Source organism: Coturnix japonica, chromosome Z (assembly GCF_054131305.1).
Source record: "Coturnix japonica strain WE chromosome Z, WE-NBRP24, whole genome shotgun sequence".
NCBI lineage: Eukaryota > Metazoa > Chordata > Aves > Galliformes > Phasianidae > Coturnix > Coturnix japonica.
In genome coordinates, this window is record NC_140702.1 from 61,221,215 (window position 1) to 61,497,442 (window position 276,228).

Genomic DNA, 276,228 nt, shown 5'->3' on the forward strand with positions numbered 1-276,228 from the left:
AAAGGATTTGCCACATTCTCTCTTGGTGAAAAAGACTGATCACTTGTTTGTCTGTATGGGCATGAATGTACCCAGCACATGAAGAGAACTATTTACTCTCCTCTGCTCAGCAGAGTGTTTTGGGTTTCACTGTGTGTGGGAGATAGTGGAATACTTAAGGGAATATGATCATTTGGAGGAGAACAAATAAGGAGTGGTTGAAGGAATGGGTTACCTTAGACTGAAGAAGAAAGAAAGGGGAGACTTCTATCTTTAACTACCTAATATGAGAAAATAGAGAAGATGAAGGATATGGAAACTCCCATCAGAGATGCAAAGATGAGAGGCCCACAGAGAGTTCTAATTCAATATAAGAAAAAAAAATAAATAAATAAAAATCACACTGAGAAGATAGTCAAATGTTGGATCTGTGAGGCAATTATATCCCCGACCTCAGAGATGTTCAGACTTGGGTTGAAGGAGACCGTGAACAGTGTTATCTAACTCTGATGTTGGGTCTAACTTGAAGTTGGGCCTGCTTCTGTGGGGGAAAAACAGGTGATGATTTCCAAAGGGCCTTTCAGCATGCATTATTCAACCATTCTACAATTAAAAAAGCCTTACTCTGACTGCCTGCCATTGTGATGAGTAACCCTACTCAGACTGTACTTCTTCATCATTGTAGAAGAGACTGTTTTCATCTTGAAGTGGGCTCTGAGCCATGAAGAAACCAGACAAACCATCATTTCCCAGGTACTCATCAAACTGATGCGAAATCAACCTACCAGCTTTCTAAATGTATCAAGTCTCTGGATTCTAGCCAGAGTTCTGGTTTTACTTCTTGCTGTCCCTAGCCAAGTTCTCAAGCTGCAAAGCTTCAGCTGTCACCCTATCAAGAAAGTAGGGATCTAATGGCCTATTTTCAGGGTCTAGGAAAAGTCCAGTTAGTTTTGCAGATATTTTTGCCGTTTTCCTTCAGGAAGCACACTAATTATTAGCAAAGAGATTCATGAAGAATGAGAATTAACAGAATTTCTACACTTTTTAAATAAAAAGATGAAAAGGTAAGGTTTAGGAAAACTGAAACGTACGTGAAAATAAACAGAAAATCCTTTCTGATACAGGTGATTTTCTGTTACACTGTCTTAAATCCGGTTTGTCTTTTGCACCTTCAGTATGTTCCTAAAAGCAGAAATGAAGCCAAAGCTCTCCAAAAGGCTGTTGATCAGTACAGCTTTTTTCCCCCAGTCTTATGTCCTTGTCCGTTTTACTCATTTATGTCAGTTCTATTCTATGTGGAATCATAGAAGGTTGGAAAAGACCTCCAAGTCTCTAGTGCAACCATCAGCCCACCCCCACCGTGCATACTAAACCATGTCCCGATTGTCACATCTCCACATTTCTTGATGACTTCCAGGGATGGTGACACCACCACCTCCCTTGGCAGCTGTTTTGATGTATTTATTTTATACCAATTTCTTTATTTATCCTAGTTTATAACTTAGATGTTAATACTGCAATCCTAACTCTCATTATCCAATTTTCTGTAATACATATTTAGTAAAATATGGAATGTGAGATTTGGAATATGAGAATATGGGAAACATCAGTACAGCAACTTGGGGAGTTACTGATTCTTTATTTTATGCATTACTGATGCAGCTTGGCCTTCAAATGGCTTTTTGAAATAAATCATCCAAATATCAGAGATTCCATCTGTTTAGTCCTCTATTCCTTATTCATTCAAAACATGTGGTTAATTTATTCTTGCTACCAAATTTCAGATGGAGAAGTTGACAATCATTCCCTTGTTTATAAGGCAAAGCAAGTAGACCCAATGCATTTGTATTACTGTCACTTTTGAAAGAGTTGTCTGGGGTTTTTTTTAGTGCATTTTGCACTGCGTCTGCTCTCATAGATAGATGTAAGACTAGGCAGGTGTCTGTTCTCGGTATCCACATATAACATTTCAGTTTGCAAAGCAATTACATGATGTGGCTGTCACAATAAAAGGGCCTGGACTTGGGGGTGGAGGGAGAGTGGAACTTCTGCCCTGCATTCCTGTATGTCATTCAGCATCCTGCAATTACACTGCATGATTTTTGGTGCTGGCTTACCCACAAGAGTGGAAGCTTCGGTCAGTGATGTTTTTAAAACAGATACTGTTTTTATTACTGTGAAGCTCATTTTCATGGAAACAAAAGAAGCATGAGATAACTTGCAAAAGCTCAAGTAATCTGTGTATTTGAGTCTCCCGTCCATGTCAGCCCCTTGGCTAAAGCAACAAATATTAATTTGAGAGGTAAGTAGAACCTTTATATGCTTTCTTTTATCTGTGTCCTGCAGTGTGCATTTTAGTACCTTGCTGCTAGGAGTTTATCTGCCAGGAGAAGAATGTGTCCTGTTCCTGTCTTCTTGAGGTATTAAATTCACTCTCTGTTTCTCCTTTTGCCATACAAAGAGATGATATATTTTGACATCCAAGGATTCATTATTTTCTCCAACAATTCGTTACATACTTTAGTATCTAATTATTTGACATGGGTGGTCCTGTGTAAAATATTTTAGTTGAACTGAGTCAGTAAAAAAGACAAGCAGCTGGTTGACACCATCCAATCTAGTTGACACATTCAGGTCGACATTAGAAAAGAGCCACGTAACTCTGCACTTATTTCAAATTAGAAAGTACAGAACCCTTTATATGTTTAGTGGAGACTCAAATGATATTCAAAAATGCAAGCATTTTGAACTCCAAAGAAAATTTGATTGCATTCTTTCTAATTTAAGATTCATTCTTAATGTAGCAAACACCTGAGGATTTTGAATGTGAAAGTGTCCATTTGTATACTGTAACAATTATTTAAGCTTTGGAAAAGTAACCATGTTTAGGAGGGATGTTCATTCTGCACTGCTTATTTATAAAAATATGCCCACAAAGAAGGAAGTAGTGATTCTATAAGCAAAGTCTGGACCTGTTCTTAAGTCTAAGGCCTTAAATTCAGCCTGAAATAATTTGTTCAGTTTTCCTAAAGTTGATACTTGGGGACTTGAATAAAACATGTATGTTTAATCCCTTTTATAATCTCTGAACAGTAGAACCCAGAATTTAAACCCTTGATGTCTGGATGAACTTGAAGATCCAGAGGCTGTTCCTGTTGGCCTCTGGAAGTTTGTCTCATGTCACAGTGGTTTAAAAGTAGTAACACTATTAGGGATTTCCAAAGCTCTTGCATGTTTTCTTTAGGAAATTATAAATGATCTTGAAGTTACACTAAGAGTCCTTTTCTACCTGTCCCACCCTATTGCAGATGTATTAAAGAGTCCTGATTGAAGGGATGACAATGACAGAACCACTGATACAGGATGTGTGATAGAGTCATGCACACCAGGACATGTATTCTGCATGTGTAGTCATGCTTGAAATCCCAGGGCCTGGGAAACCTGGGTGAGAAATAAGAAAAGCAGTATAAATAATGAAAACTTTATATATATATATATATATGATGTCATGCAATATGTGGTAATCCAAAATCTGTCCATGGGTTGTGGTTAGCCTAGGAAGACCAAGCTGTTTCCAGAATGTAGCTGGCAAAAGATAATTCTTTTCCATTTGGCAGCCCACTTGCAGGCATTTCTCCAGATGGACCCTGAGGCTATCTCATAGCACTAACCATAGCTCTCTCAAATGAGGGAGAGGTGGGTGGAGCCTTTGACCAGCATTCTTATCTTGTGAAGGAATCCTGAGACACTTCTTTCAAAAGCCTGCCCTTTTGATATCACTATTGCAGACCCAACCTTAGATCTAGCTCTAAAACTTCATGTGATTCTTAACCTCAGAATGAAGTTGTAGTTGAGATAGCAAAGATGCCAAAGAATAATTCTTTTTGGACCTTACCCCATCTGCTAGAACCATTCCACCCAACAAACATGCACAGCTACATTTTTAACTCGCTCCTAACCCTAAGATTTACTTCTGTCCAAGCTTGAAGGTTAACCTTAACTCTAGCCATGGGCTAAGCCACAGCTCAAGACCCCAGCTTGTCAGCCAAGCATCGTGAGGAGATAAGCATTCAGCTGCCCTTGGTAGTCCCCACCTCAGCTGGACCCCAGACATTGTCTGTCTCCTCATCCTAGATCTACCTGGGGCATCTGCCACAGCTGGACTTGTAGGGTCTTCAGGATGAGGCTCAGTCCCTTGCTAGGCTGGTATCAGAGTCTGTTGAAAGTACCAAGCAGGTACCATCTCTAGGGTCCATTCTGGAGTTCCAGTTCAGGGAATACAGAGATAGGTCTGGAAACAAGTCTACAACACAGGGCCTAAAGACAGCTCAGGGAAGGACTGAAGGCCCAGTGCTGAGCTGAAATGGGGATCTTGGCCCGAAGGTTAGAGGCTGAGAGTTCCCAGATGAGGATGCTCAACATCAATAAAGCCTCTTAACAGACTTGGAGCTGTGACAGCTGTATCCCTAATCCTGACTCTAACCATGAAATGAGCCTGGAGAATCCTTTGTACAGTACAGTACAGTGCAGTACAGTACATTACAGTCCAACCCAGCCCTTGCCTTGGCAGCCCATTCCAGCCCCACCCTAACTGCACCCCTAGGTTTTGTATATCTCAGCTATAAATAAGCTGAGCTTAGTAATAGGAAAGCGGTGTTTTTCTTAAGAGAAGGGAAAAAAACAACCACCAGATCTTTAAGTTTCAGATTAGGTTATTACCTGGGAAAATTCTGGCTAAATATTTAGTGTAGAAAATGACCTGAGGACCAAAGCTGCATTGGGAAGTCTGACTCCATTGTTCTCAGATTTGTTCTGGAGCTGTACAACATGCGCATGAGCTCATTTATAGAGACCAGAACTGCTACAGTGAATAGTAAGAACATCTTGGCACAAAGCAAGTGAAGTGAGTCAGTCATCCAACTGTGCATGTACTCAGTGATGGCCCTTGTGATAATTACATACCATGGTTAGCTGAGGCAAAGAGGATGATGCACTAAGTTCTTGTTGCGTTAGTGTTCCCTCCTGAGAGTGTTATTTTTCTGGGGTGGAGTGGAAAGAGATTGGAAAGGCTGGCGATATATCTGCTGCCAAGTTTCTAAAAAGTGACTATCAGTTGCCATCATCAAAGCAGCTACCGGATGTTGCTCCCCTAATTCTAGCTGAATTCAAAAGCAACACAGGCAGCTATATTTTTCCTGCCGGACTATAGTTAGAAAAAGTATGGTTAGAATAACTAGATTTGGATCTAAAGAATGCTGTGCTTATTTGGACAAGTCTTCAAAAGCCACAACAAGGTACTACACCAAAGCCACAGTTCTGTGCTGCCAGATTCTGTCATTGAAGATAGTGATAAAAATAAAGAACCCAGTTGAGCAGTTTTGGGCTTAAAACCTATAGTAATGAATAGAAAACTTTAATCAGGACATCTGTGGCCTACCCAAATTATTTCATGGGATCTAAACTTCTGCTTGGAACATCACTTGGTGGGATCACCCTTGATAGCTGACAGGCAGTGCTGGACACTTTGTTCATTGTGTGCATTCTGACAGAACTCTCATGAACTAGGAGTTACCATTTTAATTCACTTGTTCAGGGATATCTGGGACTTCATATTAGCCTTACATTTATCCTGCTTCGCTAGCAAAAACAGTTTAATGGGTCTCTGAAAGATGTAAAAATGAGCATTGAGAGCATTAAGTTACAGCTGTTTTCAGCTCTAGCAGGTCTACATTTCAAGCTTAGCTTGATATACAGAAAATACCTTTTTTATTTTATTTTTTTTCTATGGATTTCATTTACAGTGATTCTGTGAATCCAAACTGTTCCTTGAAATTGCTCACCAGTGTGGGTTTATCCATGAAAACACAGTTTCTGGAGGAGTAGTGGTAATGGGAGCCTTCTTAAAAGGTTTTGAGAATAGTGACTGCCATCCCGAGAAACACAAGCACTGTTGCCATGTAGGTGGCCTTTGTTTATGTACTGAATTTTCACTCTAGTTCTTGTCCCCTTGGCTTTGCTTTTAACAATTCCAATCTACAAGTCATGTTTAACTGATAAAGTACTGTCTTAAGTAGTCCCAAGGTGGTTATTAGTCACACACTTCCACCCCAGCAGTGATGTGTTGTAGAAACCAAGTATTTCACCTGCCTTTTGGTTCTGTTTTGGCCTTTACAATGAACAGAGCATGATCATGAAATATTAAACAAATGGACAAGTTTCTACAACACAGAGCAACAAAGACTGAATGTGGTGCTAAGAAGGAAGTCTATGATTAACCTACAAATATTATTGAGATATTTATACTATTCAGTGCATTTTGCATTTTATGTTTAGCTTGAAGCTCAAAATATGGATCAATCTGATCCAAAATGCAAACCCAAACAAGCTTTGCTTTTCCTTTTTCTAAGCTTGGTGTACTTCTAAGTTTCACACTCTGGATCTCTCTTTCCATATGCAGTGATGAAATTACCTGGGGCATCAGCATCTGTTTCTTTAGAAGCAGTCCTGGTGATAAGACCTTGCTACACTAATTTTGTTAATGTTGTCATTCCTGCTGAAATGTATTTCTAAGCATCAGTAGCTGATAGCAGAAGCTGACTACACAAAAGCAGCCACTAGCCAAACTTTTGCTTAATGAGATTTAATAACATTTGTTTGATGGCATGTCCAAATAAAGTAGTGGTCTTTTTTTTTTTTTTTTTGTATATAAGTGCTGCTTTTATCCATAGTTTATTTTCAGTGTGCATTGGATAAATCTACTGCTGATGTGCGTTACAATAAAATAACGTGTTTTACAAACACTTAGATTTCATCCTCTACATTAGCCAGGCCATAAGTGACTACAGCACACTGATAATCATCAAAACCCTAGGCATAGCAGAGATCTAGCATTGTTAACTGCATAGCTCTTAGCCCAAAGCTGCACCAGCCTAAAAATATTTGGTCCTTACATATGACTTAGTTGTCCATAAGTTAAAAAAAAAAAAAAAAAAAAAAAGAAGAAGAAGAAGAAAAAGAAAGAAAAAGAGAGGAGAGGATATTGTGAGAAATAAAGACTAGGGCTGTTCCTGAGTGCCTTTTGGAAAATGTTGGTTCAGGATGTCGATCCTTCAACCTGACTACTGTCACAGCTCCAGCGTGCGTTAGGAATCAGCTCAGTACAGTTACAGAGCTGAATTAAAGACGCCAGTTTATACTGTAAACTGGAATCATGTTCACAATCCAGAAAAACTCTTTGTGCCTTGTTCCCTGGTAAATGTCTCCTTGCTCTGGAATGATGGGCTTATTTTGAACATTCATCTGCAAATGCAACGTGCCAATGACTGCCATGCCACGTCCATGCTGGAAGAAGAGAAACTTACTTTCTCAGTTAACAGCCTGAAATTAATTATATGAATATGTATTAAAAACGTTCTACTCTTGTTTTAGTTTTAGGAGTGGGTTTTTTTTTGTGCTTATGTTTAAATAAGTTTTTGCTAGCTACAGCTCCAGAGGAAGATATCAAACAGATTTATTCATACTTTAGTTTCAAAACAATTCTGCTGGCATTTGAAACAATCATTAATAAAATTCACAGTCTTGAAAATATTGCAGTCTCAATTTCCTCTTTGAAAATATTTTAATCTCCATTTCCTTTTCTTACAAAGCCTACAAAGAAAAAAATATGTTTTAGACACAATTTTCTTCCAGAAGACCTATAATAAAGACTGTATAGACATAGTGTCTAGTAAATCAGTTAGATTTCTATAGTTTTTAAGTGGGCCTGTATTTAACTGTATGTTGCTACTTAGAAATCAAGTTTCAAAAACCCATAACAGCAGCTACTGTTCTTTCCCATAGGGTCTGAACAAGGAAATCCAATGTTTTCTGGTCAGCAGTAAGAATTCTGCTTTGTAATTTGACACTCTTAATTCCTCTTCTCTCAAAGGCAGTAAAACAAAACAAAACAAAAAAATTAATGGCAGAACAGATTTTCAAATAACTCAGCATTTGCAAATAATTCATGCACCTTTCATGATCTGCTGGCATATACAAACTGAAAGCTTCAAAACTTGGCATTTTTCTTGTCAGCTCCTGCTCTTGTCATACTATTTAGTTACGCATGTTTCACTAAGAATTCATGGTTCTATGATTTGAACCCTGTTGTTCCAAACTTCAGAACAATAATAGGAATCAAAGTAGAGCCAAGATCTTCATGTTAGGAGGCTGATATACAGCACTGCTGTGGCCAGATGAGCTACTCTGGCTTATACCATTAAGTCTCATGCAGATGTTGTTAAGATCTTTGTCCCTTTTCTCTATTTTTAATTTCTGGTCTCTTGCAAGCACATGGTGGCATACTTCTGCATATTTATGTAGCAGTAACGATTGGATCTTTTCATGCTCAGAGTAACTGAACACGAGTCAGCCTATAATTTCTTTCTGACAGGCTCATAATTTCTCAGTCAGTGATATGACAGTTAAAGCCAGAAAGAAAGAAAAAGACAAAAAAAAACTGACAGTTTTTTTTGTGGGCACATTATATCTGTCCTAACATACTTCTGTCCCAGCTCATCCCATAGCCACTGACTGCACTGGTTGTTGAACATGGTTTTAATTTACTGTACAGAGCAAACACATTCCCTTGCAGGTTTCCGAGCCACTGCCATTTCTGCTTATTTATCTTCTTGTGATGTTGTGAGTGATGGATTTATTTTTCATAAAGGCGGTTACAAAGTCTGTGGTCTCTGGACTAAGGAAGTTATCCAGTTCATTTGGCTGTGTAGTCTTATGCAGGATTTGTTCAGATTCATCTTGGTGAAAATACATCCCCTGATTTCATCAGAAAACATCACTGCTAACTGAAAAAAAAATCAGAGTATTTGAGTGAAAGACAAGTTTAATATGAGCTGCAGACTCAGTTGGAACTGAGTAAATTTCTGTAAGACCTGTTTGTGGTAGGAGCAAATGTAGTGAGGGGAGCGGTGTTAGGAAATCTTTGGTGGTTGTTCTTTGTGCTTTCAACACATATGCTTCCCATTACCTGTGCATGCTGCATTTGTGCATCCTTAGTCACTTTTGTGGCTAACCTGTTAGAGATGATTTTGAAGAGATATAGACTTTGAAATGCTTCTTCAAACTATTATCTGAGAGATCCACTGTTGAAGCTAGTTCAGTTTTCTTGGGAAATCAAAGCAAGGTTTTGATGAAACCTTTTACATTTAGCTGGAGCACACCCCTATTGTTGATGCTTCTGGTATACACATTTAGCTCAGATTTATACCATAACATCAGGTATAACTATTAATATAAATCAGCAAAATAAAAGCTTGCACATTTCTGTATGTTTACTATGAAGAGGCTACAACTATGAATTCCAGTACAGTAGTTTATGCTTATCAGAAATTATGTGGGTATTTTTCATTGTCATTCTTAACAGTGAATGTTTTACAGCTGAAAAGTATTCACCACCTACAGAGCAGAGTGAGATTTAGTGGAGACTGTATTTACTACAGCCTGTCCTTAAGAGATCCACCTCCTTAGATTTTCAGCGCTATCTTCTGACCTCAACAGCTGGAAGGCAGGGAAACTGGCAGTACTGTGGGAAAGTGTAGCCTCAGTCTCTGCATCTGTAATTATGAGTCTGAAACCCACAGTTAATGTTCTTTATATTTTTTAAATTTCTTTCTTGTAGGGAAGGCACATGAAGCTGATGTACTTCAGGGGGTAATTCTTTACTCAGAGGGCAGACTGAGCTGGTGGCTGGTAGCCCTGCCAGCAGCAGGGGATAGGAAGTAGATGAGCTTTAAGGTCCATTCCAACCTAAGCCATTCTTTGATTCTATCGATAGCTATCAAGTATTTGATGAAGTAAAAATTCATTTATAAATATTAAATTCTTACTGAGAAATTGTTAAGAATATAGCACTAGTTGAACTGCAGATCATCAAACGAAATCAGGTGAACAGAACGCTCTTAGCTATTGTAACTACTTCTTTTTCCCACAGTGTTGTTTTATTTTTTTAAACTTCAAAGTCTCCAAATGCCTCCTGATTGGGGCACTGATATTTTAACAATGCCTTTGTTGTGTGCTGCAGTCAGACAAGTGCTAATCCCCTCGAGGAATCTGGCAGGGCTGTGGGAATCTTCCAGCCATAATTGCACCCCTATCTCAAATGTGATGATACTGTCAGTTTCAGCTGAGTTGACGGAATGTGCTATTGGTGTTGAGGGTGGATTATATCAACTTTCTCTATTGACTTATTTGTCATTTGTGCATTCTTTACCATCTCTGGTGGTGGGTTTTTGTTCTTGTTTTTTGGGGGGGCTTTTTTTAGTTACTGTTCTGGAATATGTTAGAGATGTAAAGCATGCTGCATTTAAACAAAGAAGGAATGTAAGCTGAAAAACTAAAAGGAAGTGCCAGCAGGAAATCCTAATTATACAGTTAAAATTGCTAGAGGAAAAGAAAAAAAAAAAAAAAAAAAGATGGTAAATTAGATAAATTAGAATCAGTGAAACTGAATTTGAATGGATGTACTAATAGGGAAACAGAGACAACTTTCATTTGATTAGGGTGAACATTTAAGATAAAAATAAAGCAATGTAAAGATGTCTAGTGTGGTACCACTTACTGTACAGCCATGTGACCCCAGGTCTTTGATTTACTAACAGAACTGCTTACAACTGTTCTAGCTGAACACTTCAACATTTGCTAGATTTTATTTTAGAGTTTCTAAGAGCAGAATAATTCCATTGAAAAGCCTTAATTTTTTTTTTTTTTTGGGGGGGGGGGAGGGGGGAGGTAGGGGGAAGGAGGGTAGGATGTAAGGAGTGGGCAAATTACTGCTGATATATTCACTTGTAAATGAAAAAAAAATCAATATTTATTCAGTTTTTGGATCTCTGCCTTAACCCATGATTGCCATTGGTTTGAACCAATTTTAGGGTAATCTTAACAAGGTTTCCCCAAGAACAGAGAAATATTCTTATCTAGAATTCCATATCTATGCATGTGCTTATATAACAAACGTGTAAGGTAGCTGCCATTCAAAAAACCTAGTAGATCTATAAGTTGCAAAATATTTATTCACTGGATTTGTACCCTGAATGAGCAGATTATAAAGAAGCAAATTGTGCTGATTTTTTTGTGATTTTTTTTTTTTTTCCTAAAGGGAGAGCTTTATTTATTTTAGTTGGAAGAAAACTAATGAAGGTCACATCCCTTATGGACTTTCAGTTAATTCCAAAGGTGAGAAAAATAGAATCCCTGTTTGATTTACTGCATATGGTATATCTGGGCTCACTGGAGTCCTCTTGGCCTACAATCAGTTCTGGAAAGATCATTATTTGCCTCTGAGCCAGATGTCTCAATTGAAATCAGATAGTCAAATCCACAAAAATCTAACTTGTTATAAACGGCATCTATTCCAAAAATACTCATCCAGAAGACTGGCATATACACAGTAAGCAAAGAGCATAAATAAAAGCTTGTGCTGTACCAAAGAAGTAGTGTAGAGTTTTGTTAATTTTGCCAGTGTTGCATCATTGCAAAACCATGTGCACTCTGCCATGAGAGACTGGTTTTCTTTGTTTGCTATTCCAAAGCCAGAGGCTGCATATTAATGGTGGCTTTAATCCTAACTTTTTTTCTGTGTAGAGCAAGATCTGAAACTGCTCTATGGAAGTATTTCTTAATTGACCTTGTGCTATCATCTCTTTTCTTCGTGGAGTGCTCAGAATGGCCATTCTTACTGAGTGCGTCACTGCTATGCTGTGAATTCCCCACCAAGATTAATGCTCCCCTCTATGAGAACAAAGAGCTCTATTTTTTTCCCTATTCACTCTATCATTCTTCTTTAGGAATTTCTCCCAGTGTCACCTCAATGATCTGCAGCCAAACGCGACTCCCAGGAAACATCACAAACTGAATTAGTTTTGAAGTTAAGGTATGACTTTTGCTTACCTGTCATTCAGTGACTTTGCAAACTGACAGTAGTTTGCATGCTAGAAAGTGAAGTGCTAGCCACTTCCATATATACAATCATCCCTGCATGCCTTTTCCTGTTGTGATTACTTTTCTCTCTCCAGAGTTTTCTCGTTTATTCTGATTTTGCACAGAAACCAAGTAATAAATAGGAAAATAGAACTGAAATTTGCAGTTTTGTTAAAACTAGCTTACATAATAAAATTGTGTATCTTAAAGATTTCAGTGGGATAGTTAACAGATTTATTACATTGCAGTGACCTACCCTATAGTGTTTTGTGAACTCCAGCTGATGTACTGTTTAAGTACTGAATGTGGCTATGATGCCAAGCCATAAAGAGCAGGTAATAGCTAAATAAAACCATTATATGATGAAACTGCTCTTTCTGTTAATTTGGCTAATGTGGTATTGCATATCAGAATTTTCTTCACTTACCACAGCTCTTCAGGGGTGTTTCAGTGCTGAAGGAAAAACATGCTCTAATGGTTTTACAGCCCATTTTTGGTCAATATATGCCTTTTTCTCTGTAATTAATTTCTTCCTTTCCATTTCCTCTTGAGTCTACTAGCTCTGTCATTATAATGTTTAGCAAAATTTACTTTTAATTAGTTGTAGTATTTAAATTTTCACTTCTTATTTCTTCTTTCTGTATTCTTGATAATTGCAGTGTCCTTGCGAGATCAGTGCCATCTGCAGCTAAATGCAAATAGTGGGTTTTTGTTTTCTTTGATTCCATCTTATCTATTCAAACAATGGAAGCGTGAATTCCTGACATTAATCAGCATAGTGTATCATTAATGTTATCTCCAGCTAAGAGTTTTCATTTGTGCTTTTACGTGGATCATCCATCACTTCTTGAAAAGTTAATTTAATTCCTAAAGAGATGAAAAACATAACACTGCAACTTAAACTTTTCTGATTGCACACAAAACAATTAAAGATGAAGTGTGACAAGGCAGAACACCCTTCACAGCATGTGTGAGGATCTTTGAGAAGTAGAGGGCTGCTTTAGTGCTTGTAAGGGTGAGAACCCAGAAATCATTAACTGAATGTCTTTAATGAGGCTACGTACTGCTGAAATGTGTCCAGCAGTCAGAACTGACTGTAATATTGCAATGTGATTATTTGATTATGTCACAGAAATTTCCACTGACTCATCAGAAAACTTTATTGCCACTGCACATACACAAATTCATACCAATGGCCTACAAGAGAAACTTAAGCCATGGTGCAGTACTACTTACTATCCAGATCGTTTCAAGAAATCTTTTTCTAAGACAGTGGTCAACACAAAGACACAAAAGTTATGATTTTATAACATAGTAATGAGAATTCTGAGCAAAAGTTCCCAATAGATTTCCCATGCTAACATACACAGATATGCACCTGGAAGATAAGTTAATATATAAGGTGAACAAAATTGTTATGAAAATGCCAGTTGTCTTGTTAAAGGAAAGACAAACGTAGTGAGAAATATGTATGTTAGCACAGGGCTTGATCTCTCAAAAAGCTTAGCAGCCAGTAGTCCAGAATCCTCAGTGTCTAGACCAGAAAAGGCTAGTCTAGCTATTTATGTCTCAGTTATTTATACTGGGGCTGATTTTCACATTCTATAAATTTTATGTAGAGATACTATATCAAACAATGTGATGGATTCAGCTTTCAGTGAATAACTGGAGAAAGGCAATTCTCTGTACAGGGAAATGTCATAAATCCTAATTATCAGGTTACTTCATCAGGACTTTATTAGTCATTAAAATTGTTTTGCAAGTTTGTTATAGCCAGCATTCTGCTCAGCACAACACTTCACTGCTAAAGCACAGTAACCTCAATTAGGTGGGATTTAAAAATGAAAGACTAATGAACATTTTGTGGCTTACTAACAAATACAGGCTGCTACTAAGTGGAAACAGTTACAGTGTTCCATAATAGAAATGGAATGTTTTAATGGAAAGGAACAATACTGTCAAAGAAACTTCATGTAGCACTATGCTCTATACGAAACTCAATTAAAGCTTTAATGTGTGATGTTAAAATATGGAGTTTTTGCATTAACTTTGCTTTACAGTATTATCCAAAGGGGGATTCTATCACTTTGTTATTAATTTCAAGTACCAAATGATTATAAATGTACTGAACAACATTCTTTTTTTTGCTAGATGTCTTTGAGCTTCGTGGTTAAATGTTTTCTTCAAAATAATATATATTTGGTAAGTTTGTCTGATATTTTTTAAGCAAATAGTTCTTCACTTTCTCAATTTTATTTAGTATGTGCACTGTTAAAGTCAGAATGGCCATATCCAAAGGGCTAATAGCCTGTAGTTCGCACAGTTTCATTGAGATTTCTACATCCTCGTGACTGTTACTAGTGACTGATGGAAGAAATGCCTGCTGACCTGAGTCAGTGCTGGAGTCAATAGACAGACCATAGCAAAAATAGGAGGCAAGTCTAAAAGGCATTCTTCTTATTAGTTTACAGATTGTTTCTTCTAGCAAGTTTAGTTTCTCGCAAGTCATATAGACTTGATCCTCTATGTTGAAATATCATCCCAAAATGACGATGAGCTGAGATATACTGTCGTTTGCCCCAGGCATGCATAAGACAGACTATTACTCGAGTGAGGCAATGGACATGAACGTGATCTAGCCCTATACACTAAGAGGGCTGAGTTAATGATATTGCTGTCCTTTCCCACAAGAGAGCTGCCCTAACCTGGAACAGTATAACTTTCAATTAATACCTGATGTTTGTTGCAGGTACTTAAGAACCAAAACTGTCTCAATGTTATTTTCTTTTAATTATACATTCAATACTAATTGCTTTCTGGAAAAATGAAGTACATTCTCTTAATTTCAGTGAATATAGTCTGGATGGTATATCCTCAAAGAAATAATTTTTTAAATCTTGAGCGTTTTCTAACAAAGTCTGAGCATGTGGAAAAACACTTTTTTTTTTTTTTTTTTTTTTTTTCCTTCTCAGGAAACTCAAATTTAAACACAGAACAGCCCTTTCTGCATATTTTTTTTCTGTTTATTTTCAGAGTTCTGGCTTAACCAAAACAAAAAAAAGTCTTGGCAAAAGCCCTAGAATGTGTGCTTAGTAATTTAAATTTAGTGTCAATAAGATTCAAAACATAAAGAAAATTTTTCTAGGGGAAAAATAAAAAAATTCAAGACAGAGTAAATAAGGAGCTAACAAAGCCTGCTATCTAGTTTAATTTAGGAGAGAGATACAATCATTTTGTATTATTAATATTCAGATGATACAAGGGTTTCAGTACAGTTTTGTCTAGAGCAGGAAAAGGAAATAGAGTAAAACTAGAGCCATATGAGACAAGCAAGGGAAAAGATTACAGAAACATAGTAAGGTACAGTGTAACAGAGAGCTGACAAGTAAAGAAGCTGAGGATGAAATACAAATTCAGACTTCTAGGCCAGAAAACATCATTATCACAGAATCACTGAATGGGCTCGGTTGGAAGGGACCTCAAGGATCATGAATCCAAACCCCTCTGCCACAGGCAGGGCCACCAACCTCCACATTTAATACCAGACCAGTCTGCCCAGGGCCCCATCCAACTTGGCCTTGAACACCTCCAGGGATGGGGCATCCACTCCAATTCTTATGCAGTTTCTTGAAATGGTAAATTACTTTGGAAAACTTGACAGTGTTATAATCTTTGAGATTTTCCTATTTCTAGTGATGTCAGCAGTGCTAAATGAAAAATATTAAATAATTTTGAGATATGTAATTACAAATAGCACTGGTCTATATCCTTTCATAATTTGTAACTCAGCCTGCAGAACTGTAGGATATTTTGGACAAAGTCCTAGAAAATGCCTCATTTGTGATAAATAATCTAGTCGTTGAAGAACATATCGAAGGTGCTTTTTTCAACTGGACATATGAGTTGATTGGGTAATTTCAAATATTATATGCATAGAATCTTACTCAAGATTATTAAATCTATTTGACTTGGTAGATTTTCTCCTAGTGTTCCTTAGGACATGAAAAGAGATTTCAAGACATTAGAAGAAAAACAGATTAGCATAGCTGGTTATTAATGTGGGAATTCCAATAGATGAATGTCATATTTTAAACTCAGCCTTTTTAATTATTTATGCCTACTGGATGCTGATGTTTGTTCAGTAGAAAGAATACTGATAATTTAAATTCCCATGAATTACTGCCTTAACGTGCTCTTAAAAATATTCTTTGACCTAGAGCCCCAAATTATGGCTAAGGAGATAAAGCAGCTGTTACTGCTGTTGTGTCAGGCAGCACTTATTTGGCTAGAGGGTTTCGCTCATACTTCTTGCAATAATGTGTTTCAAAAATACAGATTAGACATCGTGATAAATCTGAATCCCTTCAGTGAATGTCTGCAATCAATTACAGCCCCCTTAAGAAACAGAGGTGGATTCTTGCTTGTAAAAAACTGTCTGAGTCCCAAATTAGTTCAACAGTTACTGTTCCCAAAACTCTGTGCTTGGTTCAGAGTTGGAATGTGAGACCAGAATACCCAGCCAGGGCCAATGATACCTCCTGTCACCTACCAAAGGCCTTCATTTCTTCTGATATTTCCTTCTTTTTGGCTCTCAGTCTTCAAAACACTCAATTTTAACTGACCTTGTTCTTCAATTTGTTTTAATTTTAATCAGTGCATGGCTCTGCATGTCTGGAAGAATATCCTAAACTGCCTCTCAGAGAATCTCTAAGCAGCTCTGTCCTTGCTTTCCTTTTACTTGTTCCTGGAATCAAAATAATGTCCATGCAATTAAATAAACTTTCTTAATGTGAAGATGTACAGAGTTGACCCAGCCTTCTTTCTCTGTAGAAACAGAAATCTCACATAATCTCTCAGGATATTTTTAGGGTAAGCCATTGACTCAAGATCAGTACAACTGAAGACAGCTCCAGGCTTTCCTTCAAAGTCTTCCTCTCATTTTCTGTCTCACTGCACACAACATGGATGTGTGCATTGAGTGGTTTTCTGCCACTCAGCATGGATCTTTTCCTCAGTCCTCAAATGCAGATAGGCTAAATATTGCATGCTGATTCTCTTTAATATCACCGAGATAATTTTCTATCTGTCCATGGCTAAAATACTTTAATTTATATGTTGTATCTGAACTATAAATTCCAAGTCTCTGTCACTTGATAGATGGATTCCATATGATACTGCTGCTACCCACTCAGGATGCTGCACCCTTTTTTTATTAACTTCAACATAAGATGCTAATTTTGAATGTCCTTTCCAGCTTAACCACAGGCTTTTCTCATATCAACCAAAATGTCCATTGCATTACAAACAATCTGTGATGATACAGTCAGCCCCTCTGCAGTTTTTTTTGTTTTGTTTTGTTTTTTTGAACAACACTTTCGCCAAAAAAAATGCTGATCAGTAGTTGTTATTTAGTTCTCAGTGTCCTTCTGTTTGTCTGTATCTAGGCACTGGCTTTTATGTCTGATTTGCTTAGAATGTAATAAAGATGTTTCTGGCCAGGAGGCCATCATTTCACTCTGTAATACAGTGTGAGTCTGATCCTGACCAAGTTTCCTGCAAGTTATGGTAAAACAAGCTTTAACAGATGGGTTTCCCAGACTCTTCAAGTGACTCTTTTTTTTTTTTTTTTTTTTTTGGCCCTACTGTCACTAGTCACTGAGCAGAGTGATGAGATTATTTTCTGTAATGCCACATGCTAGTTGACACTAGAAGAATGATGTTAAAACTAAGTGCTTCCAGGAAACAAGATTTTTGGAGCTGTAAACAAGAATAAGTATTACATGAGAAAGATAACAAGTAAATGTTTTACGTCTTACTTTTCTTCAGGGGGCGAAGTATAAACAAACCACAGCAGAGTAACATCCATGCCCTCACTGCTCCTTCTGACTTCTCAGTTCTTATGGAGTTGGGTCATTTCTCCTGTGTACCTCCCACCATCTTCTTTATTTTTGTGTCTCTTCAACTTCGTGTCTCTTCAGCTTTTGTCCCTTTGGCAATTGCCATTCACATGAGGGCTCTCAGGACTAGTTCAGTCCATAACAATGTTCTTCCAAGCAGCATTCATTATGTTCCACTGACAGAATTATTTGCTGTATGTATCTATACTCAGACCACTTATTTCAGCAGAATGTTCCAATTTATTCCACTCTCCTGTGGATATAAGCAATAAGGTTTTTGAACTCCAGTTACCAGAAGCTGGAAGCGTGCAAACCAACAAACACCACAGACACACAAAAGAAGAAGACCTACGAAAGAAACAGTTAAGTAAATAAAACCAGGGTACATTTGTAACATGCATACACCTGAAGCTTATAAAGTTAGGAATAATTTGCTATGTAGCATGACTACTTCTAATTGCTGTATGCAGCCAAGATATTCCCTTTGTTCATTTTTAACTTTCTGTAGGCACCATATAGACATTTTTGTATCTTCTCCAGTATTTTTAATAGTTTCCAGTGTCTGTTCACAGAGCTTCATTCTGAGCCAAAGAGAGTTCGTCTGCTTTCCAACCTATGTGCTATTTCCTGGCTGTTTGGATGTAGCAGCCTCTTTGGTCGTACTTTCTGCTATCCTGTTTTGTCTGCCCCGTCTATATTCTATTCTTACAACCTTCAGAAAAGGTTTTTTGGGCCACATCCAAAGCTGTATTTGTTCAGGTGAACTTCAGGAAATTTCAGAGAGAAATAATCCTTCATTCTAATAGTCTGTGGATAACTTAAATAGATCAGTCAGAATGATGTCAGGTATTGCTATCTGGGGTTGTCAGTAAACCAGTGTTTAGGGAGGAAAACTGTCTAAACAAATGCATGCCTGTGAAGTTAATACTTGGGAAGATCTATGAGTGAGAGGAAAAAGCATTATATCATCTTTTCCATCCAATATATTACTTAATCCAGAGTGTGCTTGTTTGACATCTCGGTTTCCTGTTTGTATAATGCATATGTGCAAAGTTCTGTAGATGAATAATTTGTTTGTGCTGTTGCCTTTCAGATAATCAAAATAGAAATGTTTAGATCTGCACATCAAAGACAACATTGTTGACAGTTAGCCTTAAAACCCTGGTGTTTCAGTAGGAGGAATTAACAAGTTCCTCACACTACTTCCAATAAATAATCCCTTCAAATTGAAACAGCATGATGCCCTGAGCCCCAGACCTCAGCAGGATGCACAAACATGATAGAATGGCCTCACAGTGATGTTGGAGTGCTGCTCCCTGCCTCCCCAGGAAACCTACCTGTGTGTAGCAACTTCTCTGAACACCAGAGTTGTTCAGCTCCACAGCTGAACACCCTGCTCACTACAAAAGGTTCTCCATCAAGGACTGTGTGGTAAATCTAAGAGTAGATCTCAGTTCTGATGACCAGATGCTGCATTTAGCATTTATGCTTTTAGCCTCCATCACTCCAGCTGCAGAGCTGTGAAGTTTCAGGTCTGGTGGCCCTTTGTAGGCTGCTCTGGCAGGCACTGACAGGGAAGCTGTCTCCGTTCAGCCTAGACAGGACAGTGTGCCAGCACTTGGACTCCTGTGAGACCTGGTCAGTGGAGTCTCTCCTCCCTCTACTCTTCAAACACTTGATTCTATTCTAAAGGCAATAGAGAAGGAGAAAGGGGCTGCTGCTGCCAGCACTGGGCTCACTGCCACAACAACCATCACAACAGCCCTCCTTATTCCATCTGTACATGGCAGGGAAACCCAGAGAACTTCATAAATGAATATAACAAGGACTGGATGATGATTTCCTTACTATATAAGTAATCTATATTAAATTAATAGGCACTTTATCTTTTTAGGATCAGCAATGAAAAAGAGACCTGATCTTTGCTACAAGAACATTTGCACTGCTGCTTTTATACTCCCAGTTCATGTCACGGGTGGGTTCTCATGGCCCCAGCATGTCTTTTTGGAAAGCCATGGGGCATGTATATTTTTGAGGGAGCGCTCCAGCTTGAAAGTTGTAGAGGCATCCCTTCAGGAGAGCAGCTCAAAGTGCACTCAGACCCTGGAATGCAAAATGTCTTGAAGGTTTTGCAAATTAATGCATCTATTACATTCATTTTGCATTATCAAGATCCATTGCAACTGCTCTGTTTGCTTGAAGTCTCTGGGGTAAAAATATTCTTTAAACAGATGTTTATTTTTGGACGGGCCTATTGAGTTGTCTCCTATTGTATGTTAAAGCAGCTACTGGAGGTCATGGAGAGTTCAGCTTTACAAAGACTCCCTTATTTTGTTAAAAGTGAATCTTCAGAGCCTTTAGTAGGAACGGCAAAAAATATACATTCATTAAAAGCATGAGTTAGAGCGTTGCAGTTGATGACTCATCCATAAAGAAAGGGTAAAAGTAGTCTAAGGCTACAAGTTCAGAAGATAAACATGAGAAAGCACAAAAGCATGCTCTATCTTCTTACCTGCAAATGTTTTAATGTTTCCTCTACGTGAGCATACTTCTTGTTTACCTATGCTTGTTTCTTCCTCCTAACTCTACACACTTGTGAAAATATTCACTAGGTTTTGCTGTTCTGAGGAGCAGGGGCCCAGCAGACAGACCTGGTCAGGGCTCTTTACCTCCCACAGAAGCCCTGGGAGCCCTGGCTGCTGGCAGGGCCATGCATAGGTCGGCATGCTGCAGGAAGGAGGAATTCAGCTCCTGCAAACGCAGTGCTCCTGGAAGGGATCTGACAGCTGCAGAGAGAAAGCTTGCTTTTCTTACAGTCATGAGCAGCAGCAAATCAAGTTTTACCTTGCTGCAGCAGCTCATTTATGTCCCTGAGATACCCAGAGTGATTTATTTTTTTCACCCATTTAGTGGCTGGCTTTCCTATTACAAATGTCTGCTCCATTCTCGCAAGTGAGGCTTTCTTTTGGGAGAAGCCAGATGAAGTTGGACACCTGTGACACGCTTGCAGCTATCAGTGTATGCATACGGGCACAAGGGCAGGAGCAGCATGGGCTTATGGGGTGCATGTTCCAGCCTGAGAAGATTCTCTCTGCAGATGTTCATGGATCACTGCTTCCAGACACAAGTGCACTCAGAACCAGGCATCTGGCAACGCTTTACAAAGTACAACAGTTCTGAAAAGCCGGTACCACTGTGTGCTTCCTTGGAACTGGTAGAATATGAATGGGATTTCACGGGGAGACTGATGGGAAATAATTAGTTCTGAGGGGGAAAAGATTCCAGGGTAAACAAACAAACAAACAAATGAAGGTAGATGCCTTGCAGACAATTCGAGGTGCTTTCTTGCAGTGGAAGCTGTATAATAATTAACTTCTTTTTTTTTTTTTTTTTTTTCCCAGACAGTCCAGACAAGGAGGAATGTGTGGAAGCAGGAGTTCACCATTCCCACTTTGTAATGCGTCCTCTAAGACAAGGTCGAGTAGGGCCGTTTTGAGAGTAATGGCTGTTCCTGTTAGAGCAGCTATTGTACTGTATGGCTATTGTACAGTACAGCTGTCGTAACCTACAGCTACTGCAGAACTACTGCACTATATAGCTGTTGCAACATACAGCTGTTGTGACCTACAGCTATTTTAACATTTGTTCTTACGAAGAGCAGCGGGCTGTTGATGGGGGCCCGGGGCTGCCGCTCTCGCAGTGGAGGCGAACGTTCGACGGTCTCACTCCCTCAGGACTTCGGCTTCCGCAGCCGTCCAAGGTCGGCTCCCAGCGGCGCTCCCCTTTGGCGGCCGCTCAGGGACAGACACGAGGGGCCCCGCGGACCCTTGCGCACCCCGGGCCGCCCGCAGCGCCGCCCCGCGTCGAGTCCCATCCATCAGCCCAGGGCGGGGAGGCGGCTGTCGTGGGCAGGGCGGAGGCGCCGCGTCCCTCCCCTCGCCGCACTCCCTCCCTCCGGCTGGGGGCGGCCGGGTCGGGTCTCGCCGGGTTCCCATTCCTCCTCCCTCGGTGCATGGTGGCGGCGGGAGCGGCGCAGGGTGAGCCCGGCGGGGCGCGGGCCGGAGGCGGCGCAGGGAGCGGAGCGGCAGCGCACAGGAGGAGCCGGGGAGCGGGCACTGCTTGCAGGAGGTGAGGCGGAGGCGCCGAAGTTATGCGAGAGAGGAAGGGAAGGAGCAGGAGGGAGAGCGGAGCGCTGGGAGCGCTCCATTCATTGCCCGAGCGGCGGCTGGGCGGCAGCCATGGGACGGGACGGGACGGGACGGGACGTCGGGCGGGAGCCAGCCGGTGCCCGCATCGCTCCGAGAAGCGGGGAGGCCGGAGGGCGCCTGCTCGCCCCATCCCCTCCATTCCCGCGGGGGGGCAGCGGAAGCTCTTCATAGAGTCATAGAATCCTTCCTTGGGACTCGGGGAGCCTCGGCCGGGGCGGGAGGGCTTTGAGGTCGCGGGGCCCCCTGGCTGCTTGCCGGGCGGGATGCGGAAAGGGGGAGCGGCAGCCAGAGGGAGCGCGCTGCTACCCGGCACTGGTAACCACCCGCACGAGGTCCCGGCCGATGGCAGCCCCAGCCCCGCCGCGGGGAAAGGTGAGGTTCGTCTTGGCCGCTTAGCGCTCCTCTGAACGTCCTCTTGCTTCCCCGCACCTTTCTACCCTCTGCCGTTGAGGGATTTCGTTTCCTAGGAGCCTTTTGGAAGGGGGCTCGCTCGCCGGTAGAGGTCTGTTGAGTTGATTCCATCATGTGGAAGGCGTGAGCGCAATGGTGTGGTTCCAGTGCCGTCAGCCAAGCGGTGTGCCAAGTGCACGACCGCTGGTACCGGTACCGGGGGGCCGGGTGCTGCGCCGGTCCTGGTGAGAGATGGGCTGTGAGAAGTAACAAAAGAAGAGAAAGCTCAGGCTGACCTCATCTGGAAGGAAACGTTATATGTGTTAATTAAAAAGTACGGCATTGTTAGGAAAACATCCCTAGGCACAACTGCAGATTCCTTAATGAAAATGTCAGCTCTGTCCCAGTCCTGCTCTGGATTCTGGCCATGTGAGTGCACACCTGCAGAGAACCCTCGGGTGCTGTTGTTTTTTTTTTTGGTCATTGAAACCTCATGGGGGTCTGAATATCTGCTGTGCACAAAGCATGGTTTGTTAGAAAGCATTGGTGGCACTAAAGTCAGTATTCTTCTGAATAAAACTTGCTACAGAAGTGTAATCCTAGTTAATCTATGGCATCTTATTGAGTATTTTCCCTTCCTCTCCTCTTATTAATGCAGGGTACAACACAGACCATCCATCCCTGGTGTGCAGGTTTCATCTCAGACACAATTTCATGGCACTGTAACTCCATTTCCATTGTGTATGATGGCAGCAAACACCATCCACTCGGTTCATTGCTTTCTTCTCGAGTTCTCTCTGTCTGGCTGATGGTGTGGTTTTAATAAGTGGTTAGGAAATTGCCCACTTTATCTTTTTGGCCTTAATCATCTGTTTTTATTAAGCATTCTGGGAAGTTCCGGGGTGATGATGTACCTGCGTGTTAGGCAAGTAACAGTATTGGGTCATTTGTTTGTAAGAATTTAATTTTTCGAAGTTGCATGCAATAGAAAGTACAGAAATTCCTTTTCTTCCTACTTAATTGGAGGTCTTGCCTGTGCATCACCTTGCTCGCTTGTTCCCGATTGTGCTGTGTTGTGTCTGGGTTAGGTTTGCTGTGACTGCTGGTGCTGCAGTCTGCAGCTGTGCACAGTGCTCTTGGTGGTGTATGCTTTGGCCAGCAGGGACTATGGGTGCTGTACTGCAGGCAGCCAGGCTGGGAGAGCCTGGTTGGGCTACATGGGGTCTGGTAGCTGCCCCAGAGTAGGGGCTTGGTTTTGTTTTATGTACTGTGGCAACACAGACACTTAAAATAAATCTTGGGGATGAATGATTATTCTGAGTGATGTGAAGGGTATAACTGCTGTTCTCCAAGTTTTGTATTTCTAGAAGCTCCTCCTGCATTAGACACAAGCCGTACAATTAGGATGGCTTCTCACAGAAATGAAGTGGTGGTCACAACTGGGGACACAGCTGCTCGGTCCGTCCCTAAATGCAGCAGGCTCCTAGTTGTCCATAGGAGAAACAAGAAGTCTGTGAAATTCCCTTTCTCATTGCCTTCAGGCCAGCTCATTCCAGAGCAGGAGGAAGAGGAAGAAAGCCCTTCGTGTAGGATCAGCCCTACCAGAGGGCTTTGTGCTAGCACATACTGTTCTTCTGGGCTGCCTGTCCTCTCCACCCAGCCTGTGGGCAGGGAGCAAGGCCCAGCTACTGAGCTGCCAGCTGGCAATGCAAGGAGCTCTTCTGTGTCCCTGTCCTTCCCAGCCTCCCTTAACCTACCTAGAGCAGTTCCCAATTTTTCCTTCTGTTGAGGGTCAGTGAAGGTATATATAACGCATGTGGGAGAGGGGGCAGAGGTGGTGAGTGACTGGAAGGCATTGCCTGTTCTCAGAGCCCTTTTGCTGGTGTGAAGATACTTGCTGATGTGATGATAGCTGTCAAGTCTGGTAAGTGTTGATTGGCCTTTTTCCACTTTCTGGTTTTCCAGTTTTCACAAGAATTGATAGGATAGTCCCAGGTCGCAGTGCCTAAGGTCTTCTCTGCAAATGTGGAGCTAAAATGGTGTCTTATTCTGCAATTAGCATGTTAACTACAGATGAACTGGATTTAAACTAAAAGTAGGGCTTTGGTTAAGCAAAGAAAAAAAAATCATGTTGTTATTACTTGCCTTCTTACCTTGCTGGAGTGGTGTGGTCACACACTCTGAAAGCTGTGTAAAGAGCAGTTCTAGTATATTATTTTGAAACAGTCTTCTAATTAAAGCAAATAATTCTGGTCATTTTCATGTTATGCTGTAGAATGTAATTAATGTATTTTAGAAAATATTCTACTGCTGATTTGAGATCTTTTTCTCAATTACCTTTTTTGTGTTTAGAATCTAGGAGGTCAGACAGATCACAGATACGCATTTTAACACCAGCTAATCAGAGAATAATCAGTTTTCTTAGATGTATTTTTCTAGAAGAGAGTCTTGTGGAAATTAATTCCAAAGAAAACAAATCCACAGTGAAGAAGTAATTAAGATAAGAATTTGCTGCAAAAGTCAAGTAAATGACCCGAATATAACCGATCTGTATGAGCAAATCAGGAATATATCTGAAATTCTCAACTTGGGGAATAGGGCAATTACCTTTTCTGTGACCAAGCACAATAAGTCACAGTGGAAGATATCTGGAGACAGCTCTGTGGTTGACACAATCACTAGAGTCCAGTAAATGTAAAACATAATAACTAGATTGGTCTGTTGCAATGGATTTGTTTCTATAGTTTTCCTTGTCTCCTGGTCCACGTAATCATACTGACTTTTACATTTTGGGGCTCTGTGGCCCAAAAATGCATTAGAGTTTATTAATTGGTGTTCATTCTGAGAACATTTGACATTGCATACTTTGAATGTGCTCTCTTGTGTCATTTATGACAGCCCACTATTAACAATAGCAGTGCTGTTACTTTGTTCCAACAGTAAGTTTTGTAGGTATAATCATTTAATGGGCTTTAATAATACAGTTGATACTTACTTTAAAACATGTCTGTGTGTTATTGGCCCTTTCATCCTGCAGTACTTTTTTTTTTTACCTTGAGTAGGTTCTTCTGTTACAGTGCTTTAGGATTGTTTTTCTTAGTTTGCTGCTGATAGAAATTATCAGCATCTTAATTTTCACAGTTATAACTTGAATGCCATCAGGACTGAAATGTTGCAGTGGTTTGCTAAAAGACAAACAGATTTTCAAGGAGCTCTGTTAAAGTGGTGTGACTTCTCAAGTTAGCTGGGGTTTGGGTTGCTGCGGTGTTGGTTCAGCTTCTAGTCACGGTCCCTTGAAAATGCTTGGAAAGAATCACCTGTGATGCTGGAGTATAAATTCAAGTGCTGTATTTGACCTGCTGAGGCTGCAGATAGAGGGTGCCTGTTGGTGCCATCTGTGTTTACAGATGTTATAACTGTATTCAGTGGGAGATTATCTGTAGGCCAAATAAGTTTACATAGGTCAGTGAATTGCGTTGTGTACCTCAGGGTCATTGTAAACAGTGTTGGTTCTTTTCTTCAGAGTTTGCACCGAACCTTCTTTCTCAAAAACCGGCCACCTCTCTAAAGTTGGTGTTGGTGCTGATGCACCAGTTTTACATGCTGCCAAATGCATTTGAGAGAAGTTTTATTTTAATGGCTGTGTGCTCTTGTTATAGCACGTCCATATTCCTTTGGTGTGTCCTGCACGCATAAGTTGTGTGTTAATATTAAAATTCAGTCATATTTGAGGATTTGTTTCTGTGCTTTTAAAAAATCATTTTAACCTACAAGTTCAGCATTGAGTGGTGGGCCATGTTATGCATGGTAATTACGAGGTAGTTCTATACCTCAGAGAAAGTTTCAAGCAATGTTGTTTCCTGCCTGCTTTCTTTATTTGTGCAATGATTTTTCTCATGCCATTGCTATTCTGGTGTGGTTTATCTGTCAAGAGTTAACTAAGTTCTCATTTTTCTCTCTGTTTTAGGTTTTCTTTAAGCTACTCATAGACATAGTACGTGACAGCCAGAGTGCAAGATTTTCTGCAGACTGCCCAGCTGATTGCTCTGTTGAGATGCCATATAATTGAGGAGAGGTAGCCAGTTTGCAGAAATGTGCATGAGGTTTGTGTTGTGCGTGTCTGTTTATTCAGACATTAGTTGTGATCATGGCTGCATAAAATCAGTGTAATTTCCTTTAACCAATCTTTATGCCAAAGTGACCCAGACCACATTCCATGACAGCCCTGACAGCTTGAATTAGAGTTTGCTTTTCATTGCAGCCAGACTTGAAGAACAGAAATATCCAGCCTGTCTTGAGTTTGCTTAGTGCAGGAATGGCGCATGTTAACATGAAAGAGTGAAAGTTGAGACTAAAATAGCCCCTTAAGAGTATTCTGATTCACTGATGTTTGACCAGCCTGCGTTGGCAAAATTTATGTAGTTTTTCTGTTGTGTGTTGTACAGGCTGCATAATAAATAGACAATTTCAGGTTGTTGCACACTCTAAACTGGGCAGAGCATGCATCTGCTTTCAGTCTGTGTTTGAGGAGACAGTTAGAGAGTAAGAGTCCTCACTTTTGGTGTAATCATGCAGCTCTTGGACTTCCTATCTAAGGGCTTCTTGGATATGGTCAGGGAGAGAACTAGATGATATTTTGTGTATAAATAGGCTACTTCAAACCTGTTTTCCACAGCATGAGAGAAGAGATTGACCCACTCTGTGCTGCCATGGTGTGGTCTCATATTGAGCACTGGGTGCATTTTGGGGTACCACAGTGTAAGGACATAAACCCATTAGACAAGGTTTGCAGGAGAGCTGTGAAGACAGAGTTTAGAGAGTAAAATGTATGAGAAGCAGCTGAGGCCCCTGTGTGTGCTCAGCCCAGAGCAGAGGAGCTGAGGGGAGGCCTGATGGTGGCTGCAGCTCCTTTGAGCTCTGCTCTGTGTGACAGCAACAGGGCCCGAGGGAACGGCATTGAGCTGTGACAGGGGAGGGACAGATGGGGGCTGGGGACAGGGTCTGCACCAGAGGGTGGTGGGCATGTAACAGGCTGCACAGGGCAATGGGCGCAGCCTTCAGCTGCCGGAATTCAGGGAGCATTTTGATGACACTCTCAGACATATGGTTTGAATTTTAGATAGTCTTGAGCAGAGCCAGGGCTTGGACTTAGTCCTTGTGGGTCCCTTCCAGCTTGGGATGTACTGTGATTATATGAAATGATCCTAAAAAAACAGGACGGGAAGAGACCTTATGAATTCATCCAGTCCATTCATCTGCCTCCAGTTAGGATCGTCTAGATCTCTTCTGAGAGTTGTTACCCCAGCAGGCTCCCTTAGATCAACTTGCTATGAGGAATCTTCTTTACATGTTATCACAAATTCATACATTTCTTATTGTAATTTGACATTACTGATTCTGTAATGCATTGTACTGGACTGAAAAAACAGTTGTTTTTTCTTCTTAAAGTGTGTTTTATTAGGTTTACTTCTTACCTACTCTAGCCCACTGTTTTTTTCAAGCTCAGTTATTTCACCTCAGGAGTGCTTTTTTTTTATACTTCAGTTATTCTTGTTACTTTTCTTGAGTTATCTTTCACCGTCTCAGATCTATTTTGAAGCTTTATGTTCAAATTAGGACTGTGTTAGCCTTGAGGATTTATTAATGTTGTTGAATAAAGTGGAGAAGTATCCTCTCCATGCTTGTTAATCCAATGCTTGTCTTGCAGCTCGGTAACTTTTCCATGTTCAGGCAGATCCTTGTCCAAGCATGAGGGTTATGAGATGGCCTTCTCGCTCTTTGCTTTACTTCTTATTGTTTCTGCCTGCCTGTAGCATTTTGTACATGTTCTTTCTGAAGTTGATAATAGTTTCTCAAGTCATTGCTCCGGTTTGTCATTTTGAATTCTCAGCTCTTCAAGTAGTTTTCCTAGTAGTGCAAGTGTTTTAGCCATATGTATTGAAGAGTCTGAGGAATGAAAAATTCACTGGACTTCATCTGATCCTGATCTGATCATTGGGAAAAATAATTTGTGCAGATGTTAATGCTTGGAGAGAGCCTCCTTGCTCTTCAAGTCTTTCAGCTAGCCCACAGGTCATGGAGATAGTATTTTTCATAAGAAATTAGTGCCCTACATCCTTAGTTGTTTTCATAATACGAATACTAGGCCATTGCAGAATCAGTACTCATTGAAAAATGCATTTTCAGGAGTATCGGCCTTAGTTCTGAAAGTACAGTTGTGTCTGAAAGAGGAATGGAGAAATGATGAACTCTGGCAAAACTAAATAACCGTAAGCAGGCTGGTTAATGAAGAGTCTAAGGAATAAGTTGGGGAGTGGGAGTTTCTCCAGAAAGTCTGTAGGGCCAACAAGTTATCAGGGAATAAGGTGAGGCCATAATAGAAAGGTTAAGTTGGTGTTTTGCTTTTCTTCTTGCAGCAGGAGAAATGAGTAGAGGTTTTTGCAGTGGAATTCCTTGTCATGGAAGACTTGTTAGAAGGTCAGTTTGGAACTGTTGTTGGGAGGTGCAGAAGAACTGATTCAGGAATGATGTAACTGTTAAATGTGCTGTGATGTTTTATTTGAAACACTTTAGTAATGAAAAGCCTCAGTGAATGGTGAATGTGTGGCTTCACAGGGAATCTGGGGGAGGTTCAAGGGACCTCAGGAACAGTGGTCTGCAGCATGTGAGTGTACCAAGGAATAGATTTAGTGGAAACCTGAGATAATGGGGTAGAGAGAACATGAGTTTTTCGAGGGGCAGTAGTGACTTATAGACCTGGAATCATATAGATAATGGAGATAGGGGTGATTTTTATGTTTCTAAGAGTTCACATAAGCTCTTAAGGAAAACAGTCTGGTATGGTGGGCAAAAGCAAAGCTTCTTTGCATGGGCAAGAAAGCCAAAAACCAAGGGTGGACATAAATGGCTTCTTAATACGTGAGAGGAAGGCTACCAGTAGAAATGCAAATGGATTTGTTTGACTTCCAGTGCTGTTCATGATTCAGAAGCAATAATAATTTGTAGTATTTACATGTGCTGCTGTGTTATTCCAGGTAACAAGCACCTGCAAAACTTTTTCAAGACCAAGAAGCTAGGCAATAAAACATTATATGCAACTGAGTGTTGAAAAAGAGCTGATGAAAATGTTGGGACAAGAAGACCAGACATACTATGGTTGGAAAGTGATGGGCTCTGAGCTGACTTATCTCTTAGATATGAGATCTTGGACAATAAATGGTTCCATGACTATGTCACAGTTAAAAAATCAAGTGGAATGTTAGGAATCTAGGTTGTTGCGATTCTTTCTTAAAGGAGTGAGACACAATTCTGCCATCTGTATCCTGAGGGTACTTATATCTTCAGTGCTTACCTGCATTTATGCACCATCATCTCAGAAAGGTTCCATTAGAACTGGAAAACACCCAGGTAAGTCTTACAAGGACAGTGCAAATGTATAGCGTTTTCCATTCAAAGAACAGTTAAGTTGATGAGGAAAATAGACAGCTGAGGATGCAGCGATACTTTTATAAAATCAAACCTGGGATGCCAAGAGTGACAGGGGTTGTTGTCTCTCCCAGTATGAGAATTAATGAAACTAGAAGGTGTTGGATTCAGAATAGGAAAAAAAAAAAAAAAAAAGAAGAATATTGTTTCACTCACACATCATTAAATTGTGTAATTCTACAGGATGTGGTGTGGTGGATAGCAAAAATTTATAGCAGTTCAAAGGGAGACTGGACAAAATGAAAAGAAGAAAAGGTCTGTAGGGGATTATTAAATGCATAAGCATGACCTCTGACTTTGAAAGACGCTGAACTGCAAATTGTTGGAGACTGGAGAGTATTTGGGGAAAGTATGACTAAATGCTTACACTATTCTTATCCTCTTCCCCAGACATCTGCTTTTGGCTGCTCTTGGAGACAGGGGTACTGGGCAGAAGATTTGACCTGACATGATTTTAGATTTGTCTTTTTAACTTGCATAAACTCAATACGCAATTTTCTCTGAGCAAGCAACTCAGGGTAGCATCTACAAATCTTGTATTCTTTATACCGAAAGCCTCCTATTCATTTTCTTTATAATTTAAGACAGAAGTGCATTTTTTAACAAAACACAGACATTACCACGAACTCCTGTCTTTCTTCTGCCAGTTGGTGTTAACTACAAATTATGTTTCATTTCAGCCTTACTAAAATGCCAGATGAGATAATACATGTTGTCCTGTTTGGGGAATCTAAGTGGCTATGTCTGTAATGCTAGCTTGGTTTTTCTGATTTATTTTCTCCAACAGTTGTGTGAAATTTTATTTTGTCTGGGAGTTCTGTATTTCTTAGCCCTTCTCTTTTATACTACTTATTAACTGCTGATATAAACACATAATATGTGAGATTGCCTTTGGAGTTAGAGAAAAGTTAGAAAGTTCTTGTATCTCTGAATGAGACAGAGAGGTAGAGGAAGAAGGATATTGGGCTTTTCTCCAGCCGCTGATTTACTGGATTAATCTGGAGTGTGGGTTCAGTGGTACATCTTTAAGGCACTCACTGTCAGATCAAGTATGCATAGTCATATGGTGCAAAGATCTACCATAAACATACCCTTTCAGCCTGAATTTTACCAAGTTTATGCTGTTTTTTTTTCCATTCCGTGCACTCTGTGTTAGCAGTGGCTAAATTCCCCATTATCTCATGCTATTGCAGTAGGGGCCTAGCTACAGAGGCAAGGGTCATACAGTAGGTAGTAGCATCCTACTGCCTTCATTGCATTTGTAGTCTGCTTCCACATCTCCCACTGGAGTATGTTTATCAAGTGCTCCATTTACTTCACAATCTGTAATGAGCTGAACTGAAGTATGTGGCTTTGGAGGTGGGGAAGGCAGGAGTGTGCAGAGGTCTGAGAAGCACTGTTTGGGTTTGTGTAGGTGAAGCTATTGAAGTTTGTTGTAAATAGCCGTGAGTGCTGTTTTGTTATGTTGGGGTGTTTGTATACAGTAGTTCCTTTGATCTTTGCATGTTGAGTGAATGCTAATTCAGGACTATTTTATGACTACCTTAGGAATAAACTGTTGAAAATCCCAGAAGTCTTCTGATCTTCAAATGTCATCTTCTGGTACCTCTAAATATTTGAACTGATGATGTATTTGCACACAGCAAATACAGTTCTGCTCTCTGAAGGTTTATTAAAGCCGTGCCAGACACAGTTAGTCATAGTCAACAGTATCACAGCTGTGTGTTTTTGAATTGATAAAGGAAGATAAATCTTCTGTTTAGACTAGAGAGTGGACCAGCTTTTGTGTTCCACTCAAACACCTCTCCTACATGGACAGGTGAAGGCTTAGCCATGGCATTAACCAATTGTGCTCATGATTAATATGTTAGATAACGTGAAGCTACTGTTTATATATGCCTGATAGCCTACCTTGAAGCTGAAGTGCTCTTCAGTAAAACGAAGTTCTTTGTCGGAGAACTGGGGAGTATACCTGAGGGGCTCATGTGCTAGAACTGATTGTGAAAACACTCTGAAGGAAATCTTCTTGATGTTTTTTGTTGTTTTGTTTGTTTTTCATTTAATCTTTTGCTATTGAGTTATGCTGAGGAAGAAAGGAGGGAAAAGAAGAAAAGGAGCCAGAGGAGGCTCCAAAAGGAGCCTGGTTCCATTCATTTGACTTCTGTCCTTTAGGTATTTGTGAGTATTTGAGAAGATCCTCTTTGTTTTCTTCAAGATAAATGCTTCCAAGTCCCTTAACCTTTTCTCAGGAGAGAGATGCTGCAGGTCTGTAATCATCTTTGTCTCTGCTGGGCTCTCTACAGTAGATCCTTATCTTTCTTGAAATGGGAGGCCCAGAACTGGATGTAGTACTTCAGATGTGGCCTTATCTGGGCAGAACAGTGGGGGAAGGAGAACTTCTCCAACTTCCTGGCCATACTTTTCTTAAAAAAGGATACCCTTGGCCTTGGCCACAAGGGCACAATGTTGGCTCATGGCCACACTGCCATCTGCCAGGACATGCAGGTCCTTCTCTGCAGATCTCCTTTCCAGCAGGTCAGCCTCTGAGCTGTATTGATGCATGCATCCTCACCACATGTAAGACTTTACTCTTGCTCTTGTTGGACCTCATCATGATCCTCTCCACCCAAATCTCCAGCCTGTCCAGGTCTCACTGAATGATGGCTAAGCCACTCTTTCCAGCTTTGCATCATCAGCAAATTTACTAAGGGTGTCCTTAGTATCTATCTTTTCATCCAGATCATTGATGAAGATGTTGAGCAAGATCAGACTCAGTATCAAGCCCCCGGGGAACACTGCTAGCTATAGGCCTCCAGCTAGAGGATCGTCAGTTGCCAGTTCTTAATCTAATCTGCTGTCCACTCATCTATCCAACGCCTAAGCTTATCTACAAGGACATCATCGAATACAGTGTTAAAAGACTTGCAGAAGTCAAGGCATGCAATGTCCACTGCTCTTCCATCATCTATCCAGCTTGTTAAGGGCGATAGTGCAGTTCAGCCATGTTTGCAAACACATGGCATGCTCCACGGTATCTCTGCATTCTTCAGACAGTATGACTCATTTTAGGCAGATGTTGGTCTGATAATGAAGAATGGGCAATTATAGTCCCATTGTGTAACATGGTTAACCAGTTTGCAGTCTAGGGGGAAAAAATTATCTAATGCTTACTTTTCGTGGCATGGCTTAGAGCAATAGGTGCCTCTCCCCAGTCAAATTCTTAAAAAATATGAAGCTTATTTCCCGTCTCTTTTTTAAAAAGCAGTGTTTTGTTTTATAATGTTTATATCTCATGGTTTCCTGTGGAGCCTCAGAAGCTTGAAATTCCATTTTCTATCTCCCTATTCAGAGAAGGAGGTATGATTGTGTTTTTCTTGTGGGTTTTGTTTGGTTTTTAATGAATAGTAATTGATAAGAGTAGCTAAAATTACTACTTTAAGCAGTAAGAAATACTCACAGTCATTGTCTAGAACAGTGTTGCTCACTGGGCAATGTCCTCATGAAGAGAGGAAGAGATAGGAGAATTGAGGGAGGGTGAGAAGTTGAACACAAGGGCTCAACACTGAATCTGAAATCTGCCTGTGAAAAGCAAATGTGTGTCTCCTTATCTGTGTTTATATCATTGCCACATAGTAAGTATTCTGCTGCTCTTGTTGTAAACTACTGTCCTGTTTAAAATTTTAATGTCCTCCTACTGGTGGACGTTCATATGTATTCTGCTGTTTGCAGCTGGTGACTTTATGAGGTTTCTCAGCTGCATAGTAGTATTCTGGCTTGCTGCTGCACCACAAAACTTGGATGACAATCTGCAAACTCATGGAGGGAGTGCTTGATCCCATATAAGTGACAATCATTTGATACTGGATGAATTGTACATAACAGTAGCTCTGTATTTAGCTAGTTTCAATTATTATTATTCTTTTTATCATTACATGCACGTCCTGTTACTCCATTAAGGGTTGAGGAATGTTGTCCTAGTCTTCATTTGTGAAGAATGAAAGGAATGTAAACTGCACTTCAGTATTGTCCTTAGTATGTAGAGGCAGACCCACATTTTAAGCCTTTATTTTTGCTAATTATTATCTTTTTTTGTATCTGTGACCAAGATGAAGATTTCAAGGGGGAAATTGCTATAAATGGGTATAGCCAGCCTAAACCTGGCTGTGCAACAGAAGCTTGATGTTTGTTTTTTCTCTGTGAAGTTTGTATGCTCTTACAGTGGAGTAGGTGATTCAGCCGTTGGTCCCTCCCCCAGCAACTTGGCTGTGCTGAGAGCCAAGGTTTTGTATGGCTTCTATTTCATCTGCTTTGCTTTGAAGATGGTAGTGCATCGTTACTTATAAGGGCTGCATTATTGCAGTAGTGTTCCTTACCTGTCAGACAGTTAGAGGGAAAGCAATCACTGAGTGGAAATCTTCATCTCCTTCTCTGACTTAACACAACCATGAAGTACTAGATTGTCTCTTCCCTTTTGAATAGATGTTTAGTTGTTTCTAGTCTGGTCCAGGAGACCTCACCCTTCCTGGATGTGGCCCACACTGCAGCTGTATCTGTTCTTTATTGTATCAATTCAGAAACAGAAGATAAACAGTTTTCCCTAATGATTATATGCTTTTTTTTTTTTATTTTTTATTTTTTTTTATTTTTATTTGTTTGTTTTTATATGGCTAAATGGGTTTCTGCCTCTAGAGGGAAATTGTTTTGGCTCCCTTTCACTTACTTGTCTGTATACTGATGAGCTTGCTTAGCTCAGCTGCTAGTTTCACCACCCATCCATTTGCTTATGCTAGAACATGGTAGAAAGCTATTTTAATATGGAGGCTGTTCAGTTTTTAGACACATGTGCTGTCTGAAATATATAAAAGCAAGTGGCAAAGTGTTTGAATTTTTATGCTATTTAATATTAGAAAAAATCTGGTTACTTGTTATCTAGCTATCTTCGGGATAGTATTTCTAGTCCAGCGTACAGAGTTAAAACCCTAATTTTGTTTGATTAGGTGTGTAACAGAGTGTTATTTAGCCACAATTGAGATGATTTTATTTATTTATTTATTTATTCTAAAATTTAGAGTTGACTTTTGGGCAGAGTCAACTATATATTATAAAACATATATTTTTTTCAGGACAGAAATCTGTTAAGAAAATGCTAGCAGATACAGACTTTGTAGTTTCATCCCTTGCTTAGCATCCAGTTTCCCAAATTTAAAATAACAGCAGGATGGATGGGATGTATCTTGGAAAATGTTATTTAGCAGCTGTGTAGTGTACATTGAAAAAGAGGTGTGACTGAGAACCCTAAAAACTGATAGTAAGAAAGAGTGAGAATGCTAAGGAATGTTGAGAGTACTTGAGATCTGAGTTTTACGTGGTGAAAAAAATCAGTTCTAATTATTATATGTGAAAATAACCTATGGACTAGGAAAGAGGGAAAAGAAAACACATCTCTTCCCAGTTTTGTAATTTACCTCTCTTTTCTGGAATACATTTATGTTTCTTTGAATCACAGGCTCTTTGAGGTTCCTATTATAAAAAGGTGATTGTAAAATCAAAGACATTAAGAGAAAGGTATCAAACTGATCAAAGGTTGGTAGGATTACTTTTGAGTGAAGCAGAACTTCTTTTAATGGCTTCGTTAAGTGGTGAAATGAGAAAACAAGGTGATATTTGGTTGAAATGAAGAAGATGTAGGCTACGTGTCAGCGTTACTCTGTGTACTGAAATCATTTTCTCTGAAACTGCTTCCTGTCAAATAACAGATTACATTAGTCAGATATGTTAAAATTAAATGGGGTACTCTGTTCATTGTCTTGCATTGACCTAGACTGACCGAGCTGTCAGTTCGGTGTCTCTTTTCTAAGAGAACAGTTTCGGCTTTTGCTTTGTTTTTAAGTGAACTTGAGCTGTGATAGCAGTTAATGCAGGCAGGGCACTTCACCTTGCTTGCAGGTTCAAAACCAGGAAAAGTGCTCTTAATCTCTGCCAGTATGGAGATGGGCACTTGCACTCCTTCAGGGAAATTTCCAGAGACGTCTTTTGCACTCACTGAGACACAGCCAGTAAGATAGGAGACTTTAGTTCATGCAGTCAGTTGCACCAAGTGCCCTGAACCTTCTCCTGGTGATAAGTACCTGCACAAGATGCACACAGGTGGGTGACCCTCTGACAAGTGTCTGAGCTGCAAGAACAAATTAAAAAGTTTTATAATATTAGAGAGAGATTGTTTAATAATCATGTTCCAGCAGAAGACAACTCTGAGTAGGAGGCACCTGGTCCCTGTTGACTCACAAAAGCAGGGCTCGGCTTCAGTCCACACCCTTCTGCTTCACTACCAAAAACAGATAGGAAGCTCTCACAGCTATAGTCACTCATAATACCTATGACCAGGATCTGTAAGAACAAACCATACTGGCAGCCTGAAGTGGATGTCATAAAAAGAAACGCCATATGCTTGTAGTGGGTGACTGTAAAAAGGCACTGAGACATCCCTCTGCCAGTCTGATGGGGCGACTTGAGAGGTTTTTAGCCTTCTGAGAACCAAGAACATTGCCAAGAAAGTGCCACAGCTTGTTGGGAATATAGACTACTATCCACTGTTGCTCTTTTATGCGGGCATGAGTGATGCTGGAAGCTGGAACATGGGCAGAATCTAAGAAGATGTGGGAGTTCACGGGCTAGCTTGCAAGAAGGAGTGCTTACAGAGCAGTGTTATGTGGAACAACTCATTTTAAGATCATTACATGCTATGGAGTTTGTGTTAACAAAAGCTTGGGATCTTCCTGAAGTTGTCTCAGAAGCTGACCAGCACTGAAGAGAGGTAATCTTCCATTCCTTTCTGTAGCTGCTTACTAACTGCATGGGAAAATATCAGCATCAAATTGTAGCGAAAATGATGACAATTTTAATAATTCTAGAGATGTCTGTGGACAACCTTTAGCTATGGAATATTTCAATTTTAAGTTTACGTGAGCTTTTGGTCTGAATGGAGAGAAAAATACTTCTCTTGAAAGCACTGAATTTGAGAACCCATTTGGCAATGTTATTGTTGCTGTACAGGTGGAGATCTGGCTTAAGGTTATATGGGTATTATGCACACTAAGAGGAAATAAATTGAATATGTCTGTTCATCAAGACAGTTATACAAGTACTTATGATCATAAAAATGAGAGTAAGTCACTTTTGCATGTACAGAAATCCTAAATGTAAATTGGACAGTTAGTTAAAGAACCAAATCAGCATTGCTGGTATAGTAACTGTTTGAGCTCTTTTTCAGCATGAACCATGCCATGCCTATTTCCAATTGCCTTAGAACTTAGAAGTTTGGTTTTTTCCTCCCTACGTTAATCTTTTGTATTTGGAGTTGGATAATAATCAGCGTTCTCAGAACTTGATCTTGTCATGTTTCACCTCACAGGTGGCTTAAATCTTTGGACACTGACTGTTGGTAATTTATCATTGCATTGTGTATGTAAGTGGTACTCTGTACAGGATACACGGTTGCGCTCCAACTGTTGGAGGAAAAAAAGGAACCAGAACTATACATTTTAGATCACTACCTATACAAAAGGAAACCAGCTGCAAATCTTGTTTAAACTAAGTGTGCCCCATGGGTGTGATTGTCTTGATCCCTGGGTTAAGGACTGTGAAATTGAGTTTACTGTGTCGGGAACAAAGCAAACTGCAGCTTTACAGTCGGTGCATTACTTGATAGAAATGGTATAACTGCAAATGAGAGTGAAAAAAACAGTGAGGTTTTTATTAGTAAGTGTTGTGAAGAATTTGGAAGAGACAGTGTAGCTCTTTTCTCAGGTTTATAAGAAAACAGATTTCAGTCCAGTAACATCATCCATTAAACAGCATCCTTTAAAATGCTCAGGGACAAAGGATTGCATGCAGAAAATTTGGAAAAGCTGAAAAGCAAGTTCCCTGCTGTGTTTATGCTACTTGCATCCCTGTCCTGACCCCTCTATACCCCCTGTTTCTGCTTTACTTCTGGAGTGATTTCAGAGATGAGAAGATGACATCAGTGTTATGTCTTTGTTTTATTAGATTACTTGGGATGACTTAATGTTGTACAACACAGATTGGGACTGGGTCTGTGTTTGTTTTGTTTTCTTTTTACATGGGCTGCTGGGGAGGAGAGGTTGAGAATACAGTTGGATGCATAGTTTCTGTTTACTGTGCTGCAGCCACAATGAGATTCTTGTTGCTGATGTTGGTGAGTGAGGAAGCAACGGAAATGGTCACTTGTCATTCCCCCTTTGCCAGTAACTTCAACCTGACTATTTGCTTAGGCTGTTGTAGCATCACTATTAAGTTCTCAGAACAGGGTGCTACCTGAAAAGCACGCTCTGCCTCATCCAGGGAAAGGTGCTGGGTGAGCTGCGTGGAAGTGCCGGGAAAGTCAGCCTTGAGGCATGATGTTGTGATGGCCATGATGGGACTAAATTAATAAATGCTGAGAGGAGTGTGCTGAACTAATACCAACTAGTATGCAACTGTGGAAAGTTTGTCTGTTTGAATTAACTTGGTAATATTTTTACACAAACTGACAAGTTCAAGTGATAGATAAGGATGTAATAAATGTAGGTCAAGTATTTAACCTTCCAACACCCATTTTTGTTCACAGAGTAGAACAGAGAAAAGTCAAAGAATAAGCTTTGACCTGGCTAAATGACTGATGTTTAATGTAACTGTAAATATGGAGTTGCCGGTGTTTGGCTGGGTTTCCAGATAAGCTTATGGGCTCTTCACTGTCCTTATTGGTGATGTGAACCAATGTATTACCTTACCCCTGTTAAGCATTGAAGAGTCATGGGACTGAAGCTGATGAGGCCTGAAGGGACCTCAGCAGCCTGGCTTCCTGGGCAAGGGAGCCATCCGGACGTTTATGAATTAATTCTATCTGAGCTGCAGCATAGAAAGAGCTTTCCACGTGAATTTAAAAATCACTGATGACAGGGAAAATAATTATGTGCTGTGACAAATAACAGAAAGAGGCAGTGATGTGGGTGAGTTGGCATGCTGATTCTAAAGCCAAAGTTACAGAGATGGGAAATAAGAGAACAGGTGAGGTAGTGGTGCAGGCTGCCCAGAGATTCTGTGGGTGCCCCATCCCCATAGGGTTTCAAGGCCAGGTTTAATGGGGCTCTGGGCAGCTTAATGTGGTGGGTGGCAATCCTGCCCATGGCAGGGGATTGGAACTGTTGGGGTCTTGAGGTCCCCTCTCATCCAAGCCATTCTGTGATCCTATGAAATGAGGCACCTCCGAATGGAGGATCACAGGGTAAGTAAGCTGAACATGAACAATATGTCCAGAAGACTGTTGTGATCCCAAGAGGTGTATAGGCACCCTTCTGGCTCCAGAAGGTAGAAATCTGTTTCAAGTGCTCATCAGAAGATCACATTAGGTATCTCTGTAGCTGTGTTTGTTTCACAGGGTCTACTGGACAAAATGCAGGCTACTGAAAAGCAGATTTTTGGGCTGCTGTCATGTCAGCTGGGGCAACCTGTCTGTGTCTGTGTATTCTTTCTGTGCTGGTGAGGTTCTGGGTAGCCCATTTTGTAATGCAGTCACCTACATGTGGGTGCCTGTTGCCACGTTTAACGTGTGCTGGACCACCAGTGCTCATCCTGGAAGCAACCTGTGGGCTGATGGAGCTTCTTCCCCTCACAAGCCTGAACATGGTTTGGAGACTTCACTTGTATGAAACAGCACATTCCAGAAGACCTCTGTTTAATGGAGAACATCTGTAAATCCAAATAATTTCTCTAGTTTTATTACTTTTTGATAATAAACTGTGGCAGCTGGGGACTGCTTTATTTATCCCTGCCATGTCTTATTTCCAATTTCAAATACCAACATGTGCATTCGATCAAAAATAAAACCCCACAGAACAGTGTTCTTCCCAGGTGAAATACATCATTTCTTCAGTCCAGAAGGCAAGATACCTTTCAAGAACTTTTGTCATTGTCATTTTGTTGTGTGTGTCCACTGCAGGCCCTGGTTTTGGCATGCTTTCATTTCCAGACTGCTCTGTTTGGTATTTAAGTCTTTTCAGCCCGATTACTGTTGGTTCACCAGAAGAATGTGTGTAGGTAGATGCATATGTCTATATGTGTGTATATATATCTACATATTTATATGAAAATATGAATATGTAAACATTTATATAAATATAATATAAATATATTAAATAAAGTATAATACAGTCAAAATACGTAATTGATTATAATTTTGTTGCCTTGTGACAGATGGCAGCTGAGGGGTAGTCTGACAAAATGGTGTCTGGCATGGAAGTGCATATGAAGCAAAGATGTGTCATTGAATTCCTCCATGTGCAAAAAATGACACTCACTGGCATACACTGACATTTGCTGAATGTTGATGGAGACCAAACATTGGATGTGAGCACAATGAGGCTGATTGGTGCATTTCAGCAGTGGTGACAGTGAGGGTGGTCACCTTCACTGGTGCAGATTTTCACCAATGCAGCCTGCGGGCTTTTGTTAATTCCTAGCAAAAATGCATAGCTAATGGGTGAGACTTGTATTGAAAGTGAACATTTTGTAGCTGAGTATGTGCTTTACCAAGTAGTGTTATTGTGCTCTTTCTATCTGTTGTAGTTTCCATGGAAATTAATAGGAGGCATTACTTTTGGAGCAACCTATGTGATGTTTGTTTTGTTTTTTGTTTGTTTTGTTTTTTGTTTTTGTTTTTTTTTTAAAGTTACAGTTCTGTTCTTTGCTTGAGATCCCATTAGGTATAGAAAAATAGAAACAAATAATATTTCTGCTGTAGCGCCTTGAAGAAAACCCTGTTATTCTGTGAAATAAAACCTTCATATTGATTTAGACCTAGAGACACATCTGGATGCTTAGCTTGAAAAACATAATGCAATACTTTATTAGCTGGTGTAACTGATTTCAGATGTTGAAAGACAATGAGAGTACGTACCTAAGCAATGTAGAGCTATCATTATGTTGCAGAAACAATAGATTGGAAACATAGTCGGACTGCAAAATAAATGCCAAACAAGGTCTGGTTTTAGTTCATGCTAAGATTTCAGTCTGAGTATGTAAAGACTTCTACCTAAAAAGAAAAGTAATGATTAATCAGCTGTTCCTGGCAATTAAATGATCTGCCTTCAGGATGATAATTAAAATGAGTTGTGTGTGGAAAAGGAGACTGAATCTTTCTCTCTCTCGGCTCATTTTTCTTTCACAAATTTGTTTTCAGAGTAGCTTGTTTTAAACTTCTGCCAGAAATTGGTGTAACAATGTAATAAGTCAAGAAAATGCTGGGTACAGTTTCAAGGAAAACCCATGTATGTATCTCATGTATTGCTGAAAAATTAGGCGCTGGTTTCATGTTACCTGGGCCTAGTGCCTGCAATTGTTTGTAGTCAGCATAAAAAATTAGAGATGTCAGTGGGAATGTTGTGGTTTGCAGTTAGCCCACAGAAGAAATTGTGTCTGTTCCCTCCCGCTGCAGTGGAGGCACCTGTCTCAGAAGAATGGCCATTGCTATTCATGTAAGATAAGGGTGTGGAGGTGTGGTCTGCCCTGCAGTACGTCAGCTGCTATGGTTGAAGAGATGGTGCTGTCAGGTACCTTTGGCAGCTAGCTGGGGAGCTTGTGTGGTAAATGCATGACCTGTATTTGTCCTGCAGTCAGATGGGGAACCCACATCCAGTAGGTGCCTCTGAAATATATGAGGATACAAAATTATTGGGAAACGGGGAGTAGAGGCTGAATCCTGAGGCTGAGGCAATCCTGAGGTTGCAGATACCCCATCCCTGCAGGCATTCAAGGCCAGGCTGGATGTGGCTCTGAGCAGCCTGGTCTGGTGGTTGCTGACCATGCGTAGAGCAGGGGGTGTTGAAACTAGGTGATCACTGTGGCCCTTTTCAACCCAGGCCATTCTATGATTCACTCTGTGAAGTGAATCATAAGCAATGAATGAATATAAGCAATTTAATGTTAACTTGAGGTACATAATTGCCATCTGTGGCTGAAAATTTCACTTACAGTATCACCAGAGAAGGGGGGGAGAATTTGTTAATATGTTCTGGAAGTGTGTGATATGATGTATCTTTTGTTTCTCACTGTAATATATTTCTGAGTATTTAAGGCTTGGTTTTTCTAAGGAGCTGAAAACCACTGGCTTCATTAGAAGTAGTGTACAGAGGGCAGACAGTGGAAGATGTACTGCTCACTATCCCTGACTGGCTTTTAACATAGATCAAAGGGAAGTAATCTTGATTTTCTTAAACATAGTAGGATTAGAGCTAAAATTTGTCTACTCTGTAGAATGTCTTATGCTTTTAGTGTTTGCTTAAGAGTGTTTACTTGGGATAAGCTAATATATGTTAGTTGTTTTATTTTTTCAAATGGATTTTCATAAATGGGTTTTTAAAAGTCAGCTTTGTTCTGTAAAATTCATAATTCTCTCCTAAAGAAATATGAGAAGACTGTGATCTTAGCTGTTTGAGATGGGAAGATTTATTCAGCAATTGAGTTAAACTGTTTCACTGGGTACATTTTTCAGGGCTTTTATTGTTGTTGTTCTGCAAGTTGTGAAGGCTTTAATTGAGAAAATTGGCTTAAGTTAGTTTCTTGGACCATAATGTCATAAATAGCATTCAGACCACCAGGTTCTTAGTTGATAATTAAGTAGGCTTAAGAAACTTTTATCATATGTAAATATTTACATTTGTTGGTGTCTACTGTGTGTTTTTCCACATCAAAGAAAATGGACTGTGGATAGCCTTAAATATATATATGTGTATATATACATATGTATGTATATATATAACTGGCTTATTCTCTCTTCGAACTGAAAATGTTAATGTTTAAAGTTGTGGAACCAAAGGATCTACATTTCTTTAAGTAATTATTCAGACTGATTAAATATTTTGCCAGTTAAGAAGTGAAATATCTGACCCTCTAGAGTGTGTATTAGGGATTGCTAGAGCTTGATTGTTTAAAGCTTACATTTGCTGTAGCAGGCTAATGTTTACTGTCTGAGTTCACAGAGTCATAGAGTGGCTTGGGTTGGAAGGGACCTCAAAGGCCATTCAGTTACAACTCTGTGCCATGGTCAGGGCTGACGTCCACTGTTTCAGGCTGCACAGGGTCCTATCCAGTATGGCCTTGAACACTTCTAGGGATGGGGCATCAGCAACTTCCCTGGGCACCCTGGGTCAGGGCCTCATGACCTTGTGAGCAAAAGATTTGCCCCTAACATCTAGCCTACATCCCCACTCTTTTAGTTTAAAACTATTCCTCCTTCTCCTATCACTATCTACCAGTGTAAAATGCTCATCTACCTCCTGTTTGTAACTCTCTTTAGAGAGGTCTGTGATAATGTCTCCCTTCAGCCTTCTCTTCTGCAGACTGGACACTCCCAACTCCTTCAGCCATTCATTGTAGGAGAGGTGCTCCAGCTCTCTGATCATCTTGATGGCCTCCCGTGTGACTGGTGAGGCATGATCTGCTCTTGGTGAAGCCAGGCTGTCACAGATGACCTTTTCATCTCTTACATGCCTTAACATAGCTTCTAGGGGGATCCGTTCCATGATATTCCCAGGCACAAGTATGGAGTTCGCATATTGTGGATGTTTAAAAATCTGGACCATCTTGGAAGCTGTTTGCATTTATCCTACATTAAATGAGAACTGAGCTTCACTGTATGTAGTGTGCAGGTAGTGTAGTCATGTGAGGCACAATTACAAGTATAAATCCAATCAGATCATTTCTCAGACACCTGCAATATGAGATTGATGTGATGAAGGATAGCCAGACAGACAATGTTAAGATTTATGTGGCATCTGATGAGGAAAACAAATACTTTTTTTTTTTTTTTTTTTTTTTTTTTTTTTTTTTTCTGTGAGAAAAGGGCTGTTAATTTCCATTCAAAAAAAAGAAAAAGTGAAACATTGCTAGGAAGGTAGGTCTTGCTGTGGTTGAGTAAGGGCAAAGCAGTGGGGCTACTGAAGGCACATAGGATGGCCTTTTCTTGAGTGTTTTCCCCCTTTTCTATGCACAATCATCTTGAAGAAACTAAACTGAAGAACTTCTTGTGGTGCTGTGAACTAAAGCATACCTCAGGATCCAACAGGATTCAACGTGGGCACATTTTGGGAAACATATTTTTGAAGTGATAAAGAGTACCAGTCAGCTGCTTGTTGGTGCTGCTAGACCGAATGATGTGATCCTTCTTTTACTGTGTTGTTATATGCCTGCTTTTCTTTGCAGTATGACCTAATCACAGAATCACAGAGTGACCCGGGTTGGAAGGGACCTCAAGGATCATGTAGTTCCAACCCCCCTGCCTAGCAGGGCAATACATTGTTTCATTGTTACTGCTCCTAAAGTTGCTGGAATCTTTGTTGCAGGTGAAACAATGACACAAAAATTATTTGTGTTACCAAGTTATGGTACATTTCTGATAACAAGGTGCTTTGCTTGAGTATTTGGTAATTTGTTATAAAGGGTTGTTCAGTTATCTCTTTTGGTTGCTGTTAGTAAAATCCCCACCCTCAAAGAAAGCGGGCTTGCCAGTTCTTTTGCTTGCAAAGAAGAATGCAAATGAAACCTTATCTAAAGAAAAGTTTCCCAATTCTAGATTGGGATCGGAGGTTCCTTCAGTGTCATGGTTTAACTTGTGATCACACTAGTAGGATAAAGGTCTGTTTTCCAGAATGGGCATCTGTTGATGTTTCTTATCAGGTGAGAATTTAGCTTAAGACAGAATCCCTTCCACTTCTGAAGGCTGTGAATTAATTTTACTGTAACATCATTTTGACACTATCCTTTAAGGATTCAGATAGTATGAGGCAAGTAATATTGAGGGGATCATTTTACCGTTTTTCTGCTGATGTTCAGGACACTGGAAAATTGGATCAGTTTTGTTTTCCTTATTTATTTATTTAAATATAATAATTATAATAATATTGTCTCTCCTGATTTAGAACTTACAGAAGTACTTTATCACTTGTGGCATATTTCACGTGATCTAATTTGAGTTCAGATGTGAACAAGTGGATTAGTTACCCGGTAGATAGGTTTTAGACTATTTAAATTATTTTAATTAAGCTTTTAATTCTAAAGTGCTATTCTAATTATGTGTGGTATTCTAGGAGATCCTGTGTGCTTGCACAGAGAAAATGAAGATTGCAGCTTTGCAGTAGGTTTTGTTTGGTTATATTAAGTATTCCAAAACAGATCAGATGATAAATTACTAGCTGTTATTACTGTAATCTTACAATTTATTTTCTCAATTGAAAGAAGTGGCAGCCACTAGTTACAGTATTATGTGGAAACGCTGTGTTTTCCAACAAAGCTGTGAAACATGTCTCTGAAATGGGATCATTTTATGCATACGTGTAGTATATTCATTTCCCGGTTACCACCCAGCATACTATGAATGTGTCTGTGGCATAGTTAGGACATGTGATGCTAGGATATCCTTATTGCTGCAATTAGCATTTGTTTTATTTTAATGAGGTGCTGTGCTACAAACAAATCTATCTGTGTTACACAATAAGGAGTGCATGTTTGTTTGTTTGTTTTTATGTTTAACTGTTGTATTCTTCAGTTGATTAAAACAAGTAATCTCATAACATTTTTAGGTAAGTCTTTCCTAAATCTGATAGAGTTTGCTTCTTTTCGGCTGTGATTGAAGAAAGCATTAGCATGAACCATTTCCAAGAACACGTATCTGTTCACTATTGCAGTCTTAATAGGAAGCAGGAATATCAGTAGTCATCAGACAAAAATTAAATCAAGGCATGTGCTTGACTCCTGTCAAATGTTACAAAAACTATGGAGGCAAATTAAAAGTCCTGTAGATGAATCTACCTTTTCCAATAGTACTTGAACTGAACAGATCTGAGAGCTGCCTGGTGCCCTGATCCCCAACACCCACATGCTGCTCACAGGAAGAAGGTACAGCCTCTTCTCCCTGACTCTTAAGTAAAAAAGTATCCAGGCTTTTAAGTGTAGTGTGTTACTAAAAAAGTCTTTTAAGTGCTGACATTAGGGAGGGGAAGAGCTTATACTGAGTGGCCAGGTGCAGGGGAGGAGAAAGTGAGTTTAAGTATCTGCAGAGAGGAGGAGACCTCTTGTTTCATTTGGGATGGCAAGGAGCCTCAAAACTTGTTCTGCTGCTCCTGAAACTGCAGCATTGTGGCTGTGTTGCAAACCAGCCCTCTTCTACCAGATGCTTTCCTTTTGGGTGCAAAAGGGGCTGCTCATCACTCTGATCAAAGGAGGTCAGTGGACATGGGAGACTGTAAGATGTATGAGAGGCTTTAGGAACAGATCTCAGTCTTGGCTGCCTCTTAACAGCCACGACATAACTGAAATCATGAAACCATCCTTGTTCCGCTTCAGATCAAAGCACTGCAATCTGCTCCCCATCTTACTTCTTCTTCCAGATAATTGGGGACAAGCACAGCAGGACAGTGTCTGTCTGACACTTCCAAATAAATTCTTAATGCAGAGATTCCTCTTCAAAGCATTCCCCCTTTGCCGTTCCCAGCAGTTATGCTTTGCAGATGGAAGGAAGCCATTTTGTTTTCACAACTTCTGCCATTACCGTTTGATTCTCCCCTGGGCATCAATTTTTCCAGGATTACTGTAGCAGTAATATTAGTTTTGGAAAGAGGAAAATGCACTGGTCTGTTCTTGGAAATCTTAAGTAGTGCTTTGTTCAAGAAGGAGCGCAACAGTGCTGTGGCTGCTGTTTGCAGTATCATGAGGAGTAACTTGGTGTGGCAATGCCTGTGTGAAGGTGAGCCTTTCCAGGTACAAGGCTGCATCCTAGAAAAACACTAGACACTGTTATCTGCTCACAGGGATGGGTGGTAGCACAGAAGCAAAGCACAGCTCATTCTGAAGCCCACCAGAGTATTTGGTGCCTTGCAGAAATCTGCTCAGTTACTGAGCTTCTGATTCAGTGACTGCAGGTCTCTCTTTTCTCTGCCCACAACTGTGGCTGCTGGTGAGAAGCACATCTGTAGGAAGGGGTCTTTCTGGTTGACTTTGAAGGTCCCCTCCATTAGCCTGCTGGAATAGAGGTGTTCACTGAGGAGCTATGCTGTGCCTTCTTGTGTGCACAGCAGGTGTGAGCTGGTAAGTGTGCTGCTACTTGTGATGAAAACTGTGGCTCTTCTGTTTGAGCCATCTCCTTATTCAAGGTGAACTGGAGCTTGCAGCCTTTTTGCCACCTGGCCATGCTCACTTTGGGGGATGGCAAACCAGCGGGCAGAGCAGCTGGGTACGTGGTGTGCTGTGAGGGCTGCTGGTGTGTTTGTGGTCCATTGCCTTGCATATAGGAACCACAAATGATGTGTGCAAGGGGCTGCAGTGGGAACTTTAGTTTGTTGGTTTTTTTCCTTGATGTGTTTAAAAAAGTTTGTCTTACTTTTTAGAAGTTTTACTATCTTTTCACTGGTCTTCTGTAGTGCAATAGAAAGTAGACCTGCAAGGACATCCTGAATACTGTCTGCACCTCTTAGGCTGGGGAACTCTTTTCCCTTGTTTTCCATTATTTTTTTGTAACAAAGCACTGAAGCTTTGCCAAAGCACATTGGCAGATGGAGTTGACTGGTGGACAGCAGGCTTCCATTTTGGTTCATGTGGATTTAAAATCAGTGTTTAGATGATGTGGCGTGCTAGTGAACTAGTCTCCAGAAGAACGTCAGCAAGTGGTATAATGGCTTATGTAAAGTCCAGCAGGTAAATACCACATTAGACATATGAAACTAATGACTTCTTATGAGAATGCTGGGCAAGATTATGTTGATCTGCTGATGATATTAACACATGCAAGAAAAGTATTCTTTTCAAGGATCCCAGCATTAAACATTTCCTCTAGGCAGAGATTTTACTTCAGTCCTGCAGTCTTCTTTTTCCAGTGCTATTAAACTATCTCACTGTGTCTAGAGATCTAGTACATCTCTGCTGGGAGATTTTATTTGAATTTGAGAACTTTCATAGGAAAAATAAATGTTTGTAAATCATAAAACCATTCTTTATAGCTGTTTTACCCATTTGCTCTCCTGTATTAATTCAAAAATTCTTCATTTTAATATCAATGATATGTCCATAGGAACCTTCTGTCCAGAGTGATTGTACAACCTGACTGATAACTAGAACCTTTTTCAAAAGCTTGTTCAGCATTGTGCACTTACCTTTTTCAGTGTTGGTTGCCAGCATATTGCAAATATGGTCAGTATATCTACTTTGTGGAGAAGCATAGGAGAGTCAGAAAAGTGGAGAACAGACAGAAGAGGAGGATGTTGCCATGTGCTGTGTGTCTGCGCCTGAAGACTGATCTTCTACTTATCTTCCTAAAGGTGTGGGTGCCATTCCGTCTATGGACATTTATGTAAGGAAAAAAGAGAAACTTTTTACCCTAAACTTCATTTTCTTAAAGGGTATGTTTTCATAGACTCTGTGTAATTACTTGTCTAAACAGCAAAAACTGGCTTCTTTGAATTTGTTACTAGGTAGAACATAATCTGTCTTGCAGAAAGAGGGATAAATTAAAGTATGCTTAATATAGTCTACATTTTAGTAAATCACCTTTCAGTGGATGATCTAGTGTACCTGTAATGTATTATGGAGAGCCATAAAGTACAAGGAAAGTGACCAACCATATCAACAGGCTCAGAGACAAGCAGACATTCTGTTTTAATTTTCTTTTGTGACAAGCTTAGCTTTTGTTTGGTGGGTTATCTTGAGGAACTGGATTTGCTGTTACCTTTTGACTTTCCCAGCTGTATTCTGACTCCTTCACTGTCTGTGCTGCCTGTGGCTTCAGGCAATTCCAGTCTTCAGCACAGATGAGAAAGCAAACAACTCCTGACATCGAAAAACAGATTAAAACAAAGCCCCTCTCAAAGAGTTTCAGCTTCATTTTCCCCTGCTTGGCTTTGCTCTGTCTTGGATTAGGGATAATCTTTATTCAAGTTCTACATTTTGTCCCTGGCCAGCAGACTTTAAAAGAATAACAGCGAATGCATAATTAATTGTGCTGGCTAGTTAGGTGGGGTTGAACTACATCTTAGGGATGACAAAAGAGAATGAGTTTGCTTTATATTTTCAAAAAGGGGGGTGATTTTGGTAAGCAGAACTTTATATCTGGTGCCTGGAAATTTGAGAGCTATGTATGTATTTTTGAAACAAATTCAGCAGTTACACAAAGCTTGCTTTCTATCAGTAACATACGTATAATTATTTTCTGGCTTACTCTTTCCTGCTCCTTCCCCCAGCTTCCTTATTTTTTCTGTGTTTGTGGACCCTCGCCATTCTTTGTTCTGGTGGACCTTGAAAAGAGGAAGTGCAGATGATACCAGTTTTGAACAAAAGCAGACATGATTATTACCTGTGAAATGGTAACGTGCCAGCCTCCAGACTGTAGAATTATCTTGTGTGTGAAGTTCTTTAGTTTTGTGTTTACTTAATTCAAAATCCAAATGTTGACTTCTGAACTCATTTCAAGGCATTCGTTTTCACAGTGTCTCCCCAGGTACTAAGCAGTCAAGCTTGTTCTAGAGGTGTATTCTCAATGAGACAAACTTTACAGTAGGCTCACAACATGGTCACTGTCCTGTTGTTCAAAAGGAGTTTATTTCTGAGATGTGTGTGAACTGTGAATGAAATTTGCTGTAATCAAAACTCAAAGAGACTGACTGTCAATAGAAAAAGTAAATGGTTTTCCCTGAAACAGAGTTTTTGCAGGTGTCCTGGTGAGATTATTGGAACTTTTTTTATCCATACTGAATTACAGCTAATGCTTGGCAATTTAATGTGTAAATTGTTTACAGATAATTAATTTTCTATGCTGAGCTTTATTTTATTTATTTATTTATTCAACTTGGACATTTACAGATATGCCGTCTAATAAATCATTTCTAAAAAGTGGAAGTTGAATTTTGGGCAGTGCAAAAGCAATGTGGTATGACATCTCTTAAGGAGATTTATGGAGAAGCTCGGTGCATACTGCCAAGCATAGCTCTAAAAATTTTTTCAGCCAATACATGCAGTTCTTTGTCCATCTTTGTAGACAGTCTACTTTTAAACAGCAGAAACAATTCAGATTGAAGAGTGGTGTACTTTGTGCGTTTGTGCTCTGAAATCTGATTTTCCTAAAGCTCTGTAAAGATTGCAAGCAGTAAACTGACTGTTTTGGTTGCTATGAACAAATGAGGAATTTGAAAACGCAGGAACAAGAGGATAAATTGATCCTGGTGTTACACAGGAACATCTGTCTGGAGTTTCAAAGGCAGCTAGCTATCAGCTAAGGCAGATTTTCTGTCTGGCTGTGTGAGGACTGTGTGAGCTGTTGTGTCTATATCCAAGCTGCTATTGTTCTCCTGCTGTGAAATGACAGATGGATGTGTGTATTCTGAGAGATTTGTGACTTCTGGCTGACTTGTGCTTTCAGAATTCATGCATAATAGAGCTTGCTGTAGTTCTTCAAGAGGGAAGAAAAACACAAATAGGGTAAAAAAAAAATCAACAAAAAAAGTGAATGAAACATATGGTGCCAGTCTGTATGGGAAATGATCAAAAGTGCTTTTTTTTTTTTTTTTTTTCTTTTTGAAGATGTGTAGGTTATTTTTCTGAAGGGGAGCTATTGGATTTTGGTTTGTTTTTGTAAGGATGTAACATATCCACTGCATATGTATGTATATAGTTTCCTTTTCATTTAGGTAAAAACAAGTTACAGTGCTATTCTGAAGTATTCTGATAGCCAAATGGTACTGAAAATATGGATCCTAAATAAAAATAATGGTAAAAGAGACTGTCTTTATGAACAGGTTGAAAAGGGAAAGTGTGTATTTCAGAAATACACATTGTATTTCTACTGATAAATGTTTTAATGATATGAGTTTGCTTTACCTCATATGTAGCATATATATATTAATTGGATTAATGGATGCACTGCATGTGTATGAAAACACTGTCTGGCAAAGTCTTACTAAAACATACATCTGTCTGTCAGCCCAGATGAGTGTGTTTTTTATCTTGAACTAAATGATCTTAGCATTAAATAAAAGGAAGGGCAATAACAAGGGGAAAATCTAGAGAAAAAGTACTTCTGGATTTGCTGGGGTTGTTGCTACAAAGCAAAACTGGATGTTCATTCTTAGACAGTTTGCAGTTGTTTAGTTAAAACACTGGAATTTTTTTGCTTCTTAATGTTTCCTCTGTAAGTCTGTGAATTGCTAAAGCAATCTGTTGGTTAGGTATGCACCACTGTAATAGTTTAAACTGAAAGCTGTAAACCATCCTTCCAGAATGAAGGATCTGTTTAAACAAAGTGTTTATTTAAGCCCTGTACAAACAAATACCTAATGAAGTATTGTAGAAAAGAAAAGCATGGAGTGGGCTGTGGGTCCATGTGCTGTCTTTCCAGGATGTGTTGTTGTCATGTGAATGGTAGATGTGTTTTATTAATTGATTGGAAAGCCAGCTTCTTAGTTGTATATTTGACTTCTCTTTCCTCGTGATGTGTTTTAAACCGGTGTGTTACAGCTTGTCTCTGTGGTACTGTTAGTGATGTACAGGATAGCTGGGAGAGTAATGTGAGGCAGTGGAAGCTCCCAAATAGGGGATCAGCCTGAATCAGCAACTTGATCCCCCTGTTGCTCTTCAGTTAGTAAGAGGATGTCAAATCTAATTCATTCATCCACTGCATTCTGTGGAAAATCGTTTTTCTCCTGATACAATTCAAAACAGTGCATCTGAGTGCTAATATAGGTATTATGATCTTGGTCCTTTTCAATGAAGCTTTATCTGAATCCCAGTGAAAGGATTCCTGCCTACCTGCATTTGTTGGCCGTAGTTTCACAGTCTTTGTCATTTGTGTTTCTGAGATGTTCTGGAAAAGGTGTGGTTAATTTCAGCCATTTCCCTCTTGAACAGTAAGGTATGGTTAAAGAATCACAGAATTGTAGGGGTTGGAAGGGACCTCTAGAAATCATCGAGTCCAACCCCCCTGCCAAAGCAGGCTCCCTACACCACATCACACTGCTATCTGAAACAAAGAACAATAAAAAGACGTTTCAGGTTCTGAACTTAAATAACAAAATGTGGACATTTGTCAGATGTAGGGGTGAGAAATGTATTGATACAATCCTTTTTCATCTATGTGTATCATTGTGGTTCTCCCTAATATGCAGAACTTGACTGTGTTCTCAACCACTGGGTTTTGGCTAAGTCTCTCAACTGCTCCAGCATTCTAGTGTCTGATGAAGATACAATCACTGTATTGACAGCATCCAGATTTGGGGCCTTGTACTTGCTTGGGTCCAATGGGTGCACTGAGCATGACAAGCTGGGATTGTGCAGTAGCCATGTACAACTGCAGGTTTCAAGAACATAAAACTTGAAGTGTAAATATTTTACTGATGGTTGAGTAGTGGTGAAGGGAACAACTGTACTGTTCTGTGTTTTGAGCTGCAGGTTTTTTTGAAGCTTTTGTTAATCTTATAGCGCTGTTGGAGAATTGAAACAGAATGCATAAATTCCGGAAACCGTACGTGTTACGTGAACAGAGAAAATACTTTCTGACTTTTTGACTGTCTTGGTTTTCCTCCTCATTAAGAACTTCCTTCTCTTTAATTTTTCATCTCCTGTTTTGGAGTGGGGGGAGGAGATAAAGAGGCACCTTTTGAAGTTTTCTTATGTGCCTTGAGGACTAGTGTAAAAAAAGTTAGTGTAAAAAATATTTAAATCAGTGCACTTTTGGTAGGATAGTTACTGGCAACGCTGGCAGCCTGCTTTATCTGATTAGATCGTAATGAATTGGAGTAGTCATCTCTTTTTCATGTGCTAAATCCAGTGTTCAGCCTACATTCTAGCTAACCTGTCATTTCCATTTGCTACAAGGTAGTTGTGAAGGAAAAAAAAGGCAAAAAGCAAACAAACAAAGAAAAAACCTAAAACAAAACCAAACACCTTTTTGTTATTCCTACTGCTTTCTCTGTTTCCTGGCCGGCTGTCAGAATGTCTTTTATGTCTCCTGACCCTGACATAGTAAGCTGCCTCACAGTCTCTTGGAGAATTTTCTAACTACAGGCCTTTTTAGACACGTTTTGGGAGAACTTGGCAGGAAAGAGTCATTCTGACTGAAACTGAGAGTTAACAGGGGATTTCCATTAGTACAATAGCCTCCTGCTGTAGCAATAAGAAGTGCCTCAGACCGGAATGATGGAGACACTGGCTTCCTGCATTTTCCTAGCAGAATAGCTGAAGATGATACCCAAGTGGGCCCCTCACTCCCCAGAACTGGCCAAAGAGGTTTACTGAGTTGTTCAGAAGTGCATTGTTAAACATCTGTTTAAACAGTCTGTTTTATTGCCCTTCAACGTGCATCTGAAGGTAAGCAGTAAGGCTAGCAGCTTAGGATATTTTTGTTCTCATAATGTTATTTTATTTTTTAAAATGGATTTGACCCATCAGTTCCCTTCAGAGGTATTTTTCTACTTAGATGACTAATAATAACCTTTTAAGTGAAGTCCAGTTCATCATTCTTCTCCTTTATTGTTCTTTCCAGATATCTCAGTATACTATTAAAGGCTCTGATTAACTTATCTTGTTGTTTTTCCGCAGACTTTTAGCTTTCTAAGCTCATATAGAACCTAAGAGTTACTAAGTCAAATTCAACATTATCCCTCTTGCCACAGATCCTTTAGTCTGATTCTTCAAAAAGTCTTTGGGAGGGCAGAAGACTCTATGGAGGACTGGAGGAGAGCAAAAGAGCAAATGCAGAACTGGACTCCTTGCTTCTTTCTTTCTAATTTTTTCTTAAGTAATTGGGAAGATGAAGGGACTTGTAAACCAGTCAGTAAAACCTTAAGAGGAAGAAAGTTGTAAGCTGCTCCGTGAAACCTTAATCCCTGCATGATTTTTAAATGGTTGCTTTTTAAGCACCTCTGGGATAATAAAGTTGGTAAACTGCCAGTATAGATTTATCAAGAACAAATAGTGTCAGACAATTTTAATTTCCTTTCTTGGCAGTGTTGCTAGTCTCGTAGATTAAAAGATTAGTAGATGGATGAGATATCTTGACTTCATATCTTCTTTCGTGCAGTGACTACATGTGCTGTTCTTGATGCTATCTCACACATCATTCTTAGAAAATGGCTAAGGAGCATTACATAGAATCATTACAGACTGAACACACAGGTGGTTGAGAAGAGGTTTCCAAGTGTTGTTAAAGGATCAGCAACATCTAAGAGGGAACTTCAGAAAGGTGCAATGTATTTTCTCTTTGGAGCTCTGCATTTTTATTAGTGACTTAGCTAGTAAAGTACAGAGAATGTATTTGTGAACAACAGCAAGCTGTAATGCTTCATTAGCATGGTGAAAATTAATATGAATTCAGAATGATGGCAACAAATGATTTTCAAGCCGTGGTCTACAAATGCAGTGAATCCACCAATTGCTTATAGGGAGAAAAGAAGGGTAACTAACAAAAACAAGATCATTTTCAGTGCTCAAATTTACTTTGCAGGATTTTGTACATTCACTGGAAAATGTAAAGGTGTTCCCATGTGTAATGTGTTGACTGAAAAGCCATTACTTCAGCAATTTGGAGAGAGATCATCCAAAGGCTATCCAAGTCCAAGTTCATGGTGAGCACAAGTTGGTATGTTTTAAACAGATTTTGAGAGGAGAATGAAATGCTGAAGTATTATAGCCAAAAAACCCCCCGAGGTTTATGATTGAAAAGCAGCTTGAGATGCATGAACAGGGAATGCCACATGTAGAAAATGCAGAAGCTGTTATTTTCTTCTTCACTCTGATGAGGTCTCAGACACATTACAGTACACAGTTTAGGGAGGGGTTACTGACTTTTCTCTTTTTTTCTCCTTTGTTTAATTTTAAAGGACAAAAACATACTGAACTGTGTCTTAGGAAAGCAGCTGTAATAATGTATTTTGAAAATATGACCTGCAAGAAAATTATGGAAGAATAAATTTTAATCTCATATGAAGCAAAATCAAGGGGTATGTGAGAAACATCTCATGGAAAGCTTGGTAGAGGGTACTACCTTTATTCTATTCTCCCCTATGGGAGGTAGTATGACTGGGTGAATAGTAGTAAAATAAGAAGTGTTTTAGTTATGCAGGTTTTGGTGGCAGTTGGCTGATATACTCTGTGGTTATGATGTAGTTTATCCCCTCCATGTTTTCAACAACTTGTGTATGCAGTTAGTCATTGAATAGATGACTTAAAAATGTTGTGGAATAGACTTTGAAATTAGAGATTTCTAGAAAAAGGTGAGATGCACAGAATTTTCATGGGGGATCTAGCTATGTTTGCATTATCTCACAGTTTGGAGTTGGATGACATGGTTTTTCGAAGTCTTTTCTAGCTCCTGCTAGTTCTCCTTTTATAGGAGCAATTTAATTCAAGGGGAAAACAAACAAAAAATCTATCCACACAGGAATTAGTATTTCTGTAGAAAATGTTACGTCAGAGAGCCATGAGGTTGTTTGTTCCTTCAGTGGACTTGCTTGTGATGAGGACCAAAAGTTTTATTCATTATTAGAGTAGAGCTACCTCTGTCTAAAGAAGACAGAGACATCCTTGGCCATTTGGGCCAATGTGTAAGGTCTGATTTTCCTCATCTCTTAATAACTAAAGTAGTTCTGTCAATTTTTTTGTGCTTTTGATTTTGGTTTTTGTTTGCTATAAGAAGCCTGTTCTCATATGTCACCTAGCTGACAATCAGTAATCTGAGTTTCTGCAGACATCTAAGTTGCTCTAGATTTCCAGGTGAAAACCCAATGGCTGTTGTACAGTAGTAAATAGAACATAGGCAGCAAATTCTGCCCCAAATAAACATATCTTTAGTTTCATGTCAAAAGCACCATTATGTGATTAAATCTTGGTTTCAAATCTTTTCATGTAGAAAAGATACCAGGGTTGATATTAGAGTTGTGAAAAATTTGCCAAATGCAAGAAGAATCGCATCACTTAAACAAATGAACAAATCAATAAAACCACATGCATGCACAGAGACAAATCGTCATGATTCCCAAACAAAAAGAACAATCCACCCCGCAGAAGTTTACATTAACTGAAAGAAAAGTAATATTTCCAACTCAGCTCTTGTCTTAAATCTTGAAGTAGGTGACTTTTCCTACTCTGCACTGGGTACAATCAATACACTTCACTGGGCTAGTCCTCAGATGTGATCCACCTGCCCAGGCTTGATTTCCACTGAATTGGAAAAGCACAACGATTTTTAACCACTTCACAGAAGGCAGCCTCAGATTTTAAATGTGATTGTACCTAATTTGTTTTGCTGTTTGAGAGCTGGCTGTGGATCATGGCTTGTTTCCCAGCAGTGAATAAAATCATAGATATGGGATAGGTAGAATAATTTCTTTCATTTGTAAATTTTGTTTCTCGTGATAATGACACACAAATCTGTCCAAATCTGTTGTCTTAGAGTAAATCATGTTGTTTATAAAAATTGTGATTAATGCTGCTTGTGAATGGGGAGAGTCTGAACATTTTGTGCCTATTGGTTTGTCTGCCTCTGTCTAGTATTTGGCACCTCTTGCAGTACTACATGGCAGCAGAAGAATAGCTGTGTTCTGGTCAGGCCAAGTGTCCATTTTGCTCAATGCTCTTCCCAAAGGCAGCCAATAAAGATGCTTGGGGAGAAAAATGTAAGAAATGCATGAAGTATATATAGTGATTCTTTCCCATGGTTGAGTCCCTTAATTAGTGGTTTAGGGGCCTCCTTAGCTGAAGGTTGCACCCAATCATTTATGAGTTAAATAAGCAGTAGAGAATCTGCCATTCAGGCTTTTAGTTTTGGGGAATTGTTTTTTTTTAGTCCACTTACACTTTGTGTCTATGGTTTTGCTGCAGTGATTCCCTAACTTAGATACTACATATAGTGAAGAAAAAGCATTCCCTTGTTTCAGATGTAACACTTCATTGACTGTCCTGTTGTTTTTTGCTGTGAGAAATGTTTCCTGTTGATTTTTCTGTACGTTAGTCATTCTGCCAGCCTCCGTGCTCTTTTTCTTAGTGATTTTTGTTTGTTTTTCCTTTTTTGCTTAAGACTTTAAGTCTGTTTGGTCTTGAAAGGTTCAGCAGGACTCCAGTTTAAGTGCTGATCTCACAACACTGTGCAAGTTCTGCCACCCACTGTAGACAAGACAGAGTAAATGGGGGCAATTTGCCATATAGGAGTGGAAAAGCACAATGTGTTGTCTGGGTTTGTTTTCAGTGTGTGGTAGTGCTGTGCAGTCTGGGGAATTAAGTGAGCAGTGAGGAGAACGAAGAGCACAGCAGCTCTGCTGAACATATCATAGAATCACAGAATGGCCTGGGTTGAAAAGGACCACAATGATCATCCAGTTTCAACCCCCCTGCAATGTGCAGGGTTGCCAACCACCAGACCAGGCTGCCCAGAGCCACATCCAGCCTGGCCTTGAATGCCTTCAAGGATGGGGCATCCACAACCTCCTTGGGCAACCTGTTCCAGTGTGTCACCACCCTCTTTGTGAATAACTTCCTCCTTATATCTAACCTAACCCTCCCCTAACTCAGTTTAAAACCACTCCCCCTTGTCCTGTCACTTTCCACCCTTGTAAACAGTCATTCCCCCTCCTCTTTATATGCTCCTTTCAAATATCGGAAGACCATGGTGAGGTCTCTCAGCACCTTTTCTGAGCTAAAGAAGCCCAGTTCCCTCAGTGTTTCCTTGTAGGAGAGGTGCTCCAGCCCTCTGATCATCTTAGTGACCCTCCTCTGGACCTGCTCCAAGAGCTCCTCATCCTTCCTGTGCTGGGGGCCCCAGCCTTGGATGCAGTACTTCAGATGGGACCTCACAAGAGCTGAGTAGAGGGGGACAATCACCTCCCTCTCCCTGCTGGCCACCCCTTTTTTAATGCAGTCCAGAACACAGTTGGCCCTCCAGGCTGCAACTGTGGGATTTGGATGGATGTAGAGGTTCAACAGTGATGCTAAGTGGGATAAGGTCTGTATGGCCCACCAAGTGAAAACATCCCAGTCCTGTTAAGTTGCTCATTTCTATATTAGGAGGAAACAGCATTATCTAGTGATTGCAGGGAATAACGAGTGTGTTTCACATGAGTGGAAAAAGGATTCCACAACATGCTGTCATAAGTCTTGATAAACTGCAAAGCGCAAGTGTGACAAGAATAAGCATCATTAGTAGCAGAGCTCATGGAGTTACGTTAATTAGTTTTCCACAGTTGAAGAACTCTTTGCCATATAAGGATTTATTTCAAATGCAAGTTTTCCATTAGCAGCCAAGCGCACTATAAATTTCAATTAGAATTTGGGCTTCACTCCTCCGGGAGTTGACAAAATGTGACTCTTTTTGTTTGATTTCCTTACGTATTCTATCAGGAACCTTGGAAATGATAAAGTCTGCGTGGATGATTGGCTTATCCTTTCTATCTGCTGTCTTGTATGAAGAATGCTACATATGTGCAATTTACATCTCTATACCAGAAGCTGCAAATTTGCACTAGACCATGCTGTTCTCTTCTAGATATTATTTGGAGCTGCATGCCATGCCAAATTTTAAAAGGGGATGGGCAAAACCCCGTGAGGAGTAGAATAAAGACTAAGTCCGCAGGTGAAAGGAAGGGTCAGTGTGAAACACTGAGCTTGGAATTCAGGGGAAATATTTGATGGGTGTTTCCTCTACATGTTACAGAAGCTGAAAACGGGTCACAAGTTTTGGCAAGTAGACTAATGCTTCCTAACCCAGTGGTAATAAATGATGACTTAAAACAGGGCTTTCGAAGAGTGCAAGTGATTAAACTTGTAGTATTAACTAATAACTTGCCATGTTTAAGTTAGACTCTTACATTCCCTTTGTGCTTTTCTGCTTTAAATTGTAAAATGTCCCTTTTCCTTACAATCTGAGAATTCTGACTGGCAAGGTTTATAAGCCCAGTAGATCAAATTTAGATTAGTATTAAAACTGTAATTAAATATTTTTAGTGCTTGAAAATTGAATTGTTCTACAGCAGTCAGTAACAGCTTAAAGTGACACTGCTGACACCATCAGGAGCAATTGAATTAAGCCAGTGCTTAGCACTTTTAACAGTTTTACTTTGAATGTGTAGTAGCTTCGTTGCTAGCGTGACTTATTTCTTTTGTAGCTGTATGAGTTCTTATTATAATTTTATATTTTCTTTGCTGTCATAAAATATCAGTCAAAGAACAGTGGCTTAAGTCTGGGAGTTTCTTGTTTCTAGGCACTGTTCCAAAGTACACAGCTGAAGTGCTTTATAGGTCTTGTTTAGAGCAGGGCTTTTAATGCACAGATCACCACTGCCTGCTTTTGATACAGTTTTACAAAAGCTTAGTTCTAGATCTTTGTTTCCAGCTCAAGCGGAGGTGGGTATAGTTGTTAAAGATGTGTCACCTTCCTGCACCTTGTAGTTGAATGAGGAAAAGGCGACTTCTCAGTTTCTCCTGTGCATGTGATACTTTTGGAGGTCTGGCAGTGAGGGAAGAGGACTGGAGAGTTAATTGCATTAGAAGACTCAGGAGGCTATGGTGCTTCAAGGAATGTGAAGCGCAGAGCTTCAGCCGGGCTATCTGTGTGCCCAAGACTGAAGTTTATGGTGCATGGTAGATGCCTGTAGGCAGAGAGTGAGCAGCCAGCTTTTCATTAATTTGTAACAGAGAGACTGGTGGGAACGTAATTCCATGTGGTGGAGAGCCCGTAGTGAATTCCTTAAGCATAAGAAAGCTAAAAATAATTCTCTAGAAAATGTAGGCTTTATCTGGACTCTTTGTTTTCTGAGTGTCCACTTGAATAGAGGACCCTGCTGAAAGTAAGAAGAGCCAGGAGTGCCTTCTCTCTTTTCATTGTAATCTTGAAACAGTTAAGCTGTTGAATGTATTTTAGAAAAGATGTTAAATTGGCAATGTTTATACATGCAATACGTCTGAAGTGATTTGGGGAATTTGTCTGTGTGCAATTTATAGATGCTCTAAGAACACTCATACTGTTTGTAAGCACTCCGTACTCCTGGAAATGCATTCCCACATGAGGATACTGTGAGGGGGCTGGGGTGGCTGATCCAACCCATCTGTCACAACAGGGGGGCTGATGGATCCTGCAGCTCCCGAAGGCAAAGCTGAGGAAGAAGATAATAAAAGCCAGTTTTCCTCGGCTGCTCTGTGAAAGGGAAAAGTCTCAAGAAATTTTAATTTCCACAGGAGAGGGGACAAAGATAAGAGACCTTAGCACATTCCTTTGAAAACAAGGGAGATATTTGGAGTGCTGAGATATCTCTTGTTCCCTCTATGACAGATAAATTATTGCTTTTCATGGCCAAGCACTCCAATCATGTGCTTTTCTGTCCTTGCATGTGCCTTCTGTCCTTGTCCCACCTCTTCTGTCTGCAAGTGCCAGGGCTGTTAAGTCACTGATGTGGTCCCCGAGAAGTCATGGCACCATGCTGCAGGGAATGCAGCCTTCTGCGCAGTATGGAATAGGATTCAGCCGTGGCACTGAGCTCTCAGTGCTCAGGAAGAATAGCGCTGAGATCTCATCGCTACTCTGGAGACTTTTTTTTGTGACCTTAAACAGGAGATTTCAAATAGCCTCAGTGGCGGACTGGGATTGGTTTCAATGGATGTGGTATTGCTTGTGCATCTATGAGTTGGGGAAGGAAGAAAATGAAAATAGTTGGTGTTACTTTAAACAGCACAACCCATAAACCCCTGTCACTCATTTGGATGAGTGAATTCGGTGAGTTTGGTTTTGTTGGGTGTTTTGTTTTTTGTTTTTTTTGGTAATACTCAGAAATAAGAAAGGTGCATTTATCAAATGGAAATCCTGTTAGCATTGTGTTGAACCAGGAAAATATAGAGCTGCCCTTTTGACTGAATACAGGAATGTATTTGTTTTGTAAAATGGGTTAGGATAGTTGAACTTAAAAGCTGTTTGGGTCATTGTAAACATATTACTTACCCAAAACACTTAAGCAAAGGAAGCGTGCCCTTCATGCTTTCTGTTATGAATTAGTGTTTTGCTTGAAGTGCTAGTAATTTACACAACCTATAAATCAGTAATGTAAATTCTGAGAGACAAAGTATATTATTTTTCATTCCTCTTCTTCTAAGGATTGTACAATCTCTTTGCTGTGCATAGCTGCATTAGGAAAGAGAGTTGTATTCAGCAATATTCTTAAGTGCTAGGAGGAATTTCATGTTTTCTTGCATTGGGACAACGGCTTAAATATCCATTGCATCATTATCTGTGTTAATGCTGACTTTAAAGTCGAATTTGATCATTCCATAAATGTGAAATTGAAAGTTGCTGTGGAATTTTATTGTTTGCTTTGTTCTGCTTCTGCTGTGTAGAAATATTGGAAGTGAATTCTGGACACGTTGTTCGCCTCAGAGCTTTCTTGCACAGGTCCCAAAAGTCTTCTGTTTTTCTGCTGACATCATAAATCATAATTATATTTTTTCTGTTGTGTTTTATAACAAAGGCTTTTGCTTTAGTATATAAGTGAAAGTGTTGTTTGCTTCATAGAAACATTAACAAAACTGGGAATTGGAGTAATTTATGAGTAATTATAACATGTATCTCTAGTTGTCTTTTTGCTTACTACTTTAGTTTTTCTGTTAATTTGATTAAATATTAATGCACAGCACTTCCACTTCAGATCACCTGTGTTACAAATGGAAAAAATATCCATCCCAAGTTAATGTTTAAAAGAAGCTTGGAACGAGGTTGTTCTTCCACGCAGGCAGAAAGATAACAGATGTCTCATTAGCAGCCTAACAAGTTTCCCTGAGATTGCGGCTGAGAAGCATTTTGGCTTCAGTCTTTGTCCTGTCTGTGCTGGATTGAGTGTGAAGACCCAAAGTGGCATTCAGCATGAATGTGTTCTTTGGTTACAGAGGATGCACTTGAAGCACTGCAGTTCATTTTTTCACTTCATCAGTTTTTGTCTTAGCAGTCAGTTGTAGGAATACGCAGATCTTTAAACAAAACTTACAAGTGTTCTCCATGGACAAGACTTTGCTCTTCAAACTTTGAGAACCTGACAGGTGAAGTCTTTGAATCCTGTGATCAAAAAAGTCAGACACACAGTAGTAGGGTTCTTGAATGTTAATGATTTAAATTTTCAGCAGTAGATAGTTAATAAGATTAACTAAGGTAAGTTAAAGCTTTAAAAGAACTAAAAGCAATTCATGACTAAGCATCGTGCAGAAGTATGATAAAAATTAAAGCTATAAAGGCTGATTTTAATGAAGAAGATGCCTTTTCTATTCAGCTTCCTTGTTCAACAGCAGCAGCTACCTCTCACTTTCATTCTTGCTAGCTGGAAGCTGTTACGTTAGGCATGAAGCTTTTGAGAGCCAAGCTTGGTATTGATGTGTGCTGCCATCCTAAGCTATCTGTCTTGAGGTTGGCAGGAGGTACTTGGAAACTGAATGGATAATTTTAGTGAGCTTTTATCCTTACAGATAAGCCTGGAAAAAAATACTGTCTTGATTCCCCCTTTAAAAAAATAAATAAAAAATTAATAAAATAACAAAAGGGGGGAAAAAAAAGAAAAGAAAAAAAGAATTAGAGCTTGTCAGGAGTTAAATGTGAGACCTCAAAACCCAACTGTAGGGTGGGAATGTTCAGAATCGCAGATCTGTGTGTTCTCTACCCAGAAGCAGGTTTTCCTTTGTGTGTGGATGTCAAGAGCCAGATGTTTATTTCCTGAGGGTCTGGACTCAACTGCTGCTGGGGGAGTTCAGGATTCTAGCCCGAAGAAGGGAATCTATGCTGCAGAAACCACACACAGCTTCTGCCCTACTGGAGAAGTCAGTGCCCAGATGAGGAGTGTGCATTTCTAAGTCCATCCGTCTTCCAGAGGCTCTTCCAGCTATCATTGTCCTGGCCAAGACCACACAGAAAGTGTTTTTCATTGGTCATTTACAAGACTGTTTTTGCAGATAGGATTTATCTGTCTGTGCAGCAGTGTCGTTATGTCTGTTTAGTCAGTAATGGTTGCCTTTGTTTAGGTGAGAAAAGCAGCCATGTCCATATCTACAGCCATGAGCAGGTACCTCTAGGAAGAGGGAAATGGTGCTGCTTTATAATTTGTATTTCATCTGGATATGTTTGAAAAATGAGGGGAAAAATATGAAGAAAACATTAATTCTGAGTATAGATTCTGAATTTATTTGTATCACATCTTAGTATAGCACAGTAGTTAAAAGCTACCCACATTGTTATAGGATGCAGTAAGGGTGAGCTGCAGAAGTTCAGGTGAGTATTGTGTTGGTCCTGTCTGTGGCAGGGGGTTTGTGAAGTCTCTGCAGCGCAACTAACTGTGTCTTAGAAACTCATCTTTTCACGTTGCCTGACTCTATCTGAGGTAAGGATGTGTTCTTTCAATGGCATCTTACCTCTCAGTCTGTACGGATGGTTTGTCACCACCCAGCTTATGTGAGGAGCGTGGAGGAGCTCAGTAGTTCCTGCAGCAAGCTTGTGGCAGTGGCATGTGTCTCCTGAGGGCTATTTCTGCCAGGTGGTCTGTTGTAGCCATGTGTTCATTGGGTATGCAGTGTTAATAAATGCAAAATAAAAATTGAAGTTCGTAGTTCTACTACAGGGTAACTAAACTGAACATGCACTGGAAAAAAAAGGTGAAGTTGTAACACCTTCTTGAAATGTGGAAGTGTTTCAAATGGCACTGTTTTGTTCGTATTGGAAATTCCAAAGTGGTAGCTAATTTGGTAAAAGCAAACTCTTTAGATTGTAGGAGTAATAATAAGTTGTTGTAGATACAGAGGCTTTTTGAAGTATTTTTGAACTTGAGAACACACTTCATTCATTGAAGTAGGGTAACTTGTAATCTGATACAAGAGGTTAATTCACAGCATCCCTGAATGGCAGTCTAGAAGGAACCTCTGGAGGTCACATGTTCCAAAGCCTTACTTGAGCAGGGACGCTAGAGCAAGCTGCCCATTTCACATTCACACCTGAGAGCAATGGAACCAGTGCTTGGAATGACAGAAATTAAGAGTATCTAATACTGATTACCACAGTTCTTTTTTGGACATTTAGATTTTGAGTTAATCATTAGGAATGGTTCCTTAATATACTTAATGAGTACATTATCCCTGTCAGTGCTCTTAGCATGAGAGGTATTTTTAGCAACTCAGAAGACAGTTACTTGAAGCATAGTGACTGTGCTGTTAAAAACGTCTTGTGGAGGACAGGAGTGTTGGACTGAGATGATCTTCAGAGTCCCTTCCAACCCCTACAATTCTGTGACTTTTACATAGAAACTGGAATGCCACATTTTTCTGACACAAACATGCCAATGTGATAGGATAGGATTTCCTGTTGTCTGAAGTATCTATCTCAACTTTCAGTTAGAAAAAGGGGGGATCTGTTCAGTGTTCCACGTGGGCACTCATCTGAGCTGAAATTTCTTTTTCCATGTTGTCTTGGGTGTTGATGCAGAGCAAGATTTGGTTCCAAGCTGCTTTCTTTGCTTAAAGTAAAAAATCAGTCTCTTCATGCTTCTTAGTTCTCATTTTATTTTACTTCCACCTTTAATTTTCTAGTGTTGCTTTCTGTTCTTCCCTACTTTTTCTTTTTTCATAGGAGGCATTAAGTAGGTGCTCTGATCTTTTTAAGAAGACATGAAGACACTCAGTTGGGGTTTCCTTTCTGTTTCATTATGTTAAAATCAGTTTGCTGGTTGCATGTTACCGTGTTCTTCCTCCCTCCCCCACTGCTGGAAATGAGTAGATTCATCTAGCTCCAAATTGCTGCACGGAAACCCTTTGCTTTAAGTCAAAAAAGTTAGTGCAAGTCTGTGAATCATTTTATGAAAATACTGCATGGAGTTTCAGGTTTCAAGTCCCTGCTGATGCATTAAATTCTTCATGGTATTGGCAGGGGAGAAGCAGGGAACCTTTCTTTAGCTGGATAAATAGGAGAAGTGTCAACTCCAGATGCCTTGAGAGACTCCAGACGGGCTTTTAGTACAATTACAGGGAGATGAAGTGGATGGGACCCATGGGACTGCTGCGTGTATTGAATTTTGTTTAGCCTTTTGGTCACCCCTGCAGGAATAGTCAGTCCTATATGAGTCTCTGAAATTTATAAGTTTGAAATTTGGGGTACAAGTATGTGGGTGTACTGTTTTTTTGAATATGTATGTGTAAGTGCATATGAATGCTGTATTTTTTAGGAAATGCTACTGGCAGAAGATGCGCAAAGTGAAAGAATTGCTTCACTGCATATAATGCATGGAAAGAAAGCTGGGAAAACTTTGGTGCTGTTCCAGTAGTATTGAAGGTGTGGGAGCAAACTTTGTTCACACTATCTTTCTCTGCAGCCTTAATTCAAATGAAATAATATGACTCAGTCACTATTATCTACACTGTATATGGTAGATTTGGGCTTGATACATAAATGGCTCTTAATGGGTACAATGATCATACCTGCCTAGCCTGTTAACTTTTGATGTATAAATAAGGGCATACTTAGTGTTTTAATCCTTGGTAAAACAATACTGCTTATCCTTTCAGTTCTTCACTGACTTTAATACAGATTTGATATTTCCTCCAAAGCACAGTGCTGTTTTATCACATGCTCTGCATCCTTATGGCATTCTTCAAGATTCATAATGAAATCGAGAATACATAATGATCATCTACAGCATGTTCTTTGTATATCTTTAGATTTATGGAATGGGTTATCCTACACATTTTAAGTTAAAGTTCCATTTAATTAATGTCAGATAACAATTTTGCTTAGCAGAATTAAAAACAAAAAACAACTAAGTAGTTTATTTTGCTGTAGAAAACAGACTTTCTGCCTGTTCTGAAGAGCATCTTTTTCACGTCATAAGCATTCTGCTAGTTGAAATGTTCTTTTCTTCTGTACCTTTTTTACTTTCCTACTTCAAGAAGCCCACCTGGTTCTCATTCATGGCTTTGATCTGTTTCATGAGAGGTGATGCAGTGTTTCAGAAATGGCCACCTGTGGGAATTTTGAGTGTTGACTTTGTTTCCACTATTGCCAGTATCATCAAAGAAAAAAGGAAAAAGAAAAAAATACATATATATGTAAAATGAAAATAAATACTTTCTTAATCTTACAAATACATTGGGAATTTTGGCAGTGTTTTTTTGTTTGTTTGTTTGTTTTTCAGATTTTGTGGTTTGTTTGGTTTCTATTGCCTAATGAGCACAGAGAAAAGTTTGGAAACACTTCTCATGGTATGAGCTAATCATGCATCTCTGACATCTGCTGTTTTAAAAGATCACCAGGTACCAGGGAGTTCACAATAAAATTGCAGGAGTTGGAAGATGATGTATTTGTTTCTTTAACTGATTCATCAGTTTGCTGTGTCTAATCTGAAATTTTAGCCATTCTTTGACATGGCCTTATAGATGACAAGCTATTACATCAAGCTCAACCCTCACTGTGTATTTCTTCCTGAATCACTGTAGTTAACATCACTTCTGTACTCGTTATAGGTACAGTTCAAGGTCCAAGATAATGTTGTAAGGCCTTAATTAAGCAGAAGTAAGCGAAAGGTTTATTTATCTCAGTATAGATATGACGTTAGCCAGTAGCCTAGGGAACAGATGTATACACTGATACATCATCTCCACTGCTCTGCTCCTTTAGGATGTACTGATTCAGAGGATTTCTGTTCAATAGCTTTTAGTGGACCTTTGTGTCATTTACTTGTCCAGTTATTAAGCAAGTTAGAAAGTTGGCAGCTGACTGCATCTTACATGGAAGAAGTACTTTCTTGAACCTTACATTCCCCAGTACCCTTTGATGCTGTCTGCACTTCCATTAGCAGATACAGTGAAGAGTTCTTATCTACTTTTCTGCGCTTATCAGTCTTCTATGAAGATCTAAAGAAATTATATCCTTCACTTAAGCATGTGATCTTTTCACAAGATGCTGGCTCTCATACTGTATTAGCCTGGAATGTTCTGTCTTACAGCTGCCGAACTCCTTGAAGAAACCATGTATCTTCTGTCTTGGGGCTTTTGTCACTTTTGCAGGATTTATTTTATTTTAAAGTAACCTTGCACATCACTTAACGGGTAAGTTTAGTGGGATATGAAACAAAGACTATTAAGAACAAAAGTTCTGTGATTTTTTTTCTTTTTTTTTTCTCTTTTTTTTTTTTTTTTTTGAGTTATAGGGAATTGAGAATGTCTTCTCAAGCATATTAATGATTTCCATCTGAGAACTTTTTTTTTTTTTTTTTTTAAATCTTAGAAAAGACACAAAAATATTCAGCAAAAAAAGCTTCTTAGATTCTGGTGTTTTCCCCTTACGCTTTGGATACTATTACACATGCATGTGATTATCCTCTCTGCAAACAATTGTCAGAAAAATTCATCTGTTTTCCAAGTCCCACAGAAGAACAGATGTGGAATTAAGTTTCAAACAATGTACTCCTAATCACTTACATGTGGACACAAAATGAACTGGAGCTCAGTGGGAACTGAATTGGTGCTTTGTTAGTTGAGCATGGAGTGGACAATTTGCGTTTTTTCTCGGGGTTCTTTTTCTGAACAGTCCTTTGAAAAGAGTGCTAATAAATGAACAAGTATCTACTTTAGATATTTAATTCTTTCTAAAGAGCCAAAACCTCTGGGGACCACCTGAGTTGATCTGGAGTATATAACGCATGTGAATATGAAAGAGATATTGTGTATATATGTATATCTTCCTTTACTTGAAAAATCTTTTGATGCAGCAAAGGATATTGGGAAGTAAAGTAGCTGCATATCATCTGTGAGCTTTCAAAAGCAATGATTTAAAGCAGCTAGTTCTGCCTGTTAAGTGGTTTTGAATCAATATTCAATTGCTGGAATACCATAAGAAAGCAATTATGGAAGAAAATGTATTCATGTTGTGTTTTGAAACTCGGCCTGCACTGGAAAAATCACTTAAAATGATAGATAGCCCATACAAAGAGTTCAGAAAGCTAGTAACTGGGGAGAGAAGGTTAGTGTTTAGGGACTCAGAACTGCAGTTTCAAACTTCACAGAATTATGGATTTGAATCAGTGTACTGGCCAACCAACAAGACCTAAGAAACTCCATCATTCTTGTTCTTGGGGTGAATTTGCTCATTAATTCATGGTTGATATGAAAGATCTTAGATGATAGACCGGAATAGTGGCTAGAAGGTTCAATTTCTACTGCCATACCACCTTCCTCTAACATCATGGACCAACATGAGTGTGTTTATATATGTATATGTATGTATGTGTATATGTATGTTTGTGTATGTCTGATATGACTCATGCATACATATCTTGAAGAAAACGCTGCCTACTACAACTTAGAGATAGGAACATTCAGTTGATGCAGAATTTAAACTATTCTTAACTTTATACATGAAAGATTTATTTTTTTTTCAGGCTTGGAAATAACTTACCATCATGAAACTACAAATAAAAAGGGAAAAAAAAAAAAAAACCATAACAAATTTATTGCTTCTTGGATTTTGACAAGCTTAACTGAACAGACAAGAAATATTTCAGGGTTTGATACTGGTTTCTTGAAAGCTATTAAACTCCTTTGGGAATTTTAAAGTTAGCCTGGTAGTATCATGTTGAAGGGTTAAAAGAGCTGTGAACTCAGTTGTTGATCTTCTTGGCCCCCAAAACTGGAGTGGGCCATGAGGAGATTAGCGGTGATATATTTTTCTGCCTTCCCTGGAGTAGAAATGAGAACCCACTGTCTTAAAGCCTTGTTGACCGAACCTTAACTTGTCATCTTGCACATTCATTGTTACGTTTATTCTGTTAAGAAAGAAATGGCCAATGTAAATTAAAATGTTAACTGCTAACAAAATAGCAGACTGTAATGTTTCGAGACACTGAGGGAAGTAATTTTCAGAAATGTTTGTTAATGTTCAAGGAAAATGTTGTGTCTGAAATTGACTGCTAGAGAGATCCTTAAAAAAAAAAAACAAAACAAAAAACCACAGCCTTTGTATGTATTTCATAAGGCTGCTTTGTGTGAGCTTTGTGAAGGGACCAGTTTCTTCTTTTTTGTTTTTGGAGTGGTCTGCTTGACATTAGTTTTTTTTCATTTTCATATTTTTTTTTTCATAGATATTACTTTGTTTATATACTTAACAGAAGAAAAAAGAGCTAATAACATTCAAAATAAGCATCTTTATACCACCATTCTTTGGTTTCAGCCTTGGTCTAGAATGACATAAATGACTAAGTATTTCATAACTGTGAATTTTGTCAATGACTTTTAATAAACACAGTTGTCAGCTGCCTTTGAGTATTAAAATCATGAGGCAGACTTCCATAATCTTACGGGTCTGGTAAAGCTTAAATTAGAAATTGCATACTTGACATAGAATACTTTGAGAGCATTTTAAATGGACTTACAATGGATGTCTTGCTTTTAACAGTGGGTTTTGTTATGTTTTTAAGATATTAAGTACATAAATAATTGATACTAACATATTGTAATATATTTATATAATATATATTATAATTTTTATAATATATATATTAAAATATAAATAAAAATATTATAATAAAAAATACAGATCTTTGTATGAGAAGAGTCTTATGAGTCTGTTCCCTTGGTGTTGTAGGCAATCAGGCTGTATGTAATTCCTTTCATCATGTCATCAGCCTGTGATATAAAACTTTAGGCTTCCTGCCTCCACTTTTGTTCGTAAGGCTGTTGCAGAATCTGGGCTTATCATGTAATTTCCTAACATGCAACATTCATTTCTTCTTACTACTTAGTCACTCACTGTAGGAAATAATTATGTTTTGGTTTTAGCAACTTTTTTTTTTTAATTTTCTGGAGGCTGAATAACGTCTAAAATCAGCTCTCCTTCCCACTTATCAATACAGCTTTTCTTGTCTGTTCCTAATCTGGTGTGGGCTTTTCCCCTGTCCTTCACTTACCAATTGTAAGAGTCCTTTTGGTGTTCAAGGTAAAATCTTGTAAGAATCTTCAGCAACTTAATAATACTGACTACTGGGCTGGTGATAATTTAAAAAACCATATTCTTGTAGCCTTTAGAATATTCTAAGATTATAGGGATGGGCTTCACACTTGTATCTTGAAGTAGCAGACTAAACGCTTTTATGTTACGTTACGTTACGAATTTAAGGAATAATTACAGCTTAGTAAATGAGAGCTCTAACATCCTTTAAAGAGGATATTACCAGCTTCAGGAAAGCAAACCCCGTTGGTTTTATTTCTTCTGTTACCGAAAGATACTGATTTTCTGGAAAGAAGATCTAGAGTAGTGTTTAAGCTAATTGGGTCCAGAGAAAGCTGAAAATGACAAAAACTAAAAAGACAAAGGCTCTTTGTGGTGAACAAAACCATAGTTCATGTATTTGTATTTGATCACTTTCCACTGTACCTGAGGCTGACTATTATTACCAACAGCAAACTGAGTATTATTTTTAATACTAACCAAGAAGTGGTTGCTCACTAACATTTCTTCAAATGAGCATCAAAGAAATATCTCATCATGGGCTTCTAACTTTCTGTTAGAAAAGCAGATTAGATGAAGATGGCTTAGAACTTCTAGGCATCTGCAGAAATGGCAGGGTGTTCTCCAGAGTTAGAATACTGGGCAGATAAAAATTTAGTAAATATTTTGGTTTTCGTAACACGATCTTACTCAAGAAAGGCACACAGTCTTGCTCAAAATCTCTTCTTTGTTTATTCATTTTATATTGTGTCAGAGATACAAGCGGGAGAACAGTTGAAAATAAAGATGATGGTGTTCTATGCAGCATGGTATTAACTTTAAGGTCTGAGTGCATAGTAGATCTATTAGTTGGGTAACATTCAGTCAAACTAGTTTCAGTGAAAGAAACTATGCTTTGAGGTCAAGCCAAATGATCTAAGTTCTAGGCTTTATTACTTAGCAAAATTATTAAATTAGTCATTGAAGAATTTCGTGATTAAAAAGTGCTTTTCACAGGTGGAAGGCTTACTGAGGACTGTCATACCTGTGGTTGCTTTTATTTTATACACTGTTTTTTTATGTCTATATACTATCAAAACTGTGAAGATGCAAAAAATTAGGAAAGCGTGGAGACAAGTCCAGTATATAAAATACTGTCATCCTAGAACCATAAAGAAGATAAAGCATGTGTTTTTCAGAAATCTTGAAATCTTGTTCTGGTCTTAGTAAGCCAGTCTGTGGTTATGTTTGGTTGCCATAAATTATAAAGCAGTAAAATGTTAAAACTTTTCTACTTTTTTGAGGGGAGGGGGTGAGAGTGGAGAGCGGGGAAGATAACGCTTAAGGAGGCTTCTAATTTCAGTTGAAGCCACAGAACAGGTTCGTAATTGAATTTCGTCAGAGGAGTACTCAGTGGTGTAGGGAATTTATAAAGCCATTTGGAAACTTCACTGATTATTTTCATTGAGTTGTAATAGCCACAACTTGCATCACCAGGACAGTACTCTGAATATAACTTTGGCATGCAAAAGAGGTGTTGGATTGAAAACAAGACCCACAGCCTTTGATTTAAAGACTGTATATGCACTTGTGAGATAATGTCTTTCTGTTTAGACAAATAGTTGTGGGATAGCCATGCTGCATTCTACGTCGGTCTCAGGCTGTCTACCAATTAAATGAAATGGTGCTTACATTTCAACAAAACTTTGCAGTTGCTATCTGCAGGCCTTTATAAGAAGATAGCTGAGCGGTCTTGATTGGAGTTATTCTGTTCCACTTCTGCCAGCAGACTATTTTATTTGTAAACTTAGCATTTTGCACGCCACAGTGTGTGGTAATCTGGGGCAATAATTTGGATGCTAATAATACTCCTCAGAAGTTGTTATTTATTAAGCCAGTTGACATTTAGGAAGAAGAATAGCCTAAGCCTGCCAAGTTTTTTTAGTTCATTGCTGAAGAACTTGCTACTGCTAAGAGTATTTAATTAGCGAACAAATGCCTGGGCCCCTGAGGGGCCTGCTGGGCCTCAGCATTCCTGCTCAGCCTCCCCTAGGCCCTTTCACACCTTTGCCTGTGGGGCCACAAAACCATTTCAGCCAGCTGGAGCAGACAGCCTGTGCTGGAGCTGTGTTGCAGGTCTGCTTGTTCATAACCCATCTGTTACTGGTTGGCCTGGTGCCTGCTTGTGCCTGGTAATTGCTGATCTGTCTGTGGGATCTATTTCAAAGATTATATCATTCTGGACGCCCTGCAACAGTTCAGTGTCTGTCCTTTACTGAGGACTCCACATGTGGAGACAGTACTCCAGGTACTGGTCTCGCCAGTGCAGAATAGCACTTCTTTGACCTGCTGGTCACGCATCTTTTGATGCAGTCCAGGATCTAGTTGGCTCTCTGGGTGGTGAGGGCACGTTGCTGGGTCATGTCCAGCTTGCCATCCGTGAGTGCCGCTAAGTCTTGTTTGGCAGGGCTCTTTCATCCCCCAGCTTTTATTGATAGTGAGGGTTGCCACAATCCAGGTGTGAGCCATTGCACTTGGGTTTGTTGAACCTCAGGAGGTTCATCTGGGCCCACTGCTCAGGTCTGTCTAGGTCTCTGAATGGCAGTCTCATCCCTTTGGCATATTGACTACTGCACAGCTAGATGTCACCTGCAAACTTGCTGAGAGTGCACTTGATCCCACTCTTTATGTAATCAATGAAGGTATTAAAGCATCTGTCCCAGTACTGACTCATGAGGGATACCACTTGCTCCTGACTTCCATCTGGGTAATAAGCCATTGACCAGTATGATCTTGCAACAACTTTCTTGTCCACTGAGCAGTCCACTCATCAAATCCATATATTTCCAATTTAGAGAGAAAAATGTTGTAGGGCCTGTGTTAGAGACCTCATTGCGATCCAGATAGGTGACGTTAATGGCTCTTCCCTTGTCTGTTGTTGCAGTTATGCCAGCAAAGAAAGCCACATAATGCGACAGGTGAGATTTGCCCTTTATTAAGCCATGCTGGTTGACCTGTGTCACCTCTTCTTCTTCTGTGTGCCTTATCATATCTTCCAGGAGGATCTGTTCCGTGATCTTCCCTGCCACCAAGATTAGGCTGACAGGTCAGTAGTTGCCTGGATCATCCCTGCAACCCTTCTTAAAAGTGGGTATGGCATTACCTTTTTTTTTCCCAGTCACCAGGGAATTCACCTGGCTGCCTAGACTTTTCAGGTATCATTGAGCGTGGCTTGGCGACTATGCTGGCCTATTCCCTCAGGACTCTGGCATGTATCAAGTGGTCAGAAACGTGTTATTTACTTAGAGTAGGAGAAATATTCTTGACTTCATACACCTGGTGATGAAGATCTCTTGTGCCCTAAGGAAACCTTTCTTAAAGATCAGCTTCCTCCGTTCCCTTGCCCTTGTGGACAGTTTCCCAGAGAGTTTTGTCAGCTCACTCCCTGAGGAAGTACAAATGGACTTTCCTAAAATTTGATGTCCTGACTTTCCTTTTTTCTGTTTCCTGTCCCTCAGGAGCATGAAATCCAACACTGCATATTCACTACAACCTAGGCAGCTTCCAACCCTGCTGTCACCAGTTAGTTCACTTGCATTGTTGAGCAACAGGGCCAGCATTGCATCCCCCCTGCTGGAGCTCTCTATTACCTATTACACTTTCAGTTTGCCTATGGCCATTCTTCAGGGACAGTTCTTCACACTCTTTTCCTTCCCTGATGTAGATGGCATAATTTCCTCCCCTCCTGTCTCATCTGTCCCTTCTAAACTGCAAGTAGCCATTGATAGCCAAGGTCAAGTTATGGGAATCATCTCACCAGGTTTCAGAGTTCTTAACTATGTAATGCTTTTCTAGTAGTGGTGGCTTCCAACTTTTCCTGCTTATTTTCCAAGCTGCTTGTGTTGGTAGATAGGCACTTCAGCTGGGAGCCAGTCTTGTCACCATCTTGGAGGATAACTCTTTAATTCCTTTGATTACTTCCCTTGAATTTCCCTGTTTCTTTTTCCTATTGCCTCAGTGGTCCCTGGCTCATTGTTGTAAGATTTCAAGTGTGCTGCAGTGACACCAGAACATCTCAGGACAGCAGATTGAAACCCCCCCCCAGTAGTATGTCCTTCTGGCATAGCTAGGCTGTCTCACACCTTTCCATGGGTAGGCTTGATATTATTGCTCCCTTCAAACCTAGTTTAAAACCCTCCCAGTGAACTTTGCTAGCTTTTCCCCAGGGACTCTCTTCCACCTTTTAGAGAGGTGAAATCTACCTAATGCATTTAAGTCTGGCGCTGTGTAGGTTATTCCATCATCAGAATACCCTAAGATTTTCTGGTGGTACCAGACATGAAGTGCCTATAAATTGGATCCTTCTGTCTTTTTTCAGTGTCCTTACACCCCACAAGAAGTAGAGAATACAAGATCACCTGTGTTGTTGATTTCTTCAGCAGCTGTTCCAGAGCTCTGTGTGTTCCTTCTTTGTCACTGCTGATGTGTAAGAGCAGCAATGGATCATGAGCTTTTGGTTGTACTAGACTAGGCAGTTTCCTTCATGTGAACCCCAGGGAGGAAGCAGTCTGCACTAAGAAAAGAAGCCCTGACTGCAATGTGGTAATACTGCTTTCTGTGTCACTTCTTGTCTAGCCAGTCACAGTGATGGCTGAGCCAGAGCCATCTAGAACAGCTTTCTTCTTCAGAAATTTTTGGTGACTGGGAATAGGCTCTTGTTAGAGAGGTTGCTGCGAAACTGCTCACTGTGTTTGGCTGTTTTTGTAAGGGAAGGCATTTGGTCACTCTTGAGCTCTCAGAAGTGATGGGTTTTATGGAGAAAGAACAATAGGAATCATATTGTAAAAGTGGACTTGCTAAGTATTTTTACACAGCCTTGAAAGTAAACTATTTATATCCTTTTATCCTTGCAGCTAACATTTGAGCTCCTGCTGATTGTGGTGTGTGTGAAATCAGACTCTTACCTGATGTTTCATATTACTTATTTCAAATAGTTTTAGGCTCAGGTATAATAAACAGAGAAAGACAACTCACTTTAGCGATCAACTTTGCTAAAAACGAATCTACGTATTTTTTATTCCAATTGGTAAGGAACAACTTGTTAAAGAAATGTGGTAATTCGATTCGCTGATCTCTCAGGTGCTTATTGTATTAGGTAATGGGCTAAGAGGGATCTTTCATTCATGGTGCGGGTCTGTTAACACTGCTGTATTCATTCAGTTCCGTTTTGTGGGAATTGATAGGTTTATAAAAAATGTACTATTTGGTTTAGAAATTCTAATGATGTGTAAAACTAGACTGTACCACTTTCTTGGTTGAGGTGGTATGGTGGGAAAACAGGAATTAAGAGCATGGATCAGCAGCGTATTAGGAGTACATCTGGGTTTTATTAGGTGTAAACTTCAGGACAGGTGCATTTGGGTGAAATGTTTCTCATAGTTCACATCAATTGAGGGTGGTTTTTTTGCCTCACTGAAGTAGCCTACAAGTTTTATTGCTTTCCATAGTATGCTGCTTCGAATTTGCTTTGAATTATGTGTCTGCTGATATGTGATGTGATCTCCTAGATTGAACAAATTAGGTATATTATGCTGGAGAAATGGAAAATAAAAATCTTGTTTTTGTGTGGGGAAAATGAGCATGTGAACCTTAAGTTGTTAGTTTCCTTCGTTGTTTATTACTACAATTAGGTTAGAGACCTTTTTTTTTTTAACCTCCTACTAGTGTATTGCTAAATAAAATGCCTTCTCCTTGTTTTGCTGCTTCTGAAGCTAGCCTTAATGACGCCTATTAAATACCGTTGTTGTTGGTTTTTGTTTTTGTTTTTTTTTATTATTTTTTATCTTAAACTGTTGTGCATTGATAGCAAAAGACAAAGAACCCATTGAATGAATTATTTCTATTTATAGCGACATAATTGGTCATACAAACTTTCTTCAAGAAAGTAAATATTTCTTTGATTGGAATACTTGTTATTGTATAATACGTGGAAGTATTGCACAGTAGTATATCTGAAGAAAAAGCCACTTGAAAAGGATGTTTTAAGATACAGCGGATATATCTGTATTATTTTTTCCATTTTTGCTGGGGAGCCTGAGCATACCCTGTTCCTGTTGTGTGAAAAGTCAGGGTATGTGACAAAGGGATGTTATCAAGATAGCTGTGTTCTCTTAACTGTGTCCAACTTATTTGCTTCTCAGTTTACAACTGACTGCAGATGAAAAGCTTTAAGTCAGTGGCTCTGCAAAGTACACAGTAGACAGCTCCTCCATGAATTGCATGGAAGCATTTCTTCTTTGAGATGGAAGGGAAAAGCTGGAATAATCACATCTATCTAGTTCTGTGTTGTTTGTTGTTTTGGTTTTGTTTTGTTTTTCCAATATGCCAGGAATTCTGACATGATTTTAAGCCTTGGTTGACTTTCCAGTGTTCCCAGGGTGCTTTACTCTGCTTTCAGCAGTGAGTTTTAATAAGAGTTCTGTATGGTTTTTCCCTTGTAAAACCACCTTTTAAAGTGCCAATTACGTCTCTAATGAGTTTGCTGATCTTCCAGCTCATTTTATTCTTGTAGATAAGAAGAGATCTTCATTTAGCCTCTTGATATATACTTCTAAAAATGCAGAATTTGTTATTGCTATGGAAAATCCCCTGGTTCAGCACCATTATATCAAGTTTACCATACCTTTGTCACCTTATCTTATTGCCTTTTTCATTTTTTTGATACCAAGTGTTCAAAACTGGATGTGGTATTTCAGACATGTATTTCAGGAGGGTTGGGTAAGGGGGAACTGTAGCTTATTAACAAGAGCTTAGCCCATGGATATGCCTCAGGATATACACAGCCTTCTGTGCTGCTATTCAGGGCTGAGTCTGAGATCATGTTTAGCCCAGCTCCATTTTAGCAGAGCCATTCCACTGGTCTGTACAAGGAATGAGTCCACCCTTGTTAGAGGTCTGAGTTCCATGAGATACTTAGAGAGTGGTGGAAAGGATTTGAAGGTGTGCTTCATAAATTTCCATGGCTTAATACGCTGTGTAGTTTAGGTTTTTATTCTGCTAGATATAAAAATAATTTTAAATTTATTTTCAAATCTTGGCCTACAAAGACTAGTAAAATAGAGGAAGAGAAAAAGATGCAATGTTGAGCATGCCTAGTGGTTTATGTGTTATTTCCTCACATGCACTTATTTTCCTTAGTTCTCTGGTGGTTTGGAGCAAAGACCAGAATGCTGCATTTCTGGCAAAGCAGAAGTGTCATGGTAGTGAAATGTTACCCGTGTGCTTTTAGTCTCTTGTGAGCAGAGTTGTGCCATTCCAACCACCAGAAACTAAAAATAAATATTGTTTTAATGTTTTTGGCTCTGTACCTTTCTTACATTTTGCATAAATTATTTTCCTAGGTATTGCCAGGCTTCTGAAGTGGTTAACCGAGGCTAAGAACATAGGACACTGGTGAGTAAACGAAATTCAGATGATGTTATCTGTTATTTCCACATGCTGTCTGACTCTAAGACTCACTACTGTATGAGGGCTGGAGGATGCAGCAGCTCTACTCAGAGTATTTGATGATTTTTTTAAGCAGCAATTTTAAGAAAGTAAGCAAAAGGTAGTGTCAATGACTGTTTTTGGTAGGTGAAACCTACTTCCTACACCAACTTAAGTCAAAAAGTAATGAACTGGAATTACTCAATCTATTTAAGGGAGTTTAACCTATGCTTGTTAAAGCAGCAACATACACTGTGATCTGTTGCATTCAGTGAGTGGTGCCTGAATATGGACTAATCAGATGGATGACAGTGCATAGAGTAAGCTATATGAAGTTACATTTTATTCCATGATAACACAGAAGCCTAAATTACTGCCGGATGATTTCTTTCTTTAGATGCCCAGCCTTATGTCCGTGTTTCTTAATTCCCCTTCTGAAAATTCTAGTGACTTTTGTAAAGGCACATACGTTGATTCTGTGCATCCTGTGTGCCAATTATGTACCCATGGTAACCTGAGAGAGGAACACGGAGAGGGTCTAAGGTAGAATTTAAAAAAATTCAGGTACTTTTTCAGTGAATTTTCTTTATTAATGTGCTTAAAAATATATTGCTTGTACTTCTCTGGCTGTAGAGGTAGGTTGGCAAAGAGAGCTTTATAAATGCAAAGATAAACACATCACTTGTTGCTCTTCAGTGATAAAACATGATCTTTCAAAAAGCAACTGTGTTTTCTTGCCAAGTTATTTGGAATAATGCAAACTTCCTACATCTCTGACTTCCACAGCTGAAACACAGTATATGAAATACTTTTATTTTATGGGATCTCTTTTGATTCCAGAGCTGCTGTTAGCAAATGTGAGATTTTAGCATCCATAGATTTAGTTGTGCATGCTGTTTATTGGTGTCCTAGAACAGGTAAAATACAATACATTGAGATACTCTTGCCTTGTCTTTGTTTTCCATTTTTCCTTTATGGCCTCTGAGAGTTATGTTTGAATAGTTTTTTGTAGGTCTTTTTTTTTTTTTTAATTGTAGGAAATGCTGTTTCTGTCAAACTTTGAAGTATTTTATCTGTTCAGAACATCATTCATGCAAGTCTGTATTTACTGTCATTTCTCTAATTTTGTCTGTATTTAACCAAGAATAGTGAGTAAGTAGAATGTAATTGACTTTGTCAGTTTATTTGGGATACTTTCTTTTTGCCTACTGTTATACCATCTCACCCTAACTGTCCAGCTCTTTGGACTAAAGAGCTGTATTCATGTTGTCACTGGTGCACATATAGAATGAATTGATAGTTCCTGTGCACTTTGCGTCTGCTTCATCTCTTCTCCTCAGTCAGAATGAAATTTGTTCTTTCCTACTTATGTAAGTCTTTGGGCATTCAAGTGTCCTCAGAAATAAGTGATATGCATTCTGGTACTTATATTAGTTCATTTAGTACATTAAGATAAATGTTACAGCTCCTTGCCTACTTAAAATGTCTAGGATTTTTTTTTTTTTCATGAATACCTGTAAGACCTAAACATGCACGTTGAAAACCAGTTTTTGCACTTGTTGCTTGTACATGTAGGCTTATTAGGAGCCACAATTAACTTCAGGTTCATGAAGAACTAATCAAAAAGAAATTAAAACTACTTTGAATCTCATCAACCATTCTCATCCTCACTGAGATACATGTAAATGGATTTGTCTTTGTCTGCGTGATGTATTTATTCATGTTCTGTGTAAGTTAGGTGGCACCCAGGAGGTACTGCTTGAGTAGTGCATGATTCCATAAAACACTGAAATACATGGAAGTTTCTTTACAAGTGCACAGAACTCTGGTATGTGCCTCTTCATGTATGGGCTCTGATAACACCGTACCCAGTGTTCAGAAGTCCCTTGTCCCAGATAGGCTGAAAATCAAAACTCTGCAGAGTGCTGATGCTTTATGATTAATACCATGGCCTTTTTGGTGGGATGCTCTGAAGTGAGACCCCACTTCATGACAGGATCAGGGGATATGCTTAAAGGTCATCAGAATATGTTATATATACTATTTGTTTAGAAACTAAGGAGATATTTAAATCTTTTGTTGAACGGAAAAACAGCTGAATCACCAACTTTTGTTAGACAGGAATCTTGCTCATGTTATGGATCACTGATATATTTATTGTACCAGTCATTCTTACAGTTGCTGGGGAATGAAAATTGAACTGTGGGGAAGAGTACTTGTACTCTGTAGTATTGTGGATAACCTTGATGCATTGTAGGCAATTTGAACAGCTTTATGTAATAGTGAAAATAGGTTTTCAATCCTTCAAGACTGATGCTCTTTAAGAAGCTCTGTTTTAAGAATAAAGGCACTTGTTATAAATTTAAAATCATTTATTGCTTACCTTTACAGATGAGTAAGACTTATTTCATACCATTGTTCCTTGAACCAGTTAAAAAGGGAGATGTGTGGTGCTTAGCAACATAACAAAAACACTAGTGCACGAGTTAAGAATGTGAAGCTGTCTTGAAGATGTGGACAACTGTCAGTAGTTGGGAAGTCTACATAGAAGCTTATGCACACTTTTAAGAAGTTTAAGTCTGTACAGATATAGTATGTAAAAAGAAAACCAAATTGCTTTTGTTTATTACTTTCATAACTAAGTATATGCATAATGTGGCATATCTTCACATGTTCTACTGAGCAAAGGCCTCAGGGTCTGGATATTTCTTATGGGCTTCTTCTAAGTTGTCTGGGGAACATCTGAAAATAAATAAACACCTACTTCCATGAAAAAGTTCACTTCAATTGCAATAAAATAATAAACTGGAAACTGTATTATGTTATATGTAAAGATTATTGTGAAAACTACATGTTTTGACCAGCCAGTGTGTTTCCTCACTAGGCAGTATTACTTACTTGACTCTCCTTCACAGTTGGCTTTGTAGGATGAGGGTTTTTTCTGGCCTGGGAAACAACAGGGAAACCAAGATGAAGGTGTGCAAGTAGAATGTCTTTCTGAAGGTCTTTCCTTGTGTGCTGATAGCCCTCAAGGAAAAGAAAGCCATGATTTGTTCGTAGTGTTACAGCTGTCATCTCGTTTACGTTTTGGCCTTCATCTGCATCATGGCAGTATTTTCACAACTTTAGGAATTGTATTTTAGGTCTTTGATGAAGCCTTGTCATATCTTAGGGCTGAAGCAGAAACATTGTTAACAGTTTTGATGTAATTGGAAGGGCAATGTATGTCATTCCTGTGTAGCTCAAAGTAAAACATAGACGGGAATGGGGAATTGAATTTTGGTATCTTATGTATGTTTATTGATTCACTTATGTACTGTGTACATCACAATACAGAAACAGGTTTGTTTTTTACTTTTCTCTCTAGAAGCCAAAAGTGGAGCTGTAGCCAGTGTTGCTGTTTTTACTTTTGTTTTGTTAAAAGCCAGATTAAATAGGAAGTTATAAGTTTGTACTGCTTTTTCTATATAAGTGATGTCTTCTCTGTGAGTATGGTTTGCCTGTTTTTTCTTTTCCATGTAAAGTTTCTCTGTATGCTTCTTCTTGTGAAAACTTTAAGGTGATATTAAAATACAAACCTAGAACAGTGTTCCACCTTTAGTGATAGAAGCAGAAATATCAAAGGACACTTAGTCACTTTATTTCCTTTCGTCTCTCAGCAGAAGGGAGGGAAGATGAGTTTCTAAATAAGGAAAATAATGAAGGTTTGAAGTTCTTTCTTTGGGAGGGCACTGGGATTACTTGTGGATGCTGTAAAATGGGCTGAACTGACAGTTTGCTTCTGGAGCAACAAATTAAATGGAAATTTCAATTTTGTTATTTCTGGAACTTAATGCACTTCTTGATATGGAAGGAAATACCATGCGGCATGCAGTGAGCAAACAGCAGTTGCAGCTGCAGACAGAAGTGTGGCGTAGTGGATGGAGCTGCCTGTCATGACTTGGATTCTATTTCCACCTGTTAAGTAATGTTAGGGAAGTTAATTGTTCCTTACACTTCTTGTCTTTTTAGGCTGCAAGGCACCTGCTCCAGATGCTGCAGCTCAGTCATTGTGTCTCACAGTGCTTTAGTGTCTGTGCATTTCTCCAGTTGCTTTTGCAGTATTTGCAGTTTCCCTTGTGCTGTGATATTCAGTCTCAGGGACTTGAGGTGGGACATGAAATCCTGAAGACATCTGAGTATTAATTCTGCCAAAATTAAGCTAGTAATACTGTTCAGAGCCTGGTTTAATGTTGTATCCAGTCTTACACAGCTGCAGGCTGATGCCAGGAGGAGCAGTACCACTTAAGTCTGTTCCTTCCTCACTCTTGCATCAGTCCTCACATCAATCTCCAGCTCTGAGGTGAGTTTAAAGTAAGCAGCAAATGAAGATAAATATATATATTTATGCATATATATATATGCATATATATATATGCAGAAAATGACAGCAGACAGTGGTGCTGGGCTGGTTTGTCCTGTGGCTGTGAAACTGCTAGCTGTAACACAAAGGTCAAAGTGGGAATAAGCAGCTGGAGGTAGGTGTGTTAAGGGGTTCTTTTTCTTTCAGCAACGAGTAATAAATATACCAAATGAGACATAGCGTGGAAACATATGCTTGTTAAGAGCTGCATTTTACAATCTCATATTGAATGTTCCAGAACAATGGCTTGTAAAGAACATGATACTCCAACTTAGTTTCTGTTGGATTTAGTTGCTATGTTACATAGTCTTCACTGGAAGTACCTTTCCCCCAACAGTGCTTTTTAATCGGCTTCTCTGAAATAGCAGTCGTCTTTGTGATCCACACTGCATTTTCAAGACATATTTCTGATGTCTAAATATGGTTTCTATTTACTTAATTTTCATTTAAATTGAAGTCCACTTAATCTTGCAAATTGAGCTGACAGAAGTTGTTCTTGTTGTCATGTATTCTGGAGACATCGTGTTCGTGATTTCCCCTTTAAACTCTGTCTAGCAACTTCATTCTTCTTTGAAAATGACTTCTCTAATTGAAGGTGACTCTTTGAAGGACATTTTTCACCTGCTGGCCTTTCTCTTAAAAATGTATGCACTAGATTAGATTGGTTTCTTTGATGTTATTTTCCTTGTGAACCTTATGTAATGAGATATTGTGTTGAAGGACTTGTGTTTTCTGCCTGCTTAAACCAACTCTGTGAAACAAAAAGAGTTGAGGGAGAAGGAGGAAATCTTCAGATGACTTTGGAAGCTTTAGTATTTAACTCTAATCAAGGAGCTTTCACCCACAGCCCACACATGGCGGCAAGAATATGAATTTATCCTGACAATTTCATTCGCAGCTGGGGTCACTGAGTGAATTCAGCAAAGGCAGAGGAGCAGGGCAGTAGCTGGAAAGATGAGCACTGCAGCCTAGCAGAGACTCAGCTCCCAAGTATGGCTCCTCTGGCCAATGATGTTGCTGAGACGTTCACATCTGTTATTTCTTACTGCCTGCTTTTCTGGTAACAGCCTGTCTTCATTTTTTCCATGACAGGCAACTACTGGAACTAAAAAGATCTTGAGCTCATTTTCAGATATGCTAGATGGTCTGGTGGTTTTTTTGTTTGTTTGTTTCTTTTTTGTTGTTGTTTTTGTTTTTACCGTTCTGTTCACTCTTTTCTTTCTGTGTCGTAGTACAACACACTGACTTATTTCAAAACCATATGATCTGTGTGTTGCACTCTGTAGATGTGTGGGAAGATAAGCAAATGCAATAGCATGTGTGTGCAGATCATTTCTAAAGAGCAAGGCCATCATAAATTCTGAAGTTGCTTATAAGATTACACTGCCAGGGAAAGAACTAGAAGAAATCCATACAACTTGAGTAAGATCAATCGTGAGGAATCACCTTTGTTTTCATCAAATTATATTTTCTGCAATGGATGTGATTTGGGTTACCTTGTGTAGATATCAGAGCAGTGCAGATGGCATCAATGGAGCTAATTCCTTTATGATCAAGGAGAACCTAACTCGTGAAAGAAGCTGTTCCTTTTTCATTTTTTAACTCTGATTTAACTCTCTTCTCTGTCCTACAGAGGACTTGTTTTCTCATGTCCTCATAGTCACTATAGCTTTAACTACTGGAGTTGTTAGATTACTTTTCAATCCTGTTGAAAAGAGGGAGAAATCAGGGATATCAAGTGCATTTGCAAGTAACCTGTTGGCTACTCAAACTCATGTGGTCTAGATGAACTGGGGGAATGAAACACAGGAAAATAATGTCAGATTTTTTCCCAGTAATTTATGCAGGCGTATGGTGGGTAAGGTATCAAATGAGAGTTGTGAACTGAGAGTGGCCAGGGCTGTCAAGTGAGCAAATGATAGTAGCTGAACTTTTTTACAGATAACAGGTATCCATCAAAATCCACTCTTTATTACTTTCAGAACAGCAGTAGATCAATAGAGATGTGACGTCATCAAGGACATTAACTGATACACCCTGATTGTGTGGTTGCAGTGCTTTCCTCAGCCCAACAAATGCAGCACCCTGCAGGAAAATGTGCAAGTGTGAAAGCCAAGTAATGGTGAAGGAATATGGTTGGCTTACATTCAGGTGGAATAAATGGGAGGAACAGATGAAAGAAGGAAAGTTAAGATTTCAGACCAAAGGCGAATGTCTTCTTGTGTGTATGTACATCTCGAAATACTTGAAGATGCCTGTGAAGGAGGTCTTTAAATTTGTTATCTTATTGTTCTACAATATTAGACTGGTATTCTGATGGAATATTTTGAACATAATAAATGGTCATGATTTATATATTTCTGTAATAAAATTTTGAAGTAGGCCAATAGTTGTTTCTTTGTTTACTTTTTGTATCACTTATTTTTTTCAATGGAAAAGCACAATAGTATTGTCTACCTTGTAGAAGGCTGTAAAAGTTGTCAGTTGTCCTCAGCTGGGTCACTTTTAAGACTACTTAGACAAATAATAGAGGAAGATAAATATTTTCATAAGGATTCCTTTGGGGGTAAGATTTAATGCAGTAGAAAATGAAAAACTTTATAGTCTCTAAAGATTTCAAGATTTCATTAAATGAGGAAAAATTTTTTCACTCTGTGTGTGTGTGCGTTTGTGTGTGTGTTGGAAAAGTTGAGGCAGAGAATAAAAAAGGAAATTATATACTAAGTTGAAAACACCCATTGAAATCCAACTAGTTTTCCAGATTGTGTTGAGGATATTTTCCTCTGGCAATTGGATACAGTTTATAGCCCTTCCTAAAGCTGTCAAATCCATTAGGAGTATGATAAAGCGTTTTTTTGTGCACATATGATGAGACAGCATTGTATTTAAAACAATAAGTATTTTCTAGATCTTTCTCCCTGGTATTCTCAGCAGTCCATCCTCTGATGGTTGATTAGCAGAGTGTTTTTCTTTGTTACTGAATTTTGATGACCATTTTCCTGGCTGCCAAGGGGATTCTACAGGTACTGCTGGCTTAATAATGCTTTTGAAATACAAGCAGGATAATGCTTATCTATGGATAAGATATCTAAGTGAATCAAAAGTTGTCTGACCACGTGCCATCACTCTTATTTGAGAAATCCTGACCCCATCTGAGCAGAAATCTGGACTGGGTTCTTATTTAGTAAGGTATATTAATCTTTTTCTCTAGAGACTGATGTCTGCTTATGTCAGTTTATCTTGTCAGAACTCTTATGTAATCTAATGCTTTAAGATTTGATGTAACGGGTAACAAGGATTCAGATTTACAGTAGAGAATTTTCAGGTTAGGTGGAATCTAAAAATACTATCTCAGTCCAGTACTAGAAGAATGAGAATAATTTGGATGAAGTTTACTGAATAAGTAATTATAGTGCTCTGTAGAATGCTATGCTATGCACTCCAGATACCTAGTTCATTATAATACTAATACAGCATCTAGGGCTGATTAAACAGATCATTCTAAACATAAAAGAAGACAAGCCCTCTTTCAGTGTTATGTTTTCTTATCCTCCGACTTCCATATTGTATCTGGGTTTAACAGCAGCTCTGTAGACATGAAACTTAGGAAAGTTTAGGTATGACTGCATGCACATCTGTTCTGTGTAATCAGCTCAGTTATGGATCTAGCTGCTGAAACACTTCTGAGGTACATGTTTTCTAGGCTAGATAATGGGAGTAATATAAGAGACTTGCAAAGCTTTTTAAAAGCAATGTGGTTGTGATGTAAGACATGATTGGTTCTTGTTCCATCTCCTTAATATCAGAGTATGACATCTGGTAAGCCCTTTTGGCTGTTTTTGTTTCCTATCTGCAGTAATGGTTACACCATCACAACTTGAATATCAGGAGGTCTTAGACATATTAGAATGATCTCTTCCCTGCCCTCGCATCACAACAGCTTTATACCCACCCTGCAAGTCCACTCTGGCCTGATACACAGTGGTTTATCCATCCTTCCACAGAATCACAGACCGACCTGGGTTGGAAGGGACCTCAAGGATCATGTAGTTCCAACCCCCCTGCCTGACAGGGCCACTAAACTTCCACGTTTACTAGATCAGGTTGCCCAGGGCCCCATCCAACATGGCCTTGAAATCTCTTGAATCTAACAGTCAAAAACTCACTCTTCTTTAAAAACTTCTTTAATCTCGAGCTCCAGTGATTCTTTTTTTCAAGCTGCAATCTAGCCTGCTCCTCTACTGTGCTGCTAAAGTTCTGCCATCAGATTTTCCTTGGGCTTGCCAGCTCTGTAGATTGTTAACTAAGTAGGACATTTCTTGTTTTCAGTGTTCTGTATGCAGATATCCCTCTGTGCGATGAAGTGCCCCACCCTCCTATAGCTGAGCTCCTTACCGCACAGCTCAAAGCCACCATCTTCTCCTGGAAGTCCTTGGGAGAAGCTCAGCCCAGCTTGCTGTGCTGGACCAGCTTGGTTGTGTTGATTGTGAGAATGCAAACCCAGTCATTACTATGGGTACAGCTAGAAGGGCTGTCGGTGTTCCACACTGTCATCTCCTTTATTCTGCTTCTAGATGCAGGTCTTTTGCATGGCTACTAGAAGAGATGTGCTGCAGTGAGGAAAAAATTCACGAAGAAAGAAAAAGCAGAAAGATTTCAGATATATAGGCCTTTTTCAGTTTATAGCCTTGGAAAAGGAAGAGTTTCTGCATTCACTTAAGAATAGCCAAGTCCCAACACTTAGAAACATTCCTGTGGAATTTTACAGTGGTTGGTGGGAATTAGAGGAGCAGATAAAGAAGATGAGTAGCAAACAAAACAAAATCAAGTAGATAGGGAGTTCTTAAAGAAACAAATGTTGAAAGGTTCTAATTCCTTGACTCCCACAGGGTAAATAACATCTGTTTTTCCTCCTACCTCTCACCCCCTAGGATGTGAGCTAATAAACTCCGGGGTATCCAAATGTGAGGCATGTAAGCTGTTAGGGTATCACAACTTGCAGGGGTTGTGGTGGCACCTCATTATAGTGTTAGCCCTAGCTGCTTATGTAGAAAGCACAGAAGAATAGACACAGCAAAACGTTTTGCAGACTTTCACGAAGTTGTTGTTCTAAGACTGGACTGAGAAAGGAAGAGAAATCAACTGCATGAGTGATGAATCTGGCACACTTGAAGAAAATTACTTGCTTTCTCAGTCTATAAGTTGTTTGGGATTAGAGATCAACAGAACTTACAATTAAGTCTTTGTTTCCTTATAATGGATGCTGATGATACAGAAGATATTTTAGCTCCTACTCAACAAACCCATGTGTATGTATCTTACATGTGTGAGAATTCCTTCTGAAACTGAGTTAGCTGTGAATGTGCAGAGATGCACACATAAGTTTTGTGCATCTGGGTCTAATGCCAAGCTGGGTATCAGTCTGTTCCATTTTCATTTTTTCTTTTGAAAAAAGCGACGTTATTTCTAATTTAAATACACTGAAGTATTTTGTGTGAGGGAATAGCTGAGTTCACTCAACTGTTGCAATGCTTCCCGTTTTGTAAAATATTTTGAATCTAAACAAGGACTTTGATTCCAGGTTTTTTTATTTCCTTGTTAATGCATGCCAACTTAAAACTGCAGCTTTCATAATGTATCATAGAAAAATGCTATTTTTGGTGTGAATGATTCACCCTGTATCTGTCATGTTTGTAGTCTTTGTGCTTTCTTCCAGGATTGTTAATTTTATTGACTAGAGAAATTCTGAAGCTTCCACCTCCTGCCTATGATCGTTGTTGTGACAGAGCAGCTGATGAGTGCTATGAGCTCAGCCCAGTTGCTGAGGCCATCCGTTTCATTTAGGGCTCATTCTCATGGATTAACAATGGGACTCCAGTGATCAACCCTGAGTGGGATGCAGTCCATTTGTTCAGCTAACAGCCCAGCTGCGGTATATAAAATCCCCTTTCTGTATTGCTTCCTGCAACAACATATTTAATTGTTACAGGCTCATTGGAATCAATTAGATTAACAAATGCTCAAGTGAGGCAGTTTCAGGCCTTGGTGTGAAGCAGTAATTGGAGCACACTTGTGCTAGAGCTTGCTGACATTTAGGTCATTGGGTCATGGCTCTGAGGGTGCGGGTACCATAGAATTACACCACCCTTCTCCCCTGTTTGCTGAGGCCAGATGGGGATGTTTGTAGGAATAGCAGCCAGAGTGCAGTCTTGCTTATTTTAGCAAATGACAACACACTCTAGGAGCTCACTGTTGGTTATGTGTTTTTCTTTCTGCATTCTGCTCTGTGGAGTTCTTAAATTCATGCTTGTTTGAATCTACTTTGTAGACAGAGATTGCTTTGGGGACTTTTGTTATCACTGGTTAAGTGACAAGTTAGGTAAAATGTGGTACGTCATCAGAATTTGATGTGAGAGAACTCTGTTATTTGCTGTAGCATTCACTGCTGAAGCAGAATTTCTCCCTGCTGGATGCAACTTGAGAATAACTTTTAACACTTCCACTACTGGAAATATGGACAGGAGGAGCATTTTTTTCCCCTAATGAATTTAGTTGATGATTGCAAGAACTGTGGTGGGTCTTATCTCATGGTCACTATGAAATTATCTTTAGCAGAGGAAAAGGACTTTTCTAACAGTCTCTTGTGTTTTGAGCAACATCATTTGGTACGCAGTAATCAGGCATGGTACCGTGAGTATCCTGTGCTTGCTTCGTGTATGGATGCATGCATGTAGAGAGGCAGATTCATTTGCCTCTCACAACAGTAGTGAAATTGTAATTGTCTGCACCACCACAAGGTTTCTAAAAGTTTGACTCAATCAGAACTCTAAATATGATTCATGATAAAATCACAAGAGCTGGAAATCATTTGAGTTTGCTTAGTTTTGATGGATATCGGCTATAGTTGCACGCTTTGCTATAGTATCCAGGATCATGCTTGTAGATTCACCTAGCAGCATATTTTTGTGGTATTATCCATGTTAATGAAAAGGAAAATAATATCAATAGGAACTGCACAGTGGTATTTGGATAATGGAACTTTGTTTTCTGTGCCAGGTGATGAAAGTATAAGTATTGATATAAGTAATTATATCTCATCCTTCACTAAGGGACAATATTAGTTTGATTCATATTGATTAAACAGAAGATATTAAATATTGTGGCTCAGATCTTTACAGTTTAATTCATTGGAAGGCAGTGTGTTGTAAAATGCCACATATATAAGAAAAGGTTTGCTCTCCAAAACAGATAAATTAAACTGAGCATTCAGTGTTCTTGTGACTATTTCCATTCTAATCCATAAGAGATAAGAGAGAGTCTAGCAGTTCTAGATGAAGAGGAAATGAATGATTTTCCACTTGAGAGTAATCTGTAGATTTATTACATTTTTTCGCTGTTTGTGCGTTTTTGTCCAGTTTCCCAGTTGGCAAAGGGTGCAATGATGCACTGTCTATTGTAACAGTCCAGCAATTTGCAGCATGCCTAAATCAACTAGAATTAAATGAAGTTATGTATTTTGTCATATTTTCCAACGAGGGTGGCCTAATCCATCCAGGTTTAGACATCTTCTAAAAGTTGGCCGTGTTCTGATTTGGAATACTCAGCACAACTGAAAGAGTTGTTACATGATCCACCTGGATTTAATGCTTCAATTGAGAAACAGCTGCAGCTTTTTCAAGAGTTATTCCCATGATGTTTGTGTGCACACAATTAAGTTAGAAGGAAGGAAGAATATGTCTGTGTCTGCAGTAAAACAGGAACACCTCTTGTGCAGAGTCCACTGAAGGTATGTAGGTGAAGAACTCCTAGTGGTTTCTGTGAGCAGTGACTGTATCCTTAAAAATGAAGTTTGTCTTGAAACGAACCTCATTCTGAAACTTCACAGAACATGGAAGGTTACTGAAAAAAGCATGCAAAAAGGCTCTCACTAGAACATTATTGAGTAGTTTTATTTCTTTCACCTAATTATATTTGAGGCCTTGTTTTCACTTCTAGAGTGTACGAATCACATAGTTAAAATGGGCACAGAGAGAAATATGGCAGAGTTTAGCCACATGTTGTAGAAGTGTTTGGAAAAGAAGAGTGCAGAGATAGAAAACAGCAGATAAAAATGGAACATCTTGTTTTTGCTCTGATTATGTTTGGAACAAAAGTGATGGTTTTTTTAGTTTCGAACATGAAGTCTATCTAGATGAAAGAAACTGCTGAATTGTTTTTTCTCCTGCTTTACAGTTCTAGTAATTTTGTTGGTTTTTTTTACAGCTCGTGATTTGTTTAAATTCTGTGTCTTGAGGAAGAAGAAAAAGAGCTAATCAGATTCAAGTCTGCTTCTAAATGTCATAATGGTCTTATGTCTCTATGGTATAGTCTAGAAAAAGGGCTGCTGAGTAAAACTTTTATCATTCAGTGTAAATTTATGACAGTAGACTAGGGTTGGGTTTTTTTGTTCTTTGTTTTTTCCATGGAAAATATTCTTAAACAGTGATGGATGAGAGTTGATTTGATGTTTTCTCAAGTATGATGAAGTATATATTCTATTAAAGAGCTTATTATTTTAATTAAATGGATGCACAAGTCTTTGTGATCTTATTATTGTTATTATTCAGATCATCTTCTGATAACGGTCTAGACTGAAAGTTTTCCAGCTACTGGAACATTTTGCTGACTTGCAAATGATGTCCTGTAGTTGCACAACAAGAGTTGATAGCAGCTGTGCCGGTTAAAATGCTGCCTTACAATTTTAGTAAAATGAGTTGCAGTGTCCCAAGTCATCTTCATTTTAATTCCCAAATGTTAGTATTAATTAACATTAATACTAATGTTATGTAGTACTGCTATTAATTATTGAAGGATGGAATTACCTACTTGCTCTTCTTAAAAGGTGAACTGAATTGTACCACTTTTTTCCAAGAAGTTATAGACCTCGTGGAACCTGGCCATCCTTGGCAGCTAACTTCTAAAGTAGAAATGACTAAGGGTTACATACAACTATGTGTTGAGTTGAACAGAAACAAAATAATAATAAAAAATAAAAGAGTAAGTTGGGATTCTAAATCATGTAGACATTTTAAGAAGCTATGTGCAATGTGCTGAGTAGTACTAAAATCAAAGGTAAGGTTCAGCTTTTTCTTTACTGAGTGGAAGGCCTTCCTGAAGAGGTATTTAGAGAAAAGATTTCACTGTTGTTTAGCTTCTTCTTTTTTCTCCTTCATTTCTCTCCTTGGAGTTTGCAGTGTTGTAGAAAATATAAATTATGTAGTCAGAATAGTATTCTTATGCAGTATTTTGTTTACTCATAGTTGCCACCTTATGAAGTGCAGAGTTGCTTTGTGCAGTTCTTTGTTGTTCTGCTATGAGCTGGTGCTTGCTACAAATAATAATTAGTCCCTAAACAATTTTAGGTATCAGGAGAGTAAGTAACTTATTTTACTATTTAAAAAAAGAAAAAAGAAAAAGGTACCGTTGTGACTGTGATAAGACGAACAACTTCTGTAGCAGCCTAGGACTGGAGATGGAATAAGCAAGTAAAGCTTGAACTTTAAATTAACAGAGGCTCTTCATGAAAGTGAGAGGTAGACTCATTGCCATTTCCATCCCATGATTAATAAGAGAATAACAGCTCTTGGCAGAGTCTGATGTCTCATTATATAATTCTTACTGTTATCCTTATGCACATTTTAAGGTGAATTTTAGCTCATGAAGGGCAGGCAAGAAAATAAAGAGGTGCTGAAGACAAGGAAAGCTGATAGACATAGTCCTGTAGCAACAATGTGAATGCTGGTCAACAGAAAGTCCATGATGCTTTGTTTCAAGAAGAATGTTGTGCCCAAACTGTTCTGAAATGTTCTTTCATCAAATCTCTTTCTAACATGCTTGAAGTATTCTCTAGAATAATCTGCAGTTGTTTCAGCTTGTCGTTTACCAGCTGATGCTGGCAGATATCAAGCTGATTAATTCTCTATTAACTTTCCTTAAATCTGAAACTTTACAAAAATCAGTGTTTTATCATAGTTGTATGTGTCAGACTGTGACAAGAATGTAAATGCAGATGCAAAAAAAAAAAAGCATATTTGTTCTAAAACAGCCAACAGGGAAGAAGCTGCTCCCCATTTCAGATGAAAGCCCTGGTTTCTGGCCTTTGCCCTTGCTAGGTTAAGATCCTGAATTATTATCCATGTTTGAAGTGATTAACTTTCATGATAATAGCTCATGGAAGATGGTTTGTCTTCCCTATTGTTAAAAAGTTGGAATTATTTCTGTTTCCCAAAGAGACCATGGCTTTTAGTTGTAGTGAACAGGATTGCCTTTTGTTTCATGCCTTTTTTTCACTCTTTTTATTTCAAGGCAGAATTGTGGGGATTGTTTATTTTTTTTCTTTTTCTTTGTGGGAAAGGAGAATAGTTGTCTGACAGATAGATAAAAGTACATTGATTGCTAGTGCTAAAAATCACTAGATATACTTCCAAAAGGCTTCCTGCTATGTTGGTCAGAAAACTGGGTCATCTGTGTGCTTCATTGTTGTGTTCTGATTTATATTACCTAATTGCAGCTAGATTTCCGGGGCTTTAGAAATGTTCATTCCATTAGGAAAAGCAGTAGTTCTTTGTTTAAAGAAGAAAAGAAAACTCTGGCAGAAGGCAGGAAAGGCAGTAAATACTGCCTGCATGGAACCTGTTTTGTGTGTGTACATCTTCATAAAATTGTTGCTGAAAAAAGAAGTGCCTGTATGCATATTCAGAGGCCATTGTTGAGGGTTGCTGACTGGAAGCAGTTTGAACCCTTGAATAAAATACAGCAATCACTGTGGCTGGCCTTGTCACTACAGTCTGTTTTGTTTGAATTTTAATAAGAATTGGGTGACTGCTTTCATTCTTAAAGAGAAAGAGGAAAATATTTGATGAATTTGATAAAGAAACTTGGCAGGGTTTCACTTCATGTTATTTGGAAGTTTGGATGTGTGAATCATACTTCTTAGTTGCTTTTGAATGCAGAAGGCTTTTGAAAATGAAGTAGATGCATTTGCTTATGGCCACATAAGATAAAGTGGCCGGAAAAATCTTGGTAAAGTTCACATTTGGGCAAATTTTCATTAAATTTTAGTGTATTGAGCCTCTGTATGTTATTATGCATTATCAAGCCTGATGGATAATCTCTGAAGTGACAGAGTCTGTGAGATGATGAGCATTTATGTCATACCAAACAAAATCAGCTGGAGGAGGCAGTGCAACCTTGTGGCCTGATCAATTCTGGTGACCTTAAGGGGTTGTATCTGGTATGTGGAAGTAGTGATTTATGGCGTGGGGTCTTTATTTGAGAATACTAGTGTGCATGTTTGGATTACAGCGGCAAATACACATTACACATTACATACAATTCCACTGTGAATATTAGAGGCTGCAAGGGAAAAAATGTGGGGAAAGAGACTTGTATGTTGTCTTACATAAACTTTCTAGTTAATCGTATTCATTTTGAAGGAGACATCTGGAAACCTTGGCTTCAGGAATGTTAAAACTCAGCAGGCAGCTATTAGTAAACGTACAGAGGGGAACATCTGCAGTAACAACAGAATGGCTCTCTGTGCCTCTCCTCAAGACCCAGCTTCCATGACAGTTTCACTTACAAGCTATCTGTTAAAACTTTGATGTAGAAGAGAAGAGAAGCAGATGTAAGATATGATCCTTTTGAGTTATTACTGGGTATTAGAAAGCAAAAGAGATACAAGTGGCTTAGCAGCTGTTTCCAGTTAGCCATGACTTGTGTAATTTGGTGGTGATGCTTAAATCTAGGGAGGGAAGAGCATGGGTTACTCTTCCACTAATACAATGTAAATATTTATGCAGAAGTAAAATGAGTATGCAGAGCATTATTTTGCGATACTTTAGTTCCCAAACATAGAATCACAATAATTACCTTTCTTTTTTAAAAAATAAATGGCATTTAAAGGTTAAGTTTCATGTATGCATAGGGTATCTGCATGATCATTTACAGGCACTTTCCCAGTTTGACTTGCTTTTGTCAATGATCTGTCAGAATTTTTCCATTGTTCCTGAGGTGGGCAAGGAAGATGCTTAGAGGACTGGAACACCTCACATATGAAGACAGGATGAGGGACAAACAGGCCTGTTTAGCCTGGAGAAGAGAAGGCTGTGTGGGAGATGTCCTTGCAGCCTTCCACTGCTTAAAAGGAGCTTGTAAAGAGGAGACAGAGTGACTTTTTATACCATCTGATAGAGATATATCACAAGGGAAGTAGGTTTTAAACTAAAAGAGGAGAGATTTAGATTAAATATTGGGAGGAAACTCTTCTCGGAGGATGGTGAGGTGCTGGCACAGACTGCCCAATGATATGTTAGAAAGATACAGAGCTAGGTAGATAAATTAAATATTTCCAAGACTTTTAAGAGCATCCACTGGAAAGAAAGCTTAGCTAGTTGTTGTGTCTTGCTTCCATTGTGGTGTAGTGGTCGATGTTACGGTAATGCTGGTAGACCAAAGCCAAAAACATCCCAATGTGTGATGACTTGTATAGTGTGTTTTCAAAATACCTGTGAAATGAATCTGCATTCTTCTGTTTTATTTGTCTGTTACAGTGTTCTCAGCCAAGCTATTGAGAGAAGCGATTAGAAGTTTTGATAAGCATATCAAAATACTTCCTATTCTCACAACTTTTCAGAAGACTGTAAGGAACATTTAAATTAACCTTGCTTCCTTCCTAGTGAAATGCAAAATCTGGCTTCATGCATCAGCTATTTGTGTCAGGAATTGCATGTGACGTGCCAAGAGGTAGTGTGAAAAGCTAGGGTTTTCCCTTACTTTTAGGATAATAGCAGTGACAGCTGTAAACGAAGAGCCTGCAAATTGCAGCTTGTGGGGGAGAGATGGATGGCAGGAAGGGAGAGGTAAATACAGATCTCTCTCTTTTTCTGTCTAAATAGAAATTAAACAAACAAACAAACAAACAAAAAACTCAGAACTTACTACAGTAGAGCAGAAATCCTATTCTAGTGAACAGTCAGTATTTTTTCCAGTCATTTTCTTCTAACTCTGAGAGGTTAGAGAGAATGTGTTCCCGCAGTATATTCTAATGAAAGCGTGGAATCAGAGCAGTAACTTTAGAGTGAATTTTCTTTTCAGATTCATTTCAAACATTTATCAGCGCTAGTGGATGGTAGCAGTCAAATAATGCAACATTTTCAGCGTGGTGAATGGCCTTTTTCAGAACATGGATATTGGAAGCATTAAAATTCAGCTTGTGGGGAAGCTCCCATAACAAGCATTCTCTTGGAGGTTTTTTATTGTGGGTTTTGTGAGTTTTTGTTTTTTGCTTTTTTTTTTTTTTTTTTTTTTTAAAAGGAGCCCAGTGTAATCTTTAGTCCTGTAAAACAAATTCACTGCTACAGACACAAAAACCAGTGTTGAGGTTACAAAAAACAAATCAAGGAAAAGCTGTTGGATGGAGGAGCTCCTTCTCCTGTTCTTGCCTGAGCACGTTGTTAGGGAGTATGAAATAAACAGCTGAGGGAATAACCTGAATATACTGTATAAATCTTCATATTTAAATAGATTCTTACTCTCCTTGGGCATGCTAACCCATTAACATGAGACATTCTGCATGACAGTTAATTCCTCCACCTCATAGTGCTTCCTGCATTGTCACACAAGGTCGCCTCTTGCCAGTGAACTCAGCCCTGCACATGTCTCTGTAGTTTCCATTTTCTTGCTTTATTTTGTTTCTGTGAATTTGCTTCTCAGCCTGGATTACACTATGAAAGGCCCTGAAAGGTCTTTCACTTCAGTGTCTGAAACAGGATTGGTTTTAGAGGACTTAAAGGCGTATGTTTGGTGGCCCTGCTAGGCAGGGGGGTTGGAACTACATGATCCTTGAGGTCCCTTCCAACCCGGGTAATTCTGTGATTCTGTGATTCTGTGACTTCTTCACATGTGGCTTTTAAGTATGAGAATAAGAAAGAAGTTGTGCTTTTTTCCCATTTCAGCATTCTTTTCTTTTTTTCAGTCTCCATTGCTAAAGTAGTGGTAAAAGCTTTTAGTAAATCTGCCTGGCAGAATAATTTATGATGAGACACAAGAGGTGAAAGCTAACTCAGCAGTGTATTTCACATAAACAAGCATTCTGAATTGAGGCTAGGAAAGGCAAATTCTCTGGCACAGAGGCAATTAGTGACAATTTGAAAGATGGGGGAAACTAAGACAATACAAAACACCGAAGGCTGGAAGTATTTCATGCTCTAGCTTGAAATTTTAATTGTTTGGGTGTTTTTGTTATTCATATAGGCCAGGTTAGCCACAAAAGCTGCAGCCTTTCTTTTAGATGCATTTTTGAGTTAATTTGGTCCTCTTTTGTAATGTCTGTAAATCAAGCTTCCTATGAAGAGGTGCTTAGTTTAGGACTGTTTGGACTCTTCTAGGGACAGAAGGGACTTTTTACTCTCAGTGGCATGCTGAAACAAAGGGATCAAATCTGAATCCAGCTCAGGTAGTCTCTTACAGGAAGTGTTTTGGAAAGTGGGTTGAACAGGTTAAATCCTGCCTTTCATAGAGTAAGTGGCAAACTCTTACACACCTTCCAAGTCAATATTCAGAATTGTTTTGTTTCTGGCTAAAACTTGCTTTGTCAGTGTAAAGTGCATTTGCATTTCTATGAAGACTAAAATACAGTTGGTTGATTGGTGGTCCTGGGCAGTCTTGGCTCTGGACTAAGGAGTGTTTTGCAGGATTTCCATATCCTTCACTCTCTGACCTTCAGTTTCTCTATTGAAATACACTGTTGAGTGTTTGTTTCATAGTATGTCCATTTTTTGAACCATCTACCGTGTCAGAGTTGGAATACAGTAGGGCTTCGTAAGTATCCAAAAAATATTTTTATATTAGCAAAATCTTGTCATGACAAAACCTCTATGGAGGTCCCTTCCAACCCCTGCAATTCGGTGATTCATGTTTGTTTGTTTTTTTAAACTCTGAGAGGGCATTTTGCATGTAGGAAGTACCGTGACAGAGAGCAAATGTATTTTAAATTGTGTGTATAATCACAAGTAATCAGCATTTAATGTTCTAGAATGAGATGGAGGTTCTCAGCAAGTACATTTTGCCTTCAAAGAGCCCAGGGAAGCTTCCAATAGAAGCCTCCTTTCATTAATCTCCTATAGGGATTTAGTGTCCGTTGTTCAGATTTCAAAAGTACTCTGTCCCCAGAAAGGACCCTACAAGAAAGTCGGTGTGTTGGAGGTAAGAACAACAGTCTGAAACAAAGTGGGTGCTGGAACTGAATGACTAAACCAACTGGAAGCTCATTCTTTGAAAGCTTGCTTGGACAGTCTTGTGCATATTTTTGAGTTTTCTTTTTTTTCTAAAATGTGATCATGCAGCTACAATTTCTGACTGGTAATCTCCCTGGAGGAAATGAGCTTTAAGTCAGGCCTTGGAGGACAGTCATAGTAGATGAGGTCAGGAAGAGAGTTTGGGCCAAAGAGGCCCTGAATGCAGAAGAGAAATGTGATGCAAGAGTCTTTCTGTCTTGCTGCAGACTGCTTGATGTGTGACAGAGTTGCCCTGGTGCAAGTGAGATGCGTCTCACCAGATGTCTCTGGAATACAAGGGAGGTCTCACTCAGCGTGGGAGTTCTGACAGCTGTCTGGGATCTGGTGAGACCCTTAAGTTCTTGATGTGCCAACATGAGGTTCACCAGATCTTGTGGCAGCTCATTGCTGGCTTTGTGTTGGTGCCAAACAAAGGCTGGACTGCTTCATCCAGAACCCGAGGTGCTGCTGCTGGCTGCTGTTACTTGCAAACACACCTATTACAGCTGAGGGCTGGTTTGCTGACCAGTTTATGGCTTGAGTTTAATTGTATGATTTATCAGGCATTTTCTGAGCTTATAGTTGGGCTGAGCTTGGTAAGCTGTTGTTTAGGGGGGGAAAAATGGTAGAAAAAGACTTAAAAACTTTGTAGTGTCAACTATAACATGGGTGTGGTGGGAAGGACTTTTATTTTAATGAAAACTTTTCCGGTTTTAGACTCTTAAGTGGGCAAAATGCCAATATAACTGAGCTACAGAAATGTAAGGGAGACTAAATAAAATGGTACTGGTTTTTAACCAGCAGAGAAATGAGATTAGCTCTCTGAGGGGAGAATACTGCACGCCAGCCTGTGAGTCATGTTGGCACTGCTCAAGTGAAATAATTCTAGTGGGTCATAGTAGAGTTGTGACAATGAACGTGGAAATATCAACAGTTTTGTCAGATTTTCAGGAATAAGCTGCTTTTTCAGGGGCCATAATCTGTAGGGAAAGGAGGACTTTCAGCAGCTTTTCTTAAATGTTGCTTGTCTGTGAACAGATAATAGCTTGACTTCAGGTAGGCCAAATTACTCCATTATTCTTCCTTCTGAAGCTTTGATTTGCCACTCTGTAATTTTGGTAATAAATATCCTTCTATTTGCTACACTGAAGGCCATTATCTGAAGAGAACAGGGGGGTCCTGCTCTCCTCCCTGTTCACTCCCTTTTGTGCGGTCGTTCCCCTTCCTACCTCCGGCTGTGGGTGTTCTCATCTCTGCTGGGAGCTGTGTGACTCACTTGGAGGATGCCTGTGTGGCTCTTTCCTAGGTTTTCTTTCCTCCTCTTCCTTCTGAGTTACTTTTTGGTAGGTTCATTTGCCTCATGGAAGGATCTAGCAGTGTCCAGAGTGGTCAAGGAAGGTAGGAGGGCAGTGTGGACAGGAACTGGGGAGAAAAAGGTCAATTTTAATTTTCCGAGCTTGACAGTCTTGCTAAAGTGTCCAGTTTCATTCAAAATAGTACGTGTGGACACTGTTAAGTAGTGTTGCAGCTGCAGAACTAAAGAGCTTCAAGAATGTTGTCACACAGAGTTTCAAAACTCTGTAAGTAAGTGTCAGGTTTGAGACTACTCATGCAAAATAATTTCTCCCTGCTTTTATGTGCTTTTCCACCTCTTACCATTTACAGAACTGGATGCTCTCACAGGGTAAGCTGGTTGGTGTGTCCTTGGGACAGTCCCTCTCTGTTTCTTACAAAAGGAGTCCTGTCCCTCATCATGTTCCAGCTCACTTCATTTCTTCAGCCCACCCAGTCTCCAGCCATGCTGTGGTGTCTGTTATTGTTTTAGTTGGGGTGGTTGGTGGGTTGGGTTTTGTTTTTTCTGTTTTGCTTTTAAAGCTTTTTGACCATTTCTTTCCAAAGCATCTCCCAGTTGCTGGCAAGAGAGAGAACGCTCCCTGTCTTCAGCTCCCATGCCAGCTCTGGTCTGCTGTGGTGTGCAACTGATGGAAAACACATGTTTTCCTCTGGGGATGGTGACTCTGCATTCTGGACAGGACTTAGGTTTGAGGGAATGGTGGACAAAGCGGTGATGCAGTCCTTAGAGGTCTGAAGTTACTAAACTAACTTCGGTAAGTCTTGCAGCTTCCAAATCAGGGTGAATGTGTACCCCTTGGTGTCACATGTCAGCTGGTATAATTAGAAGATCTTACCCTCTACTACAAACCTTACTTCTCTATCACGCTAACAGGCGTTTGAAATTTGACAGGAATATCTTTTCTTCTTGAAAAAAATGTCACCAGAAGCTTCTGATGCTGAAAAATGTAGCTTCGTTTTCTGAAACATCCAAACTGTGTGGCTGAAACTTGTGCAAGAAGATTCAGCCTCGGGCAGGCATCTGGCATGGAAAGTTTCAGCCCAAACTGCTATTCTGGCAAAATTGTCGAAAATGAAAACGTCTTTTAAGAGTGGAAAGCGTTGAACAATGTCTGTAGTAAGACAGAACTTACATTTTGATGGATAAAGGGAATTTGTGCTGGAGTTTTAGACTTAACTGCAACAACATTCTTTCATCTTGTACTCAAACTGAAATTTTTTCGCAACCAATTATGTCAGTTAAACTTTTTTTCTGAGAATTAAGTAGTTGTTACTTGCAGTTATTACTGAGTGAAGCACAGAGAAGCTCTGTGCTACCTTAACTGTAAACTTAGGAAGAATACCATTGAGCTCTGATGGCATACAAAGCAGATGCTGCTAATGCCGTCAGGAAGCAAAGCAGCAGATTGCGTTTTGGGATTCAACTTTATAATTAATTCTGGCCTGCACTGAGCATGTGCATCACCTGGGTTTGGAAGTAAATGCAAATCCCCATGAGTGTCTTGCATCTGCATCCCAGAGGAGGTGTTCAAGAAACACAGCAACTGCCTTGCACATCCTGTTTTGATTTGGCTGATTTATTGTCCTGCAGTGTACAGGCTGGCTGTGTGAAGGGCATGAATCTCAAGTTTGACTGATTGCAGTGTTAAAGAAAGCTCTTTTCAAAGCTCACTGAAATTCTTACTGCAGTTCCATGCAGCAGTGGGAGCTTAACACACCTATAGCTGCTTTTGTGGCTCTTGCTGAAACTTGAAACTGGCAGAAAGGTAGAGGAAAATCTGCACTCATATTGTTGAATGGGATCTTTCAGTTAACCCTACACAGGACTTTTTTTTTTTTTTTCTTTCTGTTTTATTACAGCTCATTCAGCAGTGCTGTTGTTTCAAGTGTGCTAATCAGCTAGTCTCTCAGACTTGAGAACAAAACTGTTTGTTGGATTCTTCCATCTGTATTTATAGATTTGATTTATCTTTCTTGTAGCTTATCCTTACTGGATGTTTTCTTTTTGATTTCATACTGTTTTATGTTGTACTTTCAAGAAATAACTGAATAATGTTCTTTGTTACCACTATGTCCAGACTCCTGGATGCTTCAAGTACTTTTGAGGAGTAAAAACAAGACCTCATTCATCACCTCTTTCTGACTGGTAGAGGGAGAACAGGACAGTTTTCAAGTTAAAGGGTCTTCTGATTTCTTCCCCTTTTTCTCCCTTCAATAGAAGCATTCCATGCCCTGTCTGTCTGCCTACAGTTTTCTGGACATTGAGCAAATACAGACATTCTCAAGATACAGTGAAAGACTGTCTCCTTCTCTTGTATCATTTCTGGCTGAAGAAACAACAGAGCTGTCCAAAATTCATCAATATAGTATTATTTCACTTTTCTTTTTTCTTGTTTTATTTTATTGATGTCAGTTAATTTGTAGTTCATGATATTTACCAAGATCCTTGCTTTTATCATATGTAGGTATATATCACTATAGGTATATCCAGTTACTGACTTCTGTGAGGACTCTCTTGAATTCCTCTACTTCGGATCACATCTGTCATGTTGTAAGAGATCATAAGGGTTATCTTTTATTTAATAAGTTTTAGCTTAATGTGCTTTTTCTTGTATTTTGTGCAGTGTCTCTTTCTTTATGAAGCGAGGTCTCTGGTAGCTGCTAGTGAACTTTATGGAAACCACCACATAAGTTTTCCTACATGGACTTACTGGGAAGTCAGCTGACAACACGTCAACAAAGCACAAGGATTTTTCAACATAGGCTGCTGGTGTTACAACATATACAGGCAGTGTCACTGTGTTGTAAGTGTCTGCTTCTCTGCTTCACAATTAAAATAAGCATCCCTCTTTTTTAGGGAGGGCTGACGCTCAACTTAATGTCATGTTCAAAACATTAAGGCCAGGATGTGACGGACACAAAGCCAAACACTCACCCTCAACTAAGTTTCTCCATTACCTGTTTTCTTTGAAAAGCTGTTTCCCAATGATTTCATGATACATGTTTATTCTTCTGAACTTGAAAAGGTCACTCATCATTTCAAGGGCACTCTCAGATGATTACTAATCAGCCCAGCTTCCTGAATACCAGACAATCTAAGTGAAAACACAGTAACTGAGTCAGTTTGTTGCTTTGTTTCTAAGATTACATTTGTAGATTCATGCTAAGGCTCAAAAGCAGTTTGTATTTCTCTGCTCAGATGGCAAGGGGAGCCCAGTGGAAACGATGACCTCATAAACTGTAGGAGATGGAGCTGGAATTTTCAAATGATACTGAGCATTTCTAAGCATATCCTGTGAAATTTTTCTGCTCAGTAAACAAACTCTACGTAAACATATCTATAGTTTGAAAAGTATTACAGTAATTGAGAAGTCTGATATATCTGCGACCTCAGTGTTGCATATTATTTTATTCTGGGAAATTAATTCTGTCTCACTCACCGAGGAGATTTGTGTCTTAATATGTATGTGACAACATTTAACTGGATGAAAGATCAGTGCCACAGTGTCAGTAAACCACAGTTTTATTTTAACGGGGACTTAAACAGCATTACTTACTAAAAGTTATTGCAGAGTTTGTAGGAAATCTTTTCAAAGTCAGAGAGAACACTCAGTGTCACCACTCCACCCCGGTGAGCGTTGCCTGTCTTTTGCTGTTGGAGTCAAATGGAGTTCAGTGTCTTGCTTTCATGACTGGGGATAAAAAGTGGGTGGAGGTGTCCTCTATTCTCTCCCTGTCTTCTTTTTGCAGTGCATTTGTTTGACAGGATACGTTCAGTTCATCAAAAGAGCAATAAAGCCTCCCCAAGATGTTGTGTCAAATTCAAAGCATGGCTTTGTGATATTATTGTCACTTGTGATATTATTGTCAAAATTAAGCATGTGCTCGTTGTTAATACTGTATTTTCCCAAGGTAGACATAAATAATTCTTTTTAAATGTCCCTTTAAGGAAGGTACAATAGTCAAATTGTTACAGTATACCCTGTTTATCATGGATGCAGACACAATAATTTTGTCTATCAATGGAGTGAGGAAAAAAAAGCAAATAGAAGTTTTCCTGGTTAATTGTTTCCATGCCTCATTTGTTGTATAAATGCATCGCTTGTTCATGATTAGTGATTAACTACCATGTAAGTATATTACCAACAAAAAGTCAGTATTGCCTGACTTTCTCTTCTCTCTCATAAAGCAGAAGAGAAAACGAACAACTCATCCTTACTTGATGCATCATTGTGCTGATAAACAATTATTTTAGAACTATTTCAAAACCAAGTTTCTTACAAATCCTGCCTTCTAAGCAATAGTCATACTTACTCATAAGGGCATGACTGCAATGTGATTTCAAACTTCTAGGAGTCATAGCAACAGTACTGAACTCTTGAATGCTGCTCTCTCTTATAAATAGTTTCATTTGCAGCTCACCCCTTAGGAACCTGAATTGTCTGGGCTCTAATAAAGGTTTGTAGCCAGTATCAGTTTTAACTGAAGTTGTCTTTAGCAGCATTCTTCCCTGCGTGTCTTAGTGGTATTTTCAGAAGACAAAAGTACTTAAAGTGTGTGAAGGGGTGACTGTGCCTGGTTGCCGCAAAACTCTTCTCAATCTTTTACTCCAATTTAAAATAAAAATTTGTAAAAATACATTGCTTAAGCTCTGAATTTTAGCCTGTCATTATAAATCAGCACACGATAGAAAGATCAGGCTCATTTCCATAAACTCATGGTCCTTATAAATGAAAGATAATTGCTTACAAGAGTTCTTAGATGCTCTGTTCTTTGCTGTTAGTTGAGGCTGGGGTGATTTTCTCATTTGTTTCATGAGTGCATTCTCCCATGTTGAAAAGTCTTGGCTATGGATGATAAATTCCTGTCGCCTGTATTAAACATTCTTACAAATTATCCAAGTATTCTCAGAGTTTTACCCATCACTGACTATTCCTTTGCATATGTTTCAGCTATCTACTGTTTTTTCTACAGAGTCCTTTGAGATGCCCTATCCCATTTCCTAGGTCATGATTTAATATCTTTTCCTTAAAGCTACAGGTTCTTTTATACTTTGTAGTGTAAGTGGTATGAAGCATCCTGAGCTCAGAAGTGCCTGAAGCAAGGACACCTGCTCATGAGGTCAGGCAGAGCTTATTTTCCTCCAGTGCTGCAGGGAGGTGTCAGTGCTGTTGAGCTGCTCTGCTGGGCTGTCCTTGGAGAACAACACAGGCTTTCCAAGCTGGCCTTCAGCAGCAAGGCTATTAGCATGCATCAGTCTCTGAGGCAATTGCACGTCCATCATTTCAATCTTTCCTATTTTAACACACTTATTTTCTGTGACTATAACAATGCTGGTATGGCCTGCTCTTAGATATATAGTTTTCCTCTGCAGTATATTGCATTTTTATAGTGCGCTTTTTTCTGCTGTGCCCTACCTCTCCCTGGTTCCTTTTGCTTTATTTTCTTTTTTTAACCATATTTGCATAAAGACTTGGATGTTTTACTGTTACTTTCCTTCCTGGCCACACTTACAACTCCTCCAGACTTATTTTTAGTATTTCACCTTATCTCTTCCTTGCATTTGCTTGTAGTTTATGTGCTTTCTGCTTATTGTTTCTTTTTATAGTTTCCTGTTAAAGAAAAATATTAAATAAATAAATAAATACAAATCTTTAAACATAAGTATTGCTTTGAAAACAGAGCAGAAGATTGTCCTATAGGTGTAACTGTGACCAGCATGTTAGTTTTACATGTCATGCCCAATCTAACATAACTTGTCTGCTTTTTTGCTTTTTCTATGAACAACCCGATTTCCCAAGTACCTTGTTATATGACAGTACTGTAACATTTCATAAAGAAACCAGAATCCTAGTACACAAAATATTTTCCATATTTGGAAAGAGGAGCTATATGTCTTAGTGCTCTTGCAGTGTATTTCATTGCAGCTTTGTTGTTTTTAAGCCTTTAAAGATTTACGGCCTAAGGAATACCAAAGAAAACCAGAGCTGTACGCATGCTGGAAGTGCTATCTGGCTCCAGCATATGGCAAATGAGAGCAGCTTTGCTGCAAAACTCCTGTGGTTTCTTATTTTAATCTGCAGCTGGGAGACAAGTTGGGTGCATTCTAGATAAGCAGACTTCTTAAACTCTTGAGAATGCTTTTCAGTTATTCTGGTCAATGTTAGTTATAACCTGTCCCTGAAGTAAATACTGAAGTTAAGTTCCTTCTGCTTGTTATTTATTATTACTGGTATAGAATAGCACATTTTTATTCTAGTGAAAAAGGAATAAAGCAGATGGGTTTTTTTCCCCATCTTGTGATATACCCATATAGTAAGCCGATGTGAGGGTGCTTACAGTCATAGATATGCAACCTGAACTCAGTGGAGCACAATTGCTGCTCATCTCCTACTGTGCTCTCAGAAGATCTACAGGAAAAGACAAGCCTGAAAATTTTGGTAAAAGGTAAGCTCTGTTTTCTAGCTACTCTATACAGAGTTGCTGCTGAAAGTCATGGAACTCAAAAGTTCAATGCAGGCATCACCAGCAGAGCTGGTGAGCATTGGTGACAGCTCTGCTATTAAAGCTTGGCGTTAGGAAAGCTTTTCCAAATACTGGGGCAAGCAGTCAAGGTGAATCTCTCTCCTACAAGGTCAGATGCAGTGCCTGTGCAGTGCACGAAGGACTTTGGGAGAAGAGAGCTTGCCACAAAGGCTCCAACTGCACTGCTTGTCTCCCAGATGTGTGCATGTTCCAGCCAGCCCCTGGGCACATCCACAGGAGATGTAGCTCTGAGAGTCTCTCATCCCTGCTTTCCAGCAAAATCCACCTTCTAGGGGAGCCTCAGGGGAATCTCGATTTTACAACAGTGATGATACCATGTAAAAGTCACAGTATTTTCACAGCTCCAGCTCAGACGAGATCATGATTATGCAAATGATGATTCAGTCCAGTTTAATTTTATGGCCTGTTCTTAGTGTGGGACAGCTTCTGCTCTTACTTCTGTGCCTCCTTGAGAAGTCAGAGAATATCCAAACAGAAATGATTCCAGGAGCAAGGACCCAAACTGATTTGCTCAGCCTGCTCATTTATTTGCTTTTGACCTGGAAAGGACTATACTTCCCCAGCATGAGAGGAAAAGTGGCTGGAAAATGTAACTGAAAATTAAATGCAACCAAACAGGGTGTTTCTGGAGTTTATTCTACACAAAACACTCAACGAATCAGTCAGCTCTTACTGTAGACAGTGAAATAAAGTCTAAAAGAAAAACGAAACAAAACCAAATAACCCCTTACTTTGATAAAGATGGCGTTCACTGGACATGCTTAATACATCTTACTTACAGTTTCAGAATCACAGGGGCCTGCTCTGCAAGAGGTGCCAAGCTTGATGAACTGTGTGTGTTGCAGTCACTATTTATCTAGCAGTGCTTGCAGATAGGCAGGATACTGGATGTGCATGCAACTGCTTCGCTTCCAGTTTGATTTATTGAATGGATGGCTGAATATATAACAGTTCTTTCTTTTTAATGCTTTAAGATGATGAGTTGTTGAAGTCAGCTGCTGGGAAATATTGTGCCTTTTATATAAGCATTTTTACTGGTTAATGCTAAACAAGAACATCAGTGTCTCCTGATCTTTTCTCTGTTTAAATGAAAAATAAATAAATCTCCTGAAACAACTTCTGTGCAAGAAGAATACAAGATTTTATAAGGAAAGAATATTGCCATTTAAAATACATATGTGTATGTGTATATAATATAAAATGGTAAGTCTGTACAGTAGATTTTTTTTGTGTGTCGGTGGAGATCTGAAGGTCAGTAATGGATAGTAGTTATTGAAAAGCATTGTAGTACATGAATACATGGTGCTACATTAAAAGCAAAACAAAGCCCTGCTGGCATAGGAAACTGGCTGTAGTGTTGATAGTGTTGCCTTTTGGCTCTCTACCTGCAAGTTTTTGTCGTCTCCATGTTTAGGTCGTTTATTTTTTCTTCCTCTGATACTTCAGGCCAATCTCATAATGTTGTCATTCAGCAGTAAGAGATCATAGGCTAAGCATTTTGTAAAAGAAATAAACAAAACATCAAAACAAAACTCAATGTGTTATAACTTAAATGGTTTTGATTGTTTATTAGCTTTTTCTGAAGGGTTAATTCCAAGGTCTTGACATGACCAAATATGCAAGTGTAGTAGAAGAGCTGCATGATTTGACAGAAATTGAAGGCAATATTAGAGATAGTGATCTACCTGAAGGACTGTGGTTTTACAGTCCAAATAATAGCAGCAGTTTTAGGAAGTGGACCTGGAGAATTTGATGAGTTTTCTAAGAGACAAATGTGCAAACTAGGAAGTTCGTTCCAGAGCAGAATTGGCTTACATGTTGAGTAAAATATGGAGGATTATATCCAATTATTGCTACTTTGTGAAAATAGAAGACCCTTGTGAATTAGTGATACTAAGAGAAGAATAAAATTCTGATAAATGTTTTAAGTAAACATCATATTTTGGTGTTCTTATTTTCTCTCCATTTTATAAATGTTACTGATTTATCAAGATCCACTTAAATCTGTCCTTGATGAAGTGACTTGGTTTTCTAGGACAAGTACTTATTAGGAAATGTAATATAAAATTTGAGTTGAAACTGTGTGTTTTAAACAAGAAAATGATGCTAAGAGTTGCCATTATCAATTTGCAAAACTCAATATACTTTTGAATTGTTTTAAGACTGATAGCTGTATGATAGACAGTGTACTGTCTAAGTACTTGGAACTTTTAGTTTTGCACTGAATTTTTTATCTGTACAAAGCTGGAAATGTAACAGGGTGATTTAACAGCAAAAATACACATACAGGTCATCTTAACATCCAATTAAGGAGTTGAAACTGACAGAGCAAATAAATTCTCTTAAAGTTGATGAGATACAGGGATCTAAGAAATAGATAATCCATCCATGTGTTGGGAGATCTTCAGATATGTAGCTTTTATTTTGATTTATTTGCATTTCTCGAGGGGAAGCATAGTCTAGAACTTCACGCCTTTTGGCAGTGATACAATCAGATGCAGTGTTTATGTTAGTTTGTAGGCTGTGTTTGCTTTCAAGAGGATTAATCTGTGAAAGCTTTAACAAGGAAAAAAATGTGCAGAAAGGCTGTCTTATCCTGAAGTCTCCTCCCTAATATGCTATCAGACCTCTCAAAATATCTGCTGTTATTTTATAGCCTTATTCTCTTTATTATATAGTACTCATGTGGGCAGAAGCATGTCCTATAGGTGTTACGACGGAGGTTATATTCTACACTCAAGTACAATTAGAGAAAAGTTCAGGCTAGTTGTAGAGGTAAGTCTGTCTCTTTGCAAATTAATTTGTATTTCCCTGCAGGATGATCAGACTGCTGTGTAATGGTGCAGTGGGAGTTATTTATTTCTGTAGTGAATATTGTAGGAAGAAAAGCTGCAGTGTAATCACGAAGCTATTTCTCAGCGATCAGGTAGATTAAAATTACTGTTGGAGACACAGTCTTCTCATTTGATATCATTTGTCATAGGTCCTAATTAGAGGAAAATGACACGTACCTTTGCATGCAGCAAGTCCAGGCAGGAGGGTCAGAATGAATCTTCAAGTGGTTGAGGATTGTGTTTGAGATATGACAAGAAAGGAACAATGCATGACACAAGTCAAACTACTGTGGGTTCAGGATCTGTAATATCAGCATTCAGGTTCAGTTTCCAGTGAATATTTGGGTATAACAAGGATGGCTATGATGAGAAACACCTCATCTGGAAAACAAGGATGGCTATAACGTGTTTTTCCTTTGTTTTCTTTTTCTATCTCTCTGGAAGGCTAGAAGGCATAACCTTGCCTTATATATGTGCATGTCCATGCACAGCTACAGTTTTAGTTCTCAGAACACCACATATAGTAGAATTACTCAGGTTAGAAACAACCTTAAAGATCATCAAGACCAACCACAAGCTAACCATACCACCTTAACTCTAACAACCCTCCACTAAATCATGTCCCTGAGCATCAGTCCCAATGGTTTTTATACACCTCCAGGGATGGTGACTCAACCACCTCCCTCAGGGGCCTATTCCAGTGCTTAACTACCTTTTCTGTAAAGAAATGTTTCCTGACATCCAACCTGAACTTCAGCAGCAGAGAGAGACTGTGGGCCATTTTCAGAGAAAGTACAATTGAGGAGGATGCAGATTTTCTACCAGTTAGTCCTTTTCAGCTAAATTTAATTTAATTACTCATTTTCACAGTTGTATGCATTTTTGAGGATAGAAAAAGGATTATTACGATTCCCTCATGTAATTGTTCACAATGCACAAAGCAAGCTAGAGTTGTACATGACTTTCAGAATTACGTCCAATCTTGACTTTAGAATTGAATCCATTTGCTAAAATAAATCATTGGATTCTTCTAGTTATTTAAAATGGTTGTCTAGAATTTGAATTACTAGTCAAAATTTTTCCAAACTCTTTGCTGTGAGATTCCACTTTTAAGCTGAAATGCGTATTCCATTCCTTTAATCATTAATTAATGATATATGCAATACTAGAAACATCTTTTTTCTTCAGTCTCAACTGTGGTTAAATAGTTAGCTATTAACTGTGGTTATAGCTCACCTTCAGTAGATGTTTGCAGAGATATCATATCTGTATTCTCTGAGTACTTTGCCTTTTCCCTGAATAGATAAAACAATCTTCTCACACTTTTTTCACACTATTGTATGTGATGTCCAGATACTCAGATGTCTGCACACAAAGGTGTGTATAGTTGCATGCCAGCTCTGATCCTTCAGGACACTTTTGGTTCCCTTACGTCACTACTGATTCTTCTCAGCTCCTGTGTAACAAGAATTCAGTGTTTGCTCAAGAAGGGCGTTTCTGGCACATATTACAGTTTGTATATTGCTACGGTGCTCGTGCGTATTGATTTCTGGGATGATGTTTTGTTTTCAATTTAATGAAGGGGAAATCAAATGAAGGCATACATTTTGAAACGTGACAGGTGCATCGTAGGTGTGCCAGATCCTGTACAGTAGGTGTGCCAGATTTCGTTGGTAGGTGAACTGATGGTGGTTTTCTGGAGGGAATGACGGAGGTGATTGCTTACAGGAATAAGCAGTGAGTCACACCAAAACAAGCTGAGTTTTACTGGGCAGCTGTCAAACTGTAGGTCTTATCTCAGCAGAGTGCCCATCCCTTGGTGTTTGCCCCAGCAGCAGATTGATCACCATTTATAACTCTGCTAAGTGTCCACAACGGGGAAGGGAGTACAGCACTATCATCCTTCTGAGAGTTAGAATTTGTTTGTCCAAACCAGCTTCCCTTCAGTTTGAGGAATTGTTTCTTCCTAAACAGCCCTTGTGTCTTTGATCTCTTGTGTTTGCAAGGATTTTCCTGTCATAGTATTGTCTTTTTAGTAAGCAGTTCTCCAGAGCTTTCTGCAAAGTGGCATAATAGAGCCATTCTTTCCTTTCCTGTGTGTTTTTCTCACCAGTCTCTTATTAAACAATAACCACTATATTCTATAATAAATATCACAATGAAATATTCATAAATTATCAAGAGCATTTCCAAATCTGTCACAGTGAACTCGTGGGATTGAACTGCTTCTTACAGCAAGCACGGATTCCAAGTATTTTTGGGCTGATGCTCTAGCTCATGTACACACTATTAACTATTTAAACAGTGAAAGCCTGTCTTCCTTTTAAGGTAAAAATTCCTAGCACAAAAATAGCAAGGTTTTGTTTGCTATCAAATATTAGTGATGCTTTCCTTCTGACTTCTCATTTTCCTCCCAGACACTCTTTCTCCATCTCCGCCTCAGAGTCCTTTAGAAGCTGTACTTAAGAGACACTGGAAGTGATTATACCCCTGTACTTGAGTCTTCCTGATGGATGTAGTATTTTAGGTGACCAAGAAAGGGTGCTTCAGATGAGATGTGTACAGTATTGAGACTTCAGTGACCTAGTGGGAAAGTGAGAAAGGAAACTCACGATTCCACTCCCAGTTGGTGAATTCCTGAGCAGTTAGACTATCAGTAATTGTTGCCAAGATTGCTCCCTTAGTAATGATTTTTTATGTGATGTGTAATTTTCTCTTGAGATACAACAATAGAAATAATACACGTTAGCTTTTCCTTGCCTCATAAGTTTTATTACATTTTGGAATTACAGAAGATCTTGAGTAAGTTTTCAAAACATAATGTAATGGCTGAAGGTTTAAGGACTTTTGTAAATAAATATGAAGCAATGGAACGAATCTCCTGCATGAGAACTTGCAGTTTAGGAGAGATGTTGGAAATCCAAGTTAGCTTGATCTCATCTCAGTGTGGGAGCAATATGCAAAGTTTTGTCTGGATGAGAAAAGAGGGAAATGAGTCCTCTGCTTAAATCTCCCCTGCAGTTGGTCTGAAAATTTGGAAGCTCTTGTTCTTTCAGTAATTTTTCAGCGATGTATTGGCCCTGTAAAAGTCAGTGGGAGTCCTGCCACAGATTTTAATGAGGTCAGAAAAAGAATGGTGCATTTTAGCTGTTTTCTTTTTTCTTTTTTTTCCTAAGTTGAAATAACTTTTTTTATTCATTTCTTCTTTAGTGATGTATTTGAGATGCAGATCCAGCTGTAATTAGGTAACATTTTCTGTAACATGATAGGAGGGAATTTGTTTGCAAGGTGGGGTGGAATAACTTTGTGCTGCATCAGGAAGAACAATAGTTGCTGATTGTTTGTTTTCTAAACCTGTTGACATGCAAAAAATATGGGCATTTTGGCACATGGGTACTAAACAGTTCGGTTAAAGATTTTACATTTACAAGCTGTCTTACTGAAATAAATAGAGCATAATTCATATGAAACACAAGGAAATAAGAAATAGATAATGATACTTCAGTGAATTTACACTAATTTGCAAAAGAATTTAATTATGTTTCATATCTTAGATCATTCCAACATGACTAAGACATGATGTATTGTAAATCTGCTTTCCCAGTTAGCATTGTAACACTGAATCATAGAATGGCTTGGATTGGAAGGGACCTCAAGGATCATCAAGTTCCAACCCCACCGCCACAGGCAGGGCTGCCAAGCACTAGATCAGGCACTAAATCAGATTGCCCAGGCCCCCAACCTGGCCTTGAATATTTCCAGGGATGAGACATCCACAGCCTCTCTGGGGGCCTGTGCCAGTGCTTCACCACTCTCTCAGTAAAAAATGACTCTCTGACATCAAATCTAAATCTCCCTTCCTTTAGTTTAAAACTATTCCCCCTTGTCCTGTCACTATCTAGCCTTGTAAAAAGTTGATTTTCCATATGTTTTTTATACTCTCTTAAAATACTGGAAGACCACAGTGAGGTCTCCCTGCAACCTTCTCTTTTCCGGGCTGAACAAGCCCAGTTCCTTCAGCCTATTTTCATAGGAGAGGTGCTCCAGCCCTTGGATCATCTTTGTGGCCCTCTTTTGGACCTTCTCCAAAAGCTCCACATCTTTCCTGTACTGGGGGCCCCAGACTTGGACTCTGGATAGGGCCCCACAAGGATGGAGCAGCGGGAAACAGTTGCCTCCCTCTCCATGCTGGCCACTACTCTTCTGATAGAATGCAGGATACCACTGACCTTCTGGGCTGCAAGTGCACGCTGCTGGCTCGTCTTAAGACCAGGACCCCTAAATCCTTATCAGCAGGGCTACTCTTAAGGAATTCTTCTCCCAGTTTTATACATATATGGGATTACCGTGACGCAAAGGCAAAACCTTGCACTCTGCTTTATTTAACATGGGTAGGTTCACAAGGGCCCACCTTTCAAGTTAATCAAGGTCCCTCTGGATGGTATCCCTTCCTTCTGCTGTATCGGCTGCACTGCTCAGCTTGGTGTCATCAGCAAACTTGGTGAGGGTGGGCTCAATCCCATGATTTACGTCATCGATAAAGATGTTAAAGAGTACTGGTCCCAAGACTGATCCCTGGGAGACACTGCTGTTACTGGCCTCCACCTGGCCAGAGAGCCATTAACCACAACTCTTTGGCTGCAACCATCCAACCAATTCCTCATCCACCTTCAAATCCATCTCTCTCCATTTTAGAGATAATGACCTCTTCCCAGCAGATCTCATCTGACAGTTCCTTAAAATATCTGGTTTGCTCTCTTGAATTTCAGGGTCCTGACTCCACTCTCTGCGATGCCCACATTCTTCAAGACCACAAACTCAACCAGGGCATGATCTCTGCAGCCCAGGCTGCCTCTGATCTTAATATCTTTAACAGTCTCCTCTGCACTGATCAGCACCAGGTCCAGCAACACTTTGCCTCTAGTTAGTCTGTTCAATACAGGAAGGCCTCATCAACAAGCTCCTCTTACTCAGGTGGCCTGAGTCCTTTTTTTATTGTATGAAGTACGGCTGAAGTTATGCTACCACTTCAGTTTTAAACCACCTGCTCCTGTTTTGTTATCTGACTCTGAATGTTTTGATGACTCTGAAATGTGTTCCGCTTAAAGAACAAAACAAGGACACACTGAAGTATCCAAATGCCTTGCCTCTTCATGACCCAGGTGTTTCCTGTGGTGAATGCGCCTGCTTAGAACAAACCAGTGTCAGCAGATCTCCTCATGGCCTGCAGAGAGAGCTTACTCCTAACCTTTTAGGACAGCTTGTTTCTCCTTAAGAACTAGTCCTCATCCCCATTCTATTTTGAGAGCAGAATATGATGAATGTACCTCTGCTTACACCTGCAGGTCGCATGTAAGCACGTGGAGCTGCCTAGCGCAGCAGCCTGCACTGACCTGGCTAGGGTCAGTCTGAAGTGACTGACCCTTGGTGTGTGAGCTTCAGCTGTATTTGTTTTAAATGGTGAGTTTGCAAGCATCGACATAAATAGGAGTTACTTCCACTCTGGTGGTTCAAAGCATTCTCACAGTGTTTGTAACTGCTGGTGAACAATGCTTCAGAGAAAGCAGAAGCCAAGCTTCTAGGATTTTCACATTTTTGGTTATGAGATGCTCAAGCTTGTGTTTTGTAAACAAGATGTAGAAGCTCCTCTGCATAGCCGTGCTTTGGACTATGGCAAACTGTAGAACAAAAGCTGTAATTGTGCCTGGATTCATTTTACAAACTGGGGTCATTTCAGCAGTCTGTGTGGCCTTCCATTCAGCTGTTTGTTTAAACCAAGCCAAAAGCCACTTATCTAAAGATGATTTATTCTCACTCTCGAGCTGATAGAACCAGGCTGGGAAGGGTGAAAGCTGAGCTGTGGGTTTGGTATGAGCCCCCTCCAGTCAAACTCTTAAGGAGAGCAAAAAGGCCTGGCCATAACATTGTTCTGGAAGGTACTTGCGGGACTCTTGTGCTTTGCTTGTAGGACACTTTTTAAAACAAACAGCAGTGGTATGTGATTGACTCAAATTTGAACTTTGCAGCTGTTCCTTCCTATCTGTGTGGTATGCCAGAGCAAAACTACAGCTCAACATCTCTAAAATCAAAAACTTAATTTTATAATTTGGATCAGCTTCTGACCTTTTGGTTTTGGCAGCACGAGCAAAGTGGAGGCAAGTGTGATTCTTTACGTAGTTCAGAAAATTAGGTGTTACTCGTTTACTGAGAATATAGCAGTGCTGTGCAATACAGGCAGTGGCTAAAAATCCTTAGCAAGAGATGTGTAAGTATAAATTGAGGCATAATATCTGACTGTCAAAATTGTGTCTGAAGAGATGGAAAATGTTAGTGATGCTTTAAGCTCAGTTTGCTTTGTTAGATTAAAGCAATCAAAATAATAGTTTGCCTTCAGTGTTGTCCTCTCTGGATGCTGTGAGGATCAAACACCCTTTAACTTTGTTCGACTTCACTTAATGCATAATTTATTTGACCACAAGGGAACAGAGGAAGCGAAGGTATAGTTTCTAGGTAGTTTTGTCTTCGATAGTGAAAAATGTTTGAGGGCCCTTTTGCCTTATTCAGGGTTTGCTGCTGCCCTCACGTTTTTGGAGGGGCACAATGGGAACCTGTTGGCTGGAATGACCTAACTTTTAACACGTCCTCTCCCCTCCAAAAGAACCTGTAGTGTGTCCAACTGCAGCGCCTGGTTGAGGGGCTGTGCTGGGGCGGATGGGGCCCTCTTGCAGCACCCGCATGGATAATCACAGCAGTAAATAAAGGGGCAGACCCAAATGGCCAGGAGATGAGCCTGCAGAAAGAAGTTTGCCTCCTCAACTAGAGTTGGTTTGAGTGAGATAATAGCAAAGGGGTTAAAGAACTGTTGTATATTTTGAATTCAGGCTGTCAAGGCAAATATTTTGACAGTCTCTCAGAAGTGGATATTGAGTGGCGTGCTGTGAAGAACATGCAGCTCTGTCATGGAAAAAGTTTGTCAAGGGATGGGAAACTTTGAGGTGGAATAAACAGCTAGTTTTCAGCTTGGAAAGAAAGCAGCTTGAGTTTCTGCCCAGCAAAGATGGGAGAAAAGGGGCAGGTGGTGTGCTGGAGGGCAGCTTACGAAGCACAGAGTTCCACAGTGCGGCATGTGGTTGGAAAGGCTCCGATGTACAGGGTGTGTGTTGGAGCTGTGCGAGAATTGGGTAAATTCACTCAGAAATTCAAGGTGATACCTGCCAGAACAAAAACGTTAACTACAGAAGCACGACCGAACTGTGAATAGTCTCCAGTACTTCATCTGCAACCTTTCTCTGCTGAGTCTAATGAGTAAGAAAGGTTCCTGCCCTTCCTTTGACCCCTGAGCCATATTCCGTAGTGTGGTTTTGTCCTCTGAGCTATTAACAGGAGATGAGGGGAACAGCACTAACATTCAGTTTATCACTAGTACAGGAACAGATTTATCTATGTGCTCTCACATGAATAACCATGGGGTGTTCTGCCAGAATAAAGTGGTGGTTACCTGTGGAAAGCTGGGTTGTGAAGGTTTCATTTTTGAAAGGTAAGTGCGACAGGAGGAGCTGTTGTTACTGGTGATGTTCATTAGGTTTCACATGCTGTGAATATTTCACCATATGGTAAAACTGGGAAGTGTATATCCCAAGGAAGTCCTGAGATTTGATGCTGTTTTCCTATCATTTTTGACTGGGCAGTTCTGCTCATGCATTAACTTTTCTGGAGATGCTCATATCTTAACATGTTACTGCTACGTATTGTTGCATTTTAAATGAAAAGGACACAGTGGTGTGTATTTGCCCTTATTCCACTATGCACGCACCATTTTTTATTAGTGACATATACTATGGCTTCCTAAGCCATAATAATTCCTTATTCATTTGGAATTTCCACCTACCTAAGTAAATATGAACTTTATTCTCTTCTGCGCTCAGTAAACTGCATTTTATCATCTGATGTAGATACAGAGTGAAGTGTCCCAGCTGTGATTCAACTGTTCGGTCCTTTGCGCCGCAGTTAAAAACACAACTAATGACAAAGATGAGTTTAACAGGAGTGGTGCTTACACAGAAATTCAGACTTTTTTTGGAACTCCTCTTGAAAAATAAAGGTGTTTTCTATTAAATTGTATTTAATCATGCCTCTGACATAAGAAGCATGTATGCTTTTCCTACATTCCAGTTGTTATTTAAAGTGGAAATACTGAGAGAATTAACTTTTTTTTGGCAGGCTGACACTTTAGTTCTCTGTTATTACAAAGGGTGTATTCGAGTCATTGGTATGTCAGGTTGCTTGAAAACTTGATGCTTTCCCCAACTTTTCCAGAATGAAAAATGGAAAGAGAATGACTGTCCCAGTACAGCTGAGTGCGCAGCTAAATGCGTTCTGCCATTTGCTAACATCTAGTTTAGTACACTTCCATAATTTACTAAGTAAAGTCATGAAATGAGTTTTCTGAGTACCAGACAAGCACTGTCGGTTTGGGCTTGTCCTTCTGGTGCTCTCTGATGTTTTTCTCTAGTTGGCCAGTGACAACAGAGAGGCTGAAAGTTGCAGGCTTTGTTCTAAGCACAATACCAGGCAGGGTATGCGGGAGCATCTGTCAGGCCAGGCAGCATGGTAACCATGAACTGTGGGGGAGTGAGGTTGGGTTGTGGACATGAAAGGCTCAGCACACAGCTCTATAAGACCCGGATGAGCCTGCGGATCAAGGTGGGGAAGAAGAGTAATGGGGGTGAGATCTTGTGGATGGTCCATAAGTCCTAGGGTAGGAAGAAATTGCCAATGTGGAATTATGAGGCTTTTGGACTTGTGGTGTTTTGCTTTTTTATTTTACTTTTTGCATTCAGTGTGACTGGGATTCAACCACTGGGCTCAGAAACTCCTTCAAAATTACACACTAACCCCATCACTCCTTGACAAAGCTCAAAGACCTGTCAGGAGGGTGGGAATGGCGTTTGGTTTGTTTCTGGCACCTGCTGACCCCTCTGCAATTTGGCAGAGGTGAGTGCATGACTCACCGGGGAGCGCCGCGCCGACAGAGCGCTGCGGGCTGCGGGTCGGAGTCCGGCCCCTCCGCCTTCCCCCGGTGTTCCCCGCCTCGCCCAGATCTCCAATCCGCGGCTATAAAAGCGCTCCAACGCGCCCAAGGCGCTGTGCTGGGTCGCCGCCAGCAGCCGCGGTAATTTCAGGCAGGGGAAGATGATGTGGGCGTGCTGGACGAGTGGGTGGGACCGTGCCGCGACCAAGAGCGCACTGTCAGCTGCGGGACGGACGGAGCGGATGTGTGAGTGTCGCCGGGCAGCCCGAGCCGTCGTAACCCCGGGACGAGGCGGGCGGCTTCCACCGAGCACGGAGCTTCGGCGTGTGGATGTGGATGTGGATGTGGATGTGGATGTGGATGTGGATGTGGATGTGGATGTGGATGTGGATGTGGATGTGGATGTGGATGTGGATGCGCTCGGGGGTTTCAGCTTGCTGGGCTGTGCGGAGGCGCGAGGTCATTTTCTGCTGCTGATGTGGTCTCTGTGTTTCCCGTAGGTGCGTGATGTCAAGCACTGGGCAGTCCCCACGGCTTTCCCCGCCAGCCCGGAGCGTCATGTGCCAGTATGAGCAGTAAGAGGGAAAAGCGCGACTCAGAGCTCAGCATTCCGCAAGAAAAAAAGGAGGAACTGAGCGGAGAGAACGAATGACTGAAGTTTTGCTGCTTGCAAAACTTGGAGCAGTTCACTTCTTCTCCAGAGGAGTTTTGTCTTGGCTGCTGTGAGAGCTGAAAGAGCAAGCAGTGATTTCCTCGTGGTCCCTTTTCTCTGCTGTTATTTAACCTCTTCCTCCTCGTGCCCGGATTTAAGCCTGCCAGCCGCACTGTTCGCAAGCAGTGGACACCAATATGTGTCATGTCATTGTAACATGTCGGTCAATGCTATGGACTCTCCTGAGCATCGTGGTGGCTTTTGCGGAGCTCATCGCCTTCATGAGCGCGGACTGGCTGATTGGCAAAGCCAAGCCGGTCAGCACAGACGACATGGACAACAGAACGGGGGGGCCGCAGGAGCCGTACCGCCCGACCCTGGGCATCTACGGGCGCTGCACAAGGATCTCTCACATGCAGCTCTCCAGGCGAGATACGCTCTGTGGCCCGTATGCTGAAAACTTCAATGAGATTGCCAGTGGGTTCTGGCAGGCAACCGCTATTTTCCTAGCTGTGGGAATCCTGATCCTCTGCGCCGTGGCGTTTGTGTCTGTCTTTACTATGTGTGTGCAGAGTATTATGAAGAAAAGTATTTTTAATGTCTGTGGGCTGCTACAAGGGATTGCAGGTACGTGAGCTCTGAGAGCAACTAAATACGCTAATTTTTGTGCTGCTCATCTAGAGAAACACAGCAATTCTGTAGTATCTACAGGGAGATCACATTAGGCAGACCCAGAGTGATTCTATATGCTGGTGTTTATTCAAACACAGCTGAAATTTATAGCTACACAGCATGTAATACATTGATATTGGCAGTGGGATTGCAGTCTGTGGTGTGCCAAAATGAACTGACCAGTGTTTCTTTTGTTTGCTGTTCAGTGCTTTCTCTCTGTGTGAATTTCTTTCTGTAACAAAAAACTTCTCTCCTTTGTTACCAGCAGAGAACAAAGTTAATCCTCAAGCTAAGGCAGTTCATTTCCCTCTCACTACTTCGGTGACTTTTCCATAGGCCCGGGGGCAGCTCAGGTGCCCCATGGCTGAGGTGCAAACCAACACCCCAGGGCAGGGCCCACAGCTGTATGCTCTGCTTACCAGGTTTCATGCTAAGCCACCTCCTTTAAGGGCGTGTGCTTGACGAGTCATACCTGACGGTAAACTCTCCCCTTGGCAGCCCATTGCGTTGTTCAGCTGCAGTCACATTGCCCCGTGAGCTTATCTTTTTGTGGTCTGATTGTACTTTGCCTGAAATGATGAATCTACTCTAGCTATGTCACGTTACTGTTTATAACATAGGTTTGTGGGGATTAAGTAACTAATGCAGTCTGAAGCTGGAAAGCCGTAGGCAGAGCAGTGTGTGGCTTTCTGTGATCACTAGGACTGGTTGTGTGTGCCAGTTCTGTGCTTTGCGGTGTGTGCATGGGGTGGTCTGAAGGAGAAGAGTGGCCCTGCCACAACCAGCCGCCCTCAGGGACTGGCAAGGGTGGTGTCAGTGACACAGGCTGCCTCCGCCTTCCCTCTTGGTGGTGCTCTTAACCAGATGTTTTCAGTTTGTACGGTGATCTGGTTAAAGCAGAAGTGAGGAGTTGGGACTTGTTTGCTGGAAGGAGGGGTCCATCTTGACCACTCCTTGCCAGGACAGTGTTGGCCCTGGTGCTGGTTGTATCTTGACTGGTGTCCCGCCTGCTCCTCAGCCTGGTTGAGGGCTAGTGGCTTTAGCTCCCTGCTCTCTTACCTTACTTACCTTACTCTTACTTCTGCAATAATCCATGAAACCTGTTTTTTAAGAGGTTGCATCTTTTCATTTAAAGTTGTTTGTGTGAGAGATGGGTACAAGTAGGTGTTCGGTGCGACACACTCGTGTCTGTTGAAAATATAACCCTGCTTATGGATCCAGTGCCATCTCAAGATAGTCCAGCATCAGAGTAGGCAGGAAGTAGATTCTTGTATCTTAGCAAACTGTTCTGGAAAGCGTCCATTTGTGAGCAGACGTGACAGTTCTGGGTTTTAATACCAAAACAGCTGTGCCTGTAAAGGGATGGCACTGAACAATGCAGTAGAGCAAGTGTTTGTAATGTGAAGAGTTAGCTAAGTCCTTTATTGAGTTGCATTGGGAAGAGAAGCGCTTCCCTTACTACGCTTTAGATAAATGACACGGCCTGAAACTGGGTAACCGAAGGGTCATGTTGCTGAAGCTGTTGCTATGAGAAATACCGCTGCCAGTATTTGCAGCCAGGCGCCTTGTGGCTAGCAACTCATTTTCTCAAGATTAATTTTATTGGGTCCACTGCTACTCTTGTGCCAGTAGCATTACAGCATCTGCTTACTTAGTTGAAAGTATTTTCCGTATGACTTATCACAGCTGTTAATTTCAACTTTCTCAGTTCCTGAGTTTTGAAAAACACTTAGGCGTGTTTTTAGCAGGACAGTTGTTGGCATGGTTAATCTGTGTGAGGATTATGATATGGGAACTAATGCCCCGTCCAGAGAACAGCTTGACACAGACCAGCGTTATGGTCTCCAGCTTAGGATTATTCTTTCAGATGTGAACTATTAATATTCTTGAGGAACAAGAATTCGCAAAATCATTTTGTTTATCAGCATATATCAGCCCAGTATTTTCAAGCATGTCAAACATTTCATTTTCAAGGATGAGATGCACCCACACAGAGTAATCTACGGGAACTCACAGACTTAATCTCATTTGAAATCTTTATGTCTTTGCCATGGAGATTTAATATAATTAAAAACATACAGCAAGTTAGTTTGTTCCTGGAATTCATCATGAAAAGACAATAACAGACACTGGATTTATCTTTTCTGTCTAGCAGCAGTGGCTGTGACCTGGGTGATGCCTACGGTGAAATTACTAACACAAAGCCACATCTTTTTGTATGGTCCTTTGACAAACCCTCGTTTAGATCAGTGGGTAGGAGCCATGCAGATATCTGGTCCACAGAGCTTCTGTCGTTGTTGCTGTTGCAGGAAATTAGAAATAAAAACTATACAGGAAGAAAATGCAGCTTCTGTTTGAAATCCAACAATTTGTTGTAATGGGGCATGACATTTTCCCGCTTGCTTTCAGGCTGCAGTGTCCTTCACTCTGGACTTGTAGAAGTAGTAATCAGTTGTCCTGGTTTTAGAAGCATTCGCAGATTGTTTCATCTGGAAAAGAACATTTTCCCTGCAATAGACAGTGCAAAGAAAGGAGCCGTGTAATTAAATAGATAATTACTACCCAGCAGCAAGAAGTCCAGGCAGACTTTTTGAACATCTTCTTCGGGAAAGTATTCTGTTTTTACAGTTGGTGAAACATTTGAAGTACAGAGGCTGGAAGAGGCCGAGGGAGCACTTCAGGTACTTGTGCGTGTAGTTAAGAAGCACTGCTGTGTCACAGAGGCCAAGCTGGTGCGCTGGGGAAGCACCGCACGCGCTCACACTGCTGCCCACAGGTGACTGAGGCTGCTGCTTGGCTGGGAGCCTGAGCAGGAGGAAAGCGAAGCCAGAGCAGTTCAGCCTTCAATGGCAAGGGAACTTCTTGTTTGTCTTTCTAAAATGCAGAGCATGCATTTTTCAAAAGCATATTTCCTCTTGGATTCATCTTAGAATTTTTCTTTTCTGATGCCAGAATTCTGAATTCTTGGGGTGGGAAGAAAGAAGAAGGGGTGGGGAGTGGGGATTTCTAATGGAAATCCTGACGGTCTGAACTGCTCCTGCTGTCTGCGGTATAGTGCTTCCTGTAACCTATATGGCCAGCTGCCAGCACCACATCCAATACACACATGGCTGCTGAAAGTTCAAGCTAAGGGGACTGCTGATCTGGAGCAGGAAGAAGTATGCCAGGGAAGGAAAACGAGTTCCAGTGCTAAACTGCTGCTGAGCCTGAGGGACAGTACTAAGAAGTAGTTAAAGGACAGTTACAGAGATAAAGTGAAGCTTTTAGTGTTGAGTTAGATTCACAGGTCAGCTTGCCTCCTGTGCTACCATGATGGTCACAGGGATCAGCAGACACTCAGCAGATGTCAGTGCTGAGGTTCTCACTAACAAGAATTAGCAGCTGATGTTCTTAGCCAGCATGTGAGAACCTTCCATCAAATGGTGCTGAGTGTGGGAACCTTGTGCAGCACCCTGAGAAGTGCTGTCCTGCAGCACATGTGTGCAGCAGTGCAGTACTTGTGCCCATGCTGAGAGCTGGGGGTGTCTGCATTCCCCGCTGCCCGGAGGAGTGGGACAGTTGGCTGCCTGTCCTGCGGGGTGGATTTCTGCTGTCAGACTTAGAGCCAAGACTGATGCTGCTGCTACGTAGAACAGCATCTCTGTAGGAGGATATTTAGACACAGAGGCTGTGCCTTCACTAAACACAAGAAAAAAGAAGAAATCAGGTCAGGCTCAGCAGACAGAGAGGGGTGGGGATGGTTGGCTTGCACTGGAGGATCAGCACTAAGGAAATGTAATGGAACGAGAAAACGTCCCAGGGCCCTTTTGCCTCATTGTGTCAGCCAAGGCAGCTCCTTTGCAGAGCCCTGGTCACGAGGTGTTTTTCTTTCCCTTTCTGCTGATTCTGCACAACCGATTCATGTTTAGGAGGCCACTGGCAACAGCCAATTGGACAGCACTGAAAGCAGTTACAGCAAGCCCTGAAATGTTCTGGGTCTTTTCCCCTGCCTCTTTCGCAGATGGACAGTTTGACATCATCTGGTATTCTCTTTCCAAACTAACGAACCTCCCAGATTCAACCACTGCAATGTAGTTACTCATTTAGCTGCCTCAATCCTGCCATCAGGCCGTCTCAGATTAAAAACGCCTGCATTACCTCGCTGGCTTTTGAGGCAAACCCTGGTGGCCACGCGGCAGCCCCACAGAAGGCGCAGCAGAGTGCCTGGCTCCTGCTGTGGTGCTCACAGCACAGAGCTGGGCAGGGCTTGCATGTGTGTGTGAGCACACCAACAGGGGCTGCTTCACTGAAAGGGCCTGCAGATTGGTGTGATGCATGTGGTTGGCACAGCACAGGGTATCCTGTGATTCTGGGATGCAGCTTGGCTTCCCTGCTCCTGAAGAGAGGAATCTGTGTGCTTACGCTTCGTTAAAGAGGAGAGCAAGCAGAGGATTAAACAATCAAAAAACCTAAACCCAAGAAACGCCGAACTCCACGCAGGAATTGCCCATATGCTGTTGTTCTGCCAAAGCAACCCACATCAAGGCTTAATCAGATGGCTTCATTTTGGCTCTCTTTCCGTGGGTAGCAAAATGTACATAACAGTGATAATAGCTTCTCGTCCATAGCTTTTCCTTCTTTCTCCTGTCATGGACATCATCCACCATATATTCTTAGCCCTATTTTACACCCTAATATCAGTAATGACGTCAGAAACATTGCTCGGTTATGATTATACATCTTTGATTGGCTTAATGAATTGGAATGTGAGCAAGATTCCCTCATGGATGTGAACCCACAGTGACGGCAGTATCAAGATAGGTCTTGAAATCACAGATCCTTCTGTTTTGCAGTGTTTCCAGATGGGCCATCTTCAAGGCTCTTGTGCTCTCAGATTCTCCCCTTGCTTGCTGTGCAGCAGACTTATAAAAGGGTCGTTTTGTTTTGGTTTTGGTCTTTGGGGTTGGTTGGTTGTTGGGTTTTTTTTGTTTGTTTTCACTATTTTGCTAGGAAATGAGAAGATAGTTTCAAGCTTTGCAATGGAAATTGGCTGTGTTAGTATATGCTGTTGTTTAATATGGCACAACAGCAGCTGCACAGGAGACTGTCAGAACTAAACAGCATGCCTTCACTTATCTAAACAGGCATCTGCACAGACCCGTTCTTGAGGGTTGTTTCCAAGGATGGAACAGAAAGCTTTTACTGAGCTCTGACCCTGCTGCTGACCAGCACGTGATGTGACATGCAGATGCCCAGAGTGGCAGACTGATGTGTTGTTTTTCTGTGATGTTAGCTTAGCAATGCTGCTGCTGAGCATGAAAAATGGGGAACACTTGCTTGTTGCAGTTCCAGGCCGCCAGGAGAGAAAGTCTTGGGCTGCAGGTGGAAAAAGGTTTTTTTATATCAGTGCAGTTTCTGGGCTGTCTTCAGAAGCTTTTCCTCTTGTCAGAGCATTCTGCTATGTCCATACTGATGTTTCTCAGTATGAGAAGTTTGGATTTAGGGTCAGTATTTGAGGACGAGTGGTTAATGGGTTGTCCAAGCTGTAATTGGGATCAGGCTAATAATCCCAATAAAGTTTAGTCTACATTTTGTATTTCTAAAGGCTTTCTTCTGAAAGCACGTAATTTGGGATTGATAAAATGTTATGGGAGCAAATTCCCTTTAGTGAATCATGCCAAAGTGTTCTCCGCTGACAGAGGTACACCACTGAGCTTTATGAGATGGGCTTTCTGGATCAAAAGGTTATTTGAATAGTTTTCCTGTGTTGTTCATGAAGCATCCAACTGCATTATGCAGCCTACTCCGAGACCCCTGTTTTAAGGAATCCAAAGAAGAAACATGTATGAAAGCTGGCAGCAGCTAGCAGAAGGAAAAATGTAATTAATGCTGCACCCATAGCAGTGCAGCTGTGCGAAGAGGGAGGAGGTCAAATCTTCAACAGAGCAAACTTGAGCTCTGCAAGGCTGTAGAGAAGCACAGTGGAAAACAGCCTCATGTCATGCTTTCAGAATTAATTTGCTGTCCCGGCATGGGGAACAAACAACAGTGATTTAACAGGTGGATTGGCTGTGAATTAAAACTCGTTTACTGTGCGTTAGAGAGAGGAACTGAAAGGATTCTTTGCAGGAAAGTTTTCTTCAGCAAAAGCACCAGACTTTTGTTCTCTGCTTTTTCCTCTTGAAGATTGGCTTCTGCTCAGATACACTGGGACAAAAGCAAAAAGATGATTTATTAAGAAGAGGAAATCATTATCATTATAATTTACTGTCCTCCTGCCAGATCCATGTTAAGACAAACTGTCGACGGGAGATAATTGTAGCTTCATTGGATTGTGCTGACATAAAGTTACACAACACACAGTGAGCTTTGTATTTCTATGACTAACAGGAGCTTAAGTGCTTTGATTTTAACTTACGGCGTTCAGAAAGCCGCGTCATGCGGATTAAATACACAAGCAATGTTTAAATGCATCGAGCTTAAGAGTAACTGAGTCAAATTCAAGAACCCTGAGAACTCTAATAGTTAATCAATTCAGAGAACAACTTCTTATACATAGATGAGTATTGTGCTGGGAGCTGCTCCCATGTCCCTGTGCACTGTGGACACAAATGAACGCTGAGGGTGTGCCCTATGCCTCCTGTGACAGCCCCATGCTCACTGATGAGAGGCTTCATGCCCAGCTCTGTGCAGCCTATCCAGTGCCCTCCTCTGCCATCTGCCCATGGATGCTTCAGAAAACAAAAACATGTTTTGTGCTCTGCATGAGCAGCTGAAAAACAGTTGATCTTCATTTTTTCTCTGTCTTGTTGCAGTCTGGATTTGAATTCTGGAATCACTGAATGGTTTGGGTTGTAATGAACCGTCAGGATCATCCATGTATTTCCAACACCCTGATGTGAGCAGGGCTGCTACCCACTAGAACCACGATGAAACACTATTGCCAGCGTGTTGCTCAGGGTTAACTCGTTTGTTCTTTGTGTGCTGTTTGTTGTGTGAGAAGAGTTTGCCAGCTATTGACAGAAACTACAAGCAGAGCTGCCAAGTGCTGCAGTGGTGCAAATAAATAACAAAAAGTGAGAGAGATGCAGGCAGGTCAAGCCCCAGGGACTGAGAGTCCCTGAGAGGCTGCAGAGAAGGAGAGATACAGGCAACTAAGCAAGGAGATGTGAGGGGCTCAGCCAGGCTCTGCCCTGTGGACACCAGTATGAGAATTCAGTGCTGAAAGTCTTCCAGTGTGGCCAGATGCTATCCTGTAATTGTTTCTTGCTCAGCTGCAGCTGGTTGCATGTGTTTGAGGCATAGATCAAGGCTGTGGCATTAGCCACAGAAACATGCCTCTGGCTTTTTTGCGTTTCTTAAAATGGTTGAGCAGCAATCCTTGGGTTAAAGGTGAGAGAACACTGAGGCTGCTGAGCTATTCGTATTACATTTAACCATTTCACAGCGTTTAAAAGTAGACCTTGACTTTCCAAGGAATATCACAGCCTGATCCGACCTTGGTATTAGATATATCTGAGCTTGTTCTTTCCACATGGGGCCTCTCTTCCCTCCCTCTGCATCTGTGTTCCCAGGAGCACAGCGGTTCTTTTCTTGTGGTCTCTGGAAGATGCCTCTCTGGCTAGAGCTAGTTGGACAGGTAAGTGCTGCTGGTTGCTGACTTCTTCTGTAGCCCGTGGTTTTCTCTGCTGTTAGAAAATCTTCCACCCATTTTGTTTTAGCAGCAGGAATCACTGCGACATGCCATCATCTCTTTTGTAGTGACTGGGAAGCAGCAGGCAAAGCTCTTGACATTTTTACTTGAGATCCTTATGGAGAGAACCATTTCTGAAACCCGCACAGCTCCATCACTGTGCTTTGCAGGTTAAAGCTGAGCACAGGACGAGTCTGTGCCTCTCCACTTAATGCTAGTCAGCATGAAACCCAAGGAGTGCCATCTCTGCTTGTGGGTGTGTTGAATTGACTTAATTACATAATCTTTATTAACCTTTCCTAACAGGAAGGAACCAGATACTGATGAAGTGATGGTAAACATTAGCGATAGCAATAGGAGGAGTGTTCTTAGAAGCCTTGAGTCTGCACTGGGATGGAGTAGAATGTAGGCAGAGTGCTTGGGTAGTAGAGGGGTTGGAGTGGGTTTGTTACTGGTAGGGTGGTAGGCTTTAAAAACTAACTTGGCAGCAGTAGCTACTTTGGCATTTCATGCCTGGCTTCTTAATTCAGAGCTGGAGATCTTTAACTACCAAAGGGTTTGTGATCCTTAGAAAAAATGGCAGCTGGAACATACATACGGTTAGAGAAATACAATGTTTAGTCCTGCTGGTTAATGCTGAACAGGAAGATAGTGATGAATAGAGGAGAGGAACTGCTGGTGTTTAGTCTGAAACAGCTGCTGGGCTCAGCAAGATGAAAGCACAGCTTATCCAGGTCTGCCCAAGACAAAGCAGTACTTTATGCTTAATGTAGTTTGGCCAGTTTGACTGGAATCACTGCACAAAATTTGTCATTGCTTCTGAAATGTAAACAGCAATTAAATCCCCTCAGACAGAGCAGGTATCATTCATGAGTGGATTTTGCTGCCCCAAATGGTGGCATTTAGTTTGTTCTCGCCCGTGGTGTTACCATTAGGAAAATGCTGGAGGAAGGACAATCTTTTGTGAAATACCTGGCATTTATAGACATGGGGCAGTCGGTAAGGAAACAGAATGCATTGCAGAATGGACTCTTCTAATTGAATTGCAGATGGGAATAAGTCTTAACGGGTGTTCTTGGTAAGAAAGGTAGTAGAAAGAATAAAATAAGACTTTTTGATGACCTAGTAGAAATTCTGAAATTAAATTTATGAATGAACTGGTGCCATAAACAAAAAGCACAACTCTCAGCCAGCTTCAAGAATACTGCTATTATCAGCTGTCTTCTTCAGCATGCCAGGCTAAATAAAGGGCTTTATTTAGGACAGGAGAAATGAATCAGGTAGTGCTTACAGGATGTGGAAGGCTGTGTTCACTTTCTGGATAAATGGGTTGTCTTTCAGCTGTTCTGTGTAATTCTTCCTGCTCTTCTGAGTAAAATCTTAAAGAAAACAATAGGGAGCTACAGATGCCTATGAACTATCTTGACAAGTATCTATGTACCTTGCTGGATGGGGATGGTTTGTTTTTAAGTCACAGTGATTTTTAGCAGAGGTGGTACGACAGCATGATAGCTTCCAGCACGATGGGCATTTTGATTAAATCTCTCACCTTTGGACAAAGGCACGTGGTATGTATAGGGACTCTCATACCACATTTTCATCTCTGCAGTGTAGCTCTTCACTGCTTTGCTAGCTTTGGTCCTCAGCAGAAAGGAAGCTACCAGTAACAGCATCCCATCTTCAGAGGATCCCAGCGTTACCTATGCACTCATAGTGGGTATTTACATCCACTTGTTTGTGGCTGAATCCAGAACTTCCTTATTGCAAAAGAAGCTTCTTGAATGTGCTGAGTGTTTTCTCTGCTGTGTCCGAATGTGGACAGATAAGCAGTGCTCGGTGATGTTGTTCTTTCCAGGTTAAGAAAACAGATGTAGGGAAAATCCAGACGAAAGAAGATGATATACATATATTTATGAATGACTAAATAAAGTCAGCAGGGTCTATTTTAATTGCCATTTAATGTGTTTCATTCGCTGCTAAGCTTACGAGTTATTAAACTTCTGCCTTTTCTTTCTTTCTTTTTTTTTTTATTTCTAGGCCTCTTCCTTATTTTAGGCTTGATACTTTACCCTGCAGGTTGGGGATGCCAGAAAGCAATAAGCTATTGTGGACATTATGCTTCTGCTTACAAACTGGGAGACTGCTCCTTGGGCTGGGCTTTCTACACGGCGATTGGTGGCACTATTCTGACGTTCATCTGTGCAGTCTTCTCGGCGCAAGCTGAAATCGCCACATCCAGCGACAAAGTGCAAGAAGAAATAGAGGAAGGAAAAAACCTTATCTGCCTCCTTTAATTCCAGTGGAAAAAAAATACCAGTGCCTGGATATTGATTTGCTATCCACTGACTCGATGAGGAAATCCACTTACCAGTTACCACAGTTTGTGTGATTGAGCCCCATGCATTCCAGCCCTGAACTACTGAAATGATCTTTCTTCCTTGCTGGGCAATGAGGATCAGAGAAAGGATCCCGAGAAAGGAGAATGTAAACACTTGGGGATTTTTTAGTTTCATTATGTTATCAGGACACTGTGGAGTATATTAATCAGATTGGGGATGTGAGGAATCATATATATAATGGGGATATTGTTACATAGCTGACAAATTCTGATTGATTGGATTGCCTTGCCCACCTCGGTCACTTTAAAAAAAAATTGGATTTAAAATAATAAAAGCCAGCACATTTTATTTTTACACAACCAAGAAGCCTATTTTAACAAGGCTTCATTTCCAAGGGCTCCCATCACCTGTGAATCTTTCATCACCTCCTGGTTTGGTACCATATTTTTAATTGAGGTGCTTTTTCATACTGAACTTCCTTAAAGTGCAGTGCCTTCTCAGTAAGTAAGTCTATGATGGAGAGATCAAAGCTGACGTGATGCAGTTCACACAAATCTTTGAACAGTTAAAGCTGAATCCCTACCATCCCTACCTACATCTCCTGCTTGAAACTCAGCAGCACAAGGTTGCAGCATCTTGTCTACCAGGCTCATCATTATTTTCTTTTCACTGACTCAGTAGAGATGCTGTTGTTAACACTGGTTTTCACTTGATTCTGATGCAGCTGTTAGAAATACCATTTTAACGTATGTTGAAACAGCAACTCTGCCTTTATTTGAAATCCCCCAAATCCCAAGCAGATGATAACTCTCCAGAGCACAGCTGGGCATTATTTTGTGAATGCCAACAGCTGGAGCTGGGCTTTAGCCTCTTGTACAAATGTACGTCAAATGCTTGACTTACATGGTATTATTCTTCCATTTGCCAGTGAAACTTCATTCCTAATCTGCAGATCAGGATGCTTCGTGTCCCAGAACCAGCTACGTCCTTAAGAAATTCAGATTTTTCAGGAAGCTGTGCCAAATTCTCAATGGCTGGGAAGATCTTTTCCCATTTTTTGAACCACATGTAACGTGGAACCTTTTCCAACTAAATCAGCAGAAATAACAGACCTTGCCACAAATGACATTCCTTTCTGAAAAGCAGTCGGTTGCATTACTTGTGGTGTCCCATCACTTACTAGAACTACTTGTAAAAACAAAATTAAAAGGTATTTAAAAAAAAATAATAAAAGGAATGATGCAGCCGTGGCACAGAAGCACTGGGATGAATTCATCTGAGAGGTAATTCTCATGAACTTTAAGTGAATTCCTCTTACTTCTTGGTGCATGTTTCACATCGTACATTGCTCCCTATCACTGGAGCCTGGTCAGAGTATCAAAGTGTGCCGTTAGCTACTTATAGGTGTTAAAAATTGTTACTGCACAGGTAGAAGACTAATTTCAATACACTGCTCCTCTCTGGGTGATTCACAAGACTTGTGAAAGCAGCCACTAGTGCAGGCCCAGGGCTGGCCTTGAGCGTGGCTGAGTGCTGGTGCCGGAGCACCCCTCAGTGCCTGCTGTGCCCCACAGACCCTGCCTCAGCACAGCCCACCTGTGGAGCACGCAGGCTCAGCTCCACGCCAGTGCCCATCAGCACACAGCACATGCTCAGGCCGGGTGCTGGACAGATGCAGAGCTCATGGCTGAGCCACTGTTCAAAATCCAGGATCAACTTCTACCAGTATTAAAAAGGGATTGTTTTAATTAGCCGCATCTTGCGCTCACCTGTTTCTCTAGCCCACTTCCACCATAGTGTAGATTTTAAAACGGGTAATTAACTTTTCTTTGAAATATTTAAGTTTAAAAAATGGTCTGGAACCACTTATGCCAATTATCTGCATATAGCAGAATCTGCTCTTAAAAACAGAACTTTTGGAACAAAGCAGTGTTTGAGGACAAAAAGTCACAGCCAGTGTGTCTTGACCACACTCATGGGTTTCCTATTCCTTCTCAGGCACGTATGCATGCACACACTCTCTGAAAGGCATGCGTGCTACCTGTTTAGCACAGCTGTGATGCCATAGAAAACATCCTTTGGTGTTCCTCTTGAGCCCTCTACTGGAGTGCGTCCTAGAGGAGGCTGGGGCATTAGCTCAGCTGTGCTTTTGTCAACAGCATAACTGGAAAAATAGGGCTGTTAAGAGTAAGAGTAAGCTATAAACTGGCTGAACATTAATTTAAAAAAATGTAATTAATACAGAGTTTTATCAGTTGGATTTGGAGTTTTAGCTTTTCTGCAGTGGGTAGCAATCCAGTGTGAATTTTGCCACTGCCAGAAGCCTTTTCAACTACGTTATTGAAGTAAATGCTGCTTTGGCTTGTGCACCTGATCAGACAGAGACAAGATCAGTATCTCCAAAAGGAAAGGAGGGCATATGCTGCTTAGGTTTAGAAGCAAGCAGTGATCAACCCCAATATCCCCCAATAACCAACGTCTGCAGCAATCTAAAGCACGCTTTAAATTTTCAGTATTGGTGTTTTTTAATATTAGGGAAGTATTTTCAGTGGCATGTTTTGCTTCCATTTTCATTTGTAACCAAGAAGAGCCAGCTTTTCTGCTTGTTGCTGGTGTGTATCAACCTGCTCTGCAACAGCATCATCAACTAACATGCAAGAATATGCGCATTGATCGCGTAGCGCACACAGATGGATGGAAGACAGGCTGGGAAGAAGTACAGAAAGCTAATAACTAGAATTTCCTTTCTCAGGGTTCTGTTTTTCTATCAAGTGATAAGGTGTTGAAGGTGTTACACCTCACCGCTTTTTTTTTTTTTCCTGGATGAAGTTTTCAGATGTAGGGTGCTCTCATTAAATCTGACAGCTGTTTGAAGTTGCTCCTGACCGTCTCCTCAACAACAGCTTTCAAAGATGTTCTGAAACAAAAAGAAAACAAATCAGCTTAAAACTAATTTAATTAATTCTATGAGAGGGGCTGCAGAGCATAACTGCTTCTTAACGTACATGCACTGCGTAGGATCTAGAAGACTTTGCTGTGGATTCTTTTAAAACCTGTGTGCCAATTAGTTCAGTTTGTTTTTTGTGGTATTGAAGAATTCTTCAAGCATCTGTGGTTTGATCAACTTTGTAAACTTAGATTCTGTAAAGTGCCATAGACTTCTTTTTTTTTTTTTAATTGTAGCATATTTAAATATATATATATATACACAAATTTGTGTGAGATGTGCAATAACAGGAATGTCTTTTGGTGGATTTTGTTTTTTTCTTAGGTTTTTTTTTTTTTGTTTTTTTTTTTTTTTTTAAAGTTTTGGGTTTTTTTTAAACAGGATATTTGAAAAGGGACTCCCCAGGGAAGAATTGGTGTTTTGGTGGTGTGGACAAACTAAGCATAGAATAACGCAATAGAGTTCTGGGTTTTGAAGATGAGTACAGCATTGACAGTAGCCTAAAGATCTAACAGAGATCTCTTACAGGGTGATTTAATTGATATAATACAGGCAGTAGAAATGTGAAGCTGCAGCTGAAAAGGTTCATCAAGGTTTCTCAGTGTGCTTTATTTATAACGTGGCATTGTGGGGAAAAAAAATGCTACTGAGCTCGTTCTTGTTTGTCTGTATCACCTTCTTATCCATTACACTACAAATTCTCTGAGATTTTTCGAGCCCAACCATCTCAGTTTTGAATTGTTATCCCACATAAGAGTATCTCACTTGTGTTCCTTGAAAGCCATGGGCACTGTTTGCCTAGAATAAGGGAAGGACAGAGCCCAACAGAAGTGGTGCCTGGCAGCAACACGCACAGCACAGCCACACTCTGTAGAAAGAGAAGCTGTGGCAACCCAGCTAGATTAGATTGAGCCATGGTTTTATTTGTGGTACTGATTACCTGTTCTTGAGTCACCACTATGTACACTTATTAGCACGAATTATGTACCTAATGTGTTATTTTTTTTCAATCTAAATTTCAATTAAAATGTGAGTTTTTGAACTGTAACAAGAGTATGACTATCTTAATTCAAACATATTAGGTATGTTTAGCCAGAACAAGTTTTCTTTAATTGTAGCTTTAATAGCATTTTAAGAACCCAGCCCGGTGATTCTGTTAGTGTTTTAGTTTTCTGACTAACAATTACTGATCAAAAAGTATGTGATTTGAAATTGTACCTATGCATTATACAGTACAGTCGCATTAAAGAGACTCTCTAATTAAAAGCACGTCTGATGTGGTTTTTATTTTGCCACTATAGCACTGCAGCTCCTTTCTCATGAAAAAGCGGGCAGCTTTTTCTTTCTATCCTTTCCCAGAATGATCTTGGCTGTATCTCTGAGCACTGTTCTCTGTGTTGATACCACAGTGGGTAAAGATAAACTCTATTCCCATTCAAATAAATCCCAGACGTGTTCAGTGCCAAAGAGCTGGTGTTACAGGTGACATCACAGGAAAAAATGACTGGTAGCACCTAATGAATGAAAGACCAAGGACACAGCAGTGACACGAGTCAACTCAACTGAAGTTAGGAAAACAAACAGTACCAAACCAATGCTGTTTTCAGCAACTTCATTTTACTTTCAATGACGTTTCAGGATTCACTGGATAGCCACAATTTCATTCAGTAATGACAGAACATGTTTAGATTTTAACCCTCTAACTATATAGCACAAGGAAGCAGGCTGCAAGTATTTGAGAATGCTTCTTACAATACTTGAGTTGGCTATTCTTCTTATCCTAATGTGGTATTTCCAATAGAGGTCAACTTCCCCATTTCAGCATAATTTTAAAGCATTTATATACAGAGTTACAAAAAGCCAGTGAGATTTTTACATAGATCAGCCGCCTTGTACGTCATCCTGAATTCTGAAAGAAAAAAAAGAACTGTTTTGTTCAAAACTATACAGAGCAAAAATCCCGGAAAAAAAGTTTTGTTTTGTTTTATTCCGTGACACCGTGTTAATACAATAAATATACAAAACTTCTGAACAACTCAGACATGCAAACAGAGGGGACAGAAGGAGTGTTTGTAGAGGATCTTGACACTCACCAGGATGACAGAGCATTGTTAGTAATTTACAAAATATACAAACATCCCCATGATAAATACTCCTATATTACGTATCAATGACTACTGACATTCCAGTGTTTAAACTTCATACTCTGTACTCAATTTGTCACAATACTACAAAATGACAAGTGGGTGCCATACTCTGGTAATTAATAAGAGGCTAAAAGCTCAATTTATTTGGGTAGAAGTATTTTAACCAACATCAGCCTTCTGTTACCAAAGGTAAACTAAAACTTCTTCCTTACTTTTGGGCTGTGAAGCATCAGATTTCTCATTTAAAAGCTCACGTGTAACAGCGTCCTGGATTTTGCTCATGAGGTTTGGATGTGTACACTCAGCCCGGGACATCACAAATCAGCACCCAACATACACTGAACATTCTCACCGAACATTTAACCATTTGGCAAAATACGCCTGTGGAATTGGGGTTTTATACCTCTTTTCCTCTGTATATTCAGGCATAGTAAATTATGCATTCTTCAGCTTAAAGCAAAGATTATGTCCCTGGGATTCAAATCCAAGAGAGATCCAAGATAACTGCTCAAATTTAGATTCAAAACAATCCATATTACAGCTCCCAAGCAGGAGTTTCAAGTCAAATTTAAAAGATTTCCAAAAGAACAATTTTGATGTACAGCTGCTAGAAGAGCAGTGCCCGACCTCAGCAGAAAATACAGGCTTGTCTGGAAAGCTTTTATTAACATCCTACACAAATTTAAGTTCAACGCCAACCTATTCACTACTGTAAAATTTGAGAGCCCCTATTGGATAGAACAGTTAAATTGCTTTTAACATTGTGATACAAAGAATATTTAGATGATAGTATGTTATTATTACTTAACTTCTGCGTAGGTGGAACTGCTACATTTATCCAAATTCAGGTTGGATTTAAAGAAGTTAGTAAAACAAAGGAGACTAATTACTACAGCTAACGGTAATACTTATCAAGGAATTAACAGCATTAAAAAATAACACCTTTGTGTTATTGTAAATGTACTGTAAAGAAGGACTTGTCAGCATGGAGGGGCCTCAAAGTTCTGGCTCAATCTTGCTAAATGTGATTCACATTAAGAGCTGATAAATTCTTCATCTACAATAAAATTACACTACAGGTCATGGCATCACATCCTGCTTTCATTTTAGAAAACAAAGCTTAAAAAAAACCAGCCCAAATATTATGCTCATGAGCCAAATCAAGGAACTTTAAGTAACCTTCAGAGGACAAATCCATCACTTTATAACCTGATTAACTTTAGAACATTATGATGGTACGTCCCACGTTCAGCTCCACAGCAAACATTCAGGCTTTTAAGCCTTCGGCTCAATGACTTAATTTTGTGAAAGATGAATAGTTTTCACTTTTGCAGTTCAAAATAGGAAGCTCTTACTTCCAACGTAAATCACAGAGATGGCTGAGTTATGTTAAAATGAATTCAAGTATCTGTTAAATGACATTGCTTATAAAGATTGATCTTAGACAGTATCGTTGTAAGAAAATTAAATACTGTGTATTTCAATTTTTGGACAAGCAGTAAACAGAGTGACTGACAAGGCTAGAGATTCGGTACCACTGTTAAACACAAACCTACGCTAAAAAAACCAAAATCTAAGAATCCCCAAAACAAAAAATACCACTGCATGTCAAAGAGGAGAGCTAGACAAGAAACTAGTGTTCTAAACATCAATATTCTGTTCTTTTCCAGCAAAATTATTACTTCAAGAAAGAAATACTGAAATAAAAAACACAGTATATAATCATTTATGTCTGTGATTGTAACCATCAGCGAACTTCCTTAACTTGTACACTGCATTACACATTCTATTACAGAGAATGTTTATGCATCATTGTCATTTCTCACAGGAAGGGAATACTCCATGAAAATAGATATAAACAAATGCTATAAAGTGGTGCAAGTAAATTCTGGACCAAAACACTATTTAAATATGATCAGATAACTCAACAGCGTTCATGCAAACTTACAGGTTTATATCAAAAGACTTACCCTAAAAAAAGTTTTGAAGAATTTATCAAATTCCTAATTTATGTAGTTGATCATTAAATACCATTAATTCAATATCAGGCCAATTGTTGAAATGGTTTATCTCCCATAAAATACAGAGGGCTTTACGTTACAGATAGCAACATCTAAAAGGAGGGCAAAGAATTTACTCTCAAAATAAATAAATTTATAATAGAACAAAACAAACATTTCCCATTTTACCCATGCACAGCTGAAGGAAGGACAAACATGCTGTGTTAACTTTATTCTAGGCTTTTAGGAAACAGAATAAATGACCTGAAAATAAAGCACAATCAAAGAGAACCACAGCAACTTCTTTGATCTCCTCTACATTCGGTTACCCTTGAATGCATTCTGAGCTGCACTGGTGGCTGCTGTCGACGCGGCGTTGGCTGCAGCAGTTTGTACAGTTTTGTTGGACATCACTCCTGTTGCAAACTCTTGCTGTGCTTTCTCAAAACTAGCACCAGTTGTGCGGTAGAGACCATGAACCTAGGAATGTGTGAAAGCAGTGAAAAAGTGATGAGCTTTCCATTTCCTAGTAGAGTAATAGCAAAAGCAGAGCTGTGTGGTAGAGAAAACTCACTTGTATGTTTAGAAGGATCTGGAAATGAGTCAGACTGCTACTGCACAAGGCCCTACAAATTTTGACTGCCCCACTGTACACAGTTTGATTGCACAGATTTCTGTTACTTATGCTTTCACAGGGGTCTCTCAAAAGGCTTTTAACTTGCATAATACCCACTTTCTAAAACAGCGTATTTAAGTATGCAAGACAGGCTGTATTCTTAGTATTACACAGGGACATGGCTTGCAAAAGAAGCTTGTCTCAATTTCCCTACAATTTGGCATGCTCATTGAAAGTGAATGCCCATGTTAAAACAAAGGCAAAAACAAAGGCAAAAAATTGTGCTGTGACAGTAACAATCTGACCAGCTCTTTTCTGCATCAATCTTTAGGAAAAAAATTCTCAAATTTACGTGCTTACAAGGATCTATTAAGCTATGCTATTACTGAGTATAGTTCAAAATATCTTAGCAATGTAGATATGCATCTGCTAGTATTGTGCCCAACAGGTCTGCATAATAAGCAGAGATGATAACCAGATGACTTACAAACAATACAGCTCACAATTTATAGTACAACAAAAATCAAACCCTCAGTAACATCCAATTACCTGACAATTAAAATGAGATCTCAATTTTAGATTCATTTTCAATCATGTCTTTAAATAGTTGATAAAACTGCCTTAACAGTATTATAAAGACATTTCCATCTACACACAGCAGGCAAACTGATGTTGTAACTTTTTTCCTTTGGTAGAAATGTGACTGTTTCCTGCCTGTGAAGATACACCATGCCATATCTGAGCATGCTGGGTACACAGGCTTTCTAAAAGAATCCAGATGCATTTTACAGAAAGACTAAAAGAGCCCAACCTGATCTACATTTTTCTTGATTTCTTCTCCTGTATCTGAGTATTAATGGAGAAAAGAAATAACGCGAGGTTGACATCACCAGGCTATACTTAAAATTTCTGACTGAAATTTGAGGGACAGGAGAGTTTGGGTATGTGAAAATCATTAAACATAGCAGTAAGGTAGTACTACAGAAGCACAGTTGTTAATCATAGAATCAATCACCACGGTTGGAAAAGACCAAAAAGATCATCCAGTCCAACCATTCACCCATTACCAACAGCTCCCACTAAACTATGACCCTCAACACAACATCCAGTCATTCCTTGAATGCCCCCAGGGTGACTCCACCACCTCCCTGGGCAGTCCATTCCAGTGCCTGACCTCCAGCTCACTACAGCCTCCCTTCAAGAAGTTATAGAGAGCAATGAAGTCTCCCCTGAGCCTCCTCTTCTCCAGGCTGAACATTCCCAGCTCCTTCAGCCTCTCCTCATATGGCCTGTGCTCCAGACCCCTCACCAGCTTTGTTGCCCTTCTTTGAGCATGTTCCAATCCAGGGCCTCGATGTCTTTCTTGCAGTGAGGGGCCCAAAACTGGACACAGTACTCAAGGTGCGGCCTCACCAGTGCTGAGTACAGGGGGACAATCACCTCTCTGCTCCTTCTGGCAGCAGTGTTTCTGATGCAATCCAGGATGCCATTGGCCTTCTTGGCCACCTGGGCACACTGTCAGCTCATGTTCAGCCAAGCATCAATCAATACCCCAGGTCCATTTCCTCTATGCAGTCTTCCAGCCACTGCCCCAAGCCTGTAGCATTGCCTGGGGTTATTGTAGCTGAAGTGCAGGACCCAACATTTGGTCTTGTTGAACCTCATCCCACTGGCTTCAGCACAGCTCTCCAGCCTCCTTACAACCTTTCTTGTAAAACTTTCTTAATATGTACAGCAGACCCCCCAAGAATATCACATAATCCCCCCCTACTCTGTGACTCTCCTGAAGGAAAACAAATTCCAGGCCAAACACAGAAAGCAGAAAAGTGGAACAAACAGCTTACCTTTTTAAACATAACTAATGAGATAACAGCAGATGCTGTGAAAAGTGCAGCTATGATGATCATCATAATGCCAACAGGAATACTCTTATTAAGACCAGTAAGAGATGAAATCCATCCACTGAAGGAAGAAAAAGAAAACACCAAACTTTACTTGAACAGCACTGGAACCATTCATCCATATCAGAGGAAAGCTAGATAAACTCCTGGTCCTAATCAACTCCAAATATTTTTGAAAGGAAATTCAGAGAAGTTACCAATGAGAACATTTCTGTATTGCAGCCAGTTTTTACAGCTTCAGTTCTACTTTATCAGGAAAATTTCAGTACAAGTCAAGAAGAAATTAAAGAAATTTGAGAGTAATTTATCAATCTTGGTTACCTTTGGTCATAACAACATTTCAGACTCATTTAAAATTGCATGACTTCATGAAAATGTCCCCCCAAAACACTTAAAACTTCTTTAAAAATAATACAAAAATATGCCATACATACATCTTGCGTGTGGGAGGATTTGTTGAGCTATATCCACAGAGTGAATGTTTCTCAATTGGTGTTAATATGATAACTTATTAAAGAAGTAGTCAGATTAACAACTCATTGTCTACTTTAAGCACTTATTATTTTTTTAAACTGAAACATCAACAGTGTAGAACAATACCAAACCTTTAAACCACAAAAAAGCAGCCTGCATTAAGAAACCCAGAATACCAAGATGGAAAAGATTCTTCCAATTAAGAGAGCAAATAAATTCTGTAAACCTTCAGAACATTAAAATTCTCCTCTGTTTCATACTGCTCTGATTCCCCATATCCAACTGGACTCTACCACAAATCCCCAAAGTCTGAACTGTACAGAGCATCTTCTGACCTGGCTACTTTTAATACCCATTCTGCAAATATCCTTTGAAGCTTATTCCACACACTAGAAAAGTGGCCCCTAGAAAATTAATTTAATTTTCTCATGTCCATCAAGATATCTATGAAAAAGGAACACAAATTTGAGAGCAAAAAATAATGAAATGGGACTTTTCATTATGCTCCCATTCTAAAGCAATATTGTTTTGGCTGCTGTACAAAGTGTTTGCATATCAGTTGCAAAATATCACTGATATAGAAAAATATCATTACCCAGATATTGTACTGCCAGTCATAGCATTCCATGCTATCAACTGGCTACTACAATCATGCTTTTAGTTAGCTCTGTTTTGCTGAGGATTTTTTTGCAGGCATGGTAACTACAATTCCCAATAACTTTTAAGTGTAAAATTTAAGTATTATAAGCTCCTCACTCACAATTCAGGTGAGAACAGTTAGAGACCTACTACTCTACCTGGACTATCACAAGTTTGTGGGGTCAGATGGGATCCACCTGAGGGCACTGAGGGAGCTGGCAGACATGATTACCAAGCTGATTTCCAACATCTATCAATGTTCCTGGTCAACCAGAGAGGTTCCAGAGGACTGGAGGCTTGCCGGTGTGATCCCCATCTACAAGAATGGTCATAAGGAATATCTGGGGAACTACAAGCCTGTCACAGCCTTACCTCAGTGCCAGGGATAGTTATGGAACAGATCACTTTGAGTGAGATCACATGGCACGTGCTGGAAAATCAGGCATCAGGCCCAGACAGCATGGGTTCATGAAAGGCAGGTCCTGCTTGATAACCCTAATCTCTTTCTATGATTGAGTGACCCACCAGATGAATGAGGAAAAGTGAGAAGGTTGTTGCCATAGTCATAGCAAATTCTTAGCTAAAAAGCACTATTTTTCAATGCAGTCGCCATTATTAGCTATGCAGTTTCACTAGCCATGAACAAGAGCTGCATACCACATTTGTAAAGATCTGCACCCCAGTGAAGGAGACCAGCTGGCGCTGTTGCCGCTGCTGTAATGTACTGCCACTTCCTAACTGTGCACACATCCACTGTTTGGTCTCTATAACCATTCAGCAAGTGTCAATGACTGTCAATGGGTGTAATTTTTTTCCATGTAGAGGAATTCAGTAACACACCTTTGCACCATACACATTTCCATGTCAGATGCCACTTTGCCAGACTGCCCCTATGCTCCCATCTGTCACGCAGCAAAAAATGCAACAGAATAAGGGTGGGAAGTTTCAATCTCTACTGCCATACCACCACCATCTGCCTCTGATATGGGCCAACATAATAAAATAGGAGACACTAATTTCAGAGCAGCTCTTGCATTAACGTGCAGCAAAAAGAAAAATTAACTATTACAGAATATGCAGTTGCCTTAGCCATTTGAGCTTTTCAAACAATAACAAAAATCACAGAGAATCACAAAAGAATTGCAGGGGTTGGAAGGGACCTCAAGAGTCCAAACCCTCCGCTAAAGCAGGCACTCTACAGTAAGTTGCACAGCTAGGTATCCAGGTCAATCTTGAGTATCTCTAGAGAAGAAGATCCCATGACCTCTCTGGGCATAGACCACTATACACACTCAAACACCTGACTGATTCATTCTGCAAGTTTTAGCTGTAAATTGCATTAGCAAGTGGTAAACATATAAAATAACAAATAACTGTAAGGAAAATACAAACAGCATCCTATTACTTTTGAATTATTCTAATTTTCTCTGTGTTTTCTTCCCTTATTCTAAGCACGTAACACCTCCACACACCACTAAAATACGGGAGTGGGTACACAAGTAGTTCAGCCTTGTGTACACTAAACAGCAAAACTTTGAACAGCCTAGCAACAGAAGTACCTCACACTCCTAGGATATCTTTCACTTACGCTTTTCTGAGTGCCAAATGTAACAATTCTAGTGAAAATAACATATATATATTTAAAAACATAGACTAAATTGCAGGTGCTATACAAAATATGTTTGTCATACTCAGAGAACAGAACACTCACCAGTTTCCCCATCTTTGAAATCCTGCAGCTTGAAGTACATGTACAGCGAACTGGCAGATATACACAAAGAAGAACACAAAGAACCTAAATGAACTGTCACTCCTGAAAGAGGGGGGAAAAAAAAAAAATGTAATGCATCCAGGAAATACTGACAAAGCACTATACTATGTTAAAAAAAATATGTATTAACTAGATGAAAAGTGTTTTGAATTGTTGATGATGACTTCAAAGATTGGCAATTCTGTGATTTGTGCTTATTTACAAGTGTTTTCCTCTTTAATACAGTAGGTTTGCCTCTTGCATCTCTTCAAGAGGTAAAAGTAACAGCAAGGTGCTACTCCTTTGTGTTTTGTTCTGCACAAAGCAAGGCCTCTTAGACTTAACACAGAAGTTCCGCCACAGTAAATGCAGAACAGAGTTCTGAAATTTATGGTACTGACAGTACTGTACTAAAATCTTGTAATGGAAAAGGACATAAAATCTGATCTGTAATTAAGGAAGCATAATGCAGATCACAGTACTGAGGTATCTGTTTTTTAAAGGCAAAACATACAAAATATGTTTCTTATTTAAATTACTAAAATGCCAGCTTGATAAGGACTAAAGAGTCAACAGCCTGTCCAAAACTCCAACTACAGATGAACAGGTAAAACTCCAATGAAGACTCCAAAACTAGTGATGAATCGATATGCTTGATCTCAAAGTTCCAAATAAAGTAAAAGTCACTTAGTTAAGATACCAATTAAGAATATGGAATCAAGTTTGCTAGCAGTAACATTTCTTGTGGGAATTTTTTCATTACTATTGATTCAATCCCTTCAGTTCAGTAAATACTGCCTTCAGTTGTTCAGCACAAAGTGAAAGCTGAGTAACAGTGTTCCAAACAACTAAGAAATGCTATAGATTTACTAGACTTAAAATCCTAAAAGAATATGTCACTGAACTCCAGCAAGTCAGGAATAACAATTATTTATAAATCAACACTATGTCAGATTTAGTTAAAGCTACCACTTCTCTAATGCTCTCAAGAAGACTGGTTTCTATAAAAACAAACCAAAAAACACCTCAACCAGTTATTATTTACATCATGCATTCTGGTATTATCATTTGTATGTAATTAAATGCAGTTTAAGCTACACAAATCTTCGATAATACATGCAACCTCCTTGGTTATCAAAAAGAAACATGCAAAAGACACATGTGGCCCAAAGATTATGCTAACCCACAATCTGTGGCTATCAATCTTTCTCTAAAAAAGTGTATTTAATCTGACAATATTCTGATTCAGTTCAATGTAAAAATTAAAGAAAATATTCTAAGAGTAAAGAAATTTCAAATTTTCTCATGATGACTGAAACAAAGTTCAATTTTGCAACTGTTTTGTTTTTCAGCGCTGATGCATTTCAAGACTGTGAAGTCTACCAAATATAGAAGGTAAAAGCTGGGAAAAAATACAGGAACTTCATTAATAATGATTAGTTTTACTCAAGCTTAAGAATCTCAGTCTACAACAACTTCAGGCATCTCAGGCCACTAGACAATAAAACATGAGATTCAAGTTTCATTAATTTCACTTAGGAAGCCAAAAATTTAAGAGCATTTAACTGTAGATCTACTCATGTGCAATATAATGAGAATTTTGCTTGAAATTGTTACCAGCCCAATAGAAAGAAGTAGAAACAGTAAATATTTTAAAGGATGTTCCACGATAATCCTAACTACAACTGTTTATATTTCAAATACAGAAATTAATTTAATGGCAAATATACTACTTGTTTCTAATGAACTCATATTAAAGGACCATCTTAATTACAAAAATCCTGCAATGTTAATGCACTTCAATAAGTAGGATATTTAAGAAATGTATTACAAGTCATGATGAAGTTCTTACCTGAAGGCTCCATACAGTGGTCTGTACCAGCAGACAAAAGAACAAGGAGTAAAAAGCAAGAACCAGAGGATACTTAATCCAAAATCAACACCTCGCGAAGCATCAACATAAAACCAGGCCAAACATCCAAAGATATTAAGAAACAGTGTCACTGTATGAACTGTAAGAGCACAAACAAAAAAAAGTCTCAATAAAATTATGGTTATATAAGAAAAGATTAAGTGTTAAAGTAATAACTAAAATACTAAACATGCTGAAAATAAAGCAATGTCCTCACTGCAGTAATCCAACTGGTTTTTATATAGCTTCGTAACTTTCATAATAAAGCCAATATTCCCAAGTGAAAGCACTGAACAGAACAACAACAAATCAAGTATAAACAGGTACATGGTGGAGATAAAACAGTTAAAACTAGAAGGATGAAAAAAAAGGGGTTTCTAAAGGTGCAGTAATGGATGATTCCTCTATTATAGCTATTGATAATGCACATACACACATTTTAAAAGGCTATTTACTTTCTCTTACAATCAGGCAAGTAAATAAATGCAGAGTATCAGCCTTAATATTACAATACATTTCCACATTTTTCCTATATATTTTTAAAGACAGTGCTGTAAGTAATTAAAAATACATTAAAAATTAGCATCAGACGTGTTCTAATTTAAAAGGAACTTTCAACATATAATCCAAATATAAAATACATCAAATATATTTTTGCCAAACACTTTGTCTTACACGTAGCAGAGAAAAATACCCTACTTTGAGAATACATTTATCCGTTAAACAAAATCATGTTACAGGCTAACATTTCAACTAAAGGAAATGCACTGGCATTCTGACAGTTACTTCAAAAATACTTGACTCCTAGAACAAACAACACAGCAGTAGTAAGAAACATTACATCATGAAAATATTTTCACAGTATCTAATTATGAAACACTTAGTATCTAGCATAGAAATTATTGTTTTTTCAGATACTTAAAAGATAAAAATGAATTTGTTTCTGTTCAGCAATACCTGATGATTACCCAGTGATTCAAGAGTGATTCTACCTGCTCACCGTAAAACATGGCCGCCCTCTCACAATTAAGAACATGCAAACAGTGCTGCAAGAAACTGCTCAAGTCCAGAGAAATATTTTAGTCATTCTACTGTAAGATAAGTTCAACAGAGGAACTGGTGAGTTTGCAAAGATTCTGAACAAAATTTTCAAAGCTTTTTCGTTCATTCCCTCTCAGTTTGTACTTTAAGCAAGCCTTAAATCAACACAAACACTGCAAGATTAATAGGCAGGTCTAAAAATATTCTACCTCTTCAAAGACAACTCCAAAGGCTGACATTACTTTAGTCTTTGGCAGAACTCTGGACACTTCCAGTGGCTGAGATAATAAAGTCCTCACTGAGATATATAGCAAAAGAACATGCTTTTCTCTCAGAAATCAGCTGGGCTGTCACCCTTTAACTGAATGACCTGACTGCAACGAGACATCTACAGAGAATTCTGAAGCCACAAGTTAGCTTAAAAGTTAGCTTAGACTTTTGTTCCCTGTCTGTTCTGTTCTTTCTGGAAAGGGGTGTGGGACATCTACACACAGACCCTAAAAATGACAAATAGGAATGAAACAGACTTTGATCAAAACATGATGATTTTCACTTTGAATATTCACCCAAAAAGTAGCTTAGAAAAAACGAACGTCTCTCAATACACAGTCCACTGGCCAACGCAAGTCATGGTTGCTCTTCCTGAGTGGAATTATGACTACTACAGTCATCACACCACCACCACAACAACAAAAACATGAGTGGACAATACCAAGAATTGCAAAAAAAGCAAGAATTGTTAACAGGGTGCAGGGGTCTGAGTTCATGCTATCAGGAGTATGAAGGCTTTTTTCACCCTATACAGTAAATTAAAACTACAGCTAAAATACTGTACCCAGTCCACACTGTCCAATTTTAGATACCATAAAAATGCCATAATAATTTGAAATGGTCCAAATAGCAAATCTGTAAGATACCAACAAAACTATCAGAACTCTAGAAAACATGACCTACAAAAAACAGTTGGGTGAACAATGCTAGTTGAAAGAAAATAACTAAAGGGGACATATGCATCTTTCGTAATAATAGCAGATGGTATTCTCCAGTCACAGCACTGGAGAATTAAATTATATACTTAGAAATACCATCTGATGATAAAGACAGTAACACTAAAGCAGGCTTGGAAGGAGCTTATGAAGCACCCACACTTGGAGGTACCAGGAAATGCCAAAACAAACATCCACACAGATGAATACACACTATGGATTGAACCCTCAGACAGCAGAATGTACGAGTCCAAAGAACCCCAAGTGGAAAAACATCATAGAAGTTGACACCCTAGAGTATATTTTCTCCATCATCCATAAGTCCTTTAAGTCCTTTGCCTTTGAAAATCTTGTCACAGAATAAAGGAAAAGTTCAAACAACACCAAGTAACAAAGGCAAATGCCATAAAGCCTTCCATAAGATTAAAGAGATCTTCAGTTTTTAACTTTAAATAATAAAAATTCCTTGAAAATTTACACTGCTCTTTTTGCACATGCAGTTGGGCTGTGCTTAGTAAAAAGTGCCTGTTTACTGGAAAACAGGCTTCTGAGCCAAAAGGAGTTTGGTGTCAGAAAGTGATCAAGAGACAGTCATCACACTTGTAGAAGCATTTATAAACAGATGTAAGAAGCTAGTGCCCGCTGCCACAGGCACTGGAAAACTGCTGTTTCATCTACAAGTCACCAAAACAGCAGTGGTAGCAAAAAAAGAGAGTACAGAAGCATACCACTGTCAGCTGACAGAAGCCATTACCCTGTAACTGCTGCAGTCCAAAAATGAAGGGAAGCACAGAGCGAAAACAGAAAAAAAAGTGTCTCTTCCAAGAAGGGAAAAAAAACAAAAAAAAAACCCACAGATCTATAATGTAGATTATATAATGTGTATTATTGTAGCCCTCACAAAATGAGGGCTGCAAAATAAATACATAAGTAAATAAAAGGCCAGGAAAACAACTTTACAAAGTGCAGAGCAGTCAGTACCAGATTTATCCAAATTCTATCATCTCTGCAGATCCCTAGGCCTTAAAAGTTTTCAGATGCAGAGGATGTAGAATAGAAAGTACAACAAGCAGAAACAAGTTGGTTTGCTATGCTAATGACTGCCTCCACCCAGAAGCAAAGTTTCTCTAATGAGGTATGAGCTAAACCATGTAGGTATCAGCCCTAAAGCACTGAAGTAGTCAACCCTAAAGTACTTAATCATCTCTTTTTAGCCTCAAATAGATAATCTACTTTTATTATGCTTGTTTCCCTTGTTTCCCTCCTTCCTTAGTAAACCTTAAGTCAGAGAGTAGGAGATCTAAAGAAAGACATGAAGAAGAGGATTCAAAACCATTTTAATTAGAAGAAAATCAATAATCTTATTATGAGAGCAGAACTCAAATATATTTTAAATATATTTTGAAATTCTAAGATATTACTGCTTTCTGTACGAAGGAGAAAAGAAAAACTCTTAATATTCAGATTCTTACCAACCAACTGGATTTGTGTTTAAAAAAATACAGAACTTCCAAAACTCAATTCTGAACGTGGCCACAACTAACATCTTAACATTCTGGACCCCTTCCTCTTTCATTTGACATAAATCTTAAATGCCTGGCCAATTTCTGAGAAATTCACATATTCTTACATTAATGATTGATGACCCAGCAATGAAAATAGCAAGCCCTGGATGAGCTGGAATTGATTTAATGTTCTTGTTTCATAGACATGCTTCAATCATACTAACAGGATTACCAGCTGTATGGGAACCGTTAGGTCATGGCCTGAACCAGTGACTGACCTGGTGAAGGGGTATAGCCAGCCCTGGGAGCACAGGTGGAAGCAATTCACGTGTGCGACTGGAAAGTGTGAATCACAGATCCATCCCTCCCTAAACTCATTAAAGGACTGGCAGCCACAAGGGAAGGGTCTCTACTTGGAGACTGTGAGTGTTTGGTGAGTTCTGATCCTTGGAAAGGGGTAGTATGTCATTTGCACATTTGGTTCATTCAGCATTTCCTCAAAATGCATCATCTGAATGAGGACAACATACTAACAATGATACTAAATAATACTAAAATATATTAACACTAAAACTACACTGAACTATAAGTATGCATATTAAAGCAAATGGATATTACACTTTTTAAATCACAGTATGTTAACAACAATCGTGAATCGTATTTCTTCATATAATTTTACCATTTTTACAATCAATTTGAATTTCTAAGGTAACAAATGGTCAAATATTGTTTTATGATAATAATGAGATTTAAAATGGAATACAATACATAATACAGAACTGCTTTAGGATAACTCTTTTGTCCCCAAGGAAGTTTCTATGAAATAACTCAGTGTTTCTGAAGTCAAAACTAACAAGAAGGTTTCATTTAAATATTTAATTTATGGATTTTAAAAATATATTGTCACAGATGTTGCAAAAGCTAAGCAGGAAGCATGCAGCATCAAGCCTGAATCAGCAACTTGTTTCTTCTTTAAAAAACAACAACAACAACAACAAAAACTTACACATCCACAAGTAGTACATAATCTTTACAGTCTTCTGGAATTCTACAGGAATGTCTACAGAAAAGTCCTGGTAGAAACATGGACCCACTGGAAAATTCTCAGGAAGAGGTGGCCAGTTATTTTTTCTACCTGCAAATAAAAAAACAAAACAAAAAACATGCATTATAATATGAGTTCACTACTAGAAAAAGATAATCTAGATAGCTTGGGCTACAAAAACCCAAGAGTTTTATTACCAACCCTAACACAAATTTTAGAAGTAAGATACAACAAAATTCAGACAGATCACTGCAGACTGTATTTTATCTGTTTTATCAATGTAAATACCTAAGCCAGAACCTGATAGCTCCTATAAAGTACCAAGGAAAGAGAAACTTTGAAAAAAACAGTAAACTTTTGTCAGAAAAACAAATTTTCAGGGTTTCTTTACTTCTTAATGCACATTTCTCCACAATGTGCTACACTCACCTACTCATTTTGTTGAATACAAAAGGTAGAGATAGAAAGGCAATCTTAATCCTCTGAATCCTGATATTTTTAACACCTGGCTATCTCTAACAATTGCAACTAGTTCCCAATATAGTTTATAGTCAAAGCGTTGCTTTTAAGCCCATAAAAGTTTAGAAAAGCAGCTATTAAAATACTCTCAACCGTGAGAAGATATCCCTGCAGCACCAATTACATTTTTATATGAAGTTTTCAGACACAGTCAGGACTCAAAGGCAACCTTTGATTCCTGCCTGCTGATATATTCACAGGCTGGGGTATACACACAGACTCAGAAATCCAGCTGAGATGATTCTAACAAACCTTCACTGTAACATTTCAAATCCTGTACACAACAGATATGTAAATCACCATATTCCAAAAGGGGAGCTAAAGATAAAATTAAAGGTATCTTTATTTGAAATTCTGACAATGTTTTGCTTGCAAATTTCATATTCAACCATAGCTTCACTAGTGTTTCACCTAGTAAGAACAGAAAGCTAGCAAATCGTACGTACTTGTATTATGAAATTATTTCTTTCCTCACTCAAAATAAGATGAAGTTGTCAGTTCTGTCTACAGAACTCCCAAACACTGAGGATCTGCTGAACATTCTGCCTCTTACACTTGAGGTTTTTTCACCCAGGCTTTTAGAGCTGATGATTTATAATGAGAACATATAAATTTAATCAACATGCCTACTTGTTTTTAAAACTACTCTGGAGTTTCTTCTAGGAAAAACATTAATAACAATTCAGATCTTTATTTGGCAGTATATGATTGTTTCTCTCAGTTTCAAGAGAGAGTAACAGAAAAACTCAGATATCTTTAAATAATTCAAGTTATTAATAATGCTATTTGATATGCTTTTCCAACCCAGCATTCAGTCTTAGTTGAAAAATGGTGCTATATTGGTATTTTATGTATCACCGTTTTAAGACAATCATGTTCCAATACTGAATTATACTCAAAGAGGTTGCTCAGATTTATTTAATTCAATACATCATTACCAACTTAAGGCCTGCGAACATAACTGCATTCATACTGGAGGCACATCATTGAAGACATCCCCAAACTAGCCTTGTGCAAGTACACTGGTGGATTTTTTAAAGACATGCCCAATTGAGTTAGCTGAAATAAGAAACAGCACACTTCGTGCTGTTCACAAGCAATATTGTACAGGACCCAAACAGAGAAGACCAAAGGCATGGAGCTGAGCAGACCTATCAGAATTTAAGATCTTTCAATTGTAGTCAACTTTACATGATGGCTGTTTATTCTGAAACATGCATCAGGTATTAGATTTCCATCCCCTGAGACAAAGATGAAAGGGAATAAAACTGTCACAAAAGACTTGAAAAGTAATCAATTCAGACCCATAACACAATTTACTGAAATTATATGAAGGGTAATATGGAAAAGGAAATTAAAAAGGTAAACCAAAAAATCATTATATTGGAGGACAGGTAAAGAGTTTCAATGAAGACAATGAAAAGATTAAGTACAGAGAAAATAAAAATGGCTTTATAAAGAGAATGTGACTCTTTTCGTAAGATGATCCTTGTGATATACAACATGTCAGAAAATTCCCAGCAAATCTGAATTACTACGTGATTACGCATATAGAGTTGTACAACTCTACTTCCAAAGGAGCAAATAAAATCTTAGGGAATCATGGAAACTGTTTTATTTATGGAAAAATTAGTCAGAAATTCAGATGCAAGCGGAAAGACCATAAAAAAGTCACCCTTGCACAAAATATTTTGAAGTACTCTTATAATTTCAGTCTACACTTATTCCTTTTGAAAAGGAATAGGTAAAATATGTCTACCTTCTGATTTGTGAAACTGCAGTATGAAAATTGATAGTGTTAAACAGCACAGTTACAATTAACAGCAAAATGAGATGCAGATCCTGATTATGGATTATGAAGTTTCATATCAAAGATTAATACCAGATACATTTTCTTCTATTTGCATAAATATTCTACCCATAACATAGTAAAAGAAAAAAAAAGATAAGAAATCTACAGTTATAAATACAGAAGAGAAAAGGCATTCTACATACGAGGTTACTTCTCAAACTGTTCCATTTCTATTAAATAGAATTGCTTAGATATTAGAATAAAAATAACTGACAGCTGAGGATAATATGTAACAAAGGCCACCTTTAATATTACTGCTGTGAAAATTTGTACTGTACATGCCAGATTTTACTGGATTGTATGAACTGTTCCAAAGGTGATGGATTCTCCTATAGAATTTATAATAACCTTTTCAGATCTGTTTTACCATATCACTATAAAACAAAAATGGTTGCTAAGAAAAAAAGTTTTCATGCATACCCCCCTGCTGATTGAGACTCTGCATTTCCCTTTCTCTGCGATCCAGTTCAGCAGCTTTTCTTTCCAGTTCTTCTTGACGCTTTAGCAGCTCTGCCTGGGCCAAGGCATGCTCCTGAATAAAACAGACATCACGAGATATTGATTAAAAATATGTACAAAAATAAATCTAATCCTACCTCACATAATGAAGCATTTCCAGTTCTGTATAAGAGTAAGTTTGTGTTGCATAAAGTCATTTGATAACTGATTATGTTAAAGGCAGTATTAATTTTCATAAACCATCAGGAAAATAATACTTATAAGACTGTTCCAGAAGCATGTAACAGAATTATATTTAAAAGGAATCTGGTGCCTGAAAGTTATTGACAAACCTTTGCAATTTGAGTGTAAGCAGGTGGTTCTTCCGTTGGTTTCATTATTGCTGGCTGAGTACTGGGTACGTTAGGCATTTTCACATTTCCTGGAGGAGCCTAAGAATACAAGAGACAATTAAAGGGAAACAGTCTCCTATTCTAATAGCCACCTTTTCATTAAGTCAGTAAGGCCTAAACTGATTGTTCTAAAGGAAGTGTTACTGATAACCTGAAAATCTGATATGCTGTCTGCAATATTTATAACCTTTAGGAAAAAAGATAAATATATTCTATGCTGCAGTGTTTTGCTTGGTTGTTTTACACCACACTACTTGCCACAAACACACAAAGAATTTTACTGATTACCAGTTAAAAAAAAAAACAACAAAACAGCTTTTATAAGATAAAGATAAGACAAAAATACACACCCATTCAGAGGACATGAATATGGCCAGCTAGCCAGGCAGGGCACTGTCTTAAACAACATTCTCACAAAACACTGTCAGGACTCTGGTAAAACAGATACATACAGTAGTGTGCCATTCCTCCTCTCTCAGAAGAAAGAGGAAGTTAATACTGCAGACATCACTACCTGGGGGCATGGCCACAGTTACTGGTATCTAGTTCACTCACTCCAGTCTCTTGAGCTTCTGGTAACCAGACCTTGCAGCACAGAGGAAACTGAGTGAAATTTTACAGAAAAATGGTTAAGAGGGACTTTTTAAGAAGCTACAGTGATTAGATACAGGGTTCGCCCAAATGGGGGTATTAACAGACTGTCCCTATCTGCATAAGCAAGAAAGGGAGATAAGCAAGAAAGAAAACAACAACAAACCCCAAGTCTCTTACGCTTAGATTTTTTTCCTCTGCCTTGCCAATAAAGAACTGGAACCATCTTGAATTCTATGAAGTGCTTTTTCTGAACCGAGTATGACAGCTGTCACTTTTCTTTCCTCTAGTGCAAGACCAACTGAGGTACGTTCCAGTTCACACATTAGCAACTTCCCATTTCAGTTTTCTTAATACTCTGCCAAATACTACCTTGTTCTGGCAATTTATCACTGCTCTAGAGCCTATTTTATTGAGCATTCAAGTCTAAGACACTTCCTTTGATTTATTACTTGTAAGAAATTATTCATCAAGCTTCTTCCTACGTCATTAACTCCTATCAGTACTCTTATAACCTTAAAGATGGTGGAAGCTTCTTCCTTCCACTAAAGAAAGTTTTTCAATTAGTTCTGCAACTGTTTTACCTTAGAGCTTGCCTAAGTTTCATGCTTGCCTGCCAGAGTTTAAACTCTTTAAATTTTCTTTAGAAATAACCTCCATGTTTCCAAATGCTGTCTAACCCCAGAAGCACACTTAGTATACATTTACTGTTTAAATCAAAAGTAGCAGAAAGACAGAATGATTAGTCTCCTCCCAGGTGGAGGAGATCTAAATGGCTGCAGACTCTCCTGTGCTGCTATCTTCAAGCTAGAGTAAGCACATCTACCCCATAAGATAATGCTATTGAGCACTTATCACTTATTATCACTCACTGCAGTTAGTGCATAGTGTAAGAAAACAATGAGAGAAGAGTTTGTAAGAGTCAGAGATGATGAGGAATACAAAAAAAGAAAAAACACATATCTGCCTCATGATCAGAAATTACTTCTCATTGGATATCTCTCCAGGTTTTCTTCTACACTGTCGTAAGTTAAGAATAAAATTCCAACACGAGTCACATTCTGGCCAACATCTTCACAAGCTACAGCTAGTTATTTTAATACAGAAGAATTTCTTCATCAAGAACAGAAAGAACAATGCACATCTTCGTATACTATTGTGTCATCATAATTACTAGTGTTATCATAATTTGCATATAGGGAAATAAACTTAATTACTCCAATCTATCTGCAATGGTGGATGCTCAATAATTGCTTTAGCGTGTTTATTTTTCGAGTTTATTATTCAAAGACTAACTCTATGTGTAATCATCACATGCATTATAACCCATCTACAGATTAATGGGGAAGTATTGTAAACATGAAACCATTTAAAACTCAGGTTGCACTCATTCTTCCTATTAAACTAAGAACTAGTTTCTATATATCCGATCAAAGCTAAGAAGCAGTGCAGAAAAGTCCCACAGCTACTCAGAATCAAACAACCAGAATATCCAGCTGCCTAGGTAAACCAAAGCTTTAAAGTTCCAGACTTTCTTAGAAGCAATGCCTTCAAGCATTGGCACAGTACTGCTAATCTGGAGTACAGCACAGCCTTAAACAGAAGTCCTGCTAGCATACAAGATCATTTATTACTGCACCATCATCAGCAGTAATGAAATAATACAGAAGAGCTATCTGCAGTAAGATATTATCTGGAACCACTTAACAACTTCTTAGAGTCACAAATAATTTATTTTGCACTGTAAATGCATCTTCTAATGTTCAGCAATCATTGGAGAAACAGAAGTTCAATAAAGCACATATAGGGCAAGCAAACAAGTAAAGAGAACAGAAATTAAGCATGCTAAGCCTTAATGCAAACGGAGTACTCAAGTGTGTTAATTCATATATGTAAAGAGAATGTTCTGAGAAGTCAAAGAAGTAATCATTTATTAGCCTGTAGACAAAACAAAAAGGCTGAGAGTTCTTTACACAGTTATTAGAAAGTTATTCCACAAGCTCATTCTGCATTACTTTCCAAGTACAGATTAAGCACAGGTTTCTTCTAACTGCCACCTCTTAAATTAGCTCAATTAAGAATTAAGCTAACTTCATTTAAAAAGTCCAAAACAATCCCAATAAAATCCCTTCTGGAGCATTAGCCAGCTTACAGTAAGTTCTTCACAGTTTCATGTGGCAAAGCATTCACAAGTTTTTGCATTGAAAAATTATGTAAAGTGGCGAAGTACTGTAAAAATATTCTCACAAGATACAATCTTCTCATAACACCCCACCTGGAGGAGGAACAACTGCTGCATAGCCAGAGAACCCCTTCACCAGTGGCATGATTTCAGCTCTTCCTTCTGTATGTGACTGCTGGCCTACCTGTGGATGCCTGATATCACCAAGAATCTGTCAGAACCAGCTCTGCTTATTTCTGCACAGAACAATACTTAATAAGCAGAACTGTATATTATTTCTTACTGTGTTATTTTAATTTTTACTGGCACAGGATTTCCAGTACTAAAAATAATGAGGCAGCTTTGAAAGCAAAGACAGATTCACATACTAGTTATCAGGTAACTAGCTAGCTATTCAGTATTAAAACTACCAAGCACTGGAAGACACTGCCCAGCAATGCCACACAGGATCTCCATCCTACTGCACATTCAAAACTCAGAAGGATAAGATGCTAATAGCAATGTGGTATACTGATTCATTTTGATTAGAGGGTTAAAGAACAACTTCCAGAGGCCCACTGCAACCTGTGATGTGGTGCTTACCAGTTGTTTATCCAAATGCTACTGGGGATTTGGGTATGGAAGAGAAATATCTGACTGGATGAGACTGAGGAGACATTAGCAGAAAGACACACAGCCAGACATTACCTTTTATAAGGGTTTAACACTAATTATTCAGACTTGCATTGAAAGTACTGCACTGATCTCCAGCCATCACTGGATAATAACCTACCTTCCACAACTAACAGTTAGCCAAGGGAACTGAGTTGTCCATTTTTATAGAGACTTTCGTACACAGATCCATCCTAGTCTTTGATCCTGACAGACAGATACCACAAGGTACTTGTATCTTGAAATTCAACCAACCCATAGCTTTTCACAGCTATCCCAAACTGTGCTTACTGGATAGATTTTTATTTCAGCGTTTCACTTTCAAAGCTGTAATGAGCAAAGAAGCAAATGAATATGACCTTCCTTGAAGGAAACAGGCTGTCAAGAGATGAATGCTATGAAGAACATCTCTTAAGTACATCCCTCCATAAGCATGAATCACTTAAAAACGTTACAGCATCAAATCTATTTCATTCCCTGTATTTTTCCTCCAAGAGGGGAGACAACATAGAAACTACACAAATTACAGGCAATGCTGTGTTTCTCAGGAATAAATTACTCCTTTTATAACAATAACACTATTCATAGTCTGAAGATTATTAGTTAAATTCAATGTTTTTCTTACTCTGAGCAGTACTTAACATAAAACACATACTTTGTTAATATGCCACATTTGCATGCTTTAAGGAACTGGAAAATTGAAAGAGCACAAAGGACAGACTACCAGAAACTTTACTGAACAGAAATAAAACAATTTTGTTTTGGGACCCTTTCAGGAAGCCACATTCCTCAAGAGATCAAAACTCAGTCAGGTTAAGCCCACAGCATGTATCCTTCAACTATCCTTCAAATTGCTACGGTTTAACCCAGCAGGTGGTTGAGCACCACGCAGTCCTTTGCTCACCCCTATTCCCCCAGTGAGATGGGGAAGAAAATCCTCACAATAAATAAATAAATAGAACTCATGGGTCAAGGTAAAATTATTTACTAAGACAGAAAAAAAGCTAATGACATTTATATATAAGAATATATATACAACTGCAATTGAGGCAGTTGTTTTAATTCTGTTCCCTCCCATGTCCCTGGGCTCTTTGCTGAGAATGGCCTTGGCTCTATACAACACTGTTTAGCAGAAAAGTATGAACACTTGTGTGTTATCAACATTGTTTTCCTCATGGGACCAAAACGTGCCATTGTATCAAAAACTATGAAGAAAATGAATCTATCCTAGCTGAAACTAAGACTCAAATACTTTGGAGACAGTATGTCCTTACATATCTTCCATTATCTCTAGCTATCTCTTTACATATTTTATATAATTGTTCCAAATTCTGAAAACAATACCTCACAAATCTCACCCAAAAAACAGCATACTTAAGAAATAAATATGCTTACTGTTCTCGAATCAGAGAAAGGATTGTACTCATCTAGTCCAGGGGGAACATTTCTTGTCACTTGTGTAACCGAAGGATCCTAGAAGACAAGACAATCTGTAAATGCATAGCAATGTACAGAAGAAATGAGACAACACTTACATCATATCACATAAAATTCTGCTTTTGTTTAATAAAAAGCTTATTTCCACTAAAAAAAAACAAAACCCAAGTAGCTGTAAATAGCCACCTCTTCCTCTAAGCCTGACATCACTCTACTCAGAGCTTGTTACAAACCTAGATTCACACAAACTCCATCTGTCATGCATTTAATTCATAAGGAAAAAATGTTCTCAGCAGAGAACGGAAGAAAACCATATGCTGCTATTTTGACTGCTGATCTCCACAACTATACAACCAACAAAGAGCACAACAGAAATAAAAGCTTGCTTTAACTTTGGGCATTTCCTACTTAGAAGTCCCTACAGAACCTCCTGTAGTAGGAAAAGCACTTGAGAAAAATGAAGCTGAGGAAACAATGATTTACAACAGAAAGGCAGAAACAGAAAGCTTCAGATTCCACATGAACTGGTAGGCTTAAGGAAAAGGGACTTTTTTTTCTTCTCCAAACATCTACATAGTGAGAAACATGGCTTAATATTTAGCTTTATAGATTAACTGCAGGAGTAAAACATTCCTGCAGTAGAGACAGGCAGGCCTGGATCTGCAGAGACACCCACTTATCAGAAACCAGACTAACTTGATATAAATAAAAATGTGACCTACTCCACGTGGTGCTTGGTTCCACCTACATAATGTCTCTGGTTTAAACTAAGGTTTTTGTATCTTCAGATATTAAGAATGGATGAAAGCCAAAGTGCTATACATGTTTGCTTATATTTTATGTGCATGTAAACATTTCCTTATTTTCAGTCCAGTTAAATATCAGAAAATATAAAGATGATTACTACTAGGAAGAAGATTAACTATTCACATTTTTCTATTTTGCATTATGTATTTCTATTTCCTTCTATGATAACTAAATTTAAGCCCTTTATATGAAATACTAATACTTTAAGTGTGGCTTATTCTATGCTCAAGTAAATATAAAAACTATTGAACTACTGCAAAATAAAATCTAGTTTCTTAGTTGCAGCATTCACTACAATACTAACATTGCCTTGACAGCAGCTGCTTAATCTACAATCTAGGAATAGCATTTTCTTAAGACTATTTTTTCACTAGCTGTAGTAACAGACATTAAAATAAGAGGCAATTTCAAAAATTCACCCATAAAAAGTGTAAGACAAGAAACATACTGCTTCAAAAATAAACTATATGATATCCTTTCATCAAAATTGTGTGTATATTTACATAAAACTACTGTTTCTGTTTACATGGAATGCTACCACTTTTGGCTGAAGCATACATTTAGCTGCAAAGCAGCATTTTAACAGTGACTGAACATGAGTCAACCTCTTTAAGTGAATAAAAAAGTTACATGCAATCAAAATCATCTTTCCTGCATTTGACTTATACAATAATTAGTGATTTTAATAATGTAATGCTGGTGACAGTCTCCCCAACAAGTTCACTGTAATTTTAATTTTCCTCTTAGACTTGAATGCACTGTTTCAAATACAATCTCATGAGGTCTTACATGAACTAAGAGAGTAACTACACATAACGTGTCCTTTCTTTAAAAGACTGACACAAAATATTGTGCAGCTGAACAACAAAAGCAAGTGAGAATATATGGAGAACATGTGTTGTCAAAATTTGAACATACCATGTGAAACATTCAATTAAAAGACAAACAAGCAAAAATCTGACACCTGAACATCAGTCTACTGGACTTGCTAGTGCAAGATCTTTACAGGGGAGCTTAAAGTGAATACAAATAAGGCAACGTCATAATTCAAGACACGTGACTGTAGAAAGTTTTATACATATAAAAACCATTATGTTGCTCAGGTGCACTGACCAAAGTGTGCAGCTGAGCCCCCACCCAGTTGCTCACTCCCTCCTGACAGTGATAGTGGAGAAACCAGACCAGCAAAAGCAGCCTGTCAAGGTAGAGAGTAAATGAGGGAAGGGGGATACCTGGGCAGTCTTTGAGTAATGGCTACTTTGGAATCCTTTCCATATGCTACTGCTGAACACAACAATACAGGGCACAGATTATCTGTTTTATCAGACAGAGTCAGCTGCCCTGGCTGCATCTCCTCCCAGCCACTTGCCCACACACCCAGACTCCTCTCAGCAGAGAAGAGTAAGAAACAGAAGGTCATGACACTGTGGAAGAGGTGTTCAGCAGCATCAGAAACACTACTATGTTACCAGCACTGCTTTGGTCCCAAATCTAAAACACAGCACCAAACAGACTGCTAGGACAAAAATTAAGTCTTTTGCAGCCAGAACCAGGACACTTACTCTAGCCCTTAAATAGAATGAATCCTAATAGTATAATTAATCACAGAAAGGCTTCGGCTGGAAGGGACCTTAAAGATCACCCCAGGTCCAACCCCATGCCATGGGCAGGGCTGACAACCACATCTAGCTGGACTCACACCTCCAGGGATGGGGGGGTCGACAGATCTTCTGGGCAACCCATTCCACTGTCTCACCACCCTGAGTAATAAAATCTCCTCTTAATATGCCTACTTTTAGTTAAAACTGTTCCCCCTTGTCCTATCAGTATGAAATCATGTAAAGTTGCTCCCTCTCCTATTTATGAGTTCCCTTCAATTACCAGAAGGCCACAATGAAGTCACCCCAGTGCTTTTTCTCCAAGCTCAATAAGGATAGCTCCCTCAACCTTACATTGTAGGAAACATGCTCCTGCCCTTCATGGCCTCATGCTTTCAGTGTATCTTCAGCAAATGTTCTTAAATCATTGCCTTTTCAAATCCTCAAGTGTAGACACAGATAAGGCTACAGACAGCTGGCCATCAGCCATGAACAAGAAGACAGAATTATTAAACTCAAAGAGCAATTAGATTTAGTTGCTTCAAAAGCATATTTCAACACTCCTGTGATTCTTCAGTGCATTAATTACTAACCAAATAACTCAGTTTTAACTAGAATATCACAGACTCATGAGACAGTCACTGTACACAAGCAGATTTCCAAAAAACAGGAAAGAGTGGTCACATCAAATTTTGAAAGGCTGCCTACATTTCCAAATAAGATATGCAAACAATAAATGTCTGATGAAAGAAAAGCCTTTTTTCTCCAAGTGTTTCAGAGATGAATGGGGGAAAAACTCTTAGATCTCTTCACGCTGATTGTGACATTCTAACACTGATTTATAAGAATGACAGGAAATCATGCTCACTGAACTAAACAAGCTTACTACATCAAATGTCTTAGTTCTAGAAATAAGTTGTATGCATAAACACACAATGAGCATAGCAAGAAGTCCTCTAGCAGAAGCCCATCCTGCTTTTAGAACTAACAATTGCTGCACTTCTGCCAGATATTGCCATTGTTTGCAAAATTAACAACAGCTCTGAAAAAAAACCATGACCCAGAAGACCTTCAACATCAGTTCCACATAAGAAAAGTTCTTTTATGTAGTAAAAAACCTGCAAAGGTTATTGCAGTTCTATTGAAATTCATGAAGCGAATACCATTATGCCAAGTTTCTGCTCTCAGAAAACCTCAATCTGGAATGCAGTCTAAGTACAAGGCCTGATCCCTCTCACAAGCTGGAAGACCCAAGGAGGAGTAAACCAGAGATTACAGTGAAAAATACAGCGATCTCACAGTTGAAGGAGGCAATTACTATCATGGAGATCTGACTCTCTCCTATACTTATTCACTGAAATGTTCTGTAATGCTAGGAAAACCAACTTCACAGGAGAGGAACAAGTTCATCATAGCCTGGTCATTAAGTGAAAGTCATTGGACTGTTCTCAACATTCACAGTACAGTGAAGTACCAACACCCACTAGAGTTACATTTCATATTTCAAAACAGTGCTTAGAATGCTCTTAAAAGATGCTGGCAACCCAGAGAACACACGGGCTTACGCTGCACCTTCTCACCTTACACTCATTGCATCTCACTTCAAACTTGAGCAAATGCCTATTCATCTAGATGCAGCAAGAAAAACTGTGAAATACTCATGCTCACTGCTGCTTAGTAAGAAAAGATTTAATTTAGCAGTTTATCAGGGTTTGAGTAATGAACAAGGAGCACGAATGACAAATATCTGCCAAACACAGCACTGGAATAAAGTGACATTTAAATGAAAGATAACAAATCTGTACAAGACAGATGAATCCTCCTGGTTTAAAAGGCTGGAACCACAATACTCTAAACAAACAAATGAACCTAGGCTGACATAACTTGTTTTCCATATTTAGTATTCTACCTGGATAGTTAAGATAAACATGTTATTTGAGCTATTCTAGTTTGCTAATATGGAGGAATAGAAAAAAAAAAACCCAAAGATAAGCTCCACTAAGCGATAATATGCAGGCACAGACAAAAAGCAACAGTATGACTGGAACCATCAAGCATTCAGAGACCTCAAACACACACTGCACAAATTAAGTGATAAAAACTAGAAGATTTAGAATTTCTGGGATGTTCTTTAAATGTCAGATGTCAGTCCCTAAACAAGGCAACTACATAATGCATAGACTGAGAAGGATACATTCTGGAGGACTCCTCTCCATCGTGGTCCTGCCCTTGCGCTGACTCTATGCCACAACCCAGTCTTCCACAGACACCCAGCCAGTACCAGCCCTTGCTTCTTACAGAACAGATGCCAACAGTTTCCTTATTGCTTACCCAGCTTACTGTTCCCTCTTTCCACTTATCATTTCTTTCACAAGTGTTATCTCACCCAAGCTCCCAAGTACAGCACCCCAATTTTCTACTTTCTCTCTTTTAACTATTAGTCACACCGAGAAACACAAGAACTGGCTATTTTCCACACCCAGATACTCTAAACTGTGCACTGGTAACATACAAACACTTCAGATAGTATTTTCAAGATATGAATTAGCTTGAAATACTGGAGTTTCAAGAAACTGGCACAATCTAATTAACCTTTTCCATCCTAACTTTCACTTATTCCTTGTAGTCTCTCTCCCACAACATCAACCTGAAAAGCAAAGATTAGAACTGCTTTATTTGTGTCACTAGGAGTCAGGAGTAAGAAGCACCCCAGTACTTAACATTAGGAAGGGGAAATTGGAAAAGCCACAATACATCTGTAGTTCACATTTACAAGAGTGCCTACAGAATTGTTAAAAATGCCTCCTGTACTATCTGAACAAGTTACACTCACATATCCAGTCAGCACAAAGGGCTTATTTAAAAAGCGTATACAAAACAACCAATTTACAAATTAAGAGGAAAAAAAAGAAGGAAGGTGAGCCACCCCCATGCCCCATAACAGAGCACATGGCTAAAATGGAGTAGAATAATCCATTCTATACAAGTTTTTTACAGCCTTTTAAAAATCAAATTAAAGAGAATAGAGACCTCTGTTGTCTAGGAAACAAAAACCAGTCATCTGCTACAATTTTCATTAATACATCACAGATGAATAAATTAAAAGATTCAAACTAGATGGCAGAAGCAATGATTCTTTGTATTACCGTTCACTGGAAATGGCTCCAGCACTGTTACGCCATGATTAAGATGTCCTGATAGCACACCACAGATTAACAAATTAAAGACTCAAACTAGATATTAGATGCAATGATTCTCTGCGTTACTATTCACTGGGAATGGCTCCAGCATTGTTTCACCATGAGTAGGATGCTCGAATAATGCACAATGTGAAAATGTTCTGAAAAATGTTACCAGCTGGATTTATTCTGCTATTTGAGAATTTAGTTTCCTTTAAGGTGACTGGCTGAGTAGAGAACTAGGAATTCTCCATCCTGTAATACGTACTTCAGATTGTTTGAAAAATAAAACAGAAGCTAACGATACATTTGAGAAGGTACATCCCTGCAGTCTGTTTTACCCCCTAATGGAACTACATAAGTGACAGTGATGTTAAGCACTCCAGATGTCACAATTAATTTAGTTCAGTATGCTTTGATTCCAAGGACTGGCAAGGAAGCAAAAACATCTCATTGCAGAGGTCAAGAAACAGAACAAAAAACACATTCCAAATACTGATTTGTACAGGGATTATAAAGGTTTAACAATGCATCAGCAGCTCAAAACAATAACTTCAAATTATAATTGTGTAACTTACGTAGAGAAATACTAAAACCTATAAGAGACATTAAGTGCATAAAATGCTTTTATTAGGAAAAGATTACTACCTCTAAAACAGGGCAGGAAGGTAAATCTTTAACACTAGTTGACAAGTGGAAGTAAATACGACAACTAAATTTCTTCCATGATTTGGATCACATAACCAGGAGCGTGGCACATCAAAAGAATATAATAACCACCTTGTTTGAGAGAACACATAACACTAGAATTCTGCGTTTGGAAATGACAGCTTTTTTTTTTACCTTCTCAGTATACACAGGATTCATAGGGCAGTATCAAGAAGGTATGAGTAAACTGACAGAAGTACACCTGGTTGGCCTTTGGGAAAAAAAGAAACTGAGGATAAAGCACTAAACGAAGAAAGCAGAAGTAGACTCTTAAAGAACATTAATTAATGAATGAATTAATGAATGAATGAAGTCAGGGCAAGAAAACAATTCATCAGAAGCACAGCTACTTGAGTGCAACTAGGGAATAATAAGCAGCTGTACACAATTCTAGAAATTTTCACTCTTGGCTTAGGTTTAAGGGAAAACGATGATCTGTTAATGACAAAAGTGGTTCCAATCTACACTGAGAAAACAGTTCTCATCACAGAAACTTCTAAGAGATGATTGGGTTGATATAACAAGGCTTCACTTTTGTACCACCATACAGTTTTTGTTCTTTGCTTCAAGATCCTCAGAAACTGACTCATCCTCCCTGCTTTAACAGTCACTGACACCATCAACCTTCTACTGAGGCAGCTTTTTCAGCATTCACCCAGCTATGCACTTTCCCTTGCACCTTTATGCTTGCAAGGAGGTTCCAAGAGAGTGAATGAAATTCAGGCCCAGTGTAATCCTTCTAACTACTCTTCATGCACTGCGAAGATATTATACCTTCAAAAACGTGACCCTGTACAGACTAGAAGCTGAATCCAGATTGGCGAATCCATTCTAGGGAAACGATTAGATCAGTAAGTCTTACAGAATCAATCCTAGCCAACTAGGATTTCTTAGACCCACCACTCCCACTGAAAGCTTCAGCATATCAGTCCAAAAAATTAGAACCCTTCCCCACTTCAGACTACATTTACTACTGATCAGTTGCGGTGGGTGTAATTCAATATGAACTTTCAGTCTCCGTTGTGTTTTTTCTCTCATGACTGTGCCCCCCACATTACCCTGTATTCTGTGTTTTAACACATGAAAAGGATCAACTTATTTCAATACAAACTCCCAACTGGTTATTACAGATTATTTCCTATACCTACTGCCTATCCGCCTTTTCTAAACATAGACAATACTAACACACATTGTGTTAAGAATGCTTCCTGAGCTTTGTTCAACACCTGCTCTCTGCTGAATACTTCCTAAGATGACATGACTGGCTCTGAAAACTAGGCAAAATATGTTGCCAAAAGATGGCTGTAACTACCTCCATTGGCCTGAGGGTTTTATGAGCTCTTGACCAAAAAGAAAAAAAAACAACCCAGCAACTATATACCCCACTCCTCAAGAAGGAATAAGTTCTCTAGAGCAATCAAAGGCACCACTCTTTCACTTGAAAATCTCAATACAATATACTCTGCTTCCAATGAGCACTCTTGGAGAGAGAATTGACAGAGCTTACTTTTTGAGAATAGGAAGAAATGGTTCTGAGCTTTTAAATAAAAAACCAACCTTTGGGAAAAAAATATGTGTTTCTTAGTCCCATAATACTGGCCACATTCTGGTGATTAAGCCTCTGAAATTTCTACTGGTACTTGTTCAATAAAAACTTCGTATAAATCAAACAGCTCAACTCCACACAGACTTTCTCCTTATTTGTGCCATAAGATGCACAAGTTTCAAGAAGCTACTCATGTTTTGATGCAGTGATAAATACTACTGGCTCTTCATGCTTTATTTCTCCCTTCATCATTGTAAACCCAGGGTGGATTAGAGTTATAGGAACTTTGTAAGTGGTAAATCAATATTTGCATGTTTTACTGCCATAATGGTATATTAATAGTAAAAACTGTTTACGTTCAAGAGAAGAAAGGAATCCTTAAAACATATCATTGTTACAATACGTTATCTATGATTAAATACAACTTACTGTGAGGAATAACCGCCCTGAAAATTTCCACATGTATCACCAGGGAGAATTAATGACAAATGTAGAAACTGCCTATATGTTTTGCACCTAATAAAAGTATGCATAATTCCCAGAACAGTCCTTTCAAAACTTATATCATCTCCATCACTGATCAGCCATTTTCCTCCTAACCTGCACCTCTCTCTAACCCTCCTTCTCCAAATGACATTCAAAGATTTTCACTCCAGAACACTATTATTAATAAAATACTGCAGAAGTATCCAGTTGCTTTTCTCTCACTTGGCTCTCAAGCAGTGCCTGCTGTACGCCACGTTATCTGATAGAAGCACAGCTCTGAAGGGTTTTGAGCTACCAAGCAATCCAAATTCCCCATCTCTGAAACCAAACAGAATATCACTAGCTCCCAAAGCAAACTGGTCCTGAAGACCACTCCAGTACTCTAGTGCAGGATGAGATAAGTGGTTTCACACTGATGGACAGCTAAACTCCACCACACTGCTATCTCACTACTGCTCTTCAAAGGAATAAGTGAAGAAAATACAGCAGGAAAAAAAAGGGCTGAAAGGCCGAGCAAGAGTACTCTCAAAAAATACCTACTATGTAGGACATTTAAAGGGCACTCTGAACATTATTTCCAGCATCAAATTATGCAAGACTTGAAGGAACTTGCAGGTTTTGAAAATATGAAGGGACATCTGATAAGCAAATCAGAGAAGTATTTGTATTTTATGTCCTTTACTAATTTAAAGAGATACAGATTAATTGGGTACATTTTCTAATTACCTAAGAAGAATTAAAACAAAGTTAAGCATATAGGCATGCAACAATTCATGTAACTAGGGTTCTGATCCTTCAAGAGTAATTAAGTTTTCCTTTCCTTCATAAAAGTTTCTTTCACTTTAGCTTCTCTTTGACAGCAACAGCAAGGTGAAAGCTGTACAGATAAGTTCTGCTGCAGTACAAGGCAGCAGTCATCAATTCTCGGGTGCTGAAGCATCAGACCTTCAGCTCATCCTTCCTGCCAAACCAGACAGAAGATTAATTTGTGCTCATGTGAGTCAGATTAACTGCAATATCCAAATTATCACTGGAACTAGCTCTGTTGTGAAGTTAAGCTCTAATATATACTTAGCTCCAGTGACTAAACTAATCCTGTGACCTCAGTGGGAGCAAAGCAGGCATCTAATTCCATTTTTAGATGTCTTAGAGAATCTCAGACATCTGTACAAGAAGGGTAGTCATGACAGAACCATGGAAGACTTTGAGGAGCAACAACTGGAGGTTAAACATCTTTTGGATAATGCAGAGAAAAACAACAGCAGACAAAGCCGCTTTAAACCAGTCTTAAATTACCTAAGAATGGTCAATAAATAAAGAATTGCTTAACCCTTTGCAAGGACCATGGCTCACCAAGTACTCCAGATGAGAGGATCGCTAAGTAGAGATGCTTCTCTTGTAGCTGCCAGCCCTTAAGTGAGGTTAGGGAGCCAGGCTCCACCCCTTCTAGTCACACAGGTGAATTGCTTCCACCTGTGCTCCCAGGGCTGGCTACACCACTTCACCAGGTGCTCAATCACTGGTTCAGGCCATGACCTAACAGTTCCCATACAAATACCTAATTCAACCAAAGAAACCGCTTCCATAATTATGTAATTTTGATTTCTAATGTAATCACAAGCTTTCTAACACAAGAATGTTATTCATATACTTGTGTTTCATCACTCCTTGTCTTTCTATAAGAGAAATCTCCTGTTTTGGTTGGTATACCTTCCAGAGGACAACTACTTGTAGAGAAATACTGTGAAATCAAAAACATAGCATCCTTTAGGTTCAGTTTGAGGGCTTTTGTTTTTCAATGTGTTACCCTTCTTTAAAAAGAGATGTTAGGTGTCCACATATCAAAATCAACGTGCCATGATAAATCCAAGGAAAGAAATACTTGAAATGAGAAATTCCATTTACAGACTAAATCCCTTTACCTGCAGGAGATGCCAAGTGAGAAACATAATTTTAGGTTTCTGAAAGAAGTAACTACCCAAAATGCTGAGCAGGAGCAAATTAGATGCCTCTGTCTTCCCATTTTTACATTCAGCATCAAAGAGAATCTCCACTGAAATCTTTTCATTAGCAGGACTGAGAACAGCCATGGGAAACTAGCAGATCACAATTAGCAAAACCAAAACACTTCAGAGAACACATGAGCTGTCTTCAAACCTGGCAATGACTCTCCATGTGATGCCCCTCCCTCCTTTCTCTGTCATGCTACTTTGTGATTTTTACAGACATAGAAAGTGCATGCTAACCTAAGGGAAGTAAGTAATCTCATAGACAAATAGTACAAATAAATTTCAATACAGTGTTCAGATGATCTAGGTCATCAAGGCCTATCTGGAAATTCTGGTTCTGTGTGTAAAGCATATTAAAATACACAGTCCAGACTATAAAACACACAGAGTAAACTGAAATCCAGACATGTACTTTGAAGTTGTCATGCCAACAAGATGACAATCAAGGTTTGGTGCACTGAGGAGGCCTTCTGCCCCTTCCAGTAAATAAGCGTATGACTAAATGTATGCAGCATTATTTTCTGTTGGCAGCTGAATGAGAAAGAAAATAGCAGAAACTAGAAGAAGTGGGAGAAAAAAGTCTCCAAGAAAGGAAAAGCATGCAGCTTCCACAAGCGAGAGAAATCCAAAACTGTGTTTAACAAGGAGCTTCAAGTTACAGAGAAGCTGTTCTAGAGTACTTTTATTGTGATACACTGCAGATCTTGCCTAACAGTTACAATGAAAAGTAACTGGAAAAGAAATACCATGTTAAGCAGTGGCTTCAAATTTTGAGTATGGTGATTCAAGTTTCCAGCTCAGGTCTCAGAAACACTACACAGGACAAGTTATCTTCATCCTGGAAAAGAAAAGGCTCCAGAGGGACCTTATAGCAGCTTTCCAATACCTCAGGGGGGCCTACAGGAAAACTGGGAAGGGACAATTTATAAGTGTATGTAGCAACAGGATGAGGGGAAATGGATTTAAACTGGAAGAGGGTAGATTTAGACTAGGTATCAGGAAGAAATTCTTTGTTGTGAATATGATGAGACACTGGATCAGGTTGCCCAGCGAGGCTGTAGATAACCCCCCCACCACGCTCCCTGGAAGTGCTCAAGGCCAGGCTGGATGGGGCTTTGAGCAACCTGGTCTAGAGGGAGGTGTCCCTGCCTACAGCAGGGGGTTTGGAACTAGGTGACCTTAAAGGTACCTTCCAACCCAAACCATTTTATGATTTTATGAAGTTACAGGGTCAATAAACAATGCAAGGGAAGCCGTTCCTGCTTTGGGTATCCATGCACAAAAGATTTGCTGTGTATTGCTTTTGCACAGGAAAAAGAATCACCTACTTTTGTTGCTGAAGACATGTTCTAGAACAATGACACCTTTTTGCCTCCTGGTGCCAGGAAGCAGAGAACAGAGCTCACAGCCATTGGTGCCAGTCCAAACTACTGCTGGCAGTAACCCCTGTGCCTGGACTGCACAGTGCACAGAGTGAAGTAAAAACAGTGACAAGCCCAAATAACAATATATACTAAGTTTTACGAAAATAAAACCTGAACTAAGATGACAGACTCCAATGAATGAACCAGACAACACTATATGCCTCCAGCAACTCCTTGTGCAGAAGTACAGCTGAAGTGCGACAGCTCAGTTTCCAAAAGGCTTATTTTTTTTTTCTGCTGACATCCTAAACTCATCGACATGCAATACCTGTGTGTTCTAAAGTGCCCACATGAGATAAAAATGAGGAGCGTGAGTTTGGTGAGATTTTTCAAGAAGAAGAAGAAGAGAAAAAAATCAGATGAACCAAACTCAAATAATAAAGAGCAGATGAGGTTGGGAAGCATTTGAGAGGTCAGCTCACCCTGACCACCACAGCCAGAACAGAGGGTAAAGAAACGATTCCCAGTGGCATGCCAGGTCAGGAGTGCAAGAACCGAAAGCTTCAGCCGTACAGCTGTAATGCAGCAATGCAAAAAGCAGGGCAGAACCCAGCCTCTCCCTCAGCAGCCTGCGCGCTTCAGAAAAATGCAGCAAAGCAGGTAAGCCCGATGAGGGCCAGGAGGAGACGGCAGAGGGAAAACGTGATAAATCCACTGCACTATGTGGGTCAGCCCGACAGAAAGAAAAATACTGTACAATCACACACTCATCCGCAGACACCACGTGAAAAACAAAATTAAGAGGGAGGAGAGAACTGGAAAAAAAAACCAATTCCTATTATTCCAGCTGCAGTATGGACGACGAAACACAGAAACCTGAACTCGTGAGAGCGCTACGCCCGTTCCAAGCGCTTCCAGAACGGCTGCTCTGCCTGACAACACCCCCGAGCCGCCCAGCCCCGCCAAGGTGAGCGGGGCGGCCTTCAGGGCTGAAGCCCCCCCGGGCCGGTTCCTGCAGCGGGATGCCCCGAGCACACGGCCCTCCCCGCCTCACCTTGAAGGGGTTGTTGAGGTCCGGGTCGGCGAAAGGGTTGCTGTCGAAGTCCGACATGACGGGGGCTGCGATCTCCGGGTGGTGGCGGCGGCTCTCGCCCTGCGGCGCCCCACACTCACCGGCTCGCGGGATGCCCCCCGCCCTGACACCGGCTGCTGCTGCTGCTGCTGCTGCTGCTGCGGCCCGAGCCCGCCCCCTCCGCACCTACCAGCCGCCGAACGCCGGCCTCCCAAAATGGCCGCCCCGGAAATGGCGTCGCTGGGCGAGAAAGCGCTGAGAAAGGGGAAGCGGGAGGCCCGGGGCGGCGGGGAGAGTCCATGTGTGGGGCGGGGGAGGTTGGAGGCAACCCTAGGAAGCTCTTCTGATGTGTCTACCGGCACAAAACCTGAATGCTTACTAAATAAAGTCTTTGAGTTTTCATTGAAATGCAAAAAGAGAGGGTTGAAACTGAGGCCTGAAGTCTGTCTGAAATGAGCTGTTGCAGAGTAAAATTGGCTTTCTCAGTGTTAGTTGTTATTTTTTTAGTTTCCGTATAACAGCCACAGGCAAACTTTGGGTATTGCTATTTAGGGTTTGTTGAAGGCTGACTCAGAACATTAACACGTAGAAGCATAGAATCATTAAGGTTGGGGAGGACCGCTAAGATCAGACAGTCCAACAACCAGCCCGTCAGTGTCATGCCCACTGAACATGATCCTTATGCATGTTATGAAAGAGGGCTGCACCACAGCATCAAAGGCACATGTTGGTGAAACTGCAGTAGAGGCTGAAGTTTCCCACCAATATCCCATTTCGTGTTGTTGCTGTGTGACAGATGGCAGCAGAGGGGCACTGACAAAATGGCGTCTGACGTGGAAGTGCGTCTGAAACAAAGCTGCGTCACTGAATTCTTCCGTGAGGAAAATATGGCACCCAGTGACATTCATCATCGTTTGCTGAATGTTTTTGGAGACCAGTATGAGCACAGTGAAGTAGTGGGTGGTGTGTTTCAGCAGTGGTGGCAGTGACAGCAAGTTACCTCCCCTGCTGCAGATTTCTGTGAGTACAGCATGCAGGCTCTTGTTCATCACTGGCAAAAACACGTTCCTAATGGTTATGACTGTGTTGAAAAAGAGAGTTTTGTGTCTGAGAATATGTTCTGTCACACAGTGTTATTGTGCTCTTTGTATCTGTTGTATCCCCTGTAAATCAACAGGAGGCATTATTTTTAAATGGCCTACATATTTTAGTGGTTCAACTTTTGTTGTTACTCTCATCCTGAAACTGGCGTTTACTGCAGTGGTGGTGTTCATAGAATCACAGAACTGCTCAGGTTGGAAAAGACCTTAAAGATCATTGAGTCCAACCACAATCTAACTACACTACCCTAACAACCCTCCACTAAATCATGTCGCTGAGGGATGGTGACTCAACCACCTCCCTGGGGAGCCCATTCCAGTGCTTAACAACCCTTCCTGTAAAGAAGTTTTTCCTGATGTCCAACCTAAGCTTACCCTGGGGCAACTTGAGGCCATTTCCCCTCATCCTGTCACCAGAGAGAAGAGACCAACCCCACTCTCGCTGTAGGCACCTTTCAGACACTGAAAGAGAGCAATAATGTCTCCCCTCAGCCTCCTCTTCCCCAGACCAAACAGCCCCACTTCTTTCAGTTACTCCTCATAGACCATATTCTCCAAGTACTTCACAAGCCTTGTTGCCCTTCTTTGGACCTGCTCCAGCACCTCAATGTCCTTTCTGTACTGAGGTGCCCAAAACTGAATGTAGTATTTGAGGTGAGGCCCACAAGTTGAGAATAGCCCTGTGTGTGCAGGAGAATTTACTTTGCATGCATCAGTAAAGAAAGCAATAATTACCACAAGGCTTCCTGTAATTTATGCAGAAGTTTCTCAATTATTTGTGAAGGACTGTCAGATATATGATGATATGCAAATGGGACAAATCATGAAAGCATAGCTTCTGAGGAATAAAGCACTTTCAACTTTTTTGTTGCTATGAAGTGTAAAATAGTTCACGCTTCAAAAAACACAAAGGCAGCTGTTGTACAACGAACAAAATTGCATTACAGTATTAGTCACAGTCATCCATATAGCTCACTTACTGTGACAGCAAACTAAATCATGTTGTTTTCCAATATTTTCCCATGGCTCAATATATCATAGCTCAATGATACGTGCTGATTATTCAAAAACTGTATGCACTGAAAACAGTGTATTTGGTTGGTTTTTTTTTTTTTTTCCATCTGAATGTGTATGAATGCATTGTATGTATGCATGAATCAGTGAATGTTTGTCTGAAAACAGCATCTTTTCTGATATGGCTACTGATGCCTCAAATCATGGGCATAGCAACGTTTCCCTGATAATAATTTGTTTGTGCACAGTTAGGGGAGAATAATCTGTCATTTCATCTGACTTTCAAGGCAATAATGAAACTGTGTTAGGATATTTTTTGAAAGGATAATAATTATTTTACATTCAAATGATAGAACTTTGACAGCGCATCATTGCTTGCTGCTTGAAGTGTTGACTGGAAGATACCAAATAACTGCTAGCTAATAGAAAATGTTTATGAGTATCTGCTTCCAACTAATTACTTAGTTAATACTCCACATGCACAACATGGGCGATATAAATGGTTATCATATAATGCAGAGTGTTATATAATGGATTTTCTCAATTATTTTCTTGGTCTTGTGAAGGACTTTCAGAATTAGAAAATATACATGGTTAGCCAAGGATGGACTTGTTCTGCAAGATCTCTTTTTGCCTTATTTTCCAAATGTAGAATTTGTGAGTATGTGTGCGTGTGTGCTAGGTAAGAATTACTTACTTGCAATAAACTGTTTTAAATTCTGATATGAGTATAATTCATGGATACATTAACCTGATTTTGAATGTTACGATATGTAAATTCATTAAAAAATAAGTCAAAGTAAAGAATGGGTGATTCTGATTAAAAATCTCTCTCTCATCTAAAAATCCCCCAGTCTCATGGGATTGGTTTCATTTGATGGTTTGCTGAAGTCAGGTGTTTTTTAATTTTATTATTATTATTATTATTATTATTATTATTATTTTAATTATTTTTTTACAGTCTATGATGCCTCAATGCTAAGTAGACAATCAAGTGATCTGTCATTATCATTTCTCTTTCCTGATGAGATGAGGTAGATCACACATTTGCAGAGGATGGATATTTGAGATGTAAAGCCAAGCTGTAACAAGTAAGCCCAGCAACCACTCTGAAGTAGAGTGTTTCTCTTCAAAGAACAGTAAAGTTTGTGCAGCACCATAGACAAGCTTAACTATTAGAATAAAAGCAGGGATGGGGAATGTTGTCAGACCACACAAGCACTTTGTGGAGCTTCTGCTGCAGAATGTAGGCAAAATGACTGGCATGGAAGATCAACTGCTAGGAACTCATCTAGAAACAAGCAAGAGGACTCTTTGGTAGTCTCACTGCAAGGTGCGGCTTCAGATTAGAGCATATGCAGATCCCAGTTTTAACTTCACACTGAAAGTTTGCACTAGTTTGTTAGGTAAAACTTCAAGTGAAAAGCCACTCACTAACAGCTCTTGGAAGAATTTAAAATTGCTGGAATGCACAGGTTTCTCTTCTTCTAGGTTGCACAGCAGAGAGATTTTCTTACAAAATGTTGAAAAGACTTTAACTTCAGAGAGAGAAAAGAGGAGTGTGACACATGAGTACTGCAGAATAACATTTGAAGGTCATGAGCATTCCCCAGAAACAGCTTTCTTCACTTAAAAGAAAAGATGGTCTGAAGAACAGTTACTTGGAGTGGCTGATTTCACTTTTGTCTGGGTGCATTAAGGGCATGCTGTAAAACAGCAAGATTGGATCATTCTTGGCTTGCTCAGTGAATCCTTCCTGCTGACCTGGAATGACACTGATCAATGTCATGTTCTTCAACATGAAGGTGAAAGATGTCCCCAGTGGAGCCATCAGTCTATGTTGTTCTTTCTGTTCGCCATAGTCCTATTTCGCTCTGTCTGTTTGGGATCTGTACAAAGGCATGTTGTCAGCAGCAAACAATCTTTCCTGTTTTCTTTTCCCATGGACCAAATTGCTAGTCATCATATTAGGAACAGAGCCGTTACTTCTCCCATGGCAGTGGATGCCTGTGCTTAAGGAATATGCAAGCACAACACAACTATCCCCAGCACAAAGTCTTTGTGTTGCTCCCAGATTGGATCTCTCTGCCTGCTTTCCATGAACAACACTGAAGATGTGTGGGCCCTGGGGTGACTGTATGTCATGCACACTTGCAAAGTCCAGTAGTCATTAACACTGGCCAAGACAGCAGGGTATACCATAGAAGCACTCCTGGAAAAACAGACATCTCTCTAGCAGGGGGAAAAATAATAGCAATTCACCTGTAATCTGAAGAGTTGTGACACTTGTGGCTGAAGACACACACTGCGGCAAATGGTGCCTTTAAGAGGATAGCTGAAAAACTAGGAGCCAGCGTGTGGGAGCAATGAATAGTAAACTACAGTCGTGAGTGAAGATATGGCAAATCAAACACATGCTGTCTGGTAGCGCTTTAGGCAGCTGTGGAGTGAAGCCAAGTGTTGCTGGCAGTCTGTGCTGTGCTCATGTGTTCCAGCACCAGTGCATGAGTAATAAGAAAACCAAGGCACGTGAGAGCAGAGCTGGATCAGCAGTGGGCAGACCTAAGCCTCACCTGCCTCTTATTCCTGCTGTTACCCTCTGCTGTGTGATACCACAGATGGCTGTCTTCTGCAGCCCATTGCTAACTCTTCCTGAAATTAGGACTGTTCTCATGAGGAATTAAACCAGTAGATTTCAGAGGCCGCTGTCTAAATAGAAGCAGGACTTGTGCTATGACATCTTCCAGCCAAATAATTAATACTAATAACTTTTCGGCATGTTTCTCATCCCCTCTAATAAAAAAATGTACATAAATTGTCAAATATAAATAGTTGTATGCATTTTAATTATGTTTTCTATTTCTTTCTAATCACTCCTTTTATTTTCTTCATTGAGCAATTATTAAGTTGCAATTATTAAGCAATTACATTGCAATTAGAGAGCAATTGAATTGCAGTTCTGGGATCTGGAAAATGACCTAGAAAGTGATCTGTATACATTGTCAAGAAGTGAGTAATTCAGAACTGTGGTCCTCAAATGTCAGAAATTCTGTTCAGCGAGAGATAGGGAAAAAAGAGATTGAAACAAAAACAAAAAAAGAAGTGGGGAATGATGAGTTTTGGTTTCAGTTCAAACTATATGCAGCTTTAAAGAACAACAAATATGGAGATTTGCATAAAAAATACCATGCAGGGCATTTCTCACAGTTTAACTCTCCTCATGTGCAGGTGCAAGTAGATACAGATTTTCACATGAAGCCCAAAACTATGCGTATGTTGTGAATAGGCTTGGGGGAGCCCAGACTGCTGTCATTCCATCTCTGTATGTACATATTCTCCCTGTACGTGACCGTCAGTGAAGAAGAAAGCTTGTTTCTGGCACAGAGTCTTGATGCAGCTGCATCAAGACTTGTATAGCTGTCATCAGGCAAGAATCCATGCTTCTGCTGCTGCAGTGACTGCTCAGGCTGAAGCAAAAATGAGGTATTGCTTTTGCAGTACTGAATGGTGTGCTGGCAGTGGAACAGTGCTTTAAGGACACCTGTTTCTGGCTGGCAGCATAGGAAAGGTTTGGTAGCATAAGCATAAGGCAAGCTGTTCTACAGAAACCAATCCACACACAGCCCTGAAGGAAAATGGTATCAAGTAGTGAAGTGCTGCACGTGCAACTTCTTGCCATCCAACAGTCTTTGCTGTTAGCTCTTGATGAGTGAGCAGTGCAGTTGGAAAAGTGCTCTTGTGCCTGAACTGATGCAAGCCTGTGCTCCAGAGAAATGTGACACAAATGCAAACATGGTACCACAACTATAGACGATGAGGGAAATCTAAGGTGTTCTGCTGCAGTCTGAAGCTGCATTTCAGATATACAAAAAACAGAATCCCAAGATAATATCCAAGGTAAGATGGTGAGAATAATCTTGCAGATTAACATGCTATTGGGAGATACATTGTGGTGGGGATGCTCTGAAGGCTGCGGTAGCAGACACGAAGTGAAACTGGCAGAAGGAATTACATCTGTATGATGTAAACATTAAATAAGAAAGACGTGGCATTGAAAGAAAACAGGAAAAACTTTGGTTTAATTTAGGTAAGAATGATTCTTATGGATTGATGTCAGGTTTATATGTAAAGAAAAAAATAATGAATGATTACCAGAAAGTTCAAAGCAGAGATGACAGTAAACTGTAAGTCAGGTGATCAGATATCTTTTTGTAATGGTTTTCAGCTTCACATTAAAGCTGATGTCTGAGAATTTGTCTAGAGCAATGATGCAAAAAGGAACTGTATTGTGTCACAGATACGTGTATTAGTACATGCACCTTACACAGAGGTCCTTCTTAAAATAGTCCATAATAACAACAGCTTTCAGAAATCTGTCAACCCTCCTTTTGTATACAAGACAACAATAATGACAGCATATGTGATGCAGAATTGTTCTCTCCTTTTCAGACTAAAGAGTTTATGTTTTCATAGGCATAGCATGTAGTACTCAGGACTTATGGAAACACATCATTTTAAGAGTTGGCTTTTAAAAAATCTTCTTCTTGGTTGTGCATTGAAATAGTAAAGTGTGCAGGAAAGAGAATGAGAAAGATCAAGCAGAAAGCATTGACACAGAAAAGAGATCTGGAAGTTTCCAATGGCTACTCACAGACAGTGGTAAAAACAGCATGGTTTGAAATGAGGGATAACTGTTGCACAAAGGTTCACATTTAAAAACAATACTTTTTAGAAAATAAATAAATCTTTCCTTTGAATTTGCCCTTTGACATTCATAGCAGGTCATTAATCATACCCTTAAAGGGAAAAACATCTTGGCAGAACTAACCAAAACAAAACAAAACAAAACAAAACAAAGCAAAAAAAAAAAACACTAAAAAAACCAACACCCACTTGTTATTTTGAGAGGCTCATTTTCAGAAGGGGCAAATTATGGATATAGAAGTGACAGATTTCAGCATGCAGATTAATCTTCCTCTGAAAAAGAAGAAACATAAATGTTTGTTAAACTTGTATTTCTTCAGATTTAAAATCAATTAGAAAGAAAGGGTATTTTAAAAAATGCAGTAATTGCTTTCTCATTTCTAATAACAGTAGCTCAGCAGAGGATTTCAGGAAGAAAATAATCTTTTCTTTAGAACACTACAGATCTCTGGGGAAACAATTCCAACAGCTATTCCATTTTCTACTGACTCATTTTACAGATTCATTTTGGAACAAAAAAACAAAGGAAAAAAAGAAAAAAGAGAGCAGCTCTGCTGTTGGCTGCCAGGAAGTAATTCAACAGGGCAACCAGATCTGTCATTTCATTGTGACCTTGATCTGCTGTACATCAAAAATGCTGTAATTACAACCTTTAAAGTGCTAACAGTTGCCTAAACTTAGTTGAATCAATGATTAGACAAAGCCATGCTGCAAACACGTCAAAAATATATGCCTTTTAAAAATTTGCTGGGTCTGAAGCATTTAATGGAGGGGAAATAAAATTGCATAGTTGGCTCAAAAGTTAATTATTTAGGAGCAACTCTTTGTTTTTAATTGGTGGAACAGGAACAGTCAACAACAACAACAACAAAAAAAGTAATACTTGCTAATGAAATGCAGCACTTTTTATAAAAGCCCACTTTAGATGTTAAAGCACTGGGACATTAAAACATAATCTTGTCATCCAAGGATGAACATGAGTGAACTCTGAGTAAATTTTGCAGTAGGATTACCTGTCTGTGTCTACATTTACATATGTATAAGTGTTAATGGCTTAAATCCGAAAGTCGTATATTTTGTAATACTTATATTTCATTGTGTCAAATTAAAAATAAGTATTATCATATGTAAAGAAATCTTGAAATCATAGACAGGATATTTCTTGTTGTGGTCACATGCCCAAGTCCCTCATTTAAAAAAAACACAGCTTTTCACCTTAGACTCAAAAGCAGCCTTTGAATTAAATTGCAGAATTAGATGAGAATGTCATTCTGTGTTTTTTTGTTCTCTGTTTGTTTGATTCTTCTCTGAAAGACCCTATTTTTTTTTCTGATTTTCATGGTAAAATAGAAGAGATCTGATGGACATTAGCCAGAAACTGCTGTTGGGGGAAAAAATATATATATGAAATTAGCACCTAAATATGTAAGCAGAAAACTTATTTGGGGTTTGTCAGACTTCTGAGAGGAGATATTCTTCAAAAAACAGCAAGCAAGTGCTGAATTCCTGGCACCTCAACTGCAAGGAAGAAGTATGGTGGCAAGATGAACATTAATTTAATAGTATAAATGATACAAAAGTAATAGCTTTCTACCAGTCAATGAGGAAAATGGCCCTGGCCTACTTTACATTAAAGAAGGACTATTTCATAAGCAGTTATGAACTCAAACGTGGAGTAGTTCTGTGAGGGTTTTTCTGGGAAATGAGACATACTTCCATTCTTCATTCAAGTAGTTATTCCTGTACGTGAAGTACGACTAATCTTTAGAAACTTGCCTTCAGCACTTTTTTTCAGTATGTGTTCCTCCTCTTTCTTCTAGTTCTCTCCACAGAATTAAATATTGAAGCAATTAGTGAAGTTTCTCACCATCATCGATGGGTGTGCAGGCCCATTCTTGTAGAAATAGTCTTCCATCACACCAAACAAATGTACCATTCCACAGCATGTTTAAACATTTAATAGTGGCACTGTAGAGTCTGGATCTGCTATGAAATGGCTTTGTGAAAAAGGTAATTAAAGGGTTCCATATTTATCACTTTTCTGCTTTCCAAATATAGGTAGCCTGGCATTCCAAGAGTGTGTAATTTTGCTGTTTTTAACTTTTCAGGAATGTAAGGTGAGTACATTCTTGGACTCTAGGGAGATTCTATTTCCTTCCTTACTATGATCAGAAGGATATCCTGATTTACAAAGAGTGAAAACCTGAATCATGTTGTGCTGAAAGGTGAAGGAGAACAAAGAGCAAAATACTGAGTCATAAACACACATATTTTAATTCAAAAGTATGACCGCACTGTAAATACCTCTTCTTAAATTTGCAATATTTGTAGTGACAGAATAAAGAAGTTGATAACTGACTGCTTAGTGCCAAGTTCACTTCTCTGAGATGCACTTAACATTTCAGAAATGCTTAGCAAGTAACAATATTGTTCCTGTTTTTGCAAAAGGGTGTCTCCTGGAGCACTGTGGAAACGCTAAGAGAAAGGAATCAGCAAATAAACTTGCATTAAATTCAAATGAAAAGTGAGAAGTGGAACTTGATATAAGTATTTCATCTACTTAGTAGCAATCTGAGAAATGTTTAAAAAGGGATGCATATTCACCTGATGTTCCATACAAAAGATAAGCTTGGTCAGTGGTTTTGCCAAGTGCTTGCAATGAAACAAAAGCTAAAATGCAGTTAGTATGTTAGCAAGACAGACTGGTCCCCTTTCTTGTCCACCCTCAGCAAAGCTGTTGCCATCTCCCACGTCATTTCCTATCGCATCCATTCCCATGATTGTTTTTCCTCACTCATACCTTCACAGAATGCTGCTGCAAAATTCATTTGCACATTAGCTTTTGAATCCTTCTTCCCTCTCTGTCACGTCCTTTGTGAAATGAGGCCAATGTGATTTTTATTCCTTTTTGATAGCTGAGAAAACAATAATATCATATAGAGACTAAAATGTTCTATGAAACAGATAGCTTGTGGGTTAAGTGGTTAGTTCTGAGATGGTGTTTGTGATCTGCAATAGCTCTCAATCTAAGCTTTTCCTGTTGAATCACATATGCAATTCACACCTCGTTGACTTGGAATTTGGTATTCTAAAGCCACAGCATTGACATGGTACATACACACTTTCTAGGGTTGTGGGCCTTAAATGAGTCCTTACACTACTTCCAAGGCCTAAGCAGTTTTTTTTCCGATTCTGATGTTATTATCATCTCCTTCCACTCCCTCTTTCTCCATATATTCATATACAGTATGCACGTATGTGTGCACTTAGATATATAAACATATGTAGATATTTCTATTTTATATAGAGAGAGATAAAATGTATAGAAGCAAATTACCTGCCAACCTGAGAGCCATAAACTGCCTCTCATGCTTTTACATTCTGGAGATTGTGTCATAATTATCAGGACTTTTAGAATAAAGGTTTGGTGCTCGGTTACATTGCAGGATGTAGGTCAGTGAGTTCTCTTCGTGTTCTGAAGAAGTGTTTCCTCTAGGAATTATGTGACAGCACTGCCCTGATTTGGTCTGCTACAGGCGTGCTTTGGCTGTTCCACTTTGCATGTGATCTGACAATTTAATGTTTAGGAACTTCTTTGTTATTTTTAAAGGGTTCTTCAGCATTCTTTTGTGGGCTAATAGAGATACATAAGCCCAAATATTCACTCACAGTCCTGGAAATCTGCAGGCTGTTTGACTGATAATAGTATATCCCCATTTCCATCACAGTAATTAATTGACATTCCATATTTTATTGAATCATGATTTTCTTCTTCAGACCATTACTGCCAAAACAACTAATTTTATTACCTATATGTTTTAGCAATTATTTGCCACTTTTTACTGTTTCCAGCTACAACGCTGTATCTGTGGTTTATAGCAAAGTCATTTATGCCCTCAATTCTGAAACAAACAGACAAATAAACAGCAAACAAAAAAAGCCCCAACTTTATATCTGGTAATAATTTCCAATTCTGCTATGTATATTGTATGAAAACCATGAAGTCATAAGCATTTAATCAGCTTTTATTTTCTGATTCCAGCATGTAAATCCCTCAGCTTGTTTTGCATTACCCATTAACTGCCCTAATGGCTTTATAGTTAAAATAAGTGGTAAGTGTGAAAAGAACTTAAGTCCAGAGTTTTGTTTATTTTACCTGTGTAATATCACTGTTTCTAGTCTGAGTGACTGAATAAGTTGTTATTTAATTTTTGACAGTGTTCCCCCAAAACAATTTTATAAGAGTCTAAATAAAAGAGGATGTTTTAACCATGTGATTGCTTTTCCTTCTTAGTTGAAATACAGGTCTTTTTTTTTAGCAGTCCTGGGTTTCTGTATCTTATGTAAATTGCTGTCTTACACACAGGCTTTCTTTTGTTTCTAAAGCAACTTTCCTTTTCTTCAGCATTTATAATCTTTTTTAAAAATCTGAATGACAATTTTTCAATGACATTTTTCCTCAAAAAATGTTCTGTAGATAAAAAGGATTACAGGTTGTTGTAGCTAAGAAGCATTCATCTGATTCCTATGTCATAGCTATGTTTGCCTTGTGGAAGAAGCTTAATAAGCTCTACTTTTCATTTTGAGACCAGAGTGAACATGTTTACTAATTTACTTTTACCTGTATTAAAAGGCAGTATCTAAAAATGTAGCCACCAGATTGATGGCTTTTAATAATGCCATTTTTCTGTTTCGTTCTTGTAATTGAATTTTTTGTACTCCCTCTTTTATTCATACCTGAACTGACATTGAGCTGTGCTGATTTCCAGCCTCTCATCTCTGCAGTTTCAAAAACTCTGTTAAACCATGTTAATTTCTGGGTAAAGACTTTACTTTGAAAGGTAGGATAAAGGGTGATGAGCACAAACTGGAACACAGAAAATTCTATACGAACGTGAGGAAGAACTTCACCTTGAGGGTGACAAGAACAGGCTGCCTGGATAGACGGTGGAGTCTCCTCTGGAGATATTAAAAACCCATCTGGATGTTCTCCTATGCAACCTTCTGTAGGGAACCTCCTTTAGCAGAGGGGCTAAACTAGGTGATTACCAGAGGTCCCTTCCAACACCTGCAGTTCTAATATAAACTTGTAACTACTCTGAAGGTAACAAATTAATTAGTATCTTAACAGTTTCTCTGAAATGTTGAGCAGATGACATAAATTTTCTGTTCTAAGTTTTTGGACTAACTCTTGTCTGAACACAGTTAATGAAGAGATAAAAACAGCAACTTCATCACTTCAAGGTTTGTAGCAGGAGAGTCATGGACTCCATTGCTGGTGCAGAACAAAGACCTTTATTGAAGGTGCTTACAATCTTTTATGCCCTCACAACAACCAATTGGTCTCTCAGCCTCTTATCACAGGAGAGGACTTCCAGTTTCTTCATCATCTTCAAGACCCTCAGTTGGATTCTCTCCAGTTTCTCTGTCTCTGTCTCGTACTGGGAGACCTAGAACTAGACACAGCACTTTAGGTCTGGCCTCATCAGAGGTGAGTTGAGAGGGGGGGAAGGGGTCCTTCCCTTGACCTCCTGGTCTTACTTTGCCTAATACAACTGAGTGTACTGTGAACCCTGCTCTTCCTCAAGGGCACGTTGATGACTGATGTTCAACTTGGTGCTCACCAGGGGCATTAGAGCTTCCTCCAGAGCTGCTTTCTCCAGAGCTGCTTTCCATGTGGGTGGCCACACAGGAGCTATACTGAATGACTGTGAACAGAAAGGCCTTTCTAGTAAACTGATAAAACCCTACCAAAGCAAACATATGTTAAGATAGCTGAGAAAGTTCTGTATACTGCCCTCAACTGAACAGGGTGGGGCATCAGTAAGTAAAATGACACAACTGAGAAAGTGTTTTGGTGATTCCATAAACCAATGTGGAGAGATAGGAATTTCTCTGTTATATCAGGTGGTGTCTTGTAGAAGAGAAATTACACTGGTCTCTGTAACTAATACGTAACTTACTATTTTTGAAGCATGAGTTATTATCTAGAGTGCTTACTCCATTATCAGAGTAGTAAAGCCTTTTTCCATCCCTGGGAAGAAGAAAAGCATTCAGTATAGTAATAAAAAACCCAATTCATGTGGAAACGTGAGAGAAAAAGGGAAAAGGAACTGGCTAAAGGATCTGTTTTCTAAGGAGAACGCTTCTGTGAGGAGTAAACATCTATTTCAGATCTTGTGTTTCTCATTCCACAACATCTGGAGTGCTTAAGAGGTCAGACCTGTGTAAACAAACTCTTTTTCTACAGTGGCAAGCTGGAGTAATTAAAAATAGCTTTTTAACAGTCTGCTTTATTACTGCACTACCACTAGGCAACTGTCAGCTATATATTCATCAACAGACTTCCAGAAAAAGAAACAAGAAAAAAAAAAAAAAAAAGAAAGAAAAGAAAAGAAAAGAAAAGAAAAGAAAAGAAAAGAAAAGAAAAGAAAAGAAAAGAAAAGAAAAGAAAAGAAAAGAAAAGAAAAGAAAAGAAAAGAAAAGAAAGAGCTGCAACTTCTGAAATTGATTGGTCACAATAAAATTAAAAAGATATACCAAAAAAGTGAAAATGAAAATAATCCAAACATAAGTGATTAAAGTTGAAGGACTCTCCTCATGTTTAACTAAGATATCCTTTTTGTTTGTATGAAAGCTCCACCAAGACAGGAGAGTTACTGAAATAATGAAAGAGCACTCACACAAATACAGAACAAGTCAAGCCCTTAGTCTGAACCTTTATCCCTTTGGTAGAAAAGGGGAAAGCTTAATGAGGATATTTTTCCTATGTTTAAGCAAGGCAGAGTAGGCAACAATGTATGTTGAAGTCTAATGCAAAGCCATGAAGTGACCTATGAGTAAATAAACACTGTATGTTGTTTATCTCTACTTTAATGTGGAGAAAACATTTTCTTTCAATGCTAAGTCTAAAGCAATTAAGTGAAGAAACATGCTATATCAATAGTCATTATATTCCAAGTATTACTGAGTGCAGCTAAATAATACTAAGTATTACCAGAAGAGTTGATCTTTTAAGAGGATAAATGCATTAAGCAATGTAAAAATCTAATGTTATGTATTAGCCTTCAGTTAAAACTATTTCACAGAATGTAATATTAAAAGAAAATATAGAATAAAAAGAAAAGTGAAAGCAGCTTGTTTAAACATAATTATTGTTTGCGCTGTGTACAGCTCAGGTTACAATGCCACTGGTGTAACTTGAGAACCAAAGAAACAAAACAAGTTAACACATTATATTTACCTTGCACATAGCAGGGGGGTTGAAACTAGGTGATCATTATGGTCCTTTTCAACCTAGACCATTCTATGATTATGTAATTGTCTAAGTCGAATAAAATTCCAAGAATAAAATCCATATACAATTTTATTATGTATTGAACTTAAAGAAAAAATAAAATCTCATTGCACTTGCTTTGAACAGAGAAGAACCTGGACAAAGAATCTCAATATTATTAAGAAAATGATGTTATTATCCTTACAAAAAGTAAGATAAGAAATCTGAAGAGTGCACTAGAACAATTGTCTTTCCCTTAAGTTTCTTTAGTGGTTTTAGGGCTTTTTATGGATTAGAGATTGCTCTGATACATTCTTAATAATCAAAAGCGATATTGCAGAAGTCTGTTCCAGAATAAAAAACAGCTTGCCTTAAAGACTGTGAGATTTCAGTAATAGCAGCAGAACATTCCTAATATCTATTCAAAATTCCTATCTTTCAGGCAACGCTTTTACAGTATTTGAAAGGTTTGCTGCTGCAAAGATGGCAGACTGAAAATTTGAAGGTGAGAGTCCCACATACCCATATTCATCCAGCAGTAAGAATTATTCTAGTTCAAATAAAATTCTAACCTTTGTTGCTTCATTTCATCTTGCTTTCACATAACTTCTGCAGCTAAGTAGCTCTTTAAAGGGAAAGAAGATATCGGTATTCCTTTACATCGCTTTGGTGTTTAGAACAGAACAACAGAAATACGGATCAGATGGCTCCAAGCACGAAATGATAAGTGAAGCAATGAAAGACACAGCACCCAGTAGTAATTCTAGTAAGTGGCTAAACTGAAAATTACTAAAACGAATAGTCATCACTCATTTTGACTTGCCTGTCTTGTTTAGATGGAAAGGCAAGCTCTTCCAGGCTTGTTGTGATTTAGCTTTAAGTAGATGCCTGGTGAGCAGGTAAGTATTATTTAAATAATGATGCTTCAGTAGTAAATTAACTTTTTCTTGTGCAGTTAAGTAGTAGTCCATCACATTGCTCAGCTTATTAATTTGTCCTTTTGCTATCTTTGTTATTTCATATTAGTCACCCACATTAATTACTCAAGTGAACCATACAGTGACTCCTTTCTAGGACCAGGGCTATGATGTGGAATGGTAAAAATGAAAGGCCTGGCTGAGGTGAGGGAAGCTGCTGCTTGGTGACTGGCTGATCATCAGTGGCAAATGGTGAGCATTGTGCATCACTTGTTTTTTATATATAAAAGCACAGTTGCTGTTATTTTCATTTTATTGATGTTACTGTAATTAATTGTTTCCCTTCTTTTTCTGCCCTGTTAAACTGTCTTAATCTCAACTCGTGAGAGATGAGCAAGATCTAGGACATGATGTATCTGAGCAAGCAGCTACTTGAGAATGAAAGTCTTTGGTTTACAGATTTATTACAAACCTCATTCCTTGCATATCTATTCCATTTTAGTGTGCATAGATTCTGTTGCTTTCTCTGCCATTTTTTCCACATAGGAAATCATGGATGATGATTGTGAGGCTTTTTGTAGAACGACCTATAGATCTCCCATGGTAGCAGTGGAAATCTGAAAATCTGCCTTAATTTTAAGACTGACCCATCTCTTCTATGTTTTATGCAGTTGTACTGGTTCTGACATCTATTTCATAACCACTGAAACTAAAATCCCTACTGTCTCAGACACCGCTTTTCTTTTTAATGTTTTGTCATTTTGTGTCTCCCTGATATGCTGCAAAACTAATGAAAATGTTTTCTTAGAAGTGCCGTCATTTGGCACACACTTCAGTGCACTGATTATCTTTCTGGAGGGAATTAACAAATTAAATGAGATATTTCCAAAAGTTTAGCTTGGTTGATTGAAGTCTATCTTTCATTTGGTTCCTCCCTATTCAAATAACATATGAAAATTACTTTAATATATTCTTATCAGTAAAGGCACGCATGAATTTTAATTTCTGAATTATACAGCACTTTTTGTTTTTTCTGGATGGATGCAAGTCATGTGGTAGCATACAAGAGACAAACAAATTTAGCTTTGTGGCACATGGGACATTGAAGTTCTTGAAAAATACAGCCATTTCTTTGGCTTTCATGTTTTGTGACAGCAAAGAGAAAAAGTGCTTGTTTGAGTCACATGTTTGGAGTCTGGGTATTAAAATCAGTAGCCAAAACTCCTGAATTAGTTTTAGTCTCCCAGCTAAAGTTGCTAAAGTATTTTTGCTAGCTTATTCCATGCTCTTGTAGTCCTGTTTTTGTGATATTTCAAATCCATGCTATTAAAAGAGAAAGAAGTTTCATTTCACTTCAGATTCTTTGGTCCTAAACTCCATCTAGTTACCAATATCCAAAAGAGGTATTCAGTAATTTAGAAGAAATTACTGGAAACTTAGCAGTACACTGGTCACTAACCACTAACCAGCCTGGCCTTGAATGGCCTGGGCATCCACAATCTCCTTGGGCACGACATGAGTAGAACCGGCATGAATTCAGATTCAGATACACTGAATTTTAATAGCAATAATCAAATAAGTTTCAACATTAGGGATTGTTTGTCATTAAATCTTGAAGATTTGCTGTTGTAAAAGTTAGTCACAGCACAGAACGGTTTTCATTTGAAATGGGAGTCAGTACGTATTCTATACATGTTCTGTTTGGTCTGTGGGGAAAACATTCTTTCAGGATTTAGCTTGTACAACAATCTAAATTTTATGTGTGTTACACTCTCTGCATAGTTAGGAATAGATTGTTGAACAATGGATGCCCTGACTGGAAATAATTATTGTGGAGGAGAGGAAGGAGAAGAGCTTAAATTGAACTAACAGTGGGAGTAGGGGAGAAAAAAAGATTTACAGCTCAGCTTAATTAAAGTAAGGAGTAGGTATAAGGCCATATCAGGTCTCCATTTCATAAAAAAAGATGATCCAGAACCATACAGGCAATTATTTTAATTAAACATTTGAGTCCACATGGTGCTAAAATAGCAATATGTATGAGGAATTATAATTTTATTAAGTTTTCACAGCTGTCTTCGTAGTCACTGGAGAACTACTGTTACCAGTACTTCACTATTAAATTATATTTTCACTGCAAATGTCCAATTTTAAACCATCACTTAAGATTAAATTTTGGGGAAAAAAAAAAAAAAAAGAAGGAAATATCTTCAAAGAAAGTTGGAAAACATTCCTGTTTTATTAAGAGTTGGATTTATTTTTCAAGCTTAGCTCTGTTCTGTGGTATATCGATGCCCAGTGCCTCAAAGGTGTTTTCCTGCACTTAGCTTTTTTTTTTTTTTCCTTTTGCTATTCTAAAACATTAAAAACTGTGAGGTGCGTAGCATTAAATATCATATGCCTTATTCTCTGTTATTAGGTGTTGAGTTTAAAGTAGTTATCACAATTTGTCGTATTATTTTCCACTGGTTCTGCAAGCTTTGCTTACCATTCTGTCTGGTAGATTTCTGCTGTGATTTAACCTGGCAGGCAGCTCAGTACCATGCAGAGACTCGGGGGGACAGGGAGAGAATTAGGCAAAAACAAAAGTAGAACTCATGGGTGTGGATAAAGACAGCTCAATAGAAAAGGGGTTGGAATTAGAGCCAACAGAAACAAAACAGAAAAAGCAATACACAAAATAAGTGATACACAACACAGTGTCTTACAACCCAGCAACAAAGATGCCAGCTGAGCCCTGAACTCTGTTATGGAAACTGTGGTCGCTGGGTCCATCAGGGTGAAGAGCCAAGAATGGAGACCAGAGACAAATCTCTCTTGGGGTAACTGATCTGTGCTCACAGATTTTCTAACTAGGAATCTGTATTGCTGTAGTGCTTGCAGCCCCACTGCTTCTTAGGGCAGGATGTGGGATGTCAGTGGTCTCCGCTTGAAATACATTGATTCATGGCTGGTGAGAGAGGCAGCTCATTTTAAGTCATGCTCAGCCCCTGCAGACTGGTTCTGCTTAGAACTTGCTCTTTTCTTGCTGTGTCTGTAGGAAAATGCATATTTAAAGAATGAGCCAATTCAATCTTTGTTCAGGATTTGCACTTCTGTGATGTACTGTCTTTGTGCTCTCAGTGGCGTGAAGTAGTGAGATAGAATCAAGGCCTTCTGAGAGTATTGTCAAGTATACTGTCTCAGTCAATGCTTCTTCACTTTCAACTGCAGCATCCTGAGTGCCTGTTGACACACAGTGGGCAGCTGAGAAGCCAATGAATCATAGAATCATAGAATGGCCTGGGTTGAAAAAGGCCATAATGATCATCTGGTTTCAGCCCCCCTGCCATATGCAGGGCTGGCAGCCACCAGACCAGGCTGCCCAGAGCCACATCCAACCTGGCCTTGAATGCCTCCGGGGATGGGGCATACACAACCTCCTTGGTCAACCTGTTCCAGTGTGTCACCACCCTCTGGGTGAAAAACTTTCTCCTAATCTCCAACATAAACCTCCTCTGTCTTAGTTTAAAAGGATTCTATGATACTATGATATCAACACAATTAACTGTACTGTCTGTATTCTGGCCTCATAAGGATAACTCTTTTTTTGTCTAGAGAACACTCAGGACTCTTCACCCCCTCTCAAATCTTAAGATGTCCTGGGCAAGTTATTCACTATAGCCCATTATAAGTTAACTCATGGCTTTCTCCATTCTCCATGTTACATCTTTACAATTATTACAACTTATTGTAAATATATTTCTACATATAACACAGAAAAATTGTGTTTACTAATGTAAATTAGTAGCTGGTTGTCATTGCTTATCTTGGACATAAAAGCAAGTTAAATAATATTTAGTACCTGCTGGAAGTTTCCTGTGAAAACAACTACCTCTTGTGCCCACAGCTGGAACTACCACTGAAAAGGTGAATTTTCATTCACCGTTCTATAATATATATATATATATATGTATGTATGTATGTATTTATATATATATAATTATATTTATATATTATATATATATATATAATATTTATATATTAAAATACATATATATATATGTGTATTTATGTATGTGTGTGTGTATTATTTCAATGCCGACAAATGCTAATAATATTGTTCTTTATACCACAAAGCAAATACTTATCTGTGAACAGTCCTTCCCCACCTGTGGATTTATAAACACCAGCACAGAGCAAGTGAAGGAAAGGCCAGGTCTCCTGGGGGTCAGTGAGGGCTCTCTCCCACTGCCCCAGCAGTCAGGAGCCCTGGGGCAGTCCCAGGCTCAATCCTGCCCACCTCCATGAGGCTGTGGGCCAGCCAAGACCAGACCACAAGTCAGTTTACGTATCTAAGTTTTAAAACCACTTTTTTTTTTCTTTTCAAATGCAGCTGTGTTAAGTCAGTTTCAAAGCTAAGTTTACATCAAAAATCTGAAAGTAACTTTAAGGAGTGAAAAAAAAAAGGATCTGATAAGTGTGAAGTTTTATTTGTGATCTGGAGACTTAGAATTTGAATTTACTCAATGTAGGTATAATAGAACAAACAATATCAGTGTCTTTAGAGAACAGATTTGGTGTCTTTAACCTACATATTGTGAAGATAATTGAAGTTTTGTTTCTGTTGTATATTCTTTCAGCTCTTTCTAAAGCCATGTTATATAGGTAATTTCCCTTTTGACTTCCCATTTCCTGTTCCACGCACATTTTATACCACTTTTCCATGTATTGCTCTAGAGATTATTACGTGTTACTTTTGTGTTACTGTCTCAAAAGCAATGGGTAAGAATGAAAGGTTATCTACTGGTCCTTGTACTCCAACGGTGAGTAGTAGAAGGCAAAAATACAGATTCATCTGAGAGCTCCCCTAGACCTGCTTAATGTTCAGCATTAATTTGTTTTGCATCTCTGTCATAGAAGTTGAGTAAAAGTGTATGGAGAAATAAAGAACTGTACTTACAAATGTTTAAAGCATGAGAGAAGAAACGAAGAAGTGACATCTTCTGGCAAGCTGAACTATTAAGTTCCTAAGTAACTTACAGCTCAAACTTTTATTTTCAGGAAGGCTGAAAATTATCCTCTATTTAGAGGTGTTTTGCTGGTGTACTCTGTTCTAGTGCTTAGAACGGCGTACCCTTTAAAATGAGCATGCCTGAATTTAGACACTTCAATTCATGATGAAGTTCTTGGGTGGAAATAGCCTGATTCTAGACGATATAATTCTGCTGAAATGGATGTGAGTACATCTTGTATGAAAATCAACCACTTAGGCTTGCAAACCGTGCAAAAGGAAACTGCTATGTGGTTCTTGTTTCTATTTTCAAGGAATAGGACATTGTGTTCAAAACTGCGTCAAAGAAATATTTTCTCAAGGCAGAATGATGGCTGTTTGGTTTCACTGCTGAAACCTTTGGTGCTTTCATCTTCTTCCCTGCTACCCCACCCTCACATGTAGGTGAACATGTGCATGGGTAGAGTAGTGCTCCCCAGTGTTCTGTATTATCTTCTGCTCTGGTAGCAAAGCTCCGAGCACAAAGTTCTGCTGAGGAGAAGCAGATGTAGACCACCCTGTCTGTTGTGTAGGTGTTGTCCCAGCTGCATTCCTCATCCCACTCCCATCCTCTCAGTGTCTGGACTCTTGTGCCAGGTTCATCTTTTCCACATGTTCAGCTCTAAGTTTTCAGGGCAGATAACACTCCTTCTGTGTGTCCCTGTGCTGCTCCTTTTTTCCAACACTGGCCATTAATTTGACTTCGTTTATCCCATCATTTTCTTCTTACAAAAATAAACATAAGATGCCTTGATTACTGGGTTGCAGTTCAAACCAGTAATGAACAGCTGTCTTTCCATGATGAAGACCCACTAAAGGGATGAAGTAGAAATCCAGCTGTCTACCTTCACTAGCAGTGAACCAGTCACTAATGATCAAAAAGAAGGAAGCAAAGGACACAGAAGTAAAATTTTCTGATGACAGTGGTGTCAGAAGGTTTGCAAGAGATACTGTCAAATGTTTGTGCACCTTATCTTGTTTTGAAAGGATATATATATATAGAACCTCTGATAGATGCTAGCTGCTTGCCTGGTATTCTTTTGAGTAACAGTCTCATCTCCACATAAAGTAATTAATTTCCAGTTAAGTTTTGTAATAAAAGGCTTTTTCTTTTGAGTTCAGTTGTGGGAACAAAGAGGTACAAAAGGTGGAACAGGATTTTCCTCTTCAACATGATCTTCTTCTAGTTTCATCTAAAGACTTTCTATTAAATCATATTGGCTGTTTTGACTTAAGTGATGATTCTACTGAAGGACTGAATTCTTCTGTGGAGTACTGTACTTCATAAATATGCACCACTGAAGTGTTTCAATTGAAGAACTATAAAACCAGCAATATGGGTGCTGGAGTCCCTGAGAGCAGAACAGATAGATCATCCTTGTAACATCTCAAGCTCTTTATGAAGATAGCAGAGCTATAAACATTTCCCATGTTTAAAGACTTAGCATGGCGGTCTGTTACGAGTGAGTAGACTCTTTCTCTTCAGAGGCAGTATGGCACATGAGGCCTAAGAGGGATATGTAGGACTGAAAACAAAGCATGTTTCTGTTTTTCCCTGAAATAAAACATGAAGCTGCTCTTTTGTTTCAGATTTTGAGAAGAGCATGTGATGTGCAGCCTGACTTGCCCTATATGTGGCATTCTTCAACTATAGATATGATAGAATGATACGTTTATGTTTTTTAGAAGAAGAAACTGATAAGAAGAAATGTAGTGTGAGTTTAATTCCTTTTCTACTGGACTACAAGTCTTTGGTGAAATGTGAACTATATCATTACATGACTTATGTAGGTTGCTCTGCAAATAATGTCTCCTATCTACTTCCATGGAAACCACAACAGTTACAAAGAGCACAGTAACACTGTTTGGTAGGTAGAGCCAGTTCTCAGCTACAAAACATTCTTCTTCAACGCCAGTTTGCTTCATTCCTCCATGCCAGATGCCATTTTGTCAGAGTGCCCCTCTGCTGCCATCTGTCACACAGCAACAAAATGTAATGGAATACTGGAGGGAAGGTTCAACTTCTACTGCCATATTGCCAACATCATAAAATAGGGGCATTATTTTTGGAGCAATCTTCGTAAATGCTAAATCCTTTCATTACTTGTACTGAAAATCCTAGTTATGGTGTGTGGACTGCACAAACTTTGTGCAGTTTGGACAAATCTGGCTCTTCACTAGCAGTCTCTTTTTCAGCTGCTGAACTGTATTACAAGTCTGCAAGATTTCCACACAATTACAAAGCTGCAGTAGTGATAGTGAGTTGGAAAGCATCTCTTAACAGTTGTACCTGCAGATCTCCAATCTAGCACAGAATACTTACATTTAAATTTGTCTGGTGCCAGAATCTGTGGAGAAGATTCAGAACAAGGAGATTACATGATGCTTCTCTGCAATAAACCTTTGGCTTCAGAAATTGCTGAGCCAGAGATGTTATCTTTATACTTAATACCCCTTTCTTCTTTGAATTTGTCTTGTTTTTCCTTGGCTAATAAAAACTACTGGCATCAGTAGCATCCCATGGCAACCATTTATCCCTCTTTTAGTTGTGAACCCTTATCTCATCCCAAGAGAAGCCAGAGAGATTGCTCAGCAAGAAGAAAAGTTTCCAAGGCCTTTGGAGTTTGAGGTTATGAGCGATCTCTGTGACTGCAGAGGGAATCTGTGACCAAAGAAAAAGAAAAAAGACTGCTTTTATTTTCTTGTCCACACCTACATTTTGTGTATCCAGTGTGATTTCCAAGGTAAATCTTTCAACTTTCTCATTCCTGATCTGCCAGGAAAATAATTTATTGGCCTTTTCACCCCTTTCATATACAAGTGCACTTGAGTGCAGCAACTGCTTACAGATCTGATTCTCAGCCAGCTCATTATGTTCCTTCCAGAAACCATTTAGAAATTATCATACATTAATAATAATAATAATAATAATAATCCAGTAGGATATGTAATGTAAGTGTTTCACCCTTAGGAAAATATGAGGAGTAACCACTTCTTGGCATCGTGCCTTCCATTTCCCTCTTTGTTACTCTTCCAGTAAAAGACTCTCCCATGTTTTTTCCACAAATTTTATTACACTCTGTCAGAATTTTATCTTCTGTAATTGCTTCCATCTGAAAGAGCCATGGTGTTGTTCTGAGCACTCATTTTCTCCTTCTTCTTACTAAAAAATAAAATAAAATAAAATAAAATAAAATAAAATAAAATAAAATAAAATAAAATAAAATAAAATAAAATAAAATAAAACAATGTTTTGCCTTTCCTCTGTTATTTAAGGGTAGGCTTCAAATCATATATTAATTTACATTGTAGACCAGATTCTATTACATCATTATGGGTCTGATTAGTTTGTGTCCTCAAATTGGACAAAAGTGCTTGAAAAGAAGCTATATCTCCTTGTATGGGGAAATCTTTGTTGTAGGCTATCTTTACTGACCTCCTTTGGGACAGGATGCATGCTGACAGCTGCAGAAATAAGAAGGGAATGTGTTCAAAGGACATTGTGCTCCAGCTGTTCAAAAAAATGAAGTATTTGAATGCTATGTTCGTACAACTTAGATAAGGTCTGATCCAATAGTTATAGAATCAAAGAATCATAGAATCACCAAGGTTGGAAAAGACCTAAAAAATCATCCAGTCCAACCATTCACCTATTACCAATAGCTCCCACTAAACCACATCCAGTGCTGCAGTCTATACCAGGACTGATGCATAGTTGGCCTATGACTGGGAAGTCATGGAATGTTTACATCTAACCGTCTTTAGCTTGTAAGCAAGGGGGTCACAAGTGTCTTTTTATTTTCTTCTCTTTTTGTTGTTGTGTGTATTGTAATTGCTGTTCACTCAGTGGGAAACTGAATTAATAACTCACAATCTGGATAAAAGTTGTTTAGGATAGATATCTATTTCTCTGTGTTGAGTGGAGGATTGAGACAAACTCCGAGAATGCCATTCCTTCTATGAATATTGGGCACTTTATTTCCGCCAAGCAATTCACTTGCAGCACAATACAAAGCAGAAACAAACATGTAGGTGTGTTAGCTATTCTAGTCCAGTTTGAAAGTAAAATGTAGAGGATGTCTGAGTACACAGGAATGCAAAGGCTGAAGTCTTCAGTAAGTGCAGCTTGATTTTCTTTACAAAAGTCAGGATCCACTAGGAACTATTTCCAATGGTCATAGAATGGATTTACAAAGGCATCTAGATCAGTGGCATTTCTAGGTTATGGCTTGCAGACAGTATAATAAAGAGAGATACATTATCATAAACACATCAATTATGTGCGCACATCTTAAAGAATTTATTTCAAACTAGCTTAAAAAACACTTCAAACAACTAATAAACTGTAAAGTACTAATAAAAGCAAGAAAACCTGTGCTTTAATCTTTCAACAAAGGCAAAACCCTAATGAAGTTTGAAGCTAACCTCAACCCAATGGGCTCTTCCAGCCAGATATGTTACAGTGTAAATTATTTACACAGACACAGGTTTTTAGGGTGTATTAGAGCTGCATTACCTAAGGCAGTAAAATACATTTTCTTCTAACTTAGCTAGACCCCTGCCTTTTTGTAGATTAAAAATAATCAGAAGTTGGAAAAGCCATGCTTAGATTTTCCAGAATTGTTTTCTCCTTTAAATACTTCTGCTTTCACTCTCAGCATCTCTGCTGTTTGTTTTCTGTTTTGCTTATTCACCAATTAATCAAAATCTTTGTAAGCATTGGAAGGAATATAAATTAATGAAGCCAGACGACACATATTGTGTAATTTTATAGTTCACAGAAAAACAGTAGGAACTAAAGAGAACTTGGGTTCAGCTGGTTTCAAGAGTGCATATTGAGTGGCTCCTGTGTATTATATGGTAGCCCTAAGGAATGAGTACTTCAAAAAGAACAGTTGTTTGCTTTTATTACATTCCCAAACACATGTTCAACTGGATAAGGATGACCAAAGATTTTTTCAGAGCCACTAACTTTGTCTTTTGCATAAGAGTTTTTCGGGACTACTACTGTGGAATACTAGCAGCTGAGTTTGGGTCACAGGCAGAAAGTACATTGCAATGACCCCTCATATTCCTAGTTAGGGAATTAGCTTCTGTTTTTAATTTTAAACTGATTAAACATCAGATTTCAAAGTAATTACAGAATGAGAAATCTTAATATTTGGAAGTTTATATCATATCATAATTTACCTTTCATCATTTTCATGATGCTACTACTGGAGTTACTACTAAGTTACTAAAATGTAACTCAAAGTCAACACTGTTACACATTTGTGTAGGATCTGCAACAACAGCGCATTTTAGGTGACTCCGAAATTATCAGCAATATAGAAAACACAAGGAAAACATTTAACATTGCAAACTTGCTGTTACAGAGAGCTTGAATGCCACTAAAATAAGCTTCTTCACTACTGCATCTACTGAATTTGTTATGACGACAAATAACATACTAATAACATGATCCACCAGAGGGCACCAAGTAAACATATGGCAACCCAGCTCAGCTGAAAAGAAAAAGAGGGGACATAATTCACTCTAAAACACACTGTAACATAACCTGTCTTTGCTCATTGCAGCTGAGTTGGACAAGATGACCTTTAAGGCTCCCTTGCAACTCTAAAGATTCTATGATTATGATCCTGTGACTCTATGATGATCCTTGGGGGTACCTTTCAACTCAGGATATTTTGTGAGTCTCCTATTATAATCTATGATGTTTTTTTGCTGTGCAAAAACCTGAAATACAGAATTCTGTAATCACTGAATGCAAATGCATTTAGATTCAGTGATATTTTGTGCTTTGTAAACCAGCAATTTGAAATAATCTTGAATGAGTATAAATTCAGTGTGTGAACACATCATCCCTTCAAGATTATTCTGAGTAGTTAATGCAGTCTGGGGAAAGGCTATCCAGTGAATGAGCATGGTGTATTTTCAGGCTAAAAGAAAATAGCAAGGGCTTGTACTGAGCCCTCCTGATATGACTGTATTAAGGTACTTAATAAATGTGCACACAGTATCTGCTTTCCATTGTCAGTTTCAAGGCCCTGCTGAACTATGCTTTTCTGTTACTGTCTGTTTTTCTTTTCCTAACACAGTTGCATGATTGTCCTCCTCTGGAGTCCATTTGCTTGACTCCCTGCTTGTTCATATTCCCACAAACTTATCTGGAGCAACCTAGAAGCCCACTGTACTTATCTTTTTTGTTTGTTTTTTGTTTTTTTCTTCTCTTGTTAATCCTTCCTCTAAGATTACTTTTAAAATGCTATGCATTATAATTAGAGAAGAATTAATTTGTTGTACTTAGTGTGTTCTATATTGCCAGCAAAAAATGCATGCATTTTACAGCTTTATACAAAGTAGCAAAGCAGCTTGAAACATCCCCCTCGTTTTGAGGCAGACAACCCCAAGATAAGCTAGAACAGATTTACTATGAGAACTATGGTCTTGGCCACTTCCTACATTGTATGTGCCTAACACACAAATAAAAGATGTAAGCCAGGGGCCCTTGTACACAGATACAAAACCACTTCCAGGACTGAAGTTTAAGTGCTCTCATTGTTATGTTTTGAAATCAATGCAGGGTTTGAAAAACCTGATCTATAAAGACTGCTGGTACGAGTTCTTAGATCTCTCTGTAGTAGTTTAAACTTTTAGGAAAAAAAGTGTCCATTTTCATCTGATGTTCTCAGGTAAATTTGAAGAACCATCAGCTAAAATGGTGACAATAAAGAATATTTGCTTTGTGACTGGGAGCCAACAGAGACCCTAAAAGTAATAAACACAACAATTAATATATTGGTAATTCATGTTCTCAAGTTTACGTGCCTGTCAATGACCGGTTCTCAATTAGAAATGTATATACAAGATGGTGAAAGACAGGAAATTCAAGGATCTGCTTCAGAAAATATTACGACAGCCCATTTATTTTTCCCCTCTGCAAGATAAAAAGTATTGATTGTGAACTGTAACCTTTTGGAAATTAGTTCAGTTCTCAGGATGAAAAGGTTGGACTTCACTAATGTAAGTTATGTCAGTAGACAGATAGACAGAAGGGCATTTTAATGAGCACAGATTATTTCTCAAACACTGCTGGGAACGGAGGAGAATAGGAAAATAGGATTGTAAATATATACATACTGTGGCCACTTGCATGCAAAAGGATGAGCTGCATCACTGTTGTGGATATGGTGAGTGTTGTTAACACTGGAAATGGCACCTATCACTCTCAAACTGTCAGATCCTGAACTGTTTCCTTTTCACTTTTCCCATGCCCTTTGCCTTGAACTTTTAAGTAACTTCTTGAACATTCAGCAACCCGGGAAAGACCTGCAGCAAAGTCAGCACGTGGTAGTGCCAGCAAATGCTAAGTTTAGAATAGAATAATAGAATTCTGTAACTTGGAAGGGACACTTAAAGGCAATCTAGTCCACCTCCCCTGCAATGAACAGGGATGCCTACTGACAGACCAGCCTGTCCAGCCTGACCATCACCTCTGCGCAATCTGCTGCAGTGCCATAACAACCTCACTGCAGAAAACCTCTCAAACGTCCAACCTAAATCTCCCCTCTTTCGATTTGAAACCATCTCCCCTCTTTCTACCACCACAGACCTTACTAAAGGGTCTGTCCCCTTCTTTCTTTCCATACTGACAGGCCGCTCTCAGGTCTCCCCGGAGCCTTCTGTTCTCCAGGCTGAACAGCCACAGCTTTCTGTTCTCATGTGAGTGAGGTTCCTGGATCACTTCTGCAGCCCATCTCTGTACGCACTCCTTCAGGCCCACCTCTCTCCTGTACTGATGACTCCACACATGGACTCCTCAGCAGTAAGAATCACCAAAACGGAACGGCAGAAATAGCGTAGCACACACAGGGAGCAAACTGCGGTGCCCCACGGACGCCCACCAAACTTCCACTTTCCTTCGCTTACAGAGCACTACAAGCAGGCCGGGCCCAGCTCCGGCCCTGACGGGGCGGCTCCATCCTCGATCCACAGCCGTGGCCCCGCCTCCGTCACGAGGTCCGGCACCCTCCGCTTCCGGGAGGAGCGAGTGGGAGTGTCGTGCCGGTAAGTTTGTGGGATCGGCAGCATGTCCGGCAACGGGATCGGCTACGGCGAGCACGGCGGGGAGGCAGTGCCCGAGCTGGCGCAGGAGGCGGCACCCACCACTGCCCCTTCGGTACCCGCAGCCTTCGGGCTGTTCAGCAGCGACACCAAGAAGTAAGGGGCTGGGCCGGCTCCGGTCGGGTCGGGCCAAGCGGGCGGTGGGGGAAGCGCAGCGGAGCGTGTCCGTGTGCGTGGCCGTGGGCGGGGCGGTGGGAGCCGCGGGACGGCGCTTCGTGGTGCTGGGTGCCTCGTGCCGCGATTCCAGGCCTTCAGCCCGACCCCTGTAACGCTGTGCTGTGGGTGTGTGGCACCGTGTGATTGCTGTCTGCGAAGGACGAGTGTACAATCCCTCATCGCTTTCAATAACCAGCTGTGTTCATTCACACTAAGTTTCGTTCTGCCTTAAAGTATTTTGGGAGTGTTTGTGGATGCTGGAGTCTGCCTTAAGGTGGGAGGGAGCCAGCGGCCAGGAGGTCTGGCAGAAATCAAAATGAGGAAATGAGGGTGGGAGGCCGGTCTGAATGTGGTGGCACAGAAAGCCTTTTTCCTCCTTAGAGGAGAAGTGAGTTGTAGGGACAGACAGGATATGCAGCGGGATCAAGTGGTTTGCCAGGTGGGAATGATACTTTGCAACACATTGGAAATCTATTCCTAGAGCAACAAGTAGAAAGGACCGTAAACTGAAGCCTCGAACACATTAGGAAATCAATCATCAGTTCTTCAGTTTGATTGTTCTGCACTAAGAGAGCATCTGTGCTTAGAAACCTCGACTGATGTGTTTTTTATGCCACAGTTAAGTAAATGGCAAGGCGAAGCTACTGTGACTGATGTGTCTCTCCCTGGGTCAGCCATTGGTAGGCCTCGTCGCTTTGCCACACAGCTGCACTCGTCTTCCTTGTTGACCCAATGTTTGTTCTGTTCTAGTTAAAATGTTCAGTGATCTGCCATGGATACCCCCCTCTGCCTTGTGCATTGTGTCTGATTTATGTTGTTTGCACCCTTTTCATTTTGTCTCTTTCTGTGGAAACAACTTTGTGCACTATTTTTTTTTTTTTTTTTTTTTATCATTGTTTTCATTCCTCTGTTCTGCAGAGGATAATACCCCTGATCATTGTTCATGGTCATAATTCTATGTATAAACTCTCTTCATCCTAGATTTCAGACTGTTTTGCATGTTAAATGTAGTGTTTTCCTAACTGAGAAAACAAAGTAGTTTTATCAGAAGCTGCCCAGTGGTTAGGGAAATGCAGCTCTGGCATCCTCAGACTGTATATATGTGGCTGTGGCTTTCTATGAACATAAAAGAGGCAGAGTAGCTCAGGTGTTTGTGAAGTGTGTACCTTATTAATTATTGTTTCAGGCTTGCTTCTGTAGTTAAAGGATGGGAGAGAAGATCCCTGAAGAAGAGGCTAGTTTTCTTACACAGTGGGTGGTGATGCACTGGAACAGGTTGCCCAGGGAGGCTGTGGATGCCCCATCTCTGGAGGCATTCAGGCCTAGGCTGTATGCTGCTTTGGGCAGCCTCGTGTGGTGGTTGGTGACCCTGCACATTGCAAGGGGGTTGAAACTAGATGATCGTTGCGGTCCTTTTCAACCCAGTCCATTCTCTGATTTTATTAGTGGTGCAGTTAGAAGCATAGAATATCCTAAGTTGGAAGGAATCCATAGGGATCACTGAGTCAAACTCCAGGCTCCATACAGAACCACACAAAAACCCAGCCACGTGACTGAGAACTTTGTCCAAGTGGTTACTGAACTCCTGAAGGCTCAGTGCTATGAATATGATAATATGCTAGAAGAGAGGGATGCCATTCAGAGGATCGTGGACAAACTTTGTAAGTGGGCCCATGTGAACTGAATGAGGTGTTACACTTGGGTCAGGTCAGCCCCAGGTAATTGTGCAGACTGAGAAGTCCTTATGAGCAGACCTTTCTTGAAAGATTTAGAGATTTTGGCAGATGAAAAGCTTTACATGAACCAGCAGTGTGCATTTGCAGCACAGAAGGCCAGCTGTCTTCTGGGCTGCATCCAAGGAAAGGCAGCCAGCAAGGAGAGGGACTGTCCTCCTCTGCCCTGCCCTTGAGTGGCCCCCACCTTAAATGCTATGACCAGGCCTGGGATCTCCAGCACAAGAAAGATATAGAGCTTGTTGGGTTGAGTCCAGAGGAGACCACAGATATAATAGAGGGCTGGAGAACCTCTTGTGTGAAAGAAGTTAGAAGGATTTGGGCTTATTTATCTTAGAGAAGATAAGGCTCTGAAAAGCCTCAGTGTGGCCTTCCAGTACCTCAAAGCAAATTATAAACAGGACAGGGACCAACTTTATACATGGGCAGATAGTGGTCATAAAAGAGGGGATAATTAGATTATATACTGGGGAATCTTTTTTACTCAGAGTGGTGAGACACTGGCACAGGCTGCCTGGAGAAGCTTTAGATGCCCCATCTGCAGAGGGGTTCAAGACCAGGTTGGATGAGACCCTGGGTAGTCTGACTGGTGACTCTGCCCTTGACAGTGTTGGAACTGGGTGTTTTTAAGGACTCTTCAAGCCGTGCCACTTTGGTGATTCTATGCTTGTGTGAAGGATTGCTTCACTTGAACTTCTAGCAGTATTTTGCCTAATGCAGCCAAGAATACTGTTACCTTCTTAGCAGCAAGGGCATGCTGCTGACTCATGTTCAGCTTGGTGCCCCTGAAAACCTCCAGGCCCTTACCTGCAGAGCATCTTTCCTGCTGTCTACATGGCACCCATCATGAGTGTCAGCTGCTACCCCTAGTTTCACTGGAGAAAAGAAGGCTGCGAGGTGACCTCATTGCAGCCTTTCAGTACCTGAAGGGTGCCTATAATCAGGAGGAGAGTAAACTCTATGAAAGGGCTGATAATAGTAGGACAAGGGGAACCTAACACAGTGGTGTTAGGTTCTTTGAGGCAGAGTGAATTCAACAGTATAACTAGCTGTTGCTTTATTGGAATTGAATGTAAAAAATTACAAGTAAATCCTGTGAGTAACATCAGCAGGTACTCATAAGTGTAGTATAGGAAAAGATGGCAAAATTTGTAACAACCATTTTTGAACTTAACTGTTTTGTATCTTTAAGCTATATTCCTGCCAAACAAAATACAAGTGTAGTTTAATATTAGAGGTTGTTTTTTTTTGTTTTTTTTTTTTCCCTGCAGATCTGTATTAACTGTTTGGTTGAAGTATTAATTGGGAAACTTAGCAGGGCTGCAAGCGTTTTTGTTTTGTTGTTGTTGTTTGTTTGTTTTTGGGTTTTTTTTGCTGAGATTTTGCAAGCTTGTTTTGGAGAAAGTTGATCTAAGGTGGTGATTTCATTAACGTACTCGTTCCCCAATTCCCTGTGCACAAGACTTTTCCAAATTCATCAAAGCTAAAAACTTGCTTTCAACAGCTGCCAGAGATGTTCTTGGAGTCTTCAGTTGATCTAGTTTTACCTTGGCGTATCCTGTTCAACCAGTCATGGAAAGCTTGTATTGACTTCTGTTTATGAAATTCTTGGAGGAGAGTCCAGGCCTAATGCTCAAACTTGATGCATACAGTAGCTCATTGGCAAGTCCACTGTCTTTTCCCATCTGTTATAATGGCACTGTGCCCACTGATATGGTGATACGCCAGCTGCAGTAGGATGCACAAGCCAGTGAAGAAGGATGGTTTGGGTGAAATGGCAACTGTAGAAGATAAAATCTGATCACAGTAGTCGATACAACAGTAGGAACTAAATGCAGTATATGAACAGAAACAGTATTGCAGTGCAGTTCCCCATTTGAAATTGGTCAGATCTGATGGAAAGTGACACACGGTGTATATGTTCTTATTTCCATGCTCTTGGCACACATGGGAGTGTAAGCAATGAACTGCTGATTTGCTGTGATTCTCTGTAATGTAGTGACTGATCTATTTTTTTTAAACCCTAGGTTTGTTATTGTTGTTGGTTTGTTGGGTTTTTTTTGTTTGTTTTCTGGAAAGGAGAGTTTAAGTTCTTCACCATGTTTTCTAAATATTTACTGTACTTATGCAATGTATTCATTGTAGAGCATATGATCTGCATTGTGAATGGCATTAAAAATGTTTTTCAGTAGCACTGTTATAAGGCTGACATTTGCAAAAAAAAGTTTTGCTTTTCTGAAGATTATCCTTGCCGATGTTCCCTCTTCCTCCTAGTAGTTTTCTTGAGAAAATTAGAATTCCTTCGTTAAACGTTAAATGTGAGGCTGAGAAGGAAAAAGGTGACTTTTTCATCTCATCACTTATCTTTAAATCACAGTATAACTGACTTTTCTCCCTTAAAACAATAGTTGAATTCTAAGGTGGGATTATGAACTAAAAATATGTTGTGATGAGAGAGGGTGGCAGTACTGCATAGCACCACAAGATGTCATTCGAACAGTTTGTGCTATAGAATGAAATGCTCAGTGAAACACAGACTTCATTTCCTGCTGAAAAAAGGAACCTAATTCAACAGCAGAATAAACTCAAATCATAGCAGGTATTCACTTTTGTTTTCCGTGTTGTGTGGCATTGAAATCAGTTTGTGGTTCTCTTATAAGAATTAAATTTACGCTTGTGCAGGCAATTGTATAAACTCTAGAATAGAATAAATGAATTTATTTAAAGATTTTACAGTGCCTGTAAACTGAAGTGTGCCCTTGTGGCCAAGAAAGCCTATGGTATATCCTGAGGTGCTTTCTTGATCCAGTTACAGGAGGGAGAGAAGGTTCTTTTAATATATGTATACCTGGCAGCAAGATTGAGACACAACAGGTCAAATGTTTGCTCTACCAGTTTAATACAAACCCCAATAGGAAAGAGACAGGAATTTAAAAAAAAGTCACCAACCACCAGACCAGGCTGCTCAGAGCCACATCCAGCCTGGCCTTGAATGCCTCCAGGGATGGGGCACCCACAACCTCCTTGGGCAACCTGTTCCAGTGTGTCACCACTCCCTATGTGAAAAACTTCCCCCCAATATCCAACCTAAATCTCCCTCGTCTCAGTTTAAAACCTTGTCCTATCAGTCTTTCTTCATGTACCGGAAGGCCACAGTGAGGTCTCCTCAGAGCCTTCTCATCTCTAAGCTAAACAAGTCTGATTCACTCAATCTTTTCTCATAGAAGAGGTGCTCCAGCTCTCTGAATGTTGATTACCACACAGTGACACCCACTGCTCACCTTCTAGGTAAGTCAGAGTCTTATCACAAAAAATGCCTCAGAAAGTGAGCTTTGAGCCAGGAAGAAAGAAGGGTTCAGACAGGTGCATTAAAAGAGCAGACAGCAGACTGAGGTAATGGTTCCTTCCTCTCTGTGTTGTCCTGGTAAAGTCACATTTAGAATACTGTGTCCAGTTCTGGGCTCCCCAGTTCAAAAAAGCTGGCTATCTCCTAGGAGGAGTCCAGCTGAGAGCAGCAAGGTGGTGAGGTGGGGCCTGGAGCATCTTCTGTGCAAGAAAAGACTGAGTTACCTGGGTAACTCAGCCTTGGGAAAGGAGGAATATAGACTGTTCTGATTAATGTTTATAAACATCCAAAAGGAGGTGGGAGGCAAATGAATGTGGCCAGGCTCTTCTTGGCGGTGTTTAGTGGTGGAACAAGGAGTAATGGCTTAAAACTTAAACACAGGATGTTTCGTACTTGCATGCAGAAGAACTTCTTTATGCTAAGGTTGAGAGCACTGAAACAGGTTGCCCAGAGAGACTGTGAAGATTAATTCTATAGAGATATTCAAGACTCCCCCCCAGATGCTTATGCTTTAGCAGGGGATTTGGGTTTGATAATCTCTTGAAGTCCTTTCTTTCCTCAAATACTTACATAGGAATTAATTACTGTAGAAGTGCCAGGGAGAAATAGGTTGCTCTGTCAGCATGCGTTTTCAGCTTCAAACCTAGTAACATTCATATGATATTTAACTTTATCTTGGAACACTTTGTTAAGCTGCAGATAAAGTAAATCTTAATGGTTGAGTCATTGTTTCTTTGCTGTTTGGGCTTCATTTGCAGTTCTGGTATTTATGAAAATTATGCTTTATATGAAAGTCTTATAATTACACAGTTACTTATTACAGTGCCAGGGTATGTTAGAAATGCAGTGAATAATAATTCATGGATATTACATTATGGTATTGCTAGATGGGAGTAGGAAATATAATAAATATCTGTCAACAGTGTGAATTAAGTGTTCTCTTAACAGCAGTTGTTGGGGATAAATAGGTGAAGTGGCAAATTATTTTCCGCAGATCATGATCTAGCATTTTATTGCAGACAAATAGTTATTGCTCCTAACGCTTTCTGATGGTTCCTTTAAGAAAAGTTGAGGGAGAGGTCCAGATTTATTACTGGCATAGCTGATGTATTCCTCAGTGATGGTCTTCCCTCCCCCTGCCCGCTATTATTTCATATGCAGAAGGCTCAAGGGAGAGAATGAGAACTGAAAAAATCCAACCGATGGTTGTTTTCTTGTTTCCTTTCTTGAAGCAGCATCTAGAGAACAAGTCCTAACCTATCATAAATAGACCTATCATAATAAGTAGACCTATCATAAATGTATCTTGACTTTATTACAGCAAAAATGTTGCAAAGACATGAAAAGAGAGCAGTGCTTTGAAGTGGAAAGTCAAATTATCTATCTTAAAGGCTACAGTCAGAAAACTTAAAAACATCAGAAGAAAAATAGAAATCCTTCTCTACTGAAGTCACTTAACGTGGTCACTCTGAATCCCTAGTCAAATTATTGTATTGAAGAATAGAACTTCCTGGTGAAAGTTACAAAGGTAGCTGATTCTGCTTTGTAATTACATTGATACTAAATAAAAACTGTACCTTTTTTGGTGGGTGCTGTACAGGTTGTATTTCATAGCCTGTTCATATGCTGTAAATGTATTTCATAGCCTGTTTATGTTCTGTGTGTCTTTCTGATTAAAGTCACACGCTGATGCTCTCGAAACCATGCAACTTCTTAGGACAGTAGGAGATGTATTATACAGAGTTTAAAATGTAAGACTACAGATGAGGGAAACCTCTTTGCTTTCTTAGATATGGTGGTTGTCAGACTAACGGGATTCATGTTTTGTTTGTTCCTTGAGAGAATGAGAAAAAAGAGGGGGGTGGCGTGGGGGAGTGAGATCATTTTACCGCTTCCAACTGTTGGGAAGGGAAATGAACTTAGAGATTATATTTTTACTCTGAAAGTTTCTTTCTTTGTGCCTATTTGTGTTGGGATGAATACTGTCCTGCTTAATACAGCTTAGTATTATCCATATACTATCAAATTCGTCTTCTTTAAATCTGGTTTTGGCTGCTGAAGTAATAAAGTTCAGTTACCTGTAATATGTAGTGACTCTATAGGCTACAGTCAGCCTCCAACTTCTAGCAGGGAGAGGCAAATATACTGATGCAGCTGGGTGGTTGCTCTGTGCTTTCCTAAGTTCCTGGCAGGCTTATGTAAGTGATAAAGACATTATTTGTCTAGTGTTGTGCACTGAAGAACAGTCACTGCAGAGTAACTAATGAGCATAGAAGCAGCATTATGAAGGTTATATTTATTTTATTGTGATTTTTATTCCTGCAAGGTTTTTTGAGGGATTTTAGTTACAAACTGAAATTCCCTTAAATCTTAATGTTCAGAAGATGGAAATATTGATGTTCTATACAACATACTGTGAAAGACTGAAATACATTTGTCCCTAAACACTGTTAGAGGCTTCCGATAAGAGCTGTTTTTGGAGGGAAATGACCTTTGAAATCTACATAGGATATTTGTTTCTAGAAGTTAAAACAGCAAGGGAGTGAGTATCCTGTTACATAATAAGGCTGTAAGATTTTATTTTATTTTTAGTAGACTTCAGTCTCTGCAGGCAAGGTTGGCTGAGTGCAGTTGGCTTTTTATTTTATTTTATTTTTTTTCTTTTTAAATACTATACTTTAAGGAATGGAACAAAATTCTACAGTGCTGGATAAAATAGTGGAGGTTTCACACTCTATTAAATCTGCTTTAAAAGTGGGAAACTTTGAAGTTACACTGAAACCGTATGTAAGTATTGAGGAAAAAAGGCTTGCTGCTGACAATCCTTATGAATGCATGGAACAGTATATTGCTCTGTAAGTATCTAATGCCTACCAGTCCTGGATTACTGTTTGTGCGAGAAAAGTCTTTTTATTTTTTGATTTTAAGAGTTTTTTAAAAAATCATCAGTTACTCTAGAAATTAACTTCCAAATGGATTAACCAAGAACCTACTGTTCTATTTTTCTTTTTTCCCCAATGATGTTTTTTCTCTTAGAAAAGCAAATATTTGTTTTAATGTCTCTGAGATATATCTTTCCTATTAACTGTTCAAAATGTGGGGGGTTTTTTTGTTTTTGTTTTTTTTAGTAATATGACAATATTTTCTATGAGCAACTAAAAATGCATTTCAACATTAATTACTTTTTCTCCTGTTTTCACTTGTCTGAAATTCACTTTTTAGTCTTTTCTATCCGCTACAGTAGTAATTTACACTTGGCTGTTTCTGTCATTCCCAAATTCTGTCAGTGCGTTGTCAGCTTGTGTTTGTGCTGTTTAACTTTCTTCGTTTCTGATCCTTGGTTTTTGAAGTCCGGTTATTGTCTGCACATTTCCTACTTTCTCTTTGGAAATTTATATTCCTACTTTTTCAAATCAAATTTTTTGATAATATTTTAGCTAGATATATATAGACCTAAACTTGAATTTTACACACTTTATCTGGTCTCGTTAATTCAGTGTTTTTTGATTATTTGGTCAGATCTTAATTTTTTTATTATTATTTTTTTATTATTTTTAGAACTGAAACATCCTCCTACAAATTATGTGAAGAGTACTAAATAATGATTTATTTATATTATTTTATGTAATACCCTTTGCTAGTATCTCAGTCTCGGCTTTTGCACAATCATATGAGACGGGAAAGGAGAAGCAGTTGAGTGGAACTAGAAGCAACTTTCTCAATTAGAGTGGTAGAGAATTAGGTGGACAGGAAAGGAGAGCAAAGAAAGCTATCCCTGGACAAGAAGAATAGGAATATAGAGGATTATCAAAAGTTAAGTTAAACTTTATGACAAGTTAATTATGAATACAACTGCAGAGACTTTAAGAAAAAAAGTAGAATATTTTAGGCATGCAAAGGGAATTGGCAGGGTTCACTGACAGCTTTAAACTAGGTATGAACAGGAGTGGGGAAGTAACTGGGGTCGCTAGAAAGGAGCCTGAATGTAGCATGTATATGCTTGTGGGAGAGAGATGTGCTTAGCAGAATCTCACAGTCTTGTGTTTTGGTGAAGGAGAAGAACAACTTACCATTTTGTGGGAAGATCCCACACAGGGTAGATCATTTTCGACAAACCTGATTTCATTCTATGACAAGGTGACCCACTTAGTGCATAATGGTAAGGCTGTCAATGTGGACTACCTGGACTTCAGTAAAACCTTTGACACCGTCCTCCACAGCATCATCATGGAGAAGCTGGCTGCCCACAGTTTGGATAGATGTACACATTACTGTGTGAAACACTGGCTGGACGGCTGGCCCCAGAGAATTGAGGTCAGTGGAGTTAAATCCAGTTGGTGGCCCCAGTCATGAGGGGTGTCCCCCAGGGATTGATACTGCAGCCCTCACACAGTGAGAGTGGGACAAGTCTCTTCTCACTGGTGACAAGTGACAGGATGAGGGGAAATGACCTTAAGTTGCACCAACCTAAGTTTAGGTTGGACGTTAGGAAACACTTCTTTACAGAAAGGGTAGTCAAGCACTGGAATGGGCTCCCCACGGAGGTGGTTGAGTCACCGTCCCTGGATGTGTTTAAGAGCCATTTGGATGTGGTCCTTAGAGATATGATTTAGCAGGGGGTTGTTAAGAGTTAGGGTACTATGGTTAGGCTGTGGTTCGACTTGATGATCTTTGAAGTCTTTTCCAACCTGGGTAATTCTATGATTGTATAATACAGAGTTGATCATGGATGCACATGAAGTGAGATAAAAAAAACCAAAGAGTAATGCAGAGAAAGATAAAATGTAGAAAAGTTCCTTTATTACAGGAACATGGAGAAGATTGGAGGAGAGGCTTAGAAAAAGACATGACATCACAAAGTTAGCTCTAGTAATTTTTACAGATGGATCAGTTTGGGATGGAACACTGGAGTGTTTGAACTGGTGAAGAAGGGAAATTATAATAAGCTGACCTTAACAGTATCAAAAACTACAGGAAAAAAAAAAAGTCATTTGGGAGCATAGTTTAAAGGAGAGAAGCAAATTAAAAAATAAAAATAAAAATAAAAATGCAGCCGTAGAATATTGACCAGTAGTACTGTGAAAACTTCTAGAATAACTGAGAACAGCAAATTGCTCTGAGAGTGTCCAAGAAGGAAAACATGAGGGATTCCAAGTGATACTTTGGAAACTGTGCTGAAGTGGACAAGAAAATAGAATATTTAACTTGTTAAGTGAAGCCTGTACTTAGAGCAGACCGTCTGTGTTAAGTTGATGAAGTTTTTTAAAATGTGCTTATTTCTGAAAAAGTAGCTAGACCTCACTTGAGTGTTTCCTGTAGATATATCTATTAATTGAGTTTTGTAGGTTTTTCTTTTGGTTTAATAGAATTATTGTTATTATTATTTTAATCTTTGACTGTAGCTCTTAACTTTGATATGCACCAAAGCATGAGGGTGGTGTGGATTTCTCATGAGTGGGCAGGGAATAGATGCAGTAATAGGTCTGAGAATATGAGAAAAATCGTCTCTGTAGAATGACTATGTCTTGCAAGTATGAGAAATGCTTTTTAACATTTTTATGAAGGAATGTGACAAAGTTTTATGATCTGACTCTGTTTTCTTACTTAGACCTTGATTTTCTTTCAATCTGAAATTATGATTGATAAACTGGAGTATAGTTAAAACTTGATATTTACTTTTGAAGTCCGAAGTCCTGTCTCTGGATTTCCATGTTATGTTTCACTATGGAAAAGGAGGGTTCCAGTTGTTTTTCAGCTGTTTGAGTTAAGGTGTTATTGTATTTTAGCATAGACGAGTCAATCTCAGACTGTTGCATCTGGCACTTGCTTTGTGGGAGCATGAGGAGTGAAAGAAGCGTCAGTTTAAAATGAAGAATGCTGTTGCCTCAAGACTTCAACCTTCCAACCAAGGCTCAGCTCAAAGCTCATTAAAGTTGTGTGTGCTTGCTTTATTGTTGCAATTGGATAATTTGTTTTACTAAACATTTTGTTTTTCTTAGCCAGAATGTCAACAAATGCAATTCAAAACTGAGCAAGAGGGACCAGCTCTTCATCTTAAGCTGCTGAAGTGATGCAAGGATATAAACTTGCTTTTCTTCCTTTCTCCCTTTTTCTCCCTTTTTCTCCCTTTTTCTCCCTTTTTCTCCCTTTTTCTCCCTTTTTCTCCCTTTTTCTCCCTTTTTCTCCCTTTTTCTCCCTTTTTCTCCCTTTTTCTCCCCTTTTCTCCCCTTTTCTCCCCTTTTCTCCCCTTTTCTCCCCTTTTCTCCCCTTTTCTCCCCTTTTCTCCCCTTTTCTCCCCTTTTCTCCCCTTTTCTCCCCTTTTCTCCCCTTTTCTCCCCTTTTCTCCCCTTTTCTCCCCTTTTCTCCCCTTTTCTCCCCTTTTCTCCCCTTTTCTCCCCTTTTCTCCCCTTTTCTCCCCTTTTCTCCCCTTTTCTCCCCTTTTCTCCCCTTTTCTCCCCTTTTCTCCCCTTTTCTCCCCTTTTCTCCCCTTTTCTCCCCTTTTCTCCCCTTTTCTCCCCTTTTCTCCCCTTTTCTCCCCTTTTCTCCCCTTTTCTCCCCTTTTCTCCCCTTTTCTCCCCTTTTCTCCCCTTTTCTCCCCTTTTCTCCCCTTTTCTCCCCTTTTCTCCCCTTTTCTCCCCTTTTCTCCCCTTTTCTCCCCTTTTCTCCCCTTTTCTCCCCTTTTCTCCCCTTTTCTCCCCTTTTCTCCCCTTTTCTCCCCTTTTCTCCCCTTTTCTCCCCTTTTCTCCCCTTTTCTCCCCTTTTCTCCCCTTTTCTCCCCTTTTCTCCCCTTTTCTCCCCTTTTCTCCCCTTTTCTCCCCTTTTCTCCCCTTTTCTCCCCTTTTCTCCCCTTTTCTCCCCTTTTCTCCCCTTTTCTCCCCTTTTCTCCCCTTTTCTCCCCTTTTCTCCCCTTTTCTCCCCTTTTCTCCCCTTTTCTCCCCTTTTCTCCCCTTTTCTCCCCTTTTCTCCCCTTTTCTCCCCTTTTCTCCCCTTTTCTCCCCTTTTCTCCCCTTTTCTCCCCTTTTCTCCCCTTTTCTCCCCTTTTCTCCCCTTTTCTCCCCTTTTCTCCCCTTTTCTCCCCTTTTCTCCCCTTTTCTCCCCTTTTCTCCCCTTTTCTCCCCTTTTCTCCCCTTTTCTCCCCTTTTCTCCCCTTTTCTCCCCTTTTCTCCCCTTTTCTCCCCTTTTCTCCCCTTTTCTCCCCTTTTCTCCCCTTTTCTCCCCTTTTCTCCCCTTTTCTCCCCTTTTCTCCCCTTTTCTCCCCTTTTCTCCCCTTTTCTCCCCTTTTCTCCCCTTTTCTCCCCTTTTCTCCCCTTTTCTCCCCTTTTCTCCCCTTTTCTCCCCTTTTCTCCCCTTTTCTCCCCTTTTCTCCCCTTTTCTCCCCTTTTCTCCCCTTTTCTCCCCTTTTCTCCCCTTTTCTCCCCTTTTCTCCCCTTTTCTCCCCTTTTCTCCCCTTTTCTCCCCTTTTCTCCCCTTTTCTCCCCTTTTCTCCCCTTTTCTCCCCTTTTCTCCCTTCCATTTTTTACTATTTCTAATTGAGATTTTTCTGTGTTTCTGTCTTAGAAATGAAGACCTAAAACAAATGTTGGAAAGCAGCAAGGACTCTGCAAAACTGGATGCAATGAAAAGGATTGTTGGGGTATGTGATTATTATTATTACTTTCTTCTTGGGCACGAATACATTTTACAGATTCTGCACAAATTCGAATCTCTGGATGGTGTTTAAATGCTGCTGTGCAGTCTTAAATTTGTATTTTTCTATTAAAATATATACAGTCATGCACTTTTATAATATTTGTTCAACAGAGTCAATATGCCTATAAATAATTGTTTGCAGTAAGGAGACAATGTGTTTGTAGATAACACCAAGCTGAGTGGTGCATTTGACTTCCTGGAGGGAAGGGAGGCCAGTCGAGGGGGGGCCTGGACAGGGTTGAGAGGAGGGCTTGTGTGCCAGCCTCATGAAGTTCACCAAGGCTGAGTACGAAGTCCTGCACCTGGGTCAGGGCAGTCCTGAGCACAGACACAGACCAGGTGGAGAATGGCTTGAGAGCAGCCCTGAGGAGAAGGATTTGGGAGTATCAGCTGATGAAAGACTCAACATGAGCTGACAGTGTGTGCTTACAGCCCAGAAGGCCAATCATATGCTGGTTTGCATCAAGAGAAGTGTGACCACCGGGCAAAGGGAGGTGATTTGCCCCTCTACTCTGCTCCCAAGACCCTCCTACTGGAGCACTGCATCCAGTTCTGGGCTCCCAGCACAAGAAGGATGTGGAGTTGTTAGAGTGGGTGCAGAGGAGATCCAAGGGCTGGAACACCTCTCCTACTGCGACAGGCTGAGGGAGATGGGGCTCTTCAGCCTGAAGAAGAGAAGGCTCTGTGAGGACCTTATAGCACCCTTCTAGTAGCAGAAAAGGGCTTACATGAAAGTTGGGGAGGGAATTTTTATAAAGACATGTAGTAACCAGACTGGGAGAAATGCCTTTAAACTGGAAAAGGGTAGATTTAGACTAGATATCAGGAAGAAATTATTTAGTATGGGGGTAGCAAGACACTGGCATAGGCTGCCCGGAAAAGATGCAGAAGCTGCCTCCCTTGAAGCATTCAAGGCCAGGTTGGATGGGGCTTTGAGCAGCCTGGTCTAGTGGGAGAGGTGTCAAGGCAAGAGAACTGGAACTGGATCATCATGGAAGTTCCTTCTAACCCAAATAGTTCTATGATTCTGTGTTAAAACATAAAATTGCAATTGAAGTTTTTCTGAAGGAATTATCTTAATTCAGCAGTCAGAAAGCAACAGGAGTTTGCTGGAGTTTTCATATTTAAAAACATGTTTTGCATTTGTTTTTATGTTTTGTTTTTTTTAAGACAATATAAAGATATATTTAAATTGAGCCCGTTACCTATTTATTTGTCCAAGTATCTCAGGTCAGCTGTGGTGTTTAACACCACAATGTGTTTAAGCTCTGTAAGTTAAACATCTTGAATTTGATTTTATTATTATTATTATTTCTGGAAAGTATTGGAAGAATGTGCTGTGGAAATCTAATCAGTATCCAGCTGGTTTCTTTTTCTTGAACTTTTGCAGTAGCTTTCTCTCACAGCTCCTTCAGTTTCCTATGGGTGCTTTTTTTTTTTTTTTTTTTTTCCTTTCTTTTTGCTTCCTTCATATGTGGCTTAATCCTCTCTTAGCATGTACTGAAATGTGTAGTTTCTGGCTGTATCCTGTGATACTGTTCTCTCATCGGACCCTAGTGCTAGTGACTTCTCCCTATCTTTGGTGTCCCATAACAATGAAGATTTTACTCAAGTTGGCTGTCTTAAGCTTTTGTCTTTTCAGCCCTGGATCCTGGTTCTGGTAAAGACATAGATAATGTGTTAGTAAGCTTGGTCCCTTGTAGAGCAGTATGTAATGTAATTTCTTCTGCTTTGTTCAGTAAAGTTCTTTTGGTTATTACTGTGGTCAGGAGAGTTGGAGAGAGTTGCAAGTTGCTTACTTTATGTTCTTTTTCAAAAAGGTGGGCAAGATCCTTAACTGCACTTGGAAACTTTTGCAACTAAATGCATATGTGTTTGAGGCAACTGGAAAGTATTAAATCAGGTCAGCTTTAAAACAAAGATTTACCAGATTGCTACTCACTCTCACTTCTGTCTTTTATTGATGGTTCATTTGCACTCACTGCTGCAACATATTTGAAGTAGTTCTTAAAAACACTATATTTACCAATAAGTGTATTAAAAAAGGGGTGGCCAGCAGGGAGAGGGAGGTGATTGTCCCCCTCTACTCAGCTCTTGTGAGACCCCATCTGTAGCACTGCGTCCAGGCCTGGGGCCCTAAGTAGAAGAAAGTCACAGAGCTCTTGAAACAGGTCCAGAGGAGGGCCACTAAGATGATTAGAGGGCTGGAGCACCTCTCCTATGAGGAAAGGTTGAGGGAACTGGGCTTGTTTCACTTGGAGAAGAGAAGACTCTGAGGAGACCTCATTGTGGCCTTCCAGTATTTGAAGGGAGCATATAAACAGGAGGGGGAATGGCTGTTTACAAGGGCGGATAGTGATAGGACAAGAGGGAATGGTTTTAAACGGAGACTGGGGAGCTTTAGGTTGGATATTAGGAGGAAGTTTTTCACACAGAGGGTGGAGAAGCACTGTAACATTCTTGGAGGCATTCAAGGCCAGGCTGGATGTGGCTCTGGACAGCCTGGTCTGGTGGTTGGTGACCCTGCACATATTAGGGGGTTTGAAACCAGATGATCACTGTGGTCCTTTTCAACCCAGTCCACTCAATAACTTTGTGATTCCATGATTCAAAGTATTTACTTCTATCTTGTGTTTAAACTATGCCTCATAACTGATACCTGGTACCAACCTTTGGTTCACTTAACCAGTTGGACCAGTGAGCTTTTCAGATCAGTACTGGGACCTTGTGCAATTAGTATACGGCCTGTAACTGTATTAATATTCTTGCTGGGCACAGGAACACTTATGCATTAGCAGTTATGTGCTTACATTTAGCAAGCTCTCAGGCGTGATATATTTTTCGGAGATAAAAGACATTCTCTGCCCTTTCTACTAGAGGAAAAAGGAATTTGTCAGAGCATTGTTTAACGTGTCTCATGGGAGTACTGTTTTTTTCCACTAATTTTAAATAAGGGAAAAGGCTGTATAGGCGAGTAATTTTTTTACCCTTTTAGTAGACTTCAAGAAGCCAAACCTTCCTGTGTTTGTGTAGGTGTGGTGGAAAAGTAGTAGGAGAACACTTCTTACAACTCCTTTTGCTGCTTATTGCTCTTCTAAGGTGGTTGGCAAATTCTCCTGGGGAGAAGGAAATGTTTTACAAACAGAACAAAACAGAGAATAAATTCAGAAACAAATTGATATGCCTGGTTTTTCACAAAGGCATTGCTTTATGGCCATCCCTCGCTTAAAAATAAAATAAGTGTAGTGCACCCTGTATTATGAACAGTGTTTTGTAGGTACAGAAGTTTGCACAGATTTGTGGACACAAGATTCTTGATTCAGAATGTTCCTGTCTGTGCAGGAACTTGAGGTATGTAGGACAACACAGCTGTTGTGTCTGTGCACAGAAGCCAAAATGGTGTGATAAGACCATAGGATGATAATGTTCCTTCAGGTACATTCCATCTATGCTAATCATTATGACTTTGTGAGTCAAAATACTGTCTTCTTAAAGAACTCCAATACATACTTACATTTTATACAGGAGCTATTACAGTGGATGAGTTAAATAATGGAAGTGATTTGTAGAGTCATACTGTTACAGCCTATCAGGTAAATCTTTAAAGATTCTCTGAGTTTTTGAATAACGTAACTTCTGCTGCATTAGCTGTGAAGATTGTTCATATGCTATTTTGTGGTACCTTGCAGTGCACATTGTTACTGGGTAGCGCACAACTCTGGTCCATCTGAATCTGACTTTGTCTTATTTTACTCTTATCCTTTCCAGTATGCTGACTGGATCCTGGCTTGTCTGTATCTGAAGGTGTTCTCTTCTGAGCTTGTCAGTCTGCAGCAACACCCAAACTGAAAAATTTGTAACACATTCGTCCAATTCCAGGGTTTGCAATCTTGCAATGTGGATATGAATTATTGGCAGACATGCTGCTGAAATTAGATCTAAGCGATGACAGAATTGTGCAGCTGAAGTGCATTCACTCTATTCCTTTTCCTGTATTTGTTTTTGATAAGTAGAACTCTTAGCAGTTCGTATTTGAAGGATGAAGCTGAACTGGGGTTTTGTTGCTGGTACTCTTTGCTGAGTGAACAACTTTGTTTATTCTTTATCCCAGTTTTAGACTTTTCTGAGGTCAGATACAAACACTTCCTTTGAAAACAACCATGTAAAAGCAACCATGCACACTGATAGGTTGATTGGCTGTATGTTTACTTGTAATTTTTTTGTTCTCTGTCCTTGCTTTGTTAAACTTCCCATGGAAAACAGCTGCACTTTGATTTTAGTGTAATATCAATTTATTTATTTTTCTTCTTGATTTTCTTCTAGCACACTGAAGTTATTCCTGAGAGATGAAACAGGATTTAATCTTACAATTTCTGTTGAACTTCTTTCTGTCTTTTTCTTCCTTTTGTCTTTTTTTTTTTTTTTTCGATAGTAGCTCCCTGACGTGGCGTTCTGTTAACACTTTACTGATGAGAAAAATATTCACTTATTTTGGAAGAATTAATTTATAAACGTTAAAATTGCTTTGCAGCCTAGTAGGGTAAAGCCCAGCTTCTTGATTGTGCCCCTGCTCCCTTACTGTCATTCCAGCCTGCCTATGATGGTGGTGCTGTTGTATGATTCTGGTTGGATGTTTGTTTTTTTGTTTGTGTGTTTTAATTCAGACTTTGTCTTCCATATGGATATGTAATAAATCTCTTGCCTTAAAAATGAAACCTGGTCACTAATAAATGATGCAATTATTTTATTTTATTTTTTTCAGATGATTGCAAAGGGAAAAAATGCTTCTGAGCTGTTTCCTGCTGTTGTGAAGAATGTTGCCAGTAAAAATATTGAGGTATTCCTACAGCTTATTAAAAATGTTGTTAGAGAAGATCAGTGCATATATGAAAACTTTATCTAATTCTATCAGACTTCAACATTAATTGTAAAAATATTTCTAGACCTTTTTTTTTTTACTAGAATTGCTTATTTTATTTTATTTTATTTTATTTTATTTTATTTTATTTTATTTTATTTTATTTTATTTTTTATTATTTTTTTTTTTCCCCCAGAATCAAGTGGTAAATTTGGATGAAAATTATATGTCAGTTAGTAGTTTCAGACTGCATAGTGACCAGTGAGGTCTGTTTTTGAACAGTAGACCAAGCATGCAAAAGGTATTATCCTGCGTGTTAGCAAGTATCTAATAATTCTGGGGAAATAAAGTGGTTTGAAGTGCTGTGAATAGAATGCATGCTGTAGTTTATCCCTTCTCTTCTGGAAATATGTACTTCAGACATCTGTTATGAGTAAGAAAAAAGCTGCTTTTTCTAAGGCTTGTGCCACTGCTGACTAGATTTCCTGCTGTGTTGGCTTCAGAAACTGCTGTCTCACTCCACAGTACTACAGTATAGCAAGTCACAAGCACATGCTTTCTTCCTTATTTTACACAGATGGTTAGTAAAATTCTAGTTAGTGTAATTTTATGTTAAACAAATTTTGGTTATTCAAATATTACTTTAGAAGTCATGTTTTCCCTTTCCCCTTCCCTTACCCCTTCCTTTCTTTTTCTTTTTTTTCCTGAAAGCCTCTGGCTAATGCCAAATACCGTGCTCTTTAAGACAAGGAGGTGTAAGTGAGAAAAGGTGATAAATTCAGAATCTTTCATAATATGCTGTATTTAATATTTTAGAGATTAGAACTGTATTTCTAATAAATAGGTGATAAAAGGAAAAGTGGCAAATAATTATAATTTTTATTATAGTTGGAAAAATACTAATTGAAAATATTTTCCTCCCCTTTTGCATGTGGCGTTCAGGTAATATGAGTGCTCTTAAATCCACTTTACCTTAAACCAAAGAAGAGTGCCTTGAAGTATTGTTTGAGTGCTAGAATGACTCAAATTGAATGACTCAAATTGAATGACCAGAGCTTGAGTCACTAGTCCAGTAGAGGCAGTACGGCATAGCTCCAGGCTAGGCTGACACCTAGTTTCACTCCAGTTACTCATGGGCCCTCTAACCTGTAGTCAGAGGTGATGGCATTCAGACCTTTGCTTGTTCTTGTCACCTTTGGGGCTCTTGTGTCCCAAGACCTCACTCAAGCTGGTGTTTTTTGTTGCTGGCACCCAAGGTCAAATGGCCCGTGCTCTGGTTCTGATTGCTGGCATATACTGTGTATTCAACATGAAACTGTATGTACAGAATGCTGATCAGCTGCAGGACACAGGGGATCATAGAATCATTAAGGTTGGAAAATACCACTAAGATTATCTTGTCTAACCTTCAGTCCATCATCACCATATCCACTAAACAATGTCTCTCAGTGTCTTTTCTTGAAAACCTCCAGGGATGGTGATTCTACCACCTCCCTGGGCAGCCTTTTCCAATGCCTTGCCACCCCTTCTGCGAATAAAATTTTCCTAATATTCTACCTGAACTTCCTATAGTGCAACTTAAGGCTATTACCTTTCATTACTAGTTAGCTGGGAAAAGAGGCTTACCCCCATCTCAGTACCGAGGCAGAGAACCATAACATCTTTCCTCAGCCTTCTGTTCTACATACTGTACAATCTCAGTTCCTTCAGCCATTCCGTGTAAGTCTTGTATTTCAGACCCAACCCTTCATAGCTTCATTGCCCATCTCTGAACATGCTCCAGGGCCTCAGTGTCTTTCTTGTAGTGAGGGGCCCAAAACTGAGAGCAGTACTCTTAAGTGTGTCGTCAGTAGGGCCAGTTAACAGGGAGACTGTCACCTCTCTGTTCCTGCTGGCAACACTATTTCTGATACAAGCCAGGATGCATTTGGCCTTTGACCACCTGGGCATGCTGCTGGGTTGTGTTCAGCTGAGCATCAATCAACCCCTGAATTCATTTCTTTTACTGTCTTTCAACCACTCTGCCACAAGTCTGTAGTGTTGCCTGGGGTTGTTGTAGCCAAAGTGAAGGAGCTTGATCTTGTTAAAGATCACACAGTGGGTATCTGCCCATTGGCCTGCCCTGCCCACATCCCTCCATAGGGCTTTCCCATCCTCAGACAGATTCACACGTCATCCCAATTTGTTGTATGGAAGCGTATTGGGAGTGCACTCAATCCCCTCATTCAGATCACTAATAAAGATATGAAACTGAATTGGCCTCAGTGCTGACCCCTGGGGAGCACACCAGTGTCTGGTTGCCAGCTGACTACAACTTCTTTCATCGCCACCTCTACTCTCTGTGCCCAGTCATCCAGACAGTCCTTTTTACCCCTTCTTTCTCTATTTTTACCTACTGACTCTGCTCTAAGTCACACTGAAGCCCCTTCATTCCCGTGCCATAGAACATCCCGTAAGTCTTGTAAAGTCCTAAAGTACTCTTCATCATATAAAATGTCCCATACCCTTAGGCTTCAATACTGTTCAACTTCAATGAAAGGTGCTCTTGATGGGCTTCACACCTGTACCTTGTGGCTGAGAAGTTCCTTGCAGGGACCCAAAAGGGTATCCCTTCTTTGGAGCCCTAAATTTGTATTATCTTTTTCTGCTTGGAGATGTGTTGATGGTTCCTGTCATGGATTTGATCTAGGGCAGCTTATTATTCTGCTGCTTCTCATTGCATTGTCTTTCTTTTCTTCCTTGTATGTGTGAAGATAATGTTTAATCTCATAAACTTTATTTACTATTCATTGTTTCCATTAGTGTTTTTGTAATTATTTTATTATGTTTTAAATCAAATAATTATATAATTCACATTTTCTCTGTGCAATGGTTAAAATTCTACCATTTATTGGTGAAAATATTTATGTGAGAGGAGGAGACTTAAACAGAAAAGAGATCAGGGCATTTAGAAAAGACAACTTACTAACCTTTTTAAAAAATTAAATTGGCAAATTTAGGTCACTGTAACTAGACAGAGCTAACTGCTTCAGGGTCTCAGATGACCTTTCATGATTCAGTTTTTAGGATATTCTGAAATTTCTAGAAATTACTTGGAATGAGTTCGGTCAGATTGAATGGGGCTCTGTGCAACATGATCTAGCTACAGATGTCCCTGTTCATTGCAAGGGAGTCGGACTAAATGACCTTTAAATGGCATGTCTAACTCAAATGATTCTAAGATTCTATGATCTTGTTAGTGTTTTCTGAAACAATTTTTGTCTTTGTTTTTCCCCATCTTTAACTCTGACAGGAATTTGCCTATACAGGTTGCTACAATGCAGAAGTGTAAATATATATCAGTTTTTCTTGAATGGTTTTCCTGACCAAAAAAGGCTGCTGTGTGTTTTTTTTTTTTTTTTTTGTTTGTTTGTTTGTTTTTAATTTTCCTTTAAATCTGTGCTGAGTGCTCTGATACAAGAGAATGGAGGTGAAGAAGCACTAAAACATACTCATTTGTCTTAAGGGCATCTTATTGTTTTACAGACGTGCCTTGTGATTTTTGTTTTTGTAAGTACATACTGACCTTAACTTGATTATGTGCATCTTGTCATGCATTGTAAGGATGCAAAAAGTGACCTAAGAAACAATTGGTGGTATAGAACAAAAATAAGTCTTGGTCAATACCTCATGGAGTTTGATGTGTTTGTATTGACAAACTAATTAATCAAATCTGCCTATGTTCCTCAAGCTTAATGTGCCCCTGTTATGATTAGTTTCATAGAAAGGAGCATTTTAACATTGAATGAAGGTAAATGATAGAAGAACAGTGTAGTCACGAAGCTGTAAGGGCTACCATTTCTAGTCACAGAGTGGATTCAGGGAATGGAGGCTATCTTTGCACACCTGCAGTCATTCAGTGCGTAGGCCTCTTGTGGTCATTGTTGATTGCAGTTTGTCTGTAGCAGAACAGCAAATAATTTGGTGTCGTATAACCTTCTGTGATTTAATATTCTGCTTTTTGCCAGAACTGGCACAAAGATAAGTCTTCTGATAGCAATGGTAATTATAGCACAGCTGTAGTTGAGGGTCTTGAAGAGTTTTCCATTATAAGCCCCAAGAGTCAGTTGAAGTTGTCCAATGTAAAAAATATTATCCCCGCTTCCTTGACTTATAGCAGCTATGAGGGGGTAAAGTGAATTAAATTGAATATCTGCCTCCCCCAAAGTTATACTGTGGTTTTCTTACTCTTTGAACGTTACATCTCTCGTAATATATATAAACTTATATTGGTCACATCTTTTTAATGTTTTGAGCTGTGCAAAGGCAGATCTAATACCCTTTGCTTTTGTCCAAGACATAGTCAGAAGCGTGTTTTTAATCAGAGTTAAACCACACAAACAACCACTCATCAACTTGAAGTTATATTCTATTTAAAATGTGTAAAGTAATTGATTTTGAGTTTTAAGGTAAAATGTGCTTGTTTAATCTGTGGTTACCAAGGTTTTTACCCAATCTATTTTCCCTGAGAATGTATTAGCAGTTCTCACATGGTCAGTTGGCACATGGTAGCTTCTTAAGATATTGAAGTATTTATAAACCCGTTAGTAATATAAAACAGTACTTTGTATTGTTAGTCTTGATCTGACTATCTCATAAATTAAGTTATATTGCAGCAACTCAGGGAATTTCTATTAAAGGAATTACATTAAGCCATAGGACATCTGAGAATCGTGTGGATATTCCAGTGATGCTATTAACTTTTCCTTCAAAAAATAAAAAAAATGATGAAACTGTGCAGTCTAGGGCTTAGATTTGCAGAATTTCACAATTTCTTTGCAATAATGTTCTTTGTGTTTTTGTTTTCAGATAAAAAAGCTCGTGTATGTTTATCTGATGCGATATGCGGAAGAACAGCAAGATTTAGCATTGTTGTCCATCAGTACTTTTCAGCGCGCTTTGAAAGTGAGTGACTATGAAATAGTGTTTTTAGAATGCTGTTTTTCTTTCCTAATTAACTTATGTATATAGAAAGAAGACTCTATTATAACTGAAGCCCCCTGTTTCTTTAAGCTTGTGTAGGAGATGTTTACATACAAGAGAGATGTGTAACATAAGGAAGATAGTGCTTCCATTACAAAATGCAATGTGCTTCATTTAATATAAAGTGTTGAAAAAGCCTTTTGTACTGGTTTGCTTCTGATTTGCATCACAACATCCCAGCTAGGAATAAAAGTGAGTGTGTACTTAGAAAGAAATTGAGTGGAAGTGTCACAGCTAAGAACCACATTTAAATTTGCAGGAAGTTATGTTTAAGTAATAAAAATAAGTTGTTGTTTTCAGAATATCTGAATTCCAGATCATTAAGTAAAATGCTAGTCTTTTGTAATGGAAAGTAAATGATGCTACAGATTTTATTTTATTTTTTTCTCATTAAAAGTTTATTGCAAGACATTTGATGCATTTACTTGTTGGTATTGCTTTAAGTTGCAGGTCTGACTTATGGCAAGATAAATTTGGGTGGTTTAATCTTGTAATGGCTTGTGTTGTGTTGGACCTCAAAGATCTGCTAATTCCAGCCTGCCCTACTACAGTCAGGGTTGCTGACCATGATCTCAAGCACTGTCTGCACAGGGCCCCATCCAGCCTGGCCTTGAACACCTCTATGGATGGGACATGCACAGCTTCTCAGGGCAGCCTGTCAAGTACTGCACCGTGCTGTCAGTGAAAAATTTCCCCCTTAAGTTTAAATTAAATCTCCCTTCTTTTAGTATAAATTTATTTCCCCTTAAATATGCCTTTACTAAGTTAAACACTCCAAGATTTAATTATATGTTTCTTAATTTTACTTTTCCCTTTTTCTCCCATTTTTTAGGATCCTAATCAGTTAATCCGTGCAAGTGCTCTCAGAGTTTTATCTAGTATCCGTGTGCCAATTATTGTTCCTATTATGATGCTTGCTATTAAAGAAGCCTCTTCTGATTTATCTCCTTATGTGAGGAAGAATGCAGCCCATGCAATCCAAAAACTGTACAGGTAAGTTATTCTGAGAAATACTGAAAAGTGTTTTTACAGATCATTATGGCTTCTGCTTAGTAAAACTGTTGTGGATATCATGCGTGTCCCAGATGTATATCAGATCTGTTCTTTTAGAATTGTAAAACACACATAGATTCAATCACTCAGCTGATTTGATTGGAATTTAGACACTTTTGAATTGTTTTTCCCTAGTTGCTACAGAAAAGGTTTTCATATTCTCAATTATTTACGAGTATCATATCTACTGTTTGCTGCTCTTTGGAAAGTCAGAGTACTATGAGAATACACTGCTGTGTATTTAAAATGTCTTCATGAACGTTTGAAAATAAAATTGTGTTCTATTTTAATATGCTTTTATTTTTTTTTCTTAGTGGTGCATGAGCTTTATATTTTTTTCTCCATTATTCTATGTTGCATTCTTGTATAAGTTCAAAGTGTTTCGTTCAATGAGAGTTTTGATGTAGTTTTAACAAATGCAAGTACTGCATGTGTAGTGACACAATGTTGAATAGTTTATTACTTGATACAGTAACATGATAAGTATGAAAATATATTAAAGAGAAACTGATGCAGTATTTTCTGCTTTTTAATAAGCCTGTTACCGTAATCACTGTAGCAACTCAGAATGCAAGGTCTGTTTTTACCATCTGTGTCTTTCATCTTGAAGGCATTCACGTTGGTTTGCAATACAGATGACAAAATAATGCTTCCTAATAGCAATTCTATCTGTGCAAATCCATCTCTTCCACATCCTCCTCTTCCCTCTTCAGAAATCCTTCTTGCGGAAGAGCTCTTACAAAGTAAGGGGTAGTGTCTTACTCATCTGCAGGCAATAAGATCTGTACCTCTCATGGTACAGATGATGAGTTTGGTTTCTTGGCTATAAGGCTGATGGTTTTTCTCATGACAGCCTTGTGAAGAGCCTGGGCAGGGGTTCCGTCTCTGGGGTCATTTTTACAGTGAATGATCTCATCTGATGTTACCGGGATGTTACCAGTTTCAGTCACCAGCCGTCTCTCCATCTCTCTGTGAACATGCAGACATGTCAGTTGTCACATAAGGTAGCAAAAGGATTTTTCAAGACATTACTGTTTAAGTAATGTTCTTTCTTTTAGCAGAAAGGGCCTGTATATTATAAAGTTTCAAACTGTTGTAGCTGCACAGTCCACCTTACCTGCAGTAGAATAATGTGGTATCCCACAACATCCTTCTCTGCAAATTGGAAAGATATGTATTTGATGGTTGAACTGTAAGATGGACAGAGAATTGCCTGCAGGATTGAATCCAGAGAATCATGGCCATTGGCTCTGTGTCTGGATGGACACGAGTGGTGTTGCCCATGGGTCAGTGCTAGGACTGATACTCTATAATATTTTCATCAATATGTGCATACATCAGTACAGATTAAGGGGTGACTTGCTGGAGAAGAGCCCTGTGGAGAAGGACCTGGGGTCCTGGTGAACAACAGGCTGGCCATGAGCCAGCAGCATGCCCTTGCGTCCAAGAAGGCTAATGGTATCCTGGGGTGCCTTAAACAGTGTGGCCAGTGGGTTGAGGGAGGCGATCTGTCCCTTCTACTGTGCCCTGATGAGGCTACATTTAGAATACTATGTCCAGTTCTGGGCTCCTCGGTTCAAAAATGACGGGGATATCTCAGGAGATCTCTCAGTCCAGTGGGAGCAACAAAGATGATTGGAGCATCTCCTTTGGGAAGAAAGGCTGAGTCACCTGGGTCTTTTCACTGGGGAAAAGAGGACTGAAGGGTGTTCTGATTAATGTTTATAAATATCCAAAGGGAGTTGGGAGGCAAATGGATGAGGCCAGGCGAAGGTTCAGTACTCCAATCTTCTTTGGATTCAGTATCTTGGTATGTGGATGGATGTCTGACCTAGAAGAGCGTGTTCATTAGTGGTTCAGTCAGTCCTGGCAGTGGGAACCACTGATTCATGATTCTGTGATTCTATGATTCTAAGTCTGTGGGTCCCAATGAGATGCATCCCAGAGTACTGAGGGAACTGGCTGATATAGTTGCCAAGTCATGAAATAATATTTGAAAAGTCATGGTGGTCAGGCAAAGTCCTTAGTCACTGGAAAAAAGGCTATGCTGATCGTATTTCTAAGAAGGGTAGGAAGCACAATTCAGAAATTTACCGACCTGTTGGTCATCTTGCATCCAAGGCACATGGAAGGGAAGGAGGTGATACAGGACAAGCCAGCTTTACCAAGGGTGACTGCTGCCTGACCAACCTGGTGGCCTCCTATGCTGGCATAAGTGCATTGTGGACAAGGGAAGAGCCACTGATGTCATCTGTCTGGACTTCAAGAAGGTCTTTGATACAGACCCCATAACCTTCTTCTCTTTGAATTGGAAATATATGGATTTGACTGAGCAATGTCACTAATATGTTGGCTTCTCTTCCTATTTCTTGTGGTTTAAGCAAGCAGGTAGCTGACATCACCCAACCTTTTGTACATAACCCTACTACCCATTGAGGAGTGGAGAGAATCAGAAAAAAGCAAAAAGGTAGAACATGTAGGTTGAAATAAAAGCTATTTACTAGCCTGCCAACAAATGCCCAGCCAATCCTCAAGCAGTGACTACCTCCTGACTAACTACTTTCAGGTTTATAGTTGTTTTTATATCACACCTTATAGTATGGAATATCGCTTTGGCCAGATAGGTCAGCTGTTCTGGTTCTGTGCTCTGCCAGCTCCCTGTGCCACCAGTACAAGACAAGATAAGCAAAAATAAGATTTTTATCTCTGTTGCACTGCTAATCGTGAATTAAAAATTACGAAGGTTACATTTCTTTGATTCACATTAATATTTCATGCTGAACTTTTTCTCTGACAAGACATTTTGAACTTGGTTCTTTGAATTACTAGATTTTTCTGCAAGTAGATTCTTCAACACGTTTGGTTCCCAGCTTGCGTCTACATGGCAACAAATCTAAACTTTCTTAAATTTCTGATATTTCTAACCAAATATCTAAAACAAATATACATATTTTTTTCCTTCTAGTCTTGATCCAGAGCAAAAGGAAATGTTAATTGAAGTGATAGAAAAGCTGCTGAAGGATAGAAGTACGGTAAGAGACAAGAGTTGCTATTGCATATATATGTATATGCTGTGTGTGTGTGAATGTATGTATATATGTATTTAAGTTTACATATTTAAACTATATATGTATTACAAATATGTAAGTATTTGTAGATATTTGAAGAGTTATATCACATACAGTTGAATGACAGCCTGAGGAATATTTTTCCTGAAGCCTTATTGATATGTTTTTATATACTTGAAAATTGAAGCATTATCATGTATCTATGCATTATATTGTTAATGTGATAATGATCGTTTCCCTTTATGAGACTGGTAATTTGTCTTACATTTTGGGTATTCTTAATCTAGTTCCTTATTACTGGTTGTTGTTGTTTTGTGTATGCTTTTTTTTTTTTTTAAAAAAAAAAACTTAGTTTAAAGAATGAACATTTTATAATTACATGAATAAGTGTGCAAGTGTCTTTGTATTTTTTCAATGAGATATTAACTGGATCATGTCAATTTTTGATATTATAGGAATAGCTTACTTCTGTGTAATACACAGTATACCTTTTGAAGTCAGTGGTATACACAAATGTTAAGCAATGATACTTGCTGTGCACTTGTTTGTCCTTGCAAATATTTCCATTTCCTCCTTGGTAAGTAAAATTGATGTCCTCTGACAATCTACAATTTACAATTAATTTTCACAAGTCTAGGTCAGAAAGGTAATTGAGCAAGGAGTCAAAAGACAGACTTCAAATATAAAACAGGAATGTAAATTAAAACACCTCTCTTGTTCATTTTCAAATCACTAATGTGTCGAATGTAATGTTTTTTGACTAAGTGAAAGCATTGCTAGGTACAAGTGAGTTGCTTCGTATACCATTAGTCACTATTACTATGTTGGCTTTTTTTCTGCTTTTAAATGTCAGTTTTTACTGTTTACATGTAATGTTAATCTCCTATTACTAATATAATATACAGTATGTTGTTCTAGCACAGTCCAGATGTCCAGGACAAAAATGGTGTCAATCTCTAATAGACATCTCACAACTTCTACTGAAGGGTTGCTGAAAGAAGAGTGTCAGAACTTAATGGCTCAGCAGGCAGTAAATCAGTTAGTTAGTTCTCCTGGCTGCATCCATGCTTGACCTGTACTCATTTGTCAGAGACCTTTGCGCTTCTGTGGAGTTGCCCCCAGTGGTTCTTTGTGTATTTTCTTTTTGTGGTTCATGCTCTTGGTGTGCATGCAATCTGTGAATGTGAGATTAGATTTTGTGTACCTGTGGAGGCAAAAGGGACAGAGAAGCCATCTTTGTTTCTTCTTATTGCTGATGGCAAGAAAATAAAATTCTTGAATTTCCATCCAGCCCCTATTACTTAAGGTAAACACCAAAGTACATGACAAGTAGTCATTTATACATTAATATTAATGAAATGTTAGAACATCCCAACTTTTTTTCTCTTTTTCTCAGTGGCTAATCTTGACACTTGGAGATGTTTACAGGGGAAACTAGTTATCACTACTTGATATATGCCATAATTCTGGTGCCTTTGTAACACTGAATAATAGATATTGTATTTATGAATACAAGCTGAAGCAGTAGTTACAGTCGTACTATTTTTTTTCTCCAGCATGTTCAGGAATTTAAGAATGATAATCTGTATTTTGGTCTTCTGGGCCTTTTCAGAAAAGTTTCTTTGGATATACAATGCCATAACTGCTGAAGTGTGAACTTGAGGACTAACAGGCATGGGGTATTGTCCTCCTCTCTAGGAAGCCTGTTTCAGTGTCTGACCACCCTCACAGTACAAAAATGTTTCCTAATGCTCAATGTGCCTGGTATCTCTGTGCCGTTCCCATCCTGCTTCACCTCCTGAGGGAGCTACAGGGAGCACTGAGGTCCTCTTGGCCTCCCCTTCTCTGGGCTTGGCAATCTAAATGTCCTCAGCTTGTCATTAGAGGACATGCCTTCCTGCCTTGTCACCAGATTTGATGTCTTCGCTGAATACTCCCATCTGTGCCTCCAGTCTATCTAGATCTCTTTGTAAGGCCTCCTGTCCCTCCAGGGCATCAACAGCACTTCCCAGTTCAGTGTGATTAGCAGACTTGCTGAGAATGGATTCCAGTCATGTGGTGGTCCTCACTTAAAGTTATATAGGTAGTTTACATAATCTTATGCAAGTTAATTTGTGAGTGTTAATAAAACCTTAAATAGCTTAAATAAATGGAACTAGTTTGAACAGTCTTCCTTATGATCTGTAAGGGAATCTAGATTTCATATTCCTAGGGTGCAAGAAAGAGCTCTTTGCTAGAGCTCCTAGAAAATTGCTAGATTTGTCTGCACAAGACTTCTTTGAGAAACTGAGCTTTAGAAAAAGAAAATTTTGCTATAGGCAAGTGAATTTCATCTGATTATTGACATTTTCCAAGCTTTTTTTGCAGCTTCCCTTTCCAGTTTGGTAGTGAGTTTGCCTGAAATTTTGAGGGTAGTAATGTGGAACTCGAACCATGAGTTTACCTGACACTAATCTTTGGGGTCTTTCAATGCACGTACACAGAAATTGTTCCCTTATATCAACATTAATTGTCATCTCCTGGTAGTTTTATTCTAATACTAGCAGATCAAGATCATAATAGCACTTCATTAAGTAGCATCTTTACTCAGATGGGAGAATCCTAGTGACTGGGAACTGATGAATTTTGGTGAGACTTATTTTGTTTGTTTGTTTGCTTTTGTGGTTTTATTCTTCCCCTGATGGGAGTGTGTCACAGAGCTCCTAACAAAGTGTCAGGTTAATTTTGGCATTTCTATATACTTAAGGACCAGTAATCATTAGATAAACATAGTGTCTTTTATATTTAATATCTAGATGAGAAAAATCAATGCATATGATTTTTGTTGTTGTTATTCAATTTGTTTTAGGTATGGTTGGAAGGGGATTGTAATTTTTAAATTTAATGTCGCATAACAGATGAATGTTTGGTTCAAATGATGCTTGAGAATTCTCTTTATAAAAAAAAAAATAGGAATACACATTTGTTTTCCTTTCTATAAATATTTGAATTTGCACAGTGGTTTTAAAATTTACAAACATAGTGTCTATGCTAAAATGAGATAGAGTAGCTACTAAACATAAGATAGCTCTAAATTTATGTAAAAGAAATTTCTTCAAAGAGAACGTGCTATTGTGAATTGTTAGTGCAGCTTGTGTTGCATAGAAAAGGCAAAATGTATTTAAATTAGTTGCAGTCATTTCACATTTGAAGTAGAAAGATACTATCTAGGTGGGAATTTTACTACAGTAAAGTTGAACTGTTTTATCAGACTCTACAAAATGTGTTCATTTGTTAGGTCTCAATCAGCAGTAAATTTTTTATATAAGCTGAGGTAAGCAAAACTTAAAATGGCATGAGATCCAACCTTAACCCAGCACTTAATATTTCTGGTGACATAAATGAAAGATCACTGTACTCCTCGAATGACTTGACATGAAGATACAATTAAAAGCCAACCTCTTTGTTAATCTAACTTGCAAGAAAAAAATCAAGTGCAAATAAACAGTAACATACGCTCAAGGTGCTAACTAATGACAGTGTAGAATTTTGCCATACACTGTGTAGGGTTTTGTATTCTGATAAAACTGCTTTGCTACAAGTTCTCACATATAACTCTTTACTACTTTTATCTTCTCCCTCACCAGCTTTTCTGGGCTTTCTGAGCACAGCTCTGGGCTGATAGTGGTTTGCCTGGAGCTGACCACTGTGTTCTATTGAGCTATATATCTGTTCTGGTTCCACGCCTAAATGTAAACTGGCAGTATTTTTGAACGACAAAGGAGCTTAGTGCAGCAGGTTGCTAAGAAGAGAACTCAATAGAACAACAACATCAACATGTTGTTTTTAGATATTAAGTATCTATCAAATAATCAGATTTTACTCCCTGGAATGAACTGTATGCATGTTGGGACCAGCAGGGTACTAGAATGTGGATGGAGCTGGAGGCAATAAATGCACCTTCATGTTTTTTCTTACTGGTAGTTCATAAAATCCCCACAGAGCCTATAACTTTAGTATAACCACAGTGTATCAACAAAGCTTAGATTTGTATTTTATTTTTTTTTTACCAATGTATTTAATTTTTAAACAGATGTTTTAAAATCTGTTTATTACAATAACTTAAACTGAGTTCTGTTTTAACTTTCCATTACATAAAAAGTACATCAAATTCTGATAAACAAGTAGAACAGCAGGAACATCTGCTTTATTTTTCTAGTGTCATGGAGCAGCTGATATGATTTTATGTAGAAATGAAGATAAGGCCATATATTTCTTTATGCTAAAGTGACACTTTTTCAGAAATTAATAGAGATAATGAAGTAGGTGTGAAGGAGTAATTGGTCATTTATTTATTCATTTATCCATTTATTTAGATTGTTTGTTTCTAAATGATTTCACTCTGGTTTTCCTCATTATTTTTCTCAGTTTCTTAACAAGCATGCTATTCTAGTTTTGAGAAAAACAGTTTAAGGCAGGATTTGTTGCTCAGTTTGCTTTTGGCATGCTGTGAAGGACTGTAGAACTACGTTCTGTTTGTAGCTAAGTTATTTTATAACTGATTTTTCTAAGCAATATTGGAAAAACAAAATCAAGTGCACTAATGGTACCTAACCTACCTAATAATTTTAAACATTCATACTGATATTGAGATGGAATCATATCCATTGTTTTAGCCTTTTAGATAAAGAACTTGACGCTTACTTTAGTTTGGACTGAGGAATGTATCTCAAAGTTACACATCTAAAGTAGAAGGCAGAGTGTAGACCTGCTGCTGGGATGTAATTGTGTAGATGATGAGTGTCCTAAAAATGTCTGGATTTTTTCCATTGTTTTTGATCTGGTTTTATTTGGTTTGAACAAATGACTCTTTGATACAAGGGAAGTTTACGATACTTGTATAAAAATATAAATATGTATGTGCTGCATTGTGAAAATGATTTTGTTCAGCCACATCCAGAGAATGGGATTAGTATGTGGCTGCATGTATTATGTTATGTATCATAGCCGTTGATATTGTAGCATTTCCTTCTCTGGGACCTGGTAGTGTATTGACTGCAGTACTACCTTTGAACTCCTCTAGAATAAAGGATATTGGAGAGAAATTTCAAAACATGTTGGTAAAACTTACGCTATTGACACACTCCAGAAACTTCTGCTGTGAAGAAATTCTGCATAGGTTAGAGATAAGTTTTGAGTGAAGACTGGCAGTAAATTAATTTACTGCATGGAATTTATTTATTCCCAGTAAAGATTTGCAATATTGTATTCCCCTTTAATCTGAATATCCTCATTGCAATAGATTAATTCTAACTTTTAAACTAATTATTCCATTCCCATGTGAAAATTTACTTCTAAATATAACACATATTGCCTAGTATGTATTCTGCTCGAGGGGTCAGAAGTCCTTAAACATATATGTGAGTGTTGAGATATATTTTACAGACTGCATAGTTACTAGATGAAGCAAGGATTCCTGGAATGTGAGACCTCTAACATTAAAAAATGATGCTTGGAATTGGTGATGGCTTTGCTATGAGGATCTTGATCTTTTAAACTAAAGCAATGCCATTGTAGATAATGGGGGGAAGAAAGCTGAGGTCTGCTGTTCAAATGTAGGCTTCTGTTAATAAGTTAATGTTTTGGTTTAAAATCAAAATGTATGTCTGAGACATTGTTTTTCTAACTTATTGATTTAATGTTGGTAAAAGCTTTACTCCTTCAGAAAAAAAATTACTGGCTTTGTGCAGATGTTTTATTGTGATAGATCTATTATCCCACTATTAGAAGATAAATGACTGATCTTTTCCAGTTTCTGTGCCTCCAGAAAATTGAAATAAGAAGGGGGATATCATTTGGGCTGTATGATTAGGGCAGGTGGGGTGGCCATTAATTTAAGAGAGAAGAATCTTGGCAGCATAGGCCAACTTGCACTATATTATCAATCAAACCTCGATGTACTTCTTGTGATGACCCAGCACTCTCAGGTTTTCGCAGCATTAATTAGAATTCATGACAAAATAGATGCAAGGAAACATTTTGTACCCTTCATAATTTTATAGAAAATTTATTGTTATTAGAGGAACCATTTGCTTAGTGTGATTTTTTTCATTACCAGCTTGTCAACTAGCATAGATAATCTGGAGAAAATATGAACTCCATAGATTGGGTGTCACTTTTGTTGATGGTTCATGTAGTTTACCTTGGAGCACAGCTAATGGCTGAAGTTCATAGCAACAGCACAGAAAAATGTGGCAACCAGTGGAAGACAAATGAAGCATGCTTATTGCTTTAATATAAAAAATACATAAATAGAAAGCAGCATGTGAGTTTGATGAGCTCATTGCTAGTTTTGTTGGAGTGATTTATATTTTATCCTTACACAAAAAGCCGCTATTGACACAGTGAGATGGAAATTAACTGACTGTTTTTTGGAAACTAATATTTTTCAGTTTTATATTCTGATTGGATCATTTTGTTTTAATTCTAAATATTTTTATGGAATATTGAGCATTTAATAAACAGATATTATAAGCTGTTCTTGGTGTTTAGATGTATAGTGGGATCATACTATTGGGGTAACAGAATCAGAATTGTGTCATATTAAGAAAACACTGGGAAATCCTCTCCCATAAATCCTCTAGCTACAACATCCATTTTCAATGCATTTTTTTTCCCAACTTAAAATGAAAACCTTCATTGAGGAAAATGCAATTAAAATAGCAGTGTGTTAAGTAATGTGTGTTGTATGGCAATTCCTGCATTAACTTCTAAAGCCAGGGGCTCACTAAAGGAATAAACTTCTTGTTCATCCAGTGCACCTTTTGCATCCCATAATGAATGTTCAAGTTTTTAATATTTTTAAGTGTTCACAACTGACAGCCTTCTCACTGTAAAATGGAGTGGGTTACGAGTGTGTATGGAAATAAGTAAATAATTTAAATTCCCATATTTCAGTATGGTTGGCTAATTCTTCGTATTCGGTTGTGTTTTACTCCCAGTAGCAGAGCTTTCTAAAACACTGTGCTGTACTTAGGAGATGATGCCAGGTTGTCTGCTCACTGCCGCTGCTCCCACTCTTGCAAAAGGAAGATGCAGTTTATTCTGCATCACCTCTCTGTCCCAGCATAAATTTTAAAACTTTCTTCCAGCCCATTAATTGCAAAGGAACTGACAAGTCTGTGGCTCTCCAGAATTGGTGGACTGCTGAAAATGGAACAATCACTGTTCCATTCTCAAAGAAAGAGGGAATGAATATATGCTTAATCTTTTGTTAAAGTTATTAAACACAGCTCGGTTTAAATTGATTTAGGAATCTGTTTTAGGTATCTATTCTGCCTGCAATCGTGTTGTTTAGATCTTTTAAGTCTGAACACAAATATATTACTTTATATCAGCTTTCAAAATATATTTAAATAGAAGTGAAATGGAGAATGACTTGAGTACAGCACCGGTAGTAGAAAGTGAGGTAGCTTTGCTAGAACTCATCAGACACCAGCATCTGTATTGTCCTTCACCTGTGAACCTAAGATGTGTTTAAGTATTAGGCTGCAAATATTTTTACACTCATAAATCTGTGCGTGTCTCCTTCTTTCCCACCCTCCTTTTCCTCTCTTGTATTTCAAACTTGTCAAGAGACACTACACTGTGTGGAAGTATGGGTTATCTGTAATAACAGTCTATGAGTTAGTGGGGGGGAAAAAAAGACTCTGGAGACTCAAAGTGCCATCACACTATCACACTAAAGTGCTTTATCACACTGTCCTTTGCCTGGAGCTGACCACTGAGTTCTTTTGAGCTGTGTATCTGTTCAGGTTCCACACCTGAATGTAAACTGGCAGTATTTTTTAATGACAAAGGAGCTTAAAACAGCAACATCAACTTACTGGTTTTTGTTATGCAGCAAAACTGTAAAATTATTTTTGATGTTAAACGTTTTTATTTAGCTCTATCAAATCATCAGACTTTGCTCCGAAGAATGAATTATATACATGTTGAGACCAGCAGGTACCAGTATGTGGATGGAGCTGGAGGCAATAAATGCAACTTCACGTTTATTCTTATTGGTAATTCATAAAATCCCCACAGAGCCTGTAACTTGTTTAGCATAATAGCAAGACTATATTCTGAGCTGTTTTCTTTCAATTGTAATGTTGGGCACATACTAATAAACCAAATGTCAGCCAAATACAGGGAGAAAAATGTAACATATGAATATCATTGTATTTAATATTTCTGAAAAAGTACCATTTCAATAAACTGCACTCCTATTTAATTGCTTACTTTAAGTCATTGGGGAAATTTTAGAGGTTGAAATGCAGATCCCCAGTGCTCAGATAGAATATGACATTAATTTGCTGCCAGAAGGCTATACTGCATGCATGCCAACTGCATACATATCAGCTGCTTCGTATAAAGTCTCATCATCTTACTTACTTGACTTAACATGTACTTTGACACAAAACAAATCTTAATTAAAGCATTAGAGAAAAAAAAGAAATAATTCTAGGCACACAATGACATGTCTCTATAACACATAGTCAGATTTGGTGGCTTTCCTGCAGTTGAAATAACTTCTAGCTGCCTAAAATTAAGCAACAACCAGAACAGGGATTTCCTTTCTTTATTTTTGAAAGAAAAAAGCAAAACCCTGTAAGAACATTTGAATAAGCCTGAAAGTGTTAGAACACTGAGAATCTATTTGATTTTCTTGTGAAAACAAAGCTGTGTTTATAATCATACTGCCCATGAGAACCTCTGTGTGTATATAAAGATTCATTTCTTATGGGATCAAAATATTTAAGGTAATAGCGTGACATAAGTAATCCATTTCTGTAACTTTAAAACTCTTTAATTTTTTAAGTGTAGAAAACATACCGAAATTCTTGTACTCTGTGAGGAAAAGTGTTAATATATCTCAGTATTGTAATTGCTAATTTTTATGCCTTTTTTTTTTTTTTTTTTTTTTTACACAGTGTATTCATGAAATGCTAAGAAGAAATTTTGTATGACAGTTAATTTGGCCATATCAAGAGAAAAGTTTAGATCCCAGTAGTGCTGGAAAACTTACTCAGCTCATCTTGAGTTTGATCATGCCAGTGTTGTTAAGAGAATCCAAATAGACCCTGTCGGGCATGTTGCTCTATTATACTTTGTTGTTATGTCCTGTTATTTTTTGAGTTAATGGCAAGTTTTCTGATAATTTATTTGGAAACTATAGCTATAAGAAAAAGAATGCTTACATAGCACTGTGTCTAAAGGGCTGAGACTAAGATTTATGTGTGTAATACAAATTGCAAATGTTTGTTCTGTTCCAATATAACTACTCCTTTTTTTTTTTTAAATACCTTTCTGTCGGGCTAAATTTTTTTTTGCCATTGCTGGTTGTTATTTTTTTCCTTGAAAAGAAGCAATTCTAAATTCAGTCTATTTTAAAATGCTGAGAATAGTTAGTATTAATTCAGATTCTCACTTCTTGGTGAACCGTAAAAGGAATACTGACCTTCTGGTTTATGTTTTGTTTTCTAGCTGGTAGCTGGCAGCGTTGTGATGGCATTTGAGGAAGTGTGTCCGGATAGAATAGATCTGATTCACAAGAACTACCGAAAGCTGTGTAACTTGCTGGTTGATGTAGAAGAATGGGGTCAAGTTGTTATAATCCACATGTTAACTCGATATGCACGTACACAATTTGTAAGCCCATGGAAGACGGTAAGTCTGTGGAGCTTTTAATTATCTTATGTGTTTGAATTCTGAGCTACGTAAAAGAGCTTAAGTAATAATAAATTCAGACTGTGTGGAGACGTGCTTGTTGTTATTTTTTTTTTTTAATGTGTGTTATAAATATTTTCTGGCATTTTCATTTTTATTATGTAATTATGAGTGCACCCTTATTTAAACTCAAGAAAAAGGGATATTCAAAGTAAAAATCCCATCACTTGCAACATCAGAAGAGCTCAAGAAATTGATGCAAAGAGAATACTTCTGCAAAGAGCAGTATGAAATTGCTCTACGACTCTGCTTGTGGTTGTTGTACAGGGTTGGAGTGTTACTACTGTGAAGTTTTACCATTCAATTTCAAACTAATTCATACTTACAGGTGTGTATATTCATTTATATGTGTAATATTTTATGTTAATGGAAGATGAACTTTTGTTCTGAATGTCTGCTGTACTTATTAGTAGTGAACATGAGTCTAGAATCTATAGAAATTTGTATCATTTCATTTCAGGTGAAAATGAAATTATAAGAACACATTTTTCCTTAAGATTGCTTAAATTATGGAATGTCTTTTAGATGATGAGACACTTGAGTAATTCATTTTCCTAGAGTATTTGAGACAGAATGTTTTCTCTTTGTTGCTTGTTGAAAGAAAGATACTTGCATTCCATACCCCGGAACTTCAATTTTTTAAAAGAATTGAAATCAGTAATTTACTTCACCTGCAGGTACAGATTCAGAACTAATTTAATCCAGTTCTACTTGGTGATGAGGTGAAGGAAGAGAAGGAGGAGATCACCACATGTCTTAGATTGAGCTTAGAGGTTTTGATAGTATTAGGCTTCTTTCAGTCTGTAACATACATTCTTTCATTGAGACCAGATGGATGACAGTTATTGCTATGACTTCTATTACACAAATTTAAAAGGTTCGTGTAACCATACTGCCTATGTCAACCCAAAATTGTTCATCTCTAGTATTTTATTAATAATACTTTGTTACTTCTTTTATGAGCTTCAGTGCAAAATTTAGTTTGCCTACCTACTCAGCAATTAAATTAGCAGATTTTTTTTCTGAGGCTGGCTGAAAGGCAAGCTTTTGTCAATAGGTTCTTAAATGAACACATCATACAGCAGGGCATCTTGTGCAGTAAAAGAGATTTTTAATTTAGTTTATTTGCATCATTATGGATCAGTATTTAGGCTGTTTATATGTAAATGTACGATTTGAGGAACAATTAAGTGTTGACAAAGTAGATTGCAGTCATATCAATTGCAGCACATTTTACATAATTTTTCTAACTGACATCTTTGATGATAAATAGTGGATGCCAAGTCAAAGCCGATTATACAGTGCACTAGGAATTCATGGCGCTGTCAGGGAGAAGACCGATTGACTTTAAATTTACATATTAATGAGAAGATTTGTTAAGAGGGTGCTTGACTATAGAAAATAACAGCACATTTATAGGGCACGACACTTTATAAATAAAGCTGATGCAGGAAAATGGAAATTAAACCTATCAGATTAATAAATTCAAGACTGCTAAAATGCATATTTGCATTTTTATTCACTAAAATTTACCTTACTTTTTGAGAAACGGGCTTCTTTTGTTCAATTTGAGCTAATTCTCAGCAAGTAATTGTTTAACATTTTGTTTTCTTGTGCTTTATCCTGAAAATATTTGTAACAACCATCAGTTACAGAGAAAAATCTATTTTTAACCAGATCCTCTAAATTATTGCAGAGCTCTTAATAGCATTAATACCTTTTAACCAAGAGTACTTAGTTTTATATTCATATTTTTTGTTTCTCTTAAGGATTTTCATTCTGGTCATGAGTCCTGTGAAGAATGTCCTTGCTTTACTGCAAGTCTTGAAATGCTTGGAGGCTGATTTTGAAATAGTTACTTATTTATCAGTAACCTCTTTTTCCAATTTTCTCCAACTTTAGCAAGTATTAAATATAAAGAGAGCAAGTCAGTCACCCTGGAGTGACAGTTTCTGTCCAGAACAGATGAGCAATGGTGATTTAAGCCATTTTCTATGTAGTGACAGATTTAATGCCGGTTTGAATTTTTTCCCATTGCTTTTCCCAGAAGTTTTTGGAACTGTTGTTTGTAAATAGATCTCAAACCATTACAACTTAGGGTGTAATACATTGAGATGCTTAAAATGAAGTTGCTGTTGGCTTGCACGAATGTGTGGTCTTGTAGTCTGGCAGCTCAGGAACAGATTTTAAAGCTGTGCAGCTGTCTCTGTTTTAGTAGTAAAACGAGGAGGGGTGGAGTGTGCTTCAGCTCTACACCACCGAAGGAGTGTATCATCTTTGAGGCTCAGGGTTCTCAGGCCTGGTTAGCTTTATTTCAGAGAGCTGCAGATTTCAGAAGTAGGCTTTGTTAATGTTCAATTAAGATTTGGGGAAAAAAGGAAAAAAGGTGATCTATCAGTGAAATTACTTGTAAACTAATACTTACGAGAATCGTGTCCCAGGTTTTCAAGTTTACACTTTTAAGATTATTAATCCACCGAATCATTAAAGCACTACTCAACTCAAAGCACTTACAAGTTGAGACTGACATCAGTGATAGGGATGTCAGGGATGGGAATGAAGCCTGAAGAAAAAATGACCTTAGAGAATAAAGGTTACCAGGAAAAAAATAGCAAGTCTTTCCATGTGTATATCCAAAACTGTGAGTCAGAGAAAATAGCCTGGCTCTGAAGGAGTAACAGGAAAATAAATAAATAAATAAATGATTTCCAGCTCAAATAAAATATTGAATAATGTTGTGATTTTTGAACAATCATTTGTATGCTTCGCATGCAATCTCAGCTTTACTTCTTTTTTTCCCCCCCCAAGTTCTATTATTTTGGTTTTTGAGTATTTTTTCAACACTGAAGTTTTATAGAGTTGATACATGGAGCAGAAATTGATTAACTCATGCTTAATTTGTGGGGTATGGACTATTTTGATTACTCTTGCAAAAAACAGATTGCATGTTTTCCTCGGGAAAAATACTGCAATGTTCAATATTAAAAATGTTTTTCAAAGCACTTAATGTATGAAGCTAATTTCATTAGAGTTACAGGGCTCCTATGCCAAGACCCTATTGAATATCAGATGATTTAGTTTTTATGGTCATTGGGTAAAGAGAAGTTCTATCCTAGTACAGTGAGAAGAATTTTGACCTTTGTTGTATGACAGACAAATATCAGTGTTTGTGACCTGCTAGCAAGTTTAAGTCTAAGGCCATTTAATTGCATAGTTACCTTTAACAGTTTGTACTAATTTCTTTTATTCTGGATATTTGTTACCAGTTTTTATATTAATTTCAGAAAACAAAAAGGCTGTTTCTGCCAGTAAAGATACCAGCATATTCGAACACAGTCTTCTATAATACTGGTTGATTCGCTGAGGGAAGGAGAGAACTATAGAATTTTTATGGTTAGGAGCATAAGTCTCTACTTAGTAAGATAAGGTTTTTTGAAATAGATGTGCCTTTTTCTCTATGAGAATCTACCAAGATTTGACTTTTCAGAGGCATGCACCTTAGAAACAGTTTAGCTTCCAGCTAAGTGGAACCTATTCTTGTTTTGGCTTGCACTGTATAAGCAATATTTTTCTTGTGTTATCTAGGTTTTAGGACACTGGAAGTGGTAGTGGGGAAATTCATCCTTGTTCTGTAGTTTGCTGATCACTTCCACTAAACACCAAACAGTAATAGAGGAGGAAGTTGTCAAATGTTGAATTTCATAGATCAAGACAGAGATGGCAAATAGCAGGCTCTCTCAAGGTTCTTTTCCCTTTTTCTTCCCTTTTTTGCACTTCCTTTGTTTTCTATTTTGCATAAAGCTACATGTAGGCATATCCTACATGAGGATATCATTGAAGGTAAAATGTGAATGCTGACAGTGTTTTCTAATGGCTCAATTTAGTTTCTTTTTTTCTTTTTTTTTTTTCAAACTTGAAATAACTTTATCAGATTCTTTAAGGTATTGTATAAGAATGTAAATTTTATGGTACATGTTAAACTGTGAATCATTACCTTGTGTAATAGTATCTCTCTGAATAGGAAAAAACATTTTTATTGGAGAAATGATCAAATATCAGAACAGGTTGTCTCTGGCAGTATGCAAAAGCTGCAATCCTAACTAATTTTCTCGAGCTGACTGTCCAACAGTGCTGGATCAGATGAGGTTCCTTCCAAACTCCACCATTCTCTGACCTCCATTCTTTTTGTTAAATGCTTTAAAATGCTTCTTGCTCTTGCAGTGTTTTCTTAGTATATTACAGTTATGAATTCTTAGTGTATTCTGTAAAGGTTATGGTTATGCATGATGAAATCCAGTGTGAAATGGCTATATTAAGACTGCTCTAAGTGTTTAGCACTGTTCTAAATATCTTTATTATTCTCCATATTGAGTTGCACATCTAAGGAACAGTAAGTGTAAATAATAATGATTCAGTCAGGGCATATAAGCAATACTGTCTGTCCTTAACTTTTTGTAGTACTCTATAAAGAGTATTCTGAATCAGTTCTGTTGAGAGCATAATAAAAGTCCTAAATTCTACTTTGCAATGCTGAGAACAGAAGAAGGGAAAGGTATATTCGGTTGACAGTGTGCTCTTAGCTAGGTGAATTCCCTAGGTAACATGATAAAAATAAAACAAGCTAAAGTACTTTAAAAATATTCTATATGTAAAATCATTATTAAATGAAGATTAGTGAGGAGCCATAGACAGTCAAACATACTTAAGAAATATTGAGAATAGTATTTAACCTTTTAGGACTAATTTATCAAGATTAATGTAGGTTGCTCTGAAAGTAATGCCTTTTTTTTTTTTTAATTTCTATGGAAACTACAACAGATACAAAGAGCAACACTATTTTGTAGAGCAAATACTCAGAAACAAAGTGCTCTTTTTCAACAGTCACCACCTTTAGCTATGCAATGAACAAAAGCCTATGTGTCACTCTTGTAAAAATCTGCACCCACTATACAGTGGGTGTGGTAGGACAATCCACCATCTTCAGGCTGGTGTGGGGCCCTGTGTTACCGTGCTGCAACAGAAAGGTGTCTTCTCTGGCATTACTCTGGAAATTGATGACACTTCATATGTACTTCATATGTACTTCTGTGTCAGACACCATTTGGTCAGGCTGCTCCTCTGCTGCCATCAGTGACAGAGCAACAAAACAAAATGGAATAGTATTGGTAAGGTTCAACATCTGCTGACATACCACCAACATCTGCCTCTGACAGAGGGGTGGCCAGCAGGGAGAGGGAGGTGATTGTCCCCCTCTACTCAGCTCTTGTGAGACCCCATCTGTAGCACTGCGTCCAGGCCTGGGGCCCTAAGTAGAAGAAAGTCACAGAGCTCTTGAAACAGGTCCAGAGGAGGGCCACTAAGATGATTAGAGGGCTGGAGCACCTCTCCTATGAGGAAAGGTTGAGAGAACTGGGAATGTTAAGCTTGGAGAAGAGAAGGCTCCAGGGAGACATCATTGTGGCCTTCCAGTACTTGAGGTGTGCATATAAACAGGAGGGAAAACAGCTGTTTACAAGGGTAGATAGTGACAGGACAAGAGGGAATGGTTTTAAAATGATGCAAGGGAAATTAGGGTGGTGACACACTGGAACAGGTTGCCCAAGGACGTTGTGGATGCCCCATCTCAACCCCAAGATTTTACTTCCTGGGGATCGAAAGTAGTGATCTCATTTTTGGCTTCTGTTAAGATATCCTCTGCAGATGCAAATTAAAGCCACCTCCTAGGTTTAGCAGATTTACGTGCCCGATGTAGCCGATAAAGTCAAAAGATGAAGCATATTTCAGAAAGCTGGCATGTTTATGTTGTGCTGCTTATTTCTTCCATTCTTACACTGTCCATCTCTTCTGGAGAATTCTGGATTCATCTGTTGTCCTTTTCATCAGTGTACTCCCTAACTAGGTTCTTATGGCTATACCTGAGGAGGGGTTAATGTGTGATAATGTGGATGGGTTAGCCATTTGACTGTGATATCAGTTTTAGTGCATAACAAAAGAAGAGTAACTTAGAGCATAGATTTATAACAAAAAACAAAAACAAACAAACAAGCAAAGACAAAGTAAATCAGGGGTAGCAGAGTTCTAACTGAATTCTAAAGAGAACTTTCTGGTCATTGTATTTTATGACCACTGCAGATGATCTCTTCTCTCACTGATAGGAAGCATTATTGTCTTTCTTTACATTTTCTTCTTCTGTTCTCCTGTGTTAGCAGTAGTTTTCTAAGGGATTGGACCTGTCAGAATAATACTTGGAGGGACAGGAAGGGTTAGATTTCAGCCACATGAGTTTTCTAATTTGATGTACTTTACCAAGCATTTACTGCTGACACAGAATTGTGATCTGTAGATAAAAATGACATCTATTTTTGCAATAAAGTGTGTTGCTGTGGTTACCCAGAGTATCTTGCTGTGGATTGCAGCAGTGGGTAGAACTTGTGTAGGTAAGTTCTGTAGGACATCTGTGTCAGCTGAAATTAAGAAAGTAACCACTGCTTTTCTCATAACTTTCTCTGGAAAGTTTCTGTGTAATCCATCCAGTGCTGTGGTCTTGCCTTCTTGACTCAGAATGAGAGTTTTGTTACTTATATACAGGACAAGAGACATCTTTTCCAGTGATTTTTTTTTTTAATTTTGTTTTGAAAATAAGTTGTGAAAATTGTGTTTCTGTCTATCTAAATCATTGACTTATTGGTGGTAAATACTGGAATGCTTTTATGGAAAACTAAATATTAACCGTTTAACTGCTAATCATTTTCAGTTTAAATATCAGATGTACTAAACCCCTGTTGGCCTATGTCCTAGTCAGGCAATCTATTCAAGTTTTTAGCTTTAATTTTGGTAATTTCTGTCATAAGTAATGATGTAAAATTACATAAGCAATGTGAAATGAATATTATGTTCATACTTAAAGGCCATCTTGAATTCCAGGGTATCAGTAAATTTAGTTCTGAGCATCTGTCCATAGGAAATTCTTTGCCTACTACCTTGTGTGGCCTTTTCATTGTTTCCTCAAAATATATAGAAAAGTTGCAAAATAAACTTTTTTTATTTTTTTTTCTGAAGAAGACCCGTGTGACTGCAATGAGGATTCTTTAATCTCTTGAATCTGAGACTGCATGCTTTTTTTTTTTTTTTGGTTTGGCTTATTGCATATCTTTAAAGGACCACAGGGAACATAAATTACTTTATCCAAAATTTCAAATTATCTTGTATTGTTCTGCTTTTTGACTGTGTATCCATATGTTTGTTCTAGTTTTTGGTTAAAAAAATGACAGATGAGAAGACTGGGGGGTAAGATAGGCCTAAATCTGAATGGTAGCAACACGTGCTTTTCAAGTATGACTCTACCACCAGAATAAATTTGGCACTGTTTTTGAAGTGTGAATATCACTGAAACAAACAGATGCTTTAAGTCAGAATGCTGGGCCTGTAGTTTCCAGGGTCCTCTCTCCCGTCCTTCTTGTGGATGGATGTCAGATTTCCTAGCCTTCAGTCAGGTGAGATCTTCCAGAGTAGCCAGGACTGCTGACACGATGGGAAGTGACATGGTGAGTGTCAGCTGGCTTTGTCAGTGCCCTTGGGTGTATCCCATCTGGCCCCATAGACTTGTGTGCATCTAAGTACCATTGCAGATTGCTGTTTGCTCTTGGATTATGAGGACCTCTTTATGCTCCCCATCCCTGCCTTCCAGCTCAAGGATGCTACTGGGTACTAGGGAACAATTGACCTTACTGGTGAAGACTGAGGGAAAGAAGGCATTAAGTACCACAGCCTTTTTTTTCTCCTTCATCACTGTTTTCCCCCACATCCAACTAGAGATTCTCCTTAGCAGTCCTTTGTTGCAGGACATTGCTTTTGGCTTTGTTGAACTTCAGGAGTTTCATGTATCCAGTTCTGAAGCTTGTCAAGGTTCCTCTGGTTAGCATCCGCTCCCGCAGGCATATGAACTGTGCCACTTGAGTTGGTGACTGTGCTTGCTGAGGGTGTAATGAATCCCTCTATCTACAACATTTTCATAGATACTAAATAGTGTTGGTCCACTAGCAATCATCTTGAAGATCACTACTCACTACTGGGTTACATTTGGATATTGACCCACTGAGTGTAGCTCTGATTGCTGCCATCCATCCTGTTCCCTTTTCTTTTAATAGCCCATCATCCATCAAATTCGTATATTTTCAATATTGAGACAGAATGTTGTGGGAGACCATAGCAAAGACCTTACAGAATTACAGGTAGATGATATCAGTTTCCTTTCCAGTGCAGTCACTTCATTGTAGAAGGCCTCCAGATAAGTCAGGCATGAATCTCCCCAGGTGAAGCCACATTGGCTGTCTCTAATCTCTGTGTCTCCCATATGCTTCAACATAACTTCTAGAGGAATTTCTTCGGTAATCTTACAGGACTCATAGTAGAGTCTGTTTAGTAGTACCTAAGGTTCTCCTTATTCCCCTTTTGAAGGTGGGCATGCTATTCTCTTTTCTCTAGCCACTGGGAACTTCACTTGACTTTCATGAATTTTGAAATATGACAGAGTGTTGTTTGGCAGCTGCATCTGACAGTTCCCTGAGGATCCTCAGGTGTATCTTTGTAAATTCCTCAGATGATTGCATACCTGATATTCTCTTATGAGGTGAAGGATTTCATACACCCAGACTCTGCCTTGAGATAAAGGAGCTGCAGAGATATGAGAACAGTGGTTGCCAGCGAGAACTAAGACAGTATACTCTGAAGTTTCTTAACCTATCATTTGTTTTGCAAATCTGTATTTGCTTCTGTTCTCACTACTGTATATCTTCCACAGGCTATTGAAATTAGTATGATTTTGTGGTAAGAGAAAGCTATTTTATGTCTGGCTTCCATTTTGAAGAGGATTGAACTGTTTTACATAAATTAAAACTGTTAAACAAATTTCTGTTAAAAAACGTTAAACTGTTTTAAATAAATTATTTTAAAAATAGATAAATTTAATAAATTATATAATTAATTTAATTCTAACTGCAGGTATTGTGAAACTTTGTTACTAGCATAATTGGAAATTTGAGGTTGTTGCAGAAAGATGTTAATTAGTTCAACTTATTTAACTATTAGTCCCTATTTTCAGATGGTAGTCCTAGGCTTACGTGCTGCTTCTTACAGAAGTGATAATGAGCTTTTGAACAATGATTTAGTTTTCACATTAATCCAGTATGAAGTCATTTAGCACAGGTTTTTCTGTACTTGTGATACATTGGGGAAAAAAAAGGTGTTATTCTATAGTCCTCAAGCCCATACTTCTACCTGTGTGAGATTCTTTTGACTCTAAGCTATAGAATCAAACTTGAACGAATACAGATTTCAAGAAGAAGTCACGGAGTCAGGAAGGCCAAGTCCCAGCTGGAATTGAACATGGTGTGGGGTGCAAAGAAAAGCAGGAACGGTTTATACAGATACAACATAAAAGTCTAAGAAGGTGTACCCACTCCTAGCAAGCAATATAGGCAGGCTGGTAACAGGGGACAAGGCTGAAGTACTGTAACTGACCACGCTTTTGTTTTTTTCCAGTTTCAGAGTTTTACTTCTGAATTTGTGGATGTGTGAAGCACTATTTAGAAGTAATTGTAGCATTTGCCTAATGTGCTTTACTCTAAGGGGATGGCACATTCTCAACTTTAATGCCATACTGAAAGCAATTTCAAGCAAGATCTCAGTTAAATGTTATCTCATTTACTTAGTGACTTTAACAACATGCTAATGGAACTTGTTATCTAGCAATTTCTTCATCTAAGGTGTTAATACTTTATGAAGATGTCCCTTAACTATGTGTCTGGAATAATGTAGAAAAGAATTATACACGTTCTCTTGCACTAAATTATTCACTTGCTTCTGGATTGAACAAATCACAGAAGATGTGAAATGCACAGGAGTCCATTTGCAATACCCAGCCTGGAATGCTTCATTCTCCCAGGGTTCTGAACTTCAAAGTATTGTAAATTCAGAAAAGCTATTAACTGCACAATTAAATGATGTGCTGCTACAAACTGCAAGTTTACTTTATTCAATTTAGCTAAAGACTGACACTAAAAAGGAAAGCCTCTTTTCTGTTCTCTTATATCCATTTTTTGAAAATTCAGTCTTCTAATGTTCCTGTAATCACTCTGTGAGCCAGATCATTTTACTGGTCTTCGTGAAAATGAAACATGCTTTTAAAAACAAAGAGTCTTAATGACATGGTAGATCTCATGTTAACTGTGAAACTGCATCTAAAGTGGTTGAAAGGACAAGAGAAAATACAGCAACACTTGATTATACACCTCAAACTGTTTGTTTTCTCTGAGTGTTGTGCGATGGGAGTCTGCTACAGACCACCTGACTAGGAAAACCAAGCAGATGAAGTCCTCTATTAACAGGAGCAGTTTTGTTGTCAGGAGCCCTTATCCTCATGGGGGACTTAAACCAGCTGGGTTTCTCTTGGAGGAAGCATGTGGTAGTTGTGTGGTTTATTTTATTTCTTTGTCCTGATACTGCTGCTGGTACATATGTCTACAGTTTGAGGTCAAATCAAAACTCTGAGGAAGTAAACAAGTATCAGTTTTGGTTGAATGATGTTTGTTAAAGCATCTTTAAAAGGCAGAAGTTTTTTTTCCAGCAAATAGAGCTTTTTCAGCAAATCAATGCTTTTCTCCATGATACTTTTTTTCCTCCTTAGAAAAACTCTTACACTTCAGACATCATATAAGAGGCATGCTGTTCTGATTGTGCTTTGTAATCCGAGATACCAGTAGCACTACTGCAGAGTATGAATGCTTTTGCTCTCGAGCAAGGCTTTTCCTCCTTGTTATCTTGCAGTACAAAGAAGCTTCTGTTCTGAGTCACTTCAGAGGAAAATAAGTAAGTGTCCCATCCCTTTTGTGCAAAGTTCAGAACTTGCACTGTAAGGTTCCTTTGGGAAAAACAGTCTTTGCCAGTTCTCCTTATGTACTTCTTACACCATGTATTTGAGGGGTAGTCCCACTGACAGTTTCCTACCACAGTAGCATTGCCAAAGTGGAGACTTCTGTGGCGGAGTTGATGGCACTGGTAGTCCAAAGGTAGGCAACTCTACCTGGACTTGTGCAAGGCCTTTGGCACAGACTTGCACTGTAAATTGAGAGATGGATTTGAAATCTGGACTGTTGAGTGGGTAAAGAATAGGCCAAATGGTTGCAGCCAGAGGGTTGTTGCCAGTGGTTGTATGCACAGGTGGAGGACTGTCACGAGCAATGTACCTCATGGGACCACTGCTCTTCAGCATCTTTAGCATCAATTGAGACTTAGGGACTGAATGTACCCTCAGCACACTTGCTGATGACACTAAACAGGGAAGCACAGGCAGTGAGATAGAAGGAAGGCATGCTATCCTGAGTGACCTGGATAAGCTTGAAAAATGGGTGCATGAGAACCTACTGGAGGTTGGAGCTAAATGATCTTTGAGGGCCTTTCCAACCCAGGACACTGTATGATTCTATGGGATATTTCTGGTTGAATTATTTTCCCCTTCCCTCATGTAATAACTCTTCCAGTGCTTATGTGGAGCGGTTAGTGGGTATGGCTCTGCATGGTCAGCAGCTCAGGGTGAGGCTTAAGGAGTTGCTAGTGGCTGAATGCTTTCACGTATGCTTATAAGAGCTGTCCATGTCTGGGATAATTAATAGCATATGAACAGCAATTCTTACACACAAGAAGCCTGCAGGTGTCTGTATTTCAGTCTCCTGGCTCCTTCATGTAATTCTTTTTTTTTTTTTTCATTTTCATGGTAACTTGGAAATCTTGCAGTGTTATTCTCTTTGTTTTAATAAGGTCCTTGTGTGATTACAAATTCTGACTGATTTAGACTTCAACTTTATGTTAATGAATTACACTTCATTAAACTTATTTCCCTATGTGGCATCATCATCTTCTGTCTGGAACATAATTACTTCATATATCAACAAATTTGAAAAAAGGGGAATTCTGAGGTGGCAATAAATAGTAACAATGAGAAAAGACCACATTAATACTCCTGTGAGGATATGAAAAAAAAGTGATAAGATATAAACATTTTGAAGATATTTAAATTTAAAATTTGTTTCATAAAAGGTGCTCTATGTCTAACCAACAAAATTATTTACAAAAATTGGAAATGCTAGATCTCAAGCTCTTTCTTTACAACAGTGATTAATCAGTTAAGTATCATTTCCAACTATGTATTACTGTTGAGTTCAGTAACACTGATGTGTGTGCCTGTTAGCAGGAAAGGTAGGGAAGATGAAGGCTGAATCAATGAAGAGTGGATTATCCTCCAGTTAAAGGAAGCTTGGTTCGTTCAGTATGGTGAGATGCATCAAGATTGGGAATTCTGCTTTGAAACTGTTTTGTCCTGGAGAGGAGGGGAGGAATTCAGTCACCAGACTATTTATTGAGCATCTTGAATTTTTAAATTGGAAAGATGTCTATCACAAAGGTCTATCAGAAGAGAAATAAACAAACTAAATCACCGTGGTTGCTTTTGCATGAGGAATCTAGCAGCTAAGTGCTTGCTAGGTCTTCTGCAAAACATTGACGGCAGCGTTGACATCACATATTTAAATGAGAAGAAATGTTGTCTCCAACAACAACAAAAACAAATCAACAAGAACCAAGGTATTTTCTCTTGATACAGAGACTCTGAACTTTGATCAAGTAGAGTTCAATCAACTGCAGTATAAGAATAAGAACTATTCTTCATAATCCTGTAACAAATAAAAACATGAAATTACAAGTGGAGATCTCACTGTGCTTTGCCAACTTTACATTAAAGCCTGTGAACAGTAGAAATGGACTTGTTTAACCAGAATATTTTCTCTTTCCATTCAAAACATTCATGTTTTAAGTGAAAAAAGCACTTAGTTGTACTTAGTTGTACTTAGTGATCAGTGTCATAGTTGATATTATATATGTAGTTTGTTGTAGGCCACTGAGTACAAAGTTACTGGGTGGCAGCTAGGAAGTCTGAACATCATCCTCATTGCCTTCTATGTGTGCTGGGAGACAGAGAGCCCTCTGTGTAGTGTAGCTGTGTAAAATTGTGTAAATTTATTGTAAATCTTCTTGGTTTTGACATTTTGTTTTGACCTAATCTTTTTAGTGTTGATTAAATATATGCATAATGAAATAGTTGAAATCTGTTCTTCACTCATTTTTGATCCACAGCAGAGATCTTCAAAACAAAACAAAATAAAAACATTCAAATGTATCAGTATCACAGACTTTGATAAATGCTTATTCTTTGTGGGGTTTTTGTTGCTTTTTTTTAAAGTGATGTCTGATAGCTTATAACTTAATTTAAATAGCTGAAGGATTTGTACTTCATCAGAGAAAACTGGAGATAGAAAATGTAACCTTTTTTTTTTTTCTCACAAAATTCCTTAATTGCTATCTTGTCTTTCTTTTGAGATTTACTGCTTTTGTAGGTAATTTATATATTGCTAGAAAAGGAATAATGCATAGAAATTGTGTTACTCCTTCTTCCCTTCCCTTCCCTTCCCTTCCCTTCCCTTCCCTTCCCTTCCCTTCCCTTCCCTTCCCTTCCCTTCCCTTCCCTTCCCTTCCCTTCCCTTCCCTTCCCTTCCCTTCCCTTCCCTTCCCTTCCCTTCCCTTCCCTTCCCTTCCCTTCCCTTCCCTTCCCTTCCTTTTCCTTCCCTCCCTTCCGCATAGAATTGTGGTGTTGTATATTGCTTCTTCAGTTAATAAAATCTGTTGCATATTTTCATGCATATTTCTCACATTTTATCTTTTGGTAGGATGAGGACGTTGAAGAAGAATACAACGAAAACAATTTCTATGAATCTGATGATGAACAGAAAGAAAAGGATCGGAAAGTTAAGAAGACCTACACTATGGACCCAGATCACAGGCTGCTGCTACGAAATACAAAGCCCTTGCTTCAAAGCCGAAATGCTGCTGTATGACCAATTATTTTTTTACATACCCTCATAAAATGTTAGAATATTAAATATGTATGTTTCTAGAAGACATGAAAGTTTGAAAAGTCACATCTGTTCCTCTTTAAGTCAAGCAGTAGTTATACTGAGTAGTAACTGCTATAGGAAAAGAATACCTGTTCTTTCTTCTTTGAAATTAGCTTAACTTTTAACTAAAACACCTGATTGGAATGTTGTGTTTGCTCAACTTTTATGACAGGCAAAATACTGGGGAAAATGTGAAAAAATTTGAGCTCAGGTTTTGGTGATATAGATGCACAAGCAAAATTGTAGTTGCTATTGATGCATCAAATGATATTTTCCTTTGAGTGGACAGTTACATGTCTTAATTCATTGTTATGCCCAGCCAGATTCTTAGGAGTTGGAATTTTAGCAGGTTTCTAGGGCAGGTGTGGCATCACAATTACAGAATCCTCTGTATACCAGAAATTTTAACTTGCAGGTAAATTTTTTGGGCTAGAAGGAGACACGTTGATGGTGAACCGTTGTGATATTAAACCTTACTTCTAAATTCAGTTTGTCTCGTCACTCAAGACTGGATTGCTTTGGAAGACTTTGCCAGTGATATCACAAACAAAAAACAAAACAGAAAACAACAACATTTCCTAACCTGTTCTTGAGCTACGAAAGTGACTGGGTTTTTCTTTCTTCCCTGAATCACATTTCTAGACTCCAAGTAGTGTTTAATGCTTTTCAAAACCACTTGTAGTCTGTCAGCAAAATCTGGAAACAAATGGAATGCAGTTTTACAATAGCAATTATATTACACCACAGCCTTTTGCTTTTCAGCATCTATGTGATATTTCTCATCTCATGCAAAGTGGAACTGTATTAGATACTTTTGTCATTGAATTGAATTGAGAATTGTCTCAGTTTCTTCTCTTGCACACTTCATAAAAGCTGCTTATCTTCCATAGTCCATAAATCACTTTCTTCATATTTGTTAAGTACGGTATTGATTCTAAGATTTGTGATCTTGAAGTTTACTATATTAAAGTTAATTGAGGTGTTTAAATGCAATTTATCAAACGAAATCTTGATTCTTTGAATTGCTGCTATTACACCATTTTTTTTAAATGTTCTCAGAATTTAACAGCAATTAAATGAATTGCTTTCTCTTTGACCTTAGATTTTCCTCAGTAATAAAGTAGCACTGTAGCATTCTGCTAGAAATGTTTCACTTAGTTTCTCTTTTCAGATTTTTGCTGTTTGTTAATAATATTTTTTCTCTAATAGATGCTAAGATTTAAGATACCAAGTCAACTGTCATAACAGTTTTTATTTTGACTCTTCTTTCTATTATTTGTTTAGTTTAGATTAAGAAAATTTACCTTGACAGTATTGTAGGGAGGGTTCTCTCATGAATTATTTAATTGGTGTACAGTATTAGGAGAAAACTTTAAAATCATATATTAGCACTTTTAAGTTGGTTATATGTCAGTCTTCCACTTTTTGCTACTTGGTCTGCTGCTATAATTCTTACTTTCAACTGGGTTTTATTAAGCAGTAGTAAATGCAGCTACCATTTAATAAATTACATGATAATGAAATGGAAGTTTTTTGGTAGAAGCTAAAGAACAAGTAATCTTAAACCAGTATTTAAAAAAAATAAGAGCACAAGAATTGTAAAAGTTTTTTTGAAAACTGAATCAAAACAAACCCACAGTATTTCCTCTTTAGTTAGTAGATCTAATGTTAGCATTACAGGGTTATTAACAATGACATCAGTATCATTACATCTGAATTACTTAGTTACATTTCTTACTGTTTGTCTGTCTTTCTCTGTTCTGAATATTATACTATCTAATAAGTACTCGGAGGAATAACAGGTACTTAATAGCTTTGACTGTTAGAAAAAAAATTACCTTTCTCCCCATGTTTCTCCCTCTGTCTGCTTTGCTGATTTGAATGTAGGTATGCGCTTTGCATGCCTGGTAGGTCTGCAGGTGTGAAGCAAATGTAATGTGTATGTATGAGTCAAAAGTTTTTGAGTTAATATGTTGTTTTGAACATTCTTCTTTTTAGGTGGTAATGGCAGTTGCACAGCTTTACTGGCATTTGGCACCAAAATCCGAAGCTGGCATTATTTCTAAGTCATTAGTGCGTTTACTCCGTAGTAACAGGTAGGTCCAGTCAAATTGCTATCTGTACTTTTTTATGAGAGCTTTAGGTACGTATGTTTTTAGTACATACCTGTTTAGTCATAGCTTTATGTGTAAATACATAACTCCTTTGCTACTAGTATTTTATTTTCAGATTGTCATGTAAAATGTTAATTTTTTTGTGAGTGAGAATCTTTATATGTAACCTCATCATTTTCAGTATCGCTTCCAGTAATCATTCATTATCATAAGCATTTCATTCTTAATTATGTCTTTCTGAGAAGAATCATGGCTGCCTAATGAACATTCAAAGAAAGATACTACTAACTTTTTCCATTTTTTTTTTGTTTGTTTGTTTGTTTTTCCCAATTTCTGGAAGTTAATGTAACTATAATTGTGTTGTAGTTTTGTCTTGTTGACAGAGAAACTGAGAGACACTTCTTAAATTACTGTCTAGTACTTTTGAATCTTCTGTGTTTCCTTAAACCTTGGACAGCTTTTAAAGAACAGGTTTATATTTCATTCAGTATAACTAGAATTTCAACTTCACCGTCTTCTGTGTACCATCTTTACATGTTCCATGTACCTCATAAACAGCCGTTCCCCCTCCTGTCTATAGACTCCTTTCAAATACTGGAAGGCCACAATGAGGTCTCCCTGGAGTCTTCTCTAAGCTGAACAGGCTGAACCTTTATTCAAAGGAGAGGTGCTCCACCCCTCTGATCATCTTAGTGGCTTGCCTCTGGACCTGTTCCGAGAGCTCCACATCCTCCAGGTGCTGAGGGCCCCAGATCAGGATGCAGTGCTCCAGATGGAGCCTTACAAGAGCTGCATAGAGTGGAACAATCACCTCCATCTCTGTTTGCATGTTGTTTACTTTTCATTTATACTCAGATTTCCTCAAATGAGAAGTCACTGCTTTCTTCATATAGCACCTAAAATGGCCTTAGTGTTCTGATATTCATATTGAATGACTTGGCCATTCTCTGTCACCAGTCTGAGTGAAACATTTTTGCTATTAGAGCAACCTTGAAATAAGCTTTTGTTGATTGTCCTTAGCCAGTGGCCTTTAAATTAATGCCAAATATGATAATAGTAATTAATGCCAAATATAGTTATAATCTAACAAGGGCAGAAGGGAGTGTATAAACAGGAGAGGGAATGACTGCTTATATGGTTTTATAGTGACAAGGGGTATGGTTTTTAACTGAGACAGGGGAGGTTTAGGTTAGATATTAGGAGGAAGTTTTTCACCCAGAGGGTGGTGACACACTGGAACAGGTTGCCCAGGGAGGTTGTGGATGCCCCATCCCTGGAGGCATTCAAGGCCAGACTGGATGTGGCTCTGGGCAGCCTGGTCTGGTGGTTGGTGACCCTGCACATAGCAGGGGCATTGAAACTAGATGATCATTGTGGTCCTTTTCAACCCAGGCCATTCTGTTATTCTATGAAGGGTATATAAATACCTGGAAGAACATTTCATAGTGATTTCCAGTCATAGTTCATCACATGAAGCTGACTGTTTCCAAGTACTTCATAAGAATTACATGAAGTTTAGAAGATATTGTATACTTCTGCATTATTACCTGTATTTATAAGCAACAATTGTAACTACTGCAGGGCTATGACACAGTTTTGAATAAGAGGAGATATTGGCTGTTTTCTTTATTAGGTTGTTATTTGCATCACAAGAGAATTTCAGCACTAGTTTAAAAAATATGCATGTCAATTTTTACTTGGTCTTTAAGTGATTGGAAGGGAAATTGTAGTTTAAAATCTTCAGACAATGATCCACATTTCTTTTTGCTTGCTCCTACTGAGGTTGTGAATGAACATATTGATCAGAATGTCCTCCTAGAACATTTTGTCTTTTTGTTTAGCATGTCACATAATTCTGTGGTCTACATGTTGTCAAAAGTTTGTAGTGTAGGGTGTTGTTTTTTGGTACGTGAGTCTCTTAACATGTATTCCACGTGACTGGCAAGCTAGGACCTTTTTGAGAATTAACAGGAAATTTTTCAAGACAAAGAAATGGTAACCTAATTCTTACTGGTTGTTCAGGCATTAGCTGACATTGTAACTAGTGCAATAATTTGTACACTATAGATAGTAGTCTGTATCTTTTCAGTTCTTAGCTCATAGTGAACAAAATGTGTAGGTTTCATGAACAATGTTTGGAGATGCCAGAATGTGAAACAAATAATCATCTCATAATAGTTGACAGTTTCCAACTACTTTTTCTTTGTATGTTTGTGTCAAGTAATATATAATTCTACAGGATAATATCTGTTTCTCTGTTCAATTCTAGGGAAGTGCAGTATATTGTTCTGCAAAATATTGCCACTATGTCAATTCAGAGAAAGGTAAACCATATTTAGAATTTTTGAAAGTACATTATGTTGAACTCAGGCAAACTACTTACATACATTATATTTTCCAGGGCATGTTTGAACCTTATCTGAAGAGTTTCTACGTTAGATCAACGGATCCAACAATGATTAAAACTCTGAAGGTGAGTTAAAATAAAAATCTCCTCTGTATTACTGGACAGATCATTGTTTGGAACAGAAAAGTGAAATTTTCATGTGCTGCTATGACAGACATCATTCTGTACTATTTATTTTTTTCACTAAGTATAGAGTTGCTTTTATTTAAGTCCATAAATGTCCCTCAGGCTTGTCAGGCAATTTGAAAATTCTTTTGTTACCAGACTAAAGGCAGCATGAGGACTATGTTTTCCAGCGTATCTTTTTGGTACAATTTAGTAAAGAGCATTGCTTTTTTTTTTTTTTTTTTAATGTATGTAGTCATTAAAATATTTAGACTTTGATTGTTTTCCTAATAGGAAAAATCTCATATAAAGAGAAGTGAAATCACACTGTTATTGATGCTATTTGGTTAAAAAGAGTTTAAATCTTTTTTACCAAAAGAAATTGAAGTCAAATATGGGACGGTGTCCAAGTACCAAGTTCCCTTTCAGGTCAGCTTTTAACATAAGTATGAGGGTTGCTCTGAAAGTAATGCCTCCTATTCAGTGTTGTTTACACACAACATCAGAGTCAGATGCCACTGATTATGGCTGTAGTTCTGAGCAGTATTCCATTGCATTATATTGCTGTGAGACAGATGGCAGCAGAGGGACAGTCTGACAAAATGGTGTCTGGTATGAAAGCACATATGAAGCAAAGATTTGTCTTTGAATTCCTCCATGCAGAAATAATGGCATCTACTGAATCACAGAATTACCGAATGGTGGGGGTTGGAAGGGAACTTTAGAGAGACCATCGAGTCCAATCCCCCTGCTAAAAGCACATTCCCTACAGTAAGTTGTGAAGCTAGGCATCTAGATAGGTCTTGAGTATCTCCAGAGAGGGAGTCTCCACAACCTCTCTGGGCAGCCTGTTTCAGTTCTCCATCATTCTCACAATAAAGTTCTTCCTCACATTTGTATGGAACTTCCTGTATAGCAGTTTCTGCCTGTTGCCCCTTCTTCATATGGGAGATCCTCCAGGCTCCTAATCATCTTTGTTGTCCTCCTCTGGACTCTTTGTAGGAGATCTGTCATATTTGACATTCCTCAACACTTGCTTAATATGTGTGGAGACCAAACAGTGGGTGTCAGGGCAGGGGGGCTGTGGGTGGTGGCAGCAATGGTGGGTCACCTCTGCTAGTGCAAATTGTTGTGCGCACGTCATGCAGGCTCTTTTTCATCAGTGGTGAAAATGCATAGCTAATAGTAATGACTCTGTTGAAAAACAGCGTATTGTAGCTGAGAATTTGCTCTATCTAAAGTTGGTACTGTACTCCTTGCATCTGCTGTAGTATCCATGGAAATAAATAGGAGGCATTACTTTTGGTGTGACCTGTGTATTTTAGGCTTTTCTCAGTGCCACATCTTAGTGCATATGTTAGGCTGTTTTAATCTTGTTGTCTGTGTTCTTGGTCTTTAATAGATTTTAAGTCCTTGACAAAACAGTGGCTAAGCGTTTTCTACTGCTATGTGCCTCATGTTTTCTTTTAGTTTGCCACTGGCATTTCTGTTTAGGCACAGATTTCACAAAGAGATGTTTTATTGACATCTAGTTTTTTGTTTTTTTTTTTAATGGATAATGCAGTAGAAAAAGCTGGAGAAAAAGAAATGTTGCTCTTTTCTTTCTCTCCATCTCAGTTCCGTATTGCTAGCTAAAATTTCTATGTCAGATTGCACTGTTGCATAGTTGAAAAAAATCATACTTTAAAGAAAAAGAAATTATTACTTTTGGCAGTACTTAAGATATATAGAGACCAGGAATTCAACTGCATTGCTTTGATTACTTCATTGTTATTTTACGAACATTGAGTTTGCTTTTCTGATCACTACTGAGCATTAAGCTGATGTTTTCAAGGAATTATCTTTTCTAACCACAAATCCTGTTATAACTTTTAGTAATTGGCTCACAGTCTATCATTCTCTGCAAAGTTTTCTCTCAGTTTTTCAACATCACTGTGCATTCATGTGTTGAATTTCCCATTTTATGAACTAGTCATTTAATATTTTAAGTTTTCAGTGCAGCTTTTCTTATCAACCTTTGCCTACATTTTTTTTTTTTTGGTAAAAAAAATTTCTGCTGTAATGTCAGCAGTAAACTGATGATTCCTGTCTTCTTACCACTATGCTGAAAAGCAAAAGTCAACTGAGTAAATTTCAGGATTCCACTGATAGCCTTCCTGTTCTGTAAAAATAATAATTTTCAGTCTGTTCCTGTCTTTCAATCAACTATTTATACACTTTCATGTGGATTTGTGGTGAGAGGTCTCACCAAATGGCCTTTGAAATGTAGGATTATATCAAGTATATACCCTTAACCTTTGGCATCCAACTCAAAAAATACCAACAGATTTGTGAGATGTGGTTTCCCCTTTCTTTTTCTTCAGTTCACTTCATTCAAATGTTATTGGAATTCTGCCTTTGAAGTTAGAACATAGTGGGAGTATAGTATTTTAATGATATGTGTCAGGTATTGTGGATCATCCTCTTGTTCACCAGGAGCAGGGGCTGATGCTGATAATGTTAATTGAGATCTAAACATTCTTATGGATGTTAGCTGTTTGTTTCTAAAGTTAAAAGTCTTTTACAACAGTTCATCTGAAAATAATGGACACTGCATTTATTTCTTTCTAACTGCAATTGTGCTTTTCATTATTTCTTCTTACAGCATTACATTGTTCTTATAAGCTAAATCCTGTGGCAAAAGATAAGAAATGGTACTGCCAGAAGTACTTCAGACCTGTTCAATATGCTATGCAACACTGTAAAGCTAGAGTTAGAAAATACATCACTGAACCCAAGACTCCTGCTTTGAAAACCTTGCATGTACTTGAAAGGAGAATGTTCCTCCTGAGTGCAATGCTGCTGTTGGTTTATACTGAAAAGTGGTATACTCTATTTAGTTCTAAGTTGTGTGTTTAATAGTATTATATTTTATTTATGTGCAGAAAAAGTATTGTATGCATGTGTTTATGCTTATATAATTTTTTACGTTTTAATGTATATTCTTTTCTCTTAGCTCGAAATCATGACAAATTTAGCAAACGAAGCCAACATATCAACTCTGCTTCGAGAATTTCAGGTTTGTGCAAAAGTGTTCTTTGGAAAATAAATGTCTCCTGTTGGCCAATTGCAATTATTGGATGCTTTGAGTCTTAGTCTTAATATTTTCATGTTAAAGTTAAAAAACAAACAAACAAACAAAATAAGAAAGTCAAGAAGAGCTCAACCACTCAAGGATTTCTCAAATCACTAGAAAATAGAGCCTTAATTTTAGTAATATTTGGTCATTTGCATTAATTGTTTTGTCAAAAAGTCTTGTTTCTGTAAGTCGCCTGATAAAATAGTATTACCTCCAATATACGTGTATGTATCAGCAAGGTGTTCTGCATGTGAAATGTGTGTGATGCAAGTGAAAGTGTGTGCTCTTCTTTCTTTTTGCAATATGACATCTAGTTTAATTGCTTCAGTTCTCTGTCTGGTTATTTCTGAAATGTACTGATTCGTGGGCAGGTAGGTTATTCATAGTTTCACAGACGCTTCTGATTAAATGAACTGAAACTTCTCTGAAGAGAAAGCTCATCAACTCTTCTAACCTTGCAAGCAAACTAATTGCTGTTTTTGGCTAATTGCCCCTGGCCCCGAGCTTCCTTGAAATCAGAGGTTCCCATGACCATGAGTGGCCAAAGCACACAAGAAAATGTCTTCTGGAAGTGGTGGTGAACAAATGAACGAATAAAGCCTCCTGTGCAAAGTAGCTTTCTAGATTGAATTTATTATATAGTATATTTGTCTCATAAGGATAATATCATAAGTTTCCTGTTGATATAACTTGTGTATAAACTAATGAAAACCCTATTTCCTTAGACTTACGTGAAAAGCCAAGATAAACAGTTTGCTGCAGCTACAATTCAGGCAATAGGCAGATGTGCAACAAACATCACTGAAGTGACTGACACATGTCTTAACGGCCTCGTTTGTCTGCTGTCCAGCAGGGATGGTAAGTTAAATGTTCTGTCTGAGTGGTGGATGGCTTGAAACCTTTTCTTAACGGGAATCACTCAGAGTAGACATTGTAATAACATGTGTATTGTTAGTGAAATTAATTCTCTGTTGCTTGTTTTTTTTTTTTTCTCAAAATACTGTTAATTACTAGCCTGTACTGTTGTGATTGTCTGATGATATTAGAAATTTTGCTGTTATGTGTCTAGTTGCATCAAAGCAGTTAGCCTGTAGAGGGTGCTGAAAGCTTGGAATGGCTTTTTAGTGCATCAATACTTAGCTAGAAAAATATATTAAATAGTTTTAGTATAAGCAGTCCTAAATTTCGCTTGATTTTATTATTTAGCCTTGTGCTATTTTTTTTATAGTAACATGTAGTTGCAAGCCACTAAGGAATACAGCAAGAATCAGGTAAAGTCGAATAGGAGATATAGTAGCACTGTAAATCAATACCTGATGATATTGTATATTCTTACTAGTTACCAAGGAATATTACACAGAGGAAGGTCAATAAGAGAATCAGAAGATTATTGTGAAATGTGAAGTCGACATGGCTATTGCTAAATATCAGAAATAGTGTTGGCACAGACGTAATCAAATATAATAACGTTAGGAAGGAGGAGAAGCATGATTTTGGGGATGCTGTAGATTAATCAGAATTGTACTCAGAACAGGGGTGTGACCTGCTCTGAGCTTTTACAAGCAGCATTAATTCCTCTTCATATTTACTGGACATATTTTTCCTGGTAATCTTAAAAAGGCCTGTATTAGGTACAGTGCTTTGGTATAGTCCTACCAGTGTGACTCAGTGATGCATTCAGAGCTTTTTCTTGTTTGATTTATACACTACAAGCCCTCCTTCTCTCCTGCTTCACCTTGGTTTAGAAATTTCTAAGGGGCCCCATTGTACTGCTTGATACTTTTAATCTATGTAACTTTAATTTCCTGTTGCTCTGGACATTATGTCCCACCTTTTTGCTTTGTTGTTTTGTTTTCCTTTCTTTTTGCAGATAAGGAACTTAGATAAGAATAATATTTTTTTAATTATTATTATAACTTCTCACCATAAGAGTTTCTTCGAAATAACTTGTCATATATTTCTGTACACATTCTACGTAAGTGTAGCACATACGTTCATACATGTATCTGCATGCATACAAGGATATGTTCCAACAACATTACTCTTCTTGACTGATTCTAAGTAATAATCTCAAAAATACTTATGCAGGTTTTGAAAGATCTTTTGAACCTGGCAGATAGCAAATTCTTTTGCTGTAGATGAAGACTGAGGCAAAGAACTTTTTGAGTACCTCAGCCTTATCCATGTCCATTGTAGCCATTTCTCCCTTCTCACTTATGAGAGGAGCTGTGCTGTCCTTGAACTTCTCTTCTGCCCATTGTACCTGTAGAATCCCTTCATATTAATTTTCTTATTCCTCCTCACATTCAGTTCTATGTGCACCTTAGCTTTCCTGAGCTCATTTCTGCCTGTTCAACTGGTCTCTATGTATTCTTCCCAGGCCCACATCCCTGCTTCCACCACTTGCACCTTTCCTTCTTTTCCCTCAGTTTAGCCACCTGGTCCCTTCTCAGCCATGTCCATTTCCTGCCTCTTCTGTTTGATTTCTTATTCTGAGGGATGGAGAGCTCTTGTGCTCCCACAGAAGTGTACTTAAAGAGCTGACAGATCTGTTCTGTTCCTTTGTCCCCAAGGACAGTTTCTCACAGGATTCCATCCCCTAATTCCTGAAACAACCAGAGGTTTGGCAGAAAGTTATCTGCAACAGGCTCCTACATCTCCTGGATTGCACGCAATGCACCATGTTGCTTTCCTAGCAGATATACAGCTGGTTGAAACCACCCATCAGGATGAGAGCCTGCAAGTGCAGGCGGCCTGTGGTAGACTCAGACCACCTGATGTTCTGTATTGGTGTGGTCCCTAATTTTAACCCATAAGGTCTCAACCTTACTGAGGCTGTTTTTAGAGGCAGCGCTTTACAGTCAATCCACTTAACATAGGAAGGCAGCTCCCTAACCCCTCCTGCCCTGCCTTTCCAATTCTGAAAAGCTGGTACCCCTCAGTCAAAGTGTTCCAGCTGTGTGATTTGTCCCACCATGTTTCCATGATAGCATTTAGCTCATAGTTTTCTATGTGTAATATAGAGCAAATAATAAACTATCACGTAATACATATTAGGTTTTTAAGAAGTTGTTAAGCTCCAAGAGATTTTCCTATTCAGTGTAGCCACTTCTGCATTGCTTAGAAAATAAAGAAAGCTATCAGTTAACATACTGATATTTTTACTATGATTTACATTTTTACTGAGGCTTGTAAAATCTTGCTGATCCCTCCTGCAGTTTCCTCTTATTGCACTGTTATTCTTGATCGGCTTTTCTGATACATGTAGTCATTAAGATTTTGGTTTACTTTTTGTGATACTTTAGGTATAAGAAAATGCACAATTATTTCATTATCTTTGTGTTCATTTATCATTGTGTTAATCCCTCCTCCATCAAGAAGTTTGCTTTCTAAATAATAATACTTAAAAAATTGAGATTTCTTCTATTTAGTGCTTTTTCATAATTTCATCTTGACAAACATATTTTTCTTTCTGTTTGTCAGTTTCAAAAGAAAAAATACAAACAGCTTTACTAAAAGGTAATTTCAGAGTAATTATGTGTGAGGGTGATATTTTTACGTTTAGAACATGGCTCTGTCCTTTTTGCTGGTTACAACTTGATTCTAGAAGCCAAACTTCATATTACTTAGAGGAGTGGTTTACATCTTTGTTACCAAGCATTCTGTTCTGCAAAACATATTTTGAAAGCCTATTGCAGCTTTTACAATTCATTATTTATGACTTTCTCTTCTTCATAAATACTTTTAAAAATAATAATTTGTTTTGTCTTAAACAGAAATTGTTGTTGCTGAAAGTGTTGTTGTCATTAAGAAGCTGCTGCAAACCCAGCCAGCACACCATGGTGAAATAATTAAGCATATGGCCAAACTCTTGGATAACATTACAGTGAGTATTTGTGTGTACTGCCTGATAGAGTGATATTTACTTTGTTGATTGATAAAAATCAGACCATTCCTTTTGAATTTGGACCATGGATGGGAATGGATATGTAACAGAAGTAGAAATAATTTTGAATTTTTTATTTACAAAGTATTATTTTACTAATTTTTAAGAAAGAGGAAATGGCATCTGTTTGAAACTTCAGAAGCTTCTTTGAAAAAAAAAATACTGAAATACTGATAATTGCTGTTACCTTCAAACCAAGATCAAAGCTGTTTAGCTTCTAGAGCACAAGTGGGTAAGTTGAAGTGAAAATAAGGGCAAGATAACACTGATCTCAGCCTAATAATCCTTTTCCATACCCACTGTTGTGGTTTAACCTGGCAGGCAGGTAAGCACCATACAGCTTCACACTCTTCCCTTCTTCTTCCATCACCCTGGTGTGATAGGAGAGAGTACTGAAAAGTGCAAGAATGTGTGGGCTGAAACAAGGACAGTTTAATAAGAAACAAAGGGAAAAATAAAAATGAAGCAAACAAATGTTGCAGTGTATTGTTTCTCACCACCAGCTAACCAATACCCAATAATTCCCTGAGCAATGACATTCTCTCTGGCCAACTCCTCACAGTGTTACTACTAAGCATGATATCATATGGTATTTAGTATCCCTGCAGTCAGTTCAACTGCTGTTCTGTTGTGTCCTCCTGCAGCATCCTTTGTAGCAGGGCGGTGTGAGAAGCAGAATGGTTCTTGGTACAAGTGCTGCTCAGCAACAAGTAAAATACTGATTTTAGTATGTTACAGCAAAATTTCCTGTACAAATCCAAACCACAGCACCATACCAGCTAACATAAAGAAAACTAACTTTGTCTCAGCTCAAACCAGAACAATATCCACCCCTTATTTTATATCATTTACATCATGCTTAGGTCCCAGACTTTTTAATTAGTTATCATCACCCTCCTAATCTTGGCTATATACAGACCAATGTCATTCCCTTTGACTACAGACCATCCTTCTAAAAAGTCCATTGGGTTCTTCTAGCCCATAACTTTTGGCTGCATCAGTCACATTAGACCTCCAGGGCTGGAGAGATGGTGTGTGGTGTTGAGCTGTTGGATGCTGAAGCCAGCTCTGGTTCCAGTCAAAACTGCACCTTCTTCATTCCATCAGTTATGCACTTTGTTGTTTCCATCAAAATTCATTCCTCATTAATCTGAGTGACTAACTGTAATAACTTTGATATGGCATAAAGCAACTATAATAGCAATAACATATGGCATTATTTATGAGGGTTGCTCCAAAATGTTGGTGGAAGGGCAGTAGAGGTTGTCTCTTTCTGACAGTATTGCATTACATTTCGTTGCTGTGCTATAGCAACAAAACAGCAGTGAGTAACCACTGCTGGTGGAGATTTTTATGTGCGCAGCATGCGTGTTCATTACTGGTGAAAATGCATAGCTAATAGTGATGACTGCATTGAGAAGTAGTTCCTTGTAGCTAAGAACTGGTTCTACCACAGTGTTATCCCTATTCCCTTATGGTCCATGTTGTATTTCCACATTATTCACCAAGTACACCCAGTTTCTTGAACAAAAGGATTTTCCTACATGCTAGTGCATGGTAGAGGATGTGATATACATACTCAAAGCTATGCCTTTTGGCCCTGGTGTTTAAAATTTTGTTTTTGCCATGTTGCCCTAAGATTTGCTTTTGAAGGCCCGTGATATTCTCACGTGGTGGCATAGCATACATTTCTAATCCTTCTGTGGTTACTTCTACCATTGCTGTCTATATTGTTTTCATCCTAAATTCAAAACACAGCACCATACCAGCTATTATGAAGACAGGACACACTACCAAATCCCCTAACCTTTCCATGGCACCAAATGCACTGCTGAGTAAGCAATGAAATGCTTATTTAAGTCACACTCCTATCTTTTCTGTGTTCGAGATTCTCTGGAGCTTAGCAGTAACATCTGTGTTACTATTACCTATTCTTTGACTAAACTGAAGTTAAGATACATTGGTATTTACTAGTCAGATACTCCTTGCAGTCCCAGTTATTGATAAAACATTCATTGTTCTATTCTAAATTACAATGTAGGACTGAACATCATTAACTACCTACTGCATCATGTCCCAAGGGCATCAAAATTTGATCTCTCAATTATTATTTTTCTATAGATGCTAAAAACAAGACAGTTCTATTTCATATAATTACATGTTTATCGATGATTGAACAGTAAATAATTTCTAAATGATTTAATTAATTGTCTATTTTTCATATTTGGGAAAGTTTGAAAGAAGGACATGTGGTTTTCTCCTTCCATACTTACTGAGCAGTCTAAACAAATAAATATTTGGCCAAGAGAACAAACACTTCACGACTGGTGATCAAACATCATAATTAAGTATACATAATGTAATTCTAGTGGTTTATTTTCATATACAGAAAATAAAGAAGTAGAGATACTGGTGCAATTTAATATCAAATAATATTACCTATTTCATAACAACCACTTGTGTTTTCATAATATATGAACAATGATTTATTAATTATTACAATCTCATAAATTGAGGGTAATTTTATTGTACACATTTTCTGGCTCTTGTCCAAATGGTTTTGTAATCTGACTAACGTGTGTTTATTTTACAAGATAAAAAAGGTGTTTCAGAAGTTCCTCATTTAACATTTTATTTTATCTTTTTTTAGCTAATATTTATTTTACAAAATTAATACTTTGGTGTAAATATTTCATATTTTAAATACAGAGATTTTTTTTTAAATAATGCTTTTTTAAAAAACAAATTTTGATTAAGGACAAAGCAGAAGACATGCAGTATTTGAACTACTGTGACATACTAACAATCTGCAGTAATGAAGCTGTGTAGAATAACAGGAGATGGTGGCTTAGGAGAACAGAGTTGTGAGAGAAGTAAATCAAAAGTCAAAATCTGAATCTGAAGAGAGATTCCTATTGAGAAAAAGGTAGTGTGGTAACTACCGAGGACCTGGATTTTGAATTTCGTTATTTAATAAAGCACTGTGGAAATTCAAAGATTTGCATGTGCATTTTAAAATGTGAATTTGCAATGTGGCTGCTCCAGTTTTTGTTTACAACATAAAAATGTAATGCAAGATTTCTTAACATCTAGTTGAGAGAAGGAAATATATACTAATATAATATAATATAGTATAGTATAATATAATATAATATAATGCACTGCCCAGGGAGGTGGTGGAGTCACCGACCATGGGAGTGTTCAAGAAACATTTGGATGTTGTGTTGATGAATATGATTTAGCTGGGAAGTATTGGTAATGGTTGGACTAGATGATCTTCTAGGTTTTTTCCCACCTTGATAATTCTGTGATTCTGTGACATAAATGTAAGTACACACACTTTTGTAGAGGTGTTTTTTTAATAGAGGTTTATTTTTGTAGAATTGTGGAATATCCTGAAGGATATCCCATAGGGTCCGCACAGGACCCTGTGTCTCAGAGCATTGTTCAGATGCTTCTTGAATTTGTAGTCTTGATGCCATACCATTGCCCTGTGCAGGCTTTAAACTAAAAGGGGGGAGATTTAGCTTAGATACTGGAAAGAAATTGTTAATTCATTGGGCGGTGAGGCCCTGGCCCAGAGAAGCTGTAGGTGCCCCATACCTGGAGGTGTTCAAGATTGGGTTGAATGGGGCACTGAGCAGCCTGAGCTGGTGGCTCACAGCCCTGCCCATGGCAGGGGCTTGGGACTGGGTGAGCTTTGAGACTGCTTCCAACCAAAGCTATTCTGTGATTCTTCAACTGCACCAAAACAGAGCAGAATGGAATAACCCCTCCCCTTGCCCACTGGCAGTGCTGGGCCTGGTGTACCCCAGGGTACAGATGGCCCTTTTGGCTGCTGGGACGCATTGCTGTTCATTTGCTGTTGACCAAGATGCCCAAATCCATTTCAGCTGAATTGCTTTCCAGCCTCGTGTCCTGAGTGGAGGGATGAGCTACTCAGTGTTGCCATATATCAGATGTAGAATATAGCACTTTCTTTTGTTAAATTTCATGTGGTTTGTGTTTGACCAGCTCCCTAGTTAGTTAAATAGCATTTTTTCTGTCTTTTTCTCTTGGGAAAGTTTTTATGATTGTGTTTTTAAATTTGAATGTTTGAAATTTAAATTTGAATTAAATTTGAAAGGTTGACATTACTTCCTTATGCAAAAGCATACCGCCATCTCAAAAGGACTCTTTTATTTCAACAAAGGAGATGTAATCATATATAGTCTTAGGTGAGTTTGAAAGTAGCTAGTGGGTAGGGGACTGTGAGCAAAGAAATTCTTTGGTGCTGCTTAGAGTGCATGAATTTGTTGCATTATTGTTACTAGCACTTTCATTTTCAGTGGCAAGTTGCCTAAAAATTTTCCATAACGATGTTTTGTTCAGGTTCTCCAATCTACAATGTACTCATTCTTGTGGAAGATCTTCAGAAGCTGGACGTTTCTTATATATTAGAAACAATGCTTATTTTTCTTTTTTTATTATTATTTTTTTTTAAATTATTATTTTAATGATATCACTTTTACGTTAGACTTGTACCTCAGGTGTGCCCAGGCAAAGGCCTGTTTGCCGTCTGTGTTGTCATGTTCAGTAATCCAAAAACTTTAGTCTAAGTAACCTCTTAACCTTGTATTTTGTATCTTTTGACAAGCATTTTCTTTTTTTCTTTCTCTCTTCTGATTCCTATGGTTTTTGAAGTGGGATAACCAGAAGTTGCCCACAGTAATCAGAGTATAAAGAAATTTAATACAGTGACATGATTATATTGTTTATATATTTTTTTCTTGCTTCCATAGTGTTTTCTGCCTTATTATTTCTACTGAGCATTGAGTTAGTGTTTCCAAAGAGCTATAGAGCAGTTTGTAAACCAGAGATACTCTTCAATAGAAAAAGTTTGGACTCTTACTAGTATTCTGTAGGTTTTTTTTTTCTAAAGTTCTTATATTAATGTACCAACACTGCCTGTGTAAACCCTGCCCAATTTTAAGTACCACTAATGACTCATCCACAAATCTTCAGTCTCTGTTTTAGTTTACGTTACCTTGAATAATTTACTGTCAGCAGACTTTGTCAGCTTTCTAGCTACTCTTCTCTTACTCTAGCTTCTTCTAGCTACTAACTTGTGTATGTGTTGACATACTGACAGGGCCTTTGGGAACATCTGATGGTTGTAACTGTTCTTCTGCATTTTATATTTTCTAGTCCCTTTTTTACTCAGGGAGATGAATTCCGGCCTCATAAAGAATTGAGATTTACAAAGATGCTGTTGAGGGACTTTTTAAAATGATTATAAAATATTCCTCCATCACATAACCATTATGTTTAATGAAAATAGTTTTCTTAAGAAATGTGCTTGATTTATAATAAGAACTTTATGAAATGTGCTGTTTAGACTGATCTGTAAAACCTTTGTAGATGTTTTACTCTAATTGCTGTAAGTACCTGGAATCTTACTTTGAAGGGAATGGGCATGGCTGATTTCTTGTGTTGTTGTTGTGCTTTTTGTTGTTTGTTTGGTTTTTTTTAAACAGCATATTTTTATATATATATATATATACTTAAAAACAAACAAAAACAAAAAAACCAATAAAAAACAACAAAAAACAACAAAAAACCAAACAACTATCTATTTGTTTTCTTCCTGACAGATAATGGGTTAAAATGGCTGTAGAAACTGCTTTTTTGTATTACAGCTTCAGAAGTGCACTTAACGACTTGCTCAGGGCGTATAGAATAAAACATAAGGCAAAGTGATTTGCCATCCTGTTTGCTTTTGAGAACAATACAGAGCAGGGCTGAATAATGAAAGTATTATTTCCAGCATTTTTCGTTGCTTCAAGGTCCCTACTTGTACTATACTGGAAAAGGCAATGTAGGTCTAGGCTTCATTTCTTGTTTGCTGTTTTGAACTCTGGAAACAATGGCTTCAGGATTGTGCACTTGATATTACATGTTTGAAGACAGGCAGTCTTAAGCAAGGAAAAAGAAGTCTGAAAATATTGTGTGATTTTGACCCTGAATGAATCCAGTGACACGGAAACGTTGGGTTCATCAGTTCCACATATACTTTTCATTAAAATGGTTTCCACTTAGGGTTCGATTCAAAAAGTCTCTAATTGATATCGATTCTCATTGCACAAAATTGTGTTTAATATATAGTGTATTTATATAGTGGACTGGTTAAAATGCTCAGTCTCACAAGATATTCCATGTGGTTTCCTTTGGCTGTGTTTAGTTTGTTTGTTTGATATTCTAAGACTAGTTTGTAAGATTTACATTTTACAAAGAAGTTTAATAGAAAAAAAAACAAACCACAAAAAGACCTTTAGGCATAAAACCATGCACATTTAAATATTTCATTGTGTTTTTAAATTGCAGTCCTGGGTTTGACTTGGAAAAGTACGTTTCCAGTGTTTGTGTTTCATAATAAATAGTTTTTGAAAGTAGTCTGCTACGTGAGCTGTTTTTGCTTTATGAAAAGGCAGTAATAAGAAAAGAGATGTTTCTGATGGGCTGCTGCCTAAAGTGGGGTAGTTGGTGTTCTCTTGTAGAATTCCAACTTTGTAACAAGTCTATAATGAAATATTTAAGAAAAATAAATCTAGCATAACTGAAATCTGAAGTTGCCCATATATTCTTATTTGGAGGTATTCTGTCTGTACAGCCGGCAACTTGAACTGCTCCAATACTGGAAAATTTAATGTACCACTCAATTACTATTCTTTAGCCCAATTTAAAGTAATAGATCGGGAGTGAGGTCTTAATGTGGTGTAACCTTTGGAACATTAGAAATAACCTCTTTCCCTTCTGAAATCAGTGTACAGTAATGACATCAGTCTTACTGTACTGCAGGTGAACATTTTCTGACTGCATTTGAAGTTCTTGTATTTAGCAGTTGTTCAGTGTCTTGTTCCTGTCTCCCAAACCATAGGTTCCAAGGCCTTTTATTTTTTAATCAATTGATAAAAATGTCTCAATTGTATATCTATGTATCTCACATAAGTGTGTTATAGTACACTTGATACGTTATTTTGCATTTACATGAACTCTGCCTCAAGCATCTTTTCAGAGTTTACACCTGATGTTTATCTTGAGGGATATTTTGTTGTTGTTATTGTACTCCTTAGTTATGTCCTTCCGTGATCTTATTGCTCCTTCTTTCAGCAGAAGCAGTCCTGTGTTTGAACTTTTGTTGGCTTATGTGTTTGCAGCAGTGTGCAGGATAGAGTCAGATATTTGGGACTGATTTTATGTAGAGCTGTTCTCAAATTTTCTGGAATACTAGAAGGTGGTTAATCAGTAAAGTTTCTTGTGAACGTAATTAGTTTTTCTGAAATACAGTTTACTGAGCCATTTACTGGGGACTGTGGACCGTATTTCTGAACCTTGGTAATTTGCTTACATTTGTTAACTTATGAATGTAATTGAAAAGCAGAATTTCAAAATCTAAATGCATACAGAGTAGAATAACTAAGAGTTGGTTCCCGTTGTAATTCTGACATGTAAATAAATTATGGACAGGTGCTGAAAAAGTAATTAAAACATTAATACAGTAAGAATTAGTGTCTTAAAGAACCGCACTGTTGAACTTCTCTAACTTGTTCTCTCTGGTTCCCCTAAGGCAGAATTCAAACTGGCTTCAGTGTAAGCTTACTCAAAAGACCGATTCTATTCCAAAATTGAAAAGACCAACTTTGAACTCCTCTCTCTTCAGAATTTGGTGCTGAGCTCTCACTGGACATGTTTTCAACAAATATGAATCTTGCTGTCATAATATTTTAATTTATTTAAATTAATAGAGGAAAAATAACAGTAGTTTTAAATTCCCATGCTTTTGAAGATGATGGATAGGAGCTGAGGAAGCTCTGTTTACTGAAAACCATTTCTATATGAATATAGGCACAAAAAGCATTTTTGTGTTTCAGCATGGTCTTTAGCATAATATGATGGCAAACACTCCCAGCGGAACCTGAAATACTTAGCTTTTCTTCCTGATTGCCATTGGCTGGTACTGTGATCATGGACACTTCACTTCTGTGTGTCTCTGTTCACACTCCTGATCCGTTTGTCTCATCAGCTGGTGTATTCTGGGACAGAAACGGCATGTCTATGTATGTATACTCAGTCTATCACAGTGAGTGTGTTGACTGAGTTGTAATTTGAGTCTGTATTTCTTTCATGACAGTTATGTTTAGGCAGTATTTTGTTTAACCTGTTACTGAACACAGTGCAAGTTTTCCTTGTGTATGTGTTAATTTATAGTGTGTGATGTTTTCTCAGGTTCCAGTAGCAAGAGCCAGTATCTTGTGGCTCATTGGGGAGTACTGTGAACGGGTTCCAAAGATTGCACCTGATGTTCTGAGAAAGACAGCCAAGAGCTTCACAAATGAAGATGACCTTGTAAAGTTGCAGATCTTAAATTTGGGAGCAAAACTCTATTTAACGAACTCAAAGCAGGTAAGGCTTAAATGCACAAGAGAATATATTTACAGTCACAGAAGTTTTTTTCTGCCATCTGTATAGTCCAGTTGATTTCTTTTCAATAAACAGCTGAAACCAGTTCACATTGTTATTAGTCTTTTTAGAACTCAACCTAAGCCTAACCAACAGCCCTTGAGTGTGTATCATAAATACAGTATGTATTGATGAAATTACTCTTTTTGTTCTCTTTTTTGTCCCTTTCTTGATTGAGAATATTTGTGGTTTTTTTAAATTTTTATTCATTCAGGTAAGTAGAAAGTATTTATAGATTGCATAGTTAACATAAAATTGGAAATTTTCCATCTGTGATTTGCTGTTTTCTGGATCAAAAAGCAGAATTTTCTGGGGACTGCTGTCACTATGAGCAAAAAGCTGCTCGTTTTTGTTCAGGATGTTTAAAAGGCGATGCCAGAAAGAGGCTTCATTGTCTTTCCATTGGTATTCATCTTAAAGATAGTAACTACTTTTCCTTTTCTCTCTGTTTCTTATTATTTTGCTTTTCTTTGTGAGAGGGTGGGTTTTGATTATCTCTGGTGCTTAAGATAACCTAAAAATGTCAGATAATACAGAAGGAGGAACTTGGGTATCTACACCAGTGGGAGGGGCCTCCTGTTTAATTCATCTCAATGACAGTACTGTGAACCTTGTCACTCTCTGTGGAATATAGCATCTTGACACTAATTTTTCACTGTAGTTTTAATTTTACTATAAAAGTTTGTGGAGTATTTTCTGAATATATAATAAATATATTCTTTGAGAGATAAAGACTGGACTCCTAGACCTTTCTGTTTTACAGCAGCTTTGACAGCACTGGATCTTGCACCTCTGCAACTGTGATATGTTCCTTCATAGCTATATCTAGCTGCAGGCTTGATCCATCTGAGACTTTATTCTGTAGGGCATGTGGGAGATGAACTGTCTCGCCTGGCATTCAAATAAGAATGAATGCTTGTCCTTTGCTCAGATAGTCTAAAATGGGTGAGTAACAAAAGGTGACTTCTTCCTGTCAGTGCTCTTCTTAATGAAAGTGCTGACTGAGCTAAGAAAAGATTGGTCTGATTATCTTAATTGTCTCTTACTGGGCCATTGGTAGTATTTACTGATTCTTCCAAATGGCCAAAAATCTGTAGGAAATGGTGATTTCTGTGATATTCTTTTTCCAAATTCATGTGATCTTAATACATTTTTAAACATATTATACATGAGGCATGCTAATTGATTCAAATATGATGCTGATTATAGAGTGGATGAATCTGTCTCTTGAGATGCCTGTTAAAATGATGAGTGTCATGGAAGGGTATGTTCCTCTTTTAACTTGTGTAGTAATAAGCTTTCTTTTTGAGTCATCAAGATATTTTTGTAAAAAATTCAAAGAGAATAGGTTGATGATCTGGATTGATTGAAAGCTCCTTCCAAACTAGAATAGGTGTTTTTGCCCTTAGGAGCCAGCAGCACTTCTCCTTTATGTACGTAAGACTCTCCTCAACTCATTAAAATGTTTCTTTATGGAGTGATTTCCTAAAACATCCAGCCAGTCTTTAGCCTAATTTCTAAGCTCTCAGGCAAAGCCTGTACACTTGGCTGCTCAGTTGTCTTTCTGTCCCTCTCTCTCCTTGTCCATATTTTCTCCTGTATCCTACTCCACTACATAATATTTTTTAATTCTTCATTAATTTTCTCCAAACCCAGGGGAGCTGAGGTAATCTCAAAGATGCAATGTCCCTTTATTGAAATGTAGTGTCACAGTAGTAGACACCACTGTGTAGCAGAGACACACAAACAGGAAGAAAGAAAAACTGGTAAAATTTATTTGTTCAGCCTTGTCTCAAGAAAAGCACCGAGTTCTGGAGGGAATCTGACTTTGTATTTTCACTATCCTTAGAATATCATACTTGATTAGCTGTTAATTTCCTTAGACATATGACACCTAGTGCAGCACGTTTGCAGTAATACTTTAAAAATTCAGTGTTTTTTTAATAAGTATTTCCAGTTCTGTTTTTTTAATTTGTGTGATGAGTTTACAACAGCTGTTTATCATTTAAGACCTCCAGGTTCAGTGCTATCTGGATAAATGTATAATAAGATTCAATTAGGAGCGTAAAAATCTTTGTGAGTGTAGCATACAGCTGTATAAGTGACGTTCATATGATGGAAACAAGTTATGCAGAAAAACACGGCATCTAATTGCTTGAGATGTTCCTTGCATGTAACGGGAAGAATAAAAGGTATTTAGAGGTGTTTCTGTTGTGTAACATGATAGGTGTCACATTGGATAGAGGCCCAAGTAATTGTAAATGGATAATTTGTGAATGTGATTTAGCATAACATCCTTATCTTATGTATCAAAGAAGTCAGGTTACAGTGAGGTAATGACAGCAAATAATGGGCAGATTGCTGTTTCTCTCCCACTGTAGAGGCTAAGCCACTGGTGATATTTGCTTTAAAATATTTTTCAGGGAGAGCCAAACAGACAAACATAGCTGCTAGTCTAGAGCATCCATTAGATTCTTAAACAGAAGCACTGCCACTGGAAGGTTCTAGAAGCATTGCTGAAGGATGATCTGTTCTATACCTTCACACTGGCCAAACCAAAATGTACAAACAATAGTTGTCTCTGCTAACAGTGTAGAGATAAAATAAGTGATATTTTGTCTATACATAACAAGCATGTACAGATAAGAAGAGGTGGACATATGGTAATAAATGTAAAGAATATTTATGTCAGAGTGCTTTGTTTTATTGAAGTATGAAGGCAGATATGTTCAGATTCTGTCGTATTTCAGAAGATTAACTTGCTTGCTGAAACAGTTTTCCTTACAGATATTCCTTTGTTGGCAAAACTGAGGAGTGTTCATTAGTTTATTTTTTGTTTTTAATTAAAATTAATTGTTTCTATTAGCTTCTTCCATGTAGAAAAGCTTCTCTGACTTGTTTGGTTGCACTGCCATAAGAAAAATTTGGTGTTCTTTTGCTGTTTTCATTAAAGCTGTTTATGATACCTGCAAGGGTAATTCTTGCAGCTATGGAGAATTTGACCGTATGCATTTGTATAGAAAAATATGGAAGAGGCACTTTAGTGGAGAGTAAGAAAGACAGGATCACGGAGATGATCCCATTAAAGAAAATGTCATTTTTCAATATCACATTGTATGAGTGCTGCTCCAAAAATAATGCCTCCTATTTTATTATGTTGGCCCATAATGTCAGAGGCAGATGTTGCTGGTATGACAGTAGAGGTTAAACTTTCCCACCAATAGTCCATTACATTTTCTTGCCATATGACAGTTGGCAGCAGAGTGGCAGTCTAACAAAATGGCACATGACATGGAAGTGTGTATGGAGCAAAGGTGTGTCATTGAATTCCTCCATGAGGAAATAATGGCACCTATTGCTGTTCTTTGCCAGCTCCTGAACATTTATGGAGACCAAGCAGTGGATGTGAGCATAGTAAGGTGGGTGGTGTGTTTCTGCAATGGTGCAGGTTGTTACATTGTTCATTGCTGCTGTAAATGCATAACTAATAATGGGGACTCTGTTTAAAAAAAAAGTGTTTTGTAGCAGAGAATTTGCTCCATCACATAGTGCTGTTGTGCTCTTAATATCTGCTGTAGTTTCCATGGGAATAGAGGAGGCATTACTTTTGGAGGAACCTACATATATGTTTAAAATTTAAAAAAAGTTTGGTTACGGTGAATGTTGCTTATAGGAACTGATTAGTGTGCTCAAAAAGTCTTTGTAGGTATGTAGACTACTCTTACTTGAATCCTCAAAAGGAACTTTTTCCTTACAGCCTGTACATTACAAAATTTAATGCTTTTTTTGCATATTCCTCCCCTCATCAATTAAAAATGCTACTCTTGTAACAGTCGCCTGATAAACAAGATATATATGCAAGCTAGTTTCTTTGCATAAAGAAAATAAATACCTCTTGTCAATGTCTTAACCTTATGTTATCCATCTACTGTTAGTTGTTACAATAAAAATTAACTTTGTTGTGATGGTAAATTATTTTTGCTCTTTTCACTGTTTCCTTCTGTATGAGCAAAGTTGCATAATTCTTTCAGATGCATTTGATCAATGCAGTTCTGTTCACTGTTATTGCTATGCTTACCCTATGGTATTTCTGAGGTATAGGGAGAGCCTTTCTATGCGTGTGTGTGTGTTTAAAATTTATCTGTATTATTAAAATTATTTAATACATGTTAATATTCTCAGACATCAAATTAGGAAATCCTATTATCCTGTAAAAAGCTTGATAATACAAGTTGTTCTCTAACATAAATAAATAAATGACCGATATTACTGGAGGCTTTAAGCTTCAAGAAAAAAATGGAAGAAGTCTTTTATCCTGGTTTTTAGAGGGCATCAGCAGCTTGCTTTTATGAAAAAGTAACAGCTAAATGCACTGCAAATAATTTGCAGTAATCCAGTTCAGTGATTCATGTGTCTGCTTTAATGGGTCATAATTCAGGATAAAGTAACTGAGTGCAGTCAGAGTGCAGACACTGCTTATGCCAGGGACTGTATCTCTTCATAAAACACACCTCAGCAGAAGCAGTTTGCCAGCCCCCTAATACCCTCTGATGTTTTGATGTCCTGCATATTTTTCCGATTAAGTTTTGAGTGCCATGTTTTTAGTTGTATTTCCACATTCATTATCCTCACGTAGATCCTTCAGCGGGTTTGCCATATATGATTATTTTTTTAATGATGCCTTTCTTTCCACTTCAGCAGTTTAATAATCTAGCACATGGCTGCTTCTCAGTACTCAGCATTCACCTCCCCAATACAGAAGAGGACATGTGCTTTGGCTTCAGAATTCCATTTGCAGCTTTAGAAATGCATATTCCCTGTGGAACAACATTTGTTTGACATAACCATTCATTTTTATTACCTCTTTAAATATGTTTATCCAGAGTTATCAATAATCATAAATAACTTGTATTCTGTTCTTGTCCTGTTTTTTTCCTCAGACAAAATTGCTTACCCAGTATGTATTAAATCTCGGCAAGTATGATCAAAGCTACGACATCAGAGACCGTACAAGATTTATTAGGCAGCTTATTGTTCCGAATGAGAAGAGTGGAGCTTTAAGCAAATATGCCAAAAAAATATTTCTGGCACAGAAACCTGCTCCATTGCTCGAGTCTCCCTTTAAAGGTATTCCTGCCAAAATCATTTGGTAAATGTTCATTGTGTAAAGGAATGTGACAGCCTATTCTATTTCAAATATGCTCACAAATTGCGTCACTTAGCGAACACAAGTCATTAATATGCAAGGATACTCACTCTGCTTACTTGCTTTTCAACAAACAAGGTTTACATGTTGCACGCACATTACATTTGCCTGATGACAAACCCTGGCAAAACTGTTTGTGAGGATTTAAAATTTGGCTTAATAACAGAAAGTGTGTATTTTGAGGAAAAAATATTCTTCCATTTAGGAAAATGTCTTTAGTCTTTTATCTAGACTTTAATAGAAGGCTGTTAATGCACTGTAAACCTATTATGAATCTGAAATAAATTGAATCTCTGTAGATTAGCTTTTTTATTGTTTTCCTTCAAAGTGATAGCTTTATCAGTGCATTTTTCATCTATTAAGAAGTAAGAACCATTGTCTGCTCAAATGATAAGGTTACTAGGTTATCTGAATTAAAAATGCTCTGTTACTGCGATGATTTGCAATTTTAATGTTCATACTTATATATGTTGTAAAGCTCTAAAAGGAGCTCCATTTTGAAGAAAAACTATTAAGATTCTGGATGTGTTTGTGCCAAGACATGTATATGGATTGTTTAACTGTGCTGTCATTCTTAATATTCACAGTAAAGTAATTTTTAGAGAAGCTACATTTCAGAGCAACACCTCTAAACACACTGACTGATTAGCTTTTTTATTGACCATTATGGGGGAGATTATTGTAATCTATGGACTGAAATCAGTTTTTTGACCTATGAAGAGCTTCCTAGTTTATATTTATTCCATGACATTTGAGGTAATATAATAGCAATTACCTTTAGCCCTGATTAAGATTGCTCTTTGTGGTAGAGCTCATGTTGTTTGTATATTTTCCACTCCCCCATTTTTTTAATAGATCGGGATCATTTCCAGCTTGGTACCTTATCTCACACACTGAACAGCCAAGCCACTGGCTACCTGGAGCTGTCTGACTGGCCAGAGGTGGCCCCTGACCCTGCTGTGCGAAACGTTGAAGTGGCCGAATCGGTATGTTGGTGTTGTTAAAAGTAACTTTGCAGAAGGATTCAGTACTGAATCTTATCTGGAAATGTAAATAGTTAAATAATACATTGATGCTGTACTGAATTTTTTTTTATGCGTGTGATGATCTGTGTGGCTTGTTTTAGCTTGGAAACTGAAAATTTTTTAAAACTGCACCATACTCACTGTTTTCCATAAGAGAAGTGGATCAGCTGTAGGCCACTTTACGTCACTTGAGGACTAAATTAACTTTCTTCCCTTCAATCTTGTTTATTATTTCATATCTCTTGTATTCACTGTGCTGCAGTATGTTTATTACTGTTAATGATGAGGGTTGCTAGAATATCAAAGTAGTAGGTTGGTGGAGGTTTTTCAGCGCACAAATCCAAGTCATAGCATTAAAAAAAAAAAAAAAAAAGAAAAGGTAGAATAAACAAAAGGCAGCAGCAGGGTAAGAAGTTAGGTATATTTTGTAGTGTAAAATATGGAATGGACCAAGGTTTACATCTCAGACAGTCTGAATAAAATTTGGTAAGTTTCTAAAAAGAAAATGTCATCTATTAGTGCACTAGTTACTTGTTGACATTACACAGCTAGTCATCTACTACTGAATACTGTTCTGTTACGGGACCATAAACTAGCTGGCAGAATCAAGTTCTGGTACCAGAGTTGTGATTTATGCATCAGATATCAGAGTCCTAATAAATGTCAGTAAAAGCTATTGTACAGTAGTAAGAATTGAGTTGTACTGAAATATACTGTACTGGTGATGCTCCCAGAGATAAGTTCTTTTAGCATGTCCACATGGAATAGCACATGGTCCTTGTCATTAGCCAACTCCCATACTAAATTGCACATTAATTTGCATATAAGATGTCAGGAGTGGAATGAGTGGAGAAAATTGGTTGTGTTTTGCAGAGGCCAGTAAACAATGAAGTGGTACAGCAAGCTTTTCTCCTTAGTACTTCAGTAATAATTGTTTACTTTCTTATATACATTTCAGGAAAAGGGATATTTGTTTGCAAACTTCTGAAAGCTTTTATGAGGAGAGTTTGACTGCAGTCATCTCAAGGAGTTTTATTATAAATGATGAGGTTGGCATGAAAGAGTGTGTGGAGGTGCCTTTATCCATAAAAATAAAAGCCTTGCGTGAAATTGATCAAATGGAGTAGCACCTGCCTACAACACAACAGAAAACATCTTCTAGCTACTTAAACCTCAAAATAAACATGAAAATCCTTTATCCGAGGCTTTTTTTTTGCAAATATTTTCTTTGGAGAATACCATGTTAGTGGTATTGTGGCTGCTGTAATACTTCATCTGACTATACAAAATAAGTGAAATTGAGTTAAAAAAGCTGTCAGTGATGCAGATCCGTATGGTTGCCTGCCTATCCCTGGCAAGAATTTTTCATCAGCTGCTCAGCATTATAGGGAATATAAATTCAAAAAAGAAGTCTGGTCAAGGTAGTGTTTTGTTCTGGTGTTCTCTTGTTGATAAGAATTTGTAGATTACCAAAGGAAGTGAAATACATTTTTCATGTAGCTACTGCCTGGTGGGCCTGTGTCTGTTTTCCCCTTAAAACTTGGGATTATAAATATGGTATTTACTTTTCATTCTAGCATTAGGATAAACTGAGCTGGAGCCAAAGATAAAACTCTAAGACTTCAGGTTCTTTTGGCATAGCAATTTATTTATGGTTACTGATGCTTTTAATCTCCCTTAGTAAATCTTTTTCTGATCTCTTATAGGCATATCTCACCTTTTATTCAAAACTTTTAGTGCTCCTAATTGTTAAAAGAAGAGAAGCTTAATAGTCACTCTTGACTTGCTTAGAGGATTTATTTAGAAACTGCCTAATACCACTACTGCAGGTGTTTTTCTTTGACATGTTATATGTATATTTTGTACTGCTAGTTCTAAAAGTAAATCTAAATTGAAATTTATTTACAGACAAAGGAATGGACTGCAATTCTCAATAAGGCGAAGAAAGAGAAACCTGCTGAAAAGTTCTACTCTGAATCAGAAGAGGAGGAAGAGGACTCTAGCAGTAAAAGTGCAACAGGTATTTGGAAATGCACTTTCATCTCTGCTTCCTGGATAACTTCAGAACTGTTCAGAACTGGTCACTACATAAAAAGAATCAGGGAAAAATAAATAATCAACTCCTCCAGAGGTATATAAAAATCAGAAAATTGAGGGGAAAAAAGGTTTACATTTACAACAGTGTAGTGGTGACAGCTAATTGTATAGATATGGTTTGTCTGTTCATTAAATTATGTTGCTTTACTTCCAAGATTAAAATAAAAGAGCTTGTATGCTATTTTCATCTCACTTTAGAACTAGAAAGAGTAATGAGAATTTGTAGCTTTATTGTTTTGTAGGAAAAATGCCCAAAGTCTTAGTTGATGAGGATCATAATTCCCAAAAGCTTTTTGGCGTTTAGTATTGATAAAATACTGCTGTAACAGCATATGCTACTATGTTGATAAATGGCAAAACTTTTTTTAGCTGTAGTATTTCATGGTTCTTATTTAGTTAATTGTTGTTTTATCCTGAAGTTCAGTATGTAATAAATTCCTATTTATTACAACTGAGGTGATGATGGAGGAGATAACTGATTGGGTGCCTTTCAAATGAGCTAAGGATTTTTTGAATAATCACATGCTTAATATGAGGTAGAAAATTCCTCGTGAGTGCCATTTCAGTAGATGTTAATATAGTTAAATTTGGTGAAGAACATGGGTCTCACTGGCCATTTCTTTATCTTTTTCTTAAAAAAGAAAGAATTCTTCCAGGTCCAGTGCCTATACACAGAAAATGTATAGCATCAGAGACTTTAAAAAATTAGCAGCACCTTGTTAAACCAACGAAATGGACTTCAAAATCTGAATTTGGTACTTCCTCCCCTTCATTCCACATCTGAAGAAATACTCAAAGAAAAGTTACCTGCAA

The 276,228-nt window shown here is 38.7% G+C and overlaps 4 protein-coding genes and 1 long non-coding RNA gene across 16 annotated transcripts in view; 3 read left to right on the top strand and 2 right to left on the bottom strand.

Annotated features, from left to right (window-relative positions):
• Positions 1-21,759: 21,759 nt before the first annotated feature.
• Positions 21,760-132,451, top strand: LHFPL2 (LHFPL tetraspan subfamily member 2). Of its 6 annotated transcripts, XM_015848576.2 has the most exons (5): positions 21,760-21,977; positions 26,415-26,550; positions 77,339-77,390; positions 117,404-118,182; positions 127,937-132,451. In XM_015848576.2, exons 4-5 carry the CDS (start codon positions 117,753-117,755, stop codon positions 128,191-128,193), a joined length of 687 nt encoding a protein of 228 aa, XP_015704062.1. In that variant the 5' UTR covers positions 21,760-21,977; positions 26,415-26,550; positions 77,339-77,390; positions 117,404-117,752; the 3' UTR covers positions 128,194-132,451. The 6 variants fall into 6 exon arrangements, with proteins under 6 accessions (XP_015704062.1, XP_015704061.1, XP_015704063.1 ...); XM_015848575.2 differs by lacking the exon at positions 26,415-26,550; XM_015848577.3 differs by lacking the exons at positions 21,760-21,977; positions 26,415-26,550 and adding an exon at positions 60,699-60,719.
• LOC107305885 (uncharacterized) lies at positions 128,246-132,451 on the top strand (the record flags this gene model as incomplete). Its single annotated transcript, XM_085530091.1, is given in 24 exon segments — positions 128,246-128,293; positions 128,295-128,330; positions 128,332-128,397; positions 128,400-128,486; positions 128,489-128,824; positions 128,826-128,933; positions 128,936-128,980; positions 128,983-129,039; positions 129,041-129,101; positions 129,104-129,303; positions 129,306-129,413; positions 129,415-129,507; positions 129,509-129,634; positions 129,636-129,719; positions 129,722-129,766; positions 129,769-129,819; positions 129,821-129,905; positions 129,908-129,986; positions 129,988-130,045; positions 130,047-130,089; positions 130,092-130,141; positions 130,144-130,245; positions 130,248-130,400; positions 130,402-132,451. Coding segments are annotated over 24 exon segments (2,178 nt in total), but the record flags the coding sequence as incomplete, so codon positions are not given.
• A 329-nt stretch (positions 132,452-132,780) lies between these two features.
• On the bottom strand, positions 132,781-168,258 carry SCAMP1 (secretory carrier membrane protein 1). 2 transcript variants are annotated; one of them, XM_085530111.1, is made up of 10 exons: positions 168,036-168,258; positions 155,243-155,320; positions 150,364-150,462; positions 149,993-150,104; positions 147,163-147,291; positions 142,565-142,724; positions 140,674-140,775; positions 137,793-137,910; positions 135,662-135,812; positions 132,781-133,094 (listed from the first exon to the last, which is right to left on the bottom strand). In XM_085530111.1, the coding sequence occupies exons 1-10, from the start codon at positions 168,090-168,092 to the stop codon at positions 133,036-133,038; spliced, it is 1,065 nt and encodes a 354-aa protein (XP_085386237.1). In that variant the 5' UTR covers positions 168,093-168,258; the 3' UTR covers positions 132,781-133,035. The 2 variants fall into 2 exon arrangements, with proteins under 2 accessions (XP_085386237.1, XP_015704060.1); XM_015848574.3 differs by having other exon boundaries at positions 132,781-135,812.
• A 22,884-nt stretch (positions 168,259-191,142) lies between these two features.
• On the bottom strand, positions 191,143-196,104 carry LOC146754121 (uncharacterized). Its single transcript, XR_014939806.1, has 3 exons — positions 195,709-196,104; positions 195,237-195,272; positions 191,143-191,259 (listed from the first exon to the last, which is right to left on the bottom strand). It is a non-coding gene; the product is annotated as an uncharacterized LOC146754121 (long non-coding RNA).
• A 25-nt stretch (positions 196,105-196,129) lies between these two features.
• The window catches only part of AP3B1 (adaptor related protein complex 3 subunit beta 1), a 138,023-nt gene continuing 57,924 nt past the window's right edge, over positions 196,130-276,228 (top strand). For 3 of the 6 annotated variants that reach the window (XR_004305544.2, XM_015848601.3, XM_085530114.1), the window contains exons 1-18: positions 203,633-204,310; positions 209,013-209,088; positions 213,907-213,981; positions 218,851-218,946; positions 219,857-220,017; positions 223,043-223,109; positions 232,653-232,835; positions 246,671-246,832; positions 248,897-248,994; positions 251,282-251,336; positions 251,414-251,485; positions 254,520-254,582; positions 255,368-255,500; positions 258,419-258,528; positions 266,854-267,030; positions 272,028-272,214; positions 273,149-273,279; positions 275,227-275,338. Coding sequence is in view for 4 of the 6 variants with exons in the window: in XM_015848601.3 (XP_015704087.2) it covers positions 204,141-204,310; positions 209,013-209,088; positions 213,907-213,981; positions 218,851-218,946; positions 219,857-220,017; positions 223,043-223,109; positions 232,653-232,835; positions 246,671-246,832; positions 248,897-248,994; positions 251,282-251,336; positions 251,414-251,485; positions 254,520-254,582; positions 255,368-255,500; positions 258,419-258,528; positions 266,854-267,030; positions 272,028-272,214; positions 273,149-273,279; positions 275,227-275,338 (2,128 nt within the window). In the remaining 2 variants the exon portion in view is untranslated. Of the gene's footprint in view, positions 196,317-201,333; positions 201,398-203,632; positions 204,311-209,012; positions 209,089-213,906; positions 213,982-218,850; positions 218,947-219,856; positions 220,018-223,042; positions 223,110-232,652; positions 232,836-246,670; positions 246,833-248,896; positions 248,995-251,281; positions 251,337-251,413; positions 251,486-254,519; positions 254,583-255,367; positions 255,501-258,418; positions 258,529-266,853; positions 267,031-272,027; positions 272,215-273,148; positions 273,280-275,226; positions 275,339-276,228 lie in introns of those variants that run through there. The other 3 variants (XR_014939805.1, XM_015848602.3, XM_015848603.2) reach the window with 2 other exon arrangements.

What these genes read in the sequence shown, in the direction of transcription:
- LHFPL2 (XM_015848576.2), top strand. Translation starts at nt 117,753, where the DNA reads ATGTGTCATGTCATTGTAACATGTCGGTCAATGCTATGGACTCTCCTG. An exon ending in GCTGCTACAAGGGATTGCAG is followed by an intron (nt 118,183 to 127,936) that starts GTACGTGAGCTC and finishes TTTTATTTCTAG; the next exon opens with GCCTCTTCCTTATTTTAGGC.
- SCAMP1 (XM_085530111.1), bottom strand. Translation starts at nt 168,092, where the DNA reads ATGTCGGACTTCGACAGCAACCCTTTCGCCGACCCGGACCTCAACAAC. An exon ending in ACCTCAACAACCCCTTCAAG is followed by an intron (nt 155,321 to 168,035) that starts GTGAGGCGGGGA and finishes CTTGTCTTCTAG; the next exon opens with GATCCTTCGGTTACACAAGT. An exon ending in AGCTCAGAATGCATTCAAGG is followed by an intron (nt 133,095 to 135,661) that starts GTAACCGAATGT and finishes TTTTTCTTTCAG; the next exon opens with AATTCAGGATGACGTACAAG.